The sequence below is a fragment of the Scomber japonicus genome, chromosome 17 (genome assembly GCF_027409825.1).
Source record: "Scomber japonicus isolate fScoJap1 chromosome 17, fScoJap1.pri, whole genome shotgun sequence".
In the NCBI taxonomy this organism is placed as follows: Eukaryota; Metazoa; Chordata; class Actinopteri; order Scombriformes; family Scombridae; genus Scomber; species Scomber japonicus.
In genome coordinates, this window is record NC_070594.1 from 17,989,525 (window position 1) to 18,277,882 (window position 288,358).

General features: G+C 39.9%; 2 protein-coding genes across 5 annotated transcripts in view; both read right to left on the reverse strand.

Annotated features, from left to right (window-relative positions):
- Window positions 1-4,496: 4,496 nt before the first annotated feature.
- sash1a (SAM and SH3 domain containing 1a) lies at window positions 4,497-170,015 on the reverse strand. Its single transcript, XM_053337577.1, has 20 exons — window positions 169,512-170,015; window positions 46,282-46,410; window positions 36,863-36,913; window positions 36,698-36,747; window positions 30,271-30,311; window positions 29,904-29,993; window positions 29,701-29,813; window positions 28,247-28,345; window positions 23,404-23,539; window positions 22,034-23,004; window positions 19,915-19,989; window positions 19,534-19,677; window positions 18,063-18,195; window positions 15,636-15,805; window positions 15,288-15,497; window positions 12,980-13,130; window positions 12,304-12,432; window positions 8,460-9,499; window positions 5,963-6,094; window positions 4,497-5,640 (listed from the first exon to the last, which is right to left on the reverse strand). Exons 1-20 carry the CDS (start codon window positions 170,013-170,015, stop codon window positions 5,380-5,382), a joined length of 4,629 nt encoding a protein of 1,542 aa, XP_053193552.1. The 3' UTR covers window positions 4,497-5,379.
- An 81,360-nt stretch (window positions 170,016-251,375) lies between these two features.
- stxbp5a (syntaxin binding protein 5a (tomosyn)) overlaps window positions 251,376-288,358 on the reverse strand; it is a 96,462-nt gene continuing 59,479 nt past the window's right edge. Inside the window, exons 6-27 of one of the 4 annotated variants that reach the window (XM_053336795.1) lie at window positions 287,219-287,282; window positions 285,710-285,793; window positions 275,630-275,753; window positions 273,473-273,551; window positions 272,132-272,286; window positions 269,928-270,000; window positions 269,497-269,644; window positions 267,380-267,447; window positions 266,224-266,264; window positions 265,821-266,041; window positions 263,627-263,802; window positions 263,145-263,270; window positions 262,513-262,664; window positions 260,825-260,887; window positions 258,835-258,888; window positions 256,845-256,894; window positions 255,316-255,598; window positions 254,676-255,045; window positions 252,399-252,564; window positions 252,169-252,280; window positions 251,804-252,024; window positions 251,376-251,417 (exon numbers count right to left, since the gene is read on the reverse strand). In XM_053336795.1, coding sequence (XP_053192770.1) covers window positions 251,376-251,417; window positions 251,804-252,024; window positions 252,169-252,280; window positions 252,399-252,564; window positions 254,676-255,045; window positions 255,316-255,598; window positions 256,845-256,894; window positions 258,835-258,888; window positions 260,825-260,887; window positions 262,513-262,664; window positions 263,145-263,270; window positions 263,627-263,802; window positions 265,821-266,041; window positions 266,224-266,264; window positions 267,380-267,447; window positions 269,497-269,644; window positions 269,928-270,000; window positions 272,132-272,286; window positions 273,473-273,551; window positions 275,630-275,753; window positions 285,710-285,793; window positions 287,219-287,282 — 2,872 coding nt within the window. Of the gene's footprint in view, window positions 251,418-251,803; window positions 252,025-252,168; window positions 252,281-252,398; window positions 252,565-254,675; window positions 255,046-255,315; window positions 255,599-256,843; window positions 256,895-258,834; window positions 258,889-260,824; window positions 260,903-262,507; window positions 262,665-263,144; window positions 263,271-263,626; window positions 263,803-265,820; window positions 266,042-266,223; window positions 266,265-267,379; window positions 267,448-269,496; window positions 269,645-269,927; window positions 270,001-272,131; window positions 272,287-273,472; window positions 273,552-275,629; window positions 275,754-285,709; window positions 285,794-287,218; window positions 287,283-288,358 lie in introns of all 4 variants that reach the window. The other 3 variants (XM_053336797.1, XM_053336796.1, XM_053336798.1) reach the window with 3 other exon arrangements.

A 288,358-nucleotide genomic window follows, 5' to 3' on the forward strand; every position in this document is an offset into this window, starting at 1 on the left:
TAACCTATCCTATAAGAGTTAGAGAACTGTACTTTCAGAGAACTTTCACCAAAAGTTTGACAAATGTGGTCTTATTAAATACTTCATGAATTAATTAGTAATAGAAAGGTCAAACACTTGAAAAAGCCTTATAGCATGTTGTGTTGATATGAAATGAGTAGTGAGCAGCACACACACACACCCTTAACAGAAACATGAAAGCGATATATTCTGTGAGAAGTGGTTATAATTCATAAAAGGGAACATGCTGTGTTATCACTACTGTTGGAAAAGAGTATTGATGCAGTTGCATGATGAAAAGAGGCTGGTAGGATGAATGTATTTGTTCACTTCTTGTGTGTGTGTGTGTGTGTGTGTGTGTGTGTGTTTTAAACTTTCTCTTTCCCTTCAGGCCAGCTGTAAAAACCGCAGACACTGAGCCATATATCTTTCCACAACAGGGCCAGAACCCACTATTAGACTACACCTGCACTTAGGAGGCGACAACAGTCATTCAAAACAGTAACTACCTTTCCAAGAGGCTGATGTACTTTCACTGGTGACTGCCACAGTAGTCAAGGGAGCAGTGGTTGGGAATAACAATTCAACCTGAAAGACTAGTAGGTAATAAAGAAGAACACAATTTCTCTGTTGAGAGCCACTGGCATGGCTTTTTCACCAGTAAACAAACTGTAATTTGTACAGTGCTGTAGATTGCAAGCTAGATAAGAGTAAATGCATTAAACTTTAGGTTTATAGTGCTGTCAGCCCTATCTTCCCTACAGCACAGAAACTAGTCACTCAGGTCACTGCAGTAAATTGGTTTAGTCTCATCAAAACTACTGGCCATTAGATATAAGCTACTGGTGTCTTTTTTTTAATGTAAAACTGTTAATCAAACAGCTGGAGGAAACACATTAAATGTCACACAAACAGGAAAAACATACCTTACCAAATATTTAAATATATCAAGTTCAGATGTGTGATATGGGTTTTAGTTTAGAGCCTCCAGATGTGTTAAGTGTGTGCATTAGTAATATGCTAGGGCTAGATTTCAACTGAAGCTCCTCTGAGTTTGTGTTTTTTTTAATTTTCACACAAATTATTGTGTTTTTTGAGGTTTTGTGTACACCAGTAAAGGTTAATATTACTGAAAGAAATGGTTGGAGAGAGAGAAGAATGGACCTAATTTTCGTACGACCACTGCCAATTTGAAAAATATACATTAAGTCTGTATTAAGGGGCAGTTGCTTAGTAATTCTGAGGCCCCTTAATTGAGTTTAGCCTACCAGGATGAGAATCAATAGGCAGTAGAGTGGGAATAGAAATCCAGATACTTTGCCTGCTAATGCTGAAGTAAACTTCAGGAATCAGACTTCATTTCAAACTTGCAGAAGAACTTCTTTGATTACGTCTGACCTCCTTTGAGGTAGGGCAGGAATTCCCCTATAAGGATATCAGAAAGTATCATGCTAATTACAGTTTATGAGTGCGCTTTAAGGGATTTGTAGAATCATGAAAATTATCCTGTGGTTCATGTGCTTCAGGTGTGCAAATTGCTCATGCTCTGTAATGATGAAATATGAGCATATGAGTCATCATAGGAATAATAATATATATCAAAATTCTTACTGTGAAATACTATGATCTCCAGTGTAATTTTAGGGAATTCTCAGTAAAGGTTGTACACAAACACAAACAGTACAGATAAAATGGCTCAGTATAATGGAAAGTAAGCAGCGCCGGGAAGTCTTCATTTGAGTAAGGCCTCATCTTTTCCTCCTATGAAATTTTAAATTGGTTGAGTAACTGTATCTGTGGAAGACGTGAACTGAATAAGTGCTCATTACAGCCTTGTAAGAAAAGCTTTTTGTGCAGTGGCTCCTTTATAGAGGTACTATTAACAACAAGAAATACCTCTGCTCTTAATTTAATGTAATCCTCAGAAAATGAATGCTTGTTCAGTTGTGTCTATGTGTTTCCCCTTTGAACAATGCCAGACACCTGCTGTGATAGAAGTTATACTAGTTAAATCTTCTCAGATGGAGTCTTTTCGGACAAAGTCTTATCAAACTGGGATCCAATGTCTGGTGCATACCTACAGGATTTTGGGATCTGTGACATCATGGTAGTGTTCAGTGTGGAAAACCTCTGTGTACTTTTATTGACAACAGCTGCAGTGCAACCACAGCCAGACAGGCAGTCGACCTGCAGCAAAAGGCAGCTGGGGAACTACATTGTCTTTCTCTTGGGCAGATGTGAAGGATTTTCTAAATGAGGCATTACAGGGCAGACACAACAAGACGATGTTGAGTCTTGTTGTGTCTGCTCCTTGATATCACAGCACCAGCTGAGCCTTGTCATTATAAAAAGGATAGAGGTTTGTTATTCAGAGAAACTGTAAGCATCCCAATAAGGGAAAAGCAACAGACTTGTTTTTATATTTCAATCTGACCAAACCCCAGAAAACTAATATAGCCTATTCTTTCTTTTTCTCTTTGCATCTAAGAATAAAATAATAACATGTTTGACAGGATCAAATTTTAATCAAATATGGTGTGGTGGTGTCAATTATTTTGTTTATGCAGACACTTTTTAAGTCCAAAATATAATTAAGAAAGTTATCAACAGGTCAATGCACAGTGTTAAAGTTAACCACACTGGTGAAAAGAGCCAGAAAGTCGCTCCCAGGTCTTTCCATTACAGTGTGTCAGTTGGTGCATGTGTGTATGTATGAGTGCACAGTAACAACCAGAACGCCAGTGTATGGCAAGAAACAGTTTTTTTAATTATATTTCAGAATGACAAATAGTTATGGACATTACTTTTGTTGTTTCAATACACAAGCAAATCTGTATGGACAATCATTAGGTAGATGAAAACCAAATAAAATAATTTGTACACATATTTTACAATACATACTGTAGTTCCTCACTGGCTAAAGCAATATGCATTATGCAGGAAGGTATTGCTATTCATATAGTACAGCTAATTACAGTTGATATGAAAAAAAGCAAAAAATAAGTTATTTAAATATCAATTACATATACAGAATGTGCAACTTCTGCTAAGCATTTCATATATGTAATTAAGAATTATTTTTTTAAGACTGCTAAAATAAATTGAAAGTGAGTAACTGGAACAGGTTAACTCATGAATGGTTATTAAACTTGGCATTGGGAACTCAATACTAAAGTAAAATACCAGCATAACCCACTGAAACCCTTTACAATACCTGACAACAAATGTCCATATATGGACCTGTGAACAAAATGTAGCCAATTTCACCTATAAAAACAGCTGGATTTACCCTCTAAAGTGCATTTACAGTGTCAGTATTTTCATTCTTTACAAAACATCTTGGGTCTTTTACTTTATTTAATAATGACCCCCTTTCTCATCCCAGAGCACCACTTTGATTGAAGAGAAAAAAGGCATCAAACATCTATCTATCAAGTGCCCACTGCAAAAAAAAAAAAAAAATCCACTAATTTTAGCAATATCAAAATTTCAAATATGAAATCCATGGAAATCCTCAGTTCAGTTCTGGCTGTGTAACATACAGTAGAACTTCACTGTTAGAAATAAGAGGGAAAAACATAAACAAGGAATATGTGTTGGCTCCATTTCATGCAAAGTGTGCAAATGAAAGATGAGACTCTGGTTGTTTACAGTTTCGTTTTGGCCCCAAAGGTTTCGTAATAGGTTGACCCAACTCAGTGTTTCCCTGATTTTCAAGACTAGTAAGTAGTCTTGTGTGTGCTGATCTTGGAAGTAAGCTCTTCACCTGATGTGCCAGTCTGTTTTCATACCATCTGTTCTCACTGTTTAACAAAAGCCCAATAAGTAATTTCAGACTGGCATTGATTATGGTTATAATCAGCTCTAAAAAAAAAAAAAAAAGAAGTCCCAAACAGCCTATTACCCAACTATCAATCAAATTTCTCAACACTGTAAGTAAAGTGTAGACAGTCTAATAAATTCCAGATAAGACAGCCCAGATGTCAGCTGTGTCTTCGGAAAATCTCGGTTTTTTCCTCCCTCCCAGTCCCACAGCAGCCCTCTGCAAGGAACATGTACAATAAATGTGTGTGTGTGTTTGTGTGTTGAAAAGGATGTTGGGATGTCCAACACGGGACAATGTCTGTGTCTTTTCTGGGCTTATATATACTATAAAAACCACAATCACTCATCCCACAGTCAGTGATCCAAATACATGTGCATCACTGAAATAATGTGGTTGAGCATGTGTCTGTGTCTTACAATGTTTGTGACTTACAATGCTTGTATTATTGATAAAATATGTCTTGATTATTTCAGACACATTCAGAAAAAAGGCCTGCAGTTGAGCCTCAGTCATGGTATAGTCAATACTATATTTTCTATTCACCATATTTATTCATTCATAATGGTAAGGCAACTTAAAATGTGCTTGGATACACAAGGAATGTATTGTTGCTATGAAAACCTGTATTGTTGCTATATTTTATTGTAGCTCTGTGTGTGTGTGTGAGCAGGGCGTGCATTCAAGATACACTGAAATCGGACATACAATATAATATGAAATATAATGGTGTGATGTCAGCATTTTCAGCTTAGAAATGACTGAGAGCCTCAAAATAAGGCTGCAACATTCAAAAAGGCAAACACACATTTTAACATATAAATCATTTTAAAATTAATATATGCGTTATGCTATAATACAGAAACATGATACAAAATAAGCCATTTCAATCTCAATACCACCAGTTATTCATTGTTGTTGAATGTGTTTAGTTGATTAAGATCCAGATGTTGAATGAGTTCTGTCAGTCATTATGAACCTATTAGTGGGAATGAAATCTTGAATAAGTAGGAAATCACTTTGGCTGAGCTACTTCCTTAAAAAGACCCTCAGATAATTGTTGCCTTGCCGCACAAGATGAAAATGAAGCACTTACAAAATCTGCAGGAAATAACCATCCATCTGTCTGTATTTTATAAAACACATTGATCCTACAAAAGAGTGTGCTATCTTCCTTAAAGGCAGATCCAAGTCTTTATTTTAAGACTTTAGGGGGTGTCTTCAGAGTGAAAGCTATCCCACAGAATGAGTCCACAGTCTTTAAAAAAAAAAAAAAGGCATCCGATATTTTGTCTTGGCTTTCAGGATAAACTCCTATTCGCCGTAAACATTTGAGAAAAGACAGAGTGATAAAGAGATGAAATCAGGGAGCAGGCAAGCTCACTTTGAGTCTTTTGACACATGTGAGACAACAAGCACTCTAGTGCTGTGGTCACTTGTGAGGTTGTTTAGTCTTGTGGCCACTTTGCCCTTGGCCACCTATTGACCATATTTGAATGAGATGGTACTAACCAGTGAGTTGATACCTGTTATCCAACCTGACTTCACCAACATCGTTAGGACTGCACCTCTCTGTGTGCGCTGACCAATTGCGCCTCACTGATCATCCGACGGGCATGTCTTTCGTCCCGCACACCTGCCTCCCACACACTGCTCTCTGTTAACAAGGCCACATGGCTCAGCGTGTCAATTCCTGCCGTTGCCAGAGACGTGGCATACATGGGCAGGCCGATGGAGATGAGCCAATCGGAGACTGTGCTGATGTTACCTGAGGGCAGAGGCTTCCGGCACATCTCTGTCAAACCTCCAGAGGGGATCTAAAACACACATTGGGATAAAAAGATGTTAGTTATAGTTGTTCTTCTGATTATGTTACATTACTGAATAGGGGTGATACAACAGTAGAGGTTTTCAAATTTAGGCTACTTATAACAGTACTGAAACAAAAACTGTCTTTTTCAAGTTTGTCTCCATATTTAGTAGGGTGGTTGGATATTCAGGCAGGCATAATTTGCACTGCTCTATTATGGCTCCACAAAGAATATGTGCCAACAACTGAAGAGATAACTGTTCCAGAATTGTTGTTTTATAGGAAAGTCTGGCTCTATGATGCCAGGAAAAGCAGAGCTGTGTCCTTACTGCCATGCGGTGCTGTTTACGGAGCTCTTTGACTCGGAGCTGGTCCATGGTGGAGGCTACATCCTTGACGAGCTGCTCCAAGTCCTCAGAATAACGTTGCACCAGCGGCTGGGGGATGCCACATCGGCCGTGCTGGAGGACAAGAATGAGAGAGACATATTGGAGATGACTATGTAAAGAGGAATATATGTAGGCCATATAAATCATAAATCATAAACATTGGACCATTTGACAAAAAACAAAACAAAACACTGTGCAGGCCAAATTGATACTGATGTATCAAGAGGAAAATATCTATGTGACTAAAGGGTCCCTGCAAATCAATACAAAGTTGTTCTGAGCGATCACCGTTATCCTATGATGAAACATTACTATCCTGATGGGAGTGGTCTCTTCCAGAATACCCCCATCCATTGGGCACAAGGCATCACTGAATGGTTTAATGAGTATGAAAATTATACGAATCTTATGCTATGGCCTTCATGGTCACCAGATCTCAACTCAGCTGAACACTTATGGGATGATTTTGGGGTGATGTGTTAGACAGCACTCTCGATCACCATCCTCAAAACACAAAATGAGGAAATATCTTTTGGATGTTCATTCCTTCAGTAGGTAGGGTTCAGAGACTTTAGAATCAATGCCAAAGTACATAGAAGCTGTTCTGGTAACCTAATACCAAAGACTAACTAAGACCCTTTATGTTGGATTTTCCTTTGTCAGCTGTTTGTATGAAGCCAAGACACTAAAAAGTAAACACTATAGTTTAAGTCCATCATCCATATCCAAATACCTCCTTTCACTGACGCTTAAAATACCTACGTCATGTTTTGTGTGCAGTTCCTTGCTCTATATTTTGGTTATCACTATTTAATAGTATCTTGTAAAAACAGATTTGGATCAAGGGCAGAAAGAAAGACTCATCAAAATTTGGATTTTATGAGTAGTGACTTGGGGAAGAACAAAAACAGGGCTTGAAACCTGTGCTGAACATTTTGAACATGTTTGTTTGTTCTTCCTCTCTTTGTGCAGACACCTGGACCGATGGATGGCTTCCAGCAAGGCCTGGTTTTGGTTGGCCAAACAAGACCGGAGGTTTTTTGAGGATGAAAGGGTGGGTGGATGTAGGAAAAGATATCTCCAGGGAGACAGATGGAGAGCAGGTCATACAGACAAAAACGCTGTCTGAATAACCCTTTGCACTTCCTGGATTACATGGAACACTGGAACGGCCTCTAGGCAGCCAATGATCAACTCGGTTTTAGGTTTTATTATGCTTTGATCTGGATAACGTTTGGAATCTCTCTATGTTGATGCCATGTTAATTCAAATACACAATGCTATGGGCACATTTCAGTGAATACTTAGGTTCGATAAGTAGCCCTAACTTAGCCTACCAAAATGTAAGAATGATTTCCAAAGTTTTGAGGCTGTATTACCTTTGACATGATTTACAAATGAATGAATCAATGCTTGTGCAGTCTCAAACCATAGATGTTGCTACTACAACAGCAGTGAGCCTCTCATGTCTGTGCCAATCCACTTATGACTAATAGGAATCCAGCAGAGCTGTGCTGTGGTGTGGTGTGTGTCTTGCACACTATTTCTCACCTCATTCCTTGATGCCTCTGTATGTTTGTGTGTGTGTGTGATGTTTTTATGCCTGCCTCGGGGGCTCTACCATGTTAAATGGGGCCCAGCCTGGGGTCTGGCGAGTGGCAGAGGGTTTTATAACCTCGTCTGCCTTTAGTGAGATTCAGCCCATAAACTTAACAGACTGAACCGCATCATAGTAGGACTCAGCCCACAGTCTTTCTCCCTCAGCTCCAGGCAGTGGATTTAATATTGTGCATACACACACACCCACACACCCTTACTCACAAATAAATGTGCCTGCATACACTCTATTGTACTCTTTTTTCCATTTGCATACAAAAGGAGCACACAAACTGCAGACTATTAGCATCTATTTTTAAACCAAACGAATTCCAAAGCAAGCTGCTAATGTTGTTGGCCTAAACGCAGAGCAATTTGGATCCAAGTTGCAGTCAAATTATGACTGAGTTCAGTTAGGCATGTTACAATGCTAAACCAAAGGAGCCTGACGCCAGACAAGTATAGCCCCAAGGTGTTTTGAAGAAAGATTTTCACTTTAACCATGGAAATATGACTTTATATGTTTCTGTTGTGTTGGATGAGATGTGGTGTTTAATGGACTCCCCTTACCGCATGTCTATACCTTAGTGCTTGGAAATATATTTTAATTACTAGCACAAAAACTTAATTGATTATGTACAAAAAGTTTAGAATGATCAATTACTGAACAAAACAAGTTTGGAAGTTTTTGAACTTTCAATGAAATATTTGAAGAATATGAAGGGTCATAAAGTAGCTACACAACCAAAAGTCATGAAAAATATATTTTGTAATCTCATTAATCTCATTTCTACAGGTGATTTTTCTCGTTTCATGTTTTGATTAATGACACTTTGCTAACCTTGTCGGAGTAGGGCTCCTCCGTAAGATCGATACCCTCAGCTTCCAGCCGTTGTTCCAGCAGGGTGAACAGGTCAGGGCTCATCTTGGCATGGGAAACCTTCCTTGCAATAGCCACCTTGCCCCCTAGGTCTGAGAACCATGGAGGCGGCACTGTTGGTGGACTGCCTGATTCCTCCCCCATGGATGAGGCTGATGAGGTTACACAGGGACTGGTTGGGGTGCTTGGGATCTTGGCAGGTAGAGCTGGGGCGGGAGCACTGGGGCTGCTGCTGCGGATTATGGGGCTGCTGGGGTGAGAACGGGTGAGGGAATGGGTAGGAGAAGGAGTGGGAGATGGTGAGGAGGGCAGGGAGAGAGGGGGGTGTCGGAGGCCGTTAACTAGTCTTTCTTTAGACTTCTTGGCAGGAACAGGAGGAGGGACTGGAGGCTTTTTGGGGTGAGTCCGAATGACCCTATCCGCACTTGCATTAGAGTCGGGTGGGCTGGGAGTAGGACTTGAGAGGGGCTCTGGAGGGATGGGAAATTGGGTGGTGGGACAAGAGGGACGCAGAGGCAGTTGTGAGGGCACAGGTGGTCTATCAGCCCTTCTTTTCGGGCTCACCATTGGGGCTCCGTTCTGGGTTGGGGAACCCTCATCTCTACAGACCTTGCTGGGGCTACTATTGCCCAATTTGAGTCCTTCCTTCGTGAGTTTAAGCTCCACACTGAGATCCTTCCTCTGCTCAAACTTCTGTTCCCAGTGCAGATCTCCCAGAGAGTGGGAACGTTTCCATGGTCCAGCGGGCTGTGGGGGTCCATCAAGGTCCTCACAGCTACGACTGGCTGGGATGGGGGACTGTCTTTGGGCTTTGCGCAGCCCAAGCAGGTTGAATCCCTTCAGGGAGGGCTTAATGAAGAAGTTTTTTGGGAATTTTGTGCGCTGGTTCTTGCTGTTCTGTTGCAGAGCCTCTGTGGAAAGAGTCATGGGCAGTGTGGGGTAGTCCGGAGACTGAAGGCCTGCTGAAGAACGACTGGAACGGGAAGCTTTTCTACTTTTACCTGCAAAATGAAGACATTCATCTCTTAATTAAATGTTTTTTCACCCAAATTTAACAAAATACACTAACTTTAAAAAGCTTATGTTATTTCCTCTTTTGTGAAATACTAACAGAGAACAGATTTCTTAATCTACTGCTACAACAATGACTTCTAATATAAAAATCTGGTTGATATTAATAGACTATGATTTACCATTTCTGCATTTTTATCTATTTAATTATTTTTAGCCTTGGCTGCCTTTCTCACTGTTTTCCTTTTTGTTTCTTTTGTTAGCTGCATATTTTAGCAAAAGTGAAGAAAACCACTTAGGAGAAGAGCCATACATTTTACATTTTTTTTGTTTTTATTTTTTTTACATGATGTGCAACTGTTGTGTAGGTTCGCATCCATGGAAAATATGTTCACAATATCAATTATTTTTAACAATTTTACCAGAGCAAAGTCATCTGGGAAAAAAACTACTCATACAGTATAAGCATTATGTCCTTATCATTCAAGGTTTATTTATTAACCACTGTCAAAAGCAGATGCATGGTTATGAAAGAGGCATGGGGCACTCCTGGGATAAGTTAGACCAGACGGGCTAGTTTGTTGTTATCCTAGCAGCAATACCAAATATAGATATTTGGATAGGATACCTCAGAAATGCTGGAAGAAAAGGTGGAAACAACTTACCATCTATCCTTTGGCTAACAAAATGGATGGATGAAATGGATGTGTGCCACATAGCGTGGCTTGCCAAAGAGTTTATATGATGACAGAAGGAAATTCAGTGGATGGACGGCCATGAAATTTCTCAACAGTGAATGTCAAAAGTAGTTGGACATATTGGTGTTTGCTATGAACATTTAGAAGTATTGTAATATTTCAATTACTTTGATTACAGTGTTTATATTCTGACAGTGAGGTCTGCTGACTGTAAACCCCCTTAAAGTTCAGACATGTGTGCTAATTTATAAAAAATGTATTTGTTGGAACATCAGTAGTAATGTATCTTCAATTCTTTGTTTATATTGCTAAACTGTGGCGATATGAGACTGATTAATGATACATGATATATGGTGGTTTCAGATAAATAAAAACACACTATTAAACCTCAAGGTGTTGTCGGTATGGTTTACCATCACCAATTAACTGTTTAACTACATTAAACAATATATACAGTACATATGAAAATGATGACTGAAAGTTGACAGGCGTCACTTGATGATATGAGGAGAGAAACTATATCTAGGCACAGGAGAATTTATCACACAAATGTACGCTGATGAATGACTATTGAGTAAACGAACTGAAATATTCAGGGCTCAACAGTGCAATTTTCAGAGGAGAACATTTTAAAGATATCATTTGTGTAATATTTTTAATTACATTATTTCATTGAAATTTAAATTGAATGTTGACTTTTGATAGTTCTCTAAACTAATAAATATTCATTAATGCACAGTAATATATTAATGAATTTATGCACTGTGGAACCCTGAAACTGGAAGAAGAAATGCAGAATGTTTACTAAATGTTATGCAGCTAGGTCGTGAACAGCGTTTAGTGGCATGGAAAGAAAGACAGAAGAAGAGGCGAAACATAAAAAACAAGCAAGCAGCACTGGAGTCCTTTTTCTTTTAAGAGGTGGTTTTTATTCCACAACTTAAATCTCTACTGTGGCAGAATGCACACTTTACTGTTGAACCTGGATGACACATAACACACATAAAAGGGAAACTCAGTAGTTACACTGGAATCCAACAGATAGAGAGAGAAGACAAGTTTTGACAAAGCAGTGATTTATGAGTTATGAAGCTGTTAAAAAGATGTTGTGCGTTGAAGAATGAAAGTCTTACACAAAGAGAAAGAGCAGTCTCAAAATAAACAAAAAAAATAAATCTCAAAAATAAGACCTCAATAAACTTCTATAATCAAAACTCTCTTAGAATATATTCACTACAATCTAAAAATATTTTCCACATCTTTTTAGGCACATACTGTATGATTGTTTGTGCAATACAGTCACTATAAACACATGGAAAGTGACATCTTGAAATGGTATGAAGACAGGAGATTTAAATGACAGCTGTGATTTGTTACCTGACTAGTACATTTCTTAAAACCTGACCAGCCTATAGAATCACCACTGCAAAAAACACAGGCATTTATTGACATGCTACTCTGCAAGCTCCTTAAAAACACTTAGCAGAAATACTCTATGAGCCCATAATCATCCTCCTGGTAGCCTTCTATCAGTCTCGCATCCACAGGCGGAAGAGCTGGGAATCTGAGTCCTTGACTGGGCAGTGAGTTTGCTCTCATCAGAACAGTTCTGTGCATTGGGGAGGGTCTCTCCCTTTGCACATAGGCTCCCAGCATTGTGGGGTGGACTAGGCTTAGTGGTCTGGGGCCTGGCTTCCTCTCAGTTACAACTGGACTTTGGCACTGATGATACAGAATGCCTAAAAGATGGAAAGAGTGGTGAAGAAAGTGGGGTGAAAGGATAGTGACAGTTAAGAGTCTCTGGGTTGTCAAGGGGTTCTTTCTTTCTAGCGCACCCATACTAAAGGGGTAAAGGTGGGTGCAGGTGAGGTTTTAGGGCTATGGAGGTATGGCAGCGAGAGGAGTTGTTTGGCAGGTGCTGCTCCAGACGACTGAGAAGGGCGGAGTGTTAGAATGCAGAAGCAGGGCAAGAGATGGAGCAGAGGTGGAAGTCCACTGGGGCTACATGTGGGTTAGACTGACACTAGGCCTTAGCTAGGCTAATTCCCAGTGAGGTCTGGGTAATGGTGGTCAAGGCTAAGCAAAGCTATCATTACCATTTTCCAGGTTTTCATTGCTCTCGTAGCACCCGGAGTCCCGTGGGGAGTCTCCCACCAGGCCCCGTCCCTCAGACAGCAGCTTCTCCTGGGAGCCGGACAGGCCGCTGCGCTCTGGGTCACTGCTGCCTGGAAACAGAAAATTGTAATGTCATTAAAATTAGAGTTGAACGTTTATCCCACTTCGTCCAACAAAATAACTCAAACATTCCCCGGCCTGTACAGACATCCATGTTGATTAATTTAAATAGAAGTGTATCTGTTCCATCAGACACTGATGAGATAGAAAACTGAAAAGCATAAGAAAGAATGAAGTTGGACGAAATTTTGAAGTACATTTTTATTTAATACAAAAACAATTAAATGTTAGCTCAACTGTGCTGTGCTTTGAATTGGAAGCAACTATGGCTGGAAAGTGTATCTATGTAATATGGCATTACCGAGGTTGGACTTTAATACTTTGGAACAACAGTTGTGTAGTGAGCTTGAAAAAAGCATCTTTGTTATTCCCAGTGAATATCAGCATTTCAATTACCGGTATTGAGACCTAATCTAAATATAGGTATGATGCATATTTCATACAGCAAGGGAGTTTAAGTAAGTTTGAATAATGACCTAAGGGTGTTCTCACTTGTTGATGCAAAATGTGCTTGTGTGTTTTTCTCAGTCTACTTACTATCATACTCCTGCAGCAGCTCTACAGCAGTGAGCAGTACGGCTCTGTGCTGAGGGTCTCTGATGTTCAGCTCATCTAGGTCCTCCTCTTCCAGCAACTTGAAAGTGTCCAGGTCCTCATAGCCGTTGAACAGGAAAGTGGGCATGTGCTCCTGTACAACAAAAATGTCAGGTCTGAGTGAGGTTTCTTTTAAGCAGTTAGGAGTGATGGTGTTTTAAGGCTTAAGACAAAAATACACTAGACTAAAGGAAAATAAACTTTGGATTTGAGTCATGAGGCCGGTGACAACAACTTTGGAGCAGAAACATAAACTACACAGTCCACAAACATAGAGGTGGGGTAAAGAGAAAAAATCAGCTGGGCACACCTTGTCATCTGCTCATAATTTCCCATCCACATTATGTATTTTTAAACCAGTGGTGAGTCAAATCTAAATCACTATTTTTATTTTCAGATGGTATGTAATCATGTTAAGCTGTGGCTAATTCAGTTATTGCTGCCTCAGCTGTCAACACATTTTAATAGGGCACAAATTTTGTCATGTTGACAGGCATATAAAAGTGAGTTGTAAGAACCTTAGCCATTTAGCTGCACCAATCAACTAACAGCCTGAAGTGTGTGGCCACAGTCCCAAGCTGCTCTAGCTGTGACTAAAAATCACCAAGCAGGACTTGAAAGGGAAACCCACCAATGTAAATGTGGGAACATGAACGGTTGAAGGTGGAGACGATTACATCAAAGTACTCTTCAACCACAGAAGGCCAAATTTTATACACAAACACACACCAAAGCTAGTCACTCTAACCGCTTTGCTATCTGAGAGGGCACCAACAAAGAAAGTTTAAGATCTGGAAACGCCCTGCGTTAGCACACAGACTGCTGACACTATCATTCAAAACACTCATAACTACTTTCCACGTTGGATATTACTGGGCTTCTACATTTGTGTGACCCACACACTTGGTTGGAAGAATACATAGACTGTCTGTCACCAAGAAGACCATCAATTACAATGGTGGAGTCCACTGCGGAGAACTGTGTGTTTCTGTTCTATTTCTGCTGGATGCTACAGGACTAAACAAAGCACCAACTAACACAAACACAGGCAGCCATGTATTCTCACTCACAGCATCTTCTTGACTTTTTGGCCAGTCTAAAACCAAAACATGTTCCAAATCCAGAGACTCTTTGGTAGAGCATCCGGTGGCCACAACTTACAATAACTTACAATGGCATCAAGATTTACACTTTACATTTACAGGCAGGAACAGTTCATAAGTCTTAAACATTTTGGCTTACCAGTTAGCACATCCAAGAATAGCTCTACTTTTTACAGCTGATGATAAGGAGCTTCATTCGGTAGTTATAGTATGAGAGCTGCAGTGTGGTGACTTTTTTCTTGCTTTTATTGATACCAACGCAACAAAATAAGAATAAAGCAGTATTATTTTTGCTCTGTTATTGTTGGATTAAGATCGGTCTGATTCTTTATAATAGGCAAAGCCAGCATATTAAGTGTGAAGGGTGATACAGTATACTTCAGATTCTGCTTTACGTTTGATAAGAGAACAGTGAGACTGGAATTATTATTTACTTTTTTAGCATCAGAAAAGCACAAAGCAATGTACAGTACAGTAAGACAAGTTAAAATACTTGCTTAACAATGCAAATTGCTGTTAACTCTAAAATGTTCTACACGTGTTTAGTCTAACTCGCCCACTGGGGAGGATCCAGTGGTAACTACAGGCACATGAGTTCTGATGCAGCACCCAGACTAACATCTTAGGAAGCCTCTGTTACAACAGCTGATAATGGCCTCTGGATCTTTAATCTGTGACTTGGCCATTAATCTGGGCTGAGACAAAACGGGCAACCCACAAAGTCTCTGTCTCTATTTTGGGAAGTGTGGCTTGCTGGCTGTCTGAGTGGGAGGAGATGATCTAAAGCTCACAGTGACATGTAGGTTTTTATGAAAGATGCAAGTTATTTACAGGGGCAGGGCTGTGAGAATGTGGGTGTTAATGTTTATGCATCAGTGTCACATCAAACATCCTATGCTGTACAGCCTGTAATTGCCTACACTGTAGTTATATCTTTGTGTCTGCAAATGTGTTTTCATCATATATGGCTAAAACAATATTTCCATTTACTTCTCAGAATTTGTTTTCTCCTACTTCAGTGCCAAATGGGTGGGATCCTCAGGTTGGAGAATGCAATCAACTTTTGCAACAATGCTGTAAATTCAATCTATTTGGCATTCAATACATGGTGATTCTTTACCAAATTTGGTATGTTTTTTGCATGCTACCTTGAGGTTGATGCGCTCCAGCAGCTCCTCCACAGAGGTTGGCTTGGGCGGTCGGCCCTTCCTCCTCCTCCTCACTGGCCTTTTGGGCTTCTCCTCCTCCTCACTCAGCACATCCACATAGATGAACTTGAAGGTGCCCACTTTGTTATTCAGCAGGCCCATCCATGTTCCCATGGGTGGCTTACTGATGATGTCAATCACATCACCACGCTGGAAGATGACAAAGAAAAAAATAAAGATGCAAGAGTGACCTGACTTTGGCATTTATGTTTCGACCTTGTTGACCCTGAACAGTTGTCAGTAGTTCTTAGATATCAATACGTAAGATTTAAGAAGGTCACAAAGTACCTTCAGTTTGAGGGAGTCAGTGTCGTATGGGCTAGGGGTGAAGTCAGTGTGGACTCTTGCACGACCACAGAATGGTCCTCTATAAGGCGGCTCCTCATCGTCACCGTCCTCCGACTTCACACTTTCTCTGTTACTGGCTGACGAGTCAGTAGTGCTCACGGTCTGACCACCTGGACACAAAACACACATGCGGACATTTACATAAGCTATAAAATTACTACGAATCCATCACTGGCCACTTGATATTCATTGTTAAGTGGAGGTGTCACTTATACTCTCCATCAACACAATCAATCCTGACCCAAAACATCTCTTAATGGTCACAGTATTAAATCATGTGTGTGTTTGCCTTTTGGCTTTCTTTTAGTTTGACATGCACTTTAACCCAGAAAAGTCAGCCATTTTCGTTTTTCAGTATGCAGCCACATTTTTTCTGACTTGTCCATGGATGTATTATAAGAGGTGGATAGGGTGCCACCACCCAGTCTTGCAGATCATTTTTCACAGTGGCCACTCGTGGTATTGCAGAGAAAAATCCTTCTGCAGCCCAAATAGCATTTACCCATAGACCCCCTTTGTAAAAGACACATCTGTAAAACAGTTGACAGCACACATGCACTGCAAACAAAGTTAAGAACAATTCTTCCTGCCTTAAATGAGTTTTTAATCCATGGAGGTTTTATATTTGGAATTTGTTTAGTATTACTATATTTGTAAAACCTTTAAGTAAGAGGTATCTATAAATATTTAGTTATGTCATTGTCATGTATTGTCCTTATGGACTATTATCATTATATATCAGAGTTACAGAAACTTTGAAGTTTATAAATAGGTTCTATCTATTTAATTTTCTGCTCTAGTATTAGCACTTTTACTATACTTTAAATACTATACCAGAAAGGCTAATGTGGGGTTAGGGTAGCACATACTGTGTATATATACTGTAGCATATAATTTGATCATGCATCTTGCTGATTGTATTCCTCATTTCATTTTCACTGCTGTTCATAGTGTATGAGGATGCTGCCCAAAAAAGCACCAGGAGCTTGGGCACTATATCTTGACTCCTGTATTCATTTGAATGGAATTTGGCTTACAGCTGAATTGTGTCCCTATGCAAACACACAAGGAGAACAGTACAACTTCCTATCTAATCATTACAGCATGTTTGTCTGCCTGCATCTTTGCCTGTGTGTTCAATGGCTTACAATCATTGTAAGTTGGCAGTCTTCGATTCAGTCTGAGCTTGAAACGATGGAGAATATTTTCCCACAAAGGCATGACAGAAACGACAGACTGAACTAATCATAAGGTGTAATTAGATAAGATGAGAGGGAAATACAATTGGAAATTCTCTGAGATCACAGCACACAAGGCAGCTGGTGCGACTGGGTGTGATCAAGGAGGAGAACTGTTCTTCATGACCAGCACTCCGCAAAACATCATAATTGGTATACATGTAATGCCAGAGGGAAGACAAAGGTTAAATCATTTGTTTGTATTTGAAACATACACCAGCCAGCTGCAAATGATATGAGCACCATCTAGTGTTAAAGGGAAATTTTGGCAGTTTTTATGTGAATGCCCAAACAGCGGTGCTGTTAAATGTAGTCCATTGAAGAAAATTATTCCTCAGTGCATGCTATATTGACCAGGAAAGCTGAGTTTTTCTGAGTTGAGAGTCAGCTGTGCTGGCTGTGCCTACATGTACCAAGATGCATTGTGTGCAATTTCAGAGGACAAAGTTAGCAGCTTTCTATGTCTTTACTGTAACTTCTGTAACTTATTTTCATTTACAAAACGTTTTTCCTCAGTGCGTCTGAATATTTTGTACCTTTGTGCAAGGATTATAAAACAAACTGCTTGCTGAAGTCAGTGAGACTCACATTTTACTGTCCTTGAAGGCATCACTACCAATATAGTCATTTTTTCTTGACAAGTATATCACTGGGCATGTCAAATGATAGAGCTGGTGCAGGAAGAACCGCAGATACTGCAGCTGTGCCCCAGAGACACAGAGAACAACCGTTGCTGTTTTTCACACAACATCTCTAATTTGGATAAGGTTGAAAATTGTGGCCCTTTAAGCATTACACAAATCATCTATTAAATCTATGTACTAAATTATACATTTTTAGATTGCCTTGATGATTTACTGATGCTCTACATGTACATGACCAAACTATATATTATATGACTCAACTACAATTTTAATTATTTACTCCACTTGTCTTGAAGTAATGGTGGACTTGGAACAGTTGAAGATGCTTCATAATGTTTTAAGGAAACAAAAAACATAAGATCAAGGTTACCTTTTCTCTTATTGAAGGTGACAAAAAGAATGAAAATGTACTGAGTATGTTGTCAAGAATCTATATAAAACTCTGAAGGGCAATAATTATTCTTTAAAAAAAAAAAAAGGCTCACTCATTGAACTCTGTCCGCTGAGTGAACTACGCAGGCTTTCCACAGAACCGCCGGCCTTCAGCTTGGGTTTTTCCAGAGAATCGGTGTCAGGCTGAGGGGACTGTGGAGAACCAGGAGCTCCATCTGGACTGGACTGGAAAACGGAAACAAAGGCAGAGATATAGATGGGTAATGAAAGGACATAAGAGAAAGACACAAAGGAAATGTTGTGCAATTAAGAGATAAATAATGAAATTAGATAATTAAAATACAATTCTACCCATGGATTTATAAAATTTTCTCCTTCATTTTTAAAAAAGGAGGTGGAAAGATATTTTCATCAACCTTCTCATTTAAAGAACCACCAAGATGTTTGAGCTTCAGACCTCTGGTGACATCAAGTTGCACTAGTAGTTGCACCCAAGGTTTTGGGCCCAACAACCTGTTTCAGCATTAATTATATCAAATTGTGGAAGTAAAAATACTATTTCAATTGACCATCAAAGTGGTGTGTTGACAAAGGCCAGGTTTTGCTCGAATTAGTAATAACTGGATAAAATCCAAAGATCTTGTCTGAAGTTAAGAAAGCCTTGAATGGTGATTCATGACACACTGTATTCTACATAGACTGTACATGTTTTCCTTGTGTCAGTAATCCACTAGGTGGCATTGTGGCCTCTAAAATTACCAGTGTTGGACAATTCTGAAAGGGCAGTTATTTTTCTGTTTTTTTTGGTTATTTGCTCTTTCCTAACCAATGGCTCCATGACTTGTGCCAGGACATGTAGGTCACAGTGTTGAGACCACCATGATGATCATGGTTTATTGGACATGAATGACACATTCTGCAGGGTGATATAAAACTGTAGGTCTGGACAGGCCACTGGTAAAGCTACTGGATGCCCAGAAAAATTAGGCCAGTGCAGATGAGACAGCCATTATACACTCTCACACTTTAGTTCTCCATTTCCTAAGAGCTAGCCTGGGGGAGACTTGCATCACTCCATGAGCTCAGCATGAAGCACACACTCCACCCTACACACTGGGCCCAGAGAGAGCATAGCAGAGAAAGAAATTCAAATGTGTGTGTATGTGTGTGTTTTAGAGCTCTATGTTTATTCTGTAACTAACACAAATACTCCCACCCACTCACTGCCTGTGGACAGAAGATGTGGCTTATACTGCAAAACATTCTCTGAATGTTTGCAGAACTTGAGGAGTTTTCATTTCTTTACAGCTGTGGCTCACTGTTTTGAGGATAAAAGACTAAATGTGTTGATTTGAGAGACCATTTATGTGTTGGCTGCCTCCATTTTAAATAAAGTTGAGGTTCAACTTTGTTTATACATACCTCATTTTCCCTAACATCAAGGGGAACTGTAACTGAACTTTATCGTTCAATCTTATCTGAACAAATACAGAATTCAAAAACTGTGCCCATGTGTGTTTTTGTGTGGGTCCAAGTGTGTTTATGTTTATGTTTATGTCTAACCTGTTCAGACAAGGAACTGCTGTACTTCTTGGACATACGTTTCCTCATCGTCTCCTTGACCGACTTGACCTTCTTACCCAGCGAGATCCGAGACGTAGTGGGGGATTTAACCACTTCTCTGTATATAGCCTCCTGCTCTTTATTCTGTGATATTACAGAAGAAAGGGGGTGAAATATAATCGAAAGAAGCAAAAGAGAAAGATGAGAAGAGATGTGGATGATGCAGTAGAGATAGAAAAGGAGGAGCCATAGGGCAGACAGATAAAAAAACAAAGATAACAACAGAGGAGAAAAGGTGATTTAGTCAATGTGACACAAGAGTTCAGCTTGCACTTTCTACAGTATAGCCCTCTTCTGATTTTACAAGCCACCAGCACTTACATTGGCCTCTGAACCTGTGTTGACCACATGGAGCGAGCGGTTGGACAGGTCAAAGCCCCCAAAGCTGCAGGTTCTCTGTAGGGAGGAGCCAAAATACAATCAAATGAGTCACACTCAAAAGACTATGTAATGATGACTCCCCATCCACACCCACCGAGGGGTTAACTCTCAATGATTCATGCTTGGCACAACACAGGCAGCAGTTTGATTAATGTACATGGTAATATGGTTTGCATATATGTAGGGGCATGATGTCATATGGGACTGTGGACAGCCAACAGACATGATGTAACACAAATTATTATATGAGATTCTTTTTAAATTTGCGAGAGGTCTCAGGAAAATGAGCTTTTATATCAACCGTGGAGAGCACATAGTCAACTCCAAAATGTGGCTCATTTGCTTTAAAACTTTGATCCCTGGAGAAAATGTCTCTTGATGTGGCCAAATGTATATATTGTCCTTGTATGACTGAACATGCATGTAGTGCAGCCCAGACTGATGCAAGTCATCTTGTGGTTAATTATGAGACATGTAAAACTGGGCTTGCTATACAAACATGCACAACACATAGGTTGGTTGCTTAGAGTTGACAATATGTTTTTCTCATCAGAAACATTTTCAGACAGAGAGTAAATTGTTTCTGCTGAGAGGACGGGGTGATGTGGGGGTAATCTTTCCTGACTTTAGAGGTAGGGTAGACACAAAGGGGGAACTATGACATGAGAGGAAAAGGAGATCCAGAATCTTATCACTAAACTGGCTTTGAATTTTTGAATCTTCCCTAAGCTATGCTGTAGGTCACACACAAACACGTAGACACAGACATGCACATAGGCATCTGCCAAAAACACTTAGTTCAAGTGAGACCCTTGATGGTATTTCTCCTTCCATTCCATCAAATCCATTGCTTCTAAATACTAAACTCCCATGAACCCTCGACGAAGATCCTCCAAGTGAGAAGGCATTGCACATTAAGAAAATAGTTTTTATATTAGATGTCCACAGCTGCAGTCCACATCACAACTTCCCAGAAAAAAAGCACAGTTTGGAGAACAAACATGTTTGAAGAGACGTCCCAAAAACAACTCTGAATGTGATGGCGATGTTCGATGAAATGTACATGCACCCAGAAAAAAATGTCTGTCAAAGATAATCATAAGGGGAAAAAAAATCAACGCAAAAAAATCACATCTGCAACCATAGAGGCACGGGCCAAAAAAGGACACGAAAAGCCACAACAGAAAAAGTGGATTTGAAGATTTTTTAGGATGAGAACGACCTCACTAGTACACGATAGGATTCAGGTACCCTCAAAGCTGCAGGATAGCTCTACTACTGTATATTACCACCTGAAGAATGTGTCCCTACTTTTGTTGATATATGTTGTATGTGGGAAATAAGTGAGTTACTTGCAATACAACCAGACTGTTTTCATGCTGGATTTCATGACTAATTAAATAAATGGCATTATACATTCACTATCGTTTATTAAGTAAGTCCATCTAGTTTCATCATTTGTTCATATACTCTGCATTACAAGATCAACCTCAATGGTGATAAGTGTAAAAAACATTCAGTCATTTAAGTTGACTTAATAAGCCATTCATTAAATAATGCCTTTGAGGCTGTGCAGTTCTAAGGATGAGCAGCTCCGAGCTTTTACACAACTCAGCTACCCACAGGGATCAGTGTGACTGTGGAAGTGCGTGTGTTCTTCGGGGATCTGACATTTATAAAAAGGACTTATAAAACCTCAGCTGTAACTTAACCTCCCATGTGGGGCACTGCACATTCCACAATCATTTCATATACAGTCATAATAAAGACGGTTTGAAGCCGAAGGCATTCACTTAAAGGTCACAGAAGATGACATATCTCTGAGGGAAGTAATGCCAGCCCTTAAAGTTTGCAATACATGTGCACAGCTGCAATACTTTGATGTGGATATCTTTCTTGTCTTACACAGATGTAACTTGAAGACAGTTGACTTGTCATGTCTGTGTGCGTATGTTTGCTGTACCTTTAGCTATAATCTCTGAGCTATTCTGCAACTTTGAAGTACGTAGAGTCCTGCTCACACGATGTTGTCGATTTAAACCTCATGGTCTGAACTCACAGACTTCTGTTGGATGCGTAAGAGCACACGCTTGGTGCAGCGGTCCACGCTGGCCGCCCACTTCCTGTCCGCCTCACGGTCCTCCTCCAATAGACAGCGGCGCTCAGCGCGACTGAGGGTTACTGGACGAACCAGTTGGGCCCAGTTGAGGTGACCGTACAGGCTCCGCTCTACCACATAGGTGATGTTCAGCTCACTGACTGCTGTTCGACCACGCAACCTGCGTGAGGGGAACACCCAACCCCCTCCCCCACTTCCAAAACCTTTTGATTTGGCTACATCACAGCGGACAGGGGAGGAGGGGGTGACAGACAAAGGGGAGACAGGGGTCTTGGTGTTGCGCGAGCGTTGGTATAGAAGGTGCTTGGTTGAGTAAGCATAGTTGGGGTCAGGTTTCCGGTGTGTCCAGCTGCCAAGGTGCCGGTTGGCAGGTTGGTGTTTGGGGCTCCCTTGGGGACCATCATCCAAGGAGATCAGGAGGTGGGACTGGGCATGGGGTTTGGGGCGAGGTTTGGTGAGGCCATAGAAGGCATAGAGGGCCTCGTTGTTACTTACCCCATGGGAGATGGAGCTCAGGGCCTTCCGCATCTCACTGTCAGTCGTGGAGCGTGACAGTTTCCCCTCGTCGTCCAATCCACAGCCATCCAACTCTGAGAAGGAGGAGCCACTACCTCCCACACCGGAGCCTCCAAGGCCCCCGGAGCCAGCTGGTGTTCTCCTGGGCGGGCGGATGAGACCGTGGGCACTGGAAGACTTACTGAAGGTTTTGACCAGCTTGTGTCCAGACCAGGTGTCCAGGCTGCTGGAAGAAGGGGAGGTGGTCAGACTGTCTGTATCTCCATCCAGAGAGAGTTGATCCTGGGTGAGAGAAGGCAGAGAGGCCTCTTGGTGTAACAGGGGCTTCTTCAGGACCCCTGTATATAGAGCTGTGTTGTCCTCACAGGTGGGAGGTGCTTCCAGATTCAGAAAATCTAAAGAAGCGGAGCACAAAAACATCAGATGGTTTATTACTCAAGAGGATTTAGACATCAGATTGTGTACAGTCCCATGACCCATCTGTGGTTTTCCAAGCCACAGCTAGCCAGTAAAAATTTCCAAAGCACATTCTTAAAGTCTGAGTATCAGGCAAAACCCGTGACAGACAATAATGTAAAACTATGGCAAAAAACCTTTCCTTTTAACATCAGATGTACAGTAAACAGTTTTAACACACAATAATACCTTAATGTAGTTTGACAAATAGACACATGAACTTTAATTATTTGGTACAGTATAAAGACATTACTGACAGGTTCAAAATATGCTGCACTGTAAAATAAATAAATCAAATCAAATCAAAATTTTTCATTTTCAGACAAGGGGTTACAAACCTTCAGAACCATGTTTCTTGCCCTCCTCCACCTTAATGAGTTTTTTCCTGACCCGGCGTGTAGAGTTAACCAACTTGTGAAGTCGTTTGAACTTCACAGAGTCCTCTGATTGCTCATCATCTGACTGTTCGCGAGACTGGTGGGAGAGAAGGAAAGGGAAGGAATGATGTGTTTAAAGGGACAGACAGTCAATCACTTTTCAGCTGAACAAACCTTTTAAAAGACGCAGGTAGGACAAATGGACACATTAAATCTGTAATTGTTTTGAATTGAATTAATATAAAAAGTAGCACAAGGAAATGAAACAAAAACTTTGACAAATATATTTTTGAGGATGCTGTTATAATGCAAGAGACGGGAGCATTGTTTAGGATGGATTCAAAGTTAGTGAGGTGAGAAACGGAGGACTGGAGGGATGGCGGCACACTGCATTGTGGGAAGCACATTTTCATAGTGAAAACAGAACAAAATGCATTGAAACAATGAACCGCGTGACATATAAACATGTATTACAATAAGCAATCTATTTGACATGATGTTGCCTTCAAAGACAGTTTACTCCAGAGGAAATGGAAGGACACTGGTTGTATGTTATGGGTGTCACCATCTAAGTGCTTTCTCTCTATTGATGGCCGTGGTGGAGTAGAAAAGAGACAGGATAATGAAGTCACTAACAGTTTCATCAAACACACATTCCCAAATCAGAGCACACACATATAAAGTGAAACTGTTCAAGCTGTATGTGTGTATATTTGTGTATGCACAGTACTGCAGTAATGTCCTTCTTGTGATGATGATGATCATGAGCTGAGCTTTGGCATGGAGCTTGTCTGGCAGAAAACACTGTCATTATCATGGAACTCAAACAACTTAATTTTTTCTGTTTGCCAACGGTTTCCAGAGCAACACCACCTCTCTGGTCTCACACTGCCAACGCCATGGTCGAGGCTGACTGCTTCGCGTACAAAGAAACACACATGCACACTCACATACACAACAGGACTTCAGGGCTCAGCTCTCTGTCTGATAATATTCAGCCCCTATCCTGCAGCTCAGAGCTAAAAAGCGGGAAACCACGTACTTGCTGTTGTTGAGTTTAGACCACAAGCCTGGCTCAGAGGCTGTTAACATACAGCAGGGATGATGTTACCAACTGTGGCTTGGTTGAAGCAAACCAATCTGACACTGTTCATAAATCCCTGATGGCACCACATCACCTAAGCAACATCATGACCTTTGGATTCCTGTGTTACAAAACATTACCAATCATTACCAAGTTGGAAAAACAACATATTATTCAGTGTGGCATTCTGCATTCACCCATCATCAAAACCTCTTCACCACTTTCAGAGTGTTGTGATCAACTCTCAGGATGCCTATCATATTGGTCCAGCTAACCAGATAGAGCTGGACTATACCCGTTCATTTGGCCTCTCACAAACTGCAGTCCCTCAAATCTCAGTGTCAATCCATTAACTGAACCACACAATTCTGGCTGAAGAGGGGACTCCTTCAACTTTCCGTTCACGCTGGACAACACTAGAGTTTATTCGCTTCAGAGAACCTAGTGTAATAACAAGACTGTGCCTGAGAGGATTGATAAAGGAGTAGCGTAGAGAGACTTTGAGAAGAGTGAGTCCACCAAAGGTTGGATTGGAATCCACGCCTGGATCTTGGTTCCTCTACAAGATAATTATTGAATTATTGAGAATAAGAAACAGAGAGTCTCATATGAAGTCACTTTGTTCTTTGCCATATGAGGATAGCTATATGCATAAAAAACAGCCTGAGTCATTTCATAAGAGTAAAATAAACAGTAGGGTCCAAAAGTCTAAGATCACTTTTTACTTTACTTGAATAGGAAAATGGTGTTAGACTTTTGGACCCTACAGTATGTCTCAAAAAGGAGAACAAATGACATTTCTGTCCAATGTTGTTCATTGTTCTTCTTTTTGTGTGACACAGGGAGAAAAGGAATGGGGAATGACAAAGAGATGACAATATTTCAGTCCTAAGTCAGCCCTGAAGAACGCCATCCATGCAAATGACCAGATAAACAGGGGAGAAGAGACCCACACAAAGAAAGCCGAACATATGAGGCCATAAATCAAGTAGGGCTGAAAGGCCGTCGCCTCCATCAAGGTCACAGGAACAAATCCATGGCCATAACTGCCATTTAACTTCCCAAATTACTCTGAGGATCGTTCCCACAAGTTTGGAGGTGCAGTTAAACTCAGAAAACTACACAATATCATCATGATGGAACAACCTATAATCTCTATTTCCATTCTGTTGCATAAAACAGGACAATTTTAAAAGAAGCAGTCTAATTCAGGCAGTTAAGTTCACCGATGTACTTTAATACTTACCACCTCACATAGCACAGTAGGGTCCTATTTCCTGTCTTAACATCCAACGAGTTAGCATGAGCAAATCTTGCAAATCCATAATGTGCTGGCCACAATGTCACACATGCATTATCCAAAATAATATCTGCATCCGTGCACACATGCTGGCAGATACAGATGCAGCCTGTTAGTGAATTCAGCTCTGAGGAATGAGGGGCTGTTTGGAAATGCCGTGCCGCACAGCTTGCAGAGAAAAGGCGTGTTGTGCATGGAGAACAATCCCAGCATTTGAGCCCCTCTGACCCTGCCTTGGCCCCCACATCGCTAATGGCCAGGCTTGGAATGTGGGCTCCGATCGCCAGAGGAAGACAGACCAGAGAGACACAGCATCAGAGAAAGGCACAGAGAAGGCAAAGAATTGTGTATTGCAAAGATGTCAGCTACAAGCCTGTAATGTATATTCACGTCTACATATAGCATGGAGGCGCACACACAACTGTTAACTGTTTCAATTTGAGAGTGACCTAATTCCATTCATTAGGGGGAGAGAACGGGTAGTATGTGACACCAATAGAGGCCCCAGCAGAGTCGAAATATTTCCTGAAGTGGCCAATTTTGGAACTCGGGGCAGGGGGAGATACAGAGTTCCCCCACTTTTCAAGGCCTGGGGGGCGAGTGTCAAGTCTTTATCTTCTCTCTTTCTCTCTCTCGTTTCCTCTCTGCCTTCAACTCTTGCATTTGTTCACAGCCTCCAGAGCCAAGCTGTGCGTTCCTCTAAACAATGCTCCTTCAGTAACTCTTTCCCTTGTCTGTAAAACCTCCCCAATCGATCAATCTTCCTCTGACACTTCCTCTGCTGCTGGCAGCAGTAGGGTATGGGTGAGGATTAACAGGAAGATAAGCTAATCAGAAAACATACGCACAATTCAAACACGCACATCAAAACAGCTCAACAGCTAGAATGAACTTGGGCTGTGGTTAACATAGTTAACCTATTTTTCCAATGAAAGGAAATCATCAATCATAACCCAGAAGAAAATATTAATAAGGCCCCTTTGATGATGTGAAAAAAACTATTTGCATTAGTCTTTATTCAAAAACTGACTGATTCAATTCCAGTAAATGGGATGTAGATCTGATTTCCATTCATTTATAATGCAAACCATAAATTACTAATTTGGAGAGTCACAGGGGTGGCTCTGAATATGTACGCACATCTGTTACTGAAACTTATTCGTCCACTTTAAACATATTATGATAGTGTAAATCAAAACCTGGTCAAAATCTAAGAAAATATGTCTGAATGCTGTAGGATCAACCTCTTATTTACCCACACCATGATTATGAAAATTGCAGCATGCAATCAGTTGCATGAAGAGGATAAGATTAAATGCAAGAGACTGTTTACAGAAAATGTCAGTGCTGTTTATCTGGGAATTAGTAGCACAAAAATAATATTACTCATGTGGAATTTGGATTTGCATGAATTCACATCCTGTAAAAAAAATAAAATAAGTGGGTCAATGTGATTCTATTCCCATATGATGCCATGAAATACTAAAGCTGCTGTGATCACCACATGTGGACTGACCTACATTAAAAAAAGAAAAACATGCCAACATATGAAAACTCACACAAATGCAAGAAAAAGAGCTGACTGATTGTCCACGAACACCAAACTGCATCCAGCGGGACCTGATTGTCTGAGCGGAACAAACATGCAGCATCCTCAAAAGTTTCAACTCACTCAAAAGAGACTGGGGAGGCTCGGAGGCCTTGTCCCCAAAGATCACAGCTGAAAAAATCACTGACTAAAGTCTGTGTTGCCTCAGAGTGGAGGGTTTGGGTGGATTTTGGATTTTTCCATAAAACTATATCCTTGTTGCTACAGCAGCCAATTATAACTGTGTTGGGAATTGTTTCTTAACCAGTTATCAGGATAGGATTGAACTGATGAATAAAATAGGAAGAAGACCAGCAGCTTATTGCACTTATCTCAGTGGTAACCCAAGAAAAAGAATTCACAAATGTAACACCAGCAGTGTTATGATGCACATAACATGGTGGAGAGCATGTATGTGCATATTGCTGTTTGGTCAATGAATGAAGAGCAGAGCGGTAAGGGTAGATAAGGGAGGGAAGAAGAGAGTAAGGCAACATGAAAGTTGAGTGAAGGTTTATGCTATTGTGTATAAAAATGCCCCAAATGGTAAGTATATGTCAATGTCTGGTTGTGGATTGTACTCAAAGCAGACGTCAAGCTAGGAAACTAGTCGAGTTTATAGTCATATATATTTGGATTAAGACAAACACACACACACACTCATACACGCACACATTGATATGGTAATGGATATTCTCCATCAAAACCTTGTTGGCTGAAATATCAAACTGAAGAGGTGAGAGTGGTCGACGTGAGAGTGTTAAGAGAGGAAGGGTAAACGGGACAGCTTAGGGTTTTGGGGGTGGGAGGGAGAAGGGTGGGGTGTACTTACGTTGCAGTTTGAGGACTGGTTTAGATTGGCTGCAGATCCATCAGTCCACTCTGCAGTGTCAGTACTGCTGGACTGTCTGCTGCGCTCATACTCCTTCAGCTACATGGAGAAGAAGAGTTTAGAGAGGCAGAGGAACAGGGCAGGGCCACCCACTCTCACCCAGCATGCTACATCTCTCTGGACGGATAGACATCGACAGTGTGCATTCACAGGGCATGTATACAGACAGACAGGCACACAGACAGAAGGACTCAACCAGTGATGTAGTGGTAAAGAGTAAAAAATAAAAAGTATACAGTAGCCTAAGGTTGGTCATCAAAGTAAAAACCTCCATTAGATTTTAAGCATTATGAAGCATTATGTTTTTAAGTCCCCCACTAAGTAAATTGCCTTTTTTGTATATGTGGTATGACTTTTTGTCATGAAGATTTATATCTGCATTTCCAAAAAGACATACAGCTTAAAGCATAAATCTTTACTAATAGAAAAGGGGACTGCAGCTTGAATTTCTATTGCATTTGTGGTCCACTACATCCCTGGACACATACTATACACCACTGTATTGACAAAAGTAGAAACCAATATAATGCTATTGGTCAGTGATGCACAGAACATTATGTAAAGACACACAAACACAACAACAGGTCGAAACAGCTATCCACAAAGGCTGATAATTGATTTGTTTGTCTAAGTGTCAATAATATAAGAGAGAAGCTGAGATCAGGCAAGAGAACATTTAAGTTTTTGGGAAAAAAGGAATAGAAAGCTAATGAACATCTGCCTTGTGGAGAGCAATCCAGCCCTCAAAAGCTGCTGGACAGTCATGCCACCCATGAGCAAGGCATTATAAAAAGTTATTGATGGGAGGAAAGGACAGAAGATAAAAGAATAATTTGTAGGAAAATAGAAGATATAAAGAACGAACAATAAACAAAAACTGATTGAAAATCAGCTGAAAAAGAAAGAAGTTTAAAGAAAAGCCAAATGTATATCCACCATATCCGCCTAGAGAGAAAAAAAACACAATGCACCGAAAAAACCCCAGCAGATGGGGCTATTGAGTTACCATGACCATCACCCTGAAATTATGAACCGAGCAACACACCCACACACACTCCAAGAGATCACACCCTAAAAAATCCCCAGACTCTTGAACCTAAGGAAGAATCACTGGTCCGGAGTTTGTGTTTGTGTTTGTGTGTGTGTGTATAAAGAGGACAATGCAAGATTCAAATGTGGGGCCTCGTAGTGGTTAGTAAGAGTGAGTCATTTTAGTAAGCCAGAGCTATGGTGGGAGTATGGAGCAGAAGGGGGACAAGGCTAATCCAGGATGAAGTAAGGGGATCTGGGGTTTCAAGGGAGACTAAAGACCAGCTGTCCTAAGGGGAGGGATTGGGTGGGAGGAGGAAATGGGGTTTAAAGAAATGAGGCAGGAAGTCTATGGGGGTTCCTACCCGAGCGAGAGCTTCTTCTACGGTGATCATCTTCTCTTTCACCATCATCATCAGCTGAATTCGCTCCTCATCACTCATGGTGATCTCACTGGCCACATACCCAATGTCCTCTCCTGAAGGGGGCAAAGAGCAAAAAGCACAAGGTCAGATGTGTTACAAGAACTCTACAGCAAATCAGATCTTAAAAATAGTACCACACAAACCTTTGGATGTCTGCCGCATGACAGGCTTGTGTTGAGACTTGCGGAAGTTCTGCCAGAAAGATTTGTTCTTCTTCTTATTGTCCCATTTACCTAAAAGAGGGCAGGTTCAACCAGATAGAGTTAGAATACACCTGATACACAACTAAATTCAATATTCTTATATTATAAAAATACATAAAAGATATTATTTCTGGATACTCTTCTCAGCAGACTAACATTATTCAGTAAATCCATGTCTATTAATTTCTCTCAATAATAAAGTATCAGCCTTAAACAAATATGCATGTCTGGTTATTGCTATCTTTCAATTTAACCACAAGGATTGTTATAGTAAATATATTAAGGCAGCACAGAAGACTTATATTACCTCCAGATCCATCTTCAGAGCTGGATTTGTGCAGGGGCATTCTAGAGAAAAGAAGCAAAGACAGAAAACATCAACATTAGAAAAACGTGAAATTTTAGAAAAAACCTGCATTCTTGTTTCCCCACAAACAACATCGTCAGTCTCACTTCAAAGTTCATGAGTGTACATTTTTGGCAAGGGAGGCTGCAATTCTGTCTGTTCACCACTTGGTGTCAGTGGTGGTACTTGAGTTATAGTGAACCAGGTTCCCGAGGCTTGAGAGGGAGAAGGACGGGAGGAGGATAGGAGGTGAGAGGAGAGGAGGATGAAGGTAATTGGAACAATTTAAAAGCACCAAATAAAAGTAGAAGGTCAACTGGACAGGGGAGAGAGAGGACAACCAATAAAAGTGAAGAGGACAGGGTAAAGAGGGAAAGTATGGAATAGAGGAGTAGAAGAACAGAGGGAGAGGGGAGTGAGTGGAGGAGGAGGAAAAAACCACAGGGCAGACTCAGCCTGTTTGTGTTTCCACTTCCCTCCACAGGATAGACAGTCACGAGGAAGACAGAGAGAAGAGAAGGAGAAGAGGGAGAGAAGGCATACGAGAGGGAGAAATGGAAAATAACAGAGTAAAAAAAATCCTGACATATCTATAAACCTTCCAAAATAACCAGAACTAAAGGGGAGAAAATAACAACTCAAAGGCTCCTTGTGACACATGAATTGCCCTCAGCTTCCAATCAAGCCATGTATGAGCAGCCTCGCCCTATTTTCTATGTTGTCTATGTAAGGCTGGGGCTGTCTCTCCCTTGTTCTAAGGAAGATGAGAAACCACATCAATGGCAATCTATTTCTGTCTTTTTTATATGTAAAATCACTGGGGGAGGGGGATGAGCTTCTGCTGTTCATGTTCAAAATTGCTGGCAAAGACCTCACAGTCACAGAAAAGGAGACTTTTTGTTTGACTGTTTTCAGATTGGCCTAAGTACAAGGGTAAAGAAATGAAGCTTCAGGACGGATTATGCCTGTTTTATACAGGCCCTACAGGTGTGTATGTGTGTAGGAGTGACAGTGTGAGGTAGTGGCTGCACACTGTAAGCACTCCACATCCTTTCAATTATCTCAGAATAAAAGGAATATACAGTGGGAATAGACGGAAAAGGAGAGATAAGAGCTACAAAGTTAAGACCCTATGAGATTTATAAAGAAAATTTCACTGTAAAAGGCACAACTGTCTTTTAATATTTCTACTTGCACAGATTCACACACCAACACACTGTTAACATTTGAGTCTGTCGCACATGGGCATATAGATGTTGAGATATGCACAGAGACAGGTGGCTGTCTGTGAAGCAATGTAAAGTTTGTTATAGGATTAAAACTGGACGAACAAGTCACCTCCCTCTCTAGTGAATTAATGTGTGTGTGTGTGTGTGTGTGTGTGTGTGTGTGTGTGTGTGTGTGTGTGTGTGTGTGTGTGTGTGTGTGTAGAGTATGTGTGCATGTGTGTACATATGTTGTTCAGACATGGCAGCCCTCTCTTGGTGCAATGGGAAATCTTCACGCGGCTTAAAGCCTGGTTACCATGGCAACATAATGAGATGCTAATTGAATGGAGGCCTGTATGGTTTGCTCCTCTGCTCATCCCCCTCTCAGATAGGCTAGGGCCAAAGCTAATGCTAATAGAACTTACTCAATAGAAGCTTTTCTGTGCCAGCGCTGCCCCCTTCCTCCATGCTCTATAAATTAACCTCACTGTGCAGTGCGCATATGCATGCACTCACACACATCCATGTGCTCACACACTTAAGAAGAGCCTGAATGTCTGAATGAGTGTGTCAGTCCAGGCATTGTGTGGCTAGGCAACTTAATTGGTTTAACCTTAAATCTTTGGCATGCCTTTCTATTTTAATTCTGCTCTTTGCATTGAGTAGGGGACATTTAACTGTTTTTTATCTCATTAACATATGAAGCTAACTTTTTAATTTAGGCACAATATAAAAGCCTTAACTTTTAAATTTGGCTGAACCTATGTGGGATAGGTGAAAGTTGTTTTTCATAATACATGTGTATTGTGAATACAGTGCTCAACAGTACACACAAAAAGTGGCTTAAGCTATGTGTGCACTGCAATGTTCAGCTAGTCAAAATGATATGTCTGACAGTGTTTTCCAAGCCTGTGTCATTTTCAAAATGATAACCTGTGAATGAGGTTCCACCTTGGTGTGTTATAGCTATGGGTTTGTTTAAAACACATGGTACAACTGCAAAGATGTATGAAACAGTAATGAGTCTGTGGCTAGTCAACATCAGAAAAAGAAAGGATGAGTGAATAATTGACAACTGTGTAGGCAGCTATCATATGATACAGTATGAATCACAGGTCTAGAAAAAGCTGCTATCCTGGGTGACAGAGCTGCTGCTGTCAAGGAAACATGATGACGCAGCATGTAGCAAGATTTGGATACACAGCTGTGCATCTCCATTTTTGCTTATTCCCACAGTTTTTACTGTACTCGGAGCAGATCACATACAACATGTGGAGTATATGGTGACAGTATGTTTTTTTTTTGTGTGTTTTTTTACAGGTCTGGCCACCTGGAGTGAGGTGATCTCCGGTGTTCTAGTAGAAACAATGAAAGGCAGCAACCCCTGGTGACAGTGGCAGTGTCCACAGGAAGAACAGCGGGATGACCTCTTTAAGGGTCATGGAAGAGGTCAGAGGTCACATGGAAGGGGAAGACACTGATCATATGGCAGGAAAATAAAAATAAAACACAAAAAACGGAACTTCTTATGCGTGTACGTCATTATTGTCCTGACAACACACGCTGTCTACTATGTCATCCACTCTCAGGGTGCACTCACACTAGGCAATCGTACCGTACCGAGGCACGGATTATTTGGCTAGTGTGAGTGCAAGTGTACCGTGCTTGAGTATGGTACACTTCCCTGACCCAGTACAGTTGGAAGCGGTGTGCTTGAGTACGGTACACTTGGTCACGCATGTGCACTAGGGATTAATATTTTTCCCGAAAATAAGACATTTTAAATCCTGGGAAGTTAAGCCAATTTTCCAGGGAATCCCGGGAAATTGATTATTTTTGAAAGGCAACACTAGCTGAGCCCTGGTCATTTCAAGTAAGACTAAATGCAACACAGAGACATTATGGATATATTGGTCCCAATCTGACCATTTTTTGTGTATTATTTTATCATTATTAAGGCAAAAGAACTCAATTTATATCCATCGACATTATAATGAAAGGCTATAGGCTTAATATTAGTTTGCATCCAGCGTGCTGCGTTGACTTCATTATATCTGCTGCACCACTGCTACCACAATTATGAAATGCTATGTTTATTGTCTGTGACTGTGACCATCATAAAAGTAAATTTTACAAATCTGCATTATATAAATGAAATTCGTTAAAGTAAGTCATTAAACTAAGTCTTACTTTTACTGGGGTAAAGAATTGAATCAGTAAGTCTGCTTTTATTACAGTCTTTTTTACACAAGTATCTGTAGTACTGCATACTACACAGGCATGACTCAGAAGAACAAGCTTACACCTTTTAATCATAGTGCGTTGTGTTAATTGATCGGCTGTGTTGTGTTTTACCAGCGCACAGCACGCGAACACATACTGTGCATGTTTTATGAGAGTAAACTGTCTATATGTTTTTGCGCAACGTATGTGTCGGAGGCAACCGTGCTGGAGTACACTTGGGTTTGAGGTAATGTGAGTGCGGACCAGAGGGGGACAGGGGAGGGGGGACATTTTTGCTTCAGCACGGTACGGAACAACTGGCCCTAGTGTGAGTGCGCCCTCAGTAGCAAGCAACAGTTCCATGAGGACTGCAATACTTGGCAAGTGGTAAACAAGCTGCCAATGTACTTAAGTTTTCCAACACGGTTTTTCTAAACAGATTCTTCACATAGCATTTTATCTGATTATTAGTTGTGTAAGAGGGGCTTCCAGTGGTACAACTGCCTATACATTTTTTTTAGTCAGTAATCACTTATTCATGTCTTGTGTCCCCACATGTATGCTTTCATCAAGATCCATTTTACCTCTATTGTTAACCTCACTGATAAGCTTGCAGACTCCTCTCTGCAACAATACCCAACAATCAATCAACTTCCAAAACAGGAAGTCCCCATCTTGAACCCTCCAGCCTTCTGAGAGCACTCTGTCATCATGGCTGTTGCATACCAGGCATTATAGGAGCTGTGCCCACCTCCTGCCAACAAAGTGACAAGGAGGAACACAGGCAGAGGTAGTGGTGCAGCCCGAGATGAAGTTTGGGTAATCTCCTCTGGGTGCTATTGTGCTGCAGAGAGGTGATGATGGGGGTATCCGTGTCTGTGCGCGCATGCCTCTTGTGAGGCTGTGGGGATTGTTTTTGTGAAATGAAGGGGGCTTGTCTATCAGTCTGCCTGCACATCATAAATCACTCTACCTGAAACCCATTCACCAAGGTGGAAAGTGGACAATAGGCAATGTAATAGAGAACAGAACGGGGTTGAATAGGAGAGGACTGGCCATCTGTGAAAGATGGATTACAAACATGAAAAGGTTTCTGTGGTCAGTCGAGGGGTTTTGAGGGGGGAGGAGGGATTTTGTCCTCAAGCATAAAACCTTTATACATTAGGTTAATTAGATAAAAGAGATATGAAGCTCCTCATATCTAACATCCACACTCAGAAATGGAGATTGGGGCTTTGTAAGAGAAGAAAGAGAGGGAGACAGGTGAATGCAGAGCTGTTCCATTAGAGACTAACTGAAGATAAAAGGTGATTCTAAGTCTGTATGTTTCTGTGAGAGGAAATGTGAGGAAAAACAGCATTTGAGGCACAAGACATAGAAAGAAAGCAGACTGACAGGAAGAAGAGAGAGTAAAGTACAGTTAGGGCCTTTTGCTGGGCCTCTCTCTCTCTAACAGCAGAGAGACGTCATTTGAAATTTGGCATCTGGTTCCCATCATCCTCAACATTTGTCTGTGCAACATATACAGCCATGGGAGAAGAGATCATGTCTGTGGTATGTGCTTCCTCTGCCGCACGTGGTTGTCACGTGAACATGACAATTCCACTGGGGGTCACACAGAGGTGATGGTCAGAAAGATATAATGGTTTTTGAGGAAACATAGAAATAAAGGGGAAATCATTTCTCAACCAGAACAAGACTTTAGCCCTGGCATGCTTGCCAATGGTATTTGACTAATTTTCTATCATCTCTTCTTCACCAAATCTTCACCAAGTCTTATTTTCAACATTTACTTTCATTTGTGTGAATTTGATGCAGTTTGACAGCAGACAATTTGCCAACCAATTTATAAAGGGTTTCGAGTGTGTGTAACAGTGATCTCATACATGGTGGGTAATGGTAGAGAAATGTCATCCAACACAAAATTCAATGTAACACGCACTTTGTGTTACAGGAACCAGTGAAAAGGAACCCCACCCATGACCGGTCCCACTCTGCTCTTTCGTTCAAGCTCCTTTTGCTGTAATCATGGGGCCATCGCCCTCTCGGTCTCCCCCTCTCCCCTGCTGGACACAAAGGCAGGAAGGAAGTACGGCCAGCCAGAAAAGAGAGAATGGCTGCTGGACTGAGCAGGTCAGCCGGAGGAAGCAAGTCAGTGGTTTTCCTTTAACTACAGCAGGGATGTGACCAAGGGAGCTTAGTACATCAACTAGGGGTCATAAGTGTGACATCTATGAATGAAGGGGGTTTATTTACCTAATATGTGTATGTAATGTTTTATCAATCAAGATTGTTTTTATAATCGCAACTGTTGCAATTTTTTCAAGGAAAATGAGAAAATATCTACAGTAGGCGCATATTTAACAGAAGAAGGCATACAGTGGGTAGGCTTGTTTGTATTGGATAACAATCATTTCGTGAATTAATCTGACATCCTCAATTTTTCAATTAAATTTAACTTTTTTCTAAACAACATTCCTTTTTATACTGTTGAAATATTACACTATAATACTGTGAAAAGTCTTGTGTATGTCGGTCTGTCTCAGTAAATTAGTATTTTCATTTACAACTTTTCAGTCAAAACCACCTGCGTGAACTGCTCTCTCACACACCATCACACTCATCCATGAAGTTTTCCCCGTGGCCAAGGTCAGTGACCTTCTGTACAAGCTATCACATAAGGGATCTATCAATCACATGAGGTACATCTGGAGGTGCATATATTTCCATTTGTAGCCCTCCATCTTTAGCTGTGAACATGCAGAGAGGCTAAGTGTGATCCATGATTTTGTGTGCAGGCATGTACAGTTTGATGATATCCAGACACATGCGCTGCACATTGTTTTGACATGCAACAGACACACATTTCCATCCAAGCGCATTTCTGGTTCCACACTGGCTGTGGTCACATGTTACAGTAATGAACTGGAAGGGAGGGGGGGGGGGAAAGAACTTACTTTCTGTCTGTTTCTGGAGTGGACACTTCACTGCTGAAGCCTAATGACTCCTGAGGACAGGGAGAAAGAGACAGGTGTCAGATTCGGTCAAAGTTTGTGTAAAATTGACAAAGTAAAGCTTTTTTGTAGATTAAGATTTTTTGTGTGCATAGGGTCTTTTCATACCTGAATCTCAGTGCGGAGCTGCAGAGAGGTGCTGCTTGGGTCTTGTTTCTCCTGAGAGTGAAAAAATAAGGTCATGTGTCAATGTCAGAGATCACTTAATAACACAGACATAAATGAACTGTGAACACACAAAACTGAGAAGAATCAAGAGGTAAAACAAGTTCTCTGTATGGAGAAAATAGGTCAGTTGACTATAGAAACAGTGCCCTCATGTGGGAAAGATGTTCTAAGGTCAGGTTCAGGTAGACACACCTACATGAACACCTACGTGAAAACAAACACAAGCACGTGTGTGCACACCGCTGACCCACCCATAAATAGCTCAACAAGCAAAGTCTTGCCTCAGGTAACCAAACCAGCAATACCTGTTTTAATAGCCTTTCAATATCATTAGGCATGGTGGTGTAGCCAACTGGAGTCTTCTCTTTCAAAGCAGCACAAGAACTGATAAAAGCACCTATGTAACTGGCTCCATGAAGTCAACTGCGATTACAGTGTTGCTAGCATGCTCCTCCCTCAACCCAAGAAAACACCTGCTGGTTCATCTCAAATTTTTAGAACATAGCATACCATATTTGACTAGCTGAAATGGCAGCAAACAAGGACATACTACATGGAAAAGAGATATCCAGGCAGGGCAAAGTTTTGGTCATTAATTAGAGGAACACAGCACAATTTATAACCTCTCTTCACATCCAAACTGTTTTTGAGCCTCTCCAGGACACACACTCTGTCAGGCCTGTGGATGTTCTCATCATGGCATATCCAGATACAGATGTGCCGAAGCCAAAATGCTCCTACAAACAGACATGTGGACTACACAATCATAACAAGTCTGCAACTTAGATTTCAACCTGCAGCATGTGACTATTTAAAGTCAATACACAGCCTCAAGGGACTGGTTGAATGCATTGTTCCTTGGCTTTGTGTTATGTTGTGGTTTGAAAGTCACACAGAGGAGATTATCTAACTCCCTGTACTCTCACTAGCCCGGTGCTACCACACTTGTATTCAGGGATGTTCATCACCACTGAAACAGATAGGGTCAGTGCTTTGCTTTAGGGTAGTGACCAGTTTTTCCAAATGGACTAAACATTCACAGGTCAGCATATTTACTTAGAGTTACCACCATTGACTTGGCATTTTTAAATGTGCAGTGGTCAATTCCATACTCATTGCACAAGGATAGGTATGTTATTGTCGATAGGTATGTTATTGTCCATGAACCTTTAATTCTTTTGATACAAGCTAGAGGGTGAGTGCTGCAGTTATGCTAAGCTACTGTAAGGAGGCAAAATGCAAACAAGTAAATTGGGACTTATATAAAATATTTGTGGAACAGTAAATGCACACATGTGGCAAGCTTGACAATACTATAGGTATGCAGACAATATAGGACATGGAAATGAGTCCTTCAAATGTTATATTAACGGAAGCTATTTTTGATGATGTCTTTGCTTTTCTATATTTTGGGCTATTTTAGAGGAAGTGTTTACATCATAATACTGCTGAGATTCATTGGGCTGCAATAAAAGGGGAAAACATTACCCAAGACTATGTTCCCATTTCTACTTTCTGTCTGGCTCTTAATATATATTTAGAATGGCCAGATTTACAGGAAACCTCATACTGCAGATATTGTACAATGGATGTTAATAACACAAACTCAATGAATCTGATATATGATATATATGGGATACAGTACATATGATCTAATATGATTATCTTGTACAGTTAGTATATGGGTTTCAAGTCTTCTCTAGGTGTGGCAGTTGTGGTGGGGTTTTCACTGTTATTCCACAGAAGGAATGGTATACTTGGATAAAGGAATTGACATCAGCCATGTCAGGATGGCAAAAATGACTTCAGGAAGCAGGTTGAGGGCTGGTAGAGGACTAGCTTCCCAAAACCATTAAATAGCAGTTACTGCTGCTGCCACAGAGAAAAGACAAATTAAATCTGGAGTTTCCCCAAATGGAGGTGGGTTATTATGAGCGTCATCTTCAGTCAAAGGAAGCAGAATCTAGATTTCCTCCTACACTGTCATACTTCCTAATCAGAGTGCCCTTTAGTTTAACTTTTTTTTTCTTTGACTGGGATTTGGGAAAGGCATCACAATCCTTCCACACCCTTCCTCACTAGGCATGAGTAACTGAGTGGCTAATACTTAAAGTACTGAGTCAGAAGTGACGTAACCTCTGTTAAGAGCCCTCTAAATACCTGTAGCTGCAGGGTCATATGAGCAGAAGACCTAAAGTGCTGATGTAGCTAAAAGCTTCAAAATGAGGCTATACTTATCACAACAGTAATCCACTGAAGGCAAACTGTAAAGATGTTAGTGAGTCTGGCTGGCTTTATCTTTAACTTTAACATTACAAGTCCGCCCGGCCCATTAGTCTGTTTATCTATTTACCTGTTACAGTGATCAAGCAAGAGAGTGTACAGTTGTCTTTCTGGGATGTAAATCAACTGTCAGAAAAGTCCCAAAACAATTTGTCCATCCCAGGGAATATGGCGACTCCCATAAGTCAGAGAACAGGTACTTGTCTAAGATCATAAAAACTCCATTTACCAGACGTGCTGTACAGGACACAGTTTCATTACATTGCCAGACTGCGCATAGAGAAAAGTCTGGGATGGGGCTGTATGACATTCCCTCACAGAGGCAAACAACACATCTATCACTTAAACAATCACAGCCTTGGCAGCCAGCTCTGTTTAAACAACTAAGTAACACAGAATAATATGGGTGTGCTCAGAAAAAGAAACATAAAGGAGGAGAGGCACCATGAACAAGGTGTATGCTCACATGCGCACGCACAACCATGAATACTTTCACAAAGGTAGTGGCAGATTTTTTTTGCTATCAGATCCTCTTTGATGGCATCGCTTCTCTGCAGTGACAAGAGAGGTATGCCCACCTCGCCAATGGGGGTACAGGCACTGTGCCAAGTGGTTGTAAAATTATTTTAAAACACAGCATCAGCTCACTGCCAAACAAACATACCACACATGGTCACACAAAGAACACACAACCTGACGCACACCCTATTATAGCCGCGTATATGTCACCACAAACATAAACGGAGACCGATACTCAAGCCAAGGACTATGTACATACACACAACTCGCCTCCACTTCCACAGATAGAGCTCCTATGAGACAGAGACACAAAGCAGCTTTCTGTTCTTCCTACTCCCCCTCAGCTCCTCTTATTCCCTGTATGTGCGTGCCATCTCTGACATGGAAGGAGGGGGTGAGAGGGTGAAAAGATGAGGAAAGGATCAGTGAAAAACAAACAAAACCTACATCCCGTTTGCCTTCCACTGCAGATCTTTGAGAATGAATTTGTCAGCTTCCCATGGTAAACATACTCATACTTGTGCATTGCTAATGGAAAAGCGAAGGTGGATCATGAAGAAGTTGCCAGCGTAGCTGACACAGTTTTGAAAGAGAATATCAAATCAATTTTTTAGAGGGGGTGTCTATGTGTGTGTGAGTGAAGCTTAGATCTCCCAACACACTCCCAGAGGGGGCATGCTATCCTTTACATGAACTTACCAGCGCCAGCTTGAGATACTGCCCTACTTACCCTGAACTGGCACATGTGAATGTGCGTGTGAATGTGTTTTCCCTCCAGATGTCCACGGGGTTGTGTCTGTGTGTATGTGCGTGCAAGTGTGATGTGAACGCAAAGCTCTGATTGCCTAAGCGTGACTGAATTCAATTAAATAAAAGAGAAAGGAGGCAGAAGGGAAGCATTCAAGGGGGAGCTTCAGCTAATGAGGATCACGATGTCTACAGACCTAGCATCTGAAACGACTAAACTCCAATACAAACACACACAGAGAAGCATCAAAAGCTCCTGTAAAGTGACTGTAATTCCAAGCGCAGCATTGCTTTCCATCATTAACCAGGAAATGTAGTTAAAGTCTGCTTCACTGCTGCAGGAACATACTGTTAATGAGAGGGAAAGGACAGAAAGACAGTACACATGAGCATTAAATAGCTGCAGTTTCATCCAAACATTACTGCAACGCCCACCAAAGGCACAAGTTCCCAAAGTGCAGTCAGTGCCAACTTCAGAGGCAAAAGTAGGCGGATATGCAGCAAAACTAGAGAAACCAGGTGGCTCAGTGGAGGTATGCCAACTGGCATGGGTGGATGAATCTGGGTGGGCGAGTGTGAGGTTGCTAGGTATGATGCGTCTATGGAGGGACAGCACCAACTGGAAAGCCTGGTGCAAACCCAAGAAGACGTTAGCTGTGGGACCAGTATGGCACAATGCAAGCCTGCAGAACCGGTTTATAGGAAGATTGCCACGCATGAGCTCATGATTGCTCACAAACACGCAGTCATGCAATGCCTTTTTTATGTCTCACACATAAAATCAGGAAACATGTTTTTCAGTGGGCAGTATAGACCAGAGCCTCCTCTGATCTGCTCTATGCGGCAAGAAACAGAAAACCATCAGCACTCTCAGTAACACCTGAATCCACTTCCGTTCAAGAGGGCTTGAGAGTGTGTATGTGTGAGAATGTCCACATTTGCAGCACAGGCCTCAGTGCGTTGACTCTGCGAAGCATTCCTAAGCCTTGTGGATCATCATTGTTTTGGTATTTCAAGACAAATTCCAGAGTTATTACAAATTCCAATGACAGAGTCACAATCCCAATCCTGACTAATAAATCATACAATAAAAATTATAAATACACCACTTGCTTTCCACAAGGGTTATGCCAATAATGGAGCCACGCCAACATCACTTGAAAGCAATCTTATGGCAATAAAGGATGCTGTTTGAGCACATTGACTTGCTAAGTTTCTAGGCAAAAGACTGAAGGTAGAAAGGACAAATAAGCACCAGAATTCATGACAGAGTTTGTCTTTCTTCTTCTCTGTAGATTTAACCCTGCTGAACTGACCCACTTTGAGGAACAACTTCATGCAGACATTAGCCCATTAACCACACAGTTCCTCACCTCATGGCAAAACAAAACAACTCTGTACTTGAGTCTTGACCCCCAACTGAGTTGCTCAGCCAGAAAACCATTGCTGAGCATTCCTGAGGCTAGCAGATACATTTGACACCAGCTGTGGTGCTTTAGTGTCAGAAGTGTTTCAATTAAGATCTCTACACTGTTAACAACTGAATATTTTTGTCCAAAGCATCAAAGAATTTAATCTTCTCAGTTCATCTTTGTTTATCCATAACTTCAGAATTACCAAAGATACTGTTGCAATATCTCATCATGGTTTACATGACATTTCATGTTGAAATTCGTCAAAAGTTTGCCCTGCAACCACAAATTCCAAAAAGATCTCTCTTGAGTTATATTTGATGTACTTAATTTGTTCCATCACAGTGGTTTGAGAGAGAGAGAGATACTAATAATCTAGCCTGATGTTTTCCGAGATCCACCCCACCAACCCGTCTCTGTACACCTCCTGTAGCTTTTATGTCCATGTTTTGGCATGTTTTCACCTTCAGTAGAACTACAGTCACACATACTTAACAACGTACCACTGTGAATGTTTACAGGTAAAATTGTATCTGGTGCATTTGGTGTTGGATGTAACACAATCATGGTCTTTTATACACTTATCTATAGATCAAATTTGAAAACATTTTCACTTCAAACAATTAGTAACAGGTGTAAAAAAAACTGTATCTAGATTTTTGAGGTTTAATATTTGGGAAGCCTGACACATGGATTACAGGCTGGACAAAAAGTCGACAATATTGCCTCTTTTGATCAAGACATTTCTATGTATAATCTGAAATTATTCTCTTTATTCACCCTTTATTTTCAGCCGTTCTCATCACTTGAAACAACACATTTCGTTAAAGTTGCTGCACTCTGTTTCAGTATATCCTGTCACTTCCAGCAATAAGCCTTATGTATCACCAAATCAGCAAGCTAGTGAGAGCCATCCAAACTCTCATTGTCTATAGGAGGGCTGGGAAACATGGTAGGTGGTGCATGGTAGCGCTAATCCATAGGTCACATTCCCAAAGAGGATGTTTATTTACCCCTTTGTGTCCTTGCTACTCAAAAAGCTAACATGAAGATGTGGAGGAATAACTCAGTAAAGGCCAGGCAGGAAGTGGGTGTATCGATAGTTATCTCTAAAAGAGCCTCCATCATCAGCTCCTAATAGGGAGATACCCTTATTTTACCACAACAGAAACAGCGATCACTTTGTTAATTGAGAGGCCCCTCAAGAGCTGGCAGGCATGTTGTGCAAAGAAAAACAAACACAAGTACAATGTAAAATTCCACACATTTTTGTAAAAATGTTAGTTGAGCATTTCTCAAAATGAACAAAGGTGAAACCCCCCCCTAAAAGAAAGGGTTCCTGTTAAAAAAAACAATGACTGGCATCGGAGTCAACTTGAGGAGGTTTTGAAGAACAGAAACTTTCATAAGAGGTTCTTTCTCTTTCGCTTTCTCTTTGGTGTTACCATGCTGATCACATCTTAACTTAAGAAACTGGGGCTTTCTTGTGGGAATTTTCTGAGAGCAAATTGCCAAATACAATGTCAGTAGACAAGGTTAATGTATGAGGAATGAGATCTTTGAAACAGACAGTCCTCATTAAGGATGTCCAGATCAATGTTTTTTTGTCCCTGATCCAAATAGATTATTTTACAAGAACAGACTCTGTTGGAGTTGTCTGAACTACAGAAACACTCTGTCCACCCATGAATGTACAGTACTATGAAAGAAGAGTTTATTCCCTCACAAACCATTTTTGGTTGAATACAGACAATGGCCAACAGAGAGTATGCCAAGTTACTTACGGAACTGATTTTAATTTGCAATGGCTCATGTGACCTGCCGTTAGCAAAGTTTGTCAGTTTAACTAGCGAAAAAAATGAGTGAAAATGATAAGCTGTTGCCGGAATGTTTTGTACACTGCTCCTTGCTAATGAAGAAAGACTGCTTGATCAGTTTTATTTTAGGCGACACAGATCCTTTACAATATGGCTGCATCAGCCCAGATATCGATCCTTACAGTTGGCATGGGACATCTTTTGTCATCATTCATTAACCTTAGGCTCCACTCTTATCCATGTCTAGTTCTCCTTTATCTTGACCTGTGCCTTCTCTTGTGGTCTGAGACCAGGCAAGGCCCCAGTTAATGTGACCTTTGCCCCATACGTCCTATGCCTATTGATGCCTTTTTGAAGTAACCATCAAGTCCAAAACAAGTCACACGAGGAAAGATGTAAGATAATTCAGGCTAGCAGTCAAAAATAGAAAAGAGCTGACCTATACATTTGGTGTAGAGACAATGAGAAAGACAATGACCGGCGAGGGAGTGGGTATAGAGACCGGACTGCATCACCACCACCCTGCTGTACCCTTTACAAGTAACAGGTCTTTCCCTAAAGGCCACGTCCCTCAGGAGTGCCACTTGCTAAATGTCTCCCCATTAATGTCGCTCTTGGACATTGTGACCTTCCTTAACTGTCTGCTAGTGGTCCTAAGGGTGACGGCTGCATGACGTTGGCTTGCAGCTACTGGTTTCTGGACACACTTCAAAACAGTCATTCGCTATTCTCTTTCTGACTGAGTGTTTGTTTCTCTACCTGTGCTTATTCTCAGTTCATATAAATCTCTTGTGTCTGCCTCCTCTTGTGTTGCCATGTATTTCACTTATTTGTTCTAAAGAAACAGCCAGGCAGCTTTTGAGACTATGAAGCCCAGTGGAGAAATGAAGCTGAAAAGAAACAGGGCCATGAATACTCTAGCACATAGAGGAGAAATTTTGCCTAAACCTACTCTTAGCCTCTTGGTAGCTTTGGTAGAGAAAAGGCTCCTCTAGACTTAAACATTTCCAATATTTAATTTTAGAGATAGACTTCCCTGAAATGCAAGGCAAAGTTCAATCCATATTGTGTGGGTTGATCCTGCCTTTTTGAGAGCTCTCAAAAAAGGTGTCGTCTGACCCATATTCCTTCCTTTATGCTTTTTCTCCTCTTCTCCTATATTTTGCTGCCAAACTTTGCAGAGTGGCGGGACAGCTGCAGGCTCTCAGATTCTCCACTCCTCCTCTTTACCCCCCCGCCCCCCACACCCTCCTCCTCTTATGTTCACATCCTCATCCTGTGCAAGGCTTCAGGCTCATGGCCCAGTCAGCTCTTTCTCTCTTCTCTCCTACAGGCAACAAAAATCTGCACTGATTGCTTCCTTTTCCCATGTTCTATCACTTCAGGATGAAACCTTCCCAAACTACAAAATGTCCAGAGTGAATTCATATAACTGTGAAGCTTACATAATAGAAAATGGCACATCAAAATCTATGCCCACAAAGTCAGAATACTTAACCTATGATCAGATGCAAAGCACATCTATGTATCCACTGCTTTGATTTTATGCTTTCCAACCCTAACCCTCTCCTGTAAGCTGTGAGAACAGAATGTCTGCCTGCAGCCATTAAAAGGAAGAGTACAATAAATCACCTATCCACCCCAAGCTATACCTGTCAACCCACCCAAAACCACATGGCTGGCTTCAAAAAGAAGGGGCCTATTAAAATTGAAAATCAGTATGATAGATGAAAAAATATGATCAGAGACAATATGGATGGGGGATAAAAAAAAGAAAAGTTGAAATAACATGATATCAGTGTGAGTAAATTCTGTGGATGGAGAACTAAACTATGTCAGGCAGCCACTATTGGAGATAGTTAACTGTTATTGAATTTAACTCAGACATTTTACTTAGAGTAGCCGCTTTAGTCAGAAAAACAAAGCAAAGTGTTTATATTTTTCATTACTTACATTAGGAATTGAGAACCAATTGGAACTTTCAAACCAATCCTTCTTACCAATTGTCTCATAAGAAAATTATAAAGTTAGCATAACATTAAACACTTGTGTATGTATGTATGTATATGGATCCACTGCGTAGTATGCTACACAGAGCTAAGTCCTCTGTGACAGCACCAGCAGCATTCCTTTATACATTTGCTTGGCAACCAAAGGGGTGCCCCACTACCCTACATCCTTATGAAAAGGATGTCCAAACTCCCCAAAAGACTTCCAGAACACCACGGCATTCAAATACAGAGGCCGTACTGCCTTTGGGGAAAGTCTTAAGCCTTAGCACACATTTCTGTTGGTTCTATCACCATTTCCTTCTTGCCAGGGTGCTGGCTCTGATTTTGGAAAATGTGTAAAGCTATGTGACTACTCTAGAAGGGGAATTTTTAGGGTCCTTGTTAAAAGATTTGCAAAAAAGTAATTATCATGTGTCCAAAGTAACTGAAAGGGGTGCAAGCTGAGAACAGAGCAAGAAATGTTGTGGTTGACAGCTGTTTTTGCTCAAACCCTGTTGCTATGCAAGTTTATTTTTCTCTTTGTTGTGTCATGTGTGTGTAAAAGAGATTTTGTGTGAGTGTGCATTCACCATGTCAAGCTCTTGGGAGACGCGTCTTTTGCGCAGCTCCTCCATGCGGTCGCTGACGTCACTGAAGCAGGTGTTGTAGTACTCAGAGTACTCCTGGGCAAGGTCATCTATGTTGCCAAGAGAACCATCCTGGGGAGGAAGAGAGGAAATGGTTTAGCCAGTGGACTGCAACATCCTGAGGAAGGAATGTAGTCTGAAACTCTACAAACACTCAAATTTTGACAATTTGTCCAAAAAAGAGGGAGAGATTCATATTCTTCAGAAAAACACCTAAAACCAGCTGCCAAAAACGAAACGATGTATTTCCACAATGTTGTAAGTTGAGGGGGTGAAAGGGCTAAAGTTTCCACAACAGAAGAGGTGTTTTCAAATTCACACATAGTACATGCAGTCATTCGCCCCGTCTTTCAGTTTCTATCACTTAACACAATCCCCCCAGTGCTTTTGAGAAAGAAACAGCTTACACTAAGCACAGCTTTAGAAAACCACTGTCACATACACTTATAATTAGTGGCATTTAAAAAGGCACCTACTAAACTCATACGCGTGCATTTTTGTAAACCTGGCTTGGTTGGTGGGTGGCATAGTAACACAGACATAATCACTCACACATACGACACTGTCTCAGAGATCTAATGAATTAAGTGAATATGTCACTTGTTCTGTAGGAGATGGGGAGGGGGGTGAATTTGTGTCTGACTTTGTTTGTGCATATGTCCACTGCTTTGCTGGATGATACCTTCATTTTAACTAATATAGAGGGAAATATATTGTTCTCATTCAGTTATCTGCTGACGCAATTCATACCAAACAGAAAAAAAATCTAAAGATAGCCCTCAATGAAAAGGTCTGTGTGATTTGGACTTCACTCATTCTTATCAGGTCCCATTCAGTGAGCATCTGTGGCAGACCATGGTTTGTTCCTGGGTTTTGTCTCTGTCGTATATCAAGGATGCCCTTTACCTCCTCAGACGTTCACTGAAACCAAACACACTCTTCCGGCTAGCTGTAGTTTAGATCAGCACAGTTCCTGTCTTTGTGTGGTAGACGTGTTTAGGATTGTGGGAGGAAGCTCTTTCACAAACAGTAAAGACCTTACCTAACAGAGTACTCTTTGGATATTATGTTGAAGACTGGCTTTTAGGTTACTTTTGGAAACATGAAGAGCACTGTGACTTCAAGCTGAGCTCTGTGTGGAAACATGTCAGAAAATAGAAACAGCAGGGCCCTATCTCATGAAGCAGGTTTATGAGGCTGAATGGGATCAATTGCTTTCACATCAGTCCATGTTTCAGGATACATTTTTTGATGGATGTCAAGAAACTTCTTTTGTACAACGTGGGAGAGTAGACTTTACTCCCATCTCGTACCTTGGTAAAAATGTAGGCCATTCTAGCAGTGATGGCCAACTGCTGAATATTCATCAGTGTTGATCTAATCTGTGCCAGGCAGACAGCTAGCATTGAGTCACTGAGCAGGGTCCGAACAGTCTCCCTCAGTCTCTGTCTTTCTCAACCGGACTCCCTATCTGGGTGCCAGGCCACAAATGAATGGATCACTGTGAGTGTGGGTGAGAGTGCCCCACACACGCGCACACACACAGACACACACACACACACACAGACATAGGGCCTTCTTCAGAGATTGGTGTCTAGTTGGAGCACATTAGCATGCACACACATGCATGCAGGAGATTTCAAAAACACTGGACCAAAACAAACTGAGGCAGGCCAATAACACACAACTCAGCTCAGTGATTCCTGATTGTGTGTTGAACATAGCATCACTAACAAACGCACATGTTCCCTCTCAAACGACCCGTCTGTCTGGCTGTGATCTATCCTCCCACTCCCATTACTTGAGAAGTCCTGCTCTGTCCAGACATATGGTTCGAGATGACAGAGATTCCCGGTGGGAACACTCCCTGAGCAGGCACATGCTTTCTGTTTCATTCCTCACATTGACTGAAAGCACACTCTCAGAACTCCAGCGTGTTTTAATCACCAAAAACATGCCAAGACTGTGCTGAACCATATGCTACATTCAAAAGATAAGAATTAATGCACTCCTATGATTACATACTCCTGATTGACAGAGGGCCAATCCAGTTAGTGTTAACAGGGATGTATTTGTTGGGTCAATCAGTCAAGCTTTGCCCTCACTCCCAAATGAAACATTGGATGTAAACCTCAGATATTTGCACCTGTAAAGATGCACATGCTTTGTTGTTCTCTGTGACTATGCATCCACGTGTGTGCAAACATTTATGTGTGTGCGCAGATAACTGGGATTCCTCCGATTCCCCAGTGCCATTAGATCATAGGGGCCCAACACAGCTGACCATCACAGCCCACCTCCACTGCCACCTTGCAAAGTGATACCACACATGTCTTGTTATGTATATCCACTATGTGACAGCAAGTGAAGACAGTAAAAATGCCTTTGGGAGAATCACAGCTTTCTTAAGATGTTATATTGACTGTGTGTGTTAGCAGATGAGCTGAGTGTTTAGTCCAAATTTTAAAGAGAATCTGTCAACGTGGGAGTATGAGTGGATGAGCATTGAGGGGGGCTGACAGTGCTCCACACATCCAGTTCAGAAATGTGGGCTGGGGGGGGGGGTGGGGGGGGTTGGAGGCAGCTGGACAAGGGATGATTTGTAGGCTACTGACTCCAGCAGCTGTGGGGTGAGAGGAGGATAAAACATCTGGAGTCTGGAAAGAAAAAACCTTCATCTATAAGAGAAATTCTATGGATGAGCATTAAATCTACAACAGCTTACATGACATAAAAACATATGGGTCTGTGTGTGTGTGTGTTAGCATATAAAGCTAGCTTATAACACACACACACACACACACACACACAAATTCCTTTTCTAAAAATACTATTTCTAATAATAAAAGTTTAAGAAATTAAAACCAGAATTATAAACATATCTACTTTCATGGAGGTATGTTTGAAATGGAGACCATTCCAGCTGATGTAACTGCTCCTCCACCCTGGATGTGAAGGAGACCAACTCCCCGTTTTGACTTGAACAATAGCAACAGCAATCATATAAACACACACGCACACACACACACACACCCAAGCAAAAATGTGTAAGGGAGTGATTGTGTGTATTTACAGTAAAAAGCGTGCATGTGTCATTTGCTGGCTAAAGCCCAACATATTCCCTGTTCCATCTAGATGGCTACTCCCAGCTGAAATCTGTCAAACCTCAGTGAACAAAATTGTGTTGCATATCATTTCTGTTCCAATACTTTGCGCAACTCAAAACTAAAAAAAATATTACGGGATACTGCTGTAAGACACTTGTGACAAGTATTATTCCATGTACAAGCTGTAATAAGTGAGTGGCTGCCATGTTGTTTCACCATCAAAACTTAAATTATTTGTATTGCACCACAATGGATGAATATTTCAGTAATGTGTAATGTGTGATTGCTACTGAGCTTTTACCAAATGATTTACACAATATTGATTCACGATTGCTGATTGGAGGAATGGAGATGATTAGCACTCATGCCATCATTCCAACATGCACATAAAGTTAATCTCCTAGCTGTCATTAAAATAAATCAAACACTGTCAGTTTTAGTATTAAACTGTAAATGTATATGCTCCACCTGGTCACAAAAGTCAGTATAGCTGAACCCACGAAAATGGAAACAGTATGAAAGCCTAGTATCCCCATCTCACTTAATCAATTAGCCATGGAATTCCTGACATTCTTACGATGCAGTGGTTTTGTCTCTACAGACATTCAGTAAGTCAGTATGAAGCAGCATCAGTTAAATAGAGGCTGTGTGATGAACCCTCTACATCTTATGCTTTCAGACTGTATTAATAATTACCACTGGAATGACACACCACTGTTCAAACTCCACAACCTGGATGGAAATCGTATCACGTTCTGTAACAGATTAGTGATCATGTGTTTGACCCATTCATAACAGACAGACTGTCTTATTTTTAGTAGTCCCCATTCACACAGACCTGCAATTGTAGTAGCATACATCTCACTGATAAGCCATAGAAATTTGAGCAGACTAAACACAGTTGTTGACTTGATCAAGTAATTGCTAAAAGTGTTTTGACTTGAGTTTGGGGTGGTGTAGTTGGGTCACATTAATCTGAAAGTGATAGAGCTATGCCAAAACACTTCTCAGGGAGAGATTCTGCAGTGTTCACTTTCAAGTTTAATTAAATAAATACTTTAATTTAATTAACATGCTGCCAAGAATGTGCTGTCCACAGCTGAAGTGACAATTTCTCTAGGTTAGGACATCTGAATGCCACATTACTAAAGCAGTCTCCTGTAAAGTTATTAAAACATTCCCCTGCCAGCATGCAAAGGCACTGATAACTTGGGCGCCCTTGCAAGCTTAGAAATCACTGCCAAGGCGCACAGCTTATCTCTCAACCAAGTTACACTCGATTCATGTATTTCACATCATGTTAGATGTGATACAGTTTCTAAAAGAAAGTGCTTGTTTATCATAACCATAGAGAAAGACATTCCAGTAGGTTAATACCCATTAGCCCTGGGCCCAACGTGTTTGTTCTGGTCTATCCTTTGGGCTCACATTCCTGACAGTGCCGTTCATCATACTGGGGGCTCAGTTACGTAGTGGTTGAATGCTAGTGTACATGGCATTAACTATTGTTACAGGGCCGGCCATGTGACTACCCATTCTCTGGGGAAAGAACAATGACAAAAGTTCACAATAGAGCCATGTATCTGATGTAATGGTAGAACATCAGTAGTATGATCACTTTCACCTGCTTCGCAGCCTTGGAACAGGTTGAAATTGCCACCAGCTGACTTGTATTATGTTGCATTGTACAACTGTTTTGTCAAGAAGTGAACCAATTGAATTGTCCAGATTCACACTGAGTCATGGATACAGCAGCTTAAATGTAACCCTCCAGAGATCGCCTGTCTCACAGTCCCCACACAACTCAACATAAAAGCAATGCAGATAATCCTTTACTCCGCCCAGCTCTCTATCCATCCACTTCATCCACCTTCTCCCAATGAAAAGATTTGACCATCCCCAACTTTTTCCAAGACTGGTAGCGTGGTGCTGCCAACCATTCATAGAAAACAGACCAGAAAAAGAAAGATAAAAAGGAGTGAGATATGAGTAAATGGGAAAAAGATAAATTAAGGCAGGTGGAGAAAAACGATGACAGGGTGCTGTTCATGTGCCAAGGTGCATCACTCAACTAGCTCTGAAACATGTTGGAAGTAGTGTAGTGGAGAATTCCACTGTATACACAGACAGTTGAAGTCTGACTAAAAGATGTAGGTTTGGCCATGGGAGCAAATAGGGGAAGACTGTCGAGGAAGGTGAGGCCAAGGGCCACAGCCCACCCCTTTTAGAGGGCTTCCTGAGGATATCCGTGGCTTGAGCAGAACAGTGCTCCGCCATCCCAGCAGAGGAAACCTGCCAGATCTGTGTGTGACCTCAATAATGAGACCAGACAAGGAGGGGGAGTAAAGGAGAAGTGAGCTGAGTTGCACTGGGCAACAATAGAAAAAAACAAAAAAGGTATGATAGAGTGTGTTAGAACATTACTGGCAAAGAACAGGACTGAAGCATGCATTGCCACCCTGTATGAAGTGTTATGTGGGAGGAAGCACATAGAGATCACCTCATCTAACCATATGTTTCCCAGACACAATCAATAATCATCTCTGGTGAGTAGAAATCAAATCCCCAGGTTTAGAGATGAAGCACTGTCTACTACATAATCAGTGTTTTCCAAATGGATAAACTCCCACCCACACTGTGAAACACCACAAAACTCTTTTCAAAACAGAGGAGGATTCCCTGCAGGCAAGTAAAATATTTCCACAAGGCCTTGGCTCAAGATGACCCTTCAAGCAAAAACGAGATGAGGTTTCTTTCAGAGGAGCAGAGAGAGTAACGGATAACAGTCAGCTCTCCAGGTTTGTGATCGAATCATTTAGTCTGGGAAGGGGCACAATTAGAAGCTCACCGTTGGCACAGATATGTCTGATGATCTGTGCTGTATTCAGAAATTGAGAAATACAGCAGTTATTCTAGTAAACCTAAACTCAAAGAAACATTTGAAAAAGGAAGTGAAACGGAAAGAAACTGGGATGGATTATCACTCAGGTCTTAAGAGTTTGCACATATGCACATCTTAAAAAAACAATACACATTATGCTGAGACAAAATTCTCTATTCCCAGTCAAGCAGTTTTATTGTGGCTTATTTGAAATTGAATAAAGGTCTGTTCCGATATAAGGACAAACTCTTGTCCCAGAAGTGGGGTGGGACTAGAGACAAATCCCATTCAGACATCTGTAGTTCCAAACACTTACAGCAGCTATAGCTCCTGCACCATACCGTCCAAAACTGCCTTTGACTCTTAATTAGCTCAAGGACTATTTACTCGGCTTCAACCACAAGTAAATGACTGGCTTACTTAGGCATTCTTATTAAACACATTCCACAACAGGCTGCTGTGTGTGGTTAACCTCAAAGACAGGGGCCTCTCCGAAAAATACTACAGACCAGCACACCCCTTTGATTTATAGTCAAAACATGTTGAAAACGTACTTATGAAGCAGATGATTTCTTTTGTTTTAAATTTTTTCTCTGCTGTCACTTTAAGGTTAAGGGGAGTTCTTGACTTTGACATGTGTGCTGAAACGTATAGTAATAAGTGGAAGACAGAGTATAGAAAGCATACACTAGATGTCTTATCAGGATGGATGTCTATCTGTACAGGTATGCAGGCCTGCTCTCACGTGAGGGAGGCCAAGACCAAACACATTTGCTATACTAAATTAAGTTGGGTCAACTGGCTCAAGGCAAACCCAGACTGATCAAAAGGGAACTATATACTGTGGTATAACCATAATGCTTTGAGACTGTTCCTTCTGCTAGGTTTATTCTTCTCATAGAGTGTTTAAAAATAGACGACTGAGCACATTGTTCAGATAAAGTTCACCTTAAAGGGCAGTTGAAGTGAGACTTTGCTGTGTTAGTGACTTCTTATTGTTACAATGTGCTATGTAAGCCAATATATTTATAAATCAATCTCAGTCATCTTTCTATAGGAGTGGAAATATAATCTTAAGTGTTATTTCCTCTCCGGCAAAGAAATGAAATGATGCTTGATGAGCTGCCGGAAATCATTACATTTACACAAAGTATACCTGCACTTAACACTTCACTAGAAGTCTCTTTACTTTCAGACAACACTAATAAATAGAACATCATGCATTATCATGGCTGTCAACAAGTTAGTTCTGGGGTGAAAAATTGACCTGCTGAACTTTTGAGAAACGTTGGCTGTCAGGAGTCCAGAAGCGCAATCATATTCCATACTTTCAAACTTCTAATCTTTTGAGTACAGTGTAGCAGGAATATAAGTTAGTCTCAGCTATCCATAGGCCTCTATCAGAAGTTAATGACAAATGAAGTCTATCTGAGAAATGTAGCATTTATAATCATAGGAGCCAATTCATAGTGTGTGGATTATTCTTCCAATAAAAGACAATATTTCAACTTTTTTCCAATTATCTCATGTTATTCTGAGCTACAGTGGTGGAATAAGAGTGTAAAAATCATATACACTCTCAGCTGTTACACCAGATATAAAATACATTTTACATAATTGAAATGCAGCTAAAATCATCATGTGTTCAGTGTCTTAAATGATTCTCTCCGTTTGTTAGAAGCCCTGTATTAAAACCAGAGAGGAAATAGAAAGCCTGGACCAACAAATTGTTTCTACTGACCTTTAAAACTATATACTGCTCTTGTTTACTTTATTGCATACTCATGACTTGTCCTTGTTGGGATCCTGCAGGAATGATGTCTCTTTTTTTTCTGTGATCTGATTGGACAGTGGTCACGTGTTGACAGGTTGTGATCCATTCCTCTGCAGTTAACCTGCAGGTTAGTTGTTTGGCATAGGTGATTCATCCCAGTTAAAAGTGAAGTAGCTTTGTGATACTGGAAAAACTGAGTTAAGCACAAAGATCGCTTGCTAAACTACTAATCTTGCTTCATGATACAGACTCCCAGCCATCCCAAGACTTGAGACATAAAAATGTAAAGTGATACAGCACTTGGAACCAAATTTCAACAACTGTTGACTGATTTTGAAATAATGTGAGAATGTTATGTTTGCTGGCAGGAAGGCTAATGATTTTGAAACAGTGCTTAAGTATGTTTATTGGCAGGATAGTTAGCTATTTAATAAGTCTAGTACAGTTAAGTCAGGCCTCAAACAATGTTGATTTCAACTTACATGGCCTGATAATCATTTACTGTCGGTATCTTTGTATATATTCTGACTGGTCCAAAGGGTGATTGTGATTGACCATAAAAGTAGTGAAGATGGGTAACCTTTGACTGGTACAGTATGTCATGAATAAAAAAGCATATAAATGCCTGTTGCCGTTTCTCTTTGTGTATATGTGTGAATCTGTGTGCGTCCGAGCGAACGTGGAAAACGTCAAAGATGAGCACAGCCTTGCAGACATTTGCCTCCAGAGCAATAAATCTGGATAAATGGCCTGGCTGGGAGCCAGGTCTCCCACCCGGTGTCAGAGGGCAGGACAGCCTCCCCCCTCTACGTGCACACAGACAGACACACACTACCCCCCCCCCTGCCATTTACACACCATTCACATCTTCAGTGCCAGACCAAACCAAATTAACACCTCTATCTTTAAACAGACTGGAAGTGACTGCAACACATTTGTTCAATGGATCAATCAGATCCCATGGGACTGTAAAATCAAGATTGCTTTGGGTGCCAAACAAAAGGGAAGTGTTTCAGAAACTGTGTTACAATATGCAGCATCTCCAAATAAGACCACAAAGTCACATGCTCTTAAGGCACGTATGTGTAAACTTAATTCCACACTGTCTAGACAGAGATAGCTTCTTCCAACAAACATGGCACTCAAAATGTCTTTTGAACAATTAAGGGATTGAAACAATGTGGGAAATCTTACTTAAATAATATTAATATGTTAATTAGCAAATCTCCACAATGTTTCTCTAACAATAATAAAATATGTCTAGCATTGAATGACATTCAGAGACCTTATGGAACAATAAAGGAAGTCCAGAGTTTCTAATCAGCATTTCTAATAATAGTAATAACAATGACTTGTGTTTTTTTTCTGCCATTATCACTCAGCCTATACAATACAAGAAATAGCTATCCTCAGACAGAGGCCTCCGCAACAAAATCATGTCTAACTTGGACAAAATTTTGAGCCTTTGGCTTCACAGTAAAGCTAAATTGACCTCCTCCTGTGGAAACAATGCAGAATGGAAATAAATCAAATGTACATCAGCCACATAGAGCATGCAGCACACAGAACAAAGGGTTAATCTTTCAGCGCATAACATACCATATTCTCATTCCATTCCTGTTTGCACTGAGATCCGACCGATTCAACACAATTCGCCACCAGCAGCCTGCAACCAAACCACCTGAACCTCGCACAACATGTGGAGTGGTGGTGGACTGAAAACGTGGGCCTATAGGGACTCACTCTTAAGTGCTGTTTTGATACGTGATTTGCATGCACCGACCAGTTGGGAACCCAATTACTGCATCGGCAAATCAGTGTCAATTTTAAGAAAGAGGGTGAAAAGTCTCAGTTAGTTGTGAGTCTAAGGTGTCAGCCTATATGACCATGTCACCCCTCCCCCCCACCAAACACCCCCAAAACTTACCAGCATCCCCATTACGTCCGTCCACAGTTGGGAAAAACTGTCGGACCCAGTAGCGCTGTCTGCTTGGGGCTCATCGGAAGACGCACCGGTCCCCTGATCACCTTCCATCATGTTCGAATATTTTGTGTTCAATCAGACAAATCTGGTGCAAGGCTTGAATCCAAAGCCCACAAGCAGGGGCCTGATCAGCCGCAGTAAACGAGATATCGGTGCCAAGGCTGTTGCTACAGAAAGTTGCCCTTGGCGCACCGGTGGAATGCTTCAACATTGCCTGGCACGATCCGAAATATAGTGCGTAAAATGCGCCCTGACATGTTTACGAAACTCCCACAACTCGTGCGCTGAATTCAGATAAATAACCAAAAGAAAAAGAAAGATGGCCTTGTGTTGTGCAGACCCACAACAGGTCATTCGTCTGAAAACTTCCTAGCGGGATGTTCCCCTGCTCCACAGTTCGCCCTGCACGGATCCGTGCCTGGGTATAAACCAAACCGCACACCAGGGGAATAAGCCGTCGAAGTGCACAAAAAGTTCCCGGAAAGTTATTCGAATACCTCGATGTGTGACAGAAAACTGTCTAAACTAGTAGAGCGAGCGAACGCTTATTTCCATTAAAAATTCGACTGAGAGAACGCCCGGAGCACAGAGCAAATCCTCCAAACACTGCGCCTCCCCCCTCTCTTCACTCGCTGTCTCTCTCCCCCTCTCTCTCGCTCTCGCTCTCTCTCACACACACACACACACACACTCCTCCCAACAAAACATTACAGGAAAAAAAACACTTGTCCCTTTTCAGAGATACAATGGCCAGGATTTATCTCACGCCCCTAATAAATTATTACATTCTACTTATAATAAAGTAACTTGTGTGTGAGTAATCTAATTGAACATTTAAGCACTTTTTTTTAAAACCCTGAAAAGTGTATGACAGGAATGTCCAAATCTGTTGTACTCATTGGCAAGTTTGCAATGACCAAATCCTACATAATGATGATTTTTATGTCCTTTATTCCCCTGTTTGAACATTTTAAATAGTTTATGGTTTTCCTAAGACCTGTTACCCTTTAAAAGTCATTTTGAGGAGTACAGTTCATTTCAAAGTTTTTTTTAACAAGCCAGAAAAAAACCTTTATCTCATGCTGACAGGGCTTTCCACCAATACGTCTCTCCAGCCAGCGCTGAATGGGATTATGGACAAAGCACATTCTCCAAACAATTGTATGAGAAACAAAAAAGCGCATGGGAAAAATGTTTTTAAGGGGGTGACACATACGGTGCCCTATGCTTAGCATAAATCTGAATGAGATAAATCCTGGACAGTGCCATAAAAGGCATCTTTTTAAAAGAATCTCTAACTGTAACTTAATTTGTGTAATGTTTGCCAAAGGATTGTTGCACACACACGTAAGACAAACAGTTGATATACATTGTAACAGCAGTGTTCTTTGTGCTGTAGATCTCATTTAAATACAAGTAGGATAAAGTGAAACATGTTATGTACAAGCATGAAATTGCACAGCTATTCTGTCTGATCAGCCGTTTGTCATGCTCCACCAGCAGGCAACTTTATTGTAATCAAGAAGCGGCGAGTCTGTCTCTGGCTCACCCTGTTGTTGTCAGAAGCACATTTTCTCAAAGCAGCAACAGCTGTCGGGTCTTGTGACAGATGCCAGAAAAGACCAGAGAGAAACCAGGAGTAGATACATTTGAAATCACAGCTCCTCACACAGATTTCTTCTCTGTGGTAAGCCAAACTCAAATGCTGCCTCACCTGCTGTTTACTGGATCAGTTTGTACAGCACATGCAATGAGAACATGCAATGACAACATTCCTAGAAGTAATAGAAACGAACAGAACACACCAGAAAAAATACTTTAACCACACATTCCTTTCTATGGCCATGTTAAAATCAGTTACACAGTAAGCCCCAAAGCTACAGTTTCACCTGTAGTGCAAGAGGATATGTGATAGGAGGCATACTGTGAAAAAATCTCGCACACATGTTACACTGATGTATTTTTATTTTTGCAGCGTGAGACTATTTTATTATTATTATGGGACTTGTAAAAGTGGGGTTTGCCGTATGTTTTCCATGCACCAAAAATACAACCTTGCTGTTTAAGTACTCCACTGTGTTGGTTTTGATTATTAATTTATATAGGCAACAATATCATGCTTTAAAGTTTGTGTATAGGTGAAAATGACTTTTACAGGCCTTGGATGAGCGGCAGCTGCTCAACAGTACCTTGCTTACAGTGTAAACACACAGAACACACGTTTTGTTGGCCAGGAAGTTGAAAACCCAGGGGGGGTCTAACCTCGCATCTGTAATGTCAGGGTGACAGCAGCAGAAGCAAGTGGTAGGACTGCTAGTGTGCGTGTGTGTCTGTGTGTGTCTATACTGCCATGACATCATTGCTCTGTCCGTCAGTCCTTCTCTGTTTCTAGAGAATGGTGACCACGTGTCATTATGAGGCACCACCCTGATCCTCCCCCTCTTTCCAGCTCGAGGGAGGTGTTGGATGTCACCCACACACCCACCCACCCATACACACACACACACACACTCTCCCACTACTCTACATGCAAAACACCCTTCCTGCCAAAACCCCCCTTACCCAAATACAAGATAGTGTGACCCAACCTGGAGCGCCTCAAACAGAGAGGTCAAACTGTTAATGAGGAGAGGAGGAAGCCTGTTGACTCAGTGCACACTCATCAAACACCAATGGTGTGTGTGCGTAGATGGCAGCTTTCTCTCTCTCTCTTTTCACACAAAGCACTAATCAAGGTGTCATGTTGCCAGACCAGAGGAAACACCACAAGGAAGACTCTCACTAGTTATTTCACCATATGCTGATAGACAATTTATTACATGTTAGAGGTGTTTCCTTTGATCGACTTTTTGGACAAGATTCCATGGGAAAACTTTAATTGAAATGAATATAGACCATATATAAACATGTAGAGGATATACCTGCAACCAATTTACAGTGTCTATAAATTAGTCCTGTTGAGAGGTTCTCAAAATGTATATGGGGTTCTTTCGTGAAAAAAATGTCATGAATATAAATTGAACACATAAGTTAGTTTGAACAATGTCTTAAAAGCTTCAGTAACTTTAACTATACCAACTGATGTCAAGTCTCATACTTATCTTGACACTTTCACCGTTTTTCATCTATCTCTTTTCATCTATCTTCCTCTATCATTTATTAATAGCTTCATTGTGTTATCATTGTGTCTTCTTCTTCTTCTCCTCCTGTGCTGATCCAGTACTGTGTGGTGGGAGGAAAATTACACTCTATCTTTTGGACAGAACTGGAAAATCTCAGGGGTGGACAGGAGATGGGAGGAATTCATGTTTTAAATTCCACATCATTTTTGGAAAAGTCATGATGTATGTATGACTATTTAGTTGATATACACCAGATAAAAATAAACATATCTCCACATTATGGAGTCAGGTAAGTAGCCTTAAGCTGTTGGATGTCCAACACAGAACATATCCCTTTAACAACTTAAGAGGTTGCTTATTTGAATTAGAACTACTCAGATCCTTGTTTAGAAGCTCTGTATAAGCTCATAAGCATGAAACCTGATCTGGGGTAAAATCAATGGGATTGCAATCAAACAATAAGTAGGAGAAATCATTCAGGACAGGCCAAGACAAGAGAAAGAGTCATCCTAGTCTGTCCCCAATTGCAGGGATGAGCACTTTACGCCTTGCAGAGACTTTTCAACTACAAAGAATCAACTAATATCCCATCCAAGTCCTTTCATTAACCACTCAAACAGTCCTACAGGCAAAATAATGTTAAAGACTCAGATAAACTTCTGCTGAGGTAATAGATTTTCTACAAATGCACCTGCCCTGGATTACGGTCTATTACAGTATGTCATTTCCTACTGCCAATGACTCGGCAAGATTATTACAAAACCAGGCTGCACGTCCACACACGCTATCAGGGGTGACAATATAAGGCAGGAACAGAGACAGCAATGACAAAAGAAGATGAGTAAAGGGAAGATAAAGGCAGGGGAGGAGTTTGAGAGCAGGAGTATGTAAACAGTCTTTTAGGCCAGTACAGGCAAGTAAACATAAAACATGTTCATATCAACCTGCTGAAAGTTATATGATCATATATAGTTATATCAGAAGACAACTATAGAATAATGTGTTTGGAAAAGTTTGCCTTGTAGATATTCTAAACATGAGTAGTCCAGACTAAAAAGTGGAGTGAGCAAGAGGAAGAGACTGAGGAGAAGAAGGGAGAAGAAGGGAGATGGAAAAAGAATTGAGATAGTGTTGAAGAAGAGCAGAAATATTCAGAAGAGTGGAGGGGTGCCTGACCTCCCCTGATAGTGAGAGTGACCCATGTTTGAGGTCAGTGACCCCAGGCCTTAAAAATAGCCCCTGGGGGAGTCGCAAACTGTGTGGGCAGGGGAGATAAATAACATGTTGGAGACATCAAGGGCATCCCGTCGTACTTCAGAAATGCATGTATACTCACTGTAGTTTACACCACGAATATGCTTCCTCTCTAGTGTGAATATATCAAATGGCAAACACCTCTCCATTTTCTTTTTTTCACACTCAGAAGGGCATGTAACATTTTGGAAATCAAATCTTTACATGGTGATTCATGTTACACCAAAAGGAGAGCCCTAGTATGTTTTACTTTACTTTAGCATATAACATTTTTTATGATGGTTTAAAGTGGGTACTAGGTGAACAAGTAAATATACATTGCATATTGAAGCCACACTTTACGTTTATTTTTTCCTTATCTTCATCTATCATATTTTTCTTACACAATGTAATCTATTTGTCTCCCTCCTTTTTCAAATCAACACAGTATACAGATCTATACCAAAAGCTTAATTGGATCAAATGCATTGAACTCTTATCTCTTAGTTCTCTGTGTGCTCTCTTTTAGTGAATAATTGGGATCGAGATTTTCACATCATTAATTCAGCTCAGTCAGTGGGTCAAAGGCCTGGCAGTCCCCAGGCAATTTCTTTGAACCAATCTGAGGGAGAGCATTTGTTGTTCTTATTTATCTCTGTGTGCATATATGTGTGTGTGTGTTAATGTGTATTCCAATGTGCAAGAAAATGTGTGTGTGTGTGGGATGAGTAGGCGGTCAGGCCAGCCCCGCCGCGCTTCACACGCCACTGAGTCCTGTGTGGGAGTTATCACACAAGCCAAATTAGCATGACAACTAATTACTGTTTCCTTGCTCCCTTCCCCCAACTAAGCAACTCATTAAATTAAATCAACACACTGCTCTTTCCACTGAAAACAATACTTTCAGGGAGTAATAATGAATGGCTGCTACTTGGCTGTTTGTGTGCTCGAGGTATTAGTTTTCATAGGGTGGTCAACCACAACACTGGAGTCTTTTGAAAGCTGGGGAAATGTTAACTTAAAACAGCAACACTGGAATTAGCTCTGGGCTAGAGAGACACAGGAAAAAAAGAGGAAGATTTCAAGAAAGTGTGAGATGAAGACACAAAGTGATATGCATGCGGCAACAGGGACCACATCATCACAAACAACACCAAATGGAGCCAGAAAAAAAAAAGAGAAGAAGGTCTGCATGGGTTATGAAGTGCATGCGATAACCAGCTGCGTGTAGCACTAGACATGAAGCGACAACAGCAAAAACAACCTTGATGGGGGGCATTGCCATGGAAAGTGTGCCAGATCTGTGAACCTGCACCTACAGAATGCAACACAATATCCTGTGAGGGTTTTTAATCTGATGCAGGAATTCAGGGCAGAGCAGTAAATAACAACATTTGTCAGAGCCACTGAGGTGCAGTGAGGATAAAAAAAGAAGAAGAAGAAAGAAAGCCTGGAACGGATCAGGAGGTTCTCAAGGTTTGCAGCAACATGACATCACTGTTAACTCAGACCAAACATTTTTCACTGGAATTCTCTCTGTTGCAAAGCTCTCATATTCTCCCCGTCACATTAAAGTGAATCTATCGTTTAATTTGAAGTGTTCTGTGTTGTGTAGGCTGTTTTTTTCTTTCTAGCGCACTCTCCAACTCAGTGACACATGCACATACAGTATGTAGATAAATACATACAAAGTCTACACAGCAAATTGTGGTATGCCCCACACACACAAGCATTTCCGAATAGTATTTAGGAGCTGTAATCCATGCTTTCATTAATGTAGTGGTAATTGCAGTGCCCTTTCATGTCCTTTGTGTAGCAATACTGCTGACATAAAAACAAAGCATATTTCTGTTAAGCCCTGGATTCCCGGATTCTCCATGCGGTGCACGCCTCCATGGCCATGTGGTAGGTGATTATGTTACACCATTGTGTGTGTGTGAGTGTGTGAATTGAAATTCCAGGGTGTTTTAATCAGGCGCGACTGAAAGGACAGATGTTGTTTTGGATGTAAGCGAGTTTTCAAAGGTATGAGCATTACTGTGTGAAAGGCCAGAATCCTTTAACTGAGTGTACAGTGTGTTTAGTGTGATTGGTGCACATTTACAGGCAGGGTGTGTGTGCGTGTGTGTGTGTGAAAGAGAAATGACCATGGAAGATGAATAAATTGCATATTTGGTAAAATGTTCCATGCTGGTATACTTGAAAATCACAAGAACAGGGTATAAAGTTCATGTTTGTTTGTATGTCTGACAGAGGCCACAGGTGCAGACAGTGGAGATGTGGACAGACAGTGGATGGGGTCATGAGACTCAGCTGGCAGCTGTGTTGGTGTCAGGGTGGCAGTGCCAGGCAGACAGCTAATGTCCAGTGTGTCACATGTTCAACTGGTCATCTCACTCTGTGTGCAGGAGCTCTGCTCAAGATGCAGCAGACCAGTTTCATAATGTGGAAAGGGAAATTATATGGATCCTCATTAGTTGTTCCTTTAGCAACAGCTATATGATTACCTGAGGTCCATAGACTTAATGTACTTTCACACCTTTCAAAATGGGGTTTCTTTGAATATTGAAGCACTGGTAAATTTCGTCCATTAGAAGATTTAGATCTGTAACGATTAGTTGATTGATTATTTGGATAACTGAATAATTGTCTTGTAATTTTTGTTGTAATTGTAATTTTTTAAAGAAAAAAAATGCCAGAATTCTCTGGTTCCAGCTTCTTAAATTTGAAAAGTTTCTGGTTTCTTTAGTCATTTATCATTGTAAATTAAATGTCTTTTGGTTGTGGACTTGTTGAAGAAAACAAGGAATTTCACCCTGGACCTTATGAAATGGTAATTAACATATTTCACCATTGTGACACTTTTGCAACCAAACAACTAATTGATTTATTGAGAAAGTAATCTACATATTAATCAATAACTTAGCACTTAGTTCAAGCTGTGTGGATGGGATTTTTTTCTTTGGTCTCTTGCTTATCTGTAGCTTGCCCATGGTTACGTTTTGCCATCTTTTCTTTCACTTTTCTAAACCCTTTCATAATGCTCCTCCTTTCTCTGAGCTTTTCCTCAAGTCCCCCTTCTAAGCCAGGGGCAGTAAAATGGACTGTAGTGGCGCCCCCTGCTGTTGTCAAATATACTTACAAGCTCCAGAGCACAGACCCGCCTTGCGCATACTGGACACTGGACTGTCTACTAAATCCTCTTGCACATCCTGTTAGTTGCTCTGCCATATGTTAGCCTCTGAGCTAAAAACAGTAAAAATAGGCTTGGCCCCAATGTTATTAATGACCATGTGTGCTGTGAACACACACTGCATAATTATCCCCTGCAGTTTGATCCCAGGCTCAGTTTTATAGTATTCGTTTTAGGTTTATAGGACACAAATATACACACACACAGGAACACAAGCACGTATGCTGAAGCACACACACGACAAACAGACAGACAGACAGACACACACACACACACACACACACAGAGTAGCTAGCATTAACATACAGTTTCACTGCTAATAAGACAGTAGCCAGTGGGGCTTGGGAAAGATTTTATGTGTCTGTCCTGGCCTTGCTTCTCAACCTAAACACTCTCACCTGTTGTCTCAGCTACTGTCAAAGTATTTAACTCACTAAATCAGATTTTTGCTTTGTTAATGTTTGTAGCACAAGAGCTGCTCCTTAGACAATTGGACAATTATAATTAAAGTGTTTTCTAGATACAGTAGTTACCTTGATTAGTATAAACTTGAAGAAAACAAACAACGCTTTTACAAAGTCAGGGAGAAAGACAGAGAGTCTCTTGTGAGTGTGATGTGAGAGGGATTCCAGTTCTGGAGATGCCACATTATCCCTGGCAAACACACTTCACATAAACAGACAGATACACAGCACACACTCAGCCGTGCACTCACCCATGCTGAATAAGTAACTGTAATTCTATGTAAACTGCAAATCAAATCTAAAAATACCTTTAACCCACATTCATACATAGAAAATATTTCACACACTGAGCCATATATCATGAGCCTTCACAGCTTCACTTTCCCTGTAGATTTACATCAAACTGCTACCAGCAAAGGCTGCAGACATGGCTGACATTTGGTTATGTATTAGATGTTATAATAACTTGTTCCTTGGCCAGCCCCAGGCTGCTCTGTGGTATGGCCTTCTGTAATTACTGTCAGTATTCACACAGCCATCATATATCTCACACACAACCCACAACACATGATCTGTCACACATACTTGGCCATTTGCACATTAGTGGCAAATAAACGACCATGTTAAAATACATGCTGACATGCAAAAAAATCTTCTGACCCACTATAGTGGATGAACATCAAAACCTCAATCCAGAGGGGTTTTCAACATATTATTCAATTGAATCCGAATTCTTCTGTTAGGAAATACACCAGTCCCATGTTAAAGATATTGGTGAGTATTAGACCATCACCAACTCAAATAGTTTCCCCATCCTATAATTCAATTTCAAAGGCCAGCAAAAGAAAATTGATCTGCCTTTCTGACTGTTTCACAAACACAGTCTCTCAAATAGCAGATGCTTACAACTCTAAAAAATTGATGTTATTCTTGTTTTTCCATTTTCAGTCAAACTAACTAACATTTAGAAAACGCTTGTTTCATTTTTAGAAAGTCCTTGGTGCTGGGCTTATCTGTCCACCAAAGAACATGAAAAATCCATTCTCAGATATTCTGCTGACAAAGACACAAACAAAGTTCCTAAGAAATCTAAATAACAGACAGAGCAGAGAATGGTTCACATTTGCGTTTTGTTCAGTGACCACATCCCCGCAAAAAAATCACAAGTTGGTTTATCTCAAGTGTCAATGGATACTTACAAGTAAGTACTCAAAATCTATAATGAATGTGTGGTGTTGATGCATTTTTGATGTGTTTCTGTTCTACGGGTATCACAGACTAAATGGTTGACTTTCTCTGTATAACTGGCTCTGCACTCCAGATCTAACTGCGGTCTGACAGCATGTACTGTATGTGGCTTGGACAGAGTACATGATATAAGACCTCCCTACTGACATCATTAGCCACTTTAGTCCAACGTCTAACCTTGACATTCAGCTCCTTTCACTATTCATTCCCAGTAATTCATTATTTCTGCTTGTGCTTCCTCTCTACCATTCATCTGTATTGCTTTGTGGGACAGGCACTTTTCAGGTTGTACATCTATGTCATTATTAATGATTACTGTCTCACCCTAAACCATATGAAATGATCTCTTAGGATATGCCTTTTATCATGTTTAAGTCCCTGGTTTCCAGTTTCATTTCAGTCTCATTTTTATATATAATTTTAGTGTGTTAAACACCAAAAGTTACATTGATTGTTTAGTGAAATATTCGTTCATAGTGATACATCTGTTTGGTGCAAATTCAAAATTATTTGCACGATAAAATTCATGCAAGTCGACGGCAAAGATGACTGGAGTGCAGAAGAACCAAGAAGCCACTCGGCCATGTATCTCACTAACATTTCTCTAAACAAACTCTCTGGTCACAGTCTCAATCTGTCTCTGTCTGTCTGTCTGGCCGTCTACACGAAATTCAACCACACAACACACAAACATAGTGCAAGCTCAGCTCAACCACTGGAGCCCTGCACTTTCACAGGAATTTCCCCCCATTTTAGCCCAGAGGATCCTGCTTACACGGGCAAAATATGAACCCAGTGGCAGCGTGGAACCACAAAAACACAAAACAAAACAACATTTGTATATTTTCCTAATTACTTAAAAAGGTTCACATGGCGACGTACAACTCATTGGTCAAACTTGTGGATTGTGCTCTCGGATAAATAAAATTGAAGTTGAACATGGAGATGAGTGAAATCTTCCTCCTCTCTTTAATCCTTTATAGTGGAATAAAACTTTTGGTGACAGAGTGATACTTTTAGGTGATTAAATTCACCCTGCAAACAATATTAATTTACATGTGGAAGTAAATAATCTAAAAATATACTTTAAATTAGGTCTGATAGAAAGATAAATAAGCAAGATAACAAATCTAACAAGACATTTGATGCCTACTCAACAGCCCTACCTGGTTTTACAGACATATTTTGCTCAGTCAAAGTACTGAGGTTCAATATCCAGCTCCAGTTTTAATCCTAACATTTCCCTGAATCATTAAGAAAGAATTTTATCAGATTACTTTTCCCATTATAAAATAGCATCTTTGCTATCTTTACTAAATATTAAAAGATCGTCACACATCAGGGATGAGTCTTGTTGTTTTCCTCTGCTGTATTTGGCTGACTCAGAACATGTGAGGTGGTAAAAGGGCTTAGAGGTTACCATGGCAATGCTGCAATGCATGGCATAAGCTGCGTTGACGGTTGCCCTGGCCTGACGAGACCTCATTACAGGGCTGGTGGGGAGTCCTGTCTGAAATCTCTTGTCCAGACGATCACTCAGAACCAATTAACACACCTTCCTGACTCACTCTCACTAACTCAATCCCTTTGTCAGTCTGTTATTCATGTCCTCGCAGATTTTGTCAATGTGTAATTGTGCCAACATACTAGCACACACAACAACAACAAACAACGCCACATCTAGGCCAATAGAAAAGAACAAAACAAATGGAGCAGTCGGCGATCATTACATGTGTGCGTTTAATGATTGTCCTTCCAGTCTAGGTTAGAGGCCAGCCAATGCACCAGTAATGAGCCTGCTTCACTGCCCCCTCACCTTTCTGGAAGAGTGGAGCTTCTCTGGAGCCAAGATGACTCAGCGGGACCAGAAGCAGTATAAAGGTTAATGGGCCCATTGAGATTAAATGCAGGTTGAGTAAAATTGAGTCTCGGATACAGATGGCTCTGCCTGAGGTAAGGACACATTCTGGAATAGGAGCTGACATATTTAAACACAGACTGCATGTGTGTTCATCTGGAGAAAAATGTCTCCTCTTTAGCTATTTTAAATGCATTATAGTGTAGTAGGCTATAGTGCTGTAACAAGAAAAACAAATGTATTAAAAAAGGGACGCTATTATTTTCATTATCAATCATGTCTATATTAACCATTTAGCCTATAAAATATCAGAACACAGTGAAAGATGCCATTTGCAATTTCTAAGAGCCTAAATTGACATCTTCAAATTGTTTATTCTGTATGACCAACAGCCTAAAATTAAAAGATACAATCACATCATCACATTTCACGTCACATTTGAGAAGTTAGAACTAGCAAATTTTAGTCTTATTGCCTTATAAAAGACTTTCATTTTTGATGATCAAACTATAGGCTACTTTCAAGTGTCATATGTGTCACAATGTTAAGAGACAGTCAGAGAGAGATCTGGCAGGCTACAAAATATAGGGAAATACATGTATAAATGTATAAAATGATCAGGTAGTGCAGAGACAGTCAGAGGGATGGAGACATGGTATGGGTCCCTGAAGGACATACAAACACACACTCACACATACACACTCCATCGCAGGGGGCTTGTGTTGATACAGGAGTTTTCTGCTGCAGGGCTTGATTGTAAGCCAATGCTGGCTGAGAAGATATCCATATCCTGTGGCGCAGGGCTGGCATATAGCCCAGATAGTAGTATATTACCTTCCTACTCTCTGATTATCCTTCTTCTTCTGCACTATCGCTCCATCTACAACATCAGCATTGGTATCCATGGATCTATTTTATCTGTCATTAACCAGCACCCACCCTGAACTAAGATGACATAAAGTGTGATAAATTAACAGAAGCTCCTTGGGTCATTGGACATGACCCTCCAAATTTCCTAGACGATGCTTAACATATTTGGTCAGTTACATTATAATTTACAGCAGACTGACACAAACATTTGGATGGAATGAGATGACCTTGTGATTACATTCCACTATAGGCCACAGGGCCACCCCAGTTTCAATTCCTTCCTCTCCTCTCTCTTTTTTCTATACACACATTCTTTCCCTTGCTTTGTCAAAGTCTGGAATATATTGAGGGACAGCTGCAAGATGATCTGGTCATGATGATCTCAGAGCAGAAAAAATACAAGCACATATGGCTTGTAAAGCACAGACCTGAGATTTGAGCATAAAAGGCTCCATATCATATCTGAAAGGGAATTAAATTAAAGAACAAATTCTGTGAAGGCAGGGATATTTCCATGGGTGTTTTTTTTTAAGGAATTCATCTTACCTCTCTGGCCCTGGACCCAGAGACTAGAAGGGTGGGGGTGCAACATGTATGATGGAGACTAGCGTAACCATAAGAGAAAAACTAGTATCTCATATACAATTCAATATATTTCATTTTGATAATCAGTATCAATATACAATTAGCAGGATTTTAGGACCCACACGTTCTTATTCTCATATGAATATCAATGCTAGATGGAAAATATACCAGGCAAAAGTTTTACTCACCCATACACTGAAGCTCAATAAGATCTGCAGGATAAAGTTGGGGAGAGCTGAAGCACTACAATGCACCCAGTCACACTGATGTTTTTTTACTAAAACTAGAATAGAGTCAGTCCCAGCTCCGACAGTGTTTAGTTCCAGGATATAGCTCAGTCATAACTTCAACCAGACTCCTGGTTCAGTCTGTTTATGTGCACAAATGACTGGCATCAGAAAGCAGGACATGTGGTGGAAACAAGTTTACAGCTGTGGCCTGGGTTGTGGCTATGATGTAATGGCAAAAATGAAAGGTGGGTAAATTATGGCCATTGTCAGAGGGGAAAAGATCAAACTGCTAATCATATTGACTAAACTATATCATATTAAAACTTAAAAAGATTGAAGAGAGGTAGAGATCAATGGAGGGAGGTTACAAGGGGATGTTTAATTGGTCCAGGGGGCAGGACCAGGGACTTTACAGTCCACAGCTGGAACAACGGCTCCCCCTGGGGCAAAGCAGAGATAATACAGAGACCCTTGCTACAACAATTGCCATTTTTATCCACTAAAGGCCACCAAGTACTAGGACAACATCCATTTATGGGTATTGATATCACTCCTGGCAGGAAATCTATGTCATTGTCATACCATACCCTGTGAGAGCAACCCACTAGTTTCCTTTCCAATTAAAGGATCCTTAGTTTTACAAGAGTTGTGCCCCATGACAAAAAAAACAAAGGAAAGATTTTTTAGTTTTTATGATGGATTTGGGTTTGAAGAACTACAATTACATGAAATCAAATTTAGTATAAAAGACAGACTACACCCTTTCATGCTGGTACGCTACCAGCAATCTGCACATTAATCTCTCCCACCTTCCCTCTTTCTCCCTCCTCTTCACTCAGAACACACTCTGTTTTCACTTCAGCATATTTATGCATATATGTGTTTACCAACCTTTACTTTAACAACAGCCATTAAACATCCACCTTTGAGTCAGACATTAATGGAGGGTAAAATTCAGAGAAGAAAAATAATTCATTCAGTGATTAATTATTGGCTCTTGATCCCTTAACATCTAATAACAATTCACTATCTATTTACACATGAACAAGCACACAAGAGCACACGTGTGTGCAAAGGTACACGTGCACTCGTCTGTGCTTACACACAGGAAAACACATAAGAGCATACACATTCTTGATATGTATCCATGGATATGGTTGCTGCCTCCATGATTATTTAGCACAGCTGTCCTAAGAAGAGGCAACCATTCATTTATGTATCGACTGTTGCTTGAATCAGAGCAAGGCCTGGACATCACTCTGCCAACCCGGGCAGAGGCCACCGTTTTGAGGGAAAAATTATGATCTGTGCTCCCATGCCAGATAATGACACCACAGTGCTGTGACTAGTGTGTTAAGCAGGATCTAATGGGTTTGAATATAAGCAAAATACACAGATGCCAACAACAGACCATAACACGAACATAGCTGCCTATGCTGCCCACGGAAAAAAGCCACAGTGCACATGTGCCAGAGGCCAAAAGCCTCAAGGATGATGAGTACAACCACTGGCCTTCCTTACAGGAAATACTCTAACTACGCCCTGATTAACTACAGCATAATACAAAACTGACCAAGCTGTTTTACAGCATAAGTCAATTTATAGTCAGTTCCCGTCAACAAAAATACAAAATTCTGACAAACATGAACCTCTTCGAACATTTGCAAAGTAATTTGAAGTTTTGAAATCTTGAAATTGTTGACAGTACATTGGTTAATGGTCCTTTTCTCTTTCATTGACACGTATTATTTCACACTAATGCCACCAACTTTCAATATGTAGAAATGGACATAAGACGGGGACTTTATGCATCTGTTTCAATGCCTTTCATTTAACAAACATGGCCATTTATATAAAGACAAAAAAGAAAAAAAAAGAAAAATCTTGACAACAGAATTCAAATAAATAACTTTTTAAATCTACTGTAGTTATTCATTTCCCATCAAAATCCCACCACACATTTACATAACTGTCTCTATAGTCTTAAGAAATGCTGCAAGTGTTTTGCACTAATCCCACACAACCAGTGGTCAGAATCTCCAAAATGTACCTTTAATTTAATCCAAAATCCACCTGTAAACATCACCAGCTCCCTGTTTCATTGCATCAGACAAACATGCTCCGTGTGTGGGAGTTTCTTGCATGCATGTGTGCAAGTCAGAGGTCTTGCTGCATGCTAGTGATTTGTAGCGTGGGTAAACCCATGCTCTCATTCTAGCGACATTCCACTTCGCTCAGAAAGTTAGCATGGCCACCAAGACAACATTTTCGCCTGAGATAGGGAACCAATCACAGAAAGGGTGGGCTCAAGACGATGACGACTGTAGAGTGACTCTGTTTACATCCAGCATGGCGGCCACAGAGGTGCAGCAACCGTTCGAAGCAGCAGTAGATTGTGTGCTAAATAAATCGGAAGGCAAGTTCACTTTTCCCTTCATAAAAAGGATGTGTTCGCGCTGCTCCCTAAAGTCTCTGAATACGTCATCATCTATCGTTGATATGATTAGCTGTAATTTTGTCCAGTAGCGTACAGAAGCACTTGATCGACATTTGTTGATCCCGCCTCAAATATGAGGAAATGAACGGCTCTTCGCCAGACCCTACCTCAATTTTGGTAGGGTCTGGCGTTAGCCAGGCTAAGTGATTTGTGATTCCTGTGATGGATCAAATCAATCAATCAATCAATCAATCAATCAAATTTTTTATTGTCATTATACAGGTAGTACAACCAAATTAGAGGCAATGCCTTAAAGTGCAAGTGAAAACATATATATAACCGCATTCAGTCCATTCACACATAAATAATCAGTTGGCGGGGGTTTCATGGGGGTCGGGGAGGGCTTAGTTGTTAGTACAGATACAGAGTGTGAGAAAGTCCTCATGGCGAGCGCTGGCTGCTGCTGAACGAGTCCACTGGGACTTCCCCTATGCTGAGGTCATCCCCTCACACTCCAACAGTCGTACATCATTGGTGACATCACCAATGATCCTTGCCAAGCCATTGCCATGGGCGACGCAAACAGGAAAAAGCATGTGCGTGTACATGCCTGGTGTTAAGAGAGACCATCAAACTTTATTGGTATTTTATGAGTACAGAGTGACATGCTACACACAGCATTCAAGAAAGTAATCATTTATAAACATAAATATATCTAAATATTATCCCACAAAGCTTCCTGTGGTCTGTGTATTTTAAGATGAAATTCATAAAAGAATTGTATAACAAAAACAGATTAAATAAAAATGTGGGCTGCCAGTAAAGTATAAGCTTAACCTATTATGTGGTAATCATGTGTTTGATGTGTGCCTGCATGTGTGTCTCTGTGTTGGTACGTGCATGTGCGTGCATGCCTACAGCCTATCCTGCCCCCTGCTGTGCCAGTCAATGCTTGGTATCCAGGGAAGTGGGGCGGCGGTGCCAGCAGTAATCAGAGCTCTTTGTATCCACACACACAAAGCCGGGCTATCAGAGAATGTTTCTTTTTTCACCAATAATAGTTGTAATCCTCTCATCTCAATATGATGTGTAACCTGTGACACACACAAAACTCCTTTGCTGGAGATTTATACCTGGCCTCTGACTTGTTTCAAAATATGCTTAATGAGCTTTTAAAGACAGCTTTTATCACAACCACTGAGGATTACACTGTAGGCAGAGCTAATATTGATGTGATACAAAGCTTCTGTACAGAGGGGTAGTGATAATCTTCAGGAACAAACTAGGCATACAAAGTCTAGTTTTAGACAAGTGCTCCTGTATGTGCATTCACGTCTATATCATATACACCTCTACACATATACATACACCTGGCTGGAAAACCCATCAAACCAATTAGACTGTGGACTGAAAATGTTTCTATTAAGTAGGTGATCATTTGCAATGATGATTTTTGACGCGTATGTGTTTTTGTGTCATATGATGTACATACAATGAAGCACATACCCCATATTTCTTTGTACTGGCTGGTCTCCCCCCTGCCCCCCTCAGGTGCTGTAATCTGTCTGAGTGTGAACTGACTTTGACAAATCTCTGATGCGAGGTAGGGGAGATGTGTGAGTGAGGCAGCACGCATGTGTGTCGAGATAAGAGCACAAACATAAAAAGCCGGGGTTGGGGATCAAAGACGAGAGATAGATAAACTTGAGGTGCAGTTCTAAAGACTCATCTGTCCTAAAATAAAAGGAAGCTGAATGAATGAGAGACGTGAAGAGCGAGAGAAAGAGAAGAGGATCAGAAAAAAAACCCATCTGGAGTCTTTGCACATGTATTCAATCCAGCTCACAAAGCTGACAGAATCTGCTCTCCAAAGACATATAAAGACTTTATAAAAATACTCCAGATGGTTGCAATGTAGCGTACTTTGACTTTATGCATGAATTTCAATGAAATTTATTAATATGCTAAATCTTTATTCTTCTTTGTTCTCCTTTCTGATTTGTATTTCACGAAGTATGTTTTTTTATATTCAATTTACATGTAACTAACTTGAGGAAATGGATAACAGTACGAGTCTAAATGACCTTCAACCTTTTGTACAATTCTTTGCTTTCCTACTGACATTTATTTACATGACTTAAACGCTTTGAGAAGGCTGCGTAATCTGACACATTCACTTTGTCCCACTGTGTTAGTTTCTTATTCATCAGTCGTGGTCAAATTCTCGATTTTTTTATTGTTCACAATGAGTTGACATCACTGTTGAGTGAATGTTACGGTCCTGACCAAAACAAACTAGGGCTTTGTTACTCAGTTAAACACACTTCTTTCTGCTCTGGTTTGTTTGCTAGCACGCTTACAGTACGCCGCTTCTTGTGCCAAATGTCACTACCTCATTGATTGTAGTGCTCAGTCTGCCCAGTGACATACTGTACTAATGTAAGACATGCTATGTTGGCTGAGGTCATACCAGCAAGACAGCTACTATATGGATGATCTCTGTCAAAATGAATTTCAAAAACAGGGCCACACTCTTATCACATCCCTTTTATATCACTCAATGAACTATTTTATATGGAAAGATACATTCACTGTGAAACTATGAAACTTACAGGAAAACTAATAAATATAAACACTGATGTCAAGTCACAAAGAGGCTATTCAGGCTGTATTCAGTATCCATCACACTCATGCCACCTGCATTGTTACATCATCGCTGCTATAAATCACACAAAGATGCAGGCTTAGCGCGTAATAACCAGGAATGAACTGAAAAGTAGCAGCACAGACAGACACAGCTGCCAGCTGCATTGACAGAAGGAGATGGCTGAATTACACATGCACATATGGCTGAAACTGCACAGTCAAACAATTCCTGGGAGGCCATGGAGGAGATGAAGGCTGGTGTTTTATCACTGTCCCAATCACTGCTGCCCTCAAAATCCCTCGCTCTATCTCTCTCTCTCTCTGAAGATGCTGAGTGCTGCAGGAGAGCCACGGAAGCAGATGTGAGGTATTCATGCTGCCTTGCCAATTGCTTAACGCTAATGATGTCAACATACACCTGTTGCCGTGGCGCTTGGCCCTGCCCTGGTATGGATAAACAGGCGCAGGAGTAGTTGCCCAGCTCTGGCAGAGCATTTCAACAGCAGCTGGCAAGTAGGATTTCAGCTGGCAGAGAAAATGAAAAAGCATAGAGAAGTATATCCAATCCAGGCCAAGTGATTCTCTTTAAAGTGTAGCTTGTCATTATGGCTTCAATTTCAGGGAGTCTCATCAGAGCCTATATCTGTCTGAGGACAGACAGGTAGGAGACTGATAGTGAACAGGGCTTGTTTTGATAGCTCAAGCAAAATGTGTTCAAATTCCTTCTGAAAATTTGACATGCACATAGTACAAAACCCTCAATGAAGCATTGATAGTCTCCTCTTTAAGCTAAATACAAAAGCAGCACATGAATCAGATCAATGCTGGTTTCACGGTCACTATCACAGAGTGTATGCCTTCTGATTGTGTGCAATTACATGTTTAAATTTGTATTTATATGCATGTGTGTGTATCTGAGCTTAAATGTGTCCTTGCATATGTTTGAGGGGGCGCTTCCCGTCTCTGTGTGTGTACAGTATTTGTGTTTCCTCTTATACACTGGGCATTCACAATGACATTGTTCCTCCTGCATTAGGGGAAGTCTACCAAGGGAACTGTGGCCTCGGCAAACTCCCCTTGCTCACATTTCTATCCATCTCTACTTCCAACCCCCCCCAAACCCCCGCCTCCCCTCCCATTCACACCCCCCTTCCTCCCTCCATCCGCTCCCTTGTTCCTTGTCAGCTGGCGGGGAGATCCAGATGTGAAGGGGGACTTGAACAGGAAAAGGAGAGGGAGAAAGGGAGAGAGACAGATAGAAATCCACATCCCTCTCGTGACAGACTTCATTGTCCAAGACCTTTGGACAAGCCTTTAGACACATACACACAAACAATTATGCGTACCAAACAATGGAGTCCCACTAGACGACAAGGCCCGATTGTGCGTGTGTGTGTGTTTGGTTTGAGTGTATTTATGTGTGTGAGCGAGCGTGTGTGTGTGTGTGTGTGTGTGTGTATGTGCATCTGGCGACAAAGCAAATCAATGAACAACATCTTGCAGGAGATTTGCAGTTGATATTTAGCTGGCTTACTTACTAGGGGTCTTGGCCAGGCGTCAGGCCATTGTTCTCGTTCAGTGAGCAGAGAGAAGGAAATCAATGAGAACCTGAGAGACTGATGACAAACAGTGATGCAACGGTATGCCAGCGCAACTCTTGCTTCTTTATTGCCAGTTTCTTTCACTGTGTCTCAGCTAAATTTCCACATTTACAATGTCGTGGAGGAACATAGGAACCAAGCAATCAAATTTGACTGATACACACACATGCGTACCAAGATGGAAGAGGATAGACAGGAGTTACTCCACACATTGTACACAATGGTAGCCACATGTAAACTATATACACACACACACACACACACACGCACACACACAGCATGAAACCATGTGTAATAAGTTAATAGAATGAGTCAGCAAAAAGGGAGCCAGTCAGTCAGAAACAAGAGGAGAGCTACGACTGCTCTCACTACGGGAGTATTTTCTCACCAACCTACTCAGTTTCTTTATGTTCTTTTCACCATGTCCCTACTTTACATTCTCATTTCAAAATGTCAAACAGATCCTATTACCTCAGCATTTACCAAACTAAGAAACATTAGGAAAAACCTCTGACATAGCAAACAAATGAATGAGGCAATTCTTTTCCAAGCAAAAAGCTGTGAATTAAGAAGTCAATACTCACCGAGAGGCAACCCAAGTCTTTCCCAGTCAGTATTTTCTGCGAAGCTAACACAGACTCACTCTTTGAGAATGGGAGCAACAAGTAGTGTACAGTGGAGAACAATGCATGTCTGCTGGAGCGCTGCAAAGCGTAAGCAGAGCAGAGACACAGAGAGGTCCAGTCATCGGGCTGCTGCTCACATGGGACGGGTAGAGGAGGGGAGGAGAGGAGAGGAGGGAGGGTTAGCTATAGGATAGTCTACAGTATTTTGGATTTTGGCAGCGGGAAAGATCTCATCCTTCACTCCACATGTCTTGCTCTTTTTCCCTTTCTCTCCAAAAATGTTACGCAGCGTCTCACATTTCTTGCCTTGTTTCAAAATTGAGTTGGTCTGCCCTTCCTTTCTCCGTCCACTCCCCTTTCCTCTACTTGCCTTTCCTTTTTGTTCTTGCTGTCTTTCTCACACTAGAGTTGTGTGCCTTAGTCGTCTCTGCTGTTCAGCTTTCAAAAGGCTCATTTAAGGGTGTCTTCCTGTAATTGTCAAAAATGTAGGGTTTCACCTAGACACACAACTAAGTAGCACAAACATGCTAATACACTCATACCTGTACACAAACATACAACAGGGAGGATAATCTCTGATTGACTAATTTGCCTCTCCTGGTCATACATGCAATCATAGAAACAGAGCAGAAAATTACAGGGCTATTCAGGCTTTGGATGCCTCTCTTGCGCTCCCTCTCTGATGTCACTTGCTTTTTTTTTCTCCCTTTCGCTCAAAGGCCCTAATTCACAAGTGGCCCAGATACCACACTGTACTGAAGGGAAAGGAAGAAAAGCAAAAGGAGAGTCAGAGAAAGAGTAACCTGATACAGCTAAAAGCAACAATTATTTGAATGAGTCACTCAGCAGTGAGGTTTGGGGTTTTTTTCAATGTTAATTTGGGAGAGAGGGACCAAAGAAGAAGAAGTGGGGGGAACACTCCACCTCCTGAGGACTCCCTGAGGTCGTGGGAGAGGAGGAAAGAGAAATTCGGGGGAAAAAAAGAAAAAGAAAGTAAAAGAGGGGAATAGAGGGGCAGGGGAGGACAGACACAGGCTTGGATTGGTACCAGAGCGATGATTTCTCCTCATCCCAAATCCACTTTCCAGTGCGTACTGATATATCTTGTGCTGACAGACCAAATGACATAGGGTCATGCAGGACATGCAGGGTGATGGTGAGCAGACACTGACACAAATAGGAAACAGATTATGGGCATACAAGCAAAAACACATATCCTAAAACAGTGGAAACTCAAAATATGATAGAGCCACAACCAGAGCTGACGTGCACCTCCTCAAAAATGTAACTACAAGTCATGGGCTATGGAGATACCACTGGGAGACCACAAGAACTTCAAGTGGTCGCTTGGGCTGCTTGTGGTTCTTTCTACATTTCCAGTGCTGGTAGAGACTGATGATAGTCAACACAACAAGGAGAAAAAAACAAATAAAAAAACCCCAGATCAGTTAGCACCTTTTTATAATATCTTGTGACGTAGCAAAAACATTTCCAAGGCAAACTTTCTGCTTGCTGCATTTTGGCTGTTGAGCACATACAAAATTGTCTCTTTTCCAATAGTTGTATTTTGTAATCTTTTCATTTTCATCTGAGTCAAAAGAAGAAACTAATTTAACAAATCTACATGTTCTTATAATGCTTTACACATTCATCTAGTATTGCAGTGGTGTCATGTCAATCAACAGGTAAATGATAAGCAACAGTATCAATCAATTCTCACTGTACCGAAAACATTGAGGTGCAAGACAGCCCATGTTCTGCTGAATTCTGACTCAACCTGAACACAATTGCATTGCATAGAAATTGCGTCAATGCAATGTTTAATCTCAGCTGAATCTATCCCCTAAACTACAGATTGCAGCACTATTGGACACAAGACCAGAAAGAGAAATCCATCTTAAGCTAACAGACAGTACTAATTAGGATAACTCACCTGGGCGATGCTGTTAGGCTTAATTGTGCGGCATTCAATGCAACTCCATCTCTAAAAATCCAGGTCCCATTTTAACAAATTTTGACAACCTTAACCAATAAGACGAGGGCAGCACACAAAAAATGAACAGCAATTTGCGAGTGACAAACGGTGCACTGGCTCTATCAGCGATCTGCAGTATTGCTTGCCAATTGTTTAATCCCTGAGTACTTGCATAGAAGTGAGAGATGCCTCTAAAAGAATCTGTAGATGCTTTGCCTAAACAGCACACATACAGTGATATCAGTCCAGTGACAGCTTGGCTAACCTGTATATCTCTTGTATAAACTAATATTACAGCTGACCTGCATCCTGTTTGGACCTGCTGTCACAACATTTAGAGAATGAAACATAAGAGAGGAGGTTCATGTAAACACACAGTGAAGGAGCTACAAAAAATGCGAGATGAAACTCCCAAGGATGTGCACTGTGGCCCAAATATATAAACAGGCTGTGTACAGGCATGCATACACATACAGATAAGGCAGCGGGAGAAAATGTGGTGGACATCCTTTTTCAAGTGCCTGGACAGCACATTTCCTGTGTATGAGGTCAAATACAGTGTTTTTAATGTTTCTGGGACACCGAATTAGGCAATTTCAGATACTTTCTCTGGATAATTTCTCCATCTGTTCAGATTAGTCAATTCCAATCACAGCTTTACCATGCTCGACTCTTATAGAATCACACCAGCCTTTATCACAGCTAATGACAGCCTCCAGCATGTCATGTCAACACCTGTAACATCAGCAAGAAGCGGCAGATTTTGCTTTTAATCCAGACAAACAAAAAGGTTAAATGCATACAGTACAAATGCATTTACACACAAGAGGGGAACACACAACAAAGACACATGCAGACACATAAAATGTTTATTACAGCAGTCTGTGTAGTAAGGAGGTGGCTTGCTGGCAGGTACAGTAACATCAAAGAGTCTATACTTTACACTGAGGCTGGAGGCTGAGGTGCTATACTGCTGCTGAGCTTGCTTTGTCTGCATGACTGTGCAGATCACCCTAATTAAGAAAGAACATAGTAAACCTGCAAGCTAGTACTCCATTCTACATTATCTCAAAATTAATAACACAAGAAAAGAACGGTGTGTCCTTACATTATTTTTCAATGCATTACTGTTTTGTAAAATGGATCATTTATACTGCAAACTATATTGTTCTTCTTTTTATTTGCTGGTCTGCATCTAGCTCTTCGATTTCTCCTTTTTTCCTTTTCCTCACACATGGATATCACACACTCATCCACATCCACACCCACACCCACACCCACACACACACACACACCCACACACACAAAACTAATCTAAACCCTCAAAATCAATTAGCTGAATGTAAATAGGCCATTCAATTACTTTTAGCACCAAGCACCGTCCTTGTTCCTCCGGAGGCAAACAATCAACCAGCAGAAACAAATTAACAGTGAACAAGAGTACTTGTCTAAAGTCTGATCGCCCACTAGCAATAGATGGGAGGAGAGTGTGTGTGTGTGTGTGTGTGTGTGTGTGTGTGTGTGTAGGGGTGTATGGGTATATATTCTGCTCAAAAGAGTTTGTAACACATATTGTAAACTAAATATTGAAACCCTATCTCAATTTGTTGATGTTGTCGAAATGCTCGGAAATCTGTAGAATCTACTCGACTCCACTTGGTTAGCTGTGCAGTCTGCCCAGTGACCACAGACTGTTTCAGAATACTGATCACTGTGACTGGAGATAACTAGACATACTGTATATAGACACAGCCATGCCCATACACACATACACACTGGGACAAGTCCCCCTTCACCATCTGCTATCCAAGACTGCAGGGTAATGAGCTTGAACACATAAAGAAAGAGAAAGAGAGAGAGAGAGAGATGAAGAACAGGAGGAGCTTTTTCAGACACAGAATGGAAGAGAATTTCACCAAAAAAAAAATGTTGGTCTAAACGACTCTGTGCACCTGCCAGGGTTTTAAAATGTATCAAAGGATTCTTCTTTTTTTTTTTTTTTTTTTGACAGCTCAACCGTGGCTGACAAAATTCAAAAGCATTCATGAATTTTAAACAAGTGGCGGTTAAGGAATTTAGCGGCAACATCACATTTAAAGCAATTTATATGCAAATGTCTAACAAGTGGCAGTGCACAGAAGGACTGGAGAAGAATTAGCGCTCGCTCATTGACTTGACCTGCAACACTAATATAAAATCCAATTAATGAGCTACTAGCCTCCATCTCCACAAATACACTCACACCTACTGTAAACGCACGGTGAACACAAAACACTACATGTCACTGTTTTTCATGTTTCTTTTGTTTTATGCTGGATCTCTTTCACCCTACTAATTTGTATCATTCTGCCACTAGATGGCAGTAAAGATCTGGTCTTCCCTTCACACTGGAACACACACACAAACACACACACACACACAAATACTATACTGGTCGGCATGCCAAAATGGGGGAGTGAACGTGATGAAAGACCACAGTAGAAAGCAGACAACCAGACTCAACCGCGAAGCACGTAGGACTGAGGGTTAGAGACAAACAGTCCAAGATGGCTCTCTCTCACACAGTATCACTACACACCACAATGTAAAAGTTTATAGCTAAGAAGACAGAGACAACATGCATATAGCTCTGAAAGGGAGAGGTTATTTTCTGCTTAGAAAGGCCGGTGGATCAGACTGGTGGTTGTGGAGAAGTATTTTCTGTGAGTGGCACCAGTGAGCTAGGCTTTAAAATGAAATGAACAACCGTTCTGTGTTCCATGTTAGTGTCTGTGCTGCAGGCTATGTGGGGGCTGGTTGTGTGTTGATGGAGAGAGACAAGCGAGCTGGAGGATGCAGAACTCCATTAGATTTAGCCCAGGGGGTCCAGAAGCCACAGTGCCTGCGCCCACCACATCAAGCTGCATGGAACTTCTTTATTCAGTTCTTTTTTTTTATGAGGGTAAAGTGGTGTAGATTGACATTATTATTTACTTCACTTTAGACTTGTGTTCTGCCTAGCGTGACACCTCTGTAGCAGGTACACTATAGGAGATTAAAAGGGTTGTCAAATATAGACAGTTTCCGACTTTGAAAGAGTGAAACAAACTCATAGATCATTTTTTATGACTCTCTGCATATCTTCAAGGGGTATGCTGAATTGTGACATTTGCCTTGCTTACTGAAATCACAATGTGTCTTTAAAGTCAGTAGTTCTGCTTAAAATTGTTGAAATACACCTCCATAAAACAGGTTTAATATTTCACTCTGACATTAATATGTCTTACAACCTTCTCACAACTACATAATAACACCTTACATTATTGCTCAGAGGGCCCTCACCACTATGATTGCGACCACATGTAAACAGAAAGGGGACCTCTCTGGATGTTTGGCATACTGCATAACTATGTTTTATTAAAATTGATATAGGCTCCATTATAAGACTGAAATTACAACATTACCTTCACTTCCTTTTATCCAAGATTTGTAGCTATCCCACTGTTAGAATGTATTTAAAATCGCACTATCCATTCAATTGTGGAAACTAAAACAGTGAACACTTTTAATTGCGCAGCCCTAACATAGTTGCATATTGATGTAGGGCTTGAATGCTGAAGGTTTGTACATATGCTTGTTTTGATCAAAGCCAGGCCCCTCAAAGACTGTAAGACTCTCTCTCTATGCAAAGTCACCAGTTCTCACTCTTCTAAAAGTAGATAGACTCTGGAGGTTGTTCACCTACAGTAGACCTCCACTGTTACAGTAAATCACTAGGATCTATCATACAGTTGCATTTACTCTATGTTATAAATCATCATTTTCATCCTCCTCCCCCTCTTTCTTTTGTCTCGCTTTACCTCGCAGCTTCAAATCACAGGTTTGGGGCACAAGCAGTTCAGGCCAGAGCAGCAGAAATCCACTGAGAGCTGATGATTGCCTGTGATTACAGTCTGTATCCTCCTCTCTTTCTCTTTCTCTCTCCCCAACCATCTCCTCTGGGCTCATCTGGCCAGGCCTGGCTGAGGTAACGGCTCTCCGCACTTGAGTCATTAACTGGAGAGAGCCAGAGCGAGGAGAATCTCACAAGGGAGGTACTGACACGTTTCCTTCACCTTGACATTGCCTGGAGGTTACACCATTCATTTCATAGCAAAGTGCAGTTCTGGGAGGCCAGAAGTGTGTGAATCAAGGGTTTCTGAGGGGGACTTACTCCCTCAGCTCTTGCCGTCCAAGTTCTGCTGAACTGTTGGAATGCGTGTCTATGGAAGATACGTGAGAGACTGTGAATCTATGTCAGCTTATGTATGCGTTTGTCGATCTGTGCACATGACTGTTCACAGTGATCCATTCTCTACAGGAAGGATGGAGTACTGTGCCGTCTATTAGCAGAAAACACAACACACAATAACTTTAACCTAATCCCGTGTCAGTGCGATCAGTCGTTCATACTGTAGCAGATATAGTAGTGCACTGTCTCTGTCTACTCACATTACCCAACAACACTGACTGCCTGTCTGTCAGCTGATCGTCAAGATGAAACACTGACAGATAAAGTCAGGAGGGAAACATTTCCTTGAATTTAAGATAATAAGAATTTTAGAGGCAGTTTTACTACGCATGTAGGATATAAATCTTGCGTGCATGTGTGAGGTAAGGCTATATGGAATATATTGGTAATGTGAGCCTGCTGGTTGTGATTTGCTAGTAACCTGTACTCATGCTCGACAGTTGTTGTCACTTCATGTCAGTCAAAATAGTGCTGGAATGATTGACAGCCGCCTGTGGCTCTTGTAAATGTGTCTGCTGAATTAACCCTGTACTGCCCTCAGAGGTTCTTATGATCCTCCCACCTCTCACTCTCCCCACCCCCCTCCCTTGAGGGTGTTTAGGTAGGGTAATACTAAGCTGCCAGCGGAGTGGTGGCTGGTCCTGACGTGTGCTTTACCTCTTGCCTTACTGCTCTCTGGGGATTGAAGCCCAGCCAACCGTATGTAATTAAAAGAGCATAAAGACAGATCAAGCTCTCTGTAGCTCTTTCTATTCAAGATTGCCTTGAGGCCAGACCAATCCACGTTCTGCTCCGTCAAGCTGCATGGATCGCTTTTAGTAAAATGTTCAATACTCTTATCTTTGATGAGAATGATGATAAAAATCGTCATTGACGTGATTCTCACAATTCACAGCATACTGTGCCGTTATTTTGATATGACTACTGAAACCACTGATTTAAACCGTATAGCCTTTTAAACAAGAAAGTGACGGATATCTATTCATTAAAGCTTGAATGTATTAATATATTTACACTAGGGTTTGTGGAAATGATGGTTTAAAAAGAAAATATACTTATATTTTACAGGTCATAAGGACAGAAATGTATGGGTTAGGGTTAGGATTAGGGTTGTAATTTTGACCCACAACTTCCATAAAGCTCTTTTCTTTGTTTGTTTAATTGTTTGTTTGTTTAGTGTACTGTACAGCTTGTGATGTTTCATAATGAACTGTGATACCCTGACCCAATCACAAGTGCACTGAGTAGTAGTAGGTCCAAGTAAGTCATGTCAATAGTCAATCATTTTTTCTTTTTTTTCTCAGTGCCAGTTTCCATTTCAATCTCACTGCTTTTCATCATGTTGAATTGTTGTGTTTGTGCAGGCTGCACAAATCCATCCTGTCAGGACATTGAGTCCCCACATCATCACTCAAAATCTCGCCTTATTTGTCATCACCTTTGCCTGTCCCTTGGGTGACCAACAGACTCAAAATTATAAAATGATATGGTTGTGGTGCATTAAATTTGTACAACTCTAGCATTGGGATACCCATTATTGTACTTGTGACGTTGCAGTCTGTCTGATTTGAATGGAAAACATGAGAGCAAATGCCGCTGTAGGCATATATGTTTTTTGATTTCCAATTTCTTTTTTCCCATAATTCACCAGAGTTGGCAAGATAAAATTGCTCTTTCTCTGAGGAATTCTGATAAATAGAAGACATTCTGTATACAGCATGAGTGATAAATCTGCCAAAGATAGAATGCATGTATCTTGGCATATTACATGACTCCCTTTGCCAGTCAGTGAATCTGTTTTAATCTTTACTCGCCTCTGTCTCAAATTAGTAATTCTTTTTCTCTTCCCGAGAACAGCCGGGGCATGCTGTTTTATCTGCTGAAGAATATTTATATCAGACCACTAAAACGAGAGTTCAAAAATTCAATTCTCACCTCCCCTGACTGGCTGCCTTCTTTTCACAAATCATATTATTTACACCCACGGTGAACAGGGCATGCTAACGTCAAAGTGATCAACACTTTTCAGCAGCTGGCCGGAGGAAATAAGGGGGAAGCCGAAGGCCAGACTACTGTGCAGTCCGGACATAATAAAGAGGTAAGATGCAGTTCATCTTCAGAATGCTGACTTTGGTTATAAAATTCTGTTGGCAGTGGTAAACACGGACTATCTATACCCTTGAGGCTTTCCCTACGAGAGGAGTTCACATACCGGGGGAAGAAAAAAATGTTGTATTAAATAACCAGGGGTAGACCACAGTTAATGATGTGTTGTATATTTTGCAGACAGTGTGATTGTGCATTGGTAAAGTCCTGAGCCTGGAAGGTATGGTGGTTTAGGTTGCAGAGGCATGTGGAGATGATGGTTGTTGGGGTTGATTCTGGGGTGACTGACATTTTGTGTTCTGTCAATGGACTGTAGCACAACTGATGGATTAAACAGGAAATTACTCCAAAATGTTCCTGGAAAACTAGAGGTTCTAGATTTGTATGGTCTGAGGTTACATAATAAATTATAGTTATAGTAAGTGCTGCAATTTATATGAATATGGGTTAAAAAAAAACAACCTCCCATTAGTTTGTTCAGTGGATAACAGTTTTTTTTAAAACATCTATTTCTCGAAGGAGCCTCCAAGAGATAAATAAGGATTTATAAACGACTGTTTGTTTCATGAGCCGCTAATGGCCTTGTATTTTTCAAAACAAAATCGAAGTATATCAAGCCAAGGATGTGTAATCAATGTATATTTATGAGTGTAATGCGATAGCCATTTAAAATAATCAATATTTACTGCCTTACTGATAACCAAGGCGGCTTGTTTATGGCAGGTAAGCCATGCCCTTGAGGCTCTATTGGAAGGTTTGTGTCTTCATACATCAGTGCACACAACAGAATTGTATATATACGCCCTTACACACCCACACCCACACCCACATACACACACACACACTTGTGTCTGTGATAGCACTACCAGGTCAGAGACCCCATTACCGCGACAGGTTCCAATCTTGTCCACTTCTAGCCAGCGTGGGCCCACAGACAAAAGCCTGGCATGGGGGTAACACTCAGAAAACACTGGCATTAAAAATTTCAGGACTGCAGATGGAGTATTGAAAAAATTGGGGAGAGATTTGAGATTTATGACAGAGTGTGGGGAGGGTGTACTCACAGTGTTGGATATTATAGTCCTAGTGTGTACTGGCAGGATGGAATTATTGAGTATCATTTTTATTTACACACACCTCCACACATACAAAGGCTGAAGAGCAGGAAGAGAGCATACTTTGACATGTGGCAAAATGAGACCGTTCCCCAGGGAAAAAGGAAGGCACTGGTTGGTTCAGATAGATAAACACCATGTCTGTGTTCAGTGCCAAAAGCAGGAAACAGTGTGTTTGTGATGTAGCAAATAGATGCAGGGAAGACTTCTGGGTTTTTAACAGTCAGCTTTGTTTTCTTTTATTCAATTTGACAGAAATATTTTTCTAACCTAAATTTAGTAGTTTTAGTGTCCTAAACATAGGATTTCAGGTCAAAAAGATTTCATTATCCCTCTTTTGAAAAGTGTAGACAAATAACCTACTTTGTCCTGAACTTGTTGGTCAAAGATGCATTGTAATAGTCTAATTACACACACCCCTCAGGCTATGAAAACGCTTGGATCTTTGCCATCAGCCAGCCTCTGTATGAAATATGGACACCTATCCAGGGTTCTTCTTTCTCGCTCCACCTCAGTTCCTCTTGGCTGCCTTTAATTACAGATAGAGGGATAATAGAATAGCAGAGGGCTAACCTGCAGGGAAAGGGCAATAAGAGTGAGCAGTGGTGGTCACAGAAGCCAACAGAGTGCTGGGATTAGGAATCACCTTTTCCTGCATGGGGAGCCTTTATGGGCAATGTGGGCACGGCACAGAGTGGCCCCCACCCTCCCACAGACATGCATCAAAAAATGATTGATTGCCATGTCCTTGCACAAGATGGAGCCAGGCTGGAGGCCCAGGGGCTGCGAGCCGGGGCTTAGCTGAACTTGGCTTACCGACAGGGTGAACAATGGGATTGTGTCAGTGATGAGACCCTTGCTCGACATTATTCAAAGAGACTGAGACATAACAGGTGAGCGGTTGAAATAATTAGTAGGCGGCGCAACCCCTCTGTTCATATTACGCCTCGTATTATTTCAGTGTGGTCTCTTCCCGTAGTTTCTCAAGGTTAATTGATGAGAAATAATGGATCTCAGAGCTGGGGGTTTTGTGGCGTTTGTTGGCAGAATGTTTCGTAACCTGCCCTGAAGCAACCCATTGGCCCAGAAATTCCATTTAATAAAGATTAGCTCTCTTTCTCGCAGACCTCATTCTCCTTCTTAATTAAAAGATGAAGATAAAAAATTGGTGGGCTGCAAGTATCAGAAAATATCCCTAGGACTTCTTACACGAAACACAGCTCAGCGCCCACATGAAAGGCTGGGACTAATGCATATTTAATGCCAATGGGAAACAGCTTAGATCAGTTCCTTTACTCAGAGCATTGGGAAAACTGAAAATACTGTTACTATAACCCTCTGCTCCTTGGGCTGTATGAATGTGTGCAGCACGGTATGTGTAAGTGGGCATATATTGCACACAACTTGTGTGTATATACCTGTGTGTGTGCATATGTGAGTGTGTGTTTGCGTGTCTGCAGGGGGTGGGGTGGGATTCACTAAGCATGATTGCACAGCAGGATTTAGTTCCTGTGTAAAGGAGCATAACGCAGTGGGGAAACACACACACACAAACACACACACACACACACACACACACACACACACACTACAGTACACTACCAAATTCTTCAGCTTCATGTAACAGATTTCTTCTACTACATCCAGGAGAGAAAAACATGCTTGTTTTTGTGCATCTGATTTTTATTGTCGACTAGCCTGAGGCAATATTCGATTTTTCCTTTCCTGTTGAGCTGAAGCAGAAACTATCTCATATGTCATGAAGGTGTAAAAATGTTATTGTATTTACTTCACTTGTTAAAGTCTTCCACTCAAAAATGTATTTTGTGTAGTGTAACTTCAGTTGGATGTCTGCGCTTCACTGTGCCATTTTAAGGATTTAAACATGGTAATTATTTTTTTGTGGAATAGCTATCATTGTTAACACATGATTGTTCCAAAGTATTTTTTATGTCTTCATGCATGTCTGGAGGGGATCTTTAAATCAAATCCACTGAGGCTGCTGTGGTAGACCAGCTGCATGTGTCTGCAGAAGTAGGTCTGTGTGTTACTGTAATGTTCATAAAAAGACACATTCCCCTCCCACTAGACTTCAAAGAACTTCAATAAAGCTTTAAGAACCACATCAGTGATTTGCATGTTTTAGCCCATTTACGACAAATTGCTTCACATCCCAGTTCGCCAATTTGCAAAACATACTGCGCTGTTTTAGAAATGATGTTTCGTTCCCCCTACTACTTCAGGTATCTATTGGCTTCCTTGAACATCTCATATAGAATTGAAGGAGGTCACAGATTGCCTTTTCTTAAGTGGGACACAAAATAATATAATACACAGGTGATCAAACTCTTCACTCATTCCTCAAAGAAAATATTACGTCTGACTTTGAAGTGGGTAACATTTCTATTTCGGCAATGTTTCAGGTTATTGCAGAACTGGAAAAACACCTGGCAAATGTACCCAATTAACAATGAATAAAATATGAAACTTTACAAGAATTCCAACAATTTCATAATCAAGTAGTCTGCATAAATCTACCTTAGCATTGTCAATGGGAAAAGAGCGATGTAGAGTTCACTTCCTGAAATGTGCAGTCTTATGGCTCACAGCAAGATTTCCCAAATTATCTGTCAACCTCACATCCCTTTTCCCTTTTGCGCTTTTCCTCAGCACAGACATGTTTCTTTCTGCTCCTTTTCTCTCCCAGCCCATCCCCTTTTTTCTGTCCCTTAATCTCTCACTCTCTCTGACTCCTTACAGATAAGTTGCTATGGCACTAAGGGCGTGACAGTTTTCACCAAAATGTGAAGAGTGGTTATGTGAGAGGGTAAGATGACTGGAGCTTACATACGTAATGTGTCTCTCATTCCATTTGGCATTAAACTAAATCCCTGAGAGGGTGACAGCCTATTGAATTGATTATGTATATTTCCATCAGCAGACAGCAGGCTGAGGTCTCAGAAACCATGGTGAAACACACATAATGTATGCCTGTGTGACATTCTCTTTATCTTTTCTCTTCATTCTTTAGACCTAACTCATTGTATTTACTCCATTGATACTTTGAAGAGTCATGAAGGACTGGAGCCATCTTATACAATGAATACAAGTCCATGGAAATAGTCAACTTCTGCTGCCACGGCGTAGAGGTATAAACTATAATTATCCTGCTTTTAACTCTTTTTGTTTTCCTTGGATGGCGACTGGCACCATCTATAGACACACAGGTGGCGTTGTTTTCCTTAGTGGAGTACATACATCATTAGAGGGCAGAAGGAGCAACACGAGCATGACCAAAAGGAGCACCAATGTTCTAAAGGGGCATACTCAGAAAGAAAATGAGCACACGTTGGCACTTGCCATTTTTGGAAGTACTTACGCAAAGATTAATACTGTGACATTCATAAAAAGGTCTGAGTGCAGAATCTCTGTTCCACAAAACTGATTACTAACACAAAAGTTATCTGCTTGAGTACAAATTGGGTTCCTCTTTGTTTCTGTGTGTGCTACCTTTATGTTGTAAGCAAAGAACAAATTCAAAATCCGAAAGAATTCAGCTAATATATGGTATAAAATGTAAAATGTAAAAATGTCACATATCATTATGATGAAAATAACTACAAACAGCTTTTCATTTGACTTACAATTTAAAAACATTTTGCCTTGTCAACACTTCCCCAAATGCTTATGGCACTTCACATACAGCAGGAAACACTCATGTTATCAGGAAGAAAATCCTGCTCTGTGGATGAACTCTCTATTTATATGAGCCACAGTGCCACCTAGTACATTTTATGTTGGTTGAAAGTACCAGAGCAGGATGCTGAGTACTGGAAGAAGACGGATGCTTCTATTGATATTGAAGGTCATGTTGCGCCGGCAGCAGAGCAGCGGAGCTCCTCCAGCAGGTGGCTCTCCTCTCTCCTGGGGCAGCTAGCTATAAAACATCTGGTGTTTCATGTTGGTGGGTATGTGCGGAAATGACACAAAACACACAGCTGTATTTTCTGGATCAGATTTCCACTCTCCCAGAGTGACTATCAAGCCCCTTCTAGCTCCCTCAGTGAGTAACTAACTTAATTTTAGATGGATCAAGTGCCACATGGAGGAAAATAAGGACAATGAGTCTACAGACTGCTGCGTAAACAGTCTGCCCTTCATTTGATTAAGAGTGAGAAAACAGCCAGAGCTCTGCATCAGTGTGCAGTGGCAGTGGCCTTTGGCTTGTTGAACTTTGAATGCAAATCAGAGGGGCTGGAGGACTCTCTGCGCTGCTCCCCAGAGCTGAAGAGCTGCTGGGAAAACTCCAAAAAGGCCAAACGTGCATGGCACTCCATTTCTACAGTATGTAACAACCAATATTAGTCAAGATTCCAAAAACATTAAAGCAGCAGTTGTCAAAATGCTTGTTTGATCTTTTCTTCTTCTTTTTTTTTTGAAGATTCACAGTCATCCAGGTCATAGTTATCCAAGTAGGTTTGAATTGAGGGTAAGTCGACTATACTTAGATACTTGAAGACATTTCACCTCTCACTTAAGGGGCTTCTTCAGTTCTAACTGACCTATGGGGAGTCCCAGGTATTTAACCTATGTGGGGTCATTATGAGAGTCATAGATACCACTTGGTTCGTTAGTGCTTCTGGCTGTTAGCCAGTGACTCTTTGGCTGCTGAAGTCTTTGGATACTGAACAGTCGAACACCAGGCTAATCCATCTTTCATGCAACCAGTCTCACATAGAATACATCTGCATTCACTAGAGGCATGGAGGATTATACTGAGACTCAATTCCCTCCTCAAATCCCACTAACTCCATGTTAATTATTCAAAAATAGAAACTCGTTAACACAGTAAATATTATGACCTAATTTTGTCGAGATTGGGATTTGGAATCATTGGAAGTGTGTGCGGGTGTACATGTGTGCACATATATGTGTGCATATAAAGCTAGCAGGTCTGATATCTTACACAGGCAAAAAAAAAAGGTTTATGGTTTACTTTACAAAACTCCTCCCCAGAATAATACCTGACCATCTTTGCAGCTTACTGCAGTTTATTGTAGCTCTTTGCCAGAAACATTGCCTTTAAACACAAAAAATATGCAATCATTCAAAGCTTTGAATTTTAAAATGCTCCTTAAAAATATATCAAGCCCCATACCATTTCATGTGAGCCAAATCGGAGCAAATGTTTCTTCAGCCATGTTATGTCCGGGCAACATGCACTGATGACTGAGAGAGAGAAACAATGTGTCCACGGGCATGTCTGCATGTATGACTGCTGCATGTGTGTGCATGCACTGGCAGCAGCTGTGAGTGTGAGAGTGTGTGGGCTTGGGTGCGTAGTAATGAGAGTGCAGGCAGTAATGAGAGGCTGTGTGAAGCTGGTTCCACTGTAGAGCCATGCTGGGTACACTGTATTGATCTGCTCCACCACTGGGAGGACTGGAGCTAGATAATGATGACTATCTGTGATCTTTCATTCTTACCCTGTGTGTCTCCATCTCTCCTTTCTGCCTGCCTGCCCGACTATCTATCTGTCTGTCTGTCTGTGTGTCTCTCAGTTAAAATATTAGAAAAACATTTAATAGCCAAGTTCTCATTGTGTAGGCCTACTGCTGTATGTACATGTAGGCATACACTGGTCTACAGAGAACCCTGAAATACATAAGAGACGTTCTACATTCAGGATTGATGATGATTACATATCTCTTTCAGAGAATACATCTATGGAGAGGATTTTATTTTTCTGTTTCATATATTTTTTTAAATATTGTCTTGTATTTGGTCTTCAGTAGCAGTGCAGTTGTTACAGCCTGGGCAGAGTACTGATGCATAACGTCAGTTCTCAAAAGGCTCATGCCTTCAAAGCACCAGACGGCTTTTATGTCAGCCTCAACCAGACTACTGGAAGTCATTTTTATGTACCATAAGCAGCCAGCAATTTCTGAAATGGCACAGTCCCATTTTTATGTCTTCCCTCCCACTCAGACACATTCATTAACATGAAAGTATTACATTCATAAACACCTCAAACTCAAGCCAGGAAAATGGTCAGGATAACCAGCAAGTGGGACAAATGAGAAGGTTTTAACACTAGGAACTAAAGGAATACCTTAACCCTAAAGAAAAGGAAATCTCAAAACCAAAGACAAACATTCTAAAATAAAGACTTTTTTCTATCCCCTGACAATTGCTCCTTTTGCGAGACTGACCGCCACAGTATATAAAACTTAACTTAATCACTTCACTGCAGTGGTACAAAAAGAAATAGAGACAAAAGGAATGGCCCTAGCAACTGGAATACACATCAGCCCTTTGAACCATGTGCAAGGATGAAAGCAATCATAGCTTCAGACAGCTGAAGGTGACAAATCAATTCTTAGATATACTGATCAACCACTGATCAATAAGCCAATTCTGAGCATGTGAAAACTTACAGGCTCCTTTAAATCCAGGAAGAGCCCTGTAATGCCACTGTCACATATAAAAGGTGCCTTTAATCCTGTCGCTCTCTTTTGAAACTACATTATTCAATCAGACACAGCTTCATGAATAACACAGACATCAGCTTGATGAGAAACCCGTACTGGTCATTTGTCATCCACATCTGAGGCCTGTTGACAACATGCTCAAACATCCTCCTCTTATTTCACCACATCGCCGCCCCCGACTGCTGTTCTAATGCCCCCATCATGTCCGCTTCATGGTTGGCTGGAGCCGTCATTAATCGCCGGCCTTGAATGACGATTGGGTGAATAATGTGAATAATTGTTTGCTGGTAGCCAATAATTTGGTGTTTCACATGTCAGTCAAGTTGATCATAGCTGAATACATGTACATGGCGTAGAGAATGAGGAGCCAGTGGCCAGTTTATGTCATGAGTATCACATCTCTGGTTAAATTGAGGGGGAATTCATATATGAAGAAGAGAGGAAGATACACCACCAAGAACCCTCTGTTGCCCTTCTGAAATAACATCTCTTCCCCTTAATTTCCTCCTTGCACAGCTCGATTTCATAAACACTTCTTCTACAAACACAAGCAGTGGTCAGAGATTAAGTATTTAATCTTTACTGTGTGGCTCCTTTTTTTTTTTTTCTTCATTCAAACTGTAAAAAACGAGAGTAGGTGATGATGACCAATCCAGATGTCCTATAGTACAATAATTCAGCACTGCAAATGTCTCAGGTCCAAAACATACAACCACGCTCCCGCAAGATGGTGATATATTGAAGGATTTCATTTCCTTGTGCCTTACTTCACAGTCTAACATCAATATATCCTCGGTACTCTCAAATTTCATTTTATTTCTTACAGAAGCATCCTTCCCATTTTTCAGTAACATGACATACAGTATGTACTGTGGTAGATGATGTTAAAGAGCTTATATAAAGTAATATCTGCCATCATTTTGGTGTCATTAGTTTTGTTTTTTTGATATTTGTCTCTGAGATTTCTGACTCTATGCCCATACAAAATGGTTCATATCCATTCTGAGAAACTAGATTTTACAAATGTAATTTTTTAGTATTGTGAGCACCAAAAAAAAAAAAAAAAAAAAGACAGAAAAAAATATATATTCACTTTCATTGTACTGCAGAGAAAGTGGGGGATCTCAAAGATGTACATTCTATAAGCTGGGCAAATAAAATTGAAACTATATGCATGGTTAGGTAATAAAAACTCCTATTACATACATTATCTATTTTATACTTACACTGCAGCAGCCTGAAGGTGGACCAACGGCATGGTAACAGTGGAATAAGTAAATGATCAGTAATGATAAGATGGGCCCTACAGGTAAGCAAAGGCAAAATACTTTACCCAGTTCACCTTAGGCCATCATTTTTATTACCATCACTGCAATTAAAAGCTTATTCTCCAACTTAACCAAGCAGTGAGTAGAGTATCTGAGAGCACTTGGGCAGAAAATGGCAAATTAAAAGTGAACATTCTTATGCTAATATATAAATAATCTACCTGGACTCATTTGTGTGTGTATGTGTGTATGTGAGAAAGTATACAAGACTGCACGCAGGCTCGTGTGAGAGATATAGTGTATGCATGTGTGTGTATGTGTGTGTGTGTGTGTGTGTGTGCGCCTGAAGCAGAGTGTGTGGCGTCTGTAGTAGTATGTCCTTGGGGAGCGTAGCCGTGTTATTACAGGAAGTAATCTCATGAGGAAATGGAATATTCATGAGCACCGTGTTGCCCTTAAAACAAAGCACAATGCCTCTCAAAAAGTCTCAAACAGCCATCCACACGGATATAAAAGCCGATTGGCATTTAATAAAATGAAACATACCACATGCATAAACATTAAGTAGTGCATGAATGTCAGCGAAGAGTTCCATTTCAAAATGAGGTATCTACCATTTGGGAAAACAAGGCATCAATCTTGCAAAGCTACCACTGGCATGAAAAGCAAAGCCCACCAGTGAATATCACTTGTTTTTTTATTGTGCTCAACCAGATTAAATATAACCCCAAAATAACTACAGAACATTTTTAAAATTAAACCCTACAGATACAGTGGAAAACAATATGAAAATGAAAGCTTTGTCCTCATTGTGTGCGAACAGGCACAATGGTGAACTACATTTAAAAAATAAAATAAAACTAGGCTTAAATAATGTAGATGCAGCCATGACTAAATATAAAACTATTATCGCAAGGAGCAGACGGGAAGCCGATTTACTTATTTATTTATTTCTGTTAATACCAAAAGCAGCGTCTCCGGAGCCTTGGAGCTTTATGGAGAGACTCAGGGAAATGAAAGGAAAGAATACGATGGCTATTGTACAAAGATGAATGACAGATTCTCAAGACTACTACTCCACTGTTTTTTTCCCCCCATTCTGTAGTTTCTCTCTCTCTTTTGCTCCATCTTTCTCTCTCTTTGTCGCTCCCTCACACATACAAACACAAACCAAAGGGCCTCAGCAATTACCCCTGAAATAACCTCCTTGATTGATATCTCAATTACACTTTGCCATTCTTGTGTGTTATCTTGTCTCACACACACACACACACACACACACACACACACACACACACACACACACACACACACACACACACACTCCTCCCGTCCCCATTCTCAACTGCTCAATGGATGCATAGAAGAGGAATGAGGTGACCTTGTTTTTTTTTCCTTCCTTGTGGAGCCTCTTTCCACAGGCCTTTATCTATCGGATGTTTTGGAGTGTTTTTTTTTTTTGCCTATGTGATACTTAATTGATTTTGTCTTTCAGCTTAATGTGTGCTGAATTAAAGTGGAAGACTCATCATGAAAGAAAAAAAAGTTCCAGGAAGTTATTTTGGTTTTATGGTTTTATGATTCAGAGTGAAACTCAGCAGAAACATCCTTGAGGATTGTGTCTCTCACCAGGTTTCCAAAAGCAGTGAGTCAAACCAAAGAGACACAGAATTAGGTTCACTGAATCAAGCTGTAGCGGCATTGTGGCAGAATGAGCCAACAAGGATAAAATCTCTCAGTGCTGGAGCGCATAACGGAGGAATAATGAATACAATGGTGCCAACATTTTTGCCAGAGCTGCTGCTGCATGTTTGTTTGAATACAAATCAGAAGCGAAACACAATAAGGAAAGATTCTAAGTATTCATTCTTACCTGAGCACAGTGGAAAAGAAGAGTCATCACAGGAAGAGACCACAGACACAGCATGGCAGAGACATAGGAGAGAGAGAGAGAAAAGAATTAGCATTTTAATACAAATTCCCACATTGACCGTCCTTGAAGTCATTTGATCAACATCCTACTATATCATTAAGACAATTAACTGATCATTACCAAAGCATTAACAATTAACACTGTGTTTTGATTTAGTGATGGTGTTGGTGGTATAGTATAAGCAGCTAATTATGCTTGAGATTGCTAATTGATTTAAGCTAAATGCAGCGATTTCTCTGAAGTCAGGTGTGTCAATAAGTCCAGACAGAGAACTGCATTTCGAGCAGGAGTTCAGCAGCAGTTCAGTATGAAACGTAACAATTTGAAAAACCTATTACTGTACCCATGTGGTTCTGGTCCCATCTCGAGGCCTGGGCCAGCTGACAAGCAAAATACTCTCCACATTTTATAAGAGGTTGGAACAGATTTGGATGAAGTGTAGAAACAGGGCAGACACAGCGTGAGCCAATAGCAAATATTTAATGAGGTATCTGTGTTTTTACTTTTACAGACACACAGATGTCACTGGATCCAGACAGCCAAATGACACACTGCGAGCTACTGTGATCGTTTACCAAAGTGAATGAAAATGAATTACAATCTCATGCCCTCTGCGGAGGTAAATTGCTTGAGGCGTTTGCTCAGTTACAACTAACAATTTCATGCTGTCAGTGTGGGTAGGCCCATATTCAAGAAAAACCTTTCATTTAATTGCCTCACTGTTTTTGTGCCATTCTTTATATGAGCTGCCCACAGTGAGACTGATCGCCAGGAGAAATATGACCTCCTGTTTGCAATAACATGCTAAGTTATTACTCCATGTCCACTTAAATGCTCTCTACACCCTGCTGTCTGGAGCATGGTCCATACTAAACTACAGCCAGACTTGCATAGTCATGATTTCTCACAATTCTTTTTTCAAAAACCAAAATTGAAGTAAAACAGAATCTGATTTGTGTTTTAGCCAAGACCAAAAAAAACTGACATTATAGTGTTAATCTTGGAGGTTGTTTCTAACATGTATCAAGCTTTAGGAGCTATGTCAAGGGGGAGAATGTGAAAACATCCTGCAGGGTTTAAACTCCATTAGCACCAATTCCCTCTAGACATTACTTTTTGTTCACTTCTTTTCAACACCTGCAAATTACCAGACTGGAGAGAACTCTCAACAACGTTTAGTCTTGTAACCCTTAGCACTCAGAATTTAACCCCATAACTGAAATCATGACACAGATTAATGAACACATTTAAAGAAAGACAGCAAAGACTGCCTTCCCTGTAGTGATATTTCACACTATTTTTAGTGCCCTCAGACATATACAGTATATTGTACTAGGGCTGCAACTAACAATTATTTTCATTATTGCTTAATCTGTTGATAATTTTAATGACTAATCCATTAGTCATTTGATCTATAAACTGTTTTCAGCCCTGACGAAGATCTGAGGAGAAATGTCTTGATTAAATTGTGTGGCTTGGAACAAATGTGTAGAAGCTGCATATTTCATTGACACTGTGTTCCAAAGCCAAAGATGAAACCTCAAATGTCTTGTTTTGTCTTAACCAACAGTCGACAACTCAAAGATATTCAGTTTACCATCATAAAAAAATGAAAGAAACCAGAAAATATTCACATTTAGGAAGATGGAAAAAGGACATTTTAGCAGTTTTTCTTAAAAAATGACTTTTTGGTAGAACAAACACTTCAACTTTACTTTAGATCAACCCAGCATCAGGTCTTTATTAACTGCAGCTGAGCCAATGCACATCATCAGTGTCAGTAAATACCCTGCTAAATTAAAACCATGATGCAAAATCCTGTGTCCCCAACTGTAATTTGCAGCATGTTTAGTAAATCAATGCCTCAGTTTTTCCCACATCCAGAGAAGTGGAAACCACTGCTTTACAGCTCTGCTACTGCTCTCTAGTTAAATAGGAGACATGACTGACTGGCAGCGCTCACAAAGCCCACACACACATCTCTCTTTTGTTCCCACAGACACCTTCAGTACACTGCCTACACAATTTTCTCTGGAACTGTCTTTGAAAGAGTCCGTCCTCGCTCAATCACAGATTCACTGATGATCTGCCGTGTTTTTTTGTTTTTTGCTGACGAGGACAGAGAAGAGAAGCATAAATGTATCACCACTCTCAATCTCTCAACCTACTTAGACTCACATAAATTTTAGTCAGTACGGGTGCCCCTGAGGCCCAAACTGCCTGATAATAAATTCTCTGGCATTAACATAAAGATCAAGCCATGAGGTCAACTGTTCAGGCTTGTCTCTCCACCAGGACTCTCAAACCTGTCAGAGTGAAGCCATGCTTTATGGCATAAAGCCCTCCCCTCTCCTAAACCAATGTGACACACCCAGACATACACACATATACACACATTTAATGTGATGCTCTGTCATTATAATAATATTCCTATTTAAATGCATGGACTGCTATTTTGCTAAAGGTCCTTGTGTGAAGTGGGGTTTCGACGTGGACAGATGCATTTTTTCTCTCCATAGATTCCTCATCGGTCACACTGGTGGCAATGGTCTTGGACCCTTTTCAGAGGTAATTCAACTCACACAGAATGCATAAAATCACTCTCTATGTCACTATAGTAACAGCTGCCTGAGGAACAGAATTAGCAACCACTCTGCTGCTTTACAGACAGCCCATTTTTATCATTTAAAAACACACATACATGCAGAGAGAGACTGTAATCATTCAGTTGCTGTGGCACACTACACCATGTAGGATTATGTCATTCTTTAAACAATGCTCCTGTTCAGAAATATGTCTTTTCTGAAACGCTACATCTCTGATATTGCAGAAAATAAGAGAGCAGCTGGTTTCTGGCCAGTACTGGAATTCAGCTTGGGCTACGCCTGAGCAACTGTGTTTCAAGTTCAGACCTTCCATCTAGGAATAAAAAATGACTCTTACAGAAATATTTTCAGTAAGAAAATATTTTTTTACCAAGCTGTAAAGGTTTAGTAAATACAGAGGAGCAACTGAGATACAAGTAGGGCAATGATTTAAAAAAAAAAAGAAAAGCAGAACATAATAACCACACAAGGTATGCCTTGCATATATAATGCTCTGGCAGAGAGGAAACACGAAGCCTTAGGATGTGCATCAGATAATTATGCCATAGTCTACAGTATGGCAGTCTTGATAGATTCTGTACATTTTGACATTTTCCCAACAGTAAAATGGGTGGTGAAACATGTAAGGACAGGCGAAATTTGCAAAAACAACAGGGAAGCTTCACACATGTCATAGGTCATGGACATCCATCAACAAGTGTGTTTATCCTCATGATGTTGACATAATGGAACCATAAACTAGTATTTGTTCTCATGAGTGAAAAACTTGTTAGTTTTGTGTTCAACAATAGTAGGTGTCCCCTTCTTCCCCAGTTTCCATTGAGTTTCTCTGTTTTCTCTCCACAGGCCATCACCGTGCTGTCCTATTTCCTCCCAAAGACAGGAAGCAGGAACCTGAAGCACTGCAGAGGGTTAATTCAACAGGAAACATTACCTCCATATCTTTAGCCTGCACTCTGTCACTCCTAACTGTGCAAGGTTGTTTAATCACCGGATTACTGTGTGGGTAAGGGGAGGAGGATAAAAATGCTTGAGTCAGTCACAGCAGTCACTGACAAGCATTCAACCAAATCTGCTGGGAAAATGTTGATTCATGTAGAACTGGCTAAAACAAGCCTAAATAAGAAATAATCTCTTGGAATGCCACAGGATTTATTTTACAAGATAGATATGGCTTAAGAAGCTAAATAAAAAATATGCATGCTGTGAATCTGTATTACCACGGGTAAATGCCTAAACAAACCGTACTGTCAAAATATAAGCAGGAAACATGTCACAGTGTGTCTGATTCCCTGATGGGGTGGAGCACTCTGCCAGGATGATACCGCTGGGCATCTCTCACCTTTGCCCTCTATGCATGACAGTCGACGGCAAAACATATGGCGGTGCCAACAGAAGCGGTGTCTGTGTAAAGTGGGGAAAGGGCAGCACCAAGCGGCGTGCCACCACGGCCCCACCTGGGGTCACGCTGGTTGCAGGCTGGCACCTGCAGGGTGATGCTGCATGCTATGTTGGCAAGGGAAGGGTACTGTGGTTCCCGGCACAGAGGGAGTGGTACATTGTCTGAATGACCTTCACACCTCAACACCCTGAGACAACTGCTACACCTCAGGAGACAAATAGCAGGGAAAAAAACAAACAAAACCGAAAACAAGAAGGGCTCACCTGAACATAGCATAGCATTTTCTTGCTGGCGACTTTATGTTCTCAAACTATTTCATTTAAAGCTGGGATGCATGGAAAACTTTTCATACTGACAAAGCCTAATTGCATCAAGGGAAAGATGTTGGAGAATTTAAAATTAGGATTTCACTGCCCCCTACCCCCTATCCCTGAAGATTGTTATATTCCAAAAAGGTGTAAACATTTCACAAAACAGTTCATTTGAATTAATCAGTAGCCTTGTCTTTATTTCAGGAAAGGTAAAAATGTGCACCAAACTCTAAGAAGTTATGTATCTGTGTGTAGACAACATTTGAAGCGGGGAAAAGGTTGAGTCATTGCTGATGAGCCCTGTTTTCCCTGAAAAGAGTGCTGCTTACAGCAGTATATTTGCCTCATAGATTATGATTGATCTCTTTCTGTGTAGAGAGACATGGTTGACATCAAAACTAAATTTGAGAAAACAGGGTAAATTCAGATCATTTACGCTAGAGTAGATGAGATGGTCTTCTCCATTGCAGTGTCACACGGGTGTCATTTTAGATAGAAGCAATCCTCCCTTGTGCAGCTGTCACATATAACTACAATCACATTTGACTTTAACATGACTTTTTCATGCTGACTGACTCTGACAATTAACCTCCAGGTTGAAGATATCACCTGAGGCAAAACCAACGAACTTCTCCAGCAACATAGGATAGATGTGTATGCACATACACATACACACATATTTCCTTGCCTGTGCTCTGTGGAAACGTCCAGTGATCCATCATCATCTTACACTCACTTTGTACTGACAAGTGATGGATGTGTGTGTAACTTTGTAGGGGCAACGAGGTGTGGTGGTGAGTGTGCGCTGATGTTTGTAAGTGTTGATGAGAATGTAAATGAAACGTCAAGTGTGCATTTTTGCGTGTTTGAACGCGTGTGCATGTGAGTGTGTTGGCTAGCTATGAAAGACAAGACAATGCTGGCTGGATGCTGGTTCATGCTATTAGGGCTTTAACACAGTTTTTTGTCCTTCAAGGTCTTAACTGCCTTCCAGCTCCGGTTTAAAAATGCCAGCCACGTAACCAAACAATTACATTTATCCCAAGGTTACATCTTTGCTGTCATCACAACAACACACTCTCAAATGCAGTACCTCTTTCTAAAAGGCCTGCAAAACTGTCAGTAATCTTTATTATCACTGCATTGTATCTGCATGCTGACAAAAACAACATCATAGACAGACCACTTCTCTCATCACATCATTGTTTCAACAGCAGCAGCTGGATAATTTGTGTTCATTTGTTGTTGTGTTTTCCAGCCATCTCAGCAAGCATGGTGCTTTGTTATAAAGAAGAGTACCAGGCAAGGCCCATCATGTTCAGCCTGTAACAGTGACACATCAAAGAGTAGGCACCGACCCAAAAAACTCAGACGCTGTCAGAGAATATCTGAGCTGATCTGTGACCCCGGTCAGGCTGCAGCACTTTCAACTGACGCACGCTGGCTTCCTGAACATTAAAGAGCCGCTTCGACATGTATGCGTACAAACGTGCTCAAAAACTCACAATTTAATGGACGTATACTCAGTTGATAGCGAGATCAGCTTCTGTCAACACAGCTTGCATCTGTGAGTTTTTATCTGATTCACTGTGGAAATGTTTTAAAAATAGCTTCAGCGTGATCTTCAATTTTATTGCAGAAAAACAAAAGGGCATCATGTGCATCACTGTGCTAAAAACTGAAAAGAATCTACAGTGCAATGAGGATCAAGGAAAAATGTCAACAAAGACTTTTAGTGTTGCAGGGGAAAATAAAATAGGATTTAGTTTACTTTTTTTACCAGCTGCAGCAATCATTGTGGTCATACAGGCCTGAATGCACCGGTGGCAATGAAATGTGTTTTTCTTCACCCCAGTAACATCAGGATACTGGTGAGAAAGAGGCAAAGAAGCTAATGATAACATGTTTGACAAGTCAGGGACCAGCTGCCTGCCTATCACTTTTTCTAACAAGCCAAGAATGTTGGACAAGTGACAGACAAGCTGGCAGCTGTGAGCGCCTGCAGCCTTTTCTGAATCAACTGGAATCAGTTCAGTCCTAACCTGAATGCAGCAGTCAATGACATGTCTTGTGGCGATACTTGTTACCTACCGCACTTGTGCAAGAAATAACATTTCATCACATTGCCTTATCAAAGCGGTGAATAATCACATCTGATCACACCCTACGGTAATAACATCATCAAACAAGGGGGTAATAATAAGAGTACAGACTCTAATTTAAGTGCCTGACACATTCATCAAGTTGTCAGCAGTGGTCAAAGGCAAAAAAAGGGGTTGGTTCAAGATGTGAGCTTCGGAAAAAAACACCGACTGAAACAATCCCAAAGACCTGTCATTTGTTCCGAAAATGAACTCAGCAGCCATAACAACGCAGAGACCCTTCCACGTCAACTTAATGTCAATATCAGATACTTATCAGAGAGAAATACAAACAGCAGAGCATGACTAAGAGAGGAGCAGTTATGATGAAAAGGGTAGTAAACGCATGTTCTCAGATGTAGCCAAAATACCTGCTGGTCTGGAAGCAAACCAACACATTCTCATCCACACAGCATTTCCAACTCTTATTTTACACTCCAACTAGTTGCAGTGTAAAATAATAAAGCAGGCTTTACTTGACAAATTCCCAGCACCTTTTGGTTGTGTAGAAATATATTCTCTATGGCTTTTTTGTTGGGAAAAACATTAAGTAACCTAATGAATCAATTTTCTGAATGACTCTAAAGAAGTATTTAATTAAATTTTCTTGAATTATTACTTTTTGTCTCATACTTAGTTCTAGAAGGTTCTTTGCAAAGGTCATTTCTGTTGCAATCAGGGTAAAACAGACTGTAAGCATGACACATTTGGATTTGGCTATATGCTAGAGGGAAAGGCTGACAGCCATGTTCTCACACAAAAACAACTCTTTCTCTATTCATGTCGGATGAGAACATCAACACCTTTTTGGCCATGGCATGTCCCGGTAGGCTCAATATTCTTTTATTGTATCCTTATACTGTATGGTTCTGAAGATTACAATTCAGAGGCTTACAATGGGACCACAAATGAAGGCAGTCATTAAAACTCTATTTAGCTGAGCCTGCAACGAAACCTCCACTTAGATTCATAAATCGATACGATCCCGTTCCATTAGGAGGGCAATTACACACAGATGTTTGATTTATGTGACATGGCTAATGTTTGTATGTGAGTGCATAAGCTACATGCGGATGAACACACTGCAACTGTACTCAGGGAAAAAAAAGATAAATCAATATTTTGGAGCAGTTTAGACTCAATTGAGTAATTAATTGGCAAGTTGTTTGGACTGTGTGAGCCTGCATGTGAAAGAGGGCTTGTCTTTAATGGTGAGCAGAGCAACAGCTGTGGTTTGTGATTCACCTGACCGTTGGAGACCTTCATGCCTTTGTGTGTTCGTATATGTCTGAGATTTTAAGTCACACGGGGAGAATACACCCAGAGCATAATGCTGCCATAAAACACTCTGATCAGTTTGAAGGAAAAGCTCAGGATAAAAGGAACTGCACAGCATGTTTTAACTAATGTTCACCATATGACAAAGCAAGGAACAAATGACTAAGAGTTCATTTAATATGACTTATGCTATAATGTGGCCACCAAGAAAGCCTAGCCAATGTAAAGTACAGATTCTAAGCAAGTCTATATCAGCTATGAAAATCATGAGATGTTAGCAACTAATCAGGTTGTAGGCCTTTTGACCCTGCAGATGCGACATTGTTTCATGAACAATAGTATTGCCTCACAAATGTAAAATACATCACAATTAGAGCCATTCAAACCTTCCCAAGTTTCTACATTATTTATCTGAAAGACCACAGAAGGCAATGTCACATGAACAAAGTTTATGCAACAGCTGCATCCATTGTTGGGGTCAATGGTGGACTCTTTTGTTTTTTTTTTAGTTTAATTTTACCAAATTATTGCCTGATGACTTGCTATGACAATGCCCCAGAATGTTGTAATGTAACAGCCTTTTTTTCTTTGTCAAAGCATTATAACTGTGGACTATTAGCTGCTTCTTGCACTAGCCATAGGTAGTCAGAAAACAGTCAACCAAGTTTGTCAAGGTGTAAATGCAGGTTTGCAGATTTTGTGACTAAGTGAAAAAAGACAACTCATTAAAGTATATCTGGGTGTGTGTGCGTGAGAGAGAAAGTGAGAACAGACATACCAATAAACCTGGGCTATCATTATTAGAGGGCAACAAACGCCTCAAGCCTAAAGACCTTTTCCTTTCTGTAAAAAGGCTGCTGCTTGTTGACATAAAATGCTGCGGTTATTAGATTGGACTGCTGCACGGAATTCTGGGACGATTTGAGTGACTGAACATGAAGGAGGAAGAACTTTAAAGTCGTAAAGAACTTAAAGGTTAAAAACTCTGTGTCTCCCTTTCACGTCTTCTTTAAGTTACAAGAGCCTTTAAGCATGCATTGCGTTGACCTGATGACATTGTAAATACTCTAGTACAAAGTAGACTACTACATCAAGCAGTTGCCTTTTTCAGGCTGATCCAGTTAAAATGTCAAGTGGAGAAAATCTTCTAAGATATTAGAACTTGTAGGATTCATTTACACTGCAAACTTTTGAAAATAACTCCCAAACCTCCAATCTCAACCCATGGCCCTCCTGATGAATATTTAACTTCCTTTCCTTTTACACAACATTTGCCTCTCAGTTCAAAGAGCTGATCTTTGGGGCTCATGTTGATGACTAAAGCGTTTCCTCTAAAAAGGAATGACTACATGTTAAAGATACCAAAACAGTGAACAAAGGGAATGCCTGATTACAAAGAATGACAAATCTCACAGTTTTTAATTGAGGATGCATTTTTGCAGGAATGTAATTTTTTAATTTAAGAAATTCTAACGCTGTTGCTATGTTTTACACTACTGTGTGAACCCTGGGAATGACCTATTAACCAACATATAAGAATCAATATATAACATTTACCAATGCCCTAAAATTGAGCAATATACTTTCTATTTTTTACGACTTGTGTTTCGTAACCACAATTTATAATATACAATTTATAAAAACAATATATATATATATAATATAATTACATGATTATTACCATTCTACAAACTATATGCTGATTTATGAGGAGCAATAACATGGCATGTATTATCACGTTCATTAAATGATTAATCATATCAAAGGCAACAATACTGCTAGGACAAGTACACTGGTTTTCTTTTTTTCTCAAGTTCTTTGATCTGAAACTGGATTGAGACCAAGGAAGTGCATTCCAGAGGCATTTTAAGGGATTAATCATGCATTCCTTGCCGCATCCACTCTTCCACTCCCAGGAGTGCCGCTCACTTCATTAAAATCCTGAAGGGGGTTTTCCATGGAAAACTATTTTGGCTGTGCAGTAATTACAATGAAACATAATAACCATAGAGATACTTAATAGTGAAATGATAGGTGTCTGTAGAAATAGATTGCTTTGCTTTGGCATTACCTTCTCACCGCCTCATGATAATAAAAACTTAATGAATCCAAACAGATAAACAAGCTATGATTGTTTGTTGTACGATGCTATGTCTTCAGACTTCAAATCCAGTAATACACGAGTAGCATTCAACATGATGCAACAGCTCCTCTAACCTAGATTTCAAGTGATCCGTACACTTCTCAGAAAATTATATCTTCCATGCAGGTGAACTGAAATGAACTTGAAATGGGCCTATCATTCAATAACAGTCTGCAGGTTAATGGACAGAGGCGACGGACTGCTTAACTGCTTTTTGTGGGGTAGTGGGTGGTGGGTGGTGGAAGGGCAGGTGGGCTAGATGTCATCTTTTCACCGGCATGGTGGTATCCACTGGAAGGCCCCTGGAGGCTAACAGTGGGGCGAGAGAACCGTCTTGAACTCTGAGTCCCACTGTGCGCACAGACTGATGGTGCTCAGCCATCCACAGCTAGGTAGAGAGATAATGGATGGCAATGGATGACAGCTCTCTAAGGAGCCCCCTCTTTACTGAGGAGACAATAAAGGGAGGCTGGAGGGAGAGCAGGATATATGATCTGCACTTTCTTTTGTTGGTGTGCTGAGGTTTTAAAGGAGTTCATGGTTTAATATTTGTTAGTTACATGCACATTTGCAGACACGGCAACAGATGTTCAAATCAACACCTTATGCCAAGGGTCATCTCTTTTGCCATCTTTCATTTTCAATTATAATGCCAGTAATATTAGTGCAGTATAGCCCATACGCTGCTCCACAGGGGAAATAACATATAAAAAAAAGTTGCAATTCCTTTTTTTTTTTACATGTTAACATCTTCCCAAAGCTGTCAACATGTTATAAAATAGGTTGATTCAGAGCTACCAAGCACATGTTATGAAGGGAAGACCTCTCATATCAAATTAATGAGAAAATCTATTGCCCTATAATTTGCCACGTGCTCTCACCATTCCACCCTTTTTTGAATCCCAAATCAAGTTCAGACAAGTGTATTTGATGAGTTGTTTAGGTCCTGTGCCTGTTCTGACATCTCTAATGATGTCTGGGCAAGCTTTTAACAGTGAGGGAGAATGTTCTTTTGCCAAAAGTGAAGTTACAGGCTAAAGAGTACTGTATGTTTTTCTTTGCACAATTGCGGTTTCAAGCTGGTTTATTTATGCACCACAGATTACAGGAGAAAAAAAATGTCCTTGTGTTTGATGATAATGCTCTCAAAAGAAATGGAAAAGATAAGCACTAACTTATGTGCTGTGGCAAAATGAACTAATGAAATACGGATCTGAAGGTTTCCATAGCGTAGGCGGGTTTGTGTGCAAACTTGTGCGCGTAGCATCACTTTATGGGGATTATCCCCTTGCACATAGATTAAAAGTATCTGTATTTCCACACAACAGACACGTTTGATCCGCAGCTCCACTAGATTTGGCTCTGTAATCTCTTTAACAACTAGAAAGGCCACACTGCAGCAGCCGAAGCTTTAACCAATTTTTGCTCACAGTTCCAATATGTATGTAACACATGATACAGAGTCCAAACTAGTTTTGTGAGACTACTCCAGCGCAGGTGGTCATCTATCATTACACATACACTCCAGGTGACAGTACCATCTGCTGCTCCTACCTCCTTGCCAGAGCTTCCCTTACATATGTAGATGAAGAAGTGAATGTGACAGCTGACAAAGCTTTGAAAAAACAACAACTCATTTTCCTGTACTGCACCATGTGTAATGTATTCTGATTTGCCATTTTGCTTATTGCTGTACTATATTCTAACACTGTCAATCTGCATCACTCTCTTCACATCGCATGCCGTACTTGTTATCATCATAAAAACGTCAACAGTCATCTTTTTAATGTCTTTCTCCTTTTGAATGTACTGTTCTCGTGCCAAACAGGTCAGACATAAGGCTGCCTCCACTCTGCAGCATTCACTCAAACATTCTTGTCCACAAATCTTTCTCTCCTCCCTGGGGCCAACGCTGCCTTGTCCCCATCTAAGAGGACATGGCAGTGACACAGAAAATAAATAAACAAGCAGATAAATAAATAACGCTCTTCATTTTATGACGCTCTCTTGCTTTGCCCTACAGCTGTTTCGACAGACATCTATGCTCCTGTAACAATGTGCCAGTGGCAGTTAAGTAGCATAGATACAAGGACAAGGTCAACCTGGGTGAAAGCCGCTTTTACAAGGCTGGAAGAGAGTAAAGTGATATCTAAAAGAGGATGGTTTAATGGTCACTGGGGAAAGATCCAGCTTCACTGATGGCTGTCTCAGTCGGTGGCACAGAAAAACTTTGAATTAAACAGTTAAGCCTAAAAGGTTCAGTTTTACATATCCACGTCACACAGGTTTGAATTCATTGTGATAGTAGTATCAAATTTGTGCAGAAACAAAAGCATGATCACAATTACCAAGAACTCATGAATAATAAGCAGGTCCAAACCACAGAGACTCTGTATATGCCACAGATGACTGCTAAACTCATTAAAATCATAATGCATGCATAATGCATTCACAATCTCATGGGACTTACTGTACAATACTGAAAAATGAAGTCTGAATTTGAAGGCTCTAACTCTAAAGGAGTACTGGTGGGGGTCATGCACCCCCTAAAAATTTAAGCAGTAGCTGAGTTTAATGAGAAAATATCTTTTTAAGCATTAAGTTCACAGATATGTAGGATTGTACAATGCCATTTAAAATAATTCAGACGGGATTTTTTCTTTTAGATAAAGTTGAGGCTGAAGTTTTGTCCTAGATTTTTGCAGCTCCCCTTGGCATTAAGGCATCTATCTTCCACTGTGCTTCCATAAGATTTCATCATCAATTAGAAGAATGTATGTTTGAGAATACAGAGCAGCCTGAGATAATATGAAAAGCAAAAGAGACGGAGAGAGAGAGAGCAATCTAGAGAGACAGACCAAGGGAGGTCAAAAAGCAGACCAAAAGAAAGGTCCATCATTCCAGACAACTTTTAGTATCTGGGAGGCAGATTTTGTACCAGTTGTCTTCAGTGAGAGGAGGACGAAGAGGCGGAGTAACTGCAACGAGGGGATTGGGAGGACATTGCTGGGTGGTGACGTCAGTGCCCTGGTTTTACTGGCTTCCACGGTTCCGCACTCTGACGCAGAGTCATGCAGAGTGGCAGTAATTTGTGCTCGGAGAAGCCATGTGAGGCCAATCAAGGAGCTGTTCAACTGCATGTACTTGTGAGAGTGTGTCTGTATCACTGCAAATCCACAAGGAATTATAAACACACACACACAGGAGAACGTTTCATCTCAAGAACTATTATTAACGCTTAAACCTATAAAGTATTTTAATGAATATATTGCTGAAATGTACATTTTTCCTGGAGGAGTGTGGAGAAACATTAAAAACAGCACATTTAATGTATATGGAAAAGCTCTACATACTCACAATGAAAAAAATGGTAACTTTATTACTTTGGTAGACATGTATTTAAACCATGCAATGCCAAAATGATTACTTAACTAGTTGATAAACAGACATTTCTAATAATCACTAAATTATGTTAATCATTTACCAAGAAAATATGATAGTGATTTCAGTTTCTAAAATGTGAGGTTTAGTACCAAAGAAGCATTTAACCTTGTTTTATATCTTTTTTTAATTGAATATCTTTAGTTGACAGATTAATCAGTAAAGAAAATAATCATTAGTTGCAGCCCTATATTAATGTATCTCATCACTCATCAGTCATTATATACATCAAATCTAAGTGCAAGGCTACTGGAGTCAGCATGGATGACACAAGTACACTGATTCCAAACCACCAACTTCAGTTAAATCCAGTTTGAATATACACTACAGTAGGTCATAATGGTCCTGGTCAGTCAATTACATTTTTACTGCATAATTACAACCACAAGATGAAATAAACTAACAGAACGCAGCATAACATAATTGACGTACAGTAGCTGTAGTTAAAATGCGCTGAAATGTCTGAAGTATGTACATTCCTGGGAGGAAAAATTGTTACTAAGGTTACCATGTTTCTGCCATGACACTGCCACTGTGTATGTGTAAATCTCCTGTTGGAGCTCAAACATATCCCTGCTGGAGCATTGGATTTTGAACTAAACCCCATTTGCCTGATCTATCATTTCTCTCTCATACCAAATTAACTCAACCCCCAATTAATTCCCTCCTCAAATAAACCGCCAGGAAAATATGAGCAATTGCCTTGACACAGACAAACCCTTGCATTGATTTTGGAGACAACTTCATACTGCAGTTAGTGCAACACTACAACAATCAATTATTGCTGTCCACACTCAGTATTAATTGCACTGAGGGGTGAAAATTACCAGATGTGTGAATGCAGGGTTCACACTGGAAGGCTGCAATGTGACTTATTGACCAGTTCATCTGTTACCATGTGCTGCCATTTTAGACTCCAGTGTAATTACAGCCTCGCTGGGCAATCTGTGCCATCAACTGCCTCTTTCAAACAAACAACTCCCTCCAGGCAGAGACTGCTGGTGTTGGCTGCTACGAACAGATTGGAAGGGGCATGAAACAGGCTTAGACTATGGAAGGTTGCAGACAAAGACACCTGTATCTACACAGAAGAGAAAAATGCATGTGTGCACCACAATTTCAGAAAGAGAAAATAATAATAATAGAAATAGATTCTAGAAAACAACAAATGTGACCCAAACTACACACTGCAATACAGGTTAGAAACCACTTCATCTTTAACAATGTGTTGTATTTTAAAAGCTTGTTATATTATCCATTGTGTCAGGTCTGAAAAACTATAGACAGGTCAAATAAATATAGCGGAGAAATAATAGAAAGTACAATATTTCCTTCTGAAATGTATTGAAGTATAAAGTAGCATACAATAGAAATAACCAAGTAAAGGACAAGTACTTCAAATTTGTACTAAAGTAACTGAGTTACTTCTCACCACTGGTGGGTACCCACTAGTTTTGTCATCTATAACACACTGTTTAAAAGCACTTCTCTGTATCATCTGTTTCATTTTAAAATCTAAAACAAACAGCTAAATGTACTGTACAACCTTAATGTGTAGCAGATAACATCTGCCGATGGGCCTCTACACTCAGGAGGAACTCAGTGTGACTTTCACTTTAGTGCAGTAATGACACACCAGGCAGAGTAGATCAGCCCCTTCTAATCATAGAGATCATACATTTCCACATTTCCTAATATTTCAGAAGGAGCCTCCTGATGGGGAATACAGCTCAGTATTCAGTGTGGGGACAACCAATGGGACCTACTGAGAATTCGGTTTACAGTATTGTAGTAGTGAGTCTTTCTGCTCATCTGGATGGTTTAAAAGGGCATCTAACTTTCATGGCAGCACACATAAATACCTTCCACTTATTTCAGTTCAACTGGATTTCAAATAAAAAAAAACAACAACAACAACAAAAAAACAAAAAAAATCTTTCCATTACCTCAGTGACAGACCCTTTTGTGGCCTCCACTGAGCTTTGGTTTAATCATTATATGAAGAGCTTTGTAGATCAGACAGGAGCAGAATATATCTATATATAGAATGTCAGGTGCTAAGGGGGTCAGTGATGACGAATGCTGCTGTTGGTCAGTTATGTCTGATGTCACCCAGCCTAATGCCTGGATATGAATGTAAAGCTGCATACAGATACTTATGTAAGAGGTGGCTGTGGTTTAAATCATTATGTCTTACTGTTTAATGGTGAAGTATGATTTGTGTGTTGCAGGACTCATTAGCCTGAATTCAAACAAATTCACCAAGAGCTTTAGCCATTTAGAAAATACTGCTTTTAAAACAGAGGATCATGCTTATATGTTGAATTCTATTTTGGAGGTATTACAGTGTTCACTCTAATGTAATTTGATGTTTTAATGATTGCCTACAGTATACGGAAATCCTCACATAAATAACAGTCCCATGGTCAACATTAGCTGTACAGATTAGATGCTTTTCTTAAGGAAACCAGCTGAATTTTAGAATAATGACTCTGCAGCATCACGCCAAAATTCGATTTTTTTTAGTACATCTGTTGTTGTTCCATATTCCAAAAATCCCCATCTCTCCCGACACAGATACACCATGCTACTTGTACCTTTGTCAGAGGAGAAGAGCATCTTACCTTGGCAGAGTCTGACAGGGCGCTACACAGAGCTATCCTAATGAACCGAGCTAAGGGTTGTTTGGCTCCTCTCTCTGTACAGTTGAAGAGAGCACACATGACAGCACAAAAATGTACTCAAAATGTTTACAGCCACCACATAAAGCCTATAGCATATGGCCCTATATGAGTCTTTAATAAAAATGCCTGGAGAAGAATAACACTGAAATAACATATACCTTTTATTCACTGCATTTAGCAAAACACTGCTACCTGTAAACTACACCAGTTGTTTAAACAAGTTGATTCACACAAGTATTCATAGTTGTTACTATATAAAATAAAATGTCAGCAATTTTAGAGTCCATTTCCTTGGATTTGAGACACATTTATGAGCCTTTGGAATTTTACGCTGAACTTGGGAGCAACATTTTCACTGCCCAGAATCCAAATATTTTTTGTATGATACTGGAACAGTACCAGACTGAAAGTAGTCCAACAGGCAGAGCATATTCCTAAATAGATTTCTCCATTTAATCAAATCAAACAGAAAGCCTCAACTCAAAATAGATCCACTCAACAAAACATAGCCTGCTTTCATGTTAGTGATGTTTAAACTGCTTGAGAATGCAACATATTCCCAAATAATCATAATGTAAAATGCTGACATAACCCTAATTGTCATTTACTACATTTCTTTGTGAAAACTTGGGCTAAAATCAAAGAAATAATTAATTCTACTATTGAAACAGCGAATGAAAAGACACAGTATGTCTTCTCAATTATACCCCATTGTTGTGAAATAAATGGATTTGACAAGACTTCCCAAGCCTTTTATTGTGCTCACCAGTGGAAACGCTCACATTATTAGGAGCTGTGATAACTGCTTCTGTCAGCACATTGTGGCTGAGGGAGGTATACGATTTTCCAGAAAAAAAGAAAAAAGGAAAAAAAAAGAAAAACTTCTTTCTGAGAAAATTGAAGGCAGAGGTTCTAGGAAAACAGAAAAACAGCCACGGTTCGCCTTGTTGCATTTTCTCTAAGTCAAACGATTGCTATCTGTATGCTGTGCTGGAAAAGTTGGATTTCCACACCTCGGGTAAATTGAATCTCCCTTCTGTTACAAATGGTTTTAAGAGAGACAGACAAGTCCTGCAGAGAACCACATAATGATACAGTGGCCTGTGCGTCGGAGGGATACCCATGTCTGTCTGGACCATTTTGATGATGTCACTGGTGAAACGTTCCCCCAGAGCCCATTGCTGCACATCTGGGACATGTTACTGTGGTAAAAACGCAGGATATTAGGACTTCATACCTCATCATTGAGCCTGATCTTTTCACTCAATCCTCTCAGTATTCATTTACACAACACTGGACATCGATTCAATAAACATCATTGTGGTATCAATGACTTTACCACTTCTTTTTTGAAAGAAATATAAATGCACACCTCCCATCACTGTGGCTGCATTGATGCACGTATAAAATAAATTATAAAATTGATTACTTAGTCTGTAAAATTGTTCAGTAACTCCCTATACACAGCCGTACATTCTGCAAACTGGCTGCTGTTTTATGACAGCCATTAAACAGTCGAGGCAGCAGGGGACAGAGGGTTTTGTGTGACAGCGAGGATCTGAGAGATGGGGATCTCTGGCTGGGAGAAACATGACTTCAAAGCAGTCAGGATCAATGATGCTGTTTGCCTATTGATCCCCTCTACCCCTCAAGAGAGAACAATCCATCAATAGGGTTTAGGCTATGGGCTGAAGAGGGATTAGGCACTCAGCTTTAATCTAAGTCCCTTTACTAAATTTGGGCTAAATCCCCTTTGTAATGAGATGTATAGTATTCATAGGTGTTAGAAGGAATTCCTGCATAGCTTGTGTGTAAGTTGTAGAATTTTTTCCCAATGAGGGAATAAAACAAAGTCTAAAATCTATATTGCTAAAATGTGCAATACAGCCAAAGAGAGGCTGAAAACAGGAGAATGAAGATGAACTGTGGTCCCCTGGGAGGGACAGCTCTGCTACAAATCGTCTTCATTTATCCACCCTTCAGTGTTTGGGATATGACAACAGCCCAACAAAGACTTGAACTGCAGTATAAGAAATCCAAGTCAAGATTGATGATGAAAAGCAGCTAAATATAATTCTCAATGAAAAAAAATCTCTGCCTACATTCGAGAAAATCATCCACTGCCTCTCCTCTTCAGGCGCGTTAAAGCTGCAGATCCTTTGTGTTGCTTTAATTCCACTTCTAAGAGGACACTGCATCTCTTGGCGATGGGTTGAGCACCCAAGCTATTACAAAGGTCACATCCGCACATGTGAGGTTACTCTGCACTGTATTTTATCCTCTGCCCCAGTACCTTTGTATGACTGCTCTCGGAGTAAAAAAAATGGATAATAGCTAATTGCTGCGCCCTTTTCACATACATATCTTTTCCAGCTGAACCGTGCATGGATCATGGCAAGGAAGGTCTCAGACACAAGCTACTTTTGTTATATGCGGTAAGACTTCATAGTGCTATGGATTCTTTTCCCTCACTGGGAAGCACTTCCAGTTGGCACTCCAACTGTTTGCCAGTGGGTTTTAGTAAGCAATGCTTCCTCTGGAAATGACTGAACTCTACTGGCCTCAGTGATGGGACATATGCTGTAAATTACAATGGAAATGACAGCTACTGCTACACTGTGGGCAGCAGCATCAAATGTTTGGGATATTTTGTTGATAATCTGAGAATTGAAGTAAGGATTTTTTTTTTTTAAAGCTAGAAAAAAAGTAAAATAGTAGCTGCTAGGGGAAAAATGTACATGGGAAACCGTCAGTGAACTCCGTGATTGATTACAAACAACCATCCAAACCGTGAACCCCTCTTGAGGAATAAACAAACTTCAATTTAAGGCTCATAATCACAGCTCTATTAGTCATCTGTCAGCAGTGAATGGGAGGAAGAAACCACAGAGGGATAGTATGTGGCTCTGGTGTTAGTGGCTAAGGGGACTCTAATAGCAGCTATCAGGGCTGGGCTGGATGGCAGCCTGCTGCCTCTGTCTCTCCTATTGATCAGACTTGGGGTCTGTGATTGCCAGGAATAGCAGTTGATTCCAGAAGTTATTAGCAATGCTGGCCTCCCACTGAATCAGGATGGAAACACCCCCTGTCTCTAGTGTAGAGGACAAAAGAGAAGAATTTACTCGGACAGAAAGGCAGATAACGATGAGGAAAAGCCTACGGTAAATACTGCACATATAATACATGGTTATGGTCTTTATTTTGCATTTCGAGTAAATAACAGAATGCATAACACAATGTTTTCCATTAAAAAAAAACAGAAAACTGTTATAATGGTGTAACAAGCATCCCTGTCCAGTCACTGCAACCAGCACACAAACAAAGGAGCAACACACACACATACAAGTACACACACACACACACACACACACACACACACACACACACGCACACACACACACACACACAAGTACACACACACACACACACACACACACACACACACATACAAGTACACACACACACAAACACACAGTAACACATCAGAGCAAATGCACATTCATAAATAGGCTCCGCTGGAAACATGAAATGGTTTTCTCAAGTCACTTGGGCAGAGTACACAACCAGCTCTAAAGGCTCTGAGTGTAGCAGCTGTGCAAAGGTGATAGATAATGCATTTAGCAGACAGAGATAATTAAGTAAATACAAACAGCAGTGGAGTGCCAGTACTTACTTACATTTGACAAATGAATACACACAGTGATAAACCCACCAAATCCCCCTAGAGATTTACCAGTTGACATTCAATGAAAAGAGGCACTAAATATACCAAAAATTCATTATTTTGTCCGGGCTATTAATATAAAACATGTTACATGCAGCATGAAACCCTCAGAAATCCAGCATCAAGCCAAAAATTACATTAAAAAACTGATGATCCCTCTCTGAATGAGGTACTAATAACAACTCCCATTTTTCCTCAGGAAATTTATTTTGCAGACAACCACATCTCTCTCTTCTTTCACTCTGGCTGGCAAAATGAGTCCCACATAAAATCTGTTCAAGGCCCAATGCCTCTTGTAGGCTTCCATTTCTTTATGGGTTTTCCAGCTGCCAGCCAATGATAACAAAAGCCATTGGCTCCTGAAGAGCACTCTTCACTGCCACAGCCAATGGCTGTCATCCACCGCGTCATCTAATTACCATAACAAAGGATGTTTATCTGCAAGATTTTTCACCACAGCACAAATACCTCTTTCTCTGACATCCTCTTCATCTGAAGAAGGCTTCGAGGTCTCCCCCTAATTTAATATTTACATTCCGACACCACTGCACCTCATTTGATCTTGACAATTTTGTCAGTTTGGACAGGTGTTAGATATGCAAATGCTACTGTTGTTGTTATGGTGGTTTCACTTAAGTCACATCAAATATTCATCTTCTTAAGATGTCCACTGTGGATGATCACAAGTTATTTTTAGTGCTGCATGACAAGTATCCCAAACCATATTACATGGTTACTTGTTCATGAATAGTATCTCTTAGTCTGTATAACAACTGTAGAGAGTGATATAAGTGACTGTAGGGTAAAGAGTGTATTATTTGACAAGTTTACCAACCAGACAGCCGGTATTTAACACAGTAGGGCAAAATGAATCAATTAACCACAGATCTTTGGGGGAATGGCAATGCCAACCCAGTCTCACCACTACTGCAAAGATTTGACAAAGATGCCAAACCATGATGGGGAAAACACTGAATGATCATCCAGTCAACAGCTACCGTGGTTTTCTGCTGTTTTTGGGCTCACTGTGTGAGGTTTAACTGAATTCCCCAGTTTAAGGCAAAGCTACCGAGACAGCCCTGTGTGCCAGGGCAAATCCAAGCCATCTGTGACTAAAGCAAATGGTTTTGGTCTTGACATGGGCCAGTAGATGTGGGTACGTGCATCACATGCAGATAGACACACACAGACACACCTGTGTTGTTGCAATTATGTGAAACCTACAGAGAATGCAGAGCAGACTGATGATTTCTTTGAAAAACTGCACACCTGAATCATTGATATTGTTCTCCTAGTGAGTGCCAAAATGAGAACGTCACGATTACTGAAAGTTTAAATCCAGAATGTTTTAATAAGTAGGTATCATGATAAAAAAAAAGTATTTGCATGTTGATGTTGATGTGATGAAACACTAAAATATCAACATTGTTGTATAGGTTGTTGTCATGTACACAACATGAACATACTGTCTTTGCACATTTGTATGACAAACACAGACACAACACTAGCAGTGACAGAAATGTTAGTATGCTAAAATATTAGCCAAATGGGCATAATTGGAGACTGGTGACCATGTGTGATTTGTTGTGTGCAGAGTTCACAATTAATATTGGACATGTAAAAAATGCTGAAACAAACAGGAGCAAACACTGGGTCTACTTAAATGACTTGTTGTCACAAAGGTAATGTTGCATAGTAATAAAAGCATCAGTATCTGCATTTATTCTAAATGTCTATATTTAACGTGACTTTAGTGACATAATCCTTTCCACATATGTATGTTCTTTTATATGTCTTATGAATGTTCCTCCCAGCTCCCTACTTCTTTTATTACTCAGCTTTTCAAAGACCATTGCAGAACACTTCAATGTTGCTTTCACACAGCATAACCCTCTTATTCTCTCCTCTTTCTAGTATGGAACAATGTGTTTATTCCCTATAGGAGCTCCACGCAGTACACATGGGGCCTGAGGATCATCAATACATTATTTCTCCTTAAATCCATCTTATTGCACCTCCTTTTCTAAAGCACCAATCTGGAAGCCAAAAGGTGATATACAAAGCTGACATCACTCCAAATACTGAGAACTCTGTTCATGTGACGGACAATCTAGCAGGGAGACACCAATATTTGGCGCAGTGCAGCCTCCTGCCACAGATAACGTCAACAAAACACAGTTGTGGTGGAGGGTCGGCTTAAGAGGCTTAGTGAACTGTCATGTCAGCTACAGGCCATCTGAACATGATACATGCGCTACGACACACATTCCTCACTGCCACGCTTTGAGATTTCAGGGATTTATTGTCAAACATTCGGCTTTGTCTCCTGTAGGAATCCTGATTAGATTTTCCTTTTAAGACAGCTTTCACTCAATACTGTATGAGGACCACAGGATCAAGACAAAAGGTATTTTTATGAACAATTTTAGTGTTTTCAGTAAACAGATTCCATCCAGAGGCAAATATTTCTAATAGGGTTAAGATGAGCGTTGCAGAGGTCTTAGAGAGAAATGTGATATGTTGCATGCATGCACACGATGTCCAAGGGAGTGTTTTTTTCAGATGGAATGTCAGTGACTCTGCAAGGTCTAATTTGGGACACATGGCTTCTCAGTAGCGTGTTTGTGTCCTGCACGTTGAACGAACCAACTCCCAATCCACCCATGGGCACGTATCATGTGTGAAAGTGTGTGTGTATTTACACCAAACAAGATTACTGAGAGGGGATCACTGACAACTGATTAAAAAATCTGAATTGGCTCAGAGCAAATGTTGTGAGGAAACACAGAGACACTGCTGTGTGGCTATTTCTGGCTGAGGCTTTGGAGAGAAGAAACAGATTATTAACTGTCCCAGATCTGAGTTTAACTTTGGGTGATCTGTGCCACTTCTCTGGAATAGCTTTCACATCCAGAGGTTTGGTGATTAATTATGATATTTTGACTGTTTCAAGCAGAAACTAAAATTGGATCAAAAGGAAGAGTGATGCATTTCAGCTCATGATAAGTGTGGTACAATTTAATGGATGCAGCAGATTAAAATATGTAAATCATTATAAATGAAGGTCAATTGTTTCTCTAAACATCTTGATATTTTCGACACCTGCGCTATATTGAGAGAAAAATCAATTGAAAAAGGTCAATCACTAAAATGAGATGATACTCCCCCTGTGCTCAAACTGAAATACTAATGTTGTGGTACTGAATTAGCCACATTCCCCATTTTGGAAAACCACATTACATGCTTGCAGTTGTTATCCTGACCTTCATTAGCAAACATCTGATATGCTGGAGAGAGCTAGTTCAAAACAACATCAAGCTGATAGCTGTTTTCTACAAGACATCAAAGCTTATTGGATAATTGATGATTGATTTCACCAGAGAAAATGAACACAGAGTGAGACGAGAAACTAGTTTAAATATTTACTTGAAACGGTATTTATGAAGGAATGTTATTGTGACATCCTGACCAAAACCAACACCATCGCTTTAAATCCTTAATCAGAAAACAGAGATTATACAGGCCCCCTCACGATCAGTCACGTCAGTCTGTGAATAAGACTTGGCTGAAGACTAGGGATCAATGCATGCACACGGAATATCACTCATCTCATGAAGAAAAACTACCCTAGATGCAGTCATGGTAAGCCACAAGAATCAAGTATATTGCACTAAGCAAAGGGGCTGAAATAAAGCTCCGGAAACCTTCTTTCTTTGTATCATGCGCCACATAATCAATTCCACAGCTCCTCAGTTCCCTGCTGCTCATGACCAAATATGTACTGAAGTGTTAAAACATTTAGGTATAGAATTTTTGTCTTTATGTGTGTTCTGTGTAGAAGACATGAGCAGCGAGGAGTCAAGTTGTGTCTGACAGATGCAGGACCACGCGCATGTGGAGATGTGTCCACAGCATGACCTTTTCAAATTTGCAGGACATGTGTGTTTTTCATTTGGCTCCCTCATTGTGTGCTTCTACCTGCAGCGTGGTTTGCCTTTTGTCTATATTGTGCTCTGAAGTCTCTGGAGAAGACTGCACTAGATTTTTAATGAAAAAAGAACACATTTTGCACGATGCTAGTTTTGTTCTTGGACTTCATTTCAATCAATTTCCATTCACCCAAAGACTGATACAATTAACTCAACTGTAGTCAGAATTTAATACAGTTGATCAAAGAATCTATAGAGGAAACAGTTCAGCATCTTAAACCATCAACATGCTGTCTTGACACAATGCCATCTGACTTTTTTATAACTATTGTGAACACCGTCCAAACGGATTTGCAACAAATTATAAATAGCTCACTTCAATCAGGCACATTTCCTAAACCACTAAAAGTAGCTGCCATTAAGTCACTCTTAAAAAACCCCTAACCCTAACGCTGGATGCTTCCATGTTAACCAACTACAGACCTAACTCAAGTTTTCCTTTCATAGCCAAGATTGTTGAGAAAGTGGTTTTTAATCAACTCAGCAATTTCTTGAACGCTAGTGGATTTTTTTTTAAATGTTGACATTTTAATGTTTCTGAATTCTGAGTTTAATATTCTGTTTTTATGTAAAGCACATTGAGTTGCCCTTGTGTATGAACTGTGCTATATAAATAAAGCTGTTTTGCCTTGCCTTACCCTACAGCACATGCACAGTAGTTACCTTCTAGTGATGTCTACATATAAACTGAAGCTCATAAAGAATCTTCCTACAGATACAGAGCACAGTATTTAGGCAATGGGTGACAATGTCTTTATGTAGAATGACGAATGACTACAATTACATGCTGTTGTAGATAAAGTATATAGAGCTGTACAGTAGCAGCTGCATGCTGCACAAATGCATTCTCATAACCTTTGCTAGCACAGATACACATATGCCTATAGCTGAATGGACAAATCCAACCTGACAAAAGCTTATGTCTCTGGCCAATCACTGAGACTGATCTAATGACTACCCACAATGCACTGTGAGATGGAGAGAGAACTGCTTTGCATAATCAAAGCGAAGAGGTCTTATTTAGCCCACTTCTGCTTTTGTCTTGCTTGTCAGGTTGTCCGTTAAACAATTATTTCACATTCACTTTGTGGTAGGCTTTATCTCAGTGTCACTCAGACTGGAGAGACGCCAGCTGTACAGTCATTAGCTTTATTCAGGTTCCTGGTTTGGGCTTTAAAAGTGTTTTCAGTGGACAGAGGTTAATCCCAAGAGAGATAACGTTAAGGCTGGAGAAGGAGTAATTGCCATCTTAAGTATTATGAAAGGGAGCACTGAAGCCACTTCATTGAATATGAAATGTCTAAATTTAATGTGTGTAATTCATATCATTATTCTTCATAAAAAAAATGCTTTCTAAATGTGCCAAGGGGAGTCTTTGCTATAATATGGGTGATTTGCTATTGTCAGTATTGCCCTCTTTCAGGCAACACCAGCTACAGCAGAGCCATAGACATAGGCTGCCTCTTCATTTGTAGTGGATTTATTTTTCTTTTTTTTTTTAAATGGTAAGATTATGATTATTGATAGATGCTATTGATAGCAGCAAAATCCATTAGCTGCTTACCGTATATACTATTGACTTTAAGTACAGTGAATGCTCCTTAATCAATCCTACACACTGTAAGTCACCTTTTCACCTCAACACATATGTATCTGTTTATGTTCAAAAAAAGAGCATGACCTGCATTGCAAAACAACTATGTGTTCAAAATTATTGCACACTTACCACCCCAAAGCCCTTCGGACCCCTCGTGCAAAAAACATCCACTTACCTGCAAGAGAGGAGAGGCAAAAAAATCAATGACTGTGCACTCAATTGTAATACAACTTACCAAGCAAGCGCTCTCTTTGTTTCCTCCTCAAGAGAGAGAGAGAGAGAGAACACCACTTTTTAGCTTCACAATGAATGTAGCATCTTGTTGAGACTTTATTTAATAAGATCACAAAAACAATATAAAAAAATATAATAAGCATGTATTTTCAAGATGAGTATGAGTTACATCCACTAGACTGCATTTACCAAGCACTAATAAATAGGCTCTGTCTCGGCTATACTACAAAGGACTAGGCTCCTATGAAATGTGCATATAACCTTGAGTCTGCTCTTTCAATCAAGGTGGCGAATAACTACAGATATGAATGTCAATTTGTCAAATATGGAGTGATGACTATCCAGTGTAAACACAGAGAACAAAGAGCTGGGAACAAAGCCCGAGTCAACGACCTCTGGAACAGCTGGATTCATCATGTTCTGTATCTTGTCATCTGTCTGTCCCACTAAGAATGGAGACTTAATGGGCCAAGAGACCCTGACCTGGTCACACCATTGGCACCTACTGTATGTGCACGCATCCATACACACACACGCATTACCAACACCACAAGGCAGGTGTGGTTGTGAGTGATATTTCCACAGCCACAGTATGTGAAAAGTGAAGCCAGGGGTGTTTTTTGGGGGCATTTTGCTTTATTTAGTAGAAACAGTGAGCAGGATGATAATATGCTGCATATATAACAGGCTTTGTGCTTCAAGACATACGTTTCAATCTTACACCATCCCTTACAGTAACACCAGGATGTGAAATGTGTTGGCCCATGGGAGAATTCAACATTGACAATACCAGGACGTAGACAATCCTGGTGATAATTCACCAAACAGAGGCGAGGGACTGAACACAAGTCACAACTATCGGAAAACAGAAACTATTGTTTGCTGATATATAGTTAATGGACACAGAAGGTCAAAATAGGGTGAGAAAATCATCAAAGAGCACTATGAAATTTCCTTTTCCCTTCTGTTATATTTTCTGTTTTCCTCTCTCATCAAAGTGACCGTTAAGTAGTGTCAGCAAAAAAAGGGAACTGGCCCTTCTATTGAGGCAAACATCTTTTTCATTATTGTACTTCTAAAACCATTTTGATGTTAACAGCCATCAGTGTGCTAATAAACCACCTGGTCTCTTGAGTTTAGTATTACATTAGACTACAGTAAACAGAAGTGAGGGATGCTCAGTGAGCATGTTAAATATACATTAACACGGAGCGTAACACATACTGGTGTGAGAGTAAACAATGATTAACAGTATTTTCTGTCAATGTGTGTGTGAGTGTGTACGTGTGTCAGTACTCAGCAGGGAGAAGTGCTGAGCTTCAAGGCCCAGCATGAGGCCTTTAGTGAGTGACTTATCTCTGCATAGCTGATCAATAATTAACCATGGGACATGCTCTAATGAGGATGATAATACTCAGTTAGTAAGATAACACCTCCGTGAGAGGTATTGGACCACTTCTCTTCATTTAGATACACTTATCACCCTGCTAGTATTTGTCCCTTGGTTGACTACTTTCTCACTGCCTCACTGACGTTCTGTCTCTTCCGTTATTCTTTTGCCTTTCAGCGGGTCCGAATTTCTGAATTTAAACCCAAGTTTCTTGACTTTGACATGCTCCCTATCCTATTTCTACTACTTCTATTCCTCTTTTTCCTTCTTGATGCAACCTGCTGTAACAGCGCAAGCAACCCTCCCGGTAGCACATCAATACATCTCAAGATGCTGTATGACACACACGGTAAGGACCATTCCTGAGACCATCCATCAGAGGGAGGATGAGCCCTTGCCCATCCCCACTACTTGTCTTCACCTCCTCCCACAATCCACGTCCAGCAGACAGAGTTTAATAGGCCCCATTAATCAGTGGGCTCGTCTAGAAAATGCCAGACAGTAATTCAGCAAGGAGAGGCTGATCCTTAATGATGTCCACATACATGTGTGCTACGCTAAGGTGCTACCTAAGTGTAGCACACATGCATTAGCATGTTTGAACACAGATGAGGCTGGATGGCTCAGGTTATCCGAACACATGGGACAATTAAATTTAATGTAAAAAAGAGAAAAGAAAGCCTTTTGTGTCTGTGATTAGCTTGTCTAATTCAGAAATTGATCCAGTCTAGCAATGGCAGGTGATAAATGTCTGGCTAGCAGAAGGTAGGTACTGATAACTGTCTCAGACTGGTCTGTCTGTGTCTTCTTCTGTCTTTCAGTAGCAACTCTCTAAGGGCCCATTAGAAGGACTCACAAAGAGAGATCACTCATTCACACCAACTCCACCTATAGGGATGTTGTTGAGTAATATTTGTGGTGGGAGTGAGAACACATCACATGCACACAGACCCTGCACCCAGAAATGAGACAGAAACACACACACAGACACACACACACACACACACACACACACACACACACACACACACACACACACACACACACACACACAAAAGCACACTAGAGTTCATCTTGAGTGAAAACAATCTTCCTCTGACTTGTAACGAAGCCAGGACCTCTGTTTTCTGAAGGCACCTCAGGCTCTTCCAGTGCCATCTGCTACACCAATACCTTCTCACAATAGAGCTGACTGAGGGCCAGTTGGCAACAAATCTGAGTACAGTGAAACTCCAGAGATGACTGGCAAGAGAAAAACGCTAAAAACTCAACTAGGCCAAGTTTCAGCTAACATAAAATCTGTTCCCTTGAAAGATAAAGACTTTCTGTTTAAGGAAAATCTAGCTTAGACATTCCTCCCTATCTGTGCAGGTGCACTGGCTAGTTTTCCAAAGATTTATCACTCTAGACAGTGTGCTATTTCCAGTTTGCAGAATCTGCCAATGGTCATATTTTGCTTGTGAAAACCAGTACAGTCAGATTACCTTAAATACTTCCCCTTCCACACAATTCTCAGGCGGAGGCATGAAAGCAACAATGGTAGAAAAGCTGATTTTGTTTCTATATTTCATCTTACTATCTCTCTCTCTATGATTCATCTCACAAAAACTTAAATGAAGAAATGAATTAGGAAGGCAGAAATGTATTTAGAAAGTATCACCAAATATGATTTGTGGAGCGACAAAGACCAATCCACGTGTTCTTCCATATCATACATAAACAACAACAACAATGGAATACATCTGTCAGGCAGTTCAGTCCCCAGAGGAGAAGCTTATAAAGACAGCTGGTTAGGCTATCAATAATTAAAACAGATGTAATTCCCATTAGCAATGGGAGCATGCCCATAAATAGTTAATGTGGTCCTTGTGTCCCTCCCCCTCTCCTCACATCTCCCCTCATTCCCTCTCCTCATGGCTCCTCTCCTCCTCTCATCACTATCCCTCTTCTGCTCCTCACATTTTTATCCTTTCCAAGCCTCCTCTCCACTTCAGAGGACAGTGGAGGCAGTGGACCCTGACACAGATACACACCATCTTACTGATTATAATTGTCCCACTGGGGGAGGTTAGATAGGATGAGGAAGGAGAAAGAGGGCAATGAGGAGGACCCGGAGGGAACGGAGGCCACAATTTACGACCTGGCGTCACGGGACTGGTTAGCTGGAGTGGGAGGCACTTGCTTCTGCTTACACTTCAGCCTGACAATGGTGAAGAGCTGGAATTACTTTCTAAAAAAGACTAAAACAAAGCCAGTTTTACATGTAAAGGGAAGCCGTAGGCTGTTAAAGTAAATATTTAACTGCTGAAATGTCGAGAGGTTTCATGGGGAGAAAGACTCACCCCTTGGCTACTGAGGAGAAACAGGAGAAGAACAAAAGCAACCAAATAACAGCGTGAGTGGTCTGAGAGGAGTCGCTGAGGAGTTTTTTGTACTTCTGCCTGATGAATAACATAGACAGGAAGTGGAGTGGGAGTCTGAAATTGAAACAGCCGTCTGCTGATGTCGCCCCTATCAGTCACCAGACGCCCCTCATTAATCCAGACTCTACCCCTTTATCCAACCCCTCCATCCATCCTCCCTGCTACTAGTGTCTCCCCTGTTGAAAGAGGCTCCTGTGAAACAGCAGCGCTATCGTTGCGCCAGCACAACAGCCACTGTTGTTCCATCTCCTCGATGACACAAGGCCTATTGCGCTGCTTCTACACCAGCCACACAGACAGGCCTCAGGCAACGACAACTGAGGTGGAGGACAGAGAGGTTCGCAGAGAACACAACAAACTCTCAATCTCAAAAAATTAGATTATTGCCACTGGCAACATGCACAAATTGCTCTGACAGCTATTACAAATCTCATCAAAGGCACTATCTTTCAGCAAGAGCAGAAGTGACGCCAAATAGCCGGCCTGACAGTTGTTAATACTTGAATTCCTTACATGGTCATTTGTATCTCTGTACCATAGTCACATAATGGAGTTGTGTCAAGACTTCTTGACATATTCTTTACTCTTGACATGCTACATGCTGTTAGAGCTGTGTGCAGGCTAAACTATATATGAGTGAAAAACTCCAGATTTAATTTGTCTGACCCACATAGCCAGCAGCAGGAGTACGCCAATCCATGTGGTTAATCAACCTAACATCACAGGGTTCCATGGCATCTGTCTGAGCTGAAGTCCCCTGAATTATAATCTACTCTCCAGTTTCTTTCGTGGGATATTTGCATATTAAAGTGCTCTGTGGATAATCAAAAAACCCCTGTTGAGTGTGAAAGGTTATCAAAATGTATAGGGAAGGAGCAAATAGATACATGTTGAGTTTCACAGACAATGCTGCATTGTTGTATTAGTGGAGCTGTAGTTGAGTTTGAATGCTTATTAATAGAGACAAAGCATGCTGGTAGCTGTTGATGAATAAAGTTACTGTGAAGTATACACAAGAACCAATCAGACTAGTTAAGTTAATGCTTAATTTAGTTGACTAAGGAAAAAGCACATGTTGCTTTAGGCTCAATCTTCACCTACACATGCTGCATTTCACTAAGGGTGCACACACACTAGGCAATCATACCGTGCCCAAACACGTTTGCCCCCTAAAATCCAGATTATTTGGTTAGTGTGACTGCAAGTGTACCGTGCTTGGTACACTTGGTCATGGATGCGCACTAGGGATTCATATTTTTCAGGAAAAGCTGAGTCATTTCAGCCCTGGTCATTTCAAGCAACACTAAATGCAACGAGGAAACATTATGCATATATTGGTCCCAATCCGACCATTTTTTGTGTATTATTTTATCATTATTAAGGCAGAAGAACTCAATTTATATCCATCCACATTATAATGAAAGGCTATAGGCTTAATATTAGTTTGCATCCAGCGTGCGTCATTACATCTGTTGCACTGCTGCTACCACAATTATGAAATGCTAAGTTTATTGCCTGCGACTGTAGTATTTTAAGTAGTATTTTACAAATCTGCATTATATAAACTTAATATAACTTAACTATAAACGAAATTCATTAAAGTTTTACTGGAGTAAAGAATTGAATCAGTACTTCTGCTTTTACTAGAGTCTTTTTTACACAAGTATCTGTAGTACTGCATACTACACAGGCATGACTCAGAAGAACAAGCTTACACCTTTTAATCATAGTGCGTTGTGTTAATTGATCGGCTGTGTTGTGTTTTACCAGCGCACAGCACGCGAACACACACCTGTGCATGTTTTATGAGAGTAAACTGTCTATATGTTTTTGCGCAACGTATGTGTCGGAGGCAACCATGCTTGAGTACACTTGGGTTTGAGGTAATGTGAGTGCGGGCCAGCGGGGGACAGGGGAGGGGGACATTTGTGCTTCAGCACGGTACGGAACAACTGGCCCTAGTGTGAGTGCGCCCTAAGTCTCTATATATGGCTGTGTGGATCTATCAGTCCCACATGGGTAAGTGGGTGTATTGTGTGAAAGAGACAACCACTCCCTCATGGATCCAGTTGCATTTCAGCCAACAACTTGGAATACCATGAGATAGAGCAGACATATTCAATGCTTTTGGCACTCATGATGACACACTGAACCCATGAAACACAAGACAAGGGAAGTTTCCATTCCATGCCTTAAATTCTGTGAGAGGATTTTCCAGAGTTATGTTAAGCTAAGGGTTTCATAACCTCATCATACTGTGAGTGCAACCTAAACCATCACCAAAGCCTGCTTGTTTGGTACCGCCACCTCTTCCGTTTTCGCCACCAGAAGTCGTATTCCACTCTCTGGGGCCAAAAAAACTCCCGCTGGAGGGGTGTTGGCAACTCTCTAAACAACACAGAGACTCATTCATCATCTCTCAAAGGAGTGCGCACTACATCAATCTGTCTGTCAGCAGCCCTCCAGACCAATACGCCTCTGCCTGCCTCTGTGCATTCCACGCCAGATCTCAGCACTCCACAGACTTAACTCCCACTGTATGACTACACTCATTATATCAACAAGGAGCTATGAAATATAAGCATGGCAATAACTAGAAATCCCTCATTGCTAGTAAGCAGTGAAAAATGTGAACACGTCGGTTACACATTCAGACACTAGTTGGCCTCTTGATAGAGTTCTTGTCTTCAACTTGGGAGCTTTAACAAAGCAGAAATTGCTGTGTTGCTTTTTTTCAATTAAATAACGACAGGGATGGGCTTTAATTGTACAATATTCTGTTCTATTTACATCGAATGAGAAATTAGGTGTAGATATGTATAGGGTGAATCATACTTCAAAGTAAAAAACAGCAGCATACAGGCTACAGTACAGTAAAATTGCTGATGTCTGCGTCTTCTTTTTTTCTTACAGGATAGTTAGAGGCTGCGGACTAGGGCTTCAATGAACCAATGGAGCTAGAGAGAGTGAGAGTTATTAGGACTGGCTATGGCAGGGGTATTGGATCTCTGAAAAAAAAAGAAACTGAAGTTTTGGGTGGAGGGAGCATCAACAGCACCTCTGCTTACCAAGAATCAGCAATTGGCCAACTCAGCAATCTCCTTCGATTAGGAATCTAATGGGGTCTGCAGGCCATCTAACACCTTCCCATATGCACACAATTTGGTTAAGTGTGAAAAAGGTGTGGAAAACTTGCTAGGAGGAAGAGAGGAAGTGGACGGCGGCAGACACAGATGTATTTACTGTCAGAGAGGCTTCAAATTCAACACAGCTCTCCTGCCTTTTTGACAGATGCTGACAGGGAAAGACAGCTATTCACAACATGATGTCATGATAGATAACCTTTATGTACTCTGTGAAGTATAGAAAAAATACCCCTTGTGAAAGAGGACAAGGCATATCCTCCTGCACAATATTACTCTATATATGATGTGATTTCAAAAGACAGATTTAAAAACAGTTATTTTTATAGGCTTTTTATTGTAAGTGGTTGGCCTTACAATATATGAATACACTGTATCGTTAAGTATTTGTATTTTGTCTGTGCTCTTCTTGCTGATTTGAAGAGGGCGGGGCTCTGCTGGGGAAAAGTGATGCCATCAATCTCCACAAACCAATCAAAATTTAACAAGTTCAGGGCAAGACAGTATTGTCTGTTGACAGTTGTTGGGTCATTTTCTCATGTTGCCATGGAGACTCCAGTATCAATCAAATCTAGTCAAAAACTACCCAACACAACAATGAGAGGATAAAACAAAAAGAGTTCAGAGTTTGAGTGTAAAACTGAGCACGTCTTTTCTACCTTCAATTTTGAATGTAGGGTGCTTGGTCAGAAATTTAAAGAGTGACTGAAAAGCTGCTTCACTGCACTCTGTTTGAAAGTTTTAAGATGTGATCAAAAGTGCACTCTATTGCCCCTGTAGCCCCACAGTGATGTCAGTGTACTGACACACCTGGAAGGTTCACTTTTATATAACTGTTGCGAAGCAAGCTAGAGTAAACCAACGAGAAAAACAAGATTTTTAGGTGGGGTTTAGCTGCTCTTTAATAATAAGAACAACAACCATGGAATGACTAACATTTAAAACCAGTATTCCATGTATCACTATTCAACTATTCATATTCTTCTAACGTCTGAAGAGAGAGTCAGGCTGTTGGTGATGCTAACAAAGCTTAACACATTGGCATTGATTTGTGCAGTTAGTGTTCCCACAACATGTTCTAGGTTTGACAGGTAACTGATCTAGATATATACTGTATGCGTTATTGACATTTGTTTTAATAAATAATGGACCGTCTCAAAATCTCTGTGATGTAATTGTGACAAAGGATCAGACCAGTAGAGTGCACTGTAGAGACGCCACTGGATGCCACTGCTGTGATGTGAAAAGCAGGTGTAATATGCACTCATTTGTACATTTCAACAAAGGTTCTCAGTCACCAAAACATCAGTAAGTAAGTAGGGAGGTAAGTGTGTGTGTTTCTGTGTGCCGCCTTGCAACCTCAACAACCCCTGTGTTTCATTCACGACTCCTTGTCAAGTCGGGAAGGCACTGAATCTCACTTTGGCGTTGTAGCTGCACACCAGCAATCAGATCAATGACAGCTTTGCATTCAAATGGCAGAATTAAGGAACGGGCTGCTGCAGACCTCCACTCCCCTCGCCATCTTTCACTTTCTCATTCCCTCACTTCAGCCGTCTGACAGAGTGCCACTGACAGCAGCAGGTCTCTGCTCCCCTCAGCTCCATTTTAAAAGCCCTTGTCAGAGTGATGAGAGCTTTATGTTTTCGAGGCGACAATAAGCCACGGATTTATCACACAAGGGCACTCTGAGCAGGGTGAAGGCATGAATAGGACTTTTATAGATATTAATGGTAATGACTCTTTCCCCTGTACCCTGATTAACACACAAATGGTAGCAGACACACACAGAAGTGCAGGTAAGCACGTTCACACAGTGTAGTTTAGAGTATACATACTAAACTGAGTCTATTCTTGATGCTGAATCCCTGGCACCACTCCTACCCTTACTCAGCACCCGCCTGTTACCAAACATTCCTGTCAAAAGTTCCTTTATTTTTCCATAATTAGCCAAGTTAATAGGCCATTAAAATGCTGCAGCATCAAAGTAAGACTTTTATTCCCTACCCAGTCTGGTCTTTCATTCTGTATGAGAAGAATGTAGCAGGGAGGATACAACACGGGGCTAATCCATTGGGATACTCCCAACAATAAAAATACCTTACTGGCAGTGCCTGGTGGAATGACCCATTTTAATTGTGCGTACACTAATCTATCCCACAGCAAAAAGTGCTGCGGTTATATCCAACACTCTTCCTCTGTGGCTCAGTGGTGCATTGTGTGGGTGTGTGAGGTCTGGAGGATCAGCAATATTGTTTTTGTGGGACTCGATAGGGCTTACAGAACCGTTTGGGCCCTGAGGGCTGCACTAAATTTAATCCTGTATCAGGAACTGTGCAATGGGCAATCATGGATGGACTTGATCATTTATATCCAAAATGATTATGTTAGACTTTGAAAACACACACTCGGCTTTGCAATATAAACTTTGTAAGGTAGAATAAAAGAAGTTGGACTTGAAAACATTCTCGGTAGCAAGCTGATGGGTTATCGTGTGATTCTTGACTAATCTCTGAAGCTGGCTGGCCAGGTCTGCATGGAAAGAAAATCACATTTCTTTTTTCAGGCATCTGACTCAGCAGCTTTAACGATGGAGTCCTGTGTTATGGCAGGACAGCTATTAGCATATAGAGCTTCATATATTCCTAGATACTGCAAGGCAATAAAGCAACAGCGCTTCTCGGCAATAACACAATAATTACGGGCTACTAGCAGACTTCTATCTAGGTTTGAAATATGTTGCCTCTAGAAAGTGTCGGACCATTCTGTTCTTCCAAGAAACAGACTGGACAGGTAAATCCTCTTGATGGGGCTTAATTACTACAGATGTAATCCAATTTTGCAAACTCATCATGGAAGACATCTTAGCTACACAGGGCCTGAATGTTGAAACCCCACAGCTACCCCTGTAAACCAGCAGTGTGGCATGCGACATAACCTCTGATTCAGACTGAGTCACTGTCACTATGCAGAATGGACTGTGTATATGAATACTGTGTTTCCCCTGAAGTTGAATACAGTAGCCAATCAACATCTGCCTTGTTAAATAGGGCGAATAAAGCCTTTGCTCTATTTGTTTGTACAGTAGAATTCTGTATACTGTAAAGCATTGCTGCAGGTTAGTACTGACATTTGGCACCTCCCATTTATCTTGCAAAAGGTCATGAATTGTAGCAGGTTCTATAATGAGTCACGCACAGAATGGATCAAAGTTCACACCAATACCAGAAAGGTCAACTGACATGGCATGTGGGCCCCCGGGCTCCCTGCTACTACTCAGTCATCAATAAATTAAATGATGGAGATCTGGAGTGGTGTTTAAGCACACCCACTTCCTGATAAACATGTCATCTTCATGGTATCAGACAGTGCAAGTATTTCATTGTTTTCATTTCCTAAAGATCACAGTGCTATTAGTGAGGATAATGTCACAGAAACAGCAATATTGTATGAGTTTTTACATGCCAAAGGCAAGAGAAGGCAAGATGGTGTTAAAACATGTAACCTAGTGCAATGAGACATGCACAAGGACTTCTTTCTTCCCCCTGGCATTCTGGCTTTCTTTCGAATTAGTTTAAACCCTTGCCACGGCCTTCACTCACTGACACGTGTTAATCTTACTTGTCATAACAAACACATTTGGCGGTCAATGTTTGCAAAGCCTGTGGGGGGTAGACAGTGAGACCATGTAAAGCCTCTCAGTGCAAGAGCTCTTTAAAATCAAACTCGTTAAATAAAGTATGCAATAATTCAAAGACTTAGTTAAGGAATGATCACAAATATGATCTAGGTCTAGGCAAGGACTGTAAGTTGACTGTAGTTTATGTCAAACATTTTATTTAGTGTAGAGCTATTTTATTTTAGAGCTTTATATACCCTGGAGTCATTGGGAAAAATCTAACATTAAGAAAAAAGAGAAATCAGAGTATTGAGATGTCATTCCACTGTATGCTTAGAATGTTGCATGTCAAATTGTGTTTTAATCACTTAAATTATGTCAGTGGCCAGCTGAGTGTGTACTGAAGAGCACCAATCTTTACCACCTGGAGGTAGGTAAACCTCTACAGTGTTTTGGGCACAAATATCATAAATACCTGTGCAATCTAATCAAATCCAACCACCCTGCAGCAAACACGGCCTTTGTAAAGATTATATTATTACATTACATTGATACTCAGGTGCTGCTTTTTTCAGGGTGTAGCTGAAGTGTTCATATTGTAAGATGAACAGCTTATTGCAGCATGGACATTGTAACAGAAAATAACTGATTATCTTTCATACACATCTCAGTTTACACTGAACAAAAACACACTCCAACATTCAACTAGTCTAACGCAGTTAATAATCTCTGATATCTTTTCCACAGTAGGCAAGCTAGCAAGCACTGCTGCTGATATCCTACTTAGCCACTGTTGAGCCACTGTCTGTGTTGCTCTACATCCTGCCTTTAAGATAAGTGATAAAGAGCAATCCAGGCTGGTGCCACCAGAACAGGCTGATAAGCTCTGCTAGAGGCCTGGTGGTCTGCTGGCAGATCACTGTCCGCACCAGGTTTTAGCAACTGATAAGCCTTCACATCCTTAAAAGACCTCTGTGTAAAACATTAATGCCATCCACACAAACACAGCGGAGTGAAAAGTATAGGAAAAAGAAAAGTAACGGGTCGAGTTTTAGAAGACTGTTTCACTCTCAGCAAATCATGAGATAAATCCCAGCTGCTACCTAGGTTTTAAAACTGCAGATGATTCATTTACCAAATATGTTCTTGACATCAGCTGAGCTCAGGGTCATTGGATGTATTGCTCTTTGGACAAAACACAAAGCAACACTAGAAATGACAACAAAATTGCATGAGTTACATCAGTACGGTAGTGCTCTGTGCTGTGGCCTGATTGCTGATGAATAGATTTCAGAGTTGGGTGTGCAGTATTTTGTTGAACAAGTGCAGTAATGTCTATGTGAGGTCCTCAGGGATCTGCTTCTTGAAACATTCTTTGAGTCTCTTACAGCAGGCAAATATCTGAGGAACCTCTGACACCAAAGTCAAGTGAGATTTGAACCTGTGAGCCCTCCTCCCCCAAACTACAGAAAATACAGCACTACAGAGATATAGAGAAGATAGACATTCAGCAGAGAAACAAAGCATTAAGGTATCTCCCACACAGTAAAAAAAAACAACCCAAATTTTGGACTGACAACAAATTGCATATTTTATTTGGACTGTGTTTTCCAATAGTTATATAGCCTGTTTGTGATTCTTAAAGTGGATATATTATACTTTTTTCTGGTTGACTGTTATTTACGTATATGTAGAAATGCTGCCTGCAAGTCAAAAGCCAGGGTTACAAGCTTCCCTGAACACTTCGTTAGCAATGTTTTTTTTCTATCTTGCTTATGTGCTGACATCATATCGTCATGCATGCCCTTAAATGGCCATCAGCTCCATAGCCTTGGTTGCTAATGTTCTTGCTAAGGTTTTTTCTCTTATATTTTTGATTGGATTCTGGCTTGGATATGTACAGATGTATTTGACAAGTTGACATTTTAAGAAAAGAATGAGGAAAAGTAGTGAAATCCTACAACTATAGTTTGTTTCATGGTTTGTTGACGTAGTGTCTGACGCCTCTGGATGTCTGCTGAGGTGCAGCTTCTAAGAGCTGGCTAATCAGAATGGAGTGAGTTTCCTTGGGAGGGGGAGCTCAAAGAGACAGGAGCTATAACATGTCAGACAGAGGCTGAACTGAGGGGCTGCCTAAAGGATCAATCAGTATAAGGACAAAAACTGAGTTTTTTGAACAATGAATCATGCGAAGATATTTCAGTAAAGCCCCAGAATAAAAATATAGACCTTTAAATGTGTATAATATGTCCCCACTAAATCAGACTCTTGTGATTAAAACAAATCTAGCAGTAACTGGAGCCAGTCTTTACCAAACCACAATCCATTTCCCAGCAGCAGCAGCAGCTGTCCAGCGGTAAACCAATACACAGTACAGTAATTGGGTGAATCTCATTGGAGGACGAGTATTGGCTCATTGAGATTTAACAGCAGGCTATAAGCTGAGGTGTGCTACTGCATTACAGATAGACAACCAGTCCAAGTGATTGAACGAATGAGTGTGTGTTCGTGTGTGCTGTAAGTGTAAATATTAGGACCCCAGGGTGTGAATGATGCAAGACTATACAGCAGATGGTGTGGGGTGCATTCAGAAGCCAATCTGAGGTAACATGGCATCTAATAATTGGAATTCTATTCAAATGTACTGTGTGTAATGGCAGGCTCTCTTGATAAATAGCAATTGTTAGCCTGTTATGGACAATTAACAGAAATCTGTTTGGCAACACTTGAAAAAGGTGCCAAAAGTGCACGCCCAGAGCTTTCTAATTACTACATGTGATTTTCTGCATTCTTACCTGCTCTGTGGTTACCCTTTTTATGCATGCCTTAATTCTTAAGGGGGTTTATTTTATATATTTACTTTTTTTATTTAGTCTGTAAGGACTTTAAATTAGCTGTGTGTTCATTTCCAAGTCAGAGCTATAACTAGAGAATGCACATTTTTTTTCTTTACTTTCCTTTGCTATACGGTGATAGTGAAAGGTTGCAGTGGTTAGCTGACTGGTGGTGAATCGCCAGTCGACAACCTGGCAGGATACATCAACTCCGACCACAACCATCGCCCTCCATCTTTCCCTCTGTGCCTCTGCATCTGTTGCAGTCTCAGAGGCAGATGTTCCTATGAGGAGAGGCAGCAGGCAGAAAGAGACCCCCTCCGCTCCCCACCCCATATGATTACCTCTCTATCCATCCAACTGCAACAATGACCCCTCCCTCCGATCCCACCACCACCACTCCCTGCAGCAGCCCTTTGTATGAGCTTCGTTGACCCTCATCTTTAGACAATTAGGACGGATAACAGGAGGTTGGGGGCCCACTACTTGCTGGTAGAACCCACTTATAGCAAACACATAAAGGCCACTTGACTGTCAGGCGGAGGTGATGGACCATATAAATGTGTGGACTAGGGGTTAGTTGTTTACATGTGTAGCCATGGCCTCTTTTAGAAAACTACCCTGATGAATTTACATTTGAATTGCAATGCTGCACTATTAGCTATTCATAATATGTGCTGAACAGGCTCTAAAGTACAATGGGAATCTTGCCAGGTAACTGCTAAGCAGTGAATATCACATTTTTTACCTCAGTGGATTTTTGTGGCAGAGCTCTGGCCCGGGGCCATATCTGACTGCTGTTAGGGAGAATAATGATGAATATCTGAGGTGCTATTAATCTTGGTCAGTCAGGTACATGTGAGACAGGCTGTGTGTGTCCTCTTTCATGCCACATTCCCCCTGGAGCCAGGTGGTGACCAGACAGCACAAGGTCAGGAGCAAGGTCAGAGATCATCATGGACCCCTCATCAGTGACAGAGTGACAATAGGACACACATGCATAAAGTCATGTAAAATTATTAGTGGATTCTATCTAAAAGACCATTTGTCATCATTTTAGCATAATATGCCATCGCTCAGTAGTCTGTAATATAAAACGCAACTTGTCCTGAAAATGGGCATTTAAATGTTCTTCTTATGCATAAGCAGTTACTCTGTCTGCCTTTCTTCAGACTTCGAACATTGCAGATTAAAAGTTTTCATAAAAAGAACTGCTTACAATTCAAAAGCAGAAACTGCAAGGACATCAGAAGTAATCATGACTGGAAAATGACTAATGAGGCTTAAAAGTGTCTGTGCATTGACATGTACTGTCATAGTTTTTGTGCTCACACACAGCAAGAGGGTACGGACAGCCTGCAGTGCTCCTGATCTACTAATAATAATTGAGATCTTGGTTTTGGCTAGACTTGACTATTGCTGGAACAGAGAGAAAAAACATGGCTACATTTGCTGTGGTATGTGCCAGAAATCTGAGCTAGATGGCTGACGCTAATCCTGTAAAAACTCCAAAACAGGATGTAACAACATGACTTGGACAGGGTTTGTCATTTTGTATTGATCACAGTGAGGGCCTGAGGTGAGAAAAAGAAAAAGAACACACCTCACCACTAAAGTTGAACATGTGCTGCTGTATTGATGCTGAATCACAGTTGGACGTGTCATGTATTGGGTGTCGTTGTGAAAAGCTTTTATTTCTCCCACTGTCTGGTGCAAACATGTAGGTGTATGTCAGAATGCACACCTACACATAAACCACAGAAATCCAAACGCACACACACGCACAGAGTCCAAGGCTTAAAAATTAAAGCATTAACAACTGCAGCTTTGGTTCTGCTCTGGTTTGAGATGGTGATTTGCAGGGTAATTCTTCACCAACCACTCCTGTCTATCTGGATTTCAAAAGATTCATAATTCTCTTTGTTACACCCAAAGCTCTGCCACAGGCCCCGCAGCTGAGATGTGATCCCAAAATGAACTCTATATCACCTCCAACACAGCCAAAGGGAACAAAGTAACGCCAGAGGGAATTCAAAGAAAGTAAGCCAACTGCCCACTCAGCCAATCACGCATAGGATTTCTGTGGAGAAGGGCGCCTTCTGGGATTGGAGGAAGCGCCCACCAGGGACTGATAACCTCATTCAAGATATGCTATCGGCTAACAAGATGCCAACAATATGGGCTGAAGCATTGATAATGCATTGGATACTGTAGGAGGAGATTGCTGTTGGATTACATTAATCTCCCAAAAAATACATATTTTAGCATTCAGTCTTACTTTCTGTTTGATGACTGTATGTACTCTTCAACTGGGATTATGAAAATTGAATAGGCTGTATTGCTGGTTATGTTATGTACCCCACCAAGAACGCATCAATGCATTAACAAAAAGTATTGTTTGTTTTTTCATGGCAGCATCACTTTTACAAGCTGTACTGTATGTAGCCGACACAGCATCACTACGGCTCGGAACATCATCTGGTCAGAGTCACCTTTGACCCTGAGATGAGTAAATTGGACCAGGTTTAATATAGAGACTGACGTGATCTCTGTCTTGGACAAACAAAGATCCATTAACATTCCATGGAGCAATCCAAAGTGACAAGAACGACATAAAAGTAACATAAGACAGATTTTGGTGTCTCCTTTGGACGCATAATTTATTGGAGAGACTTCTTCTACCATCAGATTGGAGTCACACAGACCACCGTAAATTAAAAGGCACATTGCTGACCCCCCCCCCTAGAGCATGAAAGTGAGAGAATTAGTGTTAAAAATCATTTAAAACTTATTGGTCAATAGTATGGTTTAAACAATACCAAATACTTATATCAGTATCAATTACCTAAAGAAACCTCCATTGTAACAGCTATTACAGCGATCATAGATAAATGGGTATTTGAAGAACTGTCATTATACTTTCTCCTTTCATAAACACAAATGTTGGTATGAGAACGCTGACTTAATGTGAGAAAGTGTTACACTGATGTCATGCTTACATTATGGTGATAATCAATTATCTATCATGGAATAAGTAGAATAACAATGTGTAATGCTGGCTCAAATTAATTGTTTTCAGGTTGAATGGCAGCTTGATGAATCAAGCAGATGTCATATCAATGTCAGAATAATACATCCTGTGTTCTGTGTTAATAGGTTATAGTATGCATTTTATAATCAGGATTAAATACTGAATGAATGATGATGATGACAAGTTTCATGGTAAAAAGATGGAAATTAGATCCTCAAAGTAGCTGTGATGAATCTGATTGGCTTACACACACGCCCTCCACAAGGAGAAAAACCAGCTGCACCCCTCCGAAACCGGCTTAGCTTTGCTTCAGGTTTGGCTCTGTCCATCTTTTCCTTTCTTCAGCTTGTTTTTGACATATTTGAGGCTTTTTACGTGTGGCCAGTGCTGAGATCTCTCCAGAAAGTTATTAAACAGTGAACTAATTAAATTGGACTTTTCCTCCATCTGTCATCAACCTGCAAGAGCTTTTGGTCAGATAAACATCTGTCAACCCTACGACTCATCATATTTGAGAGGGACAAAGTCTGCAGGCAGACAACCACCGGACCAAGCAGTCTGACAGAAGGCCAGCCGACCCGGATCATCCTCACAGCACCCCGCCCCGGACCTGCAACGCTCTCTGAGATCTTCCACTTGGTGTGCGTACGCGTGGTTCTGAAGGACACACAGCTGAGGCCCTACATCGATGAAAGTAGGATCCAAATAGTGCTTTAATCAAGGGTTGATGTCAGATCGAGTAATTCAAAATTTCTTTAAAGGTAAAACTCAGTAAAACTAACAAGTTTTCTTAGTCTCCACATCATTACATATCCTTCATTTAAATTCATCCTTCACCATCATCATTCATTCATGTCGCTATATCAAGTAACAATCTGTTGAATTCATATTGCATTGCAAACTCATCATCACATTTATTTATATATCATTTATTAGTAGTGTGTAGTTAATAAAATCCATAAAATCAATCAATTGTGTGTGTCTATTCTTTGAAGTGATACAAGGGATCTATTGAACTGTAGAGTCATGAACTTTAGAAATTTGACTGATTCAGATATGTATTGATTTATTAATTGGTTAATCAAACAACTAATTAAATATTTCCTTCTTCCGAAGGTGGTGCTCCTGATTATGAGAGCTTTTTAATATCTTATAATATCCATAATTGCTACATGTATAATGTTATTATTAACATAAAGAAATTAAACAATCATGTGGTGGTAAATGCAGACAGCAGACATCTCAACAGAGGATGACTCATGATTCATGTTATTCTTAATGGAATTCAAAGCAGCCAATTTAAGTATAAAATGCAGAAAAGAAAGAATCACCACAAAGACAGGTGCTTTACTAATATGCAATGTAAATTGGCTTTCTGTTTCAACAGAAACATCCTTTTTTGTTCAAGATACTTGCTTGTTGCTGGCTCTTTTTCTTAAACATGACTCCCCGTGAGAGGAATTACAGCTCTGTGCCCCTGAACCACCTGGTTCAATGTGCTCTGCATGTTAACTAAGCAGACACACACAACTAGAATACACAATCTATGCAAAGAGCAGGAACATGGACATTATTTATCCCTAAAGCACAGGAGAGAATGGAGAAGGGAAGGACTGTTCCTGTTCTTTTGGAACTGAACTTTACTATTTTCTTCATCACAATTTTCTTCTTCTCTCTCCTCGTCTTGTCCATCTGGTACTCTGAAATTTTACCACATCTTCTTGTGGAATTAACTTCATTAAAAAAACGCCATATTAACTTCAGTAGAGACCTTTGGCACAGCCACTTGAGCTCCACAGTTCCACCATGTGGGACGAGGTTTGGTCTCCAAATCTTCAACGATAGTCACTAAATCTTGTGCTCATCTTCATCTCAAGGTTATTTTGAGTCTCAAATAAACGCACCTGCATTAAAAACTGTTGGTTTCTGATTTCACGAAGGTGTTGACAGCAGCTACTATATGTATTTCATCCAAATACACTCAAATAAGCACAGGTACACACTTAACAAGAAAAATCTAAGAACCCATTATAGAAGCAATTTGGAGGGGTCATGGTCACGTACTGTTATTGTCCTTCTGTTGTCAGATTCACATCTTAACACGCAGGGGCTTGCTGTTTCTACACAAGCCCAAAGCTCCATTTATTTCTTCCGGTTGGCTTGGTAGCAGCTGTTCTTACACTGCTGCAATCAAAGTTGCATCTGGAGAAAGCAGGATGGTGCAAGGTGGGCTTTTATACCATTGTATTCTGCGTAGTATATGTTCAAGGATATGTATTTATGTATTTGTAAATGACAATATGTTTGTTTTGTAAAGGGGCTTTCAGTCATTACCAAAACGTAGGACAACATGTTCCAGACTGGCCACAGGTTCATTTTGTGAATCATAAGGACATTACTGTGAAATTGTAACTGCACGTTTCATCTCTGAATAACACTCCCAATCACAGGATATGACATGCTCATCATGACAGATTAAGAGGCGCTTTTTCTTTCAGGCTATTTTGTCACCTTCCAGTGAGGGCTTCCCTGTTTGGTATTAGTCCGTTTGTGAGAGCCAGAGCGCAATGTGTAGGGGGTGTTGGGTGAGGGTACTATACTGGACAGTGAAGAGATAATATAGTTAATCAGGAGGTGTGATGTTGAACTAATGGGTGTGAGGAATTTGTCTCATACAAAAAGAGAGAGCAGCAAAAAAAAAGATAGATATTGGGAGACTGTAGCAGACAGAAATAAAAAAAATTAAATGATGTCGAAAAGAAAGTAATTTAAGGAAAGTAGAAACACACATACATACACAGTATATGTTCCAATTGTCAGATAGGGCTGGACTATCTAAACTTAAATAAAAGTAAGAGCTAAAATGGTCTACTTGGTTGGAAGAGACTGAATCTCCAGTCTGTGAAATTGCTCCCTTGGGTAAGAAAGAACATGACAAATAAAAAAATGAAACCCCTTTTTCTGCATGGGTTGTTAAATTTGATTTCTTCAGCAGAATATTAGAAGAGAATTTCTTCACTATCTACAGTTCAACTCAAATTTTCTGTGTAAATGGACTTAAATGTTGAATATCAACTACTGTAAGTAGTTTTCAGGTAATCAGAAATCAAAAAAAGTCATACATAATTTGTCTGTTTCCTCAAGTCTCAAATCATTCACTAAAGATACTTTTATATTCTATAGCTACCTATTTTCTAATTTAAATCATCTCACAGCAGAATAATCTAATAAATTATCCTAGGAGGTGTTCCTGAGCAACTAAGACAACAGCAGGGTAATTTAAAATGTAAAACTGCCAGGATACAACCAATATAACCATAATAAAATAAATAAATAAATGAGTGCATAGCAATTCGACTAGGTTGATATAGTGGAGGTGGTTTCAAAGGCAGAGGTTAAGTGGTTCATTAATGAATACCTATGGCCTAATCTACAATTTACAAGTGTGATTATGTATGATGTATGTGCAACTATAGCAGCTTCCCCAATAGTATTAATTTACCAATAATTGTAAGATTTACATCATTACTTTAACACAAAAGCCATTGTATTAGATATAATTAGATATAAGCAGGATTCACATCCAGTCACACACACACAAATGAGCCTTGTCTACACCACAACCCTAGCCCCTCATGTATACTGTAGGAGACCCTGATCGATTGGGATCACTATGTTAGCATTGCAGATGGCCATCATGTGAAAGGTATCATGTGGGAATCAATCATGGCAGCAACATTCGAGCTCTGGAGATTCCACGGGGATAAATCCGTTCAAATCTGACGGGCTGGGATTTGGCACTCCAGAGCTTTGCTTGTCACAATATTGATTTAGAAATAATTACCCAGACTGCTTAGTGATTCCTCACATGTTCGCCTGTATCCTGCCTCTGTCTCCTTCCTTCATGCCACTCCTGCAAACCAGCCCTTATTTCGCCTCTGATTAGATGTACCAAACATAATCTGCGAGAGAGCTGTCTGTTTTGAAATACAGCTGGAGCTGTCGCCCCCTCCTGCAATGAAGGCTAACAGAGGCGTTCGTAAGTAATTACCATCAAAGCTGGTAGGTTAGCATACAAAGTATGACTGACAGCTATAAGCCCTTTAACTGCTGATTGAATCTGCATCTTTACAGAGATACAAATTATTGAAATATACTATCAAGCCAACTGAGTAATTGATTGCTTGTCATATTTTTTACTTCCAAAGTCACCTGAAAAACTCAGTGACTGAACAAGTGGGAATTCAGCACTCTGACTGAAATAGCTGCCTGCTGCTAGGCTCAAACCTGAGAACTAACCATTAAACTTCTCTAACTGCTGGGCAACACTGCAACTCTGTAAATGTAACCTAGGTCACAAATAAGCTCCATCAGCTTTACAATGCACTAACAAAATGAGCTTCGAATTGAAAGACAGAAGGATGTGGAGGCAAGGAGGCCAATGCTGTAAATCATTTTCATGTTTTACCTTGCAATGGCTAACAGTTTTACGATGCCAAGCAAGGACTTACAGAGGTAGCGCCATCTGTAAGATCTGCTTTATGTCAAAACAGCAGTATAAATATCTGTTTCATGACTGGAAAATGAAGCATGTGCAGCACGACAAGAAAACCATGTAAAATGTATTTCTACCACTGCGGTTTGTGTGGTTTTCAGCACATCTGCTACACTGAGAGAATTTGATAAAGAGTCCGTGTAGCCCATCCAGCATAACTGCTCAGCAGGGCTAAATGATTGGGAGACATGCTGACTTTAAGTGCTTAAACAGCACTAGATCATACAACCCATCACTACTGCCCTGCTGTAATAGACTAATTAAGGCTCTGTGCAATACAGGAGACAGCAGCTGAGCACATGCTCTCTGTTGCAGCCTCCCAATCCATTTTTCACACTTTCTGCTGTGTTAGTGCCTAAATTAGAGATCGAGAACACTCCAGTCCCCTTCAAACATCTCATAAACTGGACATGAGGACAGGGAAAGATGAATTTCAGATTTGTGCCTGTCTGGCAAGTTCCTCTCTGATTTAAACAGAAAGCAGGTGCCACTCAAATAACACCCACTAATGGGACAATGTAATGAGCAGAATAATGGGTGTTCACTTTTTCCCTCATGACTAAATCTAAAACATTATCATACAAATGAGTTCATAATTCCACTAAAATCTGCCAGTGGTCCTTTTGAACAAATCTTTAAAATGTTTCTTTTAACAGTCTTTTACATGAAAATATAATGACATCCAAAATCACAAATGGTTACTTAAGTAATCTTTTTCTTTATCATGATTACATAACATGCTGATGTAATAATAGCTACACCATTTTCAGTAGCTATCTGCAACCTTTAAATGTAGCAGTAAGAGATGAAAAGCAACGTAGAAATATATTATCCATTTAAAAAGACATTCTTATAGATCATCTGACTCCAGGGCTTGTTGAGTTACCTAAAATCTGCAAATCGACCACACGCGCTTCTAATAATCACTGTGGAAGGACCAAGGAATGTGTCTAGACTATTAGAAATGTTTCTGATCAGCAGGACATCCTTTTTTGTGCCCTTGATACAAGAAGCCAGAAAGTGTGAGATAAGTAAAGGACATCACTGTAAAATTTTCCACATGAAATTTACAAGTCTCTTTGAACTCAACACCATGAGTGCAGGTTGACTGAGAGCTCAACAGGAATAGGGAGAATCAGTTTCATGACTTATGCAAATTCCTGCATGGTGGTCTATTCTCACAGTTATGTTATAATGCCTTTATAAGTGATTTAATTTTGCCTGAAAATTGAATTTGGTTGCAAAACTGCTTCTAAACTTAAAACTGCAGTGTGGAATTTTTGTCTCCCCCCTCTGGCAGTAAGACTAATTACAAAAAACTGTTAATACGTGCTTATGTTATATGCGCCGCCGTAGCCTACTCCATTGCTACTGTTGCGGTTGTAAAACAGTGGGTAAATTGTTTTGTGTGTCAAATAATCACTGAGACATGACTGAATTTGATCCACTCAGTCCGATATGAATGGAAAGTAAAGATGAGCTGCAAGATTGGATTGTCTCATCACCATTCATGTTAGCAGAGAGCTAACCAGAAGTTAGTCGCTTGGCCTGTGGAAGCGTTTAGTACATGTTCTGTCCATAGAACATGTGCAGTATGCATTCATCCAGTCAGCGCAGGAAGGTCAAACCCAACACCAGATTTAAAAACTCTGATACACGATGAAATACAGAGAGATTTACCTGATAGGCATAATCAGCATTGTGTGAACTTATTTGACAATGGCTTAAATGTAACGAGCATTTATTTATATGCCAGACTATAGCTTTAAACAGTGGGTCTTAACATAACAATGTTGCTTTCACTCTCTCTAAGCACTAAAGGTTTTTAAGGTTCCAGTTCTTCACACAAGACCCATCATCTACACTGCAATCCTCATTAGCCATAATTACACAATATTTACCCTAACTATCCAATTAAAACCTCTGTGTGACTCAGCCAGGTTTGGTGAAAACAACACATGTGGTTATTTAACCTCTGCCAACTCCTCTGGCAAGGCAGTATAACATCGACTCTGGTCTGAATCCTTCTGAGCAGTCCAGTCTAACTGAATCATGATGTTTTTTGGAATCAGACTGTGCCATTTACTGTATCTGACTAACAAGCCTCACAATGGAGCAGCACCACCGCCGCTGCCCCAGCATCTCAACCCTGCCAAGTTAATGACCACATCTGTGCAAACACACAGCAACTGAATGACCAACCCCAAGAAAGCTGTGGGCTAATTTGCTTCACTGAACTCATCTCTATTAACTGAACTCTCTGTCCTCTGTGGCTATAAGACTTGGCAATACCGGCAGATGTTCCTTAACCTATGATGATCTGGAGTATACAGGAAATCCCAGCCTTCTACTGCTCAGAATAAATCACATAGGCCTTGAAAGTATAGACTCAATTGGTCCAAACAGCTGGGACTTACACTATAAATCACCCATTTTCAAGACAGGGCATTGATGCTTGAGTTGTTTCTGAGTTCATCTATGAAGAGTTATGGGTGCAACAGAGGCCTGAATAGTCAGACGACCCAAAACCCAACAGTCTGTCCTTCAGCAGATTGATCTCAATCAATGCTCAATTATTGGCTAGAGACAAGGATTTTTACATGTCATGGCCTTTGTGTGGCTCAGGGAGAATACATTAACCTTTACAAACCATATACTTGTGACCCCTCAATTCAAGATTGATCTGTATAGGACTCACATGAACTGGTCCAATGAAGAGGTTATGGCCAAGTGTAAGTAAATAACAAAAAGTTGAGTTACAACTAAGGATTAATCTCTTGATTTATTGCTTTGTTTATAAAATGTTAGAAAATGGCAAAAAAACGAAAGTCCAATAAGTTCCCAACAACCAAAGGCGGTGATTGAGATGCTGGAAACAGTGAATGTTTGGAATCTTCCCTTGATTGGTGACTTGATGATTAATGATTTGATGATTAATTGGGTTCCAAAAAGGGGTGATGATTAAATTCCTGGCATTCAGCTAATTGATTAATCGACTAATGTTTACAGTCAAATCAGAATCATAAAGGCTATTGGGTCAAGGACACAGGTCATTCAATGCAGTTTTATAAACAGGTGTTATATCCCTTTGCTTATAGTGTTTTATCTTTGAACTGAGAATAAGGCAACAGTGTGGAAAAGTGAAGAGAGTTAAAATACATATGTGCTTGTCATTGTGTGTCTGTGGAAGATGTAACCAACATACTCTACCGTTCCCCCTAATGTGGTTTTACCATGCAAGGGAGGCCTTGTTGGACCTGTAAAACTCTTTGACTCTTTTCAACAAAAACACTGTCAGCAATAATAGAGGACAGATCGACAACTCCAAGGATACTCATTCATTATTTCTCTAAATACAGAGCAGAATGAACAGACCAGGAAGCGTGTAGTTCCGGCTCTGAAAAGTGCCTCAAACCTGCATTCTCTCGGATGGCTAGTAGGGCGCTGGCTCCAAAAAGTCAGATCATATGGAAGTCTATGGGGAAATGATCCTACTTACAGTATCATTTGCATTATTACTCCAGCAAACACTTTCCCTATTAGTTTATGGTCTAAATCAGTTTCAAGTCTTATTTTGTAAGTTATGATCTCATTTAAAGTAAAATAGATGATAAAGCAGGATATGCTTCAGGGTGTGGCTACATTGTGATTGACAAGTTGCTACCACAGCGACAACATTGGTTAGGTAACTAGGGTGTTACCTAACTCCTGATTCACAGAGTATAGGTGTAGCTGTTGCCAACACTATTTCATTGTGTTTTCAGTTCACGAACAATTGTAACATTTTGGTCACCTAAAAAAAGTCTTGTTCAGCATTTTAATGGACTAAAAGACCTTATAAGGATTCAGATGTTCAGTTTTTACAGTCAGGGAATTTTGTTTTCATGGTTTTAATCATTAGCATTATCAGAGTTAAACATTGCCTGTGAACGCACCATGCAAACCATGCTAGCAACTAATGGTAGTGTCAGCTCCACCCTCTACTAATATGGTCACTTCTCATCAATTCTGGGTCCAAATATTCAAGATGGTGACCATCAAAATGCAAACTTGAGACTTCAAAATGGGATTCTACAAACCAGTGGGTGACATTGCGGGGACCGTGTCCATTATTTTTATATAGCTTATGGTAAATACTGGAGTAAGTGCCTGCATCTGACGTGACTGATGCTATCACAGAGTTTTTCACATAGGAGATGGAGGCCAATGACCAGTTCTGAGACTAATGCCTGACTATTCATACAAGATAATGATAATGGCATTTTAGTGCAGTGGATATCATTAGCTCTAAATGGGTGCTGCATCAGCAGGAGAGCCTTGTTCAAGAGAAACAAATGTCTTACTGACAATTTAAGAATAATCAAGTTGCCTTTTTAGCAAATGTATTAAAGGTAGAGTGACAATTTTATGCTTCACATGACATAGGCAATTGCTAAAGAAGCTTAAGTACCCATTATTAAGTAATTAATCCTCACCCAAGGCATTAAACTAAACTGAATTAAATTGAATATACTCTTTTTATACACTATTCTGCCAACCCACAAAAGTGTAAATGGCTCCTGTTCCTACCTTTTACTTTACATAAATAAATGACTCACTGCTGGTGCAGCTTGATCTGCATCATGTCACTCAGTGGTGACATAAATGTAGAGTAGAGACGCTGTCATCTGAATTTAGGATTAGGAATGTCTGGTTTTTGCAATCAGGAAGCGAAAAGTGGAGCAGAAAGGAAGCAGACACAGAGTCGGAGTACCACAGGGCATTTTTGCACAGCTCTGTTGTCACATTGTGACTCATTTACTCTCAGCAGGGTTTTCAATTACCAATGATTAAAACCCCCTTTGGTATTCCTTTTGAGGACAAGCATAATGAGAAGGAACTTCAGCAGTATATACAGTGAAAGGATTCTCACTGTTTTATTTTCTATGCCTCTAATGGTCCTACTTTAAAGATTATGAGTGGTCAAAATTTAAAAACAAAATCTAGTCTATCAGGTGACACTTATTGTTATATTTGCTGCCGACGCTTAAATGGTTTATGGAGTTCTCAGTTCCTACAAAGTTAGAAAGGTTCCTTGCCTGACCCCATGCATTGTTCAAAGTGACTTATCATTATAGTATTATTAAAGCAAGCTCATTAAAGGGGTAATCATGCAAAAAAGGTGATCCTGGATTAGTGCTACACTCAGCAACCTTTGGTGATTAGAGATTGGGCTAGTGGGGGAATGCAACTACAACTGCACATTAGATTGTGTAGCAGTGTCGTACAGGCCAGATGAAAACATACAAAAAAAGGATGTGCATAGCAACAGACACATTCGACACACAAACATATGAGGCTACACACTGTAAGTATGCACAAAAGAAGATTCTCTTTTCCCAAGAGTTTTTTTTCTGAATATTAGTGTGCATTTATTTCTTCAACAGTCTTCATCAAATATAGGACATTTCTGTACTCAATTGGGGAAAGTCTGGAACTTTTTGTAGAGTTTACTAAAGCATCAATGAAATCCACAGAATTAATTCAAATCTTAATACATTTATTAATAAACAGCAATTCAGAGAAGATGTGAGATCTGTTTAATTTCACTGAGTTAATAACTGATGACAAATAATAGCATGAGTAATGGAATTCCATTCCTCTGAAACCTAAACCAATAATGGCTTCTCATTATTTCACTATGTTAGAGGAAAATTAAGAAAAAACATTATTCATACAAACATTCGTTTTAAAACTGTATGTTACTGCAACTTTCTACACAGAGCAAAAGTTTGATCTTCAAAACATTTCAGTCAGATCATTGCTGTATCTTGTATGTTTGTGAGACAGACACAGACATGTCAAGTCAGACAAGCATGCAATCCGCTCTAGCCTCTCTTGATCTCTGGGTGTGTTTGACACATCTGTTGTCACTGTGTACAGGTGCGCCATGCATGCATTTGCATTAATGCACCTGAATGCAAGCTGTGGTAAATCAATACTGAGGTGTGCAATGCTACACAACAAGAATCGTAGCTGCAATTCCACAAGCAACACCACCCCCCACTGTTTTGCAAGCAGGAGATGTTACCTCCAAATGCACTAATACCATTTCCAATTCATCACGGTGCAAGCAAACAAAATTAGGCCAGGCACCAGAGAGGCTTTGCTCCTGTAGAAAATGTAACTGTGACTGATATGAAACAGAGAAAACCTGTCACAGTGTGATAGGGACAAGCCATGCGGCGCTGTCTTGTTTACAGCAACCTGCAGGTGCCAGAGAGGGATTCATTCAAGTCCAATCAGATTATGGTTGTCATTATGTATCAGAAGGTGGAAAAGCAAAGAGATAGCACTGAACTTCAGCAAAGCAAACTGCTGCTGGGAGTAAAGCTTTGCCCATTACACACAAACCTCACTAAGTGCAGTTTCAAGTCAATTATATTCTCTGTAAGGCAAGGTGCAGTTAGCCTAATTACAGCATGACTCAGTCTGATTCCCAAGCATGATAGATGTGAAATTTGGAAATACAAATAGAAAACATGTGAACTTGCTTCTGCTTACTCTCTCTTCTCTGTCTGCAGTTTCCCCACTGTGAGAAAACCAGCTGATCTCCTGATGTACTGTATCCTGACAAATATACTAACAGTGCTTGCCTATCAACAATCTTGCCTGGTCTGACTTATCTGTGAAGGAGGAAATACAAAATAATGTGCAATTAACACGTGTACATCAGCAAAACATGCAACAACAGTCTAGCCAATAAAAGCACACTGAATGCCAATATTTGGCAACACGCAAAGAATTTCAACTAAGTGTTACATGAAAGACGCATCTGCAACCTCTTCAACTACAATAGTTGCCATGGTAAAGCTGCAACACTTGAGCTGTGGATTTCAGTTTCTGCTCCTTTCTCTTGCTCCCGATGGGACACAGCGAAACCTTAAGAGTATTACATTTCTGCCTACTCTAAAGGAAATTACAGATTTCCTGTGAAGGCTTTGTGAAGTTTCTGTAGCAAAGACTTAGACAATTTAGGGATCAGCCTCTATAGGGCCGGCTGTTTCTGATGTCTACTAAGGAGAGTGCAGAATCCAGGGCAAGTAAAATACAAATGGAGTCTTTTTTAGGTATTGTAAACGATTTTGTCATGTAAATGTCAGTAACACACAGTAGACTGATCACGTTATTCCAATAAAATTTGCCTGCTACAATATTAGACAGTACTTTTGGTCACTTGGTGATTTGCTAATAAGGACTGTCTAGATATTTGTGAAATGCATCTCTCTTAACAGCTCATCACAGTGGCATTTCCCCGTTCTTGTCCTCATTTTCAGAAAATAACTTTAGCAGACAAACTCCTGTTGTCCATATCAGCAGTTTAGAGACTGAAGCACCGACACAAACTGAGCATTCATACAAAAAAATGTGCTGGGGTCAGCCAAAGCTCTTTAAAGCAAATATCACAGGAGAGTGAAAGTCTGTAACTGTTACTGAGCAACACTGCCTTAGGTCAGCAGAGAAAATGGTCACCTCTTAAGCAGGTCTGCATGTTAAACTTCATGCCCAGACTCCCACAGGGAAAGCACATAAAAACGTGCCCCACATTTGTTTACAAAACAGTGTCAGACATGAGTGGAGATTGTCAGGGTTGTGAATGGGTTCACGAATGAGGTCACAAGTGGATTTAAGCAGCACTATGTAAATGACCTTTCCTATAGGATTTCAATGAGCACTAATCTGCCTGTATGACCCAGTCTCATCTCTCTCTTCCCTCTATTAACAAAGAGCCTCTGTCAGCAGGTTTTCCTCCGCTGAGAGAAAAAAGGGAGAGACACACACACACACACACACACATGCACACACGCACACACACACACATACACACAAGATGAAACTGCTTTGCAAAGAAATATAGATAAATACGTTTTCTGTGTTCCCTCTTACCCGTATTGAAATTTTAATGAAGAGACAACTCTTTCAAAGCAAATAAACAGATGAATTTAGCACAAAAACAAAAAGCACAGACTTGTATAATTGATGCAAATTATGCATTCGCTGCAAAGTAACATGACTGCATAAATTGACATATACAAAAGGAATCCAGGGTGTTAAATACTGGGAAGTAATATTAAACTCATAAAGCCACTTGATTGGGTTTAAACAGTCATTGTATTAAAATGCTGCTGTAGTTTGTGCATCGTTTGTCTCACTGTAACCCATATTGCATTTGGCAGCTCAAACTCATCACATTTCTATTGGTGTTGTTGTTATATACAGAGAAGATAGGAAAAGAGGAGGGGGTAGGGGGTCATATCAGAATGAAAGGCACAATGAGGATTTGTCAGTTATGGTTTGCAAACACAACATTCAAATTTGGCCCCTCCTCCTCAGCTCAATGGCACCAGAAGCGCTATGTCACTAAGTTTTTATAGAGTCCTGCCCTCAAACCCTGCACACTGGCTAGGGGCAACACATCCACTGCCCAAAGGTTGACACCCAGAAACATCCAGTACCTAGCAAAATGAGAAGATGCAGGCATAGGGCAGGGTCTGTGTAGATACATACACCACCACACTCTTCTAGTGGGTCTAAGTGATGATTGAGAGGGATTTTTTTATCTTCAGGAAAATCCTACTTATTATCATCATCTTGTCATTTGATACACTAGTTTTACTGGCCATGAATCAAGAAACAGTGGGAGACAAAGAGGAGTACTGGTCCTATCCCTTGAACACAACAAGTTCTATGAAAACAAAATATACTCTGTTCCCTTCATGTGAAAGTATGTTTCCAATCGTACGTCACACCCAAAAGAAACACAAAGAATAGACAAGATTAGTAACTGCTTACACTGCAGCATGCATGCATAAAAATATCAAAAAGCACAAAGCATGGATATTCATGATGCCTAAAGTTGGATTTAATGCAACAACAAAAGTGTCTTAAATATGTAGTCTTATAGTCCTGTACAATTAGTGTCCCAATATCTAAACATTTTTGTTGTGTGATAACTTTCGGCTTTGTGCTCAACTCTCAGTTGCATGCATTTAATGAATCACACCTTCACAGGGATCTCCAAACTGCCCTGACCAGAAAAAGCAACAAAAGAAAAAACATTCTTTCTTCACTCCCACCCATTCCCCTCTCTCTGGATGAGGAGCGTATCAATGATAACTTCCTGCATGTGTGGAAATGGGGGCTTGGCATGCTCTAGGGCCTATGCGGCACAAGCCACACTTCCCCCTTTGCCGCAGCCTTTTCCGCCTTTCTGGAGACCAGATGATGATTCCACTCAACCTCTGACCTTCAGTAGGGGGATACGTGACACACAAGTTAGGAGCACATTAGCAGCTGTGAGCCTGCAGGCATGCCAGGATTGGCTGCGTCAGGATATTCCTAAAGGACATGCATGAGTCCAACCCTTCAGGATTGAATGACTGGGGGTCTTCATCTATCATAATGCATTCCTCTAGGGGCTTGGTATTTAACAGAATAGTGTTTAGAGGGCACAGGCTGAACATGCCACCACCACACTTCAACACTCACTCCATCTTTCAATACATAGTGACCTACTTCTTTAGCTTTGGCTTGCACCCCAGCTTTCCGATCCTTAGGTGTGACATGCAAGACGGAAAGCAACCTAAGCAGTTGGAGAAATTATAGCACTGGACCTAAATTACCTACTGCACGTCAATAAATGACATAAACCTAGCAGCAAGACCTGATCTCTGTCATTATGATTACCCCAGCAAGCATGTCAGCGATGCCTGTCACTGGGCTTATTGTCCACAGGATCACAGGAGAGCGCACCACTCAAAAAAACCGCAGCAGTGCTCCTACATGTTTCCTTGGTAACCTATTACAGAAAAAAAACACACTTCCATGGCTTGGAAAATAGGAAGGATGCCAGACTTGACATCCCATAATGAGCTGGTGGTGAATGGGGTTCAGTGGGGGGCTTCACTCAGGGCTGTGGGGACTGTCAACATAAATACCCGGGCTTCATGCTCCCTTTCAGTGAGGAAACAATACCCAATAGAGAAGTTGTCACTTGGGTCAGCCAAATACAAAGAAGCTTAACAGCATCAAAATATTGCACTTGTTTACAGTGTAGAGTAACTGATGGTGCAGTGTTAATGTGATAACACAGCAGGCATGCAGTGTAGATGTGTGTAGGTATGATAACTGTACTGGGGGGCAGAGGATTCTGGGATGGCAAAAATCAAACTGAAGCGTCTGCCTGTGTGCACACACAACTCATGGCCTCAATGAAAAAACCTTTGTCACATTTCTGCTTGTGTTTTACCACCCAGGGCTGTTTCCATCTCTTGAGGGGCCAGAGTGCTGACTCAAGAGTAAGTGTCCTTGGCAAGAGTCCACATGGTCTTTAATCAGCAACTGGACTACAGAGGCGAGGAGAGGTTGAGATGCTGAATATGATCAGCACTTTAACATTGACAGGAAAACCAACCACTGACACTGGTTCATACAATATTCTCCTTCTCCTTGATCTAAGTGCTGCTTTTGATACACTTAATCACCATGTACTCATCTCCCATCTCTCTTCAATAGGAATCTCTGGTCTAGCTCTACAATGGCTCCAATCATACCTCACTGACAGAAAACAGTTAATCTCACTTGGTCCACACAAATCCTCTATCTCCCCAGTCACCTGTGGTGTCCCCCAGGGTTCTGTTCGTGGCCCCCTCCTGTTCCTTCTATACATCCTACCCATTGGTCAGATCATTCGCACCCACGGTCTTAGTTTCCATTGTTATGTAGATGACATACAGCTCTACATACACTCTCTTTACCCCATAGATTCCCCCTCCAGAAGCTTAGCTAATTGTCTGTCAGATCTGCAAACTTGGATGCACAATAACTTTCTCAAACTTAACTCCTCTAAAACTGAAGTACTGGTCATTGATTCCAAATCCTCCCTTCCTAAACCATCCACTCTGCACATCTGCAACCTATCCCTCACCCCCACATCAGCTGTCAGAAATCTCTTCATCCTGTTTGACTCCACTCTGTCCTTTGACCATCATATTAAATCCATTACAAAGACATCCACCTCCGCAACATTGCACGCCTCCGCCCATTCATCTCAAACTCAGATGCTCAGACCCTGGTTCATTCATCATGTTACGCATTGATTACTGCAACTCCCTTTTTACTGGACTCCCGGCAAAATCGACCCAAAAACTACAATACATCTAGAACTCAGCAGCCAGAATCCTCACTCATACCTCACGCACAGCCCATATCACCCCCATCCTTTCCCAACTGCACTGGCTACCGGTACCGTCACGAATAAAATGCAAAATCCTACTTCTCACCTTCAAAGCCCTCCATAACCTGGCTCCAACATATCTCTGCGAACTCCTGTCACCCTACTCTCCCCCTCAGTCCCTCAGATCCTCCACCTCCAACCTCCTCACAGTCCCATGCACCAAACTGTCCACCTTGGGAGGCCGGTTCTTCAGCGCCACGGCCCCCAAGCTCTGGAACTCTCTCCCACAATCCCATCTCCATTTTCAAGTCCCAGTTAAAAACCTTTCTCTTCAATGAACTCTTCTCTTCCTCTTCTTCTGCTCAGTCTTGATATTTTTTTCCGCTTTTGTTTTGTTTGTTTATTTGTTTGTTTGTTTTATCCTTTGTAAAGCGTCCTTGGTTTTGTGAAAGGTGCTATATAAATCTCACCTATTATTATTATTATTATTAACCAATACATGGAGTGGAATAGTAAACAGGGCAATAATGTCAACTCAGTTTGTGTTTATCTCCTAGGTTACTCTGCAATACAAAAACTCCCAGAGGGAAAATGCACATCATGTCACATTCATCTAATCAGACTCTTTTTGACAACCTCAGAGCCTTGCAGATCACATAAGATGAATACAGGGACCCCTGTGGCATACTGGGATACTAACTGGTATTGAGCCGCATGTCTGCTTTCTCACGCAGCAGTCGCAGTGATGCACATCCAGCTCAAAGGCCTGTTTCACAGCAGGCATGATGTGGATGTGATGATGAGACAGCCATTACAAAGCAGCTAGGACAAAATTCTGCATCTTCCTCAAATGGGAAAGAGCCCACATATGGAAAAGTATTAACTCCTGAAGGCCCTTTATATTCTTGAACTTGGACTAAAACTTTGTGGAATTTTTCAAATAAAGTAAGTTTCATATATGGTGTTATCCAGGTGTCCCAGCTTGCTTGCATTTTAACCAGTGGTAATAATAAGTAAGTAGGCAGCTTGTGCCTCCCTTGCTATGAAAAACTGTAGCCGCTGTTTAGTTTTCCCAAAACACAAGTATCAGCTGGCACTGGTTAACCTGAGCTGCAGTAGCCACCATGGCTGAACAAAGGAGGCAAAGAAAAGAGCAGCACCAAGAAAAACAAATGCTGATGGAACTTTAATAGAGTTTAAGCAGGAAGGCACACACCTTGCAATCTACCACTTAAAAATAAACAGTACTACAGAGAGCAAGGCTGTATGGGAACTCTTCTAAATATGTTCCCTCAGTTTGTATGAACAGCATCACTTGTGTGACTGGAATAAACAGTCAGGTCTGAGTCTCAGCCTCTGAGGGCTTAACACCATTTCATAACAAAAGCCTCCTCAGCCTATTCACACATGAAGGGGGCTCATCATCAATATCCTGATTAGGATTACAGGAGAAGCCTTCTGTTAATCAACAATAAGAACACTTGAGCTCCGTGCACTCTGTTGTGATTTCGACGGGTAATGATCACGGAAGCGGTGGCAGGCTTTGATTTCTAGACAAACATATTTAAGGAATAAGATGGTACGTCTGCCCTACATTTATCTGCTGAAAAGGAGGGACTAGATGCTTTTGTTCTACAAAAATATATAGCTGATGGTGAAAAAAAGAGGAGGAAGTGATGTTTAGCGTATGTGTACACATGTATTGTCCTCAAAGGAGGATACAAAGAAAACAAAAGCAACACAGTAACAACATATTTACAGACATGTCTTCCTTTCCTCTATTCTATATCATTTCCACACAAAGGCCAAACCAGAACCTTCATTCCAAGTAGATTGTAAAATATGAATGGGCACTTTACATAACAATTGATATAAGCCTAGCTGTGGGATTCCTGCATGACAATGAAGACAGTCTCCACACATAATCGCTACCCTCAACTTCCGCATTACTGCTGCATTGTAGTCAACTTCCCAAACAAGCCTAAGTATGGCTGCTGAAGGAGCCAGTAAAGGCCAATTGTCATCTTCAGTAAAGTATTACCAAGGTAGTCCTCTAACTCAACTGCACTTGAATGCCTTGAGGATCCTCAAGATGGTACTTATTTCAGGGCTTCTACTGCAGTTATAAGAATTTGGCCTTGACCAAGTGTATGTGAAGTAGAATGGGGCACTGTTTGCTTTGGGGGTGCGAGGGGGGTAGTTGAGGAGGGGTGGTTGGGCTGGCTAGCTGTTCCATAAATGGAGTGGACATGGATCAGGACTACAGGGGATGCTGGGAGAAGCTGCTCAGTCCTGCAAGTCCATTGTTCTGGACTGACAGTGTATTCTCATCGGAGGGAAAAATAATGCCAAGTCCACACCATGGACAAGGCTGAGTGAACATATGAACAAAGACTCAAATCACAATACAGTTTGCCTGAGAGACGCTTAATGCCAAGCTTTCCCATGTTGTCCATAGCATACATTTCCTACATGGTCACACTCATTGCCGTATGGAGATTTACAGCAGATATATCATGCCCATTTCCTGGTCTATAGTTATATTCTGGGTCACTACTGGTATACCTGTGCATGATTTACAGTTAAAATATCAAAAATAATGTATCTACCTAAAAAAAACAGAAATAGTAGGATTTCACATATTTTTATCATTCTCATACACAACATGGAAACTTCTCAAATACAGAGCCAGAATCCATTTGGAAATATGCCAGTGGACAATATGAACAACTCAAAAAAGGCTACAGAGACCGCCATTTGTGGGCATCTGTTGTCATCACAAAAAGGAAGTAGAAGTAAACATTGCAAACAGTGTCCAGAGCTGAATGAAGCCTGGGCTTTTGACTCGCAGAGAGCGTTTTTACATACATTCACCAAGTTTTGGAATTTTGACAGTGTTTAACATTGACATTCAACACCATAACAGAGTAAGAATAACAGAAAATCACCAAAAGTATGTTATCCACTTGAAAAATAAGGCCATAGAGAAACTGAAAATAATCTCACGTAGTGGCAGTTACCTTCCTGGAAAAGTCTGTAATCAAGTGATGCATCTTTAAAGAGGCAAATTCACATAGAAAAAATTAAATTAACAACACTTCGCTTCATCACTATATGCTCTAACCTCTGCAATCATCCTGACATGGTTTATGAACTGACTCATGATCCCTACATTAATTATTCAACGTTTAAATGCTCTGGAGCATATCTAATGAGAATAAGTGCTTCACATTCAAGGCTGTAAACAAATCCTTGTACATGCAGATATACATATAAATATGTGTGTGTGTTAGGGGTCTCATAGTGGTAGTGTGTCCTTAGACTCATGTGAAAGAAGATTATTAATGACTCTCAAGACAGTCTGAAGCTCTACGTCACTTATTTCCAAATACCCGACTCCCTGTCAATCCAGCTCCATCTCTGCTGGCCTTTCCTTCTATCTGCTGTTTTTTATTGTCTGTCTAAAACTGCCTGTTTGTCTGCCCGTCTCTCTTTATCCTTGTTTCTCTGTTGGCTTGACAGGTCTGTCAGTCTGTCTATTTGTATTTCAGCCTGTCTTCCCTGTCTGTGAGTAAGTGAGAATGAGGTGAAACTGGGTGAGGATGTTTGGTGGAGCAGAAAAAATTCCTGATGCATGACCCCCTCCGCTCAGGCTGGACGGCGAGCTGTCAGCCGGCCAGTTCATTGTTTGGCTTTTGTGTGTGACATCAGCTCTGTACCTCATGGATTCACAGTGAGGAGGTGATTTACCAGATTAACCGCACTTCCTCCCTGCCTCCAAAGGTCTTTACCATTGCACGTCAGGAGCAGATAATCAGCATAGTTACTTTGCTGGGGGACTCTGACCTAAGAGAGAGTAAAAATTAAAAAGAACAAGTGTTGAGCCACAGCATGCAAAGCCGCCCTGAGCGTCTTCTAGTGTTTCAACTCTCCATTTTGTTAGTCTATAAATTTCCCCTGATATAAACTAACATATTCAAATGCCCATAATACGCCTCAATCGTTGCAATATTTCTTCAAAGCCCCAAATGTCGAAATAAACACAGACTTAACCTAATCCTCTTTAAGCAAAGCTGAGTATTAGAAATCTGTCACTTGTTGCATAAGGTGGTGCCTTTCAGTAAAAGTCACACGACACCAACAAAGACAAGTTTTCAGATGGTTATGTTTACGAACAAGGCTACATTTAATTAAGCAAGCTTTCTGATTACTTTGTTCACACATTCCACTTGAGCCAAGATTTCAGTTCCCTGTGTAACATGAACCCTAAGACTAAACTGAGGTTGGAATGATCTAAGATCCTTCGGACGGCGGCGCCAGACCCCGAAGGTCGACACCATCATGTTAAAAAATGCAGTGGGACCAGAGAAGACACTGCATTTCCAGATTCGTCTGACAGACTTTCCTTTAGAAAGAATTCTCAAGCGCTATTAAAGTAAACAGAGGTCGGTCTGGCATAGCATTGGTTGAAAGATCTGCTGACATGGAAATTGTGGTTTTGCGGTTCATCCACTGCAGATGAAGCTGCACCAAGAGTGCACATCTCAGACATTGACAAAAGATGACCTTAGATGGCTACAGTACAGTATGTGAACATCACAAGATGAAATAGTGTGTATAAGTATGGATAGTATACCTAGAGGGCAACATATTTAGAGCACTACTCTCATACATATGCAAAGCTGACACAGTTGGAACCACTGAGAGTGCAACATTTGTTTGGTACATGATACATGATCTCAAAGGTTCACTCAGCCATCATAAATTTAGGGAAGTCTACATTGGGTGTACGGAATAAAATGTTACAAGGTTAACCCAAACAAAAACAAATATGACCAGACTGTACTCTGCAGAAGCCACAGGACTCCAACTCTAATGAAGCTTTGATAATGTGAGATTCAGATTTGAAGCCCAAAAAAACAAAGAAAAATGTTTTGGTAGAGTCTTACTAGTCTCAGTGGATTTCCTATTTACTCCTGCATGAAGTACTGTGTCAAGCAATTAACATTTAATGAATAGAGCAATTAACTCTAACATGTACAGAGGTCAAAAAGCACCAATTATCATGATGAACTCTAGCCTTCCATACTGAGCATGTCTAGATTCATCCACTAATAACAAGTTTGACTAGTTTGCAGCAATCCATTTGAACAGAACTACTAGAGTCAGTTTAACCTTACATAGTGGTGAAGATAAAAATTAAATATGAACAATTCCTTATTCTTTATATTAAACGGGCCATATCAGGCTTTTTGTGATTTTCTGTTATTTTATACTGTTATAATATCAGATGTGTATGTTAAACATGGTGAAAGGTCCAAAACCTGTACAAAGCTATGTAAAAATGCTCCCTGAAAGTAATTAGCCCAGGATTCAGCCTGATATGAGTGCTTCGTTTGCAAGATTACCTTTACTTACGTTTCCATTTCGAAAAAAAGAAAAGCGGGACACACACACACAAACACACACACACACACACACACACACACACACACACATTACCTTTGCCCACAAATGTGTCACCCCACCACTATTATCACTTACTGAATATAGTGTAAAAATACTGTTTACAGTGAAACAGTTTTATAACGTTGTTAATATCAAAATGGTAGAGACATCAGAGCCAGCAGTAAATTACGAAAGAGCACAGATCAGAAAGCGGTTGCACCACAGCGATGAGTTATAACATAACTCTGAGTAACAACTAAATAGATACACGCATGCCTCTAGGATAGGTTTAAATCATATGTCACACAACTAAATAATGGTAAAACAACAGTGAAAACAAAACATTTTGAGGCATAATTTGTTCTTAGGATGAACTGACTACATACTGTATTGGGAATCTAAATGTTTATTTTCTCACCTGAAAAAAGGTTAAACCCTCAAGGGACATATTAACAGTCCTGAAGTGAACATTTCAATAATGTGATTACTATTTCAACATGACTTCTCCTTCCTCTCATGATGGACTGAGGGCAGACTGGAAACTACAGTGACTCACTATCACCTCCATCATAAAAAGTGGAACTATGAGACAGTATCACCCAAAGCTAGCTTGTTAGCATGCTAACTTCAATAGATATCTTTCCAACACAATACATATGTCAAAACTGTTATTTCTTCACATTCTGTTGATAATTTTAGTTAATTTTAGAATGTTTTAACCCTTAAACATGCAACGTGCTGTGCATTATACCTTTAAAGAAACAGGAGCTAACACAGCCTGTTTTAGTCATCTGTTACTATATAACCTAAACTCTTTGTTCAGGAAAATTTACATCCCATAGTGTTCACATGTAGGGACAAATAGGTACAAATAACACACACACACACACACACACTCACACACACACTCACACACACTCACACTCACACACACACTCTCTCACACACACACACACACATACACCTATATTCCCACACAGATTAACAATTATCATAGAACATGCTAGGACCCATAAATGTTATGTAAATGCTTTCAATATTAGAGGCGGCAAACCACACAAAACGACAGTACATGTATGAAATGCCGACAGTGCTTTTATTAAAAAGGATGTGCAATACACAGAATTTGTGCATGTTTTGCGTGGGCGTGTTTGAGGAATGTAGTAACTGCCAGGTAATTAGAGTTCAGATTCAGGTATGTAAAGCCGAGGGGAGGCCAGAGAAAGACAGACACTCCGTGGGTTTAGTATGGCTTAATCCCCTGCCAGGAAAAGCCACTACAAAAGCACTCAGGTAGGGACATATCGACACTGGTGTGGTCTCTGTGATCAAAGCTTTCAGCACAACCCTGCCCTCATGCCTTGGAAATGGACCAATTAGGTTTAAGGGGGGGGTTGAGAGTTGGTTGTACTGCGTTCCATACACCTAGCTGGCAGCAGCTTCAGACAAAGTAATTATACACACTCACTCTGTCTGTCTCTCTAACACTCATGCTCACTGCTATCATGCCTTACTCATCTCTCTACACCCCTACATTATATCCCTTAAACACAGTCCAAAATAATATGGACTGACATAAGCCAAGCTGTAGCGACATGTAAGACAATTAAGCTCTGTTGTAGGTGGTGGCACTTTAACCCAAAACTACTCCGTGCATTCAGAAATCCTCTGCTAAGTTGCAGGTAACGTCACACAGACCAACAGTGAACGTAAGTCTCCGATCATTCTGATTTATGGAGCTTGTCTGCGTTCTGTGCTTTGCAGGATAACACTGTCATTGTTCATTCTTAACAGCATCTTCATAGGAAAGAGGATTATTTCATCTAGCTGGGGCTGAGCCTGGAAGCAGGGTTTTAGAAAAATGTGAGTGAGTTCTGCTCACAAAAAGGAACTGACAACTTTTTTTTTGTGCTAAAACAATTAGATAGATTAATTGCCAAACGTTTTGACAACCAATCACTTGTTTAAGTTATTTATCAAGCAAAAATTCCAAATATTCGCTGGTTCCAAATTCTCAAATGTGATTTGTTGCTTTTATATGCTTGATATCATTGTAAATGGAATAATTTGCATTTACAGACAATGGCTAATTTGATTTATTGGTGCACTGTGAGAAATTTCCTCTAGACTACAGAGTTAATCATTGAATTGAATAAAATAGGAGAATTCCTTTAAAAATAATTACCATCTACCGCCATAAAGAATATGCAATAACATTAAATCTTCAATAAGTAGTTGATAAAATATGGCTTGACCTTCATGGATTATTCTTGCTAATTGCTAAAATGACCCTTTCAGCACAATGGATTACAGTTTGCAGAAACAACGCAATATGAGAGCAATATTTAAACTATGGATCACTCATATTTCTCATACTGTAACATGTGATAATCCCAAATTAGATTTCTGCCACGTAAACCAGCAAACTCAGTCAATGTGAGATTACACAACAAACATATGGTTTTATGTTTAAATATTCAGTTTGTTTGGAAACTTAATATTTAATCTTATCTTTAATGTGTGACCTCCTGGCTCATGGATGTGTGACAGTCAGATGTAATTAGCCTTGGACTGTAGGTCACACATGACCACCCAAAGCAGTATCAGTCAAAGCAAAGTCAGCATGTGGTGTCTGTACATAATGTAACAAACAATGTATGGCTGTGTATTTCTAACAATTCTGGTGCTTTCTATGAGAAAGTGTAATGATCTCCTCCACCGTCCGTAATCACTGTGAGTGCAGTAATGAGTGTGCTAGACAGAGATGTAGCGAGAGAGAAAACATGTGCTGATGTGTTGATTTGCAAGTGCGTTTGCAATCTGGATCCTGACATAGACAGATGCTCAGGCCTGCTCTCTTGTCACTCTCCATCCTGTTGGGGCACTTGATATCTTCATTTTCCTCCACCTCCACAGTTCAAAGAGGACTCCATGGTCATTATTGTGCACATGTGCTGTAACTATAGTCAAGACTCAAGACTACTGTTATCATTATAGAAAAAGTTATGGTACACTTAATAAAGGCTAGCAGCTGTATATGTGTATTGCATTTGAGAGCACTGAGCCAGAGCTGGTGAAGAAATGTGTAAAAAACAAACATGTTTACAGCAGCGACTGAGCGACTTCTCTGTTTGCTGTCACTAGAAACGAATTTGACCTCTGTGCACTGATCCATAAAATCTAGTCTTGAATTCATTTTTTTAATGACTTTTTCCCCATGTCAGACATACAGTAACTTAGTATTGAAATTAAATGCAGTTCTCTGGTTGAGACTGGATGATTTCCATTAATGGCTTTTCTATGAGACCCATAAATAAATGCAAGGACGGCAATACTGCATGATAACAAAACCTTATAGCTTTGAATACATATGAACTATACAGAACAATACAGGAAACAAGGGTGACTTTATACCCCAATGACATGCCTGTTTAATGACTAAACATAAGAGAAAAAAGGGAAGACATACTTCAATATTGATAATGCAGTCTGCAGTCATTCCTGAAGCAGATAGTATATGGTCATGTAGACAGGCTGTCTGGAAGCCACTGAAACCTTGGACTAGAATAGCTCTGATAATGTATCTGTCATGAATGTGTGTCATCAGGACCTGTTCTCCAGCAAACTGTGGAAAATGAAATAGCTGTGCTAACTGTTTGGCCTGCTTTATTTAAAGTTACCATGACTGCATAGCTTGAAGTGATACACATACTGTATATTGTAACTCATATATGTTATTTAAATAAAATATATCTCCAAAGGCTAGAAGGAGTGACATTTATACTGCCATGAGCATAAACTCAATTTTTCTTCCCTGAACTAAATGTCTAAATGTTGAGATTATCATAGCTTGACAACTCTGATTAATGAACGGAGAGAACGCACAGTGGAGTTACGTTGAATTGCAAATTTGAGCTCTGTGAAATATAATCTATTCTAACCAAGCTCAGATGTCCAGAGAATAAAGGCTGCTCAGAAGCCAGCTGATCATGTGAGAAACAGCACAGTGAGTAAGCACCTCTCACCCCCTTCTGCTGAAATGAGAAGGCCAGCTGCAAATGCAGCATAAATGCTGCTTTCCCACATTTGCACATGCTCCCAAGAGATGCGTGGTCGAGTCTATCTGAGGGAGGGACAGACAAGAAACGCCTCATTGTTAAAAAAACAACAACCAGTGAATAGATATCTGTTTGTAGTGATAGCACATAAACACTGGATGTAGCTGCTTTTGCAGGTGTTGTTTTTGGACTAACTGAAGCAAATATATGCAATTTATCTTGTGAATGACTTCACACACTATTTTGGATCGACGGGAAAGTGATCATACGTCATTGTCTCATGCACTTGAGACAACAGACTGCATAAAATGTAAGATTCATTTGACACTGACACTAAGATCCACAAGGATGTGCAATCCATTTCATCATCTCAGCTGAGATCCTTCCAGCAGGTCAAAAGCAGTGGGGTCAAAGGTCAATATGATAGCCATCAGTCTTCACCACTCCCAGATGCTCTCCAAAGAGCTAAATACTGGTTCTTGTAATTTATGCTTAACAAAAATGACTTTAAAAGGCCCTAAACACAGGTTGCTTACAACAAGAGCCATCAAATGAGTGTATGAGTCTTTCACGGACGGAAATGTGATCTATCGTGTTTTAGGGCTTCATGCAACCCCATTTTTTCAACAAAGTAAACAGCAGCTCAGTTTGCTAATTGACTTTCCCTGGCCTTTCAGGACAATAGAGCTGGTCCTTGACTTCTTTATGACTTCCCCTTTATGAGTCCTTGGTTGGAGCCCTTAATAAAGACTAAGCAAACAGAGCCTTCAGCAGAATACATGGAATACTGAGGCTGTTGTTAGAGGCTTTCTCTCCTTCCTTATGGCAAAATGCCAGCTCTATAAGCAGGGGACAAGGATGAAGAGGTTGTTCACCAAAAAACAGGATAAATGAAAAGCTCATGAAAAGCTTTACTGAGGCAGAGAAAAAGCTCTTCATTCGGAAAAGAGGTATAATGAAATAATGACTTTGGGTGCCATATATTACATGCATGTGGAATATGAAACAAGACATATAATGGAATAGATATAATACAAAATACAGCAGCTCCACTAGAAATTTGTGTCACTACGTTGTTTTGAATCTAAGTGCATCCCTGTGTTTATCTGTGCTGTAGCAGCTAGCCTGGGAATGCACAGATTTTGGCAGTGTTGCAGCGGAAAGAGGTTTGACGACTTTGGCTCCAACACATTATATCTTTTTTAACCAGCGAAGCTCAGGACGATCTCAAAGGTTAAAACTGACCAAAACTATTGTTCACACCAAGTATTGGCAGCTGTCCATTCAAGCCTGAGGCCCCTAAACAACCACAGTGGGCCAACAAAGGGTCATCAAACAAAAATCTAATTTCCTGGTTGGTGAGAGTGCTTGGATATTAGATAAGAAAGGTGAGTGTTTGGCATGTAAGGTGGTGAACTTCCTCTTTTTTTGCTGAAGGGAGCTCATAACACAGTCAGTTAAAAGCTTGCCCTTCCTTACCTCTATTGCATTTCTTACATTCCTAGGTCTAGTTAAGCTGCAGGCCTTTCATGATTCCCATCCACCACATTTGATCAGCTGTTCTGTGGGTGTCAGAGAAGGCCTTTAGCACCTAACTTTCCTCTGTCACCTGACAGCTGACTCCAAACCCAAACACCCACCCAAGCCTTTGTTTACTCAGCAAAAACAATTTGCCCATCTATATACAACCCTTTCTCTCTCTGCATGACACCCATGTTTTTATCACCCACCCCTCGGCACAATGCTGGACACTTGCCTCTGCAGTCCTTTTCAATGGACGGAAATTGGGAATGCAAAACAGACCAGTAGTGAAAGGACATGAGGCTCCATACAAACAATAGAGATTCTCCCAGTGTTTAGTTTCTACTTCCCCCCGACACACAGCACTAACAATGAGGCGCTATTATGACTGACTGTCTGCCGTTTCCAACACCAGTCTGTGGATGAGACCAGGATGAGAGCACATCTTCACATACAGTAGTTTGGTACAGAGTTGAAGAGTTGAAAAAGAATAAGAGGAAATTCTGTGATAAGATAAAACTTGTAAAATCTCTCACCAAGCATCATGAATGAGAGAAAGTTTAAGGAAGCAGGAAAGAAACATAAAAATAGAGCCATCATCTTTGCAAACCCTTTGACAACCAAAAATAAATAAATAAAGGAGCAAAAACTGATTCCACTCATAGACAATGCAATCAATGTTCCGCCGAAGTCTATTCATTTTCAATAATCCCGAACAACCAGTGAAACTTACAAAACATAGAAAAAAGCAACACAATTTTCATCTGATAAAAATTGGGCAAACTATGTTGTGTCTGATTGATGCTCCTTGATGCTTGCCCGCCTATCAAAAAGAAAGAAGTTGTGATGGTGAGCAAAAGCTAAATCAAAGACTAGAATGATGCATGATTGGATTCTTTGAAGCCACACAAATCTCCAACAACTTCTTCAAATCTCATCAGATCAGCATTTACCACAATTTCATGCTTTTGTTTCTTGCTTTGGGAGGAAGACTGTCTGAGTTCCTTGAATGCTCATTATATATATATATATATATATATATACATACATATATATACATATACATATATATATATATACATATACATATATATATATATATATATATATATATATACATATACATATATATATGTAATTTCATTTATGAAGAACTAACCAGTTGAGGATATAACTGACATACTGAATATCACCAGGTTCAACAAGCGTATCCTTTTAGCTGGCCTGACAGCTAAGAAGATGCAGCTGGTGTATGGCAGCTTAATTGCTTAAAAATTTACTGAGGTGCCCTCTTTAGTCTTGATTATCATCATCCATTGTGGCAATCCTATGTGTATGAATTTATTGTCTCCTGGCATTTGTTTGCTTGTACCTATGTGTGTGTGTGTGTGTGTGTGTGTGTGTGTGTGTGTCCATGTGTCTGTCATTCTGTCCTTTCTGTCCTATTTTTCTTTTTCCCCTTTTTTTCCTTTCCTTTTTAAAATAAATTTATACCATTGATACATGTTTTTGGAGTCTTATTGTGTTTCAGGGTATGAGTGGGCTGGGAGGGTAAGGGTCCTTTGTTTTTCTTTCAGTATACTCATATATATACACAGATATGTATGCATACTATTCATATTCAAGATTTATAAGCAAGTGTTTGTATTATTTTAATGTTTGCTCAATTTTATAGTTCATAATTTATTCATTCAATTCTCAAATTTGGCCACAAAAAAAAAAGGATAACACTGACGCCAGCGACTGCAGTGTATTTAACAACAGGCAAACAGGCAGCACCATCTTTTCTACTTATATTGTTCCCTGATGAGAGATCTTGAAATGTGCAACCCATAGCACAAGTGTTTGTTTACATCATAAGAAATAACTCTCACTCTCAGACAAGGGGTCTCTCCGGCCTTGATAAGGATCGTGGGTATTTATTACACCCAGCAGTGCCCTTTCAGTGAATTGTTTGATAATAGGTTGTCTCGCAAGAAGTTATCCAGCAAACACTAGAGAGGATTTCTGAATGTTGCTGCTTACATTGCCTACGTGTTTTGCATAATGACAAACAATGGAGACAAAGCCTGACACAAAGATGAACAGAATTGGCCGACTGCAGTCCATGAAAAATTCCAGCCTACTAAAAGCACAGAGGACAGTTTAAATGTGGATAGAGATCTTGGTTATGCTATACAATGAACATCCCTTGAGACTTGACATTGTGTGTCCTGTAATTGCCCTCAGTCTGCCAACTCTGGTCTCAGCCTCCACTGGGGGTGACATCTCGTCTCAAGGGCGGCGAGAGAAGAGATATCTACAGACCAATCACAGCCCAGTTAGTCAAACTTCCATTAGCTGGTCACAGCTCCATCTCTTTACACTCCTCTCAGTCCTCCTGGGGAGAAAAGCACTGGGCTGGAGCCAATTCAAAACTACAGGGTTGGACATGCACACACAAACACACACACCAGAGTGAGAGACAGAGAAAGACCTTGACCTGCTCATTCCCTTTCCAAAGACTCAATGCCAAAGCTCTGGCTCTAAATAAATACAGCCTTCAAAGGGAGAGATGGTTTAACCCTCTGGAACCAACACTTTGTTTCAGCGCTGGTTTGACAGATAATCCCTCACAAATCCAAAATCTCTGTGGGATTCATGGTTAGCCAAAGTGGCAGAAACATACATACTGATAAAAAAAAAGCTTTACAAAACATGCAAATATTGGAATCAAAGCCAGCATCACTTTCAAAAGGTAATTTGAAAGCAAGCAACTACTGTAGATACCTAGTTTTACTTACAAAATGAACCATATTGTACTATACATATCAGATACAGATACATATCAAACACAGAGGCTGTGTACAAGAAGGGCCTAAGCCGGCTGTTTTCTCTGAGGAGGTTTAGGTCCTTCAATGTTTGCAGCAAGATGCTCAACATGTTCAGACTGTTGTGGCTAGCACTCTCTTCTTTGCTGTGGTGTGCTGGGGGCGGGTATTAAGAAAAAAGATGCCAATAGGCTGAACAAACTGATAAAAAAGGCCCAGTCTGTGGATGGTCTGAAACTAAGCACTCTTGAGGAGGTGACTGAGGACAGAATTAAAACAAAATTCCTCAAGATCCAGGACAATACCACCCATCTCCTCCATAAAACACTAGAAAATCTCAGGAGCTCATTCAGCAACAGATTCAGACTTCCCAGCTGCTCAAAAGAACGTTACAAAAGATCCTTCCTACCCACTGCAATACAACTGTACAATGCCTCACGTACATAATGCACCCTGACCCTAACTACTTTACATGCACTTTTACCTATGTATTTATTGTGTATTTACATGCACTTTTATCCATATACTCATTGTTGGGTTCTAGCAATGCTGAGTGTGGGAGGGTATGTTTTTTATGTATTCTTAGGTAGGCTACTGTATTTTGTGTGATTTCTATGTTTGTTGTCTTTGTGCCATGTTTGTGCCATGTATTGCAGTATTGCTGCTCTGACATTTTAAATTTCCCCTTTGGGGATTAATATAGTAAATTTATCTAAAGTAAATCTATCAATCTATCTATATAAATATAGTTGTGAATGTTCTGATCACAGTAAGCACATCTGCATGTAAAGTTTCCAAATGCACAGACAATCCAGCTGACATGCAGGGTTGTAACCAGGATTTTAGAAAGTCTATTAGTGTGATCTTCCCCTTTCACTGGAGACTTTTGGAATACTTCAGTGTAAATCAATGCACTGTGAAAGCAGATATAATTCATTCTCCAGGTTCATTTAAATGAAAAGAACCCCATCAAATGGCTCAAGATCAGTTGAATCAAGAGGGCATGTTCCTGGCTACGCCACCAAAAAGCCTTAGCAAAAAGGGGCCTTAAGACCTACTCTAGAGAACTAACTTCCTTTTTAACAAATATTTTGGGGTGAGCAGAAGGATGACAGGAAATGAGAGAGTGAGAAAGACGCAACAAAGCTCCGAAGCCAAAACTGATGCCAGGAAGTTGTGGTTCATGCTAGGCGTCTTAACCCCAAAGTAATAATTAATTCCTAAGTCAGTGATTTCCGAGTAAATACTGTCATTCAGATTCCTGTATTTGCATAAGTTCCCATGTTCAAAACAACCTACCACACATCATGCACATGTTGCTATTAAACAGTACAGTAGATAAGGGCTGCTTTTGTCTGTTTTGCTGACCAGCTAACATGCCTATTATCACCCTAGACTGTTATTATTGCAAATGCTAGGTCAGGTTTAGTTTGTGATTGTTAACCAACTTGCATTGTAGGCCTTCAGCATAAGAAATACAGTTGATGAAACCTGCCTCCTCACTGGCTTGCAGACATGAAAAGCCTCACTGTAAGTAAATAGCACTCTAACAGTTGGTAAGGCATATGATTCAGACACTTCTAATGAAAGGTCGCTATCAGTTCTGCGAAAACAAGAGGCCCTCTCAGTCTGGATCCTCACAGGACTGCAACAGCCTCCCCAGCTGGGGGCTCTTCATCTTCATTTATTGCCCCTGCAATCGATACCCCATTGCCCATTCATCACAGCAAAGAGCCAGGGTTTATATGCTCATAGGCCTGGTTGATCCACCCACACTGAATGCGGAGGCAAGTCACTGGACAGGTGAGGTCAAAGTAGATTAATAATCTAAGTGTAAATCTTTTCCCCCTACAGGAAATCACAGACAGGGTGAAAGCTCCTCAGGATCTCCTCTCTGCTCTTTGTTTATTGATCCAGTGGCAACTTCATTCTCATCATTCACCGTGACAGCAACCACTCTTGCACTTCTGCAAAGTGCAGCAGGCCTAGAAACGTTTAGGCCTCACACTGGCATTTACCTTAAGCCGCTTACTTTATTTTGATGTTGAACACATCAGTGAAATGTGCCCTTTTTGCACGAGAAGGGCTCTATGTGAGTGACAGCGTGCTTTCATCCGAATGATGGATGATGCTGAGCAGGTGACAGCTCGTTTCGTGGCATAAAACCACCTCTGACATATGGGAAATACAACCATCTTTGCAAATCATTCAATCAATGTGCAGTCTTAAAACTGCATTTTCTGAAAATGTGGTGTTGTTTGATTTTTGCCTGACAAAGGTGCGATGTATGATGTCAATGAAAATCAACCTGTTCAAACTATTTTTCAAGTGTCTTTTACTTACTTCTAGACAGTGAAAATAATGAAATAAGTATAAAGAGGCCATGTGTATGTTAAAATTAGATATCAGTCTAAATAGTAAATAGCTCATGGAGTATTAACCCAAATGCATTGTGTCTGAGTGCGTCCATCCACTATTTGTCATGTATGACATTTAACAGGGGATGCTCCCCTTTGTCCCATAACTGACATGACTTGCGAGGATCAGCATTTCTCCTACCTTATTAGAGTAGGGTGGCCTGGCAAGGTTGATGCCATCTCTGATGAGTTTATCCCTGATCATGATCTTCAGCTTCAGCTTGGGGTAAATCACCAGCTCCCTCCTGTTGCCCAGCGTCAGGTTCCTCTGTGCGCCCATGTACCCACCGGTGCGCCCAACCCGGTCACTGTTAGGCTCGGTCCAGGACTTAGATCCCCGCAGTTTGGACTCATACTGATCCACCATATGACTTGTATACATCTCAGCTGCGGGTGGTATCGGCTCCAGGGTGAAGTACAGTCCACTGGCCGTCTCTTTGGCTTCCTCCTTCAGCCTTCTAACCGCGTCGTGAATCCTCTGCCTGTGGTGAGGGATATAGACGCCGATGGCATCCAGGTCGGGGTCTCCTATTTGTTTGCACACCTCCAGATCGTCGTAACCATTATCCACGAAAGGCTCGACGTACTGGGCGAGCTGGAGGGTCTTCAGCCACTCGTAGACAATGACAGGTCCGTTGCTTGTCATTTTGGCTGTTGCCAGATCAGCCACAACTCGGAGGGATGAAGACACTAGTGATGGTTATGCTACTTTCCCATTATAAGGATGTTATTAACAATAGTGTTCCCGAATCTCCGACTATTAGGAAAGTAGACAATTGGATTAAACAAATGTTCGATTATCCATGCCAAAGGTTTGGTAACAATACCCAACCTTACAAGTCCGCGGTGTTTAAGACATTTAAGCAGAACTGTAAGTGAATTAAAGGCTCAGCCTGAATACTCTGAATTGACTTCCAACACCTGTCAATATTTACAAATGAAAATGACTTCAGCTTCACTTTAGACAGATGTCTCAAATGTCATTTCAACATTGTGTCTTACAGTGACTTACCATGCGCTTATCAGTTCCAATAATGGCTTCCTAAAACAAATAAAAAAACAACTGCCTTAAACTATTGTCATTCAAATAGCTGCTCGACCAGATTTCGTCCGTTACGCACGGCAGCTGCTGCGTCTTAAAAACCCCTTTCAACAGCTCGCGGTCCTTCCTTAAAGTCGTCTGTGCCGCCAAACGGCAGCGCGTGGAAGAAATTAATCCAAAAAATGCCAAACGTGCTTCAAATTGACAGAAAGTCGGCTTCCGACGTTTGACTGCAACCGCACGGCTCCGCGTCCAGCCGCTCTGTCTAAGCGTAGTCCAATTCTTCCAGCCGGCACATCACTACACTGGAACTGCAGCCATGAGCCAACATGCTCACTGCTGCTCCTCTACCGTCCACGCCCCCCAAATCTCACTGTACCCATTTAAAAATAGTGATGTGAGTGCTTTTTTTTCTCCCTCTCCCAACTTGTCACGCAGCCTCTGGGCATACAGTGCGTTGCAGGTTCCCACCGACTTGTCCAAAGTTGGTCGGAAAGGATAGCGCATCTTAAACCTGCTGCACAGTGCAAATTAATATCCGAGCTGCTGGTTTGTGTCACATTATCATTCCCCTACGCCGTGATTTCGTCTACGCACCTCTCCCTCTCTCTCTCTCTCTCTCTCTCTCTCTCTCTCTCTCTCCTTCCCTCGCTCTCACACACTCTCACTCACTCATTCAGCATTTCCACAGTTTGGTTTCACAGCACGCATGAGCTCCCTCTATGTGGTAACTGGGGAACTGAATATTTCGCAGCACTGGAGCTGATGTAATAGGAGAGGCTGAGATACGACTCGTGCATCCACCCGTCTATGCATCTTTCCATCTATTTCCATTATCTTATATGAACAGACATCTCACGCAGTTTCATCTTGACCTCACAACACTGCAGAGCAAACAGAGTCCACACTGCAGCACCACTGGATGTCATTATCATCATCATCATCATCAGTATGAGACAAGTCACACTGTCTGGCATAAGAGAGAGAGATAAGACAAAGAAAAGAAAAGAAAGAGACAGAGAACTAAAGGAATAACACCGTTTGAATATGATCTGTCTGTTCTGTCCAAATGGATGCCAAGCTGGCTCATGCTGATCCATGCTTTATCAAATATGAGCTGACAGCTTGTTAGGGGTCAGTTTGATACCATCACTATCTCCGCTCTGGACTGGAAGTGATTTGCCTCGGCCCATTATGACATGCAGCAGGGCAAGAGAACAAACACGCTAGTCGGGGAGGAGTGGGTAAGCATATCAAACAGCCTCCTTTTGGAGAAACATGCCAAGAAAAATGCATGTCAGAATGTCAGAGGAAGAAGTGAACACCTTCAACATGTTCCCTGTCCAATCAGAGTGGACTGACTTGATGTTTCCTGTGATTTACCTGTCTGCTGCTGTCATAGTAATCGCTCAGGAATGCCCATCTTCTGTAACAACTTGTATAAAGTGATTTGACTTTGAACATTACAATATTGCACATCTCTAATAAATATTCAGCCACATTATCAACAAATACACCAAAAGTGTCTATGTTTATAGAGCTTTCTGTTTGTGTGCTATAGCTGACATACACAGTGAATTTCAGAATAGTACATACAAAACAATCGTATGGAAACAATCAGCTCTGACATAGTATTAAAAACAGGATTTTTAACATCACAATATGCCAGAAAAAAATTAGCATTAATGTCTCAGATTATGGCAACTATCTGTAGACTCAACATTGACAATTAGCACACGCTTTAAAAACTGAGGAATTGCCCTTTAACATTCATCCTGAACATCAAGCTATTATAAGTTTTCTTCCTACAGCATATAGGATTAAAACTCCCACAGTTCTGCTCTCCCCATTGTTCTGGGCAGAGACATGTCATTAGATCAGTTACAGGAGCAAGGGATTATGGGATAGAGTGACAGATGGAACAGGGAGACTGGTGTGCTCTACGGTGGGTGGACTAAAGAGTGCATACTGGCAGTGCCAGGATTGCTGTTTCCACTCTGTTGCCCCAGGCCACGGTGATCGACCAGCGGGAGCCGAGAGAGACAAGGGTGCATGGCAGCCTCGCACAAGTGTCTCTCTCTAGCTGTATGGAAATACACAAGACTGCTTGTGATGCAGTCATCTGAGTCTCATGCCTTTCATGAATTTCTTATTCATTGTTGTCAATGTAAGTGCTGCAGGTGTGCCTGCACTTTACATGCAAATTGTCGGTGTTCATTAAAGCTTATTTTATATGCTTGTTTGTCAGATACAAATCATCATAACAAATGCATAAAGGCTGCAGCAGATGATTATTTTCATTATCATTTCATCTAAGGAATCATTTAGTCGTTAAGCAAATTGTTCAGATGGTCATAGGGTCTACTTGCAAGTTTACCTCATTGGTTGCAGATTTCTGCCAGTTTTCCTTGCTTTATTTGAATAATTTTGAAAAGGAGAAAGTGTGTTGAAGAAATGTCCTTTTTCCCCACTATTTTTTTATACAATTATATGAAACAGAAATTCATCATATTTGAGATGAATTGGAACCAACAAATGTTTGGAATCTTGTCTTATTAAATCTATACTTAATTATCAAAATAAAATGTTCTGCATATCCACAAATTGATTAATTAACTTATAATTTCAGCACTAAAAAACAAAATGTCATGATGTTTCTTGAATAGATATGATACATTTTTCATTCAATTGAACTTAACTTGTACATTATGTTGATACAGTATTGTGTAGGAGTCAGCAGTATATCGTTTGTAGTGTCATAAAAAGGCAGTCTATGCCCATTTCATGCAGCTGACCCATTGCTCTTCGCACTCAATGTAGCTGCATTGGCCTGGAGCTAGAGAACTGCTGCCACATCAATAACACCTCAATAACCATCCCTTAATAAAATCTGAAATAGGGAGCCTGGAGCATTTGCGCTGGTATATATGAATATGTGGCAGCGAGAGTGCACATTACTACTTGTGCTGGTAAATATGTATAGGCTGCTTTGGCTGTGTTGATTGAAAGAGTGTGACTGTGGCAGGTTGAGGGAAGAAAAGCTCCAGTAGACACAGCTGGGAGGGAGAGGAGACATACACCGTCAGACAGACAATACCAGCTCCACTGGCAGCCAAGCTTTCACTATGCAAATAGTCTATGCTGTCTCTCTCATAAAAAGAAAAAGGAAAAGTAAGTATTAGAAAGTGAGGATTTTTGCTGGGAGAAATTTTAGGGTCTCTTTGGCTTCAGACATCAAGGTTGCACCTTTCAAGACCTCAATTTTAGAATTCTTTGAAGCAGAGAATGGCTTCTGTCCACCTAGATGCGGAAGTACCATGAAGGTCATGGCTGTTGGTTTCTAGGTCGAGCCTTTTGCGAATGGCTATCTGTCAGCCCCTGATAGATATGTAGACTCTTCTCCCCAGCAACACAGCCAAGGTGGATATAGAAAACACAAATCACACTTCATGCTTTGAATGAAATGTGGTATTGCGGTAGAGGCGGTTAAGCATCAGCTATTTTGGACCACCATTCCTGCAGAGGCACTTTCATTTTACTACTACCTAACCCTAACCCCCCCCCCGGATTTACTACAAAATGCAAGATTACAATATAAAAATAGCAATTAGTGTCCATGAAACTGCTGAGAGCAACAGTAAAATTTGAAATGCAAAGTGGGCAGTGGTTTTGTTTTGTCAAACCTTCTTTTCTCTCTCTTTCCATTGTAGATTTGGGGGTTGGCTGGAGGTGATTCTTCAGAGCAGCCAAGACCAGAGGATCCTGGAGTGAGCAGAGGATTGCCCATGATTGCTGGATATCACATATGGCTTCATCAGGGATAGTTTTCATGGCTAACACGACTTTCTTGTGATGGGAAAAAGAAATCATTCAACAAAATAATCCTTAGAATGAGATATTAAGACAGATGGACAAATTGGGCAGAAGAAGAAAATACAAAACTTAGAAGAGGCCAATTATTATGATGAGGAGTTGTCTGGTGAACCTGAATAAAATGAGTGTTAAATCCACATTGTTTACTTTCTTGAGATGCAATTAAGGGCAAAAAACTAAAACTACTTATTTTTGCAGGCTTAGAAATAACAGAGCTCTCTCAGGAGGTCGGTGGTTCGAGACATCTAGTGGATTGTATTTCAACCTCTTGGCATCTTCAGTGGAGAGACGGAAAGAGCTTTATCTGTCTTTATGCACTTTTAATTACAAACGGCTGGCTGGGCTGCAATCTCCAGAGACCATAGGTGAAGCGAGCACATCAGGACCAGCTGCCATTCTGCTGGCAGCTCAATATCAACCTAAACATCCACCAAACCCACAGGGAGTGGGGAAGGTGGCAGCATGAGGTTAATGCACAGGTTACATATCTAAGCATATCAGCTACAGTCACCTGCCAATCACTAGATAGATTGTGTTGGTAAGGCAACAAGTCAGTTGTCTATGTTAGCATTCCCACTGGAGCAATAAAAGTGACGCCATCAATTAAACCGCCCCTTTGAGTTGCAGTTGGAGCTAACTTCACAAGTTCTCCTGGGGTCTGGTTCAATGAGAGCCACGGGTGGTGATGGACAGATCTCCAATCAAAAAGCATTGGTTTTTACCTTCATTGGAACACAGGCTGATGGAGTGCAGACCTATTTCCATCACCCCTTCTGTCTGCAACTTGGACTGCACTGCATTTTCAGCTCCACAACCAGACTAGTGGGAGACAGACCTGCAGCAATGAATATTTGAATCCGAAATAAACATGAAAAACACTGATAGAGATCTTTGTCTTTTCTCATTGACTCTACACAAAACACAATGTTTTTGGCATCCTGTTTTATCCCCTCACAACCTGAGTATAAACTGGCAGCATATAGTTGAAAGCCTTTCCCAGGAAAAGAAAAAAAAACACGAGGAACATAAAAGCGATGAAGCTGTGCAGTACAAGTGGAGAGACCTAGTACAATAAAGACAGTCCTAATTAAAATCAGTTGTGGTACAAACCAGCAGTTAAAATTAATTGTGTTTATTGGGCACAGAATTAAAAACTCACATGGTAGCCTAATGAGCTGAAAACATTTAGGCAAACAAAGAGAGCAACTGCTTTCACAACAGGTAATAAATGCATTTTCTTTCAAATGGGTCAGACTGTCTTGAATGCATGTGTGCTCGGAGCTTTTTTGTGTTGAAATGTGTTAAAACAGATCTCACAGCAAAACAGAAAAATGCCCAAATCCCACTATTCCCATAAACCAAGCATCCCCAGAAACCAAGCTGCAGCTTTGTAGTCTGAAGCTGTTATCATGGAAACTCAGACTTTACCAAAGAGAGAATTATCAGCCAATATGACTTGTGTTATTGCCTTTGGCAGTACTTTAATAAGACCCGGCGAACCTGTGACCTGAGTTTGCAGCAGCAGAGGTAGTTGTTGGAGAGATTTGGTGGCTGAAAGAGCATCAACATGCCCACAGGAATCACCACTTAATTCCTAGTCAACTGCACTGATATGCCATCACGGTGAACCGAGGCTCATGTAATTAATATGGACGGCCATGCACCAACCAAGCACGGCAGCATAAGTGGATTATGTATATATGTAAATTTTTCGACACATTGCCTCTAGCAATACGAGAAGTGTAACTGAGAATTTATGTAATGCATGAATATGTGGCATATTTTTCTTTCACAATTGGGTCCCTGAGTTGAGAACTTGGTAAGTATTTGCATGCAGATATACATTCAATCAAATGCACTTAAAGTAAAACATTATTAAAAAATAGCACAAAAATGTTATACTTGATACTGTCCTCACATTTATAATAAACACCTTCTCTCCCCCTTGTTCACCCTCCTCTTTCTTGCACATATACAAATACACACAACGACCTCCAGAAATCACACCTGTTTAGACACCTGTTGATCAAAGGCTGGAAATAAAAAGAGCTGTAAATTAGTTGGTCTGTCAGTCTGCCCACTGTTGTAATATGAATCTTTCCTCTCTTCATCTGCCTTTAATTACAGATGTAAGGATAATCTAGTGGGGTCAGGGTCTGGCTGCAGGCAGGCTTAAGGATCTCTCAAAGGAGATATTGACTGAAGGCAATCCTGGCCAACCACATAACCTCATGATCTACGACTAACCTCACAGCACAATGGCACCCAGAGGTATAAGGTTTAACTGCCAAACCAGGCAGCTAGCTGAGAGATGCCTGTTGAAATAAACATTCAGGAGATCTCTTAAAGATTTCTTCATTGCAGTGGACGGATGAATTGCACCAAACTTGTAATCAAATCCCAAAAGACAATAAAAGGACAAGGCAACAAAGAAAGATGGGAAATCTCTTACAAACTGGAAAAAGACTTGTGAACTGATTTCATCTTGTCAGTCCCTCGTGTGTGCTTGTGTGTGTGTGAGAGAGAGAGAGAGCACAGGGCGCTATGTGCTAAAGGGAAGGTTTCCAGCTGATGATAAATGAAGCGTCATGTGACTTCAGAGAATGTTTTATAACAATCCCTTCAGCAAGGCAGTGGTGCAGAAAGCCCAATTAATAAAGATTAGCTCTTTTTTTCACAGACCTCATTTTCCTTCTTAATTAAAACAAGGTGATTGAAAATGAATGAATCATGAAGATATGTGAAGCTGTGCGGGATTTTTTAAATCTGAAATACCCATGAAATACATGACAGAAATGTACAGAAAATGATTGATAGTACAAAGTATAACTTATAGACAGACTCTATATTAGAGATATTGAAATTCCAGTAAAGATGTTGGGGGTTTTTTCAACCAAGTTATTTTAACCTCCAGAAAGGCTACCAAGCAACTTGCAACTTAAGACTGAGAATGTTGTTTACCATTTAAATAAATAGTTAAATATGAAGTTAATACAACGTTTCCACATCTGAAAAGTAACTCGGCATATAGTAGAAGATTTATTCTCAAGCTGTGAATCCACCCTTTCCCTGTGTCTCTACCTCAGGATAACTGAAGACAAAAGAGCAATTAGACACAGCGGCCACAGAGTCTCACTGCAATAAATCTAGTCTCAAATGGATGGGAAAGATGATGGCTGCAAGCCCAGGTTTGTTAACATGTAATATTAATGAACAGGACTCTGAGCATTTGACCTATCGTCCAGGTCCACTGGGGCTAAGTAATGGTATGATGTATTGGTGGAAAAAACACTTCATACAGGACTTGGGGGGAACTTGGAAAAAGATGATTGTTGGATGAGAGTAATTGTGAAAATGTGCATAATTAACATAATTTCATGAAATCACAGCCATCTAGGAGTACTTCAACCTTATTTAACCTTACAACACAGATCCATGACATATAAAGCAAAGTGAGGTGGAATCTAAAGTAAATGGGGGTATCGAACACAAGGTTCAATGGCTGTATTAATCTCTGCATAGCGACGGAGAAGAGAAATGGAAAGAATGTAGGTCCGTTTTTCATTAGGAGTCATTACGGGTGACAAAGATGGCTGTGGATAAGGATTCCATCATAACCCAAACGATTTCCTAACAAGGGAATGACAAATCAATCAGAGTCGATGTCAGACTTTGAGCTTCAGGAGGATCACCTCATCGTTTATTGTACACTTCTAACACTTCATAAAAAAACCCAGGAAATGCTCAAGAAAGAAACACGAGGTCATTTCAGTACAAAACAATCAACTTTGTGAGCATGAAGAGTCCCTACTGAAACATTACTGTCTCAAGTCATAAATCAAGTCACAAAGTTCTTACTAGACATGCAAATACAAAAGGTTATGCTGAATTTATTTTTCAATCAGTATCTGTATAATATGTTAATAGCAATAGCTCAGCAAAACTTCTGTCAGATTTTGTTGTAAAGGTGAAGATTTTATTGCAGGTTTTCTCAGACACACAGTCATTGAGACATATACTATGTTCAGCTAGATCAATTAAATCCACTAACGGTCAAAACATAATAGACTTCCTCTATGCAGATGATTTCTCATGATTTTGACATAAAGTCCCTCAACAGTATCTCCCTACTGGTTTTGCAAGTGAGATTTCACTGGTGAGATCCATTCTATTGCACATTAGTTGACCAGGAAAACTCCCTTTTCTCAAATAATTCAGTACAGGACTTCATTGAAATTGTAGATCAGCTCTTTTGGAATACATAACTGAGGAAAAGCTCTGGCATTGTTGAAGGAAGTTTGCTTTAAGCTCCAGAGGAAGAAGAAAATATTGAATTTGCCAGAAACTCCATCCAAGAAAAAGACCATTGGATTTAAGATAAAACCTAAACATATAAAGCTCACAGGGCGGAGGCAATGTGAGATCTTTTGATTATGCATGAAGGGTTTTGATTAGATGTAAGGAAACAGTTAAATAGTGAATATTCCGGTGAGCATATTTATGAGATTCGGAGCAGGGGGGGGAAGTGGTGCTTTATTTTTCAAGACGCACACTAGTATTATTTTTGCACAAACCCATCTAAAACACACATTGTCTGTTAAAGATGTCATAACAACATCTGCTATGATCTCCCGCTCATCTCCACAGTGGCTGCCCTGTTGCCAACCCCCCTCTGCTCTCAAAAGATAATGTATGAGTCTGATGACTTAAGTGTTTTATATTCAATTTTCTGCTCAAGTAAGCTCCTTCAAACATGCTACACAATTAAGCAAAGGAATAGCTCTACTACGCTGTGCTGTGCAGAACCCACAGGACCTATAAGTCTCACCTTACTGCCTGCACATGGGAAAGGCACATGCACTCCCATCCATGCACGTACACACACACACACACACACACACACATACATAGACAGACAGCTGCAGATTTTTTTATACCTCTCTGTCAAGGTCTGGCTTTGGTCTACAGTTTAATACATGCTGTTTGTTGTCAGAGAGGCTCTATTCTCTATACTCAACCTTCCTGATGGAGACACATCTAATGTTACATCTGAGGAATTTTATCTTATTTATTGAATACATTTTTGTAGAAATGTGGCTTATTGGTGAACTTTATTCACCAATAAGCATTTCCTGCAGGTTTATGCCAAGGTATGAGCATGTTTGTGTGTACTTAGGAATGTAACCACCATAAATAAATCGCAAAATAAAATGTTATTTATCATGGCTTTGTACTCACTCATTCGATCACTGCTGCTCTCTCTCTCTCATGCTCTCTCTCTATATCATACTGGTCAAACTGGGGAGGAGGGGTCAATTGTGAATGCAGTCTGTCTACAAATACCATAATGTACAGTATACCTTTTAGACTCAACAGGGAGCAACATTAAATCTCCCGTGGGCCTCAGAGCAAAACCGCACAACACTGACAGATCACTGGCAGATCACATGACACATGAGAAACAGTATTTTAAGAGATTTGGTATTTTAAGCCAATAAAAACATGCAATAACAAGTGAACTGATTAGTATAGAACCAGGCCAGAGGAAGCTGGCGAAATGGCAGCAGAAACAGTGGATATGTGATAGGATATAGCTAAAGGGATGAATCAGGAGTTGACCGAATAAACAGACTATCTTGTCTGAATGTAATCTGTGTCTGTTTCTATCAGCTGACAATCAGCTGTGGTGTGTGTTTTCCCCTCCTAAACTAATGTTAGTGTTGGTGCTAGTGGGGTGAAAATCAGTGGTAATTGTATGGCTACAGCAACAATGCAGCCTCCTAAATATCTAAATCTACCATTTGAAAGATTTGTTAACAAGACTAGCAGTCTACAGTCATGCCAGTGATTCACTAACAACATGAATGTCTGTCAGAAATTCCATGGCAATACTCATTGAAATGTTTCAGTCTGGAACCTAAGTGATGGAGACATGCCAAGAGCAATTTTTGCAGACTCAAGGTGGGATTATGGTTGCCCGGGCTGCATGAAGGTAAATGTGCACAGGGGATTGCTCAGAAACATTAGTTTCTTTATAATTATATGTAGCATGCTTAGATTTATTTTCGTATCCATTTTGGACCCACCTCCACACAGCAATTAAACTCAGCAATCAATTTACTTGACATGCAGGCCTACACTATGTGTTGTTGAGATCTTGGAAAGTGTGCATGTTGGCTCCTTTATGGTGTATAAGTTCGGAGAGAAGTTTTCATGGAGCATAATTACAGTTTCAGGGGCCCTTTATCCATACAATAGGCCAGCTATACATTAACAAATGACAAAGATCCCAAAGAGCAACCTTTCATCTACAAGATCATGTGTCTGATATCCTATCAAACACACTGAGAAACAGCAAATCTGATTTAATATTGACATTTTGCAGAATACTATAGTGTGGAATTTCAGCATCCTGACAGCTGCAATGCTTTATCTGTAAAAGAATCTGCATGAGATTGATAGTGGAGTCATCCAGAACTGCAACAGAGAGTGAGCAGCAAGGGGTCAAATGTTTGAGCTCATTTTCTCTACGGGGCCCTAAACACCCTCAAACCAATTACAGACTAATGTTCAATGGCATGTGGAAGAGTTAACAGACTGGCAGAAAAGCAGAATCTATAAGTAGAACATATCCATCATTATAATAATATTCCTATTTAAATGCATGAACAAATGCGTTTCTGCAAGGGTGTCACATGCATTTATATAAGAGTCTCGAGTTCTGTATTATGATTGCTGTGCAGATATTCTTTGTTGAGACAGTCAAATTCTAGCTATTGTTTGGCCCTTTGTGGAGAGGCATGGTTGTTAATATTTCAAGGGTTCTTCAAGTTGAGAGTGACTGGACTGCTTCAACTGGAACTGGAAGCACACATTATCTCTCTCTTAAAAGGAGGACAAGAAGTTGTAGAGCTTCAAACGAATTCACTTGAAGTCCATACAGTAAACTGAACATCTTAAGCACAAACAAAGTCACTAGCTGAGGGCAACGTATTCCACATGTCAGATAAGAAAAGTCATTTTCTTGTCAAGAGTAGAGGAAATGTTTTCACACAAACAATTTCATACTCCTTTGCCTCTCTAGACTGTTATGTTTCTCCCTTTCAATTGGCCTAATTCCAGATGTTGAAACATTGCCTGGGGCGCTGCACATCCCCAAAGCCTGTTTCATGTCTAAACCGTCTACCTATACTGGGATCGATTCTATTGCTCCTGCAGCTGTGATTGTGTGAAATGGCTGGCTATGTTTTGAAAGGGGTTGTTAAAACTTTGAGGTTTCAGGGTTTGTGAGTGCAGCATGTTGAGTGCAAGCGTTGGTGGCTTGTCAGTAGCTAAGAGTGCTGAAATATTTTAACTGGTCAATCTAGTGTAGTGGTGGGCAGAGTGGGCAGTGGTGTAGAATCAAATGTGAGTCATGAAAAGCCTTCACTCTCAAACACTTTTCACAGCAAAAACAGGTGACTCACTCTCTAGCCTCAGTATGGGGGCTGCATGTCACCTCTGCTTAGTGTTCATGGCATGACTCTTAGTGGTGAAAATCCCACATAGAGGTTTGTTTCTCTCACTTATTTGTTGGCTTTATTATTATAATGTTGTCTTCACACTGTCTATCAGAGCATTTGCAATCAATTTGAGGATTCTTCAGTGCTGCTATGTTACAGCAATTTAATAAACATCTTCATCTGTACTGTAGTATGTAATGTCTTTATAGCAACTGATGAAATAATTACCATGTAAAATATTATTTTAATGAAACCAAGGTTCATTTAGGGGAAAAAAGTCATTTTAAAATATTGCCATGGATTTGTAACTGATACCACATATTTTAATAATAATGCCATAATCATGTATTTTTTAATTATTACTATTATAAGATATCACTTATAATAGTAAATACAGTAAATGTAGCAAATCTGAGCATCTGGCAGTTTTTTTTACATATCTGATTGCTATACTGTAGCGTGCAAGCAATTCCTGACAGTGAAGCTGCATAGATATGATGGACAGTGTTCATTTAAATGTGGATTGAATACATAGAATATAAAGAATAGAATGTAAAGTGTTGAGGATAGAGGAGCAAACAAACATTTTTAGGAACACAGAGTGAAGAGCAGATCAGTACCATGCTATAAAGTACAGCAGCCATTCCCACTGTCACATGCCATAAACCATTCCCTGGAGAAAGCCGGCTATTTACAGCAAATAACTGGCTCTGTGTGGAGGTGGCTAAGATATGCAGAGACACACCAGAGAAAATCCTTGTTACTTGGTGACGGATTAAAGAAAGAAAATGGATGCATTCTATAGATTTGGAGGAATGTGTTTAATGCTAAGTGTGTGTGTATTTACACTTAGCATTAAACACATTCCTCCTGCTTTCTTCTATTTCAGGAATTTAAAAAAAAAGTTTTATTATGTCTGTTTGTGTGATGTTCATTCCAGGTTCAATCAGTAGAAACTGCCTTTAGATGACTTCGGTTCATCAGCACTTTAATTGTTTTTCAGCATTGCCAAACACAACACAATGAAAGTAATAACCAAAAGTGCAGTAACAACACAATAACAGGTACCCACATTACAGGCAAATCTAACAAGTGTTCAGCCTAAAATAACAACAAATAACAATGCAATCAAGTGCAACCTTTCAAACACCCACTCACACTCTGCTATGATATTTCATACTTGATTTTTAAAAAATAATATTCTGAAAGGTACAAATGACTAGATACAGTTATGTGGCTTGAGATGGTGCCATGTGCTCTCAGCCTGGTGATAATATATTATTCTCTAAAAATAAATTGCTTAGAAGTGCTCGCTAATAATCGCCTGTTTTTTATCATCCAGGACCCACTGAGCATAATTGTTCCATTTTGTTCTACTACCCATCTTGTGTTGTTTGTTTTTACTACTTTCAGACAATGAAATGAAAAATATTTTATACAAATTAACAATAGAACAGAACAAATATGCCTTAAAAGTAATCACTGTACTGTAAAAAACAAGAGATGGGTAGCTAAGCTTAACATAAAGACAGGCAGTGGGAAGAGCTACACTGAAAAAAACAACAAAAAGAAACAAGATGAGTTTTTTATGGGGGTTATGTGATGGATGTCCTGTAATCTCCACTGGTTGTCAGGCATCCTCAGTGAATGGAATGATAAATCTCCAGGAAGTCACAGCACCCGGTCAAGAAATAGTCCCGGGTAGATACAAGATCTTCTCATCTAACTCTCAGCAAGAAAACAAATATGCATTATTTCACCAAACTATTCCTTTAACATTGTTCTGGATTTGACTTCCTTTGGTATTTCTTCAGTCTAAGCTTTTCTTTTTTTCTCTAGCTGATTTCCACCTACAGTGGTATGTCTTGCTTCTTTCCTATGTAGTAAATTGCATAGTTGTCAGGTTCTCTGGGGCCCAGCAGATGTCCAGTCTTGTAGTAGACAGTCATTTGCCAAAACACACCTGTATAGGACATACTGTACTGTGTGTGTCAGCTATAAGGAGGTTAATGCAGAGTAAGATTTTGTCATGTACTGTACATTGTGTTATGTACATGTACAGCACATTAGGTGTCCATTTCCCCACACCTATAGATAAAAAGTGACTGATAATAATAAAGCCCAGACATTGCTGGTATGTCCTTCGAACTCCTAATCCCCACTGGATAACCCCTACTCATAATTTAATGTTGAAATACATCGCCACTTTACTGCCGTAACACAAACCAGTGTTTAATGGATCAAAATAAGCAGTGTATCAGTTGGTCCCACAGAGGCACAGGCTAATAAGCAACAATCCAAAACACAATTCAAGGTTGGGGTTAGGTTAAAAACTGACATTGGTTAAATAAAAAAGGCAATTTTGATGCAAATGATACTGCTGGCATTTGCTGTAATTGCCATTTGTGCCGCTCACCTGAAATTATAAGATGGCAGCACCTTTAAACTGCAGGGATGAACAAGGAGGGGGAAGAAATCACAGCAAATGGGTGGAAATTTGTATTTCAACGCATCACCACATTAAACTTGGTTATTCTGCCTGACAGATTAACGGTTTCCAAATTACCACGTTAAATTTCATCATTAGGACCTGTTCAAGACTTGTACATCAGTCAAACGTATGGAATGAAGAGTGTCCCATTATTTAAGCTATTTTGAGTGCCCACTTCAAGTTGCAGCTGCACTGATTTAAAAGACTGAGAGAAAGATTTGTGTTAGTCGAAGCCAAACTCATTTGAATCTGAATCATTCTGATCACAGGCTAGCCCAAAAACAGGCTATAAATAACATACTCATATGCATTGGATGCATCATAATTCAAGTGAGATGAAAGGTTTTCATGTGGTTTGGGGAAGGAGGAAGAGGGTCTGTTTTCTTTCATCTCTGAGATGTGAAAGCACAGATATAATAAACACACACACACACACACACACACACACAAACAAACACACATACACACACAGTACAAGCAGACGCAGAGATGCAAAAACAAGACGACCTGTATGGCCAATAATTTATGAAAATAAATATATAGTAAGAACCAAGCACTGTTTTGAAATAAAGGAATAATTACAATGAATGAATAATAATGCTCATTAGCATAGGGAGAAAAAAAGAAAGCTGAACCAGGACTTGTGTGTGTCGGTATGCACTTATGCTTTCAGTCATTCAGTTTAGTGATTCAAGTGTTTTGATGCAATCAACGCAAATTCACCTTGAGCTGATTTTCATCTATAGTCTCATAAATCCACCTTTAAGAAAAACAAAAAACAAACAAACTATTTTGCAGTCTTGGTCCTTGTTATGAAAAGAAAAGTGCTAAAGATCTGCGTAGACAAGCCTAGACTCTCTTTACATGGTACAACTATGTGAGCAAACCATGAAGGTATATTCGCTGTGTGCTATGCTCACCTGTCACTGCAAAGGCCAAACAACATGGCTGTGTGAAATCGATTCCTCTTGATTGATTTAGCTGAAACATAGTTCAACTTTCTCATTATTTCATGTTCCTGCTGCTTTTGGTGTGACCTGTGCTGCTATGAGTCCCCTTCGCTTCCTTGCTGCCCATCCCTGGTGGGTTGGTTAGCTTGGCTGCTCGAATAACATGGCAGCCGTGGGTTAGGAGTGCTGGAATATTAGTGGGAAGACGGGCCATTTTTAACGAGCAGCTCAGGGATTATTTAGTGGTTAACACAACAAAAGAAGACAGACACAAATACACCAAAGTCTCAAGACTCAACACTCAAGACGTCTTTGGTTGTTTTTATCCCAACCTTCTTTCCTTTGGATGCAATATTTTTGGTTTTTCACTTATAAGAAACATCCAAGACAACACAGAATGGGTAGACCAAAAGAACTCATCAGGTTTTAAGTTTCACAGTCACACGTTTCCTTTTATTATTACCATACCAAAGTTTAGATTCCAAAGGCAAAGCTGGGCAACTGAAAACTTGAAGGAGCTGCTCTATGTTTTCTTACATCTCTGGATTCCCACTTAGGTCCCTCAGTGGGTTCTTTCTAGAAAGGAGTTTCGGTAGAAGCAGAATATTTTAGCTTAGCTCTATGAATAATGTATCTGTTTAGACCACTTTGTTTGCTTAGTTTCACTTTTTGCTCTGTCAGTGACAAAGACATGTTTTTTTAACTCTCTCTGTTTAACATCACTCTCTGTATTGAGAATATAAACTAGTTTGAAAGGGCTACAATTTCCTGAATGTATGTAAGAAAGTTAATATACTTTTAATTTCATTACCTTGGATTTTTTAACATAATTACTTCAAAATTTAAATAACATCTTAAAGTAAAGGAGAGAAAAAGAAGACGTGGAACAAAAAATAGACTTAGTATAATCTTTGTAACCTAGATTCTGTAATGGATATGGGATGAGACAGGAGAGAGGAGGAGAATGACACTAAAGGGAAGAAAAAGGAATTTCCAGTGGGAAATGCATCACAGTTATGGAAAGACAAGCTGATTTGTTTCATCAGCTGTTGTTCCACGACTTCGACGCACACCAGTTTGCCTCAGCACTTCAAAGAACGATGGCTCAGAGACATCATTTGTTGCTGATAGATGATGACAGCCGGATATTATCTTTTTATCCACCTGTCCTCCAGCTGGAACACTGTGTGCACAGGATGGATCAGGAAACTGAAATTTATACCATCTTACAGAAGCAACTGAAATACATTTTTAAAGTTCTGACAGACTTCAACTCTCTAGGTTATCTGAAAGAAGCAGTGCAGCCGATGTGGCTTTATCAACCACTGCAAGAGAATCTATTTAAGTTCATGTCCATGTGATCTCATTCAGGAGGTCTCCTGTATCAGATCATGAGACATGTGATCTGAACTTGACTTCAACTCAAGCACATAGACATGCAGGCACTGGAATCCATAAGGTGTAAAATGACATCTAATTTACTGAGTTATAATTAGTTACTGAACAGTTTCCAGGTCTTATGTGAATATTTGTAAGATAACAGGTTATAGAGTATGTGCTCATTGATTTTACTTCATGGTGTGTCTGTAGGCTCGCTGCACGTCAACTGTGCTACAGTTTTCAGTTTACAGTAGTGATTTGATCTTCTTGTACTTGTATTACTGAAGATGAACAAAATTATTAAGAAAGTCTGTATTGTGAAATGTTTTCCAACATTATGGGAATAGTGTCTCATTATTTGAGTGTTCACTTCAATTCTGCAGCTGCACTGGTTGAAAATACTGAGAGAAAGACTTGTGTTAGGCGAAGCCATACTCTGAATGAATCCAAATCATTCTGATCACAGGCTAAAAATATCATGCTCAAACACATCCAACAGACACACACAGACACTGTGTTGACAGCAGGGAGGGTTATGCATGACTCCTCTGCAGTATTGAAGATTTTCATGCTTTGGTCTCACTCATGGCTTTACATGCACCTTGACAGATTGAGAAAATGTCTACACTACATATGAGAGCATTAAAAATCCAAACTGATAAAACAAATGTTTGAGGACTTCACCCAAATGGCCGATAAGTTGTACAACCCCACTCCACTATTAGAAAAGGTAAATAGAGCGATAGTGTGAGGTGCTATCTTGCTACAGGGGCATTACCGTCCTCATCGCAGCATGTCCTACGGTTCATTATTGATTAGCTTTGCAGAGATAAGTCAGTCAGTGTGGGAAGACTGGCTTCACACTGGGCTGACTGGCCGCACGCCATCTCAATGAGCGTCTCAAGGTTGATGGCCATGTAATTTGACCATTAAAGCAAATTAACCATGTCTCATGTAGAAAGAGCTATGTTTATTTAAAACTCATCTGCCACATGGCTTAAATAGCCCTGTCTTGTTTGAGCCATTTTTCTTTAATTCTTTGATATTTGATTAAAAGTCAAGAGTCACAAATTAAATCTAACAAGGGTGCTGGAGTGAATTTGAATTTGATTTGTTCTTTAAAAGGTTGATTATTCACAAGGTTTACACATTACTGCACTTACATACCACACAAATCCATTTTCCATAAAAAAAATCTGTATTATGAAGGAAATAATCTGCGGTTGATGTCAAGTATGTCAAAATGAATTAACCCAGGACTAAAAGCAGAAGAATGCAAGGGGTACAGTTTCTTGTCACACTCTTAAAGGGGACCAGAATATAAATATACAACTGGAAATGTGCATGATACATCCTCTTTTAACAAGCTATTAGTCACTGGCATGCAACCAGGTGATCTAATGTAACAGCACAGTAGAGCTCTTCAACACACTTCAACTGTGCTTCAAGGATGTAAATTGTTTACCAAATTCAAACTTCTGTGATATGTGTGACGGGTCTTTCAAACAAACATAATTTGGCATAACTCAAGGAAGCAGTGAGACACCCCAGGAAACAGACTTGTTTTTGTAACTGGGACAAGCAGCGTTACGATCTTTGTAGACGACCTTAGAGCCACGAAGATTGAACTGAGATTGGATTAGACTGTCTGAGTTCTGAAAGTGCACGCTGGTGTATTTCTCATGCCAGGAAATGAGAAACCTACAAGAAATAACTAAATAAAATAAAAAAGAATCTAATCAACATGCAACATTGTGATTCTGTTAACCAGAATTCTGCACTGCAACTTCAAGCCACTGAAGCACAGCGAGCTTTCACTCAATAGACCTCCCACAGGGCAGTATACAGCACAGTACATGGTTGCCTCAGCTGTTAATCTCCTCCTCCTCTTCCTCCTCTCCCATGCTCCATTGTGTCTGAGCCGGCTGCTGTGCAGACAGGCCTCTGGGTGGGCAGTCCAACAGTCAAGTATCTGAGCGTGGATCCTCTGACACTAAAGTCAAATGTCTTGTGTTTGGAATATGCCGTTTGCTCTCTGGAGAGTCGACCTGCTTTCCCCACATCCCACACAGATCCCATACAAACACAGCCAAACATAACAAAAGACGGGATGACAGCAGGGGGGAGAATCACATTTGTTCTTAGGGTAAGATGAGGAAAGGAGAGACACTGCATGGAGTAAAGCTGAGGACATAAGCAAGTCAAATTTGAAGAAAAAATGCCTCTGTAGATGATGAACTGCGCTCTGATTAACTTTATCTCTTTTTTCAACCAAGTCTCACACTAATCGATACGACCCATATATACAACAGAAACATCACACTGACTGCCCAGTTGGTTGAACAACCATGAATGGCTGTCTGACAAACCTATACAAGAGAAATCACTTAGAAATACCCCAGTCTTTTTTCTTCTTTGACTATTTGAACCTAGAATAGGCTTAGTCTCTCAAGCCCTTGAAATCTCAGGATTACCGCAATCATTCTAATTTAGACGTAGCCTCAAGCAGAGAACAGGCTAATTTCCTGGTGTGTCAAAATTAATGAAGAAGATAATTTGCTACAATGGGAGAAAACACAATCACACAAGCACCTACACTTACATGGCACACACACAGACATAATCATGCACACAGAAATACTCACACTATCCTTTAAATGAACCTCAAATGGGGCCAGAAAGTGAAGAGAGCTTGCTGCAGTTGAAACCAAAACTAGGTTAGATACATCAGCAGTGGAACATGTGGGATTTGACATTCTTGTACAAAAGGGTCTTGGATCTCGGGGAGAATGAGCATGGGGAGAGAAAGAGAATGGGTTCATGAGAATTCCAGCAAACGGCAACTTAGGATTTCATTTTACCATATCAAAACTAATGTTCCCAGTATTTCTGGCAAATTCCCCATTAACATCAAATGATGTCATATATGCTGAGGGGGAAATAATAGTGGAAACATCTTGTGCATTATTTCTCTGCAGCTCAGGTTGACATAGTGCAGTTTCTCTAAAAACCGTGACATTAGCTATGTTTCCATCAACGTATTGCTATGCGTATTTTGAGTATCGCAATTTTGCAAAGAAAACTTTTATTCTTGCTTGAGGTGGTTTTGGAGTCAATGCGCCAAATAGGAGATCCAAACACTGAATAAGTGCTGAGATAGTGAACATTTAACTCACATGATGGATCAGCTGTTTCAACAGTCGGCATTTTACTAGATAATCTCATGAGGCAAGAAAACATGGGTGGTTGTAACTCACATGAAAGAACAATTACAACTTACTCAGTTGAAATAAATTCTTGAGGACCTCTCTCCATTTTTCTCTCATAGATGGTCAAGAAGATTGGTATTGTTTCCTTTTTGCAATCTCTACTTCTTCTACTCTATTATTACAGCCATGTGTAACGTAACCTATACAAAACTACATTTTACATAGCTTAGTTCATACAATCCAAACCAGCTGATGGGAATACACCTAATTAGCTAATTAGCACTCTTCTTTGCAACACCATAGTTTGTTTAAAATTAGCTATTGTCGAAATTTGAAAAAGAAATCTGAATTTGAGCAATGTTTATCTGTAACACATGAGCGTTTATTTAGGGGCTTGTTAAAGTAGTGGTGGTGTTAGAGGTTGACATAATATACTGTAGTAAAAAAACAATACTAAATTAGCAGCTTAAGCGCAGTGTTTTAAGCTAAATGTTAACAACAGCAAGCTAACACCCCTGATGTTAACATGCAGCCGTTTAGCATGTATCTTTATTACTCAATTTTATTAACAACCTCATTGAAAACATGTAACATCTTTACAGTACCAAGCTACATTACATTACAGCTGGGAGGGAGGCACATGAAATATCTTTACGAAGGTGTAAAGTGTATCACTATGACAATGGTTTAGGTAATATGTGTTCATGTTCTCACATTAGGAAAGCTAAGTGACACAGATTTATATAATTTCTTCAGCAGGAAAAGAGGAGTAAAGAAAACGCCAAGGGAGTTTCAAGACCATCTCTCCCCCCTCTGTGAATCTACATCTGCTGCAGTCTGAGAGACAGCTGTTCCTATGGGGAGAGGCAGCAGGCAGATAGAGCCCCTCCGCTCTCTTCCTCCATGCCTCCCTACACACTTTCTTCATCTATCCATCAGCCATCACACACACACACATATATATTGGTATCCTTCCTTTCCCTGGTACTGATCCCCACCCTGTCCTCACCCGCATCCACAGCCTTTTGTCTCCCACCTCATTACTTCCCATGTACAATGTGAACAGATTCCAACAAGAATGTATTTTCTTTCATTAGGCTCCAGGAAGGGTGGTAATGTCTGTAAGCACTGGGTGACTGGTGTGCTCTAGCTTCCTGTCAATAGGATGTATGGAAAGAGAGAGGGATATTTATATTTTGTAAGCTTGCAGCATAATTGTAGTGTACAAAATATCAGTTTGTATTAAAGTGGTTAACTGTGGTTAAAATGGACAGATGAAAACTTCTGATTTCCCCCATTAGAATGTAGTTAAAAGGGGGAAACAAGATTAAACAGTTATTATTGAAGCCTTAGGACAACTGACAAACTTGTTAAACCAGAATGCAACTCAATATCATATCAACAAAATGAACATCATGTAATCAGAATGGAAATTAGTTATTTTTGCAGCAGCAGCAACAAAGATTTTACATTGAGAACACCACACTGAATAATAATAAATAGTGACAAAGCACACACTGCTGCTTGGAAAAGCCTAGACTATGGGCAATGACACAGACTGGGTCATGGGATGCAAGGTCAGATGATCTCACTGGTGGTCAATGTGGCTTATATGCATCATTGAGCAAAGCCAAGTCAAACTGTGTGCCGGCGTTCAGCCATCTGGAGATGACCATTAGCATATAGTTGCGGACCTCGGCTGCATAAGATGTGAAGTTCCTTATCCTACAGCAATTTTACTGCGCATCTAATTGAATGCACTGTCTATCTAGATTAGTTTTGTCATGCTGAAAGCTGCATAAACCCCGTTAATGTTGACAAATTGCTGACAACCAGAGGCAAATTGCGCTCATCCCGTCTCCTGTCCCTTTATCTTATCTCTCGCTCCCGCCAGGCAATAAGACAGGGACATAAAGAGGAGGATTCTCTACAGTCCTCTTATAAGGTTAAACTGGTCAGGGTGATATTCAGCCTCTTCCTGCCTTCACAAGGAAATCCTGGTCATAATTCTGTCTTTGTTAACAGCCCAGGTTTGCCTCCAACCTCACACTCAATCCAAGGCAGAGATGTAATCCTACAATGAACTCTTCATCACCTCCACCACTGCTAGAAGTGTTCAAACTTGCATATAAAAACTGTTACTACTCTCTTTGGGACAGGCCTGATGAGTCCATACAGAGAGAGAGAGAGAGAGAGAGAGACAGATAGAGAAATGCATACAGAGAAAATACAACAGTCAGAATCAATGAGAGGTAGTGTGCAAACATTATATTATGAATAGTAGAAACACTATGCAATGCAGGGGAAAAAAGGAACAGCAGCAAGAAAGGCAATTCACACAATGCCAGCTGTGAACGGTGTTCACTGCTGATGTTTGTTTAACTGAGAGTTGAAAGCAGCCCACTCGAGATAGGAAGAGCAGTTACATCTGCTCTCAAAGACAAACAGACAAGCGAGGATGACATACACAAATCACATATTTCGGTTCACCTGTGCTGGATATCCGCTGTGGTGTTACAGAGAGTGCCATGCATGCTGCATAAATTCCATATATTTTAAGAGACAGCTAGTTAGGTGAGATGAATATGAGGCCTTATGCATGTCATGCAGGGAGAGGCAGGTAATAAGCTGTGTATTTATGGAGGTGCAGTGGTGTCAATGACATCTGCATAACCTATTCATGAGACCCATGATGGAATCTCAGTTATCCTCCACTCCAATCTCACAGGTGACAAAAGAGGAACACTGACACGAGGGTGGAGAGAATGATAATGAAGATGAAAAAGGAAGCAGCAGAGGAAGGTAAGGGAGACAAAGTGGAAAAAGAAAGATGGAGAAACTGGGGTATTGCGGAGAGTAACAACGGATGGACTAAAATATAGGGAGACAGACAGGAAAAAGGACAAGGTACAAGCAATGAGATGAGAGAAATTGAGAGAGTTAGTGCAGGGAGACTAGAGAGAAAGAAGGAAGCAGGAAAGCAGAGGAAAGAGCTAGACCAATTACTAGGAGAATGAGGAGAGTATTTCAATAAACCTGTACATGTCGATTCTGCCCAGCACATCCGCTACTTGTGCCCTACGCTCTGCATACCAATGATTCAGACGCGCCATAACTAGAATTCACAATCTATACAGGCATTAGATATTCCTCCAGAGCACGGAGGGGAGGAGGGGAAGGTAGGACCAACTACATGTCGTCTTGCGTAGAAATGAGGGACAGAAGAGAGAGACAGTGTGTCACACCTAGCGAGTTGTTCCTCTCCCTATTGTTTCCCATTTGATTGACTGACGAGAGGATATGTGGCTCGAGTTTTATGCAATCTACTAATACCTTAAGTGCTTTATGATCTTTTTCCATCTTGTCAGGCAGATTACACTACCTGTTGATACCCGACCTGTTCATTGTTGCTTTACCTATGCTGACTAAAAGTGGAGGCGAGGGACATGTTCAGAACCGCAGGGGTTTTTTCCTGTCTCCACGACGACGACAGATGGCATTCAACTCTGCCTGGGCATGACGTCAGGGAGACACAAGGAGGACCACAAGAAACGCCAAGAACACAAGGACCCCCTAGTTGAGGTTTACCACAGAATATGGCCACACAAGGTAGCCATCTTGAGCTTTATGCCCCTATTATGATTCTCAAGGGCACAGAGCGGCAGTCCAGTTACTCATCTCACAGTAATGACTGTCCTTGGTTTTCGGGGAGGGAATTTGGCAGAAAACCAAGCACCAAAAACTAATCCTCCATCGTGCAATCGGCATCTGAGAGGACATGAGGTCTTAGACTTCACATGTGAGGTCAAAAAAAGAAGAGAAACGATATTAAAAAGGTAAGGAAAACACACACTATAATTTACAAAAGCAAATAAGTGCAAGCTTCTACAAAAGGTACTGTTTTGCCTCTTGAAGGGATACTCAAGGTTTTCTTTTTAAAAGGGAGCACACTTAGTGTACTTTGGAGATCTCACAGACAACTTTTAAAAAGAAAGGTTTAATTTGAGGTAGCAGACATTGACATATGCTGACTTTCAATCCCTAGTGTGGGCCTGGCTCCAGTGTCTAGGATCCTACTATTTCCACTATGCAATTCAACGGAGTCTTTTATTTGACCCTCCCAGGCTAATAAATCCCCACATTTTTCACAATCCATGTCCCAAGAAGACTCAAGCTCAAGCCAAGATAACCCTGATGACATCATTAGTGTTATCGTCTCAAAATTTAGAAAGCTCCCTTTAGAGCCACAGAGAATTTAATGCAACGTCCTTCAGAGACTAAGTGGTAGTCCTCGTGAAAACTGAACTGATAAAACTGATAAAATTAGTGGAATGTCCCTTTAAGTATCAAATACTTATCTCACTGCCTGTAAGATTAAAAAGCAACAAAAAGTCAGTAGCTTGCTGCTTTGTGAAGAAATGCTAAAGTGACGAAAGATTTCAGTCGCAATCAAGAATTATTGAAACATCCATAGAAACTTTCTCACACCACTCTAGTATCATCACATTTTCCACTATTAATCTATTAATGACCCTCCCTTTCCCAATGAACTGCTGAATGTGCTACTTCCAGCTGAGAGGGGAACAGCTAGGTTCCTCTGCGAAAGAGAGCATCTTTAATTGCCATCCTTCACATCAGTGGGTGGTCAAAAGATACATTTTTGGTGGAGTATTTCACCCTGCCCTTATTCTTCTGTTAACTGACTCTGAGGCCTATAACATATATATTAATGTTAATAATGGAGTATTGATCATAATGAGTCAGCAGTCTTTTTGCTAAGAAGGTTGAAGGGGTAAAGTCTCCATAATTCCACAGTGGAGCAGACACAGAAAGGCACCCAGGACATTGGTTTGTGTCTGAATGATAAATGGATGGAAAAGCAAAAGAACTGGGGACCTGTGTGGTTGGCTTGAGAACAGCAGTGGTGGGCAAAGGCCACCATGCTACCTGGGCTGTGATTAAAGTGAGCCATGTGAGGTTAAGCAGATAGATATGCCCCAGTGAGAAAGCCCTGCTAAGGAGAATCAGCCAGGTGGATGTAATTACCAGATAAGACATATTTTCCGTCTGCTGACCCTCAAGCTAAAGTTCAGAAGTTATTGGTACAAATAGTCAAGGCCAGACCGAGCAACAGGGGTCCAAGATACATTTGTGTCTTGATATGAAAGAGCAATGACATTTACTGGTTTTGCATTGTTTTTTAGCTCTTTGATTGCAAATAGGTTGCAATCTGTGGGAATGATGTAATACATTATTTATTATCAATCTTTAAAACTGTATAAACAAAATGTTTATTTTTCTGATTTTTCTCTAATCTTTTTTCTTCATGGGGTTAGTACAATAATAGTGTATAGTTTTACTTCTTCAGGCCACCACTTTAAATGACATCTGAGAGGAATAAATCACTCTTTGATTGAACTGCTCACACAAATCTTTGACATGCATGTGAGGAGGTGTCGTTAGTAGACATTGCTTTGAGATTTAATGTGTCATAATCAAAAAATACATTTTGATATTACATGGCAGCAATACAGCCATTAATATATGTTTGTATGTTTCAAATGTGAAACTTTACAAGGCTGAGAAGTCTCACTCCCAAAGACCATTAAAAAAAAAGATTCTGGGTGGTGAGAGTGGAGAGGTAATGGTCTCTCCTCGCTCAACAATCATCATCAAGGTACACTTACACTGCCTTTCTAGGCTCAATCCAAACTGCTTTTACACAGGGCAGCTCAAGGGTGTCGATGTGCAGCTTTTTTTTTAAAAGTGACGTGTGCTAAAAAAATCTATGAAGTATAAACTAGAAAAAAACCCATAAAAGCTGCCTGTGGTCAGGTGAGGCATAGACCAAACAAATTAAACTGTCCTGGCCCATTTTCACGCAAGTTCAAAAACACAATGACTGGACAGGAAATTGACAATGTAATAGCATATTCTGGAGCATATTCTGGGCAATTTGTCATTTTCTGACAACATTTTTCTGTCCCTATGAATTTCACTACACTTGATACAAAAAGCTCTGGATTGAACTGACAAGAATGCATTTTGCTTGACCAAACTGCAAAATGAAAGGCAAGAAAGCAGCATGAAATGTTTTCATCTAGGAGGGTAACAACTGAAACAAGTATTTCCCCTCTCATTCAGACAGGAAAGGAAAATAATGGTACTATTAGGGCGAATTATACACAAACCTGAATTCTTCCATAACATGCATGCAATTCCACCCATTTCCATGTGTGCGGTATGGAAAGGTGTGACAAGGGTAGCGATTGTGTAGCACTTTTGGGGAGGGGTGAATAAATGAACTCAGAACAATGACATGTCATGAACACTTCCTGAATACAGATGCAGGGTTGATTTTGAGTCCCATAAAAATTACCTTACAAATTTAACTTGAGATCTGTACTGATATTGCAGTTAAATGTGGAGTATCTGATCTTTTCCCTGCTGTTTTAATACTGCTATTACACCAGGACTCATTTTCTGTTGTGGTTTGGCCATTGACAGAATCCTGGCTGTTGCTGCTGCTGCTGAGCCGAATCCTCGCACCATGTCTGCTTTAGTCAGCATTGCCTCCGGAGCACGTCTCGTGGTCATGCACCAACAATCCCTGACTGAGAACGACTGGTAAATAAATAGACGCAGCTCGTTGTCTTGTCTCCCCCTGCTAAACATGGAACTACACAAACCCCTGATTGCACAAGAGGGAAAAAAATAGTAGGAGGGCAAATTAAAAGCCTTGGCAGTGAGATTTCTGCCAAACCAGCGGTACAATGTTTTCGCTTGCCTGGACACATTCCTCAGGCGTCCCACCCTATTATTATTAGAAGTGTGTGTGTGCGTGGATGTGTGTGTGGTGTACAAAGCATGTAGAGTATGTTAAGGAACAGCATCTCTTCGCCACGATAACCCACCGTGCTTAAGTTATGTCCTTCAGCTGTCATGCTTGACTTGGTATATTAGCAAATACATCATTATACATGTGGTGATGGTTTCGAGAAAAGCAGTAAATCTGCAAAATTGTAAAACGATCAGAACTTGGCTGTTCAAACTCTTGTCTTAAAAACATTTTTCCAGAGGAATGAAGATGAATTGCTACTAAAATGAAACATTTCGGATGATGATCATAAATTATTGAAGGGATACTTACAGGGCCTCAAAGTGTTGATTCTGTACATAGATATTACTTATTAGAGGGAACCAATCTCAATATATTGGTTTCATAAATTAATTATTGAATCCTAGTAAATTATTATTCAATACAAGTGGGACAAATTCTTCAGTTTTTCATATAGTCATCTTTTCTATTTAGTTATTTGTTCTAGGAAAAAAACTAGATCAACATCAAGTTAATAAACAATAGATGATTCTTTCACATGAAAAAAGTAGTTCCATTTATTCAGGACTACATTACTGGTGAAAGTTTAAAAACATGAAAACCACTCAAATTCAAAGCTTTGCTACAAGAGCCGCCCCCCTCAAGAGCGAGAACAACATGTAGCGTGTATTCAGTTCAGGCAGGACTCATGTTTACCACATTAAACCATGTCTATGCAGAACAGAATACAGTCAGAAATCAATTTCACCCCCCTAGAATCTGCATTCCTCTAACTCTAGCTAATATTGACTGGGCTCCAGGTATTTGAATCTATTTTAATAGAAGCAGTGTGACCTTGGATTGAAATAAGGCACGTTATTCAGTACAGAAAATTATTAAGTGAGAATGTGTGAGCAAGAACATGCAGTCAGACAAACACACACACACACACACACACACACACCATGAAAGCACACCTCCCACCTCCTGCACTGCATCCCCAGCAGAGACAGAGACCACACAGCTCGCGGTGCCATCACTCCTCTGCTTCCACTGTGTATTTACCACTCAGAGACAAATGGTCTTCTGGCACTGTAGCACTATAATGAGTGGGAGGGAGGGGGGGTACAGGAAACACATTTATCAGCACAGTTTTATTTCGACTCACTGCCACCTCCCAACATACACATGAAGTGACAGAGGGGCACTTCCTAATGGAATATTCCATTATGACGCAGGGCAAACTGCGCAGTTTTCAAGCAGCATGCCCTAAAGGTGAACTAAGAGCTAAAATCATCACAGTTTGGTACAACTGAAGCTAAATGGAGAATGACAGCAAGGGCACCGTTACCATGTGGAGAAACATCTAAAAACTGGGATTAGTTTGTTAGTATGTTTTATCTGAAGGAGCATGTGAACCGCATTGCTCTGACAGATGGTTTATATTACTGTATCATTTCAGTTTTTACGATTTGAAGGTTTTCATTTAAAAAATATGTAAAACAAGCAAGGTGAAAAATAAATTAGTTTAATCTTCAACTAAGCTGTTTATATTATGATTAACTTATTAACTTAAAAATATCAAAAAATAGTAGGGGGATAAGTTCCTCTCTAGTCAAAAGGGATATTTTAAAATTGGTTGAATTGTGACCAACATTCCAAAACCCAAAGCTACACCAATTAAAATGATTTGAAAACAGAGAAAAGTGACACATTTTCATATTTGAGAAGCTGGAGCTGTGTGTATGTGTGTGTTTCCTGATGCCCCAGTGCTGTCCAGAGTTGACAGATGATGAGGCCACAGCTGCCCATTAAGGAGCTGCTTACTGTAACTTATCCTCTGACTAACCCATCTCATCAGCCATCATACCTGCATTTAGACCAGTGTCTGATATCTAAATGGGCATGAAAACACACATATACGTAAACAGCCATGCAAACAAAACCCATCAGATCAAGTAATTAGTTCTAGACCAGTCATTTATCCCCCTCAATCATTCCCTGCCTTGTAGTATAAGCACACTAATTCCTATGATGTGTGTGTGTGTGTATGTATGTGTATGTGTGTGTGACCTCGGTCTCAGCAATTTCATTAGCTGGATCAATTAGCCTTAACATTTGTTCCAGTTTGCCACTGGGGGGAAATACCTGACACAAATGGAGAGAAAAGAGGACTCTGAGCGGCTGAAATCTCCTGAATGAGAGTTGACAGCTCCAACCTGAACATATGGTATCTTGCTCTGTTTGAACATAATGCTGTTAGTTTAAACGGAAAGACTGTGCATGGCAATACAGTACAATTATATGAAGTAATTAATATCCCGGAGGCACTGATTTACTTTCATAAAGATTGCCTGTCCGGTATGATTTCTCACAGTCGGTGGTTTCGCTTAAATATGGCCACTGCTTCACCTCTATTATCTAATCAAGATAATCAATTTGACACCAGGGATATGCGTGTGTATCCTGTGTAGACCAATTTTAACTTCATCTATTTGACTTCTAATGTAGCCACCAGTGCCATACAATAGCAAAAGTTCAAGATAAGTTCACCATATACATTTATAAGGCAAAATTCAGACTTGTGTTTCCACAGTAACTTCCTGTTAGTCTCATTGAAAAACACAACACATTCAAATCCTGAATCTCTGTATAATGAGGACTGCCAGAAGAAGCCATCAGGTCGTGACATATTTGCTCTCTTACTGGTTGTCGTCCTGTCACATTTCTGGATGCAGGTTTGAGAATTAATTCTATTTCTTACTTTTACTTGTTCAATTATATCTGGGCAGGCAAGCTACACATGTTAAAACCCTTCTGTTATGGTTTCACGACTCGTCTACATGAGAGCCATGTTGTTTTAGGTATCCGTCTCTCACACTTCTGCTGGAACATTCACACTTCTAATTTAATGCTGCTATTGACACAGGCTGCATTTTAGTATTGCTATATAGTAAGAGCGTCACCTCAATCCCAAACTTATTTTACACTTTAACGCTATTTTCTCCTGTTTTCACACATAGCTACAGTGATTGTGTGTTGGGGTCTGAATGCTGCCAAAATGTTGGTGACCTATGCTCAGTACTGTGCTTGAATCCTTTGTGGACACAAAATATTGAAGCTGCTGCTGCTGCTCTGCCAACATGCTGTTTTCACTATGCAGCCTGTAGATACTGTGTAACCCAACACTGTGCCTGAATGCATCCTCTTTAGATACTGACCAACCACGCTATCTGCTAAGTTAGCTGTTTACAACAGTCCTTCCTCACAAATGTGTCAACCAAGTATCTGTGTATTCTCACCACTTGTTGTTAATGAACTGACACTCAGTTTGGCAGCAGTTTCTTGGCACAGCAGGCTGAGCTCAAGCAAAACAGCAAAGCTGCCTTTGGAGAGTGTTATTACTGACCGCCAGCTGGATTAGAGGGTTAACCAATTAGCAGTAAGAGGATGGGTCAGAGGAATGAGTCAATCCCAATCTGTATCTGAGCCAACTGAGAAGCATTTAATCCACAAACAGGTCACAACCTCCAACACTACAGGAGTCACGGAGGTCACAGAGAAGGAGGAAGCCAGAGGGTTAAATCAAAAGCTTTGTTATGGCATATTTTTGATAGTAGTATTACTATAATTAAGGTTCAAATTATTCAATTATTGAATTTACACAAATTTGTGTTATCACCCTGGAGAGGTGGGAGAGCAAGTCAAGTCTATACTGCAATAGACAATAAGGGAAGCTGAAAAATGTGCAAGAAACAGAAGAGCCAAAACATAATGTGTAGTTTGTTTATTTTTTTGTCTTGCTGTATATTATAGGACGGAACTCTACCTAAAGCTTACCTAAATCAAACTCATTACATGCATACATCATATCTACTGATTAAGCAACTGAGTTGTTAATTAATTAATTTACAACATTGTATTCATGCACATGCATTATCACAAACACATCCTTATAATAAAATGGGGAGTGTTTTTTAATATGCCGCCTCTTATTAAAAAATAATGATGTTTGATGGTACCACATCGCTGTGGTTAAGGTCTGGTTAGGTTTAGGCACAACTTGGTTAGAATTAGAGAAAGATCATGGGTTGGGTTTAAATTATGATTTCAAATGTGGTGTGGGTTAAAGTTACACAACCTTTATCATCACGCCAAAAGTAAACACCATGACAATTGCAATTACTTAATTACTTTTTTTTTTTAAATCGTCCGTACTCATGGTCGGAAACATGACACTTAGGGTTGGAAACAGGAAGGGAACAGCCGTCTCCATCATTCTATGTAACCCGCCACCGTGGATTATGAAAATGTGTCGCCTTGTATTGACATAACCTGAACTGCGTCACTAAAAACTACTACTGCTAGATGGCATAAACATGACCAGTATGGTAGTTTTTCTTTTAAAACACAGGAACAAACACATATGCCCCCATGCACACAACAAATGCCATGCACAAAGAGAAAGGCATGCATGTTGTTAATCACAACAGGGATTATTGGAAGCCATATTGCAGTTTTCTTACATCTCCTGCTCTGAATGTTGCCAGCAGTTACACACAATGTCTGGCCATTTGCAATATGCCGTAGCTCATTATGGTTTACTGCAACTGCCACAGTATGGCTTTAATGAGGAAACACAGATTTTTTTTCTGGGCTTTGGCTTTTCCTGCTTTACGTTTAAATTGTGGAAATCTCATCCTGTCAGATATTATCTTAGATACAAAATTAATGTAATGGCTGTTTGAGCTCTATATATGTAACATAAGCTTTCTCTATATATTTATGCTTGGCTTATCTGTAGAAAAAATCATTTTGATTATGCTTGCTTACAAGCTCAGGCTGACTTTTTTTTGTTGCTCATATTGGTAAAAGGTTGAATCTCCATGGAGACCCTGATAATGTCACCTCCAGGTTCAGGAAATCCACCTTTATCTGATCTCCCTGGTTCACTGGTTGATTCCCCCCTGACTGGAGATATTGAACATCTTTACTATGGTATCTCAGAAACACATCTATTTGAATTTATGATTCAATGTGATTGAAAAATGCAGAAGATTAGTTTATTCTGATTTATTTTACTACAGCAGATATACAGTAACTGACTTCTCAAACATTTTAGTTGTTACTTTGCACTTCACACAAGTAAATATCACACATTCTTTCCTTTTCTTTATTTTAGGTTCATGTTCCCCAGCAGCTCTGGTTAACCTTACAGCTCCAGGTGCCGTTTTTAGCTTTTGAAGTGGAAGTGTTGTTAGGAAACGGTGAAGGTGACCATTTTTCGTAGCCTGACACAGTCAGTCATGTGGAAGGTGCAGAGACACTCAAACACCTCTTACTGTTTGAGGACACACACAAATTGCCTTGCGTACATGCAAGCACACACACACACACACACACACACACACACACACAGACACGGCACATACACACTTACACATACCTAACGTTGCCACTCTGTTATTCACCCTTGAGCCCAGCAGGAAACAGTGATGGGTTCATGGTGTTAGATGAATGAATTATGATGTGTGAATATTGAATATTGATTGGTTTCTAGTGTTATTATTTATAAAAAGGTTGCCCATATATCCAGGACAGCATGCTCTTATTTTTTTTTTTAAATAACATGATTTTTTAATCTGTTCATACAGCCATATTTCCAGACATGACAGGCTTATCTTTATTATGACCTTTTCACAATGTACTGAATATGAAATAAACATTGTTTGAAAAACTTTCTCTCTTATCTTTTAATTCATGCTCGCCTTCCATCTTTAGATCCTTTTTTCAGTCATATTCCTTTACCAGCTGACTGAGGCCCAGACTTTGTCTGAGAAATATTAATTCTGGGCTTATCAGTCAAATGGGATGTAAGTCAGAAGGGTTTTACCTCAGACAGTGCACACAGAAAAAGGCAGATAATGCATTTTCAATTCAGAGTTTGTGCCTTATCTGAATAGAAGTAGAAATTCTCCGGTGAGGGTAAAAGAGTAAAGCAACCAGGGGATCTAAGTTATAGGAAATATAATCAGCAATGAATTAAATCATGTTTCATCAGATTTGATGGAAATATTCCCAAGGAAAGAGCAGATAGAAGTCTGATTTACAATCTGAACAGCTGCATGTTGCAGTAGTCTATTTGAAGACAGAGTTGCAGGAAAAACAACTCCAAAAGCCTTAACCCACAAGCTTATTTAAAATAGGTTTAACATGAGCAAAAGATCCCACAGGGGATGTACACAACTCAGATGTGGGGACGACACTCCCCAATATGGAAGCAAGGCTACTAACGGTTCTATAAATCCTGCTTCTATCTGCATTGCACTAAATGTGCCATCTAAATGCCTAAGCCCCTGGTGCTAATGGTACGCACTCAGCTGTCAGATTAAGGCTCATTTACTCCCAGCAGGGTCTTCAATTACCAATGATTAAAAACCCCTTTGGAGTTCTGTTTTAAGAGAAACAGGATCTGTCTAGATTAAGAAGAGCCCAGAGAAAGATGGAGCAAGACACAAGACAGTGAAGACCATGTAAATGTTTCAATGTATGTACTTTAAAGGAAAGGATGTTGTACAGGGTCCATGTACAACATAACTGATCACCAGACCTGTGCTATAAATGATTCCCAATTCATTTATTTAATTTTCTTCAGGCACATATTTTACAATTATTGTCTGGACCTTTTAATACACAATCCATATAGAGTAAAATATGTGTATAGAATAATAGAAACAATACAGATCAACAGCAACAAACTATAGCCTCCATAATGACAACAAAGTTGGATCACCAGCTTGAGAAAAAGAAGTGAAATCCTACTGCTACTGTTTGTTAAGGGAGCTGGCCAATGAGGGCTCATCAGGATTGGGGCCTTTAAGAGAGAGGAGCTAAAACTGGATCTGTTTCATCCAGTCTGAACTGAGAGACTGCATAAAGAGCAAGATAAAAAAAGGAGTTAAAAAAAAAAGCAAATCATGCAAAAATATTCCAGTAGAGCCCCAGAATATAAATATAGACCAGTGAATATGCAGGGTACATTCCATTATTAACAATTTAAACATTTTTTTCCATTTTAAAGTTTTATTAGTTTTAACTAATGAAATGGCAACTGAGAGTGCATGTGAATGAAAGGGGGTTGGGCCCACAATATTACATGACAATTCATACATTTGAATTCAAGCTAATGGTTGAATTCTGTGTAGTCTAATTAAAATAACTATGCAAGGACAGTTTGAATCCATTCAGAATAAATCAATGTGCCAGGTAGATGTCAATGAGCATGCTGAAATCAGGGACAAAGGTCCAAACTGCTTTGCTAGTTTGATATGCTGGAATAAACTATCATATGTCTCCTGAATGCAATGTTATAGTATGGTTTTTGAGGTTTTAATAGCTCTTGGGCGACAATGTAGTTCAGGCTTTAGACATATAGACTATACTTAATTGCATTTTTAATTCAAGGTTAGTTAAAGTCTATTCATGGAATGTGTTTTTAATACTAAAACTACACAATAAATAATAACATCCGATTTATCTCTTGATATTGGACTATTAATATCAGGAAGCATGAGTTGAAGCAGCACTACTAAATAGCCCTAATCTCTGCAGACAGCCCAGCAGAGGCAGCTAGTACAGTGGTAAATAGATAAAACAGGACACAGCTACTCTATTAGAGCAGAGGACACCATTCTGATTTAATTTGTCATCGGGAGAGAACACAGAGCCACCCATCCTCCCAGGAGCCTGCTTCTGTTCCACTGTTTGTATGTATGCCAGTCTGTTGTTCTGTCTCACCCTGGACCCATCTCCATTTCTAACACAGGTTCACACAGTACTGTACATCTAATGGTGTAATGTCATCCTGCATCACAGTCTCACAGTGACACAACACCTCTGTTGTTCATGTTTGGATTAGTGAAATATTTTGTAATTCTTCCTGAGATTCTGTCACGCCTTTAAATGTCTCATCTTTGGAAGGAACTAGCAGTAGAGTGGTGTCACAGAGGTTGTATACTCTTGCATATAAAATCTACACAGACTGAAAATTTAAGCACAACCTCAGAAATGTACAGTAGCTGCACCAGCACAAGTTACAGAAAAATAAACAAAAAACACACAGGAACCAGGCTCTGATGGGAGTAATCCTCCAAACCAATTTTTATTTTTTCTATCCAAAATGGATTTGTAGTGATTTGGGACAAAGCAATTTTATAATTAATCTCTATTTTTTCTCCCTCTCCATACAATCTCTTTCATCTTTGTAGGTCTGCTGTGTGTCACGCAGGAGCAGGCAAATAGTATAAACAATGAAGACAGCCTCAGTGCTCTCCCCAGCCTTCAACTCCCTATTCAGCTCATGTAAAATTGAGATTAACCAAAAAAAAATGGAACAACAGTTGTACAGAGACCTGGCTTTGAGAGAATCAGCTCTCGTTGGCTTCTTTTGATCTCTCTGTTGTCACTTGGTCCAGCTGAGACACTGCTGTGCACAGGCGCTAAACCCCTACATGCATTTGTACTAACACACACTCGCCTACTGTACCTTTCATATCACCTTCGTAGAAAATATGTGCTTGATTCAGGCTAGAAAACATACAGTACCTGTGGTGTCTACTGGACACAATGTGGTTTCTTGTGTTTCATTTTCTTCCACAGTGCACCTATCAAGCTTTGAAGTTTGGAGAGAAGACAGGTATTCAGGTGGCACATATGGTCCTTGGCTCCATACACTGTATAATGCTCAGACATGTGTGTACACTCACGCAGTCTCACACAAGCATACGAACGCACAGATATAGCACTAGTTTATCTGTGTGTGACTCTGTAGGGGAGGATTTAAGTGGGCATGAATGATCATGTCCATGGGAGCACTGGAGAGAGAAATAGGATGTGTGTGCACAACACTCTCTCTCACACACACACAGACACACAGACACACTCACCCTTCCCAACTCTCTCATAGTCCCAACTGGCTTGACTGCCTGAGTTAAGCTCCTTTTTAGTCTGTGCTGTAACGCCAACACACCTGCAAGTGACCCACTTGCCCCAGAGCGCCCTCCACAAATGTAATGTAAAGCTTGGTGCTCTAACTCAGCAGGCCTGAATATTGCCAAGTAGATAATCAGTAATTTGACTTGTAAATAAGACGTCTTTCCCATTAGAATGAAGATAAACGATGCGAGGTATTTAGCTGAAATCTGTATCATAAATCAACGTTAAAGAGTGTTTGTCATCTCTCCTTCTCAGTGCAACTGTGTGTACTTCTGTGGCAGTATCACAGTGTGCAAGGGGTTACACACTCACCCCCACCCCCACATGTCATTGCATGTGATGTTTTTCTAATTACTCTGAAAAATGACGGAGTGCGTCTCCATCCGAGTGGGTCGCCGACTATGCCACCGCTGGCTGCCGAGACATACATCACACTAATTGGCTCAAATGGCTCTAATATATGCCACCATGTTGCCTTCATGGATCAGCAGCATCGCCTTTTGAAAATCAATACAGAAGCAGCATACTGAGACAGAAGAGTGTTACGTTCAATAAGCGGCCCAATGACTTTGGTATTTCGGCATTAATCTTTTTGCTACCCACCAGTGCTGAGAGTGGTAATTGGCGGTAATTGGAAGAACATTTAGGCCTGAGATAGAGACAGGAAGGGTTGAAATATGTCAGGATGCATAGAGTATTGTGCATAGCTGTCTCTCTCTCTGTGTGTGTGTGTGTGTGTGTGTGTGTGTGTGTGTGTGTGTGTCCGATGAAATATGTTTGTAATTAGCGTTTATATATCCTGACACATAACAAAGGCCTGGCAATAGGAAAGAACAGAGGGTGGGAGGTTGATGCTGCAGGACATTGATAATTAATCATTAACATATGGCTCCATTTTCCATTGTGTTGGTGCTTTAATGACATCTGTAATCTCTGCATGATTGGTAAATTGAATATTGTGAAAGGTATCATATATTGCAAAAGTATAAAAAAAAGGACCCATACAAATTTACTATTGAGGATATCTAAACATTCAAAAACATTAATGACTAGAATTTCACTCTGTATACTTTAGTCTTTGGTGTTTCATCTGCATCTATATGATGTCTTCAAAGAGATATCAAAGTCTCCATTTGAATAATAGAAGCTGTACTGCTGAAAGGTTGCAGATATGAACATAAAAAAATCATAAAGATCCAGTGATCTTCACCAGAGTCTGTTTTATATCCAGTCAGTTGGTTTTGTTGTGCTGGAGAGTAATATAATACTATAATACATTCATATATACATATTTTTAAAGTAAAATTAACATTTTTAACCCAGTTTAAATAAGTTTATAAAATCTCAATAATTGCCTTTATTCAGAGTAAAGATAATTAATGTATCACTATAAAGCTAAAGTAGTATTTACATACATCTTAATCCCTTTTTCTAGCAGCAAACATGCATCATTGCTATGATATTCAGTGGACTGGACCTTTATCATCATGAAGTAATGCCTGACCACACACGAGCCTGTATTTGTATGTATTTATTTGTTTTGTGTGCACTGCCGTTAGTGTTGTAATTTGATCTGATTTCCTATTTCTTCAACTTATTTGTGACTGTGTTATTATTTTTGATCTTGTGGTTTTATTTGACTGTAACCATCAATCAATGTTAATCTCTCTGCAAAGCGCTTTGGTCAACGTCTATTGTGCTCTTTTTTTAAATGTGCTCTATAAATAAAGTAACGTGACTTGACGGTGGTTACCTGTTTCTAATCTCTTTCTGTGTGAGATAAATCCTGCATTGAATTGTCACAGTATATTAACAGCTATGTCATATAAACCAGATGTGTTAGAAAATTGTCCTGTTTTTTTCTTTTCATCCACTATAAAACTAACTGACTCAGTGAGAGATGACATAGTAAATTCTCAGCAGAATGTCCTTGATAAAGCACTACTGGGGGGGTCTCCTCATCATTCCTAGAACTGATGTGTTCTCTATCTATATAGTCGATCTAAGATTAAAGGACAGAGGGAGAAAAACAAACTATATTGCCCACCAGGACACATAGATCACTGTCACTATGGTGGAAATAGAAAGGTGGCCTTGCACTGCATGGGGACATTCTGTCAGGAAATATTCTGCCTTCCTCTTTCTCTCAATCTTTCCCGTTCATTCTCTTTCTGCCTTTCCTCTCACTTGTACAGATGTCCTCTGATAAAGCAGTTATACAGCAGGTTTCAGTTTATGTCATTGGTCTTCATTTGGGAGCATGAAATGGTAGGAGGAATGATAAACGTGTGGTTCTTCGTAGCCATGTACCATTGTGGTGCAAAACCTCTGCCACGCTTGGATTCTAACCATGCCTAAAAAAATAAACCCCCGGCCTTGGGTTTTCGCTACCTTATCACACCATTACAGCTGTTGGTGCTCAAAGAGGCTCAGCTGCCTTCCTCCGAGACTGTGTGCCTCTCTGTGTGCCTGTGTGTGCCTGTGTGTGTGTATGTGTGTGAAGTATATAGAAAAAGGAAGATATAGAGAGTATTAAGATACAGAAGTATTCTAAAACTCTGTGACTGCCATGAAGCATTGCTCGAGTTCACTTGTCCTAGAATTATCTGTATGTTCACCATAAAAAAACAATTGATAGTAGGTGAATTTTCAGACAGATGGGGGACAAATTAAAGGAAAGAAGGAAATTCTGGCACAAATTCACCTACTTTCAACATGCTTGGAGAAGAAAATCAGTCTGTGGATACCACAAGATACCACCAACATAAGATGCCTTAGTAAGTTGTTGGGGCCACTACAAGTCTCCAGAACAGCTTTAATGTACTAAGTCTCTGGCACCCCATTGAATATATGAACGCTACTGTTTTAAAAGATTTGGTGTTTTGATAAAGATGGTGGAGAGTACTATATAACACATTGGTCAAAAATCTTAAACTAGGTTGAACTCAGGTGACAGTGATGGCTATAGCATATGATTCACATTCACACAATTTTTATATCCTTCATGCCCTGTGTGGAAGCATTCAAGCACTCGTGTGCGGGTTAGGGTGTGTTTTTCCTTCATTTCATTCTCATTTATTCCATTTTTTTTTCCTTTAATTTTTACACCTGTTTATTTTTTTGCTAAATAACCTCCACTTCTAAGAATAAACCCTTCTAAGTAATGACTTTCTAAAAAGGAAAGAAAGTATTATTCCAAGTACAGCATGACTCTGTGAGGGAGGACACAGGTGGCGAAAGAGAACTGTCACAGAGATGCTTGTCTGACTTCTGCCCTCAGCCCCCCTTCTATTCTTGGACTTCAACATAAACATTGCTGTGTGTGGGATGCTGGTTGTAAACACTGGTGAGTGGAATGTACTGAGTGATCCTTGAAGTGCTTCAGTCCTGTAACATGACATCTTTACAGTTCCCAAATATATGAGCCTTCATATATTTGCCTGCCTATGATATGGGGATTTTCATATGTAACCTACAGAATAGCAATTAAGTATACAGTATATACAATTAACAAGTGTTTGCTGGTAAATCATCTAAAGATATATCCTTACAACATGGCAGTGCAGATAATGAATAATTATCTCTCTTACCATGAGAATTAATACATAAAAATCTCAATAAGCCTTAAAAACTATGGGCTACATATTGGATGATATGTGATTTGTGTTGGCCTAAGCCTACATGTGTAAAACAAGATTTAATAACTTGAGTCAAGAGCAGCACAGAGCTAATGACGGCTCAGTGGTGTGTAGGAGACCCATACAGGCACACTTAATAGAATGCCTGTTATATTTGGGCCTTGAAGTAAATAAACCAAGACCCAGGGGACGACAAATGACTTGAGACATTTAGGCACACATTTATACACATTTATACACACATACACACGTGAACAAAGGCAGCACTTTGGATATGTTCAAGAAACACACACTCTCACACATAAATGCATACGCAGGAAAAGTATGCATGATTTATCACATCAAAATCAAGCATTCATGCATGGGTGCATATTATGCAATTGTTGCTACAATATTGAGAAGACTACTGACAGCTGTGGCTACTACAGCTGCTACTGTCTAGTAAGTTTGAAGCATTCTTGGCTGGTAAAGACCTTCAAGAGTGACAATCTCCATCCAAATATGAAAAGTAAATCACTACTGACAGCCAATGTCATCTCTCACATAAACAGCCTCAACACAGACTGCCTGGCCCTACGTTTGGCCCCATTCCTTGTCCTGTTTTTAGTATCTCAGTACTGTAGCTCATAATAACAGGCCACATAGTTATCTCATCTCATAGTCAACAAATATAACCTCACTTATGTTTACTGTACAGCCAGTATTGCTCTGTCTTTCAGGTTATTTTATACCACTTGTTTAATTCTCAATTTAACAGTTTTATTCTCTATTATGTGCTTTACTTTCATTAGATCCACTTGTCGAAACCATTCTCTGTGCTCGTTTACAATTTTAGATGATTTCAATGTGCATCTATGCCACAATGACAATTATGTGGCTACTGTTTTCATCATCAGATTACACTCTGCTCTTCACTTAACGAGATATTGTCAATACACTCAAGGCTACTTGTTCCGAGATCCTTGACAAAGGTGATTATTGTAAGCTTGAATAAACAGACTGAGCGCTTACACAGATCTAGGCTGCAGCAGGATGTCCTACATGTTTTTGAGCCTGTATCTGTTAAGTAGCTCTTACACTTAGAAGCCAAATCACTGGCCCAGACCCCAACTGAACCTTGTAGCAATGTTTCCTGATAAAGCCCATCAATCAGCTCTGCTGAATATTTAACTGATGACATTACCAACCTAACATAACACTTCCTGTTCCCTTGATACGCTCCCAGCCCATTTCCTAAAGGAGGTAATTCAGCTTGTCTGTCCATTTATTTTACCCATAATTAACTTCTCTCTTTCTCTCTCTCTCTCTCTCTTTCTCTCTGAACCGTCTCCGCTGTTCAGCCTCCCCTAAAGTCCTCAGAGTCCTTTATGCTTCAGAATTTTGGTCTCATTTAAAAATGGTCCACTATATCTAATCAGTATAACAGCTTGCTGTCTATCAATACGCAAAGAGGCCTTTTTTAAAATTGTTTTTGGTCATGTAGCTACTATATACATTTTGGAGGTAATAAGGATCAAAATCACTGAATGAAAATTCTGGTCTCAAATTTCCAGTCCTTACTCTGTGCAGTTGTAGGATGTTTGTATTCCAAATGAGGGTAACTTTGCATTAAAGTGAACATTTGTGTGCTCAGATGTGCATTCCTACCATATTTGCATGGTCTGTATTTGCATACATGTAATAGACATGCATTAGAGGAGCACATGTCCAGAGAGCACATCGTTAAAATGATTGATTGGTCAAACAATAGAGTTTTATGTGCATATCAGGGAATGTCCCAACTAAGGATGGGAGGCAAAAAGATTTTATCCCAGATAAAAAAAAACACAATGTTGGTTTGGTGAATTTCCATAATCTGGATAATCAATCAGGATAATTGTGAATATCCTCACGAGTAACTTGATAAATCTGTCTAGCTCACTATAAAATAGTCCATAATTGATTTCCTGATTTATTTTGCATTGCCACCAAGGGGAGCCCCATCTCTCCAGTCACTGATTGTTTTTTATTAAAAAGGATGTTCAATAAAAAGAAAGGTGTGTATCCTGTCTGTGATGCAATAAAAACTATTTGTTTCTTTAAAAAAATAAGTAGTGATTTCAGTATGTTTTAGTGCCAATTGTAGTTTTTAGCATATTTTGAAGATTATCTGATAATATTGTGCATCACAATTATTTTGGGCAGGATAACCATGACCTGAAATGTTCATATCGTCGCATGCTTAGTCCCAACATACAAACAAGTAAACACACACACCAAAAGCCTGCACAAAGGGCAGAAAGCGGGAACAAAGCCTGCAGCAAGCTCTATGGGCTGCCTAATGAGTTGGCAGGTAATGCCAAAGCTTCTGCTTGAGGCCTGGAAGCACTGAGTACCTACAAATAGTGTCCTAAAATTCTCTGCCTGAACTGCAGCCAGTAAAAAAAAAAAACAAAGGTCACCTTTTTCCTTCCCCCCACAAACTTTCTAAATGATCTTGCTGTGTTTACTTAGCTGCCAGATAAGAATGGCGAGTGCTCTTTACAGGGCCACACACTGTTTTAATTCCAAATGGACAACCGAGCCATTCACAGCTTAAAAAGGCTGTAATCTAAAACATGAAAACAACAAGCTCACTCACATAAACTGGAGGTTAATTGAGGGCAGAGATATTCACTCGCTCCTAAAATCCTAGCACACTTCAATCAGTCCTGACAGACACACAGAAATGTGTTTACATCTATAGAATCAAGGGGTTGGCAGCTGAAACAAAAAGACATCCGACAGTAATTTAATTAATTTACGAATTCTGAACTCCAGATTGCAGGTTTCGACTTCAACTGCCTTCATGTTCTGTGAATAAAGCTGGAATGTAAATCAGCTGTCTGGCTCCCCTCTGAACACTGAGTGGGCAAAGAAACAGAAACTAGCCACAGAAACAACAATGAAATACTTTCTGGCTTGCGGTCAAGTTTTACTCACTCTGCCCTCAACAACGTTCATGAGAGGTTTATAGAAAAACAGTATTTTATAAAAACAGGATCCAGGTTGTATGTTAGCCATCAGTCTTAACAGATAAGTCCATTTTTGGTAATGTTACACCTCACAGTTACATGCAGTGAAGCTATAGGCATTTTCTGTGGTTAATATAAAGTCATGCTCTGCTGTAGATCCTTTAAATAATAACAGTGTCGTTGACAGCAGTGCCTTTAACTTTTCAACTCTACCATCTGCTTGTGCTCAAATAAGCCTACGATCCTAGTAGTTTTGTGCACACTAGTAATCTTCAACAGATATGCGTTTGTAGGGAAGCAACACTAAAAGCTTTGGACAAGAAGGGGTCAGGAGAAGGGGTTATCTATGGAGTTAGATTTGTTTCATAATGTTGTGTGTGTGCAGATCGACAATCTGTGTGTAAATGTGTAATCTGTAAATATAAACACCTTCCACAAATACAAAAAAAAGATTTGTATACTCACAAAAATATTTTGCAAATATAAAACGGATCTGCAAATACACAAACAAATTCCACAAATATAAAAAATGCATTAAATTAATTTTGTGAACTCAGTTTTTATTTGTGAATCGAAAAAACATTTGTGGATCTCAGTTCTACGCTTGTGGATTTGCTTTTTACACACACGGAGTTTTGAAACAAACTTTCCGCCCGTCCGAACGAAAATCCACTCGTATCACTCGGCTATTTTCGGATAGCAAGTGATCGCCTACTGGTGACGTCATTTCCGCATATCAAAGTAAGAGCACGCAGTCTTTCTATGAGCTTTTTAAAATGTTTATCAGCGATAAGTGACGTGCATTCATGGTTTCATGTTAATGTCATACAGTGATTATTACTGTGTTTATTTGTTCTATGTATATTATCTAGCACACACTTTCATATACATTTCTGTTTGAGTATGAAAGGCACCAGGATGCTTGTGGGCAACGTTCAGACAATTTTTATCGTTAAACAATAATAAAAAATAAATAAATAAATAAACACAGCTATTCATAAAACAGAATGAATACAAATGCAAAATATATTATCATTATTATTATTATTTTTATTATTGTTTAACGATAAAAAATGTCTTTTAAATGCTGTGCTGAAAATGTCTAAATCTTAAACCCCATCATTTTCTACTGATTACACTAGTATTGAAAGGTTGTGAAGAGATGTCTGGATGTCAGTCACCAGCAGTCTACAGGGGCCCTCTTTACAGGTTGGATTGTTATGACTTCTGGCCTATTTACAATGCATCTTAATCATATTTGCAATGTATAAAATCCTGCACCCTGTTCGTTCTCCCAGCCCGCAACATGAATGCTTACACATAGACATTAGAACTACATTAGTAAGAGTACACTACTAATAAGATGTGAAGTGCGTTGTGACTTTTACCCATCTGAAAGAATAAATGAAAAATATAAAGGATGAGGTGGCTGATAACTGCTTAGCAGCAGCCAAGCCACCGTTTTAGAGAGCTGAATGTTGATGCCTTTCATACTCAAACAGAAATGTATATGAAAGTGTGTGCTAGATAATATACATAGAACAAATAAACACACACTAATAATCACTGTATGACATTAACATGAAACCATGAATGCACGTCACTTATCGCTGATAAACATTTTAAAAAGCTCATAGAAAGACTGCGTGCTCTTACTTTGATATGCGGAAATGACGTCACCAGTAGGCGATCACTTGCTATCCGAAAATAGCCGAGTGATACGAGTGGATTTTCGTTCGGACGGGCGGAAAGTTTGTTTCAAAACTCCGTGTGTGTAAAAAGCAAATCCACAAGCGTAGAACTGAGATCCACAAATGTTTTTTCGATTCACAAATAAAAACTGAGTTCACAAAATTAATTTAATGCATTTTTTATATTTGTGGAATTTGTTTGTGTATTTGCAGATCCGTTTTATATTTGCAAAATATTTTTGTGAGTATACAAATCTTTTTTTTGTATTTGTGGAAGGTGTTTATATTTACAGATTACACATTTACACACAGATTGTCGATCTGCACACACACAACATTATGAAACAAATCTAACTCCATAGTTATCTGGGTTATGTTTTTAGGATGTGAAAGGAATGGCTGGCCCACAGCCCTGACCCCAAACATCTCTTCCACTGTGCAAAACAAGCAAACAATGTCAAACATGTTGCTCTGACTTTCTGCAGTCGCTTAGGGTTCAAAGTTCTCCAGCAACTTTCAGTTTCTGAGAAGAAAATGGGACAATTTTTCCTTGAAATTAAAAAAAAAAAAAAAGGAGAAAAAAAGAAAATCTTTGCAGAAACTACATGAAAGTCCAAATCCACAAAATGAGCAAACAGTTGTTGGCAGGTGAGTTTCAAGCAAAATGAAAAGAAAAATCTCAATATCTAATGAAAACAAACCATCAGAGATAATCCTCATGGAAATGCAGTAATGGACGGGAAAAGGATGGGGGGTCTAAAACATGTGAGAATATTTTCTTTTGTGTGTTTGTCTATTCTATTTTTATTTACACTTTAATGACTTTAAAGAGGTATACTTAATGAGCACACTCGGCTACATTTTCTCTGATATTCTCTCTGACATATCACATAACCACCGACCTTGGTTCAGCTGAGGATAAGCTTTTAAAGAACCAGATCCATGCTCATACTGTCAACAGACGTTATATTTATCACCATCAGGTTGTCATAATGAATCAAAACACTGCCTGCTTGTCAGGGCAAGAAACATACGTTGACTAAACGGGATTCTTTTTGGCATCCAGTAGTAGAATTTAGTGTCATTTTGTGTATTCAGAAAAGTAAAAATCATTAATTCACTGCCGCTCTGGAAAATCCCACAACTCACATTGTGTGAGGTCTGATGTGATTTACATTTATGATTTTTTATTTATGGCCCTAAATTCAGAGTGTGAGTTTCATGACACTCAGGCCTAACGAAACCTATTCAAAACATATGTAAAAATTGGAAAAATGCATGGTTGCAAATCTGAAATGCTACTTCCCATAGACTCAGAACAAAACAAAACAAAAAGTTTTGTTTTAGGTAAAGAGGCATTCTTTCTCATCCAAGAAAATCTTCTGACATCAGCGAAAATGAACACTGATTAAGAAATGATCTGCGTCGTAAACTCCAGACCTCAGGATGTATTAATGTATTAAACTGCCTCTTTCTTTTAGCAGATCCAGTTATACAAACTGACATGGAGAGCGAGAGATGAGGAGGAGGAGGAGGAGACTAACTAATGGTGGCTGACCTAATCCAAGGTCTGGTCTATTCTAATTAAAACCTGCATTCTATTCATTTGCTTCCATAAGGACTCTAGTGAAAGCAGCAGACGGGGGCCCTGATTCAAATGAATGAAGGAATTAAACACAGAGACAAAGGCCACAGCCGTAGATAATTGCAGAGGAAAAAGCAGCTCAATTGAAAGTGACATCACCAACATAAACAGACTTCTCAGATGAAAGCACATCCTGAATCGGACCCACTGTATTCAGAGCGAGGAGGTAGTGAAAGTCAATGCGATTACAGTACAGTAGGCTAATATAAAGCAAGTGTGGCTGCTTTGTAATTGTTGGGATGAGCGGGGGCGGTAGGAGTAATTGTTGGTACTTGTTCGTGCAATGTTACCAGATAAGAGCAGTTGAAGCAGTTGCATCAGAGGGTGGATCTGCTAATTTGACCTTAACAGTCGCTGGCAACGGCAATTGTCCTCAGGCTACACTGACTGGTTCTATGTGTGTGTATGCATAAGGGTGTATGTGTGCTTGATATGATTAGGGGAGTAAAGCCATATAAAAAAACAGGCCTGAGTGTATCATATTAATACACTAGCTTTCCTGGCGACAAGTTATATTGAACAGACAAAGCTCAGCATGAATCACGGAGAAGCAACACTTGCAGCTTTTTGTCATGTGGCTGATCTGCTGCTTGCACGTTGCATCATGAGATTAGATTAAATTTAACGATACCCATGGGGGCGCTGGGTGATTCCACTGTTAGCAGTAATAACAACAATTGGAGCACAGAAAATATAGTGTACGCTTTAGCTAGAGATCAAAATTGTTAAACTATTAATGCACACATATACCAGATTTATATCAGTTGTTATAGCACCTGTAAATGTATGCACTGACCATGGCCAATTTATTGAAGTGTGATGAAAAACCAACAACAGGAAACTGTGCATAATGGTAGAACATTTACTTAAGTACTGTATCACTATGTTTCAAACAGAAATATGAAAAATTAATGTGATTTTATGGCCTATATACACACACACATGAAATGCACAATTGTTTTTACCACAGGTCTACTGTAAGTTATGGCACTGCCCACAAAGTGACTTTATCTGTAAAAGTCAATTCATGTTATCAGTATGTTTGCTTTACAGGTGCAGATGGCTGTATGTACAGAATATGCTAATATGGACAGGTGTGTTGCTATGGTAGGTGTCCCATTATCAGGACTGCCAGGTGGACCTGCACATACAATGTTACAAGAGCATATGCAATATTGTCTGTTCAAAGTGTTTTCCTTTAAATTTGGGGGATATTAGTCGATCACTCTCAAGTGTAAAATTCTAGGTTATTTGTTTTATTGGGGAGTTACACAAGAAGAAATGAGAACAAAAATGATTTACCAGGTCACTTATTTGGGCTTTGACTTTGCATTTGCTCTTTATATTACATCTATTTCTCACAAAGTTACACATACTTATCTCATGTACTACTACATCTGTCAGAATCTACACTAAAAGGTTGGGTGGCATGGTTATAATTTTTTGAGGTACAGCTACAGAATCTAATAAAAAACATGATCCTTTTCTCTTTTCCTTTCTTTTTGGTGTTGATTGGTCTTGCATTACACTCAAAGATGTCCTTAATGTTTTGTCCACCACCAGCATATTAAATTTGCTCATATTTGTTGTGTGATGAAAAGAATTGTTCTAAAATGCTCAAACTTTGAACTCATGTTAAACTTCTATTTGAACTGGGCAATAAATCGATATTATGCTGATATCGTGATACTTGAGATATCGTCTTAGATTTTGAATATCGTATATCGTGATATGGAATAAGTGTTGTATTTTCCTGCTTTTAAAGGCTGCAACAGACTGTTCTATTATCTGATTTTATTCACTTAGTCATTATATTCACATTACTGATGATTATTTATCAAAAATCCCATTGTATCAATATTTTGTGAAAGCACCAATAGTCATCCCTACATTATTATTAAAATATTGATATTTAGGTATTTGGTCAAAAATTGTGACATTTGATTCAGCCCATATTGCTCAGCTCTAGCTTCTATGCACAACACTATCTTGGGAAATAAACAATTAAAGTACAGAGACAGAGACAAATAACTTGCTAATAAATCAAAAGGGTCAAAAAAATATGTGAATTGTCTTCACTGAATTATCTCACAGTGAATGATTTAAATGTAAAAAGACATAAACATGAGATAAATCACAGCTAGGATAAAAGAAGTGAAAAAAGTACTATAAGCTGTTCTGGAGTTTTGGACACACCGGGCTTTTTCTATGGTAAGTATTTCCAATCCTTCTTTCAGATTGATGACAAGCTGGAGTCAGAGCAGTATGGAAGCAGTGAGGCACAGGTGCTTGTGAGATTTTCTGAGAGGGAAAGAGAGAAGGAAAAGAAGAGAGATGGGGTGTGTTCAGCTGTCTCTTTGTCTCTGATGCACTGTATGGATGGCTGAGCATTTTGGCTCAAGAGTCTCTAAGCGCCACCTGATACTGTTCCCAAAGCAGACAGGGATCCCAACATTAAAGTTCTTCGGAGAGACATGACGGTGAAGGATATATGGCTGGTTTGTAGTTACAGTATGCAGATGCAATAGATGAATCATGCATGTACTGTACTGCAATTACTTCACAACACATACAGTAGCAGCACATTTACTGACCAAAAGACAAGATGGCAAAAATAAAATGTAAGCATGTTTTGGAAGTGACATGTTCTACAGTCAGTCAGAATGTATTTATGCATCTGTCTGGAGACATATGTTCCTTGCACCATTTAATGCAGCTGAGGAATGGCTATGTAACAGAAGGAGAGAGGGTTAGTGAATCCAGATACGTATGACATTTTATACCAGGTCTTGTCCATCAGAGTTGATTCATTCTTAGTAAGATTATTTTTTGACTTGGGTGTGTTCCAACCATCTTGTGTTTTTTTAAGTATGTTTTAATTTGAAGTGTATGAAACATAAGCCTGACAGTTTGATGATGTTTAGCTGTTTCTTGCAGAGGTGTTTGTATGACAGAATTTTCATTGTCTTTGCCTGCTGTAGCTGCCAGGCATTAGGAGATTATGAGGAACCATGGTTCAGAGCCATTCCATATTGTATATTTTCATTTCTTCCTAATCTGTTCTATTTACTACCAAAATTTATACTGTAGCTCCAAATTATTTTTTGCCCTTTTATCAAAGTCTCCAATTTGTTTTTCCCCTCGTTTATTGTCAATTTGAGTTTGAAGTAGAGCAGTATTTTCACGAGTACAGGGTGGTCTTTGCGGGCCACTTCACAGGAACATCAGCAAGGTGTCACTATTTTTTTTGGCAGCGACTGTCCTCTCAAGGTGACATGTGACAGCTGTCGTCTCACAGCTCATCTTGTCACCCTCCTCCCTAAGAGCTTTCTGTAGGGCCTTTCCCTGGACACAACATTTGACAAAATGCTCGCAAAAAGCTTTATGCGCCCTCAGAGTCACACCCATCTTTTTTTCCCTCTTGCTCTTCCCTGCCACTAAAATGCCCCTTTATCTTGCCGTCCCTGTTTCAATCGCTTTTCTCTTCCCCCATTTATCCCTCCCGGTAACCCCTCACTAACATCCCCATGTCTTCTTATTTTCTAGCTTGAGCTCTTTATCCCTCTCAGTCTACCTGCCATTATTCTTTCTTGTGTCCTTGAATCCCAGAGTCGGGGAATGTTCATTTTGTAAGCAAAAGTGCTGAGTGGACGGGATCCTGATAGCAAATAGAACTAGTGCCAGCTAGTTTGTAGGGAGAATGACAAAGATGTAGAGGTGTGTCTAAGCTCAGCACTTTAGACAGCATTTAAAACATATAGTGACACCACATTTGGACAAACAGTGTATGTTAAATCAAGGTTGTTCTTAATCATCAACAGCTCAGCTCATACACAGTATGTCTTTATATACTCTCTAATTCACATGTGGAAAGGCTCAACTTCCTATTGAAGTTCTTAAGAATACACTGAAGTATAGATTTTGCAAAACACTTTAAAGAGAAGTCAATCCTAAGCGTGTATATCTGATTTTTGTCCGCATGTTTTATCCTTATCCAGAGCTTTCTCAAAGGCGTAAAAAAGTTCAGCCTTTGTAATGCAAAAAGTCCTCCGGTGGCTGTGTTGAGATTTCAAAAACGGAAAACCAATAATGCCTGCAGGCGTAGTATGCATTTCCCTTCATACATTCACCAGACAATCCCAAAAAATCTGATAAATTACCCTTGAAAGCACACAGACAAGGAAAAGTCTATGACCCTTATTGACCTCTAAGGTCAAATGGGATTCAAATGGGAACAAGTGAGGAAAGGTTCACACAAAAACATGTGTTAATTCAGTTTTCCTTTCTTACTGTACCTTTATTTTGTTTTTTAAAAGACACAGAATCATTTTCTTTCTCAACTACCCAAAAGATTATTTGATATTTAAGGCACCACAGACAAAAATTAAGAACACCCACAATGAAATAGCCCAAAAAAAAGAAAACCTGCATTGACACTAGTTACGCAACTGAACAGGGTGCTATTACAGCTCTATTATAGCATCAGATGTGCAAAAATCATCGCATTAAGAGGTGCCCCTATTCACACATTAGCTCTGATGTAACTAGATGTGTGTGTATGTGCATGCTCACATGTCTACATGTGTTACAGAAACCTAAACTAAGATTTTACACATTTTTTCACACCAAATGAGTAATGTGAACATGATGCAGCAATGTTTTAGAGTTCACCATCTAACTTCCCACTCTGTCACAGTGCTTTTTATTCTTGTGAGATGGTGTATAGTGATGATGACTTTCTGTTGCTGTCTTGAAAGCACATTTATTTATTTTATGCATCCATTTATTTATATTTGTCCTTGCAATTTGTTAATACCAGCAGTCGTCCTGGTTAAGCTGGTTTAAGTGATACTGTACATCCTGTTCATATCTTAATACATCCTATTAAAACATTTCTAGATTTTAAAACAAACTAATATTCTATAGCAAAGACTAATTTGTACAGGCTATTTAAATCAATACTAAAAATGATAACTGCTATAAGCTGCCACATAAACATTTCTCATTTAATATAAGTCGATGCCATCTATTATAAATTGGCTTTGGTGTTTGCATGCACCAGCTCCTGGACAAAATACTTATTGTCAACATAAATTTGCATACAAATTCATACAGTTTTGGCTCATGGTCCGTGCTGTCATGTATAAGACATTCCTAACTATACACATCTCAACTATACATATCTCCCAATTCAATATTTTGACCATCCATCTATCCAAATGACATAATTGTATACTGCATGTATCTTAAGCCACAGACAAATGCCCCAGTGAATCAGAATAGCAAATTGGAGGGATTAGACTGTGGGAATATCTTATTGGGATATTTTTCTTGATCCACATTGTCCGGGAGGAATTATCACAATATGTTGCTCCTGTCAGTATGGCAGAGGATAACTCAAAAGCAAACACAGCAACATAATTAAGGCTTAGCTGTATTCAATTCCAGTGCTATAGCGTCCAACTGAAGATAGAAAATGGGTTAAAATTCTTTGGTGAGGTGTTATTATTTTCATTTGTTGGTTCTCAGTTTAAATCTTACTGTCAGTGCAATTAGTAACACTTTATTTACAGAGCATCTTCCAAAAGCAGGGTCACAAAGAAATAAAAATGTCACTGTTAACCAACCACGCCATTTAGACTTCACACACAGCTCTGGTCTGTAAGAGTACAGCAGCTCACTGGCTCAGTATCTCAACCTGCGGCCAAAACTCAATCACAACCAGATTTTGACTAGATCTTCAGGCTGAAAGTTTATTTCAGGACAACTCAATGTCAAGTTTGACTTACTGGTCCACATACTGCAAGGTCCTGAAGAATAAACTCTGATTCAGACTGGCCACAGTGGGATGCCAAACCAGGAAAATCAACATCAATCCTTGTCCATATTTGAGGGGTGCAATTTTGGAGTGTTTTGGTATCAGACACAAGCCCGACATCTTGGACATATTTAAATACTATTGAAAACAAACAGCGGGTTTGGCAATGTGGTGCACGCAAGATCTGCTGACATCAGATATGCTGGTTTTTGTGGTTGCATCTTCACCCATAGAGTTGTACAGAGACTCCATAGTCTAACATCTCAATCGCTGTTGGTAACATGGAGAAACCTAAAATAGCCAAAGGATATGTGACAATCACTGAACCCATTGCTCCATTCAACCATTATTGCAACCCAATGGAGCCACGAAGAGGAAGAAAAGTCTGAAAACATAATGGCAGTGGGATATAACAGGAACCTAGAGACAATAATATCAGAGAAGGAAGAGAGATAAGTGTTTTAGAAGAGCAAATTATATCAATTGAGCGGTTTGGGAAAAAATGAAAGGCATGGACTGACACGAGGGAAGCTCCACGGTTCTAACATCTTCTTTTTCCTCATAATTACAGCCTTTTTTATATGCACATGGTACTAGCTTTGACCTCTTTAAAAACAGCTTCAAGGGAGACGCTGTACTTGACACAGTTACTGTATGCAGAAGTGAATAACTTTACTCAAACAAAGGAGAGAGTTAAGAGTTTAGAGTGGGGGCGAGGGAGGGGGACATCTGTTGAGGCTGCCAATATAGAGGAGAGTTAAATATACATCAGCAGGTAACTACTGCCCTTTGGCTAACTCGCTGCGCAGTACTTTAAACAAAACAGACAGAAACCTTTACGTAAAAATTGAGTCAGGCAGATTTTTTCCTGTTCCACTAATCCAATTAAAGTGATTTATTTGGACTCAGATAGCTCCAAAGCAAATATTTTAACAATTGCTAAGGCAATCCAGTGAGTCTGTTTAACCTAGAGTGCAAATCATTGTGTTATCTATAATTACCATTAAGACAATCACTCATAAAACCATAATCACCACCAATTATCTGCAGAAAATGCTGAAAGTATGAGTATGAATGTGCAATATTTCAAGACATCTTACGGTATCTCTCCATCAAATGACACAACTTCGTGTTAACCTCTGGTTGACCTTAAAGTAGCTGACGAGATCTGATGTTTTCAAGTGTTCGAACATGCACCCAACCTGCCCTACATTTTGTTGGTGGTGTAGCTACTCCTCATTAGCAGAAAAAGGCTACTATACAAACTAATTATATGATTTATAATTAACTGTTATACCAAGGCAAGGCTGATCATAACACTTGCACAACCACACGCCGACTGTTACAAAACTGCATGATCTAAATTGCAATTTCCCTTTTTTCACTTAATTATTTAAATCCTCACTGGTTCACACTGAGAATCCATCTGCACAAATTATAGCAGGTACAAAAGAAGCTGCAAGAAGAATAATCCACCTCTTAACTGTCTATCCCACTTGCGTCCTCATCACTGACAACAGCCATTTCCTTTTCTCATAAATGCTTTCTAAATGGATCATGCAAATCAGGCTATAAATTAGTGGGAGGGATCATGATGATGTGTTATCCATCTGGGACATTTCACTTCCCTGATACCATGTCTCTAATTGACGATCACTGTCATTGTGCTGCATTTCAAAATGAGGTTCAGTGTGTGGCCCCAGCTGCATAAATTAAGACGCGTGCCGTTACCTAATTGCTCTGATTAGCATGAGCTCTGTGGCAAAAGCAGTGGTGCTAATCAGAGTAGCAAATCTATGCTGACTGGACTCACCAAGAGAGTAAATAGAGAGATGGTGGAAAATTAACGGAGAAACACTCACTTTTTCCAAAGGTGTTTCCAAAAATGCCAATGAATGATGAATCAGGCCAGTATCCCTCAAAATGACATGCACATTGGACATTTACGTGCCTCGTGAATTCCTCCACATCTAATGTCAACTTTTAGTACCAATGCAGGAAGTAGTTTCACCCGTATTTTGTGAGCTAGAAAGTAAAGGTGTAGGGATCAGAGTGAGGGATTAGCATTTAGCATACAGTACCAGTCTTTTGTCCAGCAAACAGTCACTTGTCACAGACCGGCAATCACTGTTTGCCTCAACTGAACATGACCTATATCCTAACCATAGTTTATTTGCCATAACTACAGTCTTTCACTAACATTAACCATTCTATAGGCGCCATGTGCAAACTAATGTGAAGCGCAAGAATCTTTAAAGCATTGGATGCTGAAAGCAAAAACCATGTACATTAAAAGCAGCTTTTGCTTGTTTGGCGATGGGGTTGGATTAATTGAATTCATTTGAAATGTACAGTAGGTGACTGAGTTGCAGTATATCAGCTGTTTTTTATTCAGGTGGAAGCCAGTGAGCAGGCTTGATTAATGTACTGGCCTTAGTAGGCTAACAGTATTGTTACTGTGTGGCATTGTGGAGTATTTCATTTCTGCTTACCTCATAATTGTTGCACCAAAACATAAAATAGTTGCTACCCTGATAACTTTCCATAATTATAAACCTTTGTCTCTGAGCATTTAAAACTGCTTTGTAGCATTCTGACATCTGATGAACCCTCAACTCAAGGATCTTTTACTAGATCTTTTGCAGGTTGAAGCAACAAACATACACCAGCATAGCCCCCTGTGTTGTTTAACAAGGGCTGCTGACAGCTGGGTGTGTCCCTCTAAAAAAGACACAGTAAATCAGTGTGTCAAGGGAATGATTTTGTCTAGTCAGTTTTATTTGTATAGCCCACTATCACAAATTTGCTTCTGGGGGCGTTATCTTCCTTCCTACAGTCTACAAAAACCCACCGATAATTCACCATCATCCCCAGAGGCCTGTTGAGGTCAATTCAGGCCAAGCTCAGAAGAAAAAGTTACACTGGACAAACTAAGCCGTAACTACCAGGCTGATGGTATGGTATGTGCTCAGGCTTCAAATCACCACAATCACTGTTAAACCCACTGATAACACTGTTGCACCCATCATCTGGAGAAACATTCATGATTACAATAAAGTCATGTTGCTGCACAGTGGTTCTCTCTAATCCTACACCTCAGAGTTGCTCCTTCTGATACCAATCAGGGATGTTGAGACAGATGAGTGATGTGCTGTGTCAGTACAAGTGAAAGCAGAAAGATGAGGGTGGCAATTATGGTTTATACGGCCGAAAGAGCTGCACTTAAACTCCTGAGAAATACAGGGCAACCAGGAGAGGGGGAGGAGAAAAACAGTTGGGAAAACAGAAAGTAAGAGAGGCCAAAGAAAGGTTGGAGAAATAATGAATTACTTTTAATTGCATTAAACACATTTGAAAATAACAGTAAATGTATTAGTTTCAATGGTTTGCCAAAACTGTGACTGTCTGAATTGGAATTTGTTCATTACTAATAAATCTGCCAATTACTTTGTTTGTTATAACATGTTGTAAAATTGTTTACTAATTTGTGCCAATAACAACATCATCATTATGACCACATGATTCTGCCTGTCTTAAGTAATATAATGGACGTCAATGCATTGTCTATGTTTGAAGCAGTGAATCTGGTTTGTATTCACTTTTGAAAGGAAGCCACAGAGCAGAGAAAACTGTTAATTACAGAAACAAAGCATGGCTGGTGATGAGAGGAAAGGCTGATGATATATTGACACTGATGACTTATCTCATAGAAGTTACTTCAACTATATTACATGTGTGTTCTCTTTGCCAGACCCTGCGTTCAAATGTGACTAGCTGACACATAAAGGAACTGCTAAAGACTGTTCCTTTAGCTTTAGATATAAAACAACTCTTTAATGATCACATATAAACCTGACATTTATAAATGATCTCCTCTTTATATGGTATAAACATCTATAACAAAGAGAGAAAGAAACCCTTAGCCTGTGTCTTTTGGAAGCTAACAGTGAATAACATCTCATGAGAAAAGCAGACACAGCAATATCATGAGTAGCCTACATGTCTGTGTCTCTATCTCGACCACTGTTAATACATGACTCTCTTATGGATGCAGTGAATTCATGCGTACCCTCCTCACTAATTGGTTCAATGTGTCTCTGTTGGAATACAGACATCAGGAAGTGCTGATAAGACACTAAAACACGCAGCCATGTGAAACTGTAAGGGTCGCACAAGAGGGAGATGGTGGGGGGTCTTCATACTTAAAGCCTGTGATTGACAGATTGCCAGTTTAACCACTTTTAACCACATAAGGAGACTGGAGGTCCTGCTAGCATAGATGGCTAAGTGCGAAAAGCAGATTAAATGATGAGAGGGATGGTGAAAGTGCTGATGGTGGCGATATAGGAGGCTAGGCTGGAGTTCACTGAAAGGGAAGTCACAACCACCAACTTAGGTCAGTCACTAGACAGTCAAGCAGGTGTATAGTCAGTTAAGTCAGGTGTTAAATCAAGACAGTGCTGCATTAAGAGAACATGCAAACACAAAATCAGCATGAAGAACCACATCCAGCCACATGAAGAGTTACAGTTGACCTCAAATCATTGACAGCAGGATATCTGAAAAGGTCAACGCTAACTAATTTTAAACCTTTTTTGTGTGTTCAACTATTTTAATAATCGAATAATCATTTTAGTCTTTATTTTAATACTATTAAATATTTTCTTAAATGTGATGATTTAATGTTTTGTTGGTGGGACCAAAAAAAACACTTGAAAACATGACCTTGGGCTGTGGGAAATTAAAGCAGGCATTTTCCATATTTACAGACATAAAAATTAATACATTTATCAAGAAAACACTGTCAAATTAATGGATAATTATAATAATCATAAATTGCAGTCTTACAGTACTTTGCTATTTGTGGCTTATGATCCTCCAGTCACTGTGTACCAGACAGGTAATGAAGCAATTAGACAACTGTATTGAACATGTGATACAAGCATTATCAAATCTGTAAATGCCCTGGTCTACTTATTACCATGGTAACCAGCCTCTGAGGAGTATCAACTGCCAGGGCTAAATAAGGTTTTGGCCTGTCCTTTGGATAACCGCTAACATATGTCAAGGACAATATCACACTTTTGGATTAAATGTATCTGATTTTCTCATAATGGGATCATTACAATACATCGCAATGTAACAATAAAAACAGCTGGTGAAACATTTGTGCATCACATCCACCATGAATGATTCCATTACACCATACAGTGTTATCAATGAGGAACATGCTCCGGCTTCCTCTATCACAGCAAGACACAAAACCGGCTTTTGTGCTTAGTTGAAGACATGCACCGATCAACACCCTAACCCATTGTGCGATGCCAGTTCGGAGATGTGTGTGTTGGTTTGTGAGTGTGTGTGTGCGTATGTTATTTGCTCTCGATTAAATCCATGCAGAGCCATGACAGAACAGGCTGAATCCAGCGGCTACAAACATCAGCAGCGGGACCAAAACAACACATTCTGCTGACAGCAGGAAAGCACTGACAAAAGGGCTACTGCTCTGTTTATATACACACTGCACACACACTGAGATCTAATTTGATAAGACAATTGAAAGATAGGAGAGAAAATGGCAGACGGGAACTGGCTATTAAAATACAAATCTGCCAGTATTTCCAAAAGAGGTTGGAAGGAGCATCAAGACCAACTGAACAGATCCAACCAATTATAATGAAAACAATAAGAAAACAAGCAGAGTAAGGAACACTGATTATTTATGAAAGGCAGATGACGCAGAAATGCAGAAACATAAATCTGGAGGATAAAAATCCTAAAAACATTTCAGTCAGCCAACTAATGTGGAATAGATTATGCAAATGTTATATTATGTACAACCAATCAAGAAGGGAGAAAAACATTAATTAAAAAAAGGTTGTTTTAATCATATGTACCGCATCTCTTTTATGCACTGCTCTACGAGGGTCTAAAGATATGACAAGTATCAGAGTTCTTATTTCAGACAAACTGAATATTTTTCCAAGTGAGTGTAATTTTCTTTTCAAGGACTTTGTGTAGAGGCCTCATCTGTCGCTGTCCTTTTCCCCAGAGAGAAGTCTGACACGTAGGCTGTCAGGCGTTCAATACAAAAATGACAACCGCCGGTGTGTTCATGTGAGAGTGTGAGTGGATGTAAGTACATGTCTCAGGGTGTGTGCTGTATTCTCTCCTCTTTGCCAAAAATGTTCACTAGATTCACTTCTGTCTGTAGGAAAAGAACTTCACAGTGGTTTGAAAGTAGCTCTTTCATTTGACAAGGTGACATATTATCACCTGCATTAGATAGATTTGTCAAGACACATAAAGTAAGTTGTCTATGATTGTTCATATTGCTGAAGTGACATTTTACATTTAAATTCTATTTGTTAGATGCACTACATCCTACTGGGTGCAGGTTACGGGAAATATACAGTATAAGGTCAAAATGAGGATGGAAATAAGCAAAAACTAATTTATTAACATATATATATGTCAAAAATCAGATGTACTGTTCTTATACTCATTATCATTGGTATAATTTGCTGTATTTGTCAAGCATGTTGAAACCTTGAATCAAAAAACTGCACAGAAAATAAATTCAGTGTGTAAAGCATTTAACTGTGCATGCCATGCAACCACAAGTGACTGGTTCGATTCCAGCCATGGACCTTGGTTGCATATCATGTCCATCTTTGTTTCCTGTCTGCAACTTCACTGTCCACAAGAGAAGCAAATATGCCAAAACTAAGGGTATGAACCAGCCTGAAAGGTTGACACAACCTCAACAACAAAACATTTATATTAATGTTAATTATATGAACCTATTATGTTATTAAACTGCTACTTCTCATGGTCACGCTTTGCTACTTGACTTTTTGTCTTGAAAATCCTTTGTTGCCCGTTTTCACATGGATATTGTACATACTATTTCAAAAACTGATAAATGTATATTACATTACATACATCCCCTGAATGAAATACATGTTTGATACCTTGGATGCCCAGGCATATCTGCAGAAGATAGAAGTGAACACAAGTAGATGAAGTGTTGTAAGAGCTTCTGGGAGAGTACAGTATGACAAAGATGGTAGAATGGATAGGGAGGACTTTGTTCCTAAAGGGGAGCCTAGTAATAATCCAGACTCTCCAGCCACTCAACAGTGCATTAGTGTCCTCGTACGGTTTGACTAGTGTGTGTCATTTCAGTATATAGTCTATACACATTGAAGTATGTTATAATAAGTGATGATACAGAGAGAGTTGTAACAACAATATACAACAGGATTCCTCATGAATTGTGGTATACTCCTCAGATTAAATACAGTACAACATTGTTCTTAAGCCTTTTTATGACAAACTATAGATTAACTAGCCTGCACATTGGATAGTAAGAGGTAGACATGAGAGGGTTAAGAAAAGGGATTCATTTAGGTTTAATTTTGTGAAATACATGTGGGATACACACAAATCTGGGATACTCAAAGCATACATGATTTTGTTAATTACACTGCCCTGTTACTGCTGTAATCATTTTTAATTTGATGAAATAAATCTTCTGTGAACTCCATTGTGTCTCAAATGTCTATCACGTTTAGTTATCCCTTATTATGAAAACAAATACTGTATATTAAACAAACTGCTGCAGGGAGTCATTTGAATAACTGATAAATGTTCTATGTGAAGGACATTAACATTTGCTTACACATAACAGACAGGCATTCATTCAAGGAAACCGTAAGGCAATGCTTACTTCACTTATGTATCCCTTTTAAATGTTTCCCTTTATATTTGAGGATTGAAAAATGTCTCAACAGTAAGTGGTCCAAAGTTGTCTGTATGCTTTAGGTGAATGCCCTCTTGAGATGTTTTTCAGTGGTCAATTATAATAAATTATATCCGTGGAGTTCAAATGCTGACAGTTACAGAAAAGGGTACAAGTTTTGTCATGAAGCACATTTTAAATAAACCTTATTAGACTTCGTCATGCGGTCATACCACTTCCAGAGGGGCTGCGGGATTACATTTTGAAGTATTTACTGTGATCAATTTCTGTCAGCTCGCATTTGTGCAACCATTTCTCACTGTTAAAAGACAAGATGAGAAGCTTTTAACAAATAATTGTTGCTTCATCAACCAGCCCACTGGATTCCCAGCATCCCACAGTGCTTCTGTGTTCAAACTGATTAACAGCAGATGGCTAGTGTGCCAGAACACGGCATGGAAATGTTTTCATCCCCATTACTAAGTAGAATTTCAAGTCCAGGAGAACTCTTCGTAATTTGCTGCTCTATCTTTTAACAGTCTGTTCTGGTACCTACCCTGTCCTCTGGAATAGGAAGTCATTTAATTGAAAGAAAGTGTGTAGGAGACAATATCCTATTTCAGACCCAAATTGGACACAGCTGCAATCACAAAGTGAGGCAAGCTCTTCCATGTCTGAGTCTCACTCCCTGCAGAGACTGTGTCATGTTAATGTGTGTTGAACAAGGATTTGATGTTCCTTCTCATGTTTCAGATGTGTGTATGCAATACATGTACATACTGCACATGTGAACAAACATGCACCCACATGTCTGTGCCAATTAAATGTATAATGGCAATCAGTAAATGTAACTGTGCAGTGGACGCTTCAATGTAACAGCATCAGATTTCGTAAAGTAGTTCCCATGAGGGCAATGGTTTTAAAGTCATTGTGGCCAATTACACAGATTAAATCTCATGTGCTTGTGACCTTATGGTCATACCACACTGCTTGTTAATCTTCCAGAGGATCCAACACGCTTCATTTCAATTTCATTTTTTTAATTTCAAGTATAACTAAAAACTCACATTTATTCACTATTTACATTTGTTACGCACAAAGTTTCAAAACTGCAGAACAGCAGTAATCAATGTGGAATAAACTAAACCTTTCACTACATTTCAATTCACTACATCAACTGCATCTACATGAACAAAAACAACGCCTTAGAGATTCCTTTTCCTTCATGGAGATGGAAAGTTTATGACCACGGTTGACATAATTAGATGTCTCTCCTGAATGTAATGAATGCTGGATGCCTCAAAATATCTGCAGATAGCCAGGGATGGATTAAGTGTGCAAAAAGACTCTCTCTCAGATGTATTGCAAGAGGGGGCGTAACATGAGATGTGGATGAGAACTTGTGACCAAAAGCAGAAGACAGGGTTGACTAGCACTCTTGTATAAATACATCTGAAGCTATCCTATACCTGCACATGTGTTTATAGTGAAGAAATACTGCACGTTTGTTTTATACTGCATTTCTGATTCATTATTTGTAACAAAACAGGCCCTGCTGTACAGTAAACAGGCGCCATTATTTTTATTGTGAAGAAATCTTGGGTTATGCAAATATATTCAAATTTTTAAAAGGCTATTTCTTTGAGTAAGTAAAGTTTTCTTATGAGACAAATATTGTCAGCTAAGGTGCAAGAGTTGATCCAGGAATGTGCATGAAGTGTTTTGGTAGGATTTGTGCATTTTGATTGCATGTTGAACTGTTTTACTGAGCTGCATGTTGGTAAAGTTTAGTATAGAGAAATGTGTGTAACCAACTGTACAAAACTTTAAAGGCTTGATAGTGATACTTTCCGAACAGGCTCTCTTTCATTACTTCTCTTTCAACATTCTCACCCAATTATCGCACAATACCGGTCTTCATCATTACCATTTCAGCATTTGCATTCTTGCTCCTTGATTCATTTTGAAACAGAAGCCATCTCGGAAATGTGGTGCAAGGTCATATTTCATAAAGTTACATGTGGCTATTGGGCAAAGTGTTTGCGCACTACAGACGCAGATAGAAATGTCTAATTTGCATGATTTAATTAGACGTGGAGAGGAACAGCAGCTACCACACAAACTTATAATTACATATGCTCAGTTGTGAATCACACATTGAGTAAAAAGCTGCCACTAGTGCCAAAGCTATGAGGTTTTCAAGAAACCAAACTGTTGTTTTACACAAAAAGAGCTGGAGAGAATAAGTTGAGAGTATTTACAACCGACTGTTTATGAAATATATTTTGGGTGTAACTCTGGAGGATAGAAGACCTTCACATGCTAGTAAAACATGACCTTTAAATCAATAACTGAATTATTGATTTAAAGGTCATGTTTTACTGTTAAAATACATGTAATCTGACATCAACATAAAACCTTCTGTCATTGTACCATACCACATTTTAAAAGGAATGAGCACATGCACATAATGACCCATTAAAGCAATGTATAAATGTATGGTGAAATTAAAATCATGCATTACTTTTAAAACAACTGTTCACAAATTCTTTATTGGTGGTAAATGGATGCAGTTACTATTTAATGTACTATTAGTTGCCAGCATTTGTTTTTACTCAGAAAGCACTTAATCTAGAATCTATTCTTAATGTGACCAAAGTCAAATTTAGGCTTCCAATCTCTTGGTGAAAGTGTCACATAAGCATGAAAGGGAGAGATAGAGAAAAGGAAAGGAAAGGAAGAGCAGAGGCAATTCAAAATATGAGTAAAAGGTTTTTGTTTTGTATTTCAGCCTCACTGAAACTTCGATACTTAACAGTTACCGATGTTTGCACATGTTTACGCTTGTGCTCAGGTCGTCTTCCTCTTACAGCACTAATGGCTTCGGCTCGACTGACTGTTGGTTTGCCTGCGGTGACATGTGTTTGTAGTGTTTAAAAAACGATGACAGTAATGAAGCGGTGAGATAGGGGTTTGGCAAACATTTGAAAGGAATTCTTTGTTCAGTACAAGGCTGTGGGCTGCAGTACAAACATCTTTTTGGTTAATTGGCCTGTTGGATCAAACTTGTTTAGCACCTGTGTTGACATGCGGAATATAATGCCTGGGTCTTCTTGTTGAACAAAAGTCTCCATGGTCACAAGGGTCATATACAACTTGCAGCGTCAAGTTCAAGTCAAATTCCAATATTGTAAACACCTCTTTTAGTTGGGCCGATTTATGGGCTTCTAATGGTGAAAACTTTACTGTAGGAAAGATCAGAGAGGCTCTTTAGATGCTAGAAATCCAATCCTGTCCTTTCAATGAATAGCAGCAGTGGATCCATAGCTCAGTGGGGCCTGTCCCTGCTTTCTTTCTGGGTTAATGCTGAGGTAAGCAGACAGTCTCTCCACAGCTCCATAACCACTGGGGAGGAAGTTTTAGCCTGTGTGAAGAGCTTACACCAGGAGAAACACACACACACACACACACACACACATTCATAACAACCCTTTCTCTGGAGACCCTGTTTAGAGTAACAGATCGCTATTCATTACCAAAAGCGTTGATGCTTTTGGGATTCGTGTGTGTGTGTGTGTGTGCGTATATGTCTGCAGGCAAAGCACCGGCTGGCAGCATGATTGCGTTCCCCCGACCTCCCAAGTCACTTCCTCTGCACAAGTGCTTTGTCCTGATCGGTGAACAAACTTTCCCTGTGGCACTAGAGCACGGTCAGCATCTCAGCGGATCTGACAAAAATAGCATTTCAGTGACAAGAGAAGAAATCCGGCCCGGTGTGACATTCAACAGATTGCCATGACAACCAAGTGATATGACAACCTCAATTATTTTCACACTGAACATGAACAAGCATTATCTACCCTCTTCTGCCAGAGTCACCTCTCTGAGGAACAACCATGACGCTGAATTTTAGATCCTACCTGTTATATTATATTTAAATGATTTTTGTATGCACTTTTCTTATGATGTATAATGTCCAATTTAATAGGTTGAGTAAAGTTGCATGAAGACAAAGAAGCACATCAAACACAAAAGTCACTGCAAAGAGCTTAAATACAATATGATCATACATATACTGTATGCTATGATACATTGATGGTCCCCGCATGTGACTACTTCCTATTATAATGCTTCAGACACATTGGCTTCTAAAGGCATAGTTATAAAATATCAGTAATCATATATTTTACAATCTGACATGCAGATGTTCCTTGCTCCCTGTTTGCTCGATGACTTTGCAAAGTTTCCATTAGGTGCTGGTTTGAAACTTGCTATTAAGATAAGGCACGTATATCAAATATTCATAACATTACAGGCACACTGTGAACGTGTCATAAGTGACATTTTTAAACAGACTGTTAGAGCCTGTCTGTGCTTGTCTGAATTTAAATTCTTTGCGATTCAATTTTGGTCTTTTAAAGACTTTCTCTGAATGTATTTAATCAGCAGCACAATTCATTTGATTAAACCCTTATCAGGAAATTAACCAAATACGAGTAAATCACATAAATAAGAGGGTCATTAGTCAAAGAAATATTTCTTATTCATGAGACTGTACTGCTGTGGTCTAAATTATATTTGGCCATTAGAGTATACTATATTGGATTTAATAAAACAGACAACATGACAGTGCAATGGTGACTTCTTGTGGCCTAATATTGGCTATGATACATACTGTAAAATGATTGTGATTGCTCTGATTAGGACTGGATTGTCAGGAGATGGAACACAATAGAGCCATAATGACAGACTTAATCAACAATGTGTTATTAAGTCCTTATTCAGATGTTGAGAAACCGCTGCTTAATGCAAACCATTACCATTCCCTGCTACTTTATTGCTGCTCATTCTCTGTCTACCCTCCACATGTCATCAAATTCTTCATTATACGCACTGTCTGATCAAGAAACACTGATCGAAAGGAAAGCAGAGTGCAGGATGACATCTGCTTCCATTAGCCTGTGAGCACTGGAAGCTCTCTTCATTTACCCACCATTTCATGTTGTCACGCGTTGTACTGCAGCTCCAGAAAACCAGCAAGGGCACTACCAGTCTTAATGGAATACAGACAAGTCAAGCAAAATGCAAATTGATATGCCTCACCAGGGTGAAGACTTAATAGACGCTTATGATTGACCCACATTTAACGTAAACTCTCACAGGGTAAAATATATCCCTGTGGCAGTGCTCAATTTTCCTCGCTGACAGCCACCAATCAAATCCCCTTTTCCCAATCACACAGTTGCCTTGGAAACACCAGCAGCTGCCAGGCACACATTTAAAAATTCCAAAACCATGTGCCTGGATCTGTGGAAATTCCAGAGGGGGAATATCCAGCGTTGAAGACACATGGATCCAAAATAGGAAGATAATACACATCACCACATACTGTACATTTGTTTGCCATAGCACCTTGTTTTGTGAGGCGGTGCATTAAATAATTATCTTGCGTGATCCAAAAATGACACAAAAGGAAAACTGAATGAGGAAATGGAGCTGAGCTGTGTACTTAGTGGTTTGTGTTTTATAGACTGCTTTTATGCTTCAGACCCTCTTCCATATTTGTGCAGGCACTAACGCTGAGCAGCTGAGTTTGTTCATCCTGTGTTTTTTATCACAGTGCCTGAACTGCTGTTGTGGGGGGGAGCAGGGCAATTTACTGGCCAGACATGTTAATTAGACCCTGTGTGATATTCAAGCAGATAGGAGAAGTCCCATGGTGTGCAAACACTTTGTGCCATACTACGAGGCAACAGTCTGTGTCTTTTAAGAGGAAATGAATGCATCGTTGAGAAAAGAGTCTCACCACAAGGCCCATTCAGTAGCTAAGCTTTCTATCATCTCATACAGATTTTTTTTCTTTTTTTTTTGTAAGCACATTCGTGATTCATGTGAAACTGATAAAACTATTGCATTGTTGTGTACCAGATTGGAACAGAGTGCTCTTATAATAATGTAGCCATCATACACTAAATGTCTCAGGTGTTTAATTTAGGTAACAAGAGACTTTTTAATGAGAAACATGAGCTGATGATCAAGATCGACAGTATTTCTCAAAACAAAACTAACAATTTACCAACGCAATTTGGTGGCACTGGATGTTGCCCCACATTCTCCTGATGTGATTCAGCATATGTTTTTATCAATCTATAATTTTGTTATCCTGTATTTCCATGCTTTATTTTCATTTCTGCTATGTGGTTTATTCTGCAGATACAACATCTACATGTCTGTCCAGCCTAGGAGAGGAATCCCACCTCATCAGAGTACAAGGATAGATTATGTTGTATTGCTGTACAGATTAAAATCCGCCCACTGTGGCAAATGTGTGATTTAAAATACTGACCAGCTTTCCTATTCACATCTACAGTTTTGCCCTTCTATATTACTACAGATGTAATGTTTTTGCTCTCATATTACTGACTGCTGCATGTCACTCCTGAATCACAGTCTACTTCTCTCTCAATGTTTTTATCCTGCTAAGACTGAAACTTTAATGAATAACCCACCCTGTTCATCACAAAGGGGTAAGGCAGAGCTGCTCAGTGTCCCCAAACAACAGTGGGAGAGAATATAAGCAAGGAGCCTAACCGCCAGTGAAAACTTTATGGTACAACTACAGTACAGAAACCCCTAATACAAAAATAATTGGTACAAAATAACTTGTCGAATGTAAGAATTGTAGAAAAAGTTCACCAATGTTCCCCTTCAATCTGCTGTCCCAAACAGCCTCTCTTAACAAAGAGTTCTAAATACATTTCCTGTCACAAACCCATGTCCACACTTGAAGTATTTCATGGAGACAACTCCCTAGTTTTCTCACTTTCACCTCAATACCACACCTCAAGAACAACAAGTGTGCCACCACGACACAATGAGGGCACAAGTCATACTGCTCCAAATGACTGCTTATACTACACTACCGAAGAAAAGCGAAGGCGGCACTAATTGTAGCTCTTCCTGACCTCAAAGACCACAGGTCGCCCAAACAGCAAGTTACCATCCAGATTTGGAACAGCCTGTCCTTGTGCAGACAAATTAGGACAATGAATGGGTTCCCTCCCTGTTGGTGATTGGCTTTATGGCATTTTGATAAAAGAGCACTTCAGACAGAAGTAGTCTGAGTCTATTTTTAACAATTCTCTATTATGCTTTAATTATCCATGAACATTTCTGACATACCAGGACACCTTATGCAAGTTAATTATACCTCTCACTTAACAAAAATTGGTCTCTGTTGCTGAGATTCTGCAAATGGTCCTTAGTCAATGAAAAATTGAGGATAAATGGCTATGTGCGAGTTCTAAGATTCAATTCTCATTAATGGTGCATGCTGCAGCTGCCCGCAGAAGGCAAGGGCTCTTAAACTCTCCATTGTTCTCGGTTGGGAAATTACAGGCATTTCCAAGCTGGACAGATGAGTGGTGTGTTTAAATGTAAGAGAAATGATAACCTCTTTCCCCCTCAGATGGAGGAAATCTGTGGCACAGATAAATATAGTGGGTATTTATTACTCCCACAAGAGCCCTTGGACTGCACCTTTGGATTATGGCTTTCCTGGGAATATTTAACAAATATTTGAAAGGGGGCTTGAGCATTTGTTGCGGTACACACATCAGTAGATAAGACACACATAATCATTCTTTATACAAGATTGTGTACAATACAGTCAGAGCTGGTGTGCAACAACAGATAATGTCGTTCCATAGACAAACCTTAGTAATTATACAGTCTCTTGTTACCATAAAGGGAAATATAAACAGCTACCTTGCTGAGAAAGGTATGATCAAATATACATTATGGCAGACAGGGTATGTCTTTGATGAATTTGCTATGGCAACCAGGACACGTTAAAGTGCCTGCCAGATGTTGCAGTGTGGCTGGGATGACACCTTTGAGTGTGTTTCACCTGAATGCCCATCAGTGTCTGAAAAGAGAGAGGAGTTTGAAGCCATGCTGTTTTTCTTCATATTAGTCCTCATCAACATTGACACTACATTCCAGCAATAATTATAAGTAGGCAGTAAAAATCAATTACATTCATGATTAAAAAGAAACTTTGCAAATGCTCTGAACGCAGTTACAAGTTAATGATGAAACATGTCTCGTACAGACAAATTATCTCTTACTAGGCTCTGCAGCATTGCGGCTGCTTTCAAACCGGCCATTAAATTTTCATTCCTTTTATGCTAAAACAGTGCATGCCTTGCATATTGAAAACGGTGCCTCTCCATGAGAAGCAAAGCCACTCTTTGAAAATTTTTAAAAAACAGCATTCAGTATTTTGACAAGTGAAATGATCAAGGACTTCACAGACACTACAAATCGAATCCTTGAACAAATGTGTCTGAATGGCACATGTGGGTCGGATTATTAGAGTGTGTTCTCTCCTTTTCCAAGAGTATAGTTAATGTCCAACAGGACAAATGCATCAAAACCAACTACATTTATGTAATGGCACAGTATACTCATACTGAATTATTTTTGACATAAAAAGTCTGGATTAGTTGCAACCAGGAAATAGGGACAAAATACAGCTCTCATTTTGTAAAAAAAATCATGATGATACATTGCAGGCAGAACATACATTAGACAGTGCTGAAATAGATCAACTATAACATTCACAGAAGACAAGACAGGATGAAATTTCCAGCATCTTCTCCCTTCAAGAAGAACTCTTTTATCCCTTAGGCACGGCTCACAGAACAAGACTGATTAGACTCCACTTCAGTGCCTGTTGTAATTATACACATAAGACCTCAATTTGTGTTTATTAGTGCTGTGGTATTTCAAAACCACATATTACAGTAAATTGAAATTGGTCTCACAGGCTGAGGGTTTGGATAGCAGCCATTTTGTTTTGGTCTGCATTCCATGACTCTCGTGTGTTTGCCCCACTCCCTTGCTGTGCAACATCTAAAAGTGGGTGTGTTTGACCCTTTCTGTATTTAATTTATGTATTTTTTTATTTCATCAAAGCGGCCTTCTCAATTTGTGAAGGAAAGTGGACAAGAGCTCCACAGGAGCAATTTCCTGTCTCAAAAAGAGAGTGGAGAATGTGACTGACCAATCAGAATGGTCAGTCACATCTCCAATGACTCCAGTTAATCTCAACAAATAGGTGTAAAAGCATTTTTTATTTATTTATTTATTTCCAAATTGCAATGCAGTTCTTTGATTCCGCTGTGATGTCACCATGTTCTATTCCATACATGATGTCACAGAGTCATGACATGTTAGAATTCTCAAACTGAAGACATATATCAACCTTGTTCATTGGTGCCAGATATCCTGATCGATATAGACAACCTTGGAAAACTTGTTCGAAAGAAAGTATTATTACTCTGTTTTCAGTATTTACTCAATACAAAACTCAACTCAAAACTCCTGACTTCACCTGACCTCAAGGGACTGTTTGGTAAGTTGAAATTTTCCAAAAATCACTTGTTGTCTCTAAGGGAAGGTTTCCTTTAATTGTGAATTTAATTCCACTTTAATTCACAACTAATATAATTAATTAATATACTGTTTTTTACAAGTAACAGTGATAATACAGACATATACAGATAAGTAATGTTAGATTCTGTAAAGTGAAGTAACAAGATGAACGGATATTGAGAAATGACTTTCATCCCATGTTTCACCTCTTACTTATTCCAGTTTATATCTATTTATTCATGTTAACCTCTTCATTTGTTTTACATATTATTATCTAATAAAATATTGGTAATATACATATTATATACAGTTTAGTTTGAGCAGTAATTGGTGAACAGGGATGTCATCATCAATTCAGCAAAAGCAGGAAAACTTAAAATCAGTCCTTAGTATACAAAGATTAAAATTAGTCTACTTTTTCTGTATTTGTGATTTAGTTTTATTTAAGTGTCAAAATAGGTTGATATGGGGAGTGGGTTTGTTTTTACAGTATGTATTTAATGGTAGTATTTATATATATCATCAAAGAAGACAAATTAAAATATAGGTATAATTTTTTTTAGCAATAGATTTTGTGGGTTTTACTGACTGCCAAGCTCTTTGATACCAGACTAAACTTTGCCTTTCTATATTTCTTATTTTCTTTAAGGTTTGAGAAATCACAAACAGACTGAACCTTCCAACATGGAAAATATAAACCTTGACGTGGCTGAAGGAAAGCTGTTCTCCTCTGGATCCTCGGACTACAGAGCGCAGAAGTACCTAGGATGTGGTGTATATGGAGAAGTCCTCCAGTGCAGGAACTTAACATCCAATAAAATAGTGGCTCTGAAATTCATAAAAGACAATGAATATATTGACGAGGCAAAGCATGAGGTGCAACACTTATCTTTGTCAGTGTTTCACTTATATATTGCTTTAAAACTACTTGTAGTCTTACCAAACATGTCTTCCATCTCATACATCCCACAGGAAAAAATCTTGAAAGAGATACAAGCCCTGAACTCCAGCAAGTACAATATTGTCAAATGGATCGACTCCTTCATCTATGAGGGATTATATTGTCTCGAGATGGAGAAGCTGGATATAACTCTGCATGAATTTGTGCGGAAGACCCGTTCTAAGTCTCTTCCACTGAAGAAGATCCGTCCTATTCTGCAACAGGTTTGCAAAAAACTAAATTTGAGGGTGTTAAGATAGATAAATGGCGTTCATTGAGTTCTTTAAAATCTTACTATAACCCTTAGACTCTCTGCAGTCATTACAGCTACACTTGATGGTCTTGTGTATTGTTAAATAATATTTAAGGGAATTAACTGTTTACCTGTTTATACAAGTATATTTCAATTACATATGACTACATTTTACACTTTTACACATTTTAACAATGCAGTATAGTTGACCAAAATATTAACATATATGTTTTTTGTGATTTCAGTTGTCTACAGCGCTTAAGTTCCTGTCAAACGTAGGGATTATTCATGCAGATCTTAAGCCTGACAACATTATGCTGGTAGATCACCTGAGGCAGCCGTTGAGAGTCAAAGTCATCGATTTTGGCTTTGCCTTTCCGGCTTCCGTAGCAAGGCGTGGCGCAACTCTTCAGGCCCAGTGGTACAGGTAAGTAACTGACAGATGTTTAATGTAAGATATCCTGCAAGCTGCTGTCACAATTCTTTGTCAGGCTTGCAAATAGCTAATCAACACCATCAAACTATATCTGAATATTTATTAAACTAATAGTTGACTGTAGAGCAGGAGTCTATCTCTAATTCTGTCTTTATAACCACAGCAATATGTTTTCTCTTCCTCTTTTAAAGATCTCCAGAGATCCTGCTCGGAGCCCCCTACAACCAGGCTATCGACACCTGGTCTCTGGGCTGCATTGCCGCTGAACTGTTTATGGGCCAAGCACTGTTTTCTGGCAAGGATGATTACGACATGGTCAGTAGTAAACTTGAACAGATTTACACTTACAAAACACAGCAAAAAGTAAATGTCAGCCATAATGTCTAGCAAGAGATATGTCATAATCACTTATTTCATATTTTATTCTAAAAAGAGACACATTTCATCCACAAATATTATTTGAGTAATGCAAGTGTAAATACACATGACCTAATCACCCAAGATCAGTATGAGTCTAGCCTTTAGGTTATCTAACTTCTGTTCAGCTTATTCTACTGTGAAAATGAGCTTTAAAGTATAACTTAATATTGTGTTGTGACCACAGATGAGGCACATGGTATACACTGTTGGAAAGCCACCAGATGATCTCCTCAGTAATGGACTGTTTACCATGATGTACTTTAATATAAAATATAGAGAGAATGACGTCTACTGGAAATTTAAGGTAATATAAATTGTGCATTTTTGTACTGTACCTTTGCTTACATTTGTAATATCTTTAACACCACAAATGTTCAACTTTAAAATGTCATCCTTTCCCCTGGTGCTACTGACAGCATTTAGAACCAAATTGAGTAATTTATTTATTTAAATTTTATTTTTCTCTTAAGTCATCCCTCGAAGCTCATCATTTTATATATAACCCGCGCACTGTTAACAGCCTAAATGATCTGCTGGAGGTAGGTTTTTATAACTTGAATATGTAAACACATGATGCAAAAAGTTCAGATTTTCTTACCATTATATTTTATTCTGATCCAGCACAAGACATTAGATGAACTCTCAGGAGAAGATGCCGAAGCAGATCAAAGTGACCGGGCAAGCTTTGTGGACTTATTAACCAAGATGCTGAAGATGAACGTGTCTGAAAGAATAAGACCCAGCCAAATTCTTCACCATCAATTCATAACAATGAGCCACTTCGGAGGCTTCAAAGACAGCATCCAGTAAGTGTGCTCTTAGATGTGTGTGTTACACCTGGGCTGCTGGAGATGGAGGAAGTTGTTTGACTCAGTTGACTGGTTATCTTTCAGTGTTAAGTCCTGCTCAGACCTGATGAGCATCTGTCAAACGTCTGCAAATGACGGCACCTCCACCTCCACCTCCACCTGCCCTGCCAGTCCAGCCCAATGCCGCAGTGCCCCCATCGAAGGTCACCCTGCTGTGCTGAGCAATAAAAGGCAGACTCAGAGTGCCGATACCAGTGGAGGAAGCACTCAAGTAAAGAAAAGAAAGCGTGATGATGCTGACGAATCTGCCGACTGTGGCAGGTAGGTGTTAGAAATATCTCTCTGTCTTGATTATTTCATACTTCAGTGGAACAGTTCAACATTTTGGGCAAACTTCTTTTTTTTTTTTTTTTTTTTATCAACACAGAACTCCATACCCCTCCACTCCAAAGGAAGGGGGGAAGGGATGGCTGACACCATATCCATCACGCACAAAGTTATCCGCACAAAAAAGAAAGAGGGATGACACTGATCTGAGCTCCCCAGCAAAGAGGATCTGTGTAAATGTGGATAAAGAGCTGACAGACAGCGTCAAAAGTAAACTCATTTAGTATAAGTTGTTCAAAATCAACTACTGATTGTCTGTGTGATACATTTTTATGATAGCATATAATATAAAACTTTAATTGGGATTCATTTTGATGGCAGATAATGGTGAATTAATAAACATCTTCTTTTGTTTGTTTGTTTTTTTAAGATTCCAAACCCTCCAACTCAGAAAATGGCCCAGGCAGCACACCCAAGGTCAGCCCTCTCAAGAGGAAGAGAGATGAGGAGGAGTCAGAATCAGGCAATAGCTCCCCTGACAGAAAGAGGAGGGAAATACTGGCTGAAGGAGAAAAGGGAGCCAACCCCGACTCAGAAAATGTCCACTCTGACACACTCCGAGTCAGCCCTCAAAACAAGAGGAAGAGAGACATTAAGGAAGAGACTGGATCCTGTAAAACCTCCCCTAAGAAAAAGATGAGGGAGAATCTGGCTGGAGGAGAGGAGAGAACCACCACACCTAAAACAGCTACAATGCATCCTGCCAGTTAGTGTCAGGCTAGCTGTGCACATTTTCAGTTTATTCTTTTTTTCCTCTCCTTTTTTAATTTTTTGTCCTGTAAATAGTTTTTTTTTCTTCTTAGTTTTTTGTCCTGTAAATAGTTTTTTTTTTCTTAGTTTTTTGTCCTGTACATTTTCTCTTTTTTTTCTTAGTTTTGTCCTGTAAATAGTTTTTCATCCTGTACATTTTTTTTCTTTTTTTTCTTAGTTATTTGTCCTGTAAATGTTTTTTTATATGTTTTATATATATTTTTATATGTCTTAGTTGTTTTATATTTTTATATTTATATTTTTTATATATATTTTTATATTTCTTAGTTTTTTTATATTTTTATATTTATTCATTTATTTATTTATTTATTTATATATATATTTCTTAGTTTTTTGTCCTGTAAATATTTTTCCTTTTTTTTCTTAGTTTTTTGCCCTGTAAATAGTTTTCCGTCCTGTACATTTTTTTTCATTTTTTTTCTTAGTTTTTTGCCCTGTAAATAATTTCTCTTTTTTTTTCTTAGTTTTTTTGTCCTGTAAATATTTTTTTTCTTAGTTTTTTGTCCTGTAAATATTGTTTGTACATAAATAAAAACAAAAAATAAACGAAAAATAAATTCTCAAGTGAATAATTCTCCTTTAAATAACACATTTAAACTATGCAAACCATCCGCTTCTGCAATACAATTCATTACATTTTATGAAGTTTTATGATCCGACTAATTGGGGGTTAATGGTGAAAACAGATTGGAAAGGATGTATTTATATTGTTGTATTTGATTTTTCACAGAGACACAAATCAGGAGGCTATACTTTGCCAGCTTGCTAGCTAGTTAACATCAGTTTTGTGACGTTTCTATCCATCATATACCACTAACAGTACATTCTTCCTGTTCTGTGCTATAAAGCTAACACGTGCTTCAAACTCTCTCCAATATGAATAAAAAGATAAGTTATTCAATCACTTACTAAGACTTTTTGACCTGCCACCACTATGTTTCACGTTTGGGACGAAGACTGCAAGATCTGGTGTCTATGTCACAAGCTTTTCTTTTGCAACTATTTGTCACACTATACAACCGAATACTGGTGGATTTTTTTTTTTTGGGGGGGGGTTCTTTTGTTTAAAGGACTGTCTCCCTAGAGCATGAGATTCTCTACCATATTCAACCTGGGACCACATGATGTAAAACACCACATAGAAGGCAGCAAATCTCCTGTATTTACACAAATCACACCCTGATGTGTCACACTTCTCACTTCTCATGTAGCAGTTCAAAGAGAAAACTAACAGTTGAGTATAGTATACTGTCAATTATGTTATCACAAAAAGTGAGTGTTATATAGTAGATAATGGCAGTGTGTAGGTATACCTCTGAGGATTATCATAGTATGTAGCACATACACACATGCACACACAAAGAGCTAACATACAGATTATATTCCACTCAGTTCTAAAACACAGATGTTTCTCAGCTCAGCAGATTGGAGCAAATGATCCTTTTAACACATTTCTTTGTTATGTGCCAATTGGATGTTAACTGGGTACAGTTAAACCAAACAGAAACATATGTATTTAAATGAGCCTTGTCTAAAAGCTCAAGTTATTCCCCTTCATTGTAAGAGCAGAATATACATTTTCAGCAGCAACTGATAATTGGTTAAAAAGGTATGATGCATATTTTTCTAACTTAACTAGACACGGTCCAATATCCAAAGGCACTCATTATATTGTGATTTTTTTCCTTTATTTTCTTGTACGAGCACAGTCAACATGAAGTCATCTTTTTGGCCTCAGTCTATAGAAGCATACAGCACATCAAGATGCTCATTATGTTTCCAAACTTGATCCTCCCTGCAATAATTCATTTCAGTACAAAGAAGCTGTTAGAGACACACGAGCATCAACTGTATAATGGCGTATTGACAATTTTAAATCAATCTCAAACTATATTAATACCACACTTTTTTAAATCTCTCAAAGTGTGAGTAGTGCCAGATTTCTTCAGAGACTCTTCTTGTATCAGGAAGTGAATTCACATGCTTTATTGCAAAGCTTTGAAGTGGATGTGGTTTATAGCATAAACAGAAATCGCCTTACCTAAGCACACGAAATATTGGTTTTATGGGATGAAATTGACTTGATGTTACAGCATCATCATGTAAATGAGTGTTTTATCATTGAATGCCAATATTCATACAGTCCTCGGCTGCATATTTATGATTATATTTTTAGTGGAACGAGTGGAGCATAACTCATTTAATACAATGAACATCAGCCCCAAAACAGTCTTTCAACAACCCATAAAGCAGAAAATAATATGCCAATTAAGTCACCCAACTCACATGGAATTGATTTACATTGTGATTACAAAATACTAACCTGTTTAGTGAATTTGAGAATCTGTAACCAGAAATCCTTCTGATACGCAGCAGGCGAAGAAACCTCAACTATGCAGCCACTCATCATCAAACTTCACATCCACAATAACAAAAATCATGGTTTGGATCAGAAAGCCTTTTTTTTTAAATCTTAAATTGCTCAGTCATAAGATGCAATTATGATTATTACAACAACAGAGACTATTTCAGTAAAAAGAGACTATCAACTTTGCTTTTTACTGAAATAGTATCTTCGCTTAAAAAGAAATGCTTGTAGGAAAAGGTGAATGTGTGCCAATGTAAATGTAAAGCCAATACTACAAACTTTACAGACCAACAGCCAACAGGAAAACCCTCAAAACAACAGGAACACATGGAACAGTAACACTCACTGAAGCATATTTCAGTAGTGTGTGAGTTAATGAAAGATGTACCTATGTGTTACAAAAACGATCAAAGAAAAAAGTGTTCATATTTATTCACAATGCCAAAGCAAATACTGCTTTATACTGCGGGACAGTAGCTGTTCAGCTGTTCAGTTATTACACTGCAGCTTGACAAACAAACAAACAAACAAACAAACAAACGCTAATTGAACAGCCCAGACATGGGTTAAGACGGCCCAACGCAGTGGGAGACTTTTGCATAAATGAACGTACCTTAAATTCAAGCCCTTGCCAAACGAGCTCCCACAATGCGGATTAAGCCCGTCGATGGGTTAGGGTCTGGAGTCGGGTTTGACATTCCCGCGCTGGCAGGATCAATGCATAGACACACCTGCAACTTCCGCCGGCTGAGCAGGTAACATCCGGGTTAACCCTCTGGTGCAGTCTATTACTAATGGTGGTTAGTAAAGAGTGTGTGGGCTTACTTATATAGACCAACTAGGGCTGTTTTCCCAGGCCCCAATTAAAGTTTCATTTTGTAGGCTACCTGAATGCAAAAATAAGTGAACAGGAGAATGATCAGAAAGGATCTGAGCAGGATTGAATTGAAAAGAGGCACCGACCTAACTGAACAGATTCTCCAAACATGTTTGATTTTCTAATTAAAAAACAACCAAATCTAAACCAGTACCACCTTTTGCTATTGCCATTCAGGCTTAAAGAATATAAGAAATGCATTTCATAGGCTATTACTAATTTTAAATTTGCTCTTGGTATTTTTCCCATATAATAGTAATATTTTAGATGGGAGATTCAGCCAGGGAACAGTGTTCATAATGCAGAATATATTTTAGAACAAAACCTGTCATGGTTTCTCTTCAAACATGCTAGACAGTGAATCACAAAAAGGAAAACCTCTTTAGTCAGACAGCATTAAACATTTGAATGAGGGGATACTTTCAATCAGGCTAAAACATACACTGCCAGCCCTGCCTCTCTTTGGTGTAACACTGATTCCTGCTGTGCAGACATGGTTCAGGTCATTCATGTTTCCAGTCACCACGGCAACAGTCACACTGACGTGTCATTTGCTGAGCCGTGTGTTGTGCAGCTCTGTGTTGCCTAACCCTATATCTTGTGAGTTTGTGCGTTTGCTAACAAGGTCAGGGGTTCAAACAGTATGCATCAACAAACATTTCTCCCCAGTGACCTTCTCTTCATGGCTTCAGTCAAATTGAACAAATCAACATTGTGGGTTTTTTTTTCCTTACCTACCCTATCTCCCTCCCTCTGTCTCTATCTCAACTTACCCCTCAACCTCTCACCACCACAGAAGCTTATCTTTGATGAAAAACACATGCACTTCTCCTAATAACATTATGACACCACTTTGTCTGATAGTTTTGTTTACGTAAAGAATGGCTGGTGATACACCACAAGGCCATAACCCCTTTTCATTATATGGGAAGACAGAGAGAACAAGGGAAGGGGGGGGGGGGGGGGGGGGGGTCATTTCCTGTAAAGAAGATCTGAATTACTTCCGTTTGTGTGTGTGTGTGCGCGTGTGCGCGTTTGTGCGTGTGTGTAAATGTGTGCCTAGATGTCTTACCTCAATAGATTTTGCACACGGTGTACATTTTTAAACTGTAAGGTTAAACAAATGAACATATGTCATAGTGCTGCTTGGTAGTTTGTTGTTGTATGTCCGGTTTTCCCAATATGTCAGATGAGCAGACCAGCTGACAATTTTAGAAACATTGTGGCCCTAAAGGGACTATCAATATTTGGAACTACAGTATAATATATCTGCTTTTAGTTAAATTGATCGTAAAAATGCTACAATGAAGAAAAATTCAATCATGGTCTGTTTTATCCCTCCAGCAGCAATCAATAATTGTATTTGTGACAGGGGCAGTGTGTTGGTTTACAGAAAGCTAAAGGATTATTTATAATTTATGTTTTACACTGTAAATATGTTGCTCTCTCTCCATATGTCTTATCTAATTAATTCACATTGCGTTTCAGCTGTGAGTCACCAGGCGTGAGTCACACAAGGTCAGCAAACATTAAGTGACAATATATAGTCTGTAAATACTTTCTTCTACAGGAAATGGTCAGCAGAGTTAGAAGCCTCTTTGGTTTCTGTGGTAATTGAGCTGTACCATAGCGGAGTGAACTTACTGACCCCCAGCAGTGCTCACAGTCATCATGAGCAGCTTGGTTGAGATTAATAGCATAGTGGACAATAGGATCTATGATTTAAAGAGATCTATTCCAAATTGCAGTGGTCTATTGTAAGGCAGTCAACTGGAAAAATACTAGAGAAAGCCTACCACTGCAAGATAATGACTATGTTTCTACTGGTAGACACAAGAACATGTACCAAAAATCACAATAAACATAACTAAAAGGTACTCTGCCATGTAATTTAAGTATGACATAATTCAAAAATCAGTCAGGAGTAAAAAACCTATCATTTCCCAAAAAAGGTGTCCTTAAAGAGCTCCATTGACATTTCATTGCCTCTGTTGTGGCTCCAATGAAACCAGAGAGCGCATTTGAAAGTCACTTAGTTGTGATCAATGCAGGATTGTGTTGCTCAAAGACAGAGGGTATAAGCATACATAAGGCCATAAGCTAATACAGTGAGCTATTACATGACATTTACGTGAATGATTATATGAATCCTCAGACTAAGAAATTAAACAGATCTGCAAATGTTATGACCAATTTCTGCTTTATCAAGAAATGGATAATTTTATCAACATAATGGCAATCATTTTCTCATTAAATGAGGTAATTGTGACTTGTAGTCCAGTGGGATTTCTTTTTTATCTTCTTTTTTTTGTAGGCAACCATTATCTTCTCTGTTGTCTTTTTCCACATAAAGGAAACCATGTGTGTTTAGTGCCATCTAGTGCTGAGATGCAAATATGGCAGTCATGTGAAACATTTTCACCTACCTACTTACTATGAGCACAGTGAAGCTACACCAAGAACCATTATGCCTGTCAGTACTCTCAATCCTTAGTATTCACCTCAAATATTACAACACTTAAAAAAGAAAGATGCATTCAGACAAAAGTACATTTTCCACTTTTATTTTCCATTGCACAGTAATCTCTATCTACAGAATTTCTAAATTTTTGTGGCAGCAGATAAAGTCATAAACATCCATGTGAAAGTTGCATAAAACTGTACAAGAAAATTGGCTACAATGAGAAAAATACTGCAACCCACTGATAACTGTTGAATCCAGGACAGAAAATGGCATATGGCAGATAGAAAGGACTCCCTCTTGTTGTTTGAGTTTGCAGATTGTATTGGGTTAGAATACTGCATACTGTAGAGAATGAGAAAGAAACAAATCCTTCTAAGATGAGAAAAAAAAAACAAGTGTAACATTGGAGAAAAAAGAAGAAAAAACAGACATACACAGCAATAACAGTTGGGCTAGAGGGGAAGACATTGAACAAGTTTTCAGGGATGACCTCGAGCTAAAACTATTTATCCAGAACTGTTGTTTTTTCCCCACACTTCTTCACCTTGAGGAAAAAAAGACAGCTACCTATCAACATCCACACTACAATGCTTACTAAACACAGACAGGGCCAGATCTGTAGCTGTGAAACCAATAGAGTCACTGGAAGACTCACTGGAAGAAGAGAGGAGAGAAGAGAGGATGAAGGCAAAGACTGAAAGAGTGAAGGAGGGTTGAAGCATGTGTGCAAAGACAGAACATGCGCCAGGTTAAACTGAAACCACAATTCAGAGGTCATCCTTTAATGTTCTTTATCCTATTGTTTTCTTTTTGTTGTAATTGGTGGCTTTAGTTTGTGTAACAGACACTCAACTGGACACAGACTGCTGACTGGTCAGACTAGGACACCAACATCAATTATTAAACAACCAAAACATAATATAATAAATTATATCACTTAATTTACATGAACACATCCTAACACACAGACAGACAGAAAGACACACACACATTCACACACACACACGCAAAGATGAATACCATAAATCATGTTGTGTCTGAGCTGTGGTAGAATTGTTTTGAGGAAACAGCCTTATCAACCAACATTTAGGCCACTTTAAACACTAAACATTAGTCCAAATGTTACATTTTATGAGATATTGTGATACAATAGTAATATAAATGGCTGAGATCCATTCCAACTTGCTCTATTTCCTGAACCCTGATAGGTGATGAAGATGCAAATATTTCTAAATGAAACCTTGCCGACCAGATGGACCCAAGCATCCAAAGAAGTGGGTCTGCGCTCCACGGGTGAAGCCATGCCTCGTGACGCACATTATACTGTCTGGTATTGAGACTCATGGAGTAATGAGCCAGGTGTTAATGCAATGGAAAAGCTAAAGCAACTCTTTGGCGTCAGAAAAAATATGGCCTCTCTCCTCTTATGTTGCTCGAGCAACCTCAACGTTTACTTTCCAGTTGGTCTTAAGATTGTCAAACTATTTACTTATATACAAATAAAGGTTAAAAGCCTGATAGACAGAGAGATATACCACATTTGAGCTTAACTGCAAATATGGAGATAGAAACAAGATCATAAAGATGAAGTTTCTGACACCAAACACAACTGTCTCTTGCACCTCAATAAATAAATATTAACAAAGAAGTCACACAGACAACTTTCTCATACAGGCAACTGTCAGCAAGAAGAATGTTTCTGAATGTATGCCTTTAAAGGATTTTCGCATCCATGTTTATATTATCCTGCATATATGAATACACATAAATAGGGTTTCTACTCATGTGTATGTAATCTCCATAACAATGTGCACTCCAGCATTTGTACAGTCAAACAGAGGCTGAGCCAAACTTTGGAACCTTCTGGCACCCGGGGGTGAGGGAGGCAGTTAACATCACATCAGATCAATAATAGTCAATAATATGTGTGGTTCATATGTGCTTGCTTTGCAATTTCAAAATCAAGAAATCTAATGTTGCCATTGTCAGTGACTACTACTAAATGATATATGCCTTTTATATCCTTGCCCTCCTTTTAGATTCCAGCCCTTTTCATAAGGAGAAATTAATTTAAGTTGTTAGACAAAAGCCACAAAACATTTTTTTTTCAACAAACCAAATATCATCTCCACTTTCACAACAATAGAAAAATAAGAGATTTTCCAATAATACAGACGGAGCAAATAACTAAACAGTTAACAAATAGAGGAATGGCAAGAAAATAGAAATTAACACACACACACACACACGCATACACACACACACTGTTGGTAACGATATGAAAGTCTGTAAGATACAGAGGAGAGTCTAGAGGTTGAGCGAGATGACAAAATATCCAGTGTACATCAGAAGAAGTTGCTTTTATCCCTGTGACTCTCTGCATAGAGGAGGCATCACTGTCGCAGCATTTCCTGTGGTTCTCCGATGCTGCCTCCTTCAGCCTCCAACTCCTCTTGTCTCCTTGTTGAGTTATCCCTTTCTTTTTGTACTTGTCACTCAGAAGTGGATACAGCGTTGCACATTTATTAGATTTATGTATATATTGTATAATGATGTATTTAGATTCTTTTTCCTTCTTTTTACATTTCAAGAATTTTTTGTAGTCTTTGTTTCTTCATAAGTTATTTGTCTTTTTTCAGTTGTGTTCATCAGTTTGAACATCAGCCCCAAAGGGTTTGGAGCGAAGACAACAAGTCAAGGACGTTTTGGCAAATGAGAATGAAGAAATTCCAGATGCGTGGGCCAATTGACTACCTCAGAGGAGAGGCTGAACAGAGATAAACAAAGAGACGAGAACATAAAAAAAGACACCATTTATTTGCTCCCTGTGAGGTTGTCCTTCTCCCCTGTCTACCCCTCAGTTCCACCTTAAGACTGAGGTAAGAACAGTATTCAACATTGTGCTAGGGAAGAAAATCCCAAGTGTCTCAGTCAAGAAGGCTTGGAGGGACGGATGAATGGACAGACAGATGGGTTGGGGGGTCACTGTGAGTCCAAATGAGCTAATGGAAGGTGACAGTCGTGTCCATGGAGCTCCGCTCCTCCCCCATCACTGATCAGAACTGGTACCATTTTTTGTCTTTGCACTTCAGCATCATCTGGAAACAGAGAAAATATTTATCTAATGGTTAAAAATATGGTATAGTTTGCTAATTAGTGAGTTGCACAATTCTCCTAACTGTAAAATATCAAAGTTGACAATGTTTTATTTAATACATCAAAAAATCATGGGATTAGTACTTTCACTTCATCTGTTCAGTAAAAATACAAGAACTGTAGGAAATACTGGAACCCATATGTTTTGGATATATTTCCATTTCTGTATTAAGTTCTATAATGTGACATTTTCTCTATGACATAACCTTCCTTATTAACAGTACACTTAACTTTCAACAAGCACATACCGCCCTCTAGTGGTTAACTTTAGGGAGACACTCATCACATAAAGAATTCCACTGCACTGAACAATTATAGTTTCTGTTACCTCATGGGCGTGTTTGGAAAAGGAATCTGCGCTGGCCATCATCGCAGCTGTCCTCTCATCCAGCTCACCCAGTTTCTGGCCTCTTTCATCAAGTGCTATCCGGGCGCGTGCCAGATCTCCCACCACACCAGAGGCTGCCCCCTTCATACCCTCAATGCCACCCGGGCCTGGGATGTGCTGGGCCAGGCTTCGGGATGCCTTTCCAGCTGCTACCTCTCCAACTGATTATGGATGAAAGGAAAGAAAAACAGATTAGACAGTGAATTTGAGTTTGGAATAACACTGGACTAAACCACAGTGACTGAATATCTGAGTTTGAGCGTCTGTGTAAACAAAGACTCTCATCTTGTGTGGTTTTGACTTACATAGCTCCTCTCTATCCAGTGACTGTGCTCCTCCCCCAAAGAGACCCTTGAAGAACCCTCTGTTGGGTGCCTCCGGTGTCTCCACTGGTGTAAATAATTCACCCAGCATCTCCTGAAACATTATCAGAAATATATATACCTTTAGATACAAATTTCTTAGTAAACAACAGGCATAATTTTTATTCAAATAGACAGTGTTTCGATCCAACAAGTGTCAAGTGTCATCTGACCTGCAGGTTCTCACAGGTGTCCTGACTGTAAGTGATCCTCTGGATCTCAGTGGGGGAGCAGAGATACATGGCCTGACCCAAGTTGGTGAAGCAGAACGTCCTTGCTATCCGCATGTCTGTCAAAGGCAGGTAGTTTACATCCATGAGCGGTCTCAGTCCTGGCAAACTAGACAGGGGACACAGAAATAAATTACAGTTATTTGGAATCTAATCAAAACTGCAAGACTGCAAATAAATGCTCCTGCACACACACACACACACACACACACACACACACACACGACCATGGTCATTTTTTGGGGACATTTAAATTAATTTCCTGGAGACACACCCTCATCCTAACCATAACTACTAATTGCTTAACCCTAACCCTTACCTTAACCCTAACCCCTAACCGTAATCTTAACTGGCCAGAAATAATCTTTTTCCCAACTTTAGACATTGCTTTTATCCCCAATTGGACAAGTCGTTCCCAATTAACTGGTCCTATGTCTGAAATTTGTCCCCAAAAGTAGCCTATGACAGACAGCAAACAGACACACACACACACACACACACACACAGACACACACACACACACACAGGGAGACAGCTGGGTATCTTTGCTCTGTCAGACACCCATATGGAAGGCTGTTCTGTCTTTGTCTCTCTCCTCTAGGGAAGTGAAGATTAATGAGGATGAGTGGCAGACTGAGACACCCATCCTTACCCTGTGTGTGTCTGCATGAGTGGATTGTTTCAAACCTTGCAACGTTGCTTGAAATTGTAAGGTTAAATGTAGGACCTTTCTGTAACTGATTTAAGCTAGACTAGGGAGTAGTGATGCAATGTTGAGGGTTTAGGTTTCTGTTAAAGGATGATAGTCAATGTCAAGGTCTGAGGATGTGTGTAGGTGTGTTTGTCGCTGGTGTCTATGAGAACAAAACTTTGTATCTGACTTTGAATAGCAACATGAGCGAAAAGGGAAGTTTAATTGAGGAGATAATATGATAACCCTGTCTGCCTCTGTGGTGAAAGCAATTATTTCTGCCATTCAGAAGTTTAATCTGTTGCCGTGATAAACTAAACTGGGACTTCAACAAACCTTGGTTGTTTTACGCTTGTAGGATATAGGGCACTATTAATTGAATAAAACTGAGAGGGAGGCTATAGGTACCTGGGCACCATCATCGATCATAAACTCTCTTTTAAACACATCAGTGATGTCATCTTTGCAAAATGTCAACAGTGCCTATATTTCCTGCAAGATCCATGCTTATCAAATCAGTTCTGCAAGTTTTTATAGGTGCTGCATTGAATTCATCCTCACATCAACATGACAGCTTGGTTTTGGAACAATGAGCCATATTTGCACAATCTCCCTCCAAAAGATTATTCAGATCAGCACCAATATCTTTGGACTGGACCAGGTACCATGAAAGAAATACTTAATACAATACACAAGGGACAATGAAGCTCAAATAGTGCAGGATACAACACAGTCTGCATGATCAATAAAGGCTGCATATACAGGTCCTTAGTATTCAAAACCGGGCAGGCCACAGCAAGCTTCATTCTAGCCTCCAGCCTTGTACCTTTCAAACTCCTCAATGGGGTTTAATGAGGTAATCAGATTGTCCCACACACTAACACTTTAAATATAAGAGCTTTATGACCTTTTAGATGTTAACATGTCTCATAATTGGGAGCTATTTAAATACTGTTCCTAAACTGGACTTATTAATGTTGCTTTTATGTGTTTTTGACTGATTTGCTTGATATTTGAATATAACCATCACTTGGAATGAAGGCCGTGGTCAGCTTGGATTCACATTGGTTACAGTGAAGTCCAAAACTGAAACATTTTTTTAATCATAAAAAAAGTGTGTGCACAGAATGTTCCAAACCTATATTTTCTTTTCCAAAATATGGCTACATACCGAACTTCAATCTCAATCCTTGTGCTTGACCTGACTAAACAGGAAGATGTCTGTGTTCTACTCTTCTAAGTGTCAGAATTGATCTACTGTATGCTGCATCACTTTTACAACATTTTTACTGTGTTTCATACTTAGAGGATTTTAGAAGTAGTATCATGGCAATGCTGAGCAATATTAGCAAGTGATCTTTCAAGTGTGAAGCCTTTTCTCTGTGGGCACAAAAAACATACCTAGCCCTACAGAAGGCGGATGACTGAGACCTAATGATAGGATCATGATTTATTCAAACCGACTTTGATTGATTGGTTTTATTAATAACCCACTATTTCTGACTGAGGCAGACTGACATGTTTCTCACCTGAGGGTCATGATGTGGCCATTAGCACAGAAGCACGCCAGGCTCACGCCTTGGCTCATCTGCACCACATCTGCCCGCAGGATGAAGGAAGTCTCTGTGATACTATGTTTATAGATGCAGGTCTGGGAGGGCAGGGAAATGACTTTGGCCTGTTTTTCTGAACACACCACGGCATACTGGTTCTCATTGAGGTCCTGGGAGGTTGAAGGGGAAACTGAGACGGGCCGGCGTTTGCGGACCTTCTCTCTTTCTTCACCATCTGCTGTAACATTGGGTTCATACCAAGGTTCAAACGCAGGGGGCACCAGGGAACCTGTGGAGTCCAAGAAAGCCATCTGCAGGTGGCTGCCTTTCAGGCGTACCAACATGCCTGAGGAAAGGGAGGAAAAGGGTTGTTACTGAAATTAAACTCAATGAATTTATCATCATCCATGTTGTTGCTGCTTTGTTGTTCTGATGTTGTTATACCTTGTACATCTGATTTTATACAGATAACATTATGGACATTGTCTGTGCCCAATACAATTTACTAAAAATTACAGTTTGCACATAATATCATTTGTCTATCCAGTCTTCATCTAGATCGCAACATTTTCTCTATATTCAATCACTCCCTCCCTTCTGAGATCCCATCACCCACCTGTAGGAGAAATGATAACTGGCTGAAGCTGCCGTTGTTCACCAGCAGGTGGTAATGTGATAGCCAGAGTGAGCACGGTGCCCAAGGAGGTGCCCACATACAGGCAGGGTGTCAAAGTGCTGTCCCCCTTCCGGGCGAAGGTCTCACTGAAGTGGAAGGAAGTGATGGCTTCTTTAGCTTCCTTGTCAATGCTGGTGACACTGGAGGAGCGCGAGCGACTGAAAGAATTGTCCCGGTGGTCTAATGGGTTGGCACCCCGTGGCGGGCATACAGACAGGAGGACAGTAAGGAGAAAACAGAGAGAGGTAAAGTACCTGCACTAACGACACAAGACAGACAATACAGATATGGACATTGTACTGTACATTGAAAATAAAATGTTAAAGTAAAAGACGCAGTTTTGAATAATACAAATGAAACATTTGGGTGTTAAATGGTATCCTGGTTAAAAGTTTACAGCACACTGAAGACATCCGAAGCAATCAAACAGAAGAGTTACGTTTTAATGTACCTGTATTTATCATCTGAAACCCTGAGTGAGCTTAATGGTCCCGGCTGTGAATCAGTATTTGTTTATGACTGATCGCTGTAAGGTATATACAGTATATTCTGCATAGATGGGAGACTGGGAAAGAAAACCAAGAGTATTGGGTTCCATACTTTATATCCTAACATTAAGTAAATGAGGTAAATAGAGCAGCATCACCTGAGATGTATTTGGCTGTAACTCTACAGCATTACAGCTTTCATGTGTTGAACAATACAGACAAATAAAAACAATACAAATATTTGCATATTGACACAGACTGGTCAACATTTTGAAAATGTTTCATCCCCAATCAGTTTTTTTATGAAATATGCATGAAAAAGTGTCTATCAGACATATAGATTACACATATACAGTCTAACACTCGAACAAATAAAAAAGCACACAGTTAAATATCTTTGGCACTTTGCACACTGTAATTTGACCCTTAAAAAAACAAAACAAACAACAACAACAACAAAAAAAACTTCCATCCTGGTACTTTAGGATCTTAGGAAAAACTGGTGTACAACCCTGGAAAAGGTAATGTTCCTTTCTTTATGATATACCTGTTTAATTAAATTTGAAAGGACCCAATCAGACAGAGAAACAAAAGAAACAAAAAACACAGAAGAGAGAAGAGAAAGTTGCGAAAGTTACAGAAAGCTTTACAGTGAAATGGAGTGTGCATAGATTAGTTTAGCACCACTGACCTCTAGTAAAACCCCCACCAAGGTCAAAAAGTGGGAGTCAGCACACTGAAGAACATTTCACACTCAATTTAATTCAAAAAATTTATTCAGTTCAACGAATTTCAATTTGGATTAGATCAGTGCTACTTTGGTCTCATGCAAACTTAGGAGAACATCTGCACAGCTTGCCAATTTTGAGGCTAACAACCAGAAAAAGCTGGACTAATGGAATGTGGTGGAGTCCAGTCGGAGTGAGAAAAATATGCTGCATTTCATACAAATTGTTTGGAGACACGAAGTCAAGGCTTACCCAAGTCTGGCTTTAGCTCAGTAGGCAAGCTTAATTTCCGTGACATCTTTGCTGGAAAAAAGAGAACATCCCTCTTTACAAACACAAGTCTAAGCTAACACACGATGCCATGCAAAGCTAGATAACTAGCATTGGGATAGGACTGTGCACAAAGCTAAAATACACAAAAAACAACAAAAGGCTGTTGAACAAGTGCCTGCAGATTGTTTCACTGACATTGAGAGCCACAATGCTTCACACAGGAGAGGACACTGCGTGAGAACTCAAAGACAACCCTGTGTATCAGAGGCATGCTGTGTGACAGACAAAACAAACGAGGTGACCTCTGTTGCACAATGCCCTATAAGAGAGGACTGGTGAGACGCATCAATACGGCACAGCCATTCAGGACCCTCATGCCACAGGAGCATGCACCAAAAACAAGGAAGTAACAGGAAACAGAAAATACTGAACAGGAGATGGAAGAAGATAGTGGAAAAACAAGTCAAAGGGTACTGTTAGTTTTTGGAGGCTACAGCAGGCCAACTTTGGTTATTTTTTTCATTCATACTGTAACTGTATTACTTACCCCAAACTGTATCAACAAGTACAAAATACACTATGCAAATAACTCCCACTACTATATGATCACCTGATCCCACTTCTTTAGATCAGGTTAACCAATAATTCCATCTTCTAAAAGACTGAAATTGTCAATATAAAAGAAAACTGGAAAACTGGTAAGGTTTTTAAATATTATTTCTCTGCCTGTAGGAGAAATATATAGAACAAAGTATGTTAGTGGGACCCTTGTCATGTGTGAACTGAAATGTAATATGCACAATGGTTATGAAGTAATACATTTATAACCAAAGTAGCAGGTTTTCTTACATTGGACTTGCAAAACTGATCAAACTCATCTTTACAAGTAAAGGAACTTATCAGAAATATAAAGCAAAGGCCAGATATCTCAAAATGAGGTCTTTTTCCTACGAACTGATGGTTTTTAATGTTATCTTCTATTTACCTTGGAATCTAAAGACTCTGCATGGCCACACATGTTCAAATTAGACACAGGAAATGATTGGTGTTTATACCAAGGATGTTAAGGGCTTTTAAGACAGACTTTTAATCCTGTAGCTACATTCTAAAGCTTAAAATATTTTGAACAGAAAGCCTTGAGAAGTTTCAGATTTAAAAGACTCGAACGAGGTCACGCTTTGGTAAGCGAAGAATCCACAACACTGGTTGGAATAGTGGCAGGTCTAGGCAAGGTCCAAACTCCAGTCTGTGATGTAGCACTTATTTTAGATAGCTACTGGGCTCATTCACTTGAATCTGAAAAAGGATGAGCTCCAGATTCCCTTATTTAGACAGACACAAAAAGCTTCACTTTTAACTGGTCAGTTAGTTTAAATATACTTAAGTAGTGGATAAGAAATGATCTGTTTAATCAACACACACTGAGGTACACAAAAACACAGCTGAACAGATGAATTGCTCTTGTTTCTGTGATGTCATCATACTGTACTATGGACAAAGAACGCCAATCATGTCAGTGTAGAGGAGGCCGGGACAGATACCACACGCAGGCACATGTACAGTTTGACACTCGTGCTACATACATGTAGCATGCAATGTGAGTCTAAGGCAACTGAGGTGTATCAAAAACAGTCGCAGTCCCACCCAATTTCCATGTTAGCCTCTGCTCCATGAGCTTCTAGTTCTCAATGCAGTTTTCTGTCCAATTAATGCACTCAATATTTGAGTACAGAGGTAAGACAGGAGCACTTTGACATTTCAACCACACAAAAACCACAGTTGTTAATATTTATATACAGTGAGAACCAAAAGATAGTGGAACAGAAGCTAACCCAGTGAATTTAATTTATCAGAGTATTTCCTCCCACTATGGTGACTAAGACACTGAGGACAGAGACAAGGGGGGACAAATCTGGACCACGTTTGTCCTGCCTAAAGACGCTCTTATGAAGATCTTTGGCCAGTCTTACCTCCTCTACCACCGCCATTGTAGAATTGCTGTAGATTGCTGTTTGACATCAACACTTTTGGGGGTGTAAAGGGGAAAGTAAAGTACAGTAAATGTAAAGTTAGAGACACCCTTTGGCTTGTTGCTATATACAAGCTATCACTGTTCACCTTTTTTGGTCTTAAGCAGCAAAGGATACTAGTTTTTTTAGTACCCGTTTTTTAAAGTAAAAACCTTCATCCTGAAAAGAATTTGCCGTTGTGTTTTTACATTGAGAAAATATTATAACTGACTGCTTTTTATAATACAAAGAACTAGCTGAGCGCAGTAAGTCTGGTCGAGGCTCTGAAGAGTCTATATGACATCTTAATTGTTATTATATTTGAGTTTAAAATCATATGCTAATAAGCAACATTTATTGTTCACAGTATATGGACAACAGAAAGAAACTAAAAACACCAAAAAGTCACAAGATTTGAAAGTGTTTTTAAAAAGAGGAAAAAAAAAGTGAAAGGCTCTAACTTTGTATATTGTATATCCTTATGTTGGATTCACTGACCATTAAAATATGTTTTTCATGCAAATCAAATCATTCCATTCTTCAACTGACACTATCTTGGCACTAAAGGAATCGTAATTCAACAGGCTGCAACTTCTTTCAGGTTAAACTCCAGGAAAATAAATTATAATTGTTTTTCTTAGGTAGATTTTATCGCTTACTAAAAAAGAAGAAGAAAAATCAGAAAAAAACCCCAAAACGCTATGACTCCACTAACACTTAACAGCAGATATTTTTGTATTTTTTGCAGGGAGGCAGCTTATCTCTCTCTGTCCCATGAATAATGCAGGGCAGACAGATGTATCAGGCCACAGTCTGGTGGCAGCAGACATGGGGGTTGGCACAGCCATCATACCTGGAAACAGGACTCCCAACTTTGAGATTTGTTTTCTGTCTGACCTTTTTAAAAAGCTCCTTATTTTCAGTGTGCTAATGCCAAGTTGCCCCTAATGAGATGGATCTGGGCTGTTCTCTCTCCGAGCACCTTCAGCTGAAATACTAATGATGCAGATTAAGAAGCAGGCAAGTAAAGGAGCAACATAGTGTCTTTTTGCTGTAACACACAACTCACTTCCTAGAGGTGATCTTCAAATGGGCTTAATATTTGTAAGTGACATCCAGCTGATGAAAAAGAAAAGGTTTTATCTTACAGCACAACCTATGTTGTGTTTAGTCATATTCACTGAAGTGACAACAGTTTAATATGTTATAAATTGTAAGGAATCTGCTTCAGTACAGTTTCACTGAAAGAAATCACTGCTCAAAGTCAAAGTCAGAAGTTAATTTGTGTCCAGTGATATAACATTTAACCGTAGAATATTTTTCAGGATGATGCTATTATGCAGCTCTTTGTGTGTATGTGAAAACACCCACGACCCTTCAAACTTTTTCTTTTCAGCTAATTTTCAGAATATTTTTAAATTAATGAGTTTCTCTACCAGAATGCAGAGTTTCATTCAATTTATAATTCTTAGCTGTCACTGAATTAGCATCATGGACATTGGATAAAGTCTATAACCCAGTTTTACTGGATCCTGAAAGAGATTGGAACAAATGTATTCCTGTCTATTTAACTCTCCAAAATGGCAAAAGAATGCATGCATATATGGAATCTGGGGAAAAATATCCTCGAAAAACAGTATTAAACTCAAACTGTGCATTTCTAAAAATGGAGGTAGAAGGAAATTTTATGGTTCAATAAAAAATAAAAAAACCCTTCAGTACAATTCCAGTTTGATGAGCAACAATTTGAACAAAACAGCATTAAAAGTAGAGGCTTTGAAACATTAATCCTCTCCCCTTACCGATGCTCATCTTGCATTTGAATACATGGTGTTATAGGTATATTTTTGACTGGTTCACTGTTTGGGTTTTAACATTTAGCTAGCACAAAGAATCTGTTTTATATTTATCCCCTTTTTCTCTTAAAATAAGACACTGAAGGACATGTTACCTGAAGTAGGAGACTTGCAGCGGTCCTCTGATGTTGCTGAGCCCTCATTGATGTCGCACAGACCTGCAACAGAGTCAGCTCATTAAAACCAGAGTAAGTCAAAAAGGACATGTGGGGTGTTCATTCTGTGTGGCTGTAACACTTCCTTTACTTCTTTTTTTATCAAACATTGCCACATCAGAAGATCAGATTTCAACTGCCCCTTGAAAGATTGCACCATGTTTTGGGAGACTGGCTTGGACCACACCGTACAAAGAAATGGATGATTTCCACACCTGATGTTCCCTTCATATGACAGGTAAGCATTTACACTCATGCTTTGAGTATTTCAGTCATGCTTTTAACATTTCTTTATCCCGTTTCAAACTAAATCCTCCCTTTCCCGCATGTGTGTGCATGTATGTGTGTGTATGTGACATTGTCCTGTGAGGCAGAAAGCCAAGCAGACAGCAGTCCCTGTTGGCAGAGAAGCACAGCTGGACGCCTGATTACTGCTCACACTCGCCAAGCTCTGACAGGTGCCAGCCCACTGCTTATCAGTCAGTGACACCAGATGCTCTGTGTGTATTTACATGTGCATGTGCTTTGTCTATATGGGAGCATTTGCCTGTGTCTGAGTGTGTACATGTGTATCACAAACCCTTCAGCATACACATACACTCCTTACTAAATCATCCATCAAAGTTTTGGTTGGGTACAGGGCAGGCGGTACGTCACCATGTCACTGCGGCATCATCTATGTAGATGCATTTTCTTCATCTAACACAGGGTGGCAGTGTGTCCATGCTGAAAGTGTCCAATTATCTTTCACTGTAACTATGAAGCTTGCTGCAGTGTGTGTAAAAGGGATGGGCTGTGTGTGTGTGTGTGTGTGTGTGTGTGTGTGTGTGTGTGTGTGTGTGTGTGTGTGTGTGTGTGTGTGTGTGAATGAGGAGAGGAAGAGAGAGGTGGATGGACATAGAGACAAAGAGAGAATGTTGACCAAAGCCAGATGTGAGTGTTTGTGTTGTCAAAGTGCTCTGTTTTGCATTAGCCTTATCATCTAAGTCAGGATCATAATTTTAGCTACAATGCATGTTATTTATTTCTGACCCAGACTTTGACTGAAAATAAACAATGAATACCTGAATACAAAGATGTTGCTACTCAGTGCATTCCTTGAGTCATTTTATAAAAGAAATGATGTAATTTGTTTTCACTGTACCCACAATCCTTAAACCTGCCACGTGTCACATTAGGCTTCATTCACACTGGAGCTTAACATGATTGTTTGTCTTTGATGTCTTTATGTGCTTACTGTATTTCAGTCAAGTATCTATCTATGGTTGTGAAGGAGAGTAATAAATTATACTCTGACAGGAAACAAGAATCAAAGTTGATCCTACAATATGAGAACAAAAGTTGAAGCAGTATTAGATATTCATTGTCTGTGCAAAGTTCTCAAAATGTTTCATTTGCCTTTAAAATAAGAGCAGGATTTACAGATCATCATTCTTATTCAGATGCTGAGACACATTGCTTATGAATGAAAACTTACTGACAGAAGAGTTAACAGGGTCTAAGTTATCTCTTGCTGATCTCAGAGACTTTGACAACATCCAGAGCAAAATGTGGTGTGTAGCCATTTAGGTTTTGAAATTGGACAAATATACAGTATATGTGATCATTCAGCTGTGGTGAGTGATTACCTCCAGAGGGCTGTCGTGTCTTTCTTGGTGAGCGGGGCTGTCTCTGGTAGGGGTCATTGGAGCCGTACAGCTCGACCGTCCCCAAGTTGAGCACCACTGTCTTCTGGATATAGTCCACCACGGCCAGACCATTACTGTTGCCGAATACCACACTGAGGAGGGGTGATAGAGTAAAGGAAGAAGTGGAAGTAGCAGAAGGGAGGAAAAGTTCAAGAAACACAGATGGAAAGACAGAGAGTAGAGGATAAATGGGTAAAAGAATTAGTTATGAGAGGTGATTTGTTTTTGAAGCATAAAAAGGCTGTAGTCAGACCACAAAGACAGCTGGAATCTCTATATTTTCATCACAGTTACAAATTATGTTGACAGGCCTGGTTGTCATTGTGGGAAATTATTACCAAAGGGACTCACATTCTCATTTGGCAGCTTGGACTGCAAGAATGTAAGCCTGTCTTAGTTGCAGTTTTAAACACTAAGCTCATATTTTGTCTTCATAAGATGGTCTAAATAGATGAAAATGCTTGATGCAGATAAAATACTTAACATTTTGGGAATCTAACACTGGAAACTTCCCAATAAGGACTTCCATTTGGTTTTAGTCTTGACTGAGATGTTGCTGTGTCTATACTTACAGGCCGTAGGAGGAATTGAGCGCCAGAGTTGTGATCTGCTGAGGGGGCTCTCCACTCACCCACACTAATTGGACCACCAAATCTACCTGGTAACCTGGAGACTGCTTCAGAGGTGTGCTGCGCACTCTGGAAAGGAAAAGACAGAGTGGAATGGAGGGGAACAGAGACCACAAGAGATACAGAAAGGAGGGAAAAAATGAAAGGGAGAGAAAGAGCAAAAAAGAGAATGACAAGTGATGCAGCTGCAGTTCTGAAGCAGTTGTGTGTTGAGCGTCTGGCATAAGTGGTTGCCCGGGGATGATGGGGAGGCTGTGGTTGAGAATGCTTCAGGCGCTGACTAAGTCTGTGCAAGTGTGCTTGAGGCAAAAGGCAAGGCTCTCGTGTATATGAGTATGTATGGGTATGAGTGCAAGCGCTTCTGGTGCTTATAAGAGTTTATGTAAGGGTGTGTGTGTGTGTGTGTGTGTGTGTGTCTTTCATACTTGAGGCAGGGCATGTTGCCTCCGTCAGAGTTGTTGCTGCTGGTGGAGGGGTGCGACGGTGGGCCACTCGTCTGAGGGGAGGCACCAGGGGTGGGAAGCGCCGATGTCTGTTCCCCCCCACCACCGTCTGGAGACTCTATATCATTCAGCTCATACTGCATTCGCACCTCTAGTAACTATATAAGGCAACAAACACACACACACACACACACATTCACAGGAGAAATGATATTAGCAGTCAAGTAAAGGCACAAAATTCTTGTAAACAGCAATTCCTCATGAATTCCTCCAAGGATGAGAATAATCATTCGACCGTGAATGACATCCACATACATTCACAGAGTCACTTTGATGATAGAGATTTGTTTGACATGGGCATGTGTGTGTGTGTGTGTGTGTGTGTGCATGTGTGTGTGTGTGTGTGTGTGAAGCAGACTGAGAGTCAAAGAGGTCCTCCAACTCTGAAATGTTCCATTCCTTCTGAGTTCTCTTTCAGGCTAATTCTCTTGCAACCTTTGCCTTCACACACACATATGCGCGCACACTAACAGACAGACACACACACACACCTAAATTCACACATTTTTATATACATACATATATATATATATATATATATATATATATATACATACTATATACACACACACACACACACACACACAATGCTCATAAGCTTTCTGTCTTTTGCATTCTGTCAGTCTCATTAGCCCCACTGACATGTGGGAGTGAAGAGTGATCAGTGCCCATCTTCAGATTCTCACTCTCCCCGTCTCTGTCCTCCTCTACCTTCATTTCTGCAAGGTTACAGAGAGGTGTTTAACCTTGCGCAAAGGGAGGCTGTTCTCCTAATTACAGTGCAGCTCACTACCACTGCATATCTAGTCCTGATCCACATCCCAGTCACACACACATTTGGAGTGTGGGAAAAAATGCCTGAAATGTCTCTGATAAATGCATCAGTGCTGACCGAAATTCACTGGCAGCCCCCCCCCCCCCCCCCCTCTCCACACACACACACACACACACACACACACACACATACAGTACACACACAAAAACCCTCCTAATCTTCTAAAAGCTAAGCTGTAATTGTAATTCATCTTCTGCAACAAGTGTTGTCAAGGTGCTCTTGAGCAAGGTTCTGGGAGCCTGCTGATTCTTATGTAAAGTATCTTTGAGTAGCTACTCTGTCAAGCACTCTTTAAATAAAATGTATTATTTTTTATATGATTGTCCATAAATCAATCAATAGAAAAGAAATTCACAGTTCCAGCCACACATTTGTTAGCATTTGCTACTTATTTTAGTAGTATTTTGATAGTAAATTCAGTATTCTTGGATGAACAAAATAGGTCATTTAAGGACATTACCTTGCCTTTTAGGAAACTGTGATGGACAATTGATAATGTATATAACCTTAAGTTAGCAGCCCTCGATTCAACCTATATTCAGTTCATGAAAACTATGTTTTTGCATAAAGCATCAAAAACCACCAGCTAGAATCACTGGAAGAGATTAACAGACCTGTGAGGAAAAACACAAAATCACAGAAGCGCCCACGTACTTTGATTGACAAGTGATCTCTGTAAAGTCTAGTGCAACAACACCACAGCAATGAAGATTGCCTGGCGAGAACAAGGTTGCCAAAATTATAAATAAATAATCTTGCTGGGTACCAATTTAGCACTCCAACACTCTGGCATCCAACAGCAGAAACTAAGCCTATATACATGCTCCTTCTCTCTTGTAATATAGGAGCTGTGAGCATGCACACACAGATTAAACAGCATTTCTCTTTATGTCATTAACCACTGAGTCACATCACACCCCCATAAGCACTTACGTTGCCATCAAGGCAGATTATAACGACAGTCTAGCTTTGCTTCTTCACTGCACCGTCTGTTGGCATGGCAACCATACTGCCTTTGACTAGGCAGATCTTGGTGAGTGTGTGTGTCCGTGTGTGTGTCCGTGTGTGTGTGTGTGTGTGCGTGTGTGTCTCAATATCTTAAAACAGTGGAGTCCTGAGGGCAATTCACAATGATTCTTGATGGAGGGCCGCAGAATAACATTATGCTCGTTATTTGTGTCCGTGCTTGTGTGGTTGCAAGAGTGTTACAATAAAAAAGGGAATTGATGTGTTTTCTCTATATAGATTTAAAAAAACAACAGATTATAAACCATTACCTACCTGCACTACCTCAGTAGTTACTTCCAGCTTGCTGAAGCGGTAGATGATAACATTAGCTGACACCCCAGCCACACACAGCATCCTGCTCTCAGGGCACCAGGCCATAATCTGGATGGCAAAAGGGTCTTCATCTGACACCTCCATACTGCCCTTGTCCTCCTTGGACCGGTTTCTGTCAAACACCTTGGCTGTTTTGAGCTTGTAGAGCACCTGGAGCGTTACTGAAGAGAAGGAGAAAAGAGAATAGGATCAGTTTTAATCCAGAGATACTGTATCATATATACACAGTAATACAGCAGTACACATGTTTTGAATATAAGTTGTGTGTCATTTTCTTTTGATCATCCTCTCTTTCTGACATCAAATTTAACTGAAGCTTAAAATATCCTGCCAGTGAACTCACTTGCAGAGGCATCCCAGAACTTCACAGTTCCATCAGCATGCCTGAGAATTCAAGGGACGAAGAAAAAAAAAGGAGAAAAAGGAAAAAGAGCAAGATTATGAGATTCTGTTGTCCTACAAATTAGTGATGAGAGTTTGCATCTCACACCTCTCTTCTTAATAAAATGCAACTAATTGTCATTATCCATAAAATGTAATTACCTATAAAGTATGTACTAAGGTTATTTAACCAAGTAAGAACCGGTCAGTACACTATATGGTCAAACGTACTGTATGTGGACACCCTTGACCACGACCATCCCAATTATAGGACATTTTATTGCCAATTCAACATGACATTACCCCCATACAATCAATCAAACTTTATTTATATAACACTTTTCAAACAAATCAAATGCATTTCAGTGTGCTCAAAGATGGTTTCAAGAGTTGTTTCCAGTACTGGTCTACACAGAGCCCTGACTTCAACCCCATCTAAAACCTTTGAGATGAGTTAGAACACCAACTCTGAGCCTTATCACCCAACAGCTGCCCAGCTGTAGTTATGGAATAAGATATTAAACAGTTACACATGGGTTTAATGTTTGGGCATCTATATACTTTTGGTCAAGCAGTGTAAATGGCAGGATTGCTCTCATCGGCAGGGGACAGCTTCTCCATTTGTTGTCACAGAAAATGATATTGACAGGAAAAAAACCTGTATTTCTGTTGTCATTTTCACTCAGTCCTCATTGTTTTGTTGCCAATTCAGCTGAGTGGTTTGGGAGAGGAATATTTTGCAGGCTGAGGCACTCATAAAGCCAGAGAGAAATCTGGACAGAATAAGAATATGGCGTGTAAGGGTAGAGAAGAGAGGAAGAGAGGAGGAGAGGGAGAGGAGCGAGAGCTTCCTACTGCCAAACCCATACCTCAATGTCACTTCTTCAGCGTGTGTGTTCTGTTAAAAACGCCCCCTCTTCCCTTGTTGACAGCTTAGTGCAGGATAATAAACATCAAAACGGAGCAAAGTGCACATGACTGGAATATATAAAGACCTACAGTGAATATTTTAAAACAGGCCCCTTTGCTGTGGTGACCTGACAGTGCAGCAGAGGTGAAAATAATGGAGTTGCATCAAGGCAATAATGATAATGCTAATGAGATCAGTATTGTCTTACCCAGTGATGATGATCTCTGGGTAGCTCTGTGTGCCTTGACCCCAGTTTCCACCACTAATAGGCCATTCCTGGATAAACAACAGATAATATATTATATTAGATTAGATGAGAGAAAATGCAGGAAGAAGAAAAATTGTGTCAATGAGTGTCAGCAGAAACATTCTAGGAATAAATGACATGATAAAACTGCACATATATGAGCACATACATGAGAGAAAATGCAGGTATCCTTTATGCACGTCTCTCAGCGTGTCTTGCAATTATACATTATGCACCTCAGTGAGTGTGTGTCTCCATCTGTGTGTGTGTGTGTGTTGGTAGGGGGTTTGGCTTTGAACACGTTGACACATACAAAGGTCACCGAGATGACTCATAGTGATCTTTATGTGAGAATGCCCTCCCGCAGCTCAGCCAGGCCTTTTGCTTAAGAGGAAAAACGGATAATAAATAAAATAAAGCAGCAGCTAGGCAGCCAGTTTGGGTCAGTACATGCTGACATTTACGACAGAAAGCTAGAACAAGGCGACAGGGAAAAGAACACAGGCATACATAACGGCTGAAAGAGCGGGGGGTCTGTCTCAGATGATGCGCAGATAAGTGAAGGGAATGATAGGAGAGAGGAGGTGTATAGAGATAGAAGAGGATTGTTAGGTAATATGACACTATTATATAGTCCATTTAGTTTCATGGAAACATTGATAAAAAATACAGCAGTAACAATGACACAAATGAACCCACGCTGAACGTAGTTTGTAGTGATGGCATGCGAGGTAATGTCTTAATGTGTCCTCTATCCTGTGACCTTGGTATTCAAGGCATGTGGCATGATGGTGAGTTTAATGTGGAACATTTACATTTCTAATTTAGGCATTTAGCTCTTTTATGACACCGCTAACCAGAGGAACGTGATGGAAAATTCCACCCTCAAGATATTATTATACTGTCATACATCATTAATCTATTACCGGAGGAATTATTTCATGAACGAGAGGTTTATTTATTTATTTAATTTGTTAATTTCTTTATGTTTTTTTGGTTGTTGTTTTTGGGTTGTTTTTTTGTTTTTTTTTACAGATTACTAATAATTTCCAAAGATGTTTCCCCACAAAAACTATGTAATTTGTTAGTAATTATGAGAAGATAATGTTCAACTGGTACACACAATGAATTCATTTCCGCTATTCATTGTCATTGTAATATAGAGCTTTTAGTCAGTGCAAAACACACCCATTGAAGTAGACTATATGTCAAATCTTTCTACAGGTAAGCATACAATTAAACACATGGATTAAAGCAAGAAAATATTTGTGAGCCTGAAAAGTTGTCCAAAAGAAAATGTTAACAATGTATTGAATAAAGTATAATATAAATTAAAAACTGCTCTATGGCTGAAATCAGGTATAGCGCCTGAGAACTTTAAGCCCTGTGCATATTTCTTTGCAGGAAACTTTCTCCAGACATATTACATATTACAAAAACATTCAGAAATTACTGAGCCGTAAAATAAAGTGTTGCCAGTTTTCCAAACCCTTTACTTAAAGTCAATGTCCACTTAAAAATATGTTTTGCTTCTTGGATGTTTGACCCTCACTCTACAGAATGATGTATGTGCACAGTTTGACACTAGAAGGCTGTTTTCACATTCATCTGTTTCTCTGTGTGTACATTCTAAATCTGAATTTTAAAAGGAGAGGAGTCTGGAGGCTTATCATGGTCCTATATGCAACTTACACAAGTATGATGTGGAAAACTGGAACCTCCAGTGTACAAACACTAAGAATAGATTTCAGATTTTTTAGATACAGTCCAGCAGTTAAACTTTTGGAATTAAAAATATTTGCACATTCATCGATGATTCATTTTTCAGTGAGGGAGAAGGAGCAGATGGATTTCAAGGTTTTTAATCATCATAATAGACATATATTATTATTTAAAGCAGAGTATTTTTATGTACATGTCCGGAGGAAGTCTTGAAACTTCTCACGGCTGCATTGCTTCCAATACTGAGAAGTAAATTATTCTCTTTGTTTATTGCCAAACAAAGATCTTCTTTCCACAACAGTAAAAAAAAAAGAAGACACAGCACCAAACGAGTTGCAACATATTGTATACAGTACCTTTTTGCTGTAGCCCTGTCGTTTCTGCCGCGAGCCAACAGAGTAAAGTGCAGGTATGAGGTCCACAGGGCAGTCGGCAAAGTACTCGCAGCAGGTCACAGGAGACTCATGGATAGTCAGAGGATAGGGGTTCTCGAATATGGGGTAACTGTTAATGAGAGAGCCCAGATAAAGTCACTCTAATAACAGTACATTAGTCTGTCCAGTATCAGAGCATTAGTCTCATTCACTAATCTACTGCGTGGTTGCTTTAAGCTGGCAGCCAAATCGGGATCCAATAAATGCTAAAATGCTACAGTACAGACAGATTTATGAAAGTAAGGTGTTATCATGATAGAAAGGGGCAATATATAATAAGGATAATGAGCAATAATAAGTCAACTAAGGAATTGAGGATGATGGAGAATTATTTCATAAAGAGTGAGACTCACCCATTTTGTGCAAGGTCGATCACCACTAAATCCTTTTCTAGAAGGACCACCACAGCATAAGGTTCCTGAAAATCTACACAATGAAACACAGCAAGACAAATCATTTATCACAGCGTACTTTTAGTAGTCGTGTAATTCCTTGAGAGAGAGAAATTCCCCTGAAATCTGCAAACCACAGGGGAAGAACTCCTCAGACTTTATATGGCAAATGTTATTATCATATCTGTGCCCTGAAGATGTGAGGGCAGGAAAGCTTAATACTTCAGATTTATTAATCTATGTGATTTATATCTGTGGGGGATACTTCCATGGTTAAATATTTGTATCAATCTGATTTGGGAGTAAAAATTCATATTACACCTTAAGATGAGTCTCTGTTATAATAGATTTTAAACCACTGTAATTAATTAATTGATAAAAAAATAGTGCTGGTTCTACGAACAGACTTACACATATTAGCACAGCCAACAATACACATCTAAGAGAAATTGTCACAATAGGAACAGAATATGAAGATTATTAGAATATGTTTTTTGGTGAAAGTCTGCAAAGCCGTATGCTTCTTACTGTTAGCCACTTAACCAGAGCAGCTGGGAGTTAAACACTTAACTAAAGGCAAGGAAAGGCAGTTTTATTTATATAGCGCATATCATACACAATGGCAACACAATTCAAGGGCACTGTCACTAAATTTATGGGCCTTTCTGTCTTTAAATCGCTTGTTGTCTATGTCCATTGCAGTAATAAAGCAAATATTTTTGAATTATGTATAGAGAGCATCTACAGTTCCTCTTTTCTTTTATGTCTGATTTGGAAATAACATCACACGCACATGTACTCAAACTGGTGTCTGGAGAGCAATCTGTTGTTTAGATCAGCAGGTCAAAGGCTGTCACTGTACCCCAAGGCTGAAATACTTTGACAGCTGTTGTCACAACATCTGTCAGTGTCGTTCTCCCTTTACTTCACTGGCACTGGTCTACAGGTGATTCACATCCTCTTGTGAATTTTTATGCAACTCCAGTTCACCATATGCCCCTAGTTCTGCTTTTAGGAGGTGGAAATAACAACAGCCATTATGCCCACCCTGACTGCTAATTTACCTAATGATACAAACCAGTTAATCAACAAGTCAGACAAAAAGAGACGCAGTTTGTCTATAACGATTTGAATAGCAAATAAATAATGACATAAGTTTAGAATAGACACACAGTGTGTGAGTAGCTCAACTTTAATTCAGCTAGCAAGGCCAAACATTTGCATCTTATTAGATACATTCTTATCACAACAATTACTACTTACTTGTTTTTTCCAAAGAATTATTTTGTTGCCTTTCTCAACAGATGCTTAACACTGAGCCAACTCCATCTGCTGAGAAAGGCAACGAGATGTAGTTGAAAGCTTCAGAAAAACCAAGTGCCTTGTGATAAGATTTATTTTGTCAAATTGTTATTTCCAATCAGTCAAAAATGCATCTCTTTTTATGAGTTGTCCTTCACCTTTTAATCTCGGATGTGTCTGAAAATTGCATATTATACTATGTACTGTATGTATACATACTCTCTGCTAGTTTTTGTTCCTGTGCCAGTATGCTCTCGTACACATAAACACATACACAAACCACACATGTATTGCGTAATCCAGAACCCAGCAATGTCCATTACCAGATGAAATCGGTGGGTGGTGACATCAGGTTGTGACATAATGAAGTCACCATTATTACACAACTCACTAATCCTTCCTTCAGCTGTATAGTGTATATGCCAGATAATGCTGCAGAAGCGTTTACATACTGGATTACATACCATTCATCATCACTCTCACTTGTTTTAGCTGTTGACTCCTGAATACAGGATATATGATAATAATTTAATTTAGATGGAAGGCTATTGTGTACAAAGAGATGAAATGAAAATGTAATATTCTGTGTGTCGGATAATGAAAGTGGAATAGGATCCTTCCCCTTGGGAAATTTTAGATTTATTACAGCAACACACTAACACAGGGGCAAGCAATCCGACATAATTAAAAAACAAAGGTGTTTGTGAATTTGTGTGTGTGTGTGTGTGTGTGTGTGTGTGAACCTAATGCATTCTCAGACAGGAGGATAAGATTACAAATCGCTGCTCAGGCACACACATACACACACACATACTCTAAACACGTGTGTGTACAGCCACAACAAAACACACAACTGCACTGACCATTAGGATACGGTGTCTCACAGAGTGTGAGGAAGTCTACTATAGGGTAGTCCATCTCCAGCACAGCAGTACTCTTCCCGTGCATTACCGTAAGACAGGGCCGCCTGCCCACCGTGTCGTAGGACAGACCACCAGAAAGGATTATGAAGGGTTCCCTAGAACAACACACACAAGCACACACACACACACACACACACACACACACACACACACACACACATACAAATAAGCACGGACATGAGTGGCTTTTTATTTACTTGTGTTGTGATTTGGGGCTATGTTAATTAAATTGATTTGGCTTGATTTATGTTCTTATTGAAATCGTAGTGGGTGGTGGTGGTGTGCTAAATGCATTCAATTGAAAAGTTCCTTATATTTTGACCACCTATTAACATACATTAGAGGGGCAAAACATCAGAGAACTCTGTTTGATATAATGCACTCCAGTACACCACCCCTACCCACTACAACCTCAATAAGAAGCTTTTTACACTTGTTGTTGTCGGGGACACATCAGGACACATTAGCATTTACACTACAAAAGATATGTAGACAAATGCATCCCAGACCACCTCAGCAAGCGGTTTGAGTGATTGGATCACAATGCGTCTTGGTGTTCATTTCAAATATATTTAGAGCTGTCCACTTGTGATCCAATTGCCCAAGACATATTTTAAAACCAGTTCAAACACGGTCTAATAAAGTAGAATTATCACCTTTCTGATAATGTAAACTAAAACTGAAAATGTATTAGCTTTGTAAGCAGAACTTATGCTTACAGTATACTTTAAATTGGATTGCATTAGATTGCAGGGGTGTTTCTAATAAAGTGCTTGGCTGGCAGGGGACAGAACACCATAGTGTAAAGCCAGTCAACAGCTCCACATTGGTCATCCTTGCATATAGCTTATAGTGCAATCTAAAGGGCCAACATTTCTTTTGGATAACTGGATAATAGTACAATACAGCCTAATGTGTCCTAATATACAAACACAAGGTTAGAGTGAAGAATGCTGATGGCATGAAGAGGCATTTCCTTAATCTCTCAAGTTATTTTAATATCAGAACACAGTAGTGTATTATTACCTACACAGTAACAACATCATGGCTGGAGAGGAGGGGTTGCAAATGATAAAGAGTTGATTTAGCTGGACTGACACATCGAGTTCCAGTTAGCTCCCAGTCTGAGGAACATACATATTTTTAAGCCACATTGCCTCGGAAACAGCTTTTGATCCCTGTACTATAAACAACATTGATGTGTCTTTGGCCTGACTTGTGTACAAATAAGCATATTCACGCCTAAACATGTGAGTGTGAGACAGAGAGTGAGGGACCTACCCATTTCTAGTGGTTTTGTATTCCACTTTGAGAATGGGTTTGCAAGGCTCTGGCTTCTTTCCGTCCTTGGGCTGTTTACCTAAAAACAGAACAAATAGAAATTACTTAAGTTTGCAAGTTCACTCCCTTTTCAACCCCTCTCTTCTTTTTGTGGTTTGTCATCTCTTGTCATCTCGTTTTCTCCCCCCCCCCAGAAGATGCACTGCCGCTCTGAACAGCAGTCATACAATAACAAAAGGCTATTCATCAGAGAGGGAAAAGACAAATGCAGGGGCAGGGACATGCAAAGAAGGTGTGACAATCATGGATGATTTACAGAATCCATCTATACAGACCGCAGGGGAAGTCCACATGAAGGAAATCTCCACATCCATCATATGTATGCCAACCTATTCATATTTTGTAACAGAACGCAGAGGACATGGCTGAATACATTTAGAATATTTTTCAAGAGCCTGAAGGCAGGTTATACAAGGCAGGTCTGTATAATAAAGAGCTACTTTTAATAACTACATCTAAATAACATATATCTAAAAAAGACAATTAAAGGAGGACTTATAAGCCTTACTTAAACCTGTCAAAGGAATTTGCATAATAGCCCATTAAATACCAAACTAATTATACATGTGGCTGTGGGAGAAACAACTAATTAAAAAGCCTGTGTGGTGAAATCCTTTCAGCAATCCCCTACACACAAAACCAGCTTGAGAAACTGGTTAGAAGTTTTTGTTTTTCCTTTTATTTAATTCCTTCTTTGTTCCTCTTTCTGACTCTCTCTTTCTGTCCATTTGTCGCACTCACACTCACATTTACACACACACACACACACACCACACACACAAATAGACACACACAAACTATTTCTTCCAGGTCCTTCATCTGGGTGGACTGTCAAACTGCTCTGCGGGGTGAGTAGGTGTGTGAGGAAACAGAGGAGTATGGATTAAAATACATCTTCAAAAGAGCAGACTCACTGTGAGCAGGAAATAATCAGTGCACCAGCAGTAATGTATGCATATGCAGACACAAAGTAAAGTAAACAGAGGCAAGACATAATTGAACTGACAATAATCCTCTAACTGAAATGAGGGGAATGATGAGGAAGCCATGTAGGGAGACTCTTGTGGGATGGCTACGATGAGTACAGAAAGGATCATGTGACAGACAGAGGTAGTTAAAGGCATTTGAACAGTATGTGTGTAGTAAAACTTGCAGTGTAAAAAGACAAAGTGATAGGATGGAGCAGAATTAATGGGGCGATCCAATTATAAGTGGATAACTCTAAGTGCAGGTGTGACACATTGAGATCTGATTGCTTCAATTTTGGAGGTGGTCTGGGCCACATATGGCTGCATCATTTTTGTAGTGTATGCCAAATGTGTCCTGGGCCACCTAAAAGGCCCAATTTCTCAACTGATATCATCCATGTAAACAGAAGTACATATTCATTAGTGTGCCAACAGAGTCATAATGAAATGTGAATCAACAAGAAGGCTAGCAAATGGAGTACAGTATGAAGTTAGCCGTATAGCTGTGAACATAGCAGCACAATGTGCGTACATTTTAGAGAGTTAGCCCCAAAAATAGCAACGGTGGGTTAGCCTAATGTGACCAGGTTCACTTAAGGTTATTGTGGAGACGTGTTCTAATGCCAGATGTGAACTGACACACTTAGAGGTGTCAACTAATAACTTCAGGAAAGCTATCTCACATAAACTTTAACATCTGCAAGTATTTGTATAATATAGTAAGAATTGACTCAGTCAATTAGCTCATTTGTGAGACTTTAGCAAGATTTTTTTTATCTAATAATACTACTACAAACATTCAAACTGTTGTGGTTTGGGATGTTTAAAATGGCATGCCACCAATTTTACACATCAAGTTCAGTTTACTAGCCAAAAAGGTGCTGCTCAACCTGTGGAAACAGTTGTACAGTGCAGTGTCTTCTAGGGCTCTAGAGGGAGCTCTTTCAGATCCTTCTTGTCTGAACAATACGATACAATATGCTTTCAGTATGTTATTATATCAGTTGCTGCCATAGCTTAGGGTTGAAGGAATAAACAGCCCATCCAAGTAAAGAGAGATCAACATGCAGCATGTGTGCACAAGTGTCTGAGTGTGTGTGTGTGTGTGTGTGTATCCACCTCTCCTTACCGTGAGGGGTGATTGTCTGTATGGGCTTGCCCTGCCCTCTGACGTTCCATATGGTCAGGGTTCCGTCTGAGTGACTGCAAATGAACTGCTTGCCCTCGTGATGCCAGGCAACTGAGTGGATCGCCTAGGAAACGACAGAAGGGAGGACAACAGTTAAGCAGGATGAAACATCATGTGCCACTATTTTCTATATGCTATAGGTTTGCTGCATTGCCATTGCCATATGGTACTGTACATAATGTTCATATGTGGGTTAAAGACCTGAGACTGTGGATTATATACTATCGGACAGATGGTGAAAGTGAGATAAAAGGGTCTTGTCTGTGACTTCAGAGCATTTCCTGTGGCATAAATGAATGGCCTTTCATGACATATTTGCTGATTGTGGAGAGAAGCAAGAATAGATAGTCATTTTATTCAGAAATTCCAAGACAATTGTATTAGTATGGTTATGAATTTAAAAATTCTATTTCTTAAAGATATATTCCCTAATAACACAGCATTCAATATAACTGAAACACAGTTGAAATTGTGATTTAGGTTAATCTGGTATAATTTGGAGCCATGGATTTAAAAACCTTGTTATGATTTAAGTTAAAATAAAAGTATTTAGTTGGGCAGAAAAACAGAGAGGGACAGAAGTATGTGTGGGAGTTTAAAAACCACAACAACAACAACAGCAAGCTTAAAATGGGAGATAAAAGTAATCACAGAAAAGTCAGTAATAAAAGAGGAAAGTTCATGAAGTGACCTTTGAGTCAGGTCTCCACAATCAAGACAAAGACACAGGTGAAAAAAACAAAGACCTAAATTGACAGATTGACACCAAGACACGCAAAGAAAGACAGACAAGGGTTGGAGAGACGGTGCCCTCTCTGCCCTCTCATCTACCCTGTCATCTGAACAGTTCTGTTGCCATTGGAAGCCAGGCTCATGATGATTTATCATCTGACAAGCAATCATTGAAAACACAATCATGACCAAAGTATGCCAGTAAAGGGCAACCTTGCTTATTGATGCCCTTTTCATAAGTCATAATTAAACCTGCGAGAATGTTTTGACATTAAGTAAATATGATGACGTGCACCAAATCTGCGTGAAGCTCACAGCAGCTTCCAAAGCAGTTTCACAACGTTTGTCACATGAATTTTTACCCGTGTGCTTGTGGCCTTTTCTTATCAGAACACCTGCAGCATCAGTAATATCTCCCAACACAAGCCCAGTTTTGTCAGGAGGTGAAAAAAATATATTTCTTTCAGAGACACATTATTTTTTTGCCATTTTAGGTAAAGCTCTACTTAATCTTTCGGTTTGAACTTGCCACCAATCATCCATTATCACTTTGTCTCACAAATGCTGCACTTTGTCTCAAGTCGCTCATTTGAAATGAATGATTACCTTGCTGTTGATGTGAAAGCACATTCAGGTTAAGTCGATCTCTTCCAATTACAACTGCTATTTATTCATGTGTATATCAATTTTGCTTTCAGTATGTCATTAATCATATATGGTGCTGCCTGTCAGGTTCACTGAAGAGTTTTTTTTCTGAAAATACATCAAATGAAATGGTTTGAATATTGGCATCTAATGTTATCTGTCCCAGAATAAATTTGAATGTGCTTATTTGTTCTACACGGGGCAATGAACCCCATCTATTGCCTCCTGAAGATGTATTCTTCACATTGTTTTACATGGCCAGACCTCAAACTCACACGGTTCAACATAATAGAGAATATATTTGTAGGCAAAACAACAAGAGCCTCCTGAGGTGAGTGCTCTCAGAAAACAGCCTTGAGGGTTTTTCAGACGTCTCATTATCCTGCTTTTCGGTGTAGTTTCCTCCAGGTCACTGTGGGCTTGATGAGACCAGGGCTCTGGTTATGTGACATCATGCTGTATAGACACACATACTCACTTATTTTATGATACTCTTAGCGACATGTCCCCTTCCATTCCCACAAAGACACAGAAACTGAACATGACTTAAACTCTGAACCTACAATATCTTATTTCTTCAAGTGTTTTTTTTTTTTTGGTTGTGAAGTTTCATGATTTCCTGTTTTCTTGGAAGTAATTAGAGGCATGATGAGTAACCACTTAGATGTCTTATTTAAGACGATGCCGGATGTGTGTCCTTGTAGGCAAAGTGGCAGTGATGGTGGGATGCAGCAGCGCAGAAGGAGAGAGAGGTTGTCAAGGATTTGTTGCCAGAAGTGATTCACCGGTGTGCAGTGCCAGGTGGTGTGGATGTAGTTCAGACTCTGTGAAAACTCTCGCAATCCAATCCAGTAAACACAGTTAAATAATAAATATATTGTATGATTTATATGTTATATGGAAAATAGATTTAGGTCCAGACATCAGTATAATGATATTAAATGATATTAGTTCATATTTAACTAATATTGTTAATATTTTAGATAAAAGTTTTTTTGAAGACACATTTTAATGAATTCTGATGCTAGACTTCTATCAGTGCATTGTTCATCGTGGCAGTCCCGATAGGCAACAATGCACTGTGCTTAATTGGAAAATGAAAAGGGTAATTGAAACACATGGCACTTATCATATCAAACAATACCAATTAAAAAAAGAAAATTTCATGATTCATTACATTAGGTCAGTTTTCACAGATTGGTCTTTGGGGGATTGGGAGATGAGATAATTCAGTCAACACTTATTAGAGTCACAACACAAGCAAGTGTGTCCCCACAAATATGCACAAATACACACACACACACACACACACACTAAGACAAAGACCAAAAATAACACACAAAATGAGATTGGTGAAGAAAAATAGACGTACGCATAAGCATGCATATCACAGACATAATTAGAATAGCATCTGCCAGCAATTTTTCACACTGGGACACAAAGACAGCTTAGCCCTAAAGTGCCCCTAACACACACGCACTCGCACACACGGTCTCTCACTGCAATGATAATTCAGTTCAAGTAGAAAAACATTCAACCAAAAAAAGCTTAATCTAAAAAACAAGCATTTGGGGGCAAGTATGTCAACAGTGATTTCCATAGAGCAATCTCCTTTTGTTTTCAGAACATGAAATCCATTCTGTTTGCTATTATATAAGCCCTTAAAGAAACAAGCCCCTGTGAGCTTCTATCTACCAATTAAGATGTCTTGTGTATCAAAAAAATATGATACGCCATCATAGATTTTAATTGGAGGAAGGAAAAAATGCAAGTACAAAACAGACTCAAAATAATTCAGCCCTATTCTCTTATGAAGTGAGCGAAGTGGCGATATTGACTCATTGATGATGCTGGATGAAAAGTCAAGGCCTGCCTAAAGTAAAAAACTTGACTATTTGTGATCGTTGGCTCACTTTAGGCGTATACTATGGGCCTGATTTACTAAAGGTCTGCGTGTGTAAAAACGTGAGCAAACTTGATATCACCTGCAAAAAATGTGCAAGCTGATCTACTAACGCAGCGCACTGAGGTTTGCGTCTTTCAAATGTGTAAGATCATATGTGCTGTCCATTTAGCACGTTTGCCATAATGAATATGCAATACGGGGCGTTTTAACCTCAGTGTGCAAAATACAGGGAGGAGAAAATGCAAATATGTTATTTAGTACACGCATTGTGATTTACCAAACCTGAAGGTAATTTTTCTGACGCTAACTGCGTCTATAATTAATACCTTTGAAGGGCAGGTATTAACCGACTGCGCACTGCGCTCAGATGACTTCTGTTACAGTGGAGAGGAGGAGAAGGAGGCACAATGACAGAATACGTACAGGATGGAGTTTTTCGACCTGTATTAATAATTTTGTAGTGGAATATTTTTGGCTTTACTAACAGAATTATAACAAATACTCTCCCATATGTTGGTTTTTCTGGTAATATTTGTTTTTGTTATAACTTAATATATTTGTTAACCTCTTCCACTAGAACCTGATCACATTTCATTTTGCGCTTGCAGCTTTCAGCTCATCCAAACTCTTCATTAAGACACGCAAAACCCTCATTTAAATACTGCTGTCTGCACCCTGTTGCACCTGTTTTCATTTATGCAGTTATTCTTAGTAGATCACCTGCAAAACACAAGCAAACGAAACACACAATCTATTGCACTGTGCATGCAATTTAGTCCCCACTATTTGGGATCTTAGTAAATCAGGTCCTATGTGTTGATTACTTAAAGGACTAGGCATTGTTTTTCAAATAAACACAATCACTTAGAAGATGAGAGTCTACTCTATCAATACATATATTTCATGTTCTTGTATAATTGTTTAACAGCAGTCCATGAATGATTTATATTGTGCTAGCTTCCAAGGGATGACACAATAGGCAGTAAACACTTAAGATTCATCATGTACTGAATTTGATTGCAAACCCTCCAGTAATTTCACTTTGGATCTAGAAAGTAACGTCTCCAGCTTTAGAAATGAGTCACAACAAACCAAGTACATCCACATTTTTGTTGAGAATGACATTACAAAAATAACTGATCAACAACCATTGAATGTCAGAGCCATGTGTGGGAATCTACCCGCCCAAGTTTTTAACAAGTATTCTTGAAACAACATTAATACTATGACGAATAAAAGGCCCACAGAGAATGACCATCATATAAAGAAGGATATTCTATCCACTAATGGATATTGCACCAGACTTGCCAAATGACCCATCAGCTATGAATAGTTAAGATATCTGTCTGTATTCTCAACAGGTCTTAAGTGGGAAAGAGAATACTTCCTAATGAAGCCAGGCATGTGTCAGATAGACTTGGCCATTTGCTTTTAATCTTCTTAGACGACCAGATGGGAGGAATTTACTGCACAAGGAAATATCAAATGGTGTCAACTGAGCTTTCCATCAAAAAGAGCATCACAAAAAACTTTGATAATGTATTCAAATTAATTGTATTTTGAGGACAATCTCGCCTATCAGGAACTTAGTTTTAAAAAGTGATAATTTGTTGTCAACTACCTGGTTTAAGTCTGAAAATGCCGTTAAGGTCTTTACTATATGAATTCTGTCACCCTAACCCTAACCTGTCTGTCAGAATATGTTCACATTCATTCATCCAGAGCTGAAGCAGTAACATCTTTTTTAACTAGTTGGAAATGACATAATTAATGCTTCATAGTTTCTGGAATTAGTTTGAACGTGTTACTGTGTTACTGTTGGCTTTCATTAATACCTCACAGAACTGAAGCAAACATTTTACCCCACAACTTACTGTGTTTTGGTGCAGATTCTCTGTTGAAGTACATACTATGTCACAGTTTGGGGCATGTTTGTGCACCCTTTTTTTGCACAAAATCTTTGTTTAATGACATGGAAACAGATTCTTGGATGATACAGACATGATCTTTGCAGTTGCACAGCACTTCACACCAGAGGTAACTGCCAATTTTGTATCTTCATCTGACTTTCTGGGCCTCACAGCACAAACTGATGGTCTCTTTCCATGATTTGATGGAAAGAACAAGACAAAAAGAAATGACAGAAGGACAGTCAGGGAGTGAGATCACACAGAAAGAGAGAGAGAGTGGAGGGGAGGAGGGGGCAAATGGAGTAAAAGTGGACCAGAGTCAAAATGACATAAAAAGAGATACAGAAGTAGAGGAAATAAACAAAACATTACAGGAAAATAATGTGGAAAAAATGAAATTCAAATGATTGAGCTGTGATTAAGAGAACTGGGCAGGAACCTTTGTGTTTGTATGGACAGAATTACTGTATAATGAACCATTGTGTGACACGGATAGGTAACGGCCACCACAAGACAAACAGGGGGTGAAGGAGGGGTGAAGAAATCCCAATTTGGCTGTGATATCAAACATTCATCAGGCTGGACTAAGACTAAGGTGTTGACTCAGACGATGGAGAGTGGAGCAGGGTCAGCGTGACAGATACTCTCTGGCTAGCACTCACTGGAAACCCATACTGCTGATCCACAGCTAATAATAGACAATCCACTGAAAGACACAAAAGTGGAAGGCATGCTCTCTCAGCTCTTTGGAAGCTTTTAAAAACTGAAGTTTTATTGTCTCTGCTGTTTGTCTAAACTCTCCCTGAAACTTTATTGTTGTCTAGGAGACAGGTCATGTCCCCTTACTTGCTGACATTTCTGCATTCTGACATCGTCTACAACTCACAAAATGCTGTCTTCATTTGAGTCGAAAACAACTTCACTGCTTCCCTCACGAGCACCTTATTTGCTGACGTTGTGTGAGTACTTTTGCAAGAATGGGTAAAAATGTGCCAAGAACACAGGAGCCAACATCACTCACAAAGACCATTTAAACTTTGAAATCCCTAACCACAGACTACCTTCCGCTTGTTTAAACATCCACAAATTTCCACCAGAACTAAAAAAATGCCTTAAAACATGCCTATTCCAAAGTCCATCAAAATCCATCACTGCATGGTCTGCTGCCTTACTCTGCTGTTGAAAAAAGAAGAGGAAAAGCGTCCTTGTTCATATCAGTCGACAACTTTGGTACTTGACTGTGAGCTTCTAGGCAAATAGTGTTTGAATAAAAGCTCCCAGCAGGAGAGAGAGAGAGCCCACAGGAAGAAGAATATAGCTTGCAATGGGTTTGATAGCTGTAAAACGTTACTTCACTCTACAGCATTGTGTACAGAAGCCATACAGACATGGAATTTGCAAACATTCATGATGTCAGGAAATGACAGCAAACTATTTCAATTGTACCAACTGATCAATGCATTACACGTGTCTTATAGACATGTAGACATGTGATGTTAAATGTATGTTCGATGACAGAAATGAGCTATGTAAAGTAAAACATCTATATCTGGACATCAAATTAGACCCATGTATCCATAGCAACCATCTTGATGTTGGAAGTTCACTGTCTATGTCATCATCCAACACAGTAAAACCTTCCACATAACTTCTTTTGCACTGTTCCCATCGATATGTATGTAGTAAATATTTTGGAAAAGTTGAAGTGTGAAGTCGTAGGCTCACAATTTTTCTATGATAAAACAGGTGCACTGAACATGAACATTGTAGCAGGTTTTGCTTGCTGTAATCATTCCTCTGGACATGTATTGACATATATAAGGATCCTCTGTTTGAAACACTGCTTGTGTCTGTAAAAAAAACCCTAACCCTAACCCTTCATTAAAATCTATGAATATGCAAAGCGGCTTCTCTGGCTCCTGCTTATGGTGTAGGGACTGTTAGTGACTCTTGTCTTAAAATGAGTTAGTGTGCAGATAACATGACCAGTGCGACTATGCCAAGAAGGTACAGCCCAACCAAACTCTTCAACATTACCAACAACTTCCACCAAAGCACAGAATGGCGTTCAGCAGGCTGCAGCTCACTGCTTATTTCTCCTGTTATTACTCCTGATATGTCTTGTAGCATATGAAAAGCGCCATATGGACATGTTAAAGTTAAAAAATTCATTTACTTTGAAAGGGGTCTTTAATACTGCCCTTTGAAAGAGCCCCTCCTATCAAGCTATCAGCGCAAGTAATGTTAGACAAAATCCACAGTCCAAAGAAAAATAATTGTGCCACCACAGCTCATATAAATGTAACACTGTCTGAGGGAACACAAGAAGTGAATTATATTCTAAAAATAAAAAATATGACTTTAGATGATACCCACTTGATTTGACTAACTTGGATGGCTGACAAATGTACAGTTTTGCACAGAATGAGGCCTGTGTATATTATCCACCATTTACATTGAAAGAATATTAGGAAGGAACCTCCAATATGAGTATAAGGAATGATTACAGCGAGCAAAACCTATTTCATTGTTCATTTGGGCATCTGACAATTGTCATTGTCAAAGACAGACTTTAAAAATTGTGAACTTATTCTTTAATGATGTGTAAATTGAGAATAAGTTAGACATCCTGCACATAGTAGGTAAATGGTGATTAGTTTAATTAATTATGTCTGAGTCAAGAGACAAAACAAAACAAGTATTTACACTGTTAAACACAACAGGATGAATCTCCCACAGCACTTTAGTCCAATTCATCAGCTTTGTCTACAGGCCTGTCCACAACAGTGATATTAGAGAAGTCATGCCATAATCATAACAACATTTCACTAGTGATTCCCCATAGCAGTATGCAATGATTTTCTCTAGTGTCCTTGGAGGCTGGTTTGGGGCCAAATAAAACTTTAAAGATATCTGACTATGAAAACCATTTGGATGTATTATCCGGGGGAAAATAACCTCAAGACATTCCAAAACAGAGAAAAGAATGGCTGTGTATTGCCGGCTCTTTCGCTTCATCAGAGTAAATCATAGTGAGTGAAATCAGGAGCACAAGTCCCCACACATCCCTCTCCCCTGAGCCCCCACCCACTCAGCCCCCAGTCTCTTGAGAGGTGTAACTGAAGGAGTTTGGACAGAAGAGATGAGCTCCCATGGGAGATTCAATACTAGAGACTGTAATGCCCCAGGAGCAGCTGCAGAATATTAGCTTATCTGAGAGGAGACAGAGTAAAAGCACAGAGAGAGCGAGAGAGAGAGAGAGCAAGAGAGAGAGAGAGAGAGATACAGTACATACTGAACATGCAAAATCCACTCTTTCCTGTGTCTATGTAGTCCTTGGTGACTCTTATCAGCGTGCTTAGAGCACCACAGCACTCCCAATGAGGTGAGCACCAGTGTGAGCGTTACGATAATCTCATTATCTTAAACAGGCGGTTTGGCTCTGTGTCTAAGTACCATGGACACTGCTGCACGACCATGTACATGTTAACTGTGCGCGTGTTTCGGTGTAAGCATGCTCACGGCCATTCAGTCTGCTTAAACCCCAAGTACAGGTTTATGAATGAGACCTCCTATATTCAACTCTCAATAAGACATAAAACCATGGACTGAGGGAGGTCAGACTGTGCTCAGATCAAGCTGAAGCACATACAATGACTGTACTTTTATAATAGATCATAAAAAAATCCAAATACAGCAACTACATGAGTATAAATAACATTTAGCATTTTGAATTTATTAAGAAATGAGATATTGCATGCAAATCAATCACAGGTAACAGACGGTGAGGATAACTGTAATGGATGTAGGGAATGGTAATGTATCATGTGGTACAGATTTAATTTGTATACCACAGTGTAGGTTTGACATATGCCAAGTCCAGAGGGGAGCTTGGACACTCTGACACTGTGTCTCTTTTTTATTGTTGCTTTTATTTATAGACAGACACACACTGTTGCCTCTGGGGAAGCCAATAAAGCCACATGACTCAGTGCTTTAAAAAGGTGGACCTTTTACAAAATGAAGCTGCCCTTTTTACAACCATAACATGCAAGCAAAATCACAGTGCAGCCTTGCAGCCTTAGTCGGGAGACATGAACACATGGCACACTACACAGTGTTGTATAAATGATGAAACTGTGAAAACGTGCATTTTACAAACGGTTCTTATTATATATAACTAGCACTACTTATATCTTTTCTTGAGTTGTGACCACAACGCTAGTCAAATACACAATTTTCAAGTTTTCATTTAGACAAGTTACTTGTATTTCATGCATTCGTACTGGAAGTATTATGATGAGTTGTGTTTTTAAAAATAGCTGTATAGCACAAAGGCTGTTGGTGACTTCACTTATAGTTGAAAAACTGTAATTTCAGCTTAATCTTCATTAAACAGCACATTGAAGAGATGCTATTATCCATGCAGACAGATCCGTCACCCTCTACCCATCTGTATGAAACAGGAAGTACAAAGATGAAATCCTTCTCAGTCAGCAGTCTCTTTCTATATGATCATTACCATTGAAACTCAGATGAGAGAGGAGAGTCACACTCAGAGTCGTGTGTCTTGCATACAGTATGTACAGAATGTGTATGTGTGCTGTACATCCACAGGCTCAACTCACAAGCCTTGCCAACTGTAGTAAGTTATTTCATACTCTAGGTTTGCTCGAGGAACTAACTGTCTAAACACACACACACTATAGACAGTTTGGTTCATGAATATGTAATTTCATTTCTTACGTTTGTATCAAAGACAGTCAGAAGTGGTAAGAATGACTGAAAGTTGTTTGAGAAGAAAGGAAATCGGGGAGATTTGCCTACCTCATCGTAAGTGTAGCGATAGTCGGCCTTCTTTGATTTCAGATCCCACAGGACCACGATCCCAGACTCAAATCCAATTATAAGCTGGAGAGGAAAAGCGTCAGGCAGTTGGTGAGATAGGTAGGAGAGATGACAGAGCGAAGATAGAAGAGACCCCATGATGGGAGGAAAAATAAGTAATACATTCGACATTCATGTGCAGCATGAAAGGAAGTCAGGTGTAAGCAGACTACACCGGCTCAGGAAAGACATCTGCCCATCCAGGTTCACAAGAGATTATACAGACTTTTTTTTAAAGAAAATCTGACATTTAAAGCTGTTTATATTATGAAATCTACGAAATCTTTGATTGTCTTGCCTCACTTGTAAGTAGATTTAAATAAAAGCATCTACCACATGACAAAATGTAAATTAAATATTTGAATTATAGAAGATTTATTTATAGAAGCAATCTCTGCTAAGTGCCACCACTTTAAAGGTATAGCAGTAATAAAATTTTAACTGTGTATTGCAAATGAGTAACACAAAGTTCTACATCACATGAGCTCTAGCACAGTTTCATTTTCATTCATATACAGTATGTTCTGTGTTACAGAGTTCAGGTGAAGTGGAATACATATCACTGGGTGTGGTGAATAATCATCGTCTGCTCAGATAGTCACCTCACTCACCTCATACTGTTCAAACAGCTGAGCCAGGCACAGTGGTGCCAAAATGGCTCAGCTGATGAAGAAGAGACAGTAACGGGGCTGGAGAAAGATTAACCTTTCATACTGTCAACTGAACAAGCTGTTGAGGGCCACAGATACTAATAACAACAATAACATTCTTCATTTTTACTGATTATTTAGACTGATTAAACTAGTTTACTGGCATTACTAATTACAAAGGTTAATGTTTCCTGGTGTTTACTGGTTAGAGAATGTTATTTCATGCATTTCTTGCTTGCTGGGGGAATCACTGGATCTTCAAATGATGCTACACTGAAAAGACGTCATCTTGTGTAATCTATTTTCACTATAATCTCAAAGATCCAGTCACAGAGAAACTACCATATTGTCCTTTGTGAAGCCTTTCTGATATTAAAAGCTTTTTGTTTTAAACCAGGGCAGAGTGAGCAATGTAAGGCAATGTTCAGGCTGAAAAAAATGCAGCCCTTAATAATATGCTGTATCTACCAGCCAGGTGCTGCAACGGCCACATGAACACTGTATTTCGACTGGTGACCTTGCAAATGTCCTGATAAAAGATACAACACATTGTCAGAGTGATAAGGTTCTGTCTCTGAATATTATAAACCACTGTCCAGTATTTTGAAGCATTTTGGATTTTGGATCTATTACTCCAACTGGAACTCCTGGATCTTATCATCTCACTTGTCTGAACAATTGATAATACTGTACATGGGTTTGCTGTATGTGACTGATAGATACAGAAGACAGAATAACAGAGATTGTTACTTCATACATATTGTATGTGTGTGAGTGTGTGGGCAACATTGTCCTTTACCTTTCCCTCGTCCATAGGGTTGTCACTTATGTGGACAACTGGTCCAGGGTGAGCCTTGGACGACCTTAGAGAGAGAGACAGAAAGAGGAAGACAAAGAGAGAACGAGAAATAGTGTTTTTCTATTCAAGTCATGATGCAGTACAGTACTCAGACATCAACACAAGGCCACAGATGTATAGTTGAGGTTGAGAGGGTTAAGGTGGAATGTGAGTGTCTTTGAACCAGTGGAAGAGGTCCGCTATGGGAGAACAGAGGTGCCAATCACTCCAAAGCTCTAAAAGGCCGTTCAAAGACATAAGCTCACTGAAGATTGTGATGGATGGCTCTGTCAGGCCAAGCAGTCCCCAATGGCTATGTGTATGTGCTTGTATTGAGTGTGTGTTTGTGTGTGTTTGTGTGTGAGCATTTACATGTCAGCGAAAGAAGACAGCACAAAATGCTTGCCCGCCCCCTCCTCTCCCTCTCCTGTTTGTGCTTTACCCTCCAGACAGCCTTATGTCAAATCTCCACTCCCTGTGCCACGTGGCAGCAGAATTTACCTAACCTGCCCTGCTTGAGAGATGATGTGAGCTAAGGAACACCGGGGAAGGTCACAGCTGCAAAAAGAGTGACTGTTGGAGCCTGAAACATAAAACCAGTATCAGGGAGCAAGGGCAAGGATGCCTGACAAGGAGAGGAAGAGGAAGCTGCAACCAAATGTAAGTAATGCAAGAGGAGACAAGGCAAAGTCCTTGTTTTGGCCCAGTCTGACATTGAAGGACAGGGCAAAGGAATAAAAACATTCAACTATAAAGGTTATCAACATTCAGATCAAAATACATGTTTTGGATGACAGCCTATAAGCAGGGGATGAATGGCTGTTTAGACTTGTATCTCTGCATGAATCTATGAGTATAAGCAAAGGGCTCGATAGGGAAAGCGTCTACAGCAATCTGTGTGTGTGTATTAGAAGGTAGCAGTTAGTGGGCAGGCAGGCAGTCAGTCAGTTGTCTCTATATTTAGCCTGTTAGTGCTGGAGCCTTATTACCTAAGCTCTGCCGCAGCTGGAGCTGTTGATTTATCTAATCCCCATTCACTGCCTGTCTCTCAGCAAACAGCCGTCCACATCATGTACACACACACACACACATACATTTGCA

What these genes read in the sequence shown, in the direction of transcription:
- sash1a (XM_053337577.1), bottom strand. Translation starts at nt 170,015, where the DNA reads ATGACAAGCAACGGACCTGTCATTGTCTACGAGTGGCTGAAGACCCTC. An exon ending in CATGCGGCAGACATCCAAAG is followed by an intron (nt 29,814 to 29,903) that starts GTTTGTGTGGTA and finishes TGCCCCCTTCAG; the next exon opens with GAGAGGACATTGGGTATGTG. An exon ending in GCAGTTCCTTGTCTGAACAG is followed by an intron (nt 18,196 to 19,533) that starts GTTAGACATAAA and finishes TCCGTTTTCCAG; the next exon opens with TCCAGTCCAGATGGAGCTCC.